The sequence below is a fragment of the Muscardinus avellanarius genome (assembly GCF_963383645.1).
Source record: "Muscardinus avellanarius genome assembly, chromosome: 19".
In the NCBI taxonomy this organism is placed as follows: Eukaryota; Metazoa; Chordata; class Mammalia; order Rodentia; family Gliridae; genus Muscardinus; species Muscardinus avellanarius.
In genome coordinates this window covers 46,911,404-47,194,673 of record NC_137805.1, presented here as the reverse complement: position 1 = coordinate 47,194,673, position 283,270 = coordinate 46,911,404, and the positions used below count along the sequence as shown (strand labels likewise).

At 50.3% G+C, this 283,270-nt stretch overlaps 8 protein-coding genes and 1 pseudogene across 13 annotated transcripts; 8 read left to right on the top strand and 1 right to left on the bottom strand.

The window, feature by feature from the left end:
• Positions 1 to 18,857: 18,857 nt before the first annotated feature.
• DNMT3B (DNA methyltransferase 3 beta) lies at positions 18,858 to 46,515 on the top strand (the record flags this gene model as incomplete). Of its 5 annotated transcripts, none has more annotated exons than XM_080716824.1 (22): positions 18,858 to 18,887; positions 19,051 to 19,183; positions 20,264 to 20,325; positions 21,758 to 21,889; positions 23,806 to 23,931; positions 24,465 to 24,674; positions 27,217 to 27,375; positions 28,813 to 28,920; positions 29,621 to 29,765; positions 31,764 to 31,889; positions 32,043 to 32,087; positions 33,100 to 33,179; positions 33,391 to 33,503; positions 33,975 to 34,158; positions 35,068 to 35,152; positions 36,684 to 36,829; positions 38,584 to 38,674; positions 39,011 to 39,159; positions 40,334 to 40,419; positions 43,580 to 43,649; positions 44,348 to 44,466; positions 46,374 to 46,515. In XM_080716824.1, 22 exons carry the CDS (start codon positions 18,858 to 18,860, stop codon positions 46,513 to 46,515), a joined length of 2,541 nt encoding a protein of 846 aa, XP_080572950.1. The 5 variants fall into 5 exon arrangements, with proteins under 5 accessions (XP_080572950.1, XP_080572952.1, XP_080572953.1 ...); XM_080716823.1 differs by lacking the exon at positions 18,858 to 18,887 and adding an exon at positions 30,165 to 30,224 and having other exon boundaries at positions 19,057 to 19,183; XM_080716826.1 differs by lacking the exons at positions 43,580 to 43,649; positions 44,348 to 44,466.
• Positions 46,516 to 63,103: 16,588 nt separating this feature from the next.
• MAPRE1 (microtubule associated protein RP/EB family member 1) lies at positions 63,104 to 89,307 on the top strand (the record flags this gene model as incomplete). The annotated part of the gene is made up of 6 exons (XM_080716104.1): positions 63,104 to 63,224; positions 73,262 to 73,407; positions 75,843 to 76,050; positions 81,342 to 81,463; positions 86,181 to 86,333; positions 89,251 to 89,307. 6 exons carry the CDS (start codon positions 63,104 to 63,106, stop codon positions 89,305 to 89,307), a joined length of 807 nt encoding a protein of 268 aa, XP_080572230.1.
• Positions 89,308 to 109,850: 20,543 nt separating this feature from the next.
• LOC308277527 (small ribosomal subunit protein uS15-like) lies at positions 109,851 to 110,276 on the top strand (annotated as a pseudogene). The gene has a single exon. The product of its transcript is annotated as a small ribosomal subunit protein uS15-like (transcript).
• Positions 110,277 to 111,347: 1,071 nt separating this feature from the next.
• Positions 111,348 to 159,924, top strand: EFCAB8 (EF-hand calcium binding domain 8; the record flags this gene model as incomplete). The annotated part of the gene is made up of 25 exons (XM_080716532.1): positions 111,348 to 111,432; positions 111,590 to 111,708; positions 114,993 to 115,096; positions 119,322 to 119,457; positions 123,654 to 123,759; positions 127,069 to 127,153; positions 127,659 to 127,783; positions 130,353 to 130,426; positions 132,279 to 132,409; positions 136,444 to 136,511; positions 136,806 to 136,957; positions 138,064 to 138,201; positions 139,482 to 139,592; positions 140,452 to 140,679; positions 141,834 to 141,904; positions 144,384 to 144,588; positions 145,310 to 145,501; positions 147,656 to 147,778; positions 151,268 to 151,489; positions 151,993 to 152,151; positions 153,792 to 153,960; positions 157,106 to 157,238; positions 158,283 to 158,481; positions 158,554 to 158,652; positions 159,451 to 159,924. 25 exons carry the CDS (start codon positions 111,348 to 111,350, stop codon positions 159,922 to 159,924), a joined length of 3,708 nt encoding a protein of 1,235 aa, XP_080572658.1.
• A 9,889-nt stretch (positions 159,925 to 169,813) lies between these two features.
• On the bottom strand, positions 169,814 to 191,699 carry SUN5 (Sad1 and UNC84 domain containing 5; the record flags this gene model as incomplete). Its single annotated transcript, XM_080716531.1, has 13 exons — positions 169,814 to 169,945; positions 171,022 to 171,108; positions 171,602 to 171,769; positions 173,436 to 173,551; positions 174,373 to 174,451; positions 176,600 to 176,708; positions 177,270 to 177,304; positions 178,422 to 178,471; positions 186,022 to 186,083; positions 186,988 to 187,054; positions 188,796 to 188,870; positions 189,071 to 189,129; positions 191,689 to 191,699. 13 exons carry the CDS (start codon positions 191,697 to 191,699, stop codon positions 169,814 to 169,816), a joined length of 1,050 nt encoding a protein of 349 aa, XP_080572657.1.
• Positions 191,700 to 195,540: 3,841 nt separating this feature from the next.
• BPIFB2 (BPI fold containing family B member 2) lies at positions 195,541 to 212,160 on the top strand (the record flags this gene model as incomplete). Its single annotated transcript, XM_080716530.1, has 15 exons — positions 195,541 to 195,649; positions 197,348 to 197,441; positions 199,127 to 199,231; positions 199,538 to 199,684; positions 200,938 to 200,998; positions 201,454 to 201,514; positions 208,880 to 208,971; positions 209,187 to 209,372; positions 209,574 to 209,627; positions 210,013 to 210,183; positions 210,633 to 210,700; positions 210,808 to 210,880; positions 211,521 to 211,584; positions 211,778 to 211,854; positions 212,077 to 212,160. 15 exons carry the CDS (start codon positions 195,541 to 195,543, stop codon positions 212,158 to 212,160), a joined length of 1,446 nt encoding a protein of 481 aa, XP_080572656.1.
• An 8,107-nt stretch (positions 212,161 to 220,267) lies between these two features.
• Positions 220,268 to 232,173, top strand: BPIFB6 (BPI fold containing family B member 6; the record flags this gene model as incomplete). The annotated part of the gene is made up of 15 exons (XM_080716707.1): positions 220,268 to 220,367; positions 221,361 to 221,460; positions 222,896 to 223,000; positions 223,404 to 223,553; positions 223,690 to 223,753; positions 224,196 to 224,256; positions 224,947 to 225,038; positions 225,704 to 225,880; positions 227,226 to 227,279; positions 227,596 to 227,766; positions 228,381 to 228,448; positions 230,217 to 230,262; positions 230,981 to 231,044; positions 231,463 to 231,539; positions 232,141 to 232,173. The coding sequence occupies 15 exons, from the start codon at positions 220,268 to 220,270 to the stop codon at positions 232,171 to 232,173; spliced, it is 1,362 nt and encodes a 453-aa protein (XP_080572833.1).
• A 6,833-nt stretch (positions 232,174 to 239,006) lies between these two features.
• BPIFB3 (BPI fold containing family B member 3) lies at positions 239,007 to 251,185 on the top strand (the record flags this gene model as incomplete). The annotated part of the gene is made up of 15 exons (XM_080716606.1): positions 239,007 to 239,118; positions 239,532 to 239,688; positions 240,066 to 240,170; positions 240,504 to 240,644; positions 241,873 to 241,936; positions 243,798 to 243,858; positions 244,547 to 244,638; positions 244,739 to 244,918; positions 246,422 to 246,475; positions 247,119 to 247,289; positions 247,889 to 247,956; positions 249,020 to 249,062; positions 249,758 to 249,821; positions 250,335 to 250,411; positions 251,156 to 251,185. The coding sequence occupies 15 exons, from the start codon at positions 239,007 to 239,009 to the stop codon at positions 251,183 to 251,185; spliced, it is 1,419 nt and encodes a 472-aa protein (XP_080572732.1).
• Positions 251,186 to 259,215: 8,030 nt separating this feature from the next.
• Positions 259,216 to 281,737, top strand: BPIFB4 (BPI fold containing family B member 4; the record flags this gene model as incomplete). The annotated part of the gene is made up of 16 exons (XM_080716288.1): positions 259,216 to 259,321; positions 260,346 to 260,408; positions 260,973 to 261,489; positions 262,152 to 262,256; positions 262,882 to 263,025; positions 266,386 to 266,449; positions 266,798 to 266,858; positions 267,121 to 267,212; positions 267,535 to 267,738; positions 269,306 to 269,359; positions 271,684 to 271,854; positions 272,582 to 272,649; positions 274,372 to 274,414; positions 276,075 to 276,138; positions 279,046 to 279,122; positions 281,714 to 281,737. The coding sequence occupies 16 exons, from the start codon at positions 259,216 to 259,218 to the stop codon at positions 281,735 to 281,737; spliced, it is 1,857 nt and encodes a 618-aa protein (XP_080572414.1).
• Between the last annotated feature and the right edge of the window lie 1,533 nt (positions 281,738 to 283,270).

Sequence of the window (283,270 nt, the reverse complement as noted above, 5' to 3'; positions counted from 1 at the left end):
GCACACTTGTAATCCCAGCATTCGGGAGGCTGAGACTAGAGGATCGCAGTTCACGAACAGGCTCAGCTAGTTAGTGAGGCCCTCTGCAACTCAGTGAGACCCGGTTTCAAAATAAAGAATAAAAAAAAAATTAGGGCCGGGGGTGTAGCTCAGAGGTAGAATGCCCCAGGGTTCTATCCCCAGACCCGCAAAATAAAATAAAATAATATAAAAAATATAGGGCTGGGCATGGTGGCACACGTTTGTAATCCCAGTATTGGGGAGGTGGAGACTGGAGATGGCTGTTCTGCAGACAGCCTCAGTTACTTAGTAAGGCCCTCCTCAACTCAGTGAGACCCTGTTTCAAAAATTAAAAAGGTAAAAAATAGGGATGCAGATGTATCTCGAAGGTACAATGCCCTTGGGTTCCATCCCCAGTACCGCAAAAATAAAAAGAGAAGTTCTTGATAATACACACTACCCGGTCAGATTCTGTGTACTTGTTTAGTCAGGTTTGTTTAAAGAAAAAAAAATTTTTTTGAAGCCAGGGCTGGTGGCACAGGTTTGTAATCCCAGTATATGGGAGGCTAAGACAGGAAGGACTGCAGTTTGTGGACAGCCTCAGCTACTACTTAATGAGGCCCTTTGCAACTCAGTGAGACACTGTTTCAAAATAAAGAATAAAAAATAGGACTAGAGGTAGAATTCCTGTGGGTTCCATCCCTAGTACTTAAAAAAAAGAATTTCAAACTGGGCTTGGTGGTGAATACCTGTAATCCTAGTATTGGGCAGCTGAGGCTAGCCTCAGCAATTTACAGAGATCTTATTTGAAAAGAAAATATAAAAAGGGCTGGAGAAGCTCACAGGTAGAATACCCCTGGGTTCAAAGTTCAGTAGCAAAAAAGCCAAAAAACAACCCTCAAAACAAACAAACAAAAAGTTTCAGTGGGCCAGGCGGGGTGTCGCATGCTTGTAGTCCCAGTTTTTTGGAGGCTGAGTATCACAGTTTGCAGGAGTATCGCAGTTCGTGGCCAGCCTCAGTTATTAGTGAGGCCTTTGCAACTCAGTGAGACCCTGTTTCAAAAAAAAGAATTAAAAAATAGGGCTGGTGGTGTAGCTTGGAGGTAGAATGCCCCAGGGTTGCATCCCTAGTACAGCAAAAGAAAAAAAAAAAATTCAATGGCCCATTTGGGAGTTTTAGAAAAGGAAAAGAAAGGAAGGTCTGAGCTTTCTAGAAGAAAAGGGAAGTTGAAGATTCCACTTGCAAATGAACGTGGCCTCTAAAGACACTGCAATTAGTACTGAGCACTTCTACAATGGGCTGGGGAGTCCCCACTGTATTTTGGAAGAAGGCATTACTATTATTATTCCAATTAAGGGGGGAGGACTGAGCCCTAGCTTCTTGGCTCCGTGTGCACGGGGAAAGGGGTGGGGGTCACACAGAGTGTTTGTAGGAGGTCTAGCTGGCCATAGAGTCCCAGCTAGTCAGCTGTGGCCCTCAGCAAACCTCCTCCCCTTGCTTAGTCTGTTTTCTCAACTGTAAAATGGGGCTCAGTGGACACTGCTTATATAGACCTAGAGGTGAATTAGGCTTGCCCTTGTTGCTATGAGTAAAAGGAACAGACAGGGGTTCCCTACCTAGAGAAGAAATTGCTCTGCTGGGTACCTGCCAAGAGCTGAGGCAGTCAAGAATGTATACATATACATACATACATACATATTATTATTGTTGTTATTATTTTGGTGGTACTGGGGGTGGAACCCAGGGGCTTTTCTACCTCCGGGCTATACTCCCAGACCTATTTTATACTTTATTTGGAAACAGGGTCTTACTAAGTTGCGGAGGGCCTGACTCAGTAGCTGAGGCTGTCCGCGAACCACGACCCCCCTATTTCAGCCTCCAGAATGCTGGGATTACAAGCGTGAGCCACCACGCTTGGCTGACTGTCGTCTTGCTGAATCAGTGACTACAACACATTTTTGTCCACAATACCAAGTGCTCCTGCTGTTCCTCCACCTGGAGCCAAGCAGGGTTCTGAGCCCATTTCTTCCTAGAGTCTTTGTCTCTACCTGAGGTCTTAGGTAAAACGAGATCCAGCAAGTTTAGAAACTTTTGCAGCCCTTAAAGGATTTGCCATTTACTCACTAACTGGTAAGAGATGCAAGGAAGCGGGATGCCCTGATGCTCACCTGTTGACGTAGCTACTCAGGAGGCTTATGCCTGAAGATTGGAAGTTCAAATCTAGCCCAGGCAACTGAGCAAGACTGTCTTAAAATAAAATATATGAAGGGCAGTGGTAGAGTTGAATTAGCATTTGTGAGCCCTTTGGTTTGATTCCCTGAACAGTTAAAAAAAAAAAAGAAAAAGGCGGGTAAAAGAAGTTTAATTCAGTGAGCTCCAACCTCAAAGGCAGGAAACCTGTGTTCATTTATGCATTGATCCAGCAAACTTGTATTGAGCTCCCTTAGGTACTAGGCTCCCCCTGTTGGTACAGCTTGGATCAAGATAGAGTTTCTGCTTTCTTGGAGTGAACCTTCCAATGTATGGGTAGGGGACACATAACCAAGAAATATGTAAAAACAATTTCAAATATGTCCAAGTGCTACCTGAGCTGAATGAAATAGCAAAGGGGGTGATGGATAGGCAGGCTGTAGAGGGGGGCAGGCAGGAAAGGGCTCTCTTCACGTGACATTTTGGGAGAGAACCGAGTTTTGAAAAGCTGTTCATGCTGAGATCTGGGCAAAGATTCTGTCCAGGGGCCAAAGGCTCCAATGCAGGGAAATGATTTGTGTATTTGAGGAACCAAGAAAAGGTGAGAAGGTGAAGTCAGGGAAAGGAAGGAGATGCTTGAAAAAACAGCCATGGTCAGCTCATATAGGTCCTTGTGGGCTGTCATGGCAATCACATTCATCTCTTCATTAATCAATCAATCTGTGTGTGTGTGTGTGTGTGTGTGTGTGTGTGTGTGTGTGTGTGATTGAACCCAGGGACATTCTACCCCCTGCCCTATTTATTTTTCATGTCTCACTACGTGGCTGAGAGCCGCACTCAGTAGCCGAGGCTGGCCGTGAACCTGTGATCGCCTGTCTCCGCCTCCCAGGCGCTGGGATGACAAGCCTGCCAGCAGCCCCGCTAATCAGTCATATGCTTAACACATGTGTATCGATCCTGTCTGCAGTCTAATATGGAGAGGCAGACGATGAGCAGATGGACCATGAAATAAATACCACAAGCAATAAATACTAGAAGGGCCATTTCGAAGGGTTCAACGCCGCTCAGGGCCGGCGGCGGCGCCCTGCGGCCCGGGCCCCTCAAGATGGCTGACAAAGGCCTGGCTGGACGGAGGCCGGACCGGCCGGCGCGCGGGCCCGGGGCTCCGGTGGCCGGGCGGGCGGGGCGCAGCCTGGGCCGGCGGGCGGGCGGGCGGGGGCGCCGGGCCATTTCAAATTTCCCTCGTCGGCGGCGCCGGCCGGGCTGTGAGTGGCTGCGGCGGGGGCGGCCCCGGGGCGGGGCGAGGGCCGCGGGTACAAGGGCCGCGGGCGGCTCTCCGGCCGCAGCCGCCTCCGCGCCGCCGCCGCGTGGACCCCCGCCCGCCCGGCCGCGGCCCGCCGAGGAGGCCGAGCGCGCGCGCCGACCGGTCCAGGTGAGCCGCGGGCGGAGGCGCCGGGCGGGGACCCCGACCCGGCCCGGCCCGGCCCGCCTTCCCGGCCGGCCGGGCGGAGCCGCGCCGCGCTCGGGGCGCTCGGGGCCGGCGTCCGGGAGCCCCGCGGGGCCGCCGGGCCGCGGACCTGGCAGGGCGGCTCCCGGGCCTCGGCGGGGCCGCGGAGGGCTCGGCTTGGGCCCGCTGCCCGCGCACACCTGGCCCGGAGGCGCCGCGCCGCCCCGGCTCACTTCCCATTCACAGCTTTCTTTCCCGGACTAGGCTGACGCCGCTTTCCAAGCCCGCCACCACCCCTAAGAGGATCCGCTGCCTCTGGGACCGGCCGGGGCTGCGCGAGCCCGACTTCGCCCGAGGAGAAAGTGGGAGCCGCGGCGCCGCGCAGACTCGCAGGTAAGTGCCGAGCGCGCCCGACGCGCGGGTTCCCTGCCCGAGGCTCACCTGTGGCCGCAGCCCCGGTCCTCGCCCCGCCTGTGCCTCCGCCTCCGAGAGCTGGCAGAGCCCCTGAGCCCTCTCCCTCCGGGCTGAGATGCAGGAATCACAGGGAATTAAGGGGAGAGTGAACTTTGAACCGCCGCCTCAGATGTGGATGCTGATGGTGACTGAGGGAGACAGATGCTGGCGTCCACTCTGAGCGGGACCAGAAAGTAGACTCAAATCTTCCACCCTCCCCAGCTCTGCAATGGCTGTTGTTTGCTGACCCCTTGGAAGCCCCAGGTGTAGATTTGTTTTTGCCAGAGTGGAGATGATATCTTTTTTATTTCTTTCTTTTTTTGCAATGCTGGGGATGAAACCCAGGGCCTTGTGCATGTCAGGCCATGACTCCACCCCTGAGCTACACCCCCAGCCCAGATTGAGCTATTTTATAGGATTATATAGTTCTCAGTTGATGAACATTTCCCATTGTTAGCATAATTAGCACGAAGGCAAAGTGGGCTGCCCTTTGTAGGTGAGGATGTAAATCCTGTTTCAATGAGTCCTTTTACCTTCTCTGCATTAGTTATTACATATGTGAAATAGGAACTCTAATTTCAGACTGTGTCAGGATGAACTCTGGCAGGGTGGTGCATAATTTAACTTTGTGTGTGGGGTACTGGGGCTTGAACCTAGAGGCGCTCTACCACTGAGTTACATTCGCAGCTTCCCACCTCCCCCTTTGCATTCTGCCTCCAACCTACAAACCCGGCCTTGTTTTTCATTCATTTTTTTGTAGTACTGGGGAACCCAGGGCATTTTACCTCCAAGTCATGCCCAGCCCAATTATTTATTTATTTATTTATTTATTTATTTATTTATTTATTTTTGTGGTACTGGGGATGGAACCCAGGGGCTTTCTACTTCCAGGCTACACTCCCAGACCTCTTTTATATTTTATTTGGAAACAGGGTCTCAGTTGCTGAGAGCCTCACTAAGTAGCGGATACATTTTATTTTGGGATGGAACCCAGGGTATTCTACCCAAAAGTTACACCCTCGGCCCTATTTTTTATTCATTTTTGTTTTTGATAGTACTGGGGGCGGAACCATTCATTCTTTTTTTGTTGTTGTTTTTGGTAGTACTGGGGGTGGAACCCAGAGGCTTTCTACCTCCGGGCTATACTCCCAGCCCTATTTTTTAATATTTTATTTGGAAATAGACTCACTAAGTTGCTGAAAGCCTCACGAAGTAGCTGAGGCTGGCTTCGAACCTGCGCGATCCTCCTGTCTCAGCCTCCCAAGCACGGGGATTAATAGCTAGCGTGTGCCACCACACCCAGCTTCATTCTTCATTTTGAAACAGGGTCTCACTGAGTCGCAAAGGTCTTACAGCCTCCCAAAAGCCGGGATTACAAGCCTGTGACATCACCTCGGCTTCTTTTTTTTTTTTTGTGGTAGTGGGGATGGAACCCGGAAGCGTTCTGCCTCCAACCCTCTTTTTTTTATCCTTTGCTTAGCAGTACCGGGGATGGAACCAAGGGACATTCTGTCTGCGAGCTACACCCCCAACCCTATTTTTTTTAAACTTTTTAATTTTTGTGGTACTAGGGATGGAACTGAGGGGCATTTTAGCTCCGCTACACCCCCAGCCCTATTATTATTTTTTCTTGTTGGTCTGGGGATTGGGCCCAGGGGCATTCCCGACCTCCAAGCTACACCCCCTGCCCTATTTTGTATTCTTTATTTTTATAAATTTTCAAAAATATTTTGTGGTACTGGGGGTGGAACCCAGGGGCTTTTCTACCTCCAGGCTATACTCCCAGACCTATTTTATATTTGGAAACAGGGTCTCACTAAGTTGCTGAGAGCCTTACTCAGTAGCTGAGGCTGGCTTCCAACCTATGTGATCCTCCTGTCTCAGCCTCCCAAGCACTGGGAATACAAGTGTGGCCACCATGCCCAGCTGTATTCTTTATTTTGAAACAGGGTCTCATTAAGTAGCTAAGGTTGTAGAACCCTGATCCTCTTGGTCTCAGCTTCCCAAATTTTGGGATTACAAGAATGCCACCATGCCTGGCTTTTTTTCTTCTTCTAGAAACAGCTGCAAAGGACCTCACTAATTAGCTGAAGCTGGCTGTGAACCTTGATCCTCCTGCCTTAGCTTCCCAAATGCTGGGATTACAAGCATGTGCCACCATGCACAGCACCCAGCTCATTATTTACAAACAGGGTATCAAGCCGGGCATGGTGGCGCAGGCTTGTAATCCTAGTACTTGGGAGGCTGAGATTGGAAGATTCAGGTTCCCGGCAGATCTCAGCTACTTAAGTGTGGCCCTATGTAATTTAGAAACTTTTATTTTTCATTAAAAAAATTTTTTTTGGTGGGTCTGGGGATGGAACCCAGGGACATTCGACCTCCGAGCTACACCCCTGCCCTATTTTTTATTCTTTATTTTGAAGTAGTCTCACTAAGTTGCTGAGGGGGCCTCACTGTTTCAGGTTTCAGCCTCCCTAATGCTCAGATTACAAGTGTAGGCCACTACACCCAGCTAGACCCTGTTTTAAAACATGGAGGTAGCCGGGGGTGGTGGCGCACACTTGTAATCCCTGAGCTTGGGAGGCAGAGACAGGAGGATCGCGCAGGTTTGAAGCCAGCCGCGCGTGCTGGCTTAGGAGACCCTGTTTCCAAATAAAAATGTAAAAATAGGTCTGGGAGTGTAGCCCGGAGGTAGAAGGGCTTCCAGGAACCCCAGTACCACCAAAAAAAAAAAAAAATGGAGGTAGAATGCCCCTCCTTTCCTCCATGTGTGGACATCATTTCTTTCTTTTTTTTTTTTTTGCGGGTCTGGGGATGGAACCCAGGGGCATTTGACCTCTGAGCTACACCCCCTGCCCTATTTTTTATTCTTTATTTTGAAACCGGGTCTCACTGAGTTGCAGAGGGCCTCACTAAGTAGCTGAGGCTGTCCGCGAACCGTGATCCTCCAGGTCTCAGCCTCCCGAATGCTGGGATTACAAGCGTGCACCACCACGCCCGGCTCTTGTGGACATCATTTCTAATTTCACCTGAGATAGTCCTTGCTCAGTCTGGGAGAAGCTCATTCTACCTACCCTTTATTGTGGTACCAAGAATTGAATTTTACCCCAGTTCTATTTTGTTTTTAACCTTTTATTACTGACAACTGCATCAGGGACACTCTACTTCTGAGCTACATCTTTTTTGTGGTACTGGGGATTGAACCCAGGAACATCCTACCTTTGAGGAACATCCTCATCCCTAGTTTATTTTTACTTTGAACCAGCATCTCGCTAGGTAGATGAAAATCTCACTATTTGTTGAGGTTGGCATGGAACCTGTGATCCACCTGTCTCAGCCTCCCAAGTACTGTGATTATAACTATGTGCCACCAGGCTCCTTTTTTTGTGTGTGTACTGGGATTACCAGTACATGCCACTAGCGTGGCTTTTTATTTCTATTTGGAAACAGGCCTCACCAAGTTACTGAGGCTGCCCTTCAACCTGTTATCCACCTGTCCTAGTCTCTCAAGTACTGGGATACCATTCCCGGCTTTTTTTTTATTTTGAAATTTAATATATGAAGCTGGGCATGGCTTGTAATCCCAGTATTAGGGAGGCTGAGACAGGAGGATCTGGGTTTGTGGACGTCCTCAGCTATTTAGTGAGGCCCTTTGTAACTCAGTGAGACCCTGTTTCAAAATAAAGAATAAAAGCCGGGCGTGGTGGCGCATGTTTGTAATCCCAGCATTTGGGAGGCTGAGACCGGAGGATCGCGGTTCGCAGACAGCCTCAGCTACTTAGTGAGGCCCTCTGCAACTCAGTGGGACCCTGTTTCAAAATAAAGAATAAAAAATTGGGCAAGGGGTGTAGCTCGGAGGTCAAATGCCTCTGGGTTCCATCCCCAGACCTGCAAAAAAAAGATAATAAAAAATAGGGCTAGGGAAGCCAGGCGCTGCGCAGGCTTGTAATCACAGCACTTGGGAGTCTGAGACAGGAGGATTGCGGTTCAAGGTCAGCCTCAGGTACTTAGACCCTTTGCAACACAGTGAGACCCTATTTCAAAATAAAGAATAAAAATAGGACTGGGGGTATAGTTTGAGGTAGAATGTCCCTGGGTTCCATCCCTAGGACCCTAAGAATGAATTTTTAAAAAGTATTTGAGCTGGGTGTGGTGGCACACACTTGTAATCCCAGTGCTTGGGAGGCAGAGACAGGGATCAGGCAGGTTTGAGGCCAGCCTCTCTGGCTTAAGAGACCTTGTTTCCAAAAAAATATTTATACATGCTTGGCAGTTCAGCAAATTTTAGATACTTACTCATAAAATTCATTGGAGATAGATAGGTGCCCAAGCCATTTCTTTTCTGTGTGTGTGTGTTTGTGCGTGTTTGTGATGCTTAGGATTGAACCAAGGGCCATTCTACTTTCCAAGGTATTCTACCCTTACCCTAATTAAAGAAATTTTTTTTGTGTGTGTGTTGGTCTGGGGATGGAACCCAGAGGCATTTGACCTCCGAGCTACACCCCATTCTTTATTTTGAAACAGGGTCTCACTGAGTTGAGGAGCGCCTCACTAAGTAACTGAGGCTGTCCACAAACGTGGATCGTTCGGTCTCAGCCTCCCAAAATGTTGGGATTACAAGCATGGGCCACCACGCCCGGCCTTATTTTTTATTTATTTTAATTTTTTTTTTATTTTGCAGGCGTGGAGATGGTACCCAGGGGCATTCGACCTCTGAGCTACACCCCCTGCCCTGTTTTTTATTCTTTATTTTGAAACCGGGTCTCACTGAGTTGCAGAGGGCCTCACTAAGTAGCTGAGGCTGTCCACGAACCGCGATCCTCCGGTCTCAGCCTCCCAAATACTGGGATTACAATCGTGTGCCACCACGCCCAGCTTGTTTTTAAATTTTTATTTGGTAACAAAGTTTGACTTATTGCTGAGAGCCTTGTTATGCTGCTGAGGGTAGGCACCAACCTGCAGTTCTGTCTACGGTGCCCTTGTACTTGGAGTTACAGGCATGAGCCACCATGCTTGGTTTCTAAATATTCCAAGAGCCAGGAGTGGTGGCGCACGCTCCTAATCCCCGCGCTTGGGAGGCTGAGACAGGAGGATCGCACGTGTTCGAAGCCAGCCTCAGCTACTTAGTGAGGCTCTCAGCAACTTAGTGAGACCCCCGTTTCCAAATAAATTATAAAATAGGTCTGGGAGTATAGCTCGGAGGTAGAAAGCCTCTGGGTTCCACCTCCAGTACCACCAAAAATAAAAAATAAAAAATAAATTAAATATTGTTCAAAGACCATTGTGTAGGTTCAGAAGCCACATATTGAAGATTCTCTATAAAATAGTCCCTGAGATCAATCCAGAGCCCAGAAAAAAGCCTTTGGTTTTTTTGTTTGTTGTTGCTGAATATTAAACCTAATCTTCCCTGAGACAGTAAGATTGCAGGTTCAGAGCCAGTCTCAGCAACTTAGTGAGGCTCTTAGCAACCTAGTGAGACCCTGTTTTCAGATAAAAGAGATAAAAAATCAGGCTAGGACAGCCAGACATGGTGGCACATGCTTGTATAATCCCAACATTTGGGAGGCGGAGACCAGAGGATTGTGGTTCGTGGACAGCCTTAGTAGCTTAACCAGTGGGACCCTGTTTTGAAATAAAGATAAAATAGGGCTGGAGGCAGAGGTAGAATGCTATTGGGTTCCATCCCCAGTACTGCAAAAAAGCTCAGGCTAGGGATGTAGCTTGGTGGTAGAATGCCTCTGGTTCCATCCCAAGTAGCAAAGTCCTGCATTCTAAGCAAGAGCTCTAACACTGAGCTATGTACCCATCTCCTCCTGCTGTGGTTTTTTTTTTTTTGTATGTGGTAGTGGATTTGAACCCAGGAGAGTTTTTTTACATCTAAGCCACCTCCCTACCCCTATTTTATTTTTTAGTTTGAAATAGGATCATGCTAGGTTGCTGAGTACATCATCTAGGCTGTCCTAGGATTTGTGCTGTCCTTGTGTGATCCTCCTGTCTCAGCCTCCCAAGTGTTGAGATTAAAATGTGCGCCATCACACCTGGCTACCTCTGTGTTAAAAATAAAACAATAGGAGCCAGGCGAGGTGGTGCTCCTGGAGCTGGAGGCTGAGACCCAGGTGAGACTGGAGGATTAAGGTTTGCAGACAGCCTTAGCTACTTAGTGAGGCCCTCTGCAGCTTAGTCAGACCCTGTCTCAAAATAAAGTATATAAAATAGAGCAGGGGGTGTAGCTCATAGGTCAAATGTCCCTGAGTTCCATCCCCAGAACCACAAAAATAAATAAATAAATAAATAAAAATAAAACAATAGAGGTTTCAATGGTGACACATACCTACAGTCTGAACTACTCTGAAGCCTGAGGCAGGGATGGGAAGTTCTCAATGCTTGAAATTCAGCTTGCTGAATTTGGATAACCCTGTCTCATAGGAAAAAAAAATACAAGTGGGATTACAAGTGGCACACTTTATCCCAGCATTTGGGAGACTGACAACCTCAGCTACTTAGGCCCTCTACAATTCAGTGAAACCTTTTTACAACGAAAGGATAAATAGCACTGGGAGTGTAGCTTGGAGGTAGAATGGTCCTGGGTTCCATCCCCAGTACTGCAAAAAAACAAAAACAAAAACCAAAACAGTAGTCTTTAGGACTTGAGCAGGAAATTACAAGTATATTTCTCAAAAAGTTAGAAGCTGGGCAATGTGGTGCCTGCTTGTAATCATAATTAGGAGGCTGAGACAGGGAGAATCACAGGTTTAAGGCCAGCTTCAGCAGTTTAGTGAGGTGCTCAGCAATTAAACAACACTCTGTTTCAAAAACGAATTGGTACTGGGGATTGAACCTAGGGGTTCATTCTACCTTTGAGTTATACCCTCAGCCCTATTTTTGTTATTTATTTATTTATTTATTTATTTATTTATTTATCTATTTATATTTTGGTGCTGGGGATGAAATCCAGGGCCTTCTACCTTCGGGCTATACTCCAGACCTATTTTATATTTTATTTGGGAACAGGGTCTTACTAAGTTGCTGAGAGCCTCACTAAGTAGCTGAGGCTGGCTTTGAACCTGTGCGATCCTCCTCTCAGCCTCCCACATGCTGGGATTACAAGCATGTGTCACCACTCCCAACTGTGATCCTTCCATTTCAGACCCTGTTTAAAAATAAAGAATAAAAAATAGGACAGGGTGAATGCCCCTGGGTTCTATCCCCAGACCTGCAAAAAAAAGGGGGTTGGGTGTAGCTTGAAAGAACACCCCTGAGTTCAATCCCTCTACAAAAAACAAACAAAAACAACCCAGTATCATTGTTCCATCTTCTCTGGCAAGCCCTAGTCTTGTTCACAGCTCAGCCTGGGTGGAGATTGTTTGCAGAAAAGGCTGGCCCAGGGTTCCTGGGAGAGGATAACAGCTCCTAACCCTAGGTAAGCAGCAACATTTTATTTATTTATTTATTTATTTATTTATTTATTTATTTATTTATTTATTTATTTTTGTGGTACTGGGGATGGAACCCAGGGGCATTCTACCTTCAAGCCACACACCCCCAGCGCTATTTTTATTCTTTATTTAGAAACAGGGTCTCACTGAGTAGCAAAGGGCCTCACTAAGTAGTTGAGGTGATCAACCTGGCTCAGCCTCACAAAGCCTGGGCTCTAAGCAGCATTTTCTTTTCTGCAAGTGTGCCTACTTGGGCCAGAGCTGGGATTGCCACCCAGCCTTTCACTGCCCTCCCTTTTCTGGAGAAAGGACCACCACTTGGGTGGTGTTGCCAGCAGCCAGCACTTTCTCCTAGTCTCATGACTGGATTGTGTGGGCATTTCCTTGTGGGAGCTGGTGCATTTGAGCCTAGAGAAGATGTTGAAGGCACCAAGAAGGGAATCAGCTTGCTAGGCTAGATGCCTATATGTATGCCTATATGCATATATATGTATATATGTATACATATGGTACCAGGGATTGCACCAAGGGGCATTTTTTGTGTGTGTGTGGTAGTGGAGATGGAACCTAGGGGCCTTCTACCTCTGGGCTACACTCCTAGACCTATTATTTTTTTGCCGGTCTGGGGATGGAACCCAGAGAGGCATTTGACCTCCGAGCTACACCACCTGCCCAATTTTTCTTTATTTTGAAACAGGGTCTCACTGAGTTGCAGAGGGCCTTACTAATTAGCTGAGGCTGTCTGCGAACCGTGATCTTCCTGTCTCAGCTTCCCAAATGCTGGGATTACAAGTGTGTGGTACCACACCAGGCTTATTTTATATTTTATTTGGAAAAAGTCTCACTATGTTGCTGAGAACCTCACTAAATAGGTGAGGCTGGTTTCGAACCTGTGTAATCCTTCTGTCCCAGCCTCCCAAGTACTGGGATTACAAGCTCGTGCTACCATGTCTGGCTAAACCCAGGGGCGTTTTACCTACAAGTTACACTTCCAGCCCCTACTTTTTTTTCCTTTGATACAGTGTCTTGCTAGTTTGATGGAGTCTTATTGAGGCTGTCCTGAAACCTGTGATCCTCCTGTCTCAGCCTCCCAAGTACTGAGATTTTGGGAAGGTTCCAATCCCCCCAGTTCCCAATATATATTTAATTTTATTTTGAAACAGGGTCTCAGAAAGTTTCTGAGAGTTTCACTCCTTGTCCTTGAACCTGCTATCCGCCTGTCTCAGCCCCCCAAGTCCTGGGATTACAAGCAAGTGCCACCACTTCTGCCTTCACTAGCTCTTGCGTACCTTCACTTTCACGTGCTTATCATGGTTCCTAAAGTTCAGCAGAAATCTTAGCTGATGGGCAGAGAATGATTCTGGAGGTTGAAGGAGAAGCACCAAATAGACCTCCCATCTGTGGAAAAAGGGTAGCCCTGACAATTGAGCGGTACCCTAGCCCGTTGGATGCTGCTGGCCTCCTTCTTGAGGTGGAGCAAGCGAGGGTGGCAGGATGAATAGTCTCCAAGGCCTGTGTTTTGTGTTTTGAGGTTCTCTTAATCAGCTGGGGTCACTTCATCTCACAGATGAAAAAAGCCACGGAGGACTTGTCCAGGTCAGATCCTTCCTGGAATTTGGTAGGAACCTGAGCTAAGACCCAGGGAGCAGCCCTAGTCTCTACCTACCCTGCTTGCTGTGCTGTCCTAGGGTCTCTTGGCACCCCGCTCCCCCACACCTTGAGGGTCGCCCTCTGCATTTTACTTTCTTACGTAAGTTGAACTTCTGTACTACATGGAGATACTTTTTTTTTTTTTTTTTGTGGATCTGGGGATGGAACCCAGAGGCATTCAACCTCCAAGCTACACCCCCTGCCCTATTTTTTATTCTTTATTTTGAGAACAGGCCTCACTAAGTTGCAGAGGGCCTCACTAAGTAGCTGAGGCTCTGCGCGAACCGTGATCCTCTTGTCTCATCCACCAAAGTGCTGGGCTTACAAGCATGCTCCACCATGCTGCCTTCTTGAGATACTTTTTAAGAATTGTCCTTTATCAGGTGTCTTTGTTCTGCCTGTGCACCTGGGCACAGCATCTGTTCCTCTGATCATCAGTGGTCTCATTTGTCAGATAAGTGGCTTGGTGCATTGGAAGTGCGTACAAAACAATCCACACCTGTTCCTGGAGTCTGGGTAGTGCAAACAGCTAAGAAAGACCAGTTCAAGAGAATTCTGAAGTGTATGTAGGTTTCCCTGCCACAGGCTGAGCACTTAAGGATCTTTTTTTCTTGTAGTACTGGAGATTGAATTCGGGGTATTCTACCACTGAATTACACCCTCAGCTCTTTTACTTTTTTTATTTTTGGTGGTACTGGGGGTGGAACCCAAAGGCTTTCTACCTCTGGGCTATACTCCCAGACCCATTTTATATCTTATTTGTAAACAGGGTCTCACTAAGTTGCTGAGAGCCTCACTAAGTAGCTGGGGCTGGTTTCGAACCTGTGCGATCCTCCTGTCTCAGCCTCCCAAGTGCGGGGATTACAAGCATGCGCCACCATGCCCGGCAGCCCTTTTTATTTTGAAACGGGGTTTTGAAGCTGGGCGTGGTGGCATCAAGGAGGATTGAGGTTCCTGGACAGCCTCAGCTACTTAGTAAGGCCCTTTGCAATGCAGTGAAACCCTGTTTTAAAATAAAGAATAAATAACCGGGCGAGGTGGCACACACTTGTAATCCCCACGTTTGGTAGGCTGAGACAGGAGGATCACACAGGTTCGAAGCCAGCCTCAGCTACTTAGTGAGGCTCTCAGTAGCTTAGTGAGACCCTGTTTCCAAATATAAAATAGGTCTGTGAGTATAGCCTGGAAGTAGAAAGACCTTGGGTTTCATCCCCAATACCACAAAAAAAAAATAGGGTTGGAGGTTTAGCTCAGAGGTAGAATACCTCTGATTTTCATCCCTAGTACCACCCAAAAAAATGAGGTTTTGCTAAGTTACACAAACTGGCCTGGAATGTGATTTTCCTGTCAAAGCCTCCCAATTACTGAGAATATAGGCACAAGCCAAGGAGCCCAGCTAAGGGATTTTTTTAAGCGTGCGGGGGTGGGGGTGGTGGGGTGGTGGTGGTGGTGGTGGAAATACTTTCAACCTCTCCCATTTACTTTGCCCTGGGGGGGTCTGGAGGTGAGATAGAGATGCCTCCCTTCCACCCACTCACCCCATCATACCCACTGACCCCCCTGTCCTGCCCTGCATTGTAAGGTTTAATTAATGCAATTAACATTTATTAGATGCTATGAAATATCTCTGCGGTGTCAGCCTAGAGAAAATGAATGGCATCAGCTTCAGCTTCCTGGCTGGGTCTGCAGGGGAGTCCTGAGCCTCCTCTGAGTCTAATTGGGGGTGCCACGTACCTCTCCGTCTGCCATGTTGCATTTGAACATGCCTGACCTGCTCCTAGTGTTGTTGCCCACCCCTGAGTCACATGCTGGACCCCAGTCTGTGGGAAAGGGTCAGAGTTCACCTCCCTTCACCAGGTTAGGCTGCACCTCCTGTGAGAATAAATGCCAGGCTGGTGTTCCATGATCCATCAGCTCCGGCACGATGGGCGCATTGTTCATCACTGTTGTCTTCAGGACTAGCGGTTAGGCATGTGTCCTGGGATGCCCGGGTATGAGGTCTGGCACTGCCACTTTGCTGGGTGACTAAATTAACTCACCCAAGCCTCTTGGGAGCAGGTGGATAATGGGGTCTGCCTTGGGGTGGGGTTAAAATACATTCCTGCCTATTGTGGGAACCTCTGGGAACTCTTAGCCACTATGGGTGTGATACTTGTAAAGTGGCTGAGCACAGTCCCAAAGCCAGCATTTAGCCGCTCTGGAAAAGAACCTTAGGGAGATAGCGTCCCCTCTCCCCAGGAAGTAGCATCTTGCAGTGGCTTGTGATGGGGACCACATTGGGAGATTTCTGACCCTGAATTGCTAGAAGCCAAACTGAGGTCCAGCCCAAGCAAAGAGATTTTTTTTCTTTGAGGTACTGGGGATGGAACCCAGGGGCATTCTGGATCCCAGCTACACCCCCCAGACCTATATTTTGTTCTTTACTTTGAAACAGGGTCTCACTGAGTTGCAAAAGGCCTAAAGTAGTTTAGGCTGTCCACGAATTTCGATCCTCCTGTCTCAGCCTCCCAGTGCTGGCATTACAAGCGTGCTCCAGGCTAAAGAAAGCCTGGCTAAAGAGAGATTTGTATCTAGCATACCACAATAACCACTGATGCTTCTGTGTCTCTGTGAGCACTTGGTTAAATTTGTATATGGTACTTTTCAAGACATGTGATGCTTTTCTTTAGGGTTACAGAGTGAACCCAGAGCTTTGCATATGCTAAACTCTATCCCAGCCTGTGTCATGTTGATCTCAGTGTTTCATTTTCCCATCTACAAAATAGGGGTAATAAATAGTACCAACATTTACTGTAAAAGAATAAAGTATAGCCAGGGGTGGTAGTGTGAGATTATAATCCAAGAATTTGGATTCAAAGGCAGGCAGCCTTAGTAATTTAGCAAGGTCTATAGCAATTTAAAGAGATGCTCTTTCAAAGTAAAAAGAGATCTGGGTTATGGCTGGGAGGCAGAATGCCCCTGGGCTTAATACTATGAATAGTCACTACAGGTAAAGGACTAGAATCACCCCTTGGCATATCCTAAACTCTCAAATTATGTTAATAGGTAAGATTATTTATGGACCTGTCTCCATCAGGGTTAAGACTGGTGAATTTTTGGAGAAGAGGCCTTAGGAGAACCTTCTCTGGTTGCTTTGAAGGGAGATGGGGCAGCTTCCAGGTTGGGTGGGTTTTTGCCTCTGCCTGTGAGTCCAGTGTGACCAGTGGAGACGAAGAGTAGGACGTGTTTTCAGGGAGAATAGGAGAGGTGTACTTGCCCCATGCCCATGCAGAGTCTAAGGATGATACTGAGCACCCATAGCACAAATGGCAAATCACTCAGGGTTCTCCATGACTCCCCATACCGTGGTCCACAGCGCCCCCTTGTGGTCGTATCCAGTACAGCCCGCAAAAAGCCAGGCACCCGGAGGTGTGCTCTTTCTAGAAGGTACCCCAGGAGGCCAGTGCAGTCAGTAATCAGGCAGAGTCTGGTGAGTCTCCAACATAGGGCTGAGAGGTAGGGTTAGTGTTAGTTCCTGGCGCAGATAGGCTGGTCTTGATTTTACAGGCTGAGCCTCTGCCTCTCAAGTAGCCAGGATCACTGGTGTACACCATTATAGCTTTTGTTTGTTTTTGTTTTTGGTGCTACTGGGGTTTCTGGAAGCTCTTATACCTCCAGGCTACACTCCCAGACCTACTTTTATACTTTTTTATTTGGAAACAGGGTCTCCTAAACCAGCGCGGCAAACCTGTGCGATCTACCCGTCTCCGCCTTCCAAGCCCGGGGGATTAGAAGCGTGCGCCACCACGCCCGGCGTATGCACCATTATAACTTGATCAGGTTTTTATTTTACTCTTTATTTTTTTGGGACAAGGGATTGGGGATTGAACTCAAGGGTATTATACCTCTGACCTACACCCCCAGCCTTTTATTTATTTATTTATTTATTTATTTATTTATTTATTTATTTATTTTGCGGTACTGAGGATTTAACCTAAGGGCATTCTACCTGAGTTACATTTCCAGTCCTGTTTTTTATTCATTATTTTGAAACATGGTCTTACTGAGTAGCCGAGGCTGGCCACAAACCTGCAATCCTCCTGTCTCAGCCTCCCAAGTACTGGGATTACCAGCTTGTGCCACATGCCCGGCTTCCCTAGCCCTTTTTTATGTTTTGTTTTTGAAAATGGTCCTCCTAGGTTGCTTAAAGTCTCACTATGTTGCCAAGGCTGTCCTACCCTCGATCCTTCTGTCTTATCTTCTCACTGGCATGGTATGTGGGAGCATACCAGGCTTAAACCTTTGAGACAGTCTTACTATGTTACCAAGACTGGCCTCAAACGTGCAGTCTTCCTGTGTTAGCCTTCCCAGTTGCTGGGAATACACGTGTATGTGAGCCGCCATGTCCGTCTACTCCAAGGGTATATTTTTGCTAACTGAAGGTGAATCAAGGCAAAGGCTTGTGATTTTATTCATTTGTTTTGCAGTACTGGTGATTGAGCCCAGGGGCGTGCGTGTGTGTGTGTGTGTGTGTGTGTGTGTGTGTGTTTGTGTGTGTGTCTGTCTGTCTGGAGATTTAGCTGAGGGGGATTCTATCTCCCTCCAAGGTACAACCCCGACCTAGGGCGTGTGTGTGTGTGTGTATGTGTGTGTGTGTTGTGTGTGACTGGAGATTTAGCTGAGGGAGATTCTACCTCCCTCCAAGGTACAACCCCAGCCTAGGGCGCGCGTGTGTGTGTGTATGTGTGTGTGTGTGTGTGTGTGTGTTGTGTGTGTGTATTGTGTGTGTTGTGTGTTACTGGAGATTGAGTAGAGAGGGAGTCTACCTCCAAGGTACACTCCCAGCCTAGGTTTTACTTTTACTTGGAAACAGGTCTCACTAGGTTGAGTCTTTCTTACTAGTTGTTGAGACTGTCCTCCAACCTGTGCTCCTTATGTTTAACCTCCCAAGTATTGGGATATGTCACCATGCCCAGCCTTTGGATGTAATCATTGCCACTGAGGCCCACCTCATCCATTTTTCTTTTTCTAGAAAATGGCCCCACACTCACCCTAGAAAGGTACAGGTTCTTGCATCCCACAAATGTCTAACTAGAGCCCACAGCGTTTCAGTCAGCTTGGCCAGGGCCTCACAGAGCCCACCACTGTCAGCGAGGAGCTGGCCCTAGGTCTTAGTGCAGAGGGCGATCCAGTTACCAGGCAGACAGTGCTGGGGAGAACATGGGGAGGGACCAAGCTCTTCTGCTTGAGCCTCTTCCATCCTTCTCTTCTTGGGACTTGGGATGCAGAACCCCAGCTGGTGAGGGAGGAGGGGAGTGAGTGACAGTCCAGCAGACCAATGGGCCCCTGTGAATGGGGAGAGGCGGGACTTGTACTGCCATGGAGAGAAGAAAGGCAGTCTGTGGGGGAGGAGAGGGCTGTGAGAAGACCTGGAGATTGAGGGGAAGGGAGAGAGCAAACAAAGGGGTCAGGAGGGAAAATAATGCACTGCCTTCCTGAGGCCCTGCAGAGGCTGGGCCAGGAGAGGGGCCAGGGGCAAAGGGGACTGAGGCTGGCGGAAGGCTGCATCGTGCAAGCAGGTCCTAAATGGCATTGTTTGGAGGGGCCAATTGATTGCTAGAGCAGCCTGAGTCTCAGACCCAGTCCTGGCGCCCTCCCTGTCCTGGTGCTGGTAGCTGAGCCGTAAGGGCCGCCTGGCCACATGGAACCAAGTCCTGAGCCTCCGAGTTTGGTGAGGGGCAGGCTATGGGGCAGCCTGGGAGGGGCCCTGGGGCAGTGTGTCATCTGAGACTGGGTCATGGACCTCCTGGCCTGAAGACATCTGGCCATGGCAGGATGTTTGGGGTGGCGCCTTGCACCCCTGCCACCCTTCCGCTCATTCTAGCCTCCCACAGGAAACAATGAAGGGAGACGCCAGGCACCTGCATGAAGAGGAGGGCAGCAGCGGGCGGGAGGACTCTCTCATCGCCAACGGAGACGCCCCCTCACCCCCAGTCCTGGAGGCTGTCTGCACCCCGGAGAGCAGAGGTGGGTGGGCTCAGCCGGGGAGTGCTGCTGGTCTGTGGAGGCTGCAGCTGCAGTGGCTGCGGGCCCTGCTGGCTCAGGGAGTTGGTGGGAGAGGATCTGTCACACCCCTGGAAGAGCCTGCTGCCTTGCTGTGGGTGCCCAAGCCCTCCCTCATCCCACAGTAGCCCCTTGCCCCCCTCACCTTGCCGGGACCTCAAGAGTGGGCCCTGTCCTTGGCCAGCCCCATGGTTAGGTTCTGGCTCAGGCTGGGATGTTTGCCTGTGACCCCTTCATCTGTGGCTTGCTTCCTGCTGGGCCCTCTTCAGCTGTCCCCAGACCATATCACTTGGTGATCTTCCCCTGCTTGGGAACCCCCCTGCATTTTTTCCATCATTGAGACCCATCTATGCTGCCCAGTAGAATTTTCTACCCAGGGGAAAGTGGCCTCTAGCTGCTCATCACATAAAATCATTTGAAATGTGGCTGACAGGGCAGATACTCAGTTGACATTTATTGCTCTTTTTAGCAATATTTTGGCATGTTCAGGACACAGATTTGTTTTTTATTTTTTATTTTTGTGGTACTGGGGTTCCTGGAAATCCTTCTACCTCTGGCTACACTCCCAGACCTATTTTATATTTTTATTTGGAAACAGGGTCTCTTAAGCCAGCGAGGCTGGCTTCGAACCTGTGCGATCCTCCTGTCTCCGCCTCCCAAGCGCGGGGATTACAAGCGGGGATTACAAGCGCGTGCCACCACGCCCGGCAAGGACACATAGTTTTGAATACCTGCGGGGCAAGCACTAGGGACTTTACCAATAAGCTGCATCCCAAACCCCAAATTGACTAGTTTGTGCTCATAGAATTGGACTGCACCTTTCTTGGTCCTTTCAGCCGTGTTTGGAATCCTATTATGTCTATAACCCTTTTGCCCTGTTGCCTTGTGAACACAGGGTGGATACTACAGAGACAGGCTGCCTAGGAGTGACCCCCAGGGATGGCTGGTCTGAGGAGACCCCAGGCCACATCCCCAGGAAGAACCCTGTAGGTGAGGCTGCTCTCCGGCAGTACTTGCCCCTTCATTCCGTGCTTTCCTCCATAGGTCGAAGATCCAGCTCCCGACTGTCCAAGAGGGAGGTTTCTAGTCTGCTAAGTTATACTCAGGTACTGCCTCTTACTTTTTCAGGGTTCAGAGGCATTTCTTTTAGCTTTCATCAAATAGACATCCGGAGACTTAGAAAAATTGCTATCTGGCTGAGCATGGTGAGTCACACTTATAATCCCAGCTCCTGGGAGACTGAGATAGGAGGATCGCACAGGTTCGAAGCCAGCCTCAACTACTTAATGAGACTCTCACCAACCTAGTGAGACCCTGTTTCAAAATAAAATATAAAAATAGGTCTGGGAGTATATCCCGGAGGTAGAAAAGCCCCTGGGTTCCACTCCCAGTACCATACACAAAAAAATGACTATCTGGAAAAGTGATATAGTTTTAAGTCATTTTATTTTTTTCGGGGCATTCTGACTCTTAGCTATACTTCTGGTCTTTTTCTTTCTGGTTTTTTTTGTTTGTTTGTTTGCAGGTCTGGGGATGGAACCCAGGAGCATTTGACCTCTGAGCTACACCCCCTGCCCTATTCTTTATTCTTTTTATTTTTTTTTTGGTGGTACTGGGGGTGGAACCCAGAGGCTTTCTACCTCTGGGCTATACTCCCAGACCTTTTTCATGTTTTTTTAATTTGGAAACAGGGTCTCACTAAGTTGCTGAAATCCTCACTAAGTAGTTGAGGTTGGCTTCAAACCTGTGTGATCCTCCTGTCGCAGCCTCCCAAGCGCAGGGATTACAAGCGTGTGCCACCATGCTCGGCTTTATTCTTTATTTTGAAACAGGGTCTCACTAAGTTGAAGAGGGCCTCACTCACTAAGTAGCTGAGGTCCTCCCTAAGTAGATGAGGCTGTCCACGAACTTTCGGTCCCAGTCTCCCTAATGCTAGGATTACAAGCGTGTGCCCCCGTGCTCAGCTCTTCATTTTTTATGCTGGAACCGAGTCTAGCTAAATTGCTGAGGCTGCCTCAACTTGTGATCTTCCTATCTCAGCCTTCCAAGAATTAGGATTAAAGGGATGTGTCGCGTCATCGACTTAAATCACTTATTAAATTAGGAAGTTTTGCTTTTTTTTGTGTGATACTGGGCATTTTCCTGAAGGGCGGTCTTAACTCAGAGCAACGCAACACTACCAATATATTTTTTTAAATGGGTTCTACTAAGTTGCTGAGCGTCTCTGTTGCTTAGACTGTCTTCAAATTATAATTCTCTTGGAACAAAACAAGATAGTTGACTATTTTTTTTTTTTTGCAGTACTGGGGGTGGAACCTAGAGGCACTCTACTTCTACACCCCCAGCACTTTTTTTTTTATGTATTTGGGAACAGGGTCTTACTGAGTTGCAAAGGGCCTTACTAAGTAGTAACAGGCTGGCCCTGAACTTGGCGATCCTCTTGTCTCAGCCTCCCAAGTACTGGGATTACAAGCATGTGCCACCACGCCCGGCTTTGTGTGACTTCTTAATGACGTGACAATTTCATCTTATGCAAAGGATCTGACAGGGGATGGAGATGGAGATGCTGATGGCACTGTCGATGGTGAAGGGGAGGACGGGGATGGCTCGGACACTCCAGTCATGCCAAAACTCTTCCGGGAAACCAGGACTCAGTCTGAAAGCCCAGGAGTAAGTCCCACATGCCTAGCTCTTCTAGGAGTCAGGCCCTTCTACTTCTGGTGGGCCTGAGATCTGTCTGGGTGCTTTAAAAAACAAGATGAGAACATGTTTTGAAATTTGGAAAATGAGCAGCAAGGCTCACCGACTGTGGGATCTTCTCGGGTGTTTTTTCCTTCCACTTGACAGGGCTGTAGAATTGGCAGAGCAGGGAGCTCAGTTGCCAGTTACCTGTGATGGAACCTGTTATTTTGGGTGGATTCTGTGGCTCAAGGAGTTTGAGGTCTAAAAAACAGGGGAAACAATGATTGTGTTTGACTACCCAGTCTGTAAGAGACAGACTGATACTTGGACAGACCTTTAAAAACCATTCCACGTCCAATCCCTTAGGTATGTTATCTATTACCCCCATTTATTTTTATTTTTTATTTTTATTTTTAATTTTATTATTTTTTTTTGTGGGTCAGGGGATGGAACCCAGGGGCATTCTACCTCCGAGCTACACCCCCAGCCCTGTTTTTTATTCTTTATTTTGAAACGGGGTCTCACTAAGTAGCTCAGGCTGTCTGAACCGCGATCCTCCGGCCCCAGCCTCCCAAATGCTGGGATTACAAGCGTGTGCCACCATGCCTGGCTATTTTTATTTTAGTTTTAGTACTGGATATTTAACCCAGTGTGCCATTCTACATCGACTCATACACTCAGCCCTTTTCATTTTTTTTTTTTTTTTGGTGGTACTGGGGGTAGAACCCAGAGGCTTTCTACCTCTGGACTATACTCTCAGACCTATTATATTTTATTGGAAACAGGGTCTCACTAAATTGCTGAGAGCCTCACTAAGTTAGCTGAAGCTGACTTCAAACCTGCACGATCCTCCTGTCTCAGCCTCCCAGGCGCGGGGATTACTGCGCCACCATGCCTGGCGCCCTTTTCATTTTGAAATAGGGTTTCTATCTGGGCCTCAGTGGCACATGCTTGTAATCCCAGTACCTGGGGAGCTGAGACAGGATTGCAGGTTCCAGAACAGCCTCAGCAAGTAGTGAGACTCATCAACCTAGTGACACCTGTGCTTCAAACTAAATATAAAATAGGGCTGAATAGCTCAGAGGTAGAATGTCCCTGGGGTTAATTCCCAGTAACACACACACACACACACACACACACACACACACACACACACACAAGAAATAGTGTCTCCCTAAGTTGCTGAGGCTGGCCTTGACCTTTCTGTCTCAGCCACCCAAGTACTGGGATTGTACTTAGCTATATCCCTATTTGTGTGTGTGAGACTGCGAAGCTCTACCCCTGGCCCTATGTTTTTTTTGTGTGTGATACTGGAGATAAAAAACCCTTCTACCTTTGGACCACACCCCCAGACCTATTTTATATTTTATGTGGAAATGGTCTCACTAAGTTGCTGAGAGCCTCACTAAGCTGCTGAGGCTGGCTTGGAACCTGTGACCTCCTGTCTTGGTCTCCCAAGTTCTGGGATTATAAATATGCACCACCATTCCTGGCTCCCCCCCAGCTCTAATTTTCATTTTGGAAGAGGGTTTTTGCTAGGTTGCTTAAAGTCTCACTATTAGAGGCTGTCGACCTGCCATCCTTCTGTCTCAGCCTCCCAAGTACTGGAATTATAGGAGTCTGCCAGCTTATTATCGCATTTTAAACATGAGATTTCCCCAAGACACATCAACTCTTGCCCACAGAATCTGAACACAGGACTGTAGCACCCAAATTCCTGCCATTTCAAGAAAATATACAGCTGAAGGATTCCTTTTCTGTCTTGGAAAAATTAAAAACAAAACAAAACAAAAAAACACGGCCTGAGGCCACCATGTCTCTTTGCTGTTCTCTGCTCACCTCTGCCCCAAATCCCCAGCACTCCCATCATCTGAGGCCTGGTGCGTATCCTCTCTTGCTTCCAGGTCCGAACGCGAAATAGCAACCGTGCCTCAAGTCGGGAGAGGTACAGGCCTTCCCCGCGCTCTACTCGAGGCCGGCAGGGCCGCGCGCACGTGGACGAGCCCCCCGTGGAGTACCTGTCTACTAGGGTTGGTTCCCAAGCCCCTGCCTCCGCCTGGGTCTGCACTGGTGGACAGCTGTGTTCTTCTTCACACTTGGCCTTATTTCAGAATCTTGCTTTTCCTTTCTCTTGGGTTTGGGTTATGCTTCTCTGAAAGCAGATGGCCTCTCTCCTGGCCTGGTCCTGATTGGAATTATGTTGGGAGTGTAAAATTCCTCATGATCTGGGTTCTTGGCCACATCAGAATTGAGCTAGCATCCACTCTTTCAAGTCAAGAATTTCCTTAGTATCTTCAGCTGTCTTGGCAGCCCCAGCGTGTTGAGCACACTCTGTTCTGACTCCAGATTCAGGTGCACAGTAGGCACCACACGGGGCCCCTTACCTCTCAATTGTGCCTCTGTCCCCGTCGTGTCTCTGGTCTTTCTCTGGATGTTACCATGATTTTCTCTTACTTCCTGGAAACTTTTCCCAGGTGGACTTGACCTTGTTTCTTCTCTTTTTTGCCAGGGAGGATGCTGGGGAAACATTGTTGTGGGCTAACCTGTGTCCTTGTGCCCACAGTCCCTGAGGCGGCGGGCAGCAGCACCCACGGGCTCACCATGGCCGTCCCCTGCCAGCCCTTACCTCACCATCGACCTCACAGATGACGATGTGACACCCCAGAGCAGCAGTACCCCCTACGTTGGCCCGGGCCAGGACAGCCAGCAGGAGAACTTGGACACCCCGCAGGGGGACGCAGAGAGCAGAGACACAGACAGCGCCGAGTATCAGGTACTGCTGAGGGCTGGCGAGACCCTGAATGAAGACGGAAAACGCTGGTGCTACACCTTGCTAATGACATGTTTTTATCATAATGCTGGGTTTTTTGTTTGTTAGTTTTTTTTGGTGGTACTGGGGATGGAACCCAGGGTTATTCTACCTGAGCTACACCCTCAGCCCCAATTTTTTTAATTCTTTATTTTGAGACACGTTTTCACTGAGTTGCAAAAGGCCTCAGTAAGTAGCTGAGGCTGTCTGCGAATCGTAATCCTCCTATCTCAGCCTCCCAAGTGCTGGGATTACAAGTGTGCACCGCCATCCATGCCTGGCTTGCTTACATATTTTTAGTATTTACTTTTGAGAGGTTACTGGAAAATGCAGAGATAATTTTTTTTGTGTGTGTGGTACTAGGGATGGAACCCAGGGGCTTTTCTACCTCTGGGTTATACTTCCAGACCTATTTTTTATACTTTATTTGGGAACAGGGTTTCACTAAGTTGCTGAGAGCCTCATTAAGTAGCCGAGGCTGGCTTTGAACCTGTGTGATCCTCCTGTCTTAGCCTCCCAAGTGCGGGGATTACAAGTTTGCGCCACCATGCCTGGTGAACCCAGAGATAATTCTGTGTCTTGAGCACAACCCAAATTCTTTTTTTGTGTGTGTGTGGTAGTGGGGGTGAATCCAGGGGCATTCTACCTCAGAGCCACACCCCAGTCCTATTTTTATTCTCATTCATTCTCTCTCTCTCTCTCTCTTATTTATTGGTGGTACTGGGGGTGGAACCTAGAGGCTTTCTACCTCCGGGCTATACTCCCAGACCTATTTTCTATTTTATTTGGAAACAGGGTCTCACTAAGTTGCTGAGAGCCTCACTAAGTAGCTGAGGCTGGCTTCGAACCCGTGTGAACCTCCTGTCTCAGCCTCCCAAGTGCGGGGATTACAAACGTGCGCCACCATGCCCGGCTTTTATATATATATATATATATATTTTTTTTTTTTTTCTTTTTTCTTTTTTTGGTGGTACTGGGGTGGAACCCAGAGGCTTTCTACCTCCGGGCTATACTCCCAGACCTATTTTATACTTTATTTGGAAACAGGGTCTCACTCAGTAGCTGAGAGCCTCACTCAGTAGCTGAGGCTGGCTTCGAACCCGTGTGATCCTCCTGTCTCAGCCTCCCAAGCACGGGGATTACAAGTGTGCGCCACCATGCCTGGCTCTCTCTATATATATTTAAAAAAAATTTTTTTTTCTTTAATTTGAAAGTAGCTGAGGCTGTTTGCGAACCACGATCCTCAGGTCTCAGCCTCCCGAATGCTGGGATTACAAGTGTGCGCCACCACGCCCGGCTTATTCTTTATATTGAAACAGGGTTTCACTAAGTTCTAAAGGGCCTCACTAAGTAGTAGCTGAGGCTCATTGGGAAACCATATATCCTCCTGTTTCAACCTTCCAAGTACTGGGTTCAGAAGCATCTTCCCAAGTTTCTGAGGCAGGCCTAAAATGTCTGAACCTCCCGTGTCAGCCTTCTAAGTTTGGGGATTATAGTTGTGTGCCCCCATGCCCAATTGGGTCTTATAGTTCCTCATCTCTGGGCATCGGTCAACCCAGGACCTCCCGCATGCTAAACCTGCATTTGTGCCACTGCCACTGAGCTTCAGCCCCAGCCAGCTCCTCACTTGCAAGCTTTGTTTTGGACTCAAGAGTCTGTGAATTGGGCATGGTGTGATTTTATTCGTTTTTTTTTCCTTGTGGCACCTGGGATTTTCTACCACCACCCCAAGGCCTATGTTTTAATTTGAAATAGGGTATTACTATGTTGCATAATGCCACACTAATTAGCTGAGGCTGGCCACAAATTCATGATCCTCCTGTTTCAGCTTTCCAAGTGCTGGGATTATAAGAATGCGTCACCACACCTGGCTCTCCCATGTTTTATTTTATTATGGTACTGAGAATGGAACCTAGGGACATCCTACCTCTGAGTTACACCACCCAGCCCTATTTTTTGTTCTTTATTTTGAGACAGTCTCACTGACTTGCAAAGGGCCTTTAGTAGTAGCTGAGGCTGACATTGAACTGTGATCCTCCTGAACCCTGGGATTATAAGCATGAGTCACACAACCAGCCAATTTTTTTTTTAACTTTTGAAACAGGGTCTCACTAAGGCTAAGGTTGTCCTTGAACTTGGAATCCTGTGTTTGTCTCCCAAGTAGTGGGATTACAGACATGCATTACCATGCCTGGCAAGTAGGGTAGTAGTGGGGATTGAACCCAGGGTCATTCTCTACATCTACACATCTATACATTCTATGCATATATACACACATATATACATATATACATATGTACATCTCTGAGCTATATTCCACAGTCCTATTTTTTTAAATTTTGAAACAAGGTCTCACTAAGTTGAGTCTTACTGCTTACTAAGGTTGTCCTTGAATCTGAGATCCGGTCTCAGCTTCCCAAGTACTGGGATTACAAGCATGCACCACCATGTCTGGCCTTATTTCTTCTCTTCTTGACGTGGTTCTTTCCTGTGGTGTTTCTTCCAGGATGGGAAGGAGTTTGGAATAGGGGATCTTGTATGGGGAAAGATCAAGGGCTTCTCCTGGTGGCCTGCACTCGTGGTGTCCTGGAAGGCTACCTCTAAGCGCCAGGCCACACCTGGAATGCGATGGGTCCAGTGGTTTGGTGATGGCAAGTTCTCAGAGGTGAGTCTTGGGCAACGGAGGGCCTCCAGGGCACTGCAGACCTGAAGTTTGGTTCCTATTCTTTGACATTGTTGGGAGGAAAAATTCTTAATAATTTTATGCATATACTTAGGTTCTTAGTAGCCCAGAGCTCAGTCTGTTTGCAGGGGACAGTGTGATGGAAAGGTCCCTGGGTTTTGTTTTGGACTTTTTTTTGTTCTGGATTTATTTCTCTGGGGAAGATTCTGAGCCCCCCACCCAGTCAGGCATGTAAATGAAGCCATTTCCCATAAGCACATTAAAGTTTTACAAGGACTAGGATACAAAGCTGTGGAGCAGCCCATAGGACACTCTGCTTGCAGGCTATCTCTCTGAACAGCAGAGGGAGCAGCAGGATGAGGGTCCTGGGCCTATGCTGGCTCTGACGCATCTAATGCTGGGTTGCGTGGGTACCCATCCCTGGGAAAGGAAGGATGGTACATTGTCAGCCTTGCTCCAGTGAGACATAAAATGTGCTTTGCAAGATAGTATCTGAGGCTGAATGGGACGAGATTGCAGTATGGGTTTGGCTTAGTCCTGAAGGGCCCAACCTCCTCATAGCCTGTGTTTGTGTGCTGCCCATGAAAATTGAGGTGATTGGCAATTTCGTCTCACTCTCCAATGCCTCCCAGAGGTCAGGCTCCGTGTACAAAGTCGAGGGGTTCTGAAAGTAAGCACTCGATCCTGGGGTGTCCCATGTGGCCTGCAGCGCCCACCTTCATTTTGGCCTGCTCACTGTTTATGCGTGGCTGGGCGCCCGGCATGTGGAGACCTGAGCTACAACGAAAATCGTGTCATAGCAAAATTCTTGCTCTGCCTAGCTCTCTAAAGTGAAATAATTTCATAATGCTAAAGAGTTGACTGTTGTCCTCATGTTCAGGAATGTTCAGGAAAGAGGTAAGAACACGAAAAACCTTGAAAAAAGCATCCATGGTGAACTTTTTTTTTTTTTTTTTTGGTGGTACTGGGGTCCCTGGAAGTCCTTCTACCTCCCAGACCTCCCAGACCTATTTTTACATATTTTATTTGGAAACAGGGTCTCCTAAGTCAGCGCTCGCGGCTGGCTTCAAACCTGCGCGATCCTCCTGTCTCTGCCCCCCAAGCGCGGGGATTACAAGCGTGCGCCACCACGCCCGGCTCATGGTGAACTTCTGAAACAAACCTTGGTGCTATAATGGGATGGAGGGCTGCATGCATCCATGTGTGCATTGATGTGTGTGTACACATGAGCACATGCACATGCAGTCACATACATATTGAAGAGTAAAGAGTCACCTGCCTCTTGGTTTTGGGATTTTAGTACTCTATGTACTATTTCTTTGCTTTTTTCTTTCCATTCCTTTGGATTAGAATCTTGTCCCCAGACCTTCTGGGAAATACAAGCACAGATGGATGTTGACAGTGTCTTTTCTCTTCTAGGTCTCTGCTGACAAACTTGTGGCTTTGGGACTGTTCAGCCAGCACTTTAACCAGGCCACCTTCAATAAACTGGTTTCTTACCGGAAAGCCATGTACCACGCCCTGGAGGTAACAAGGGTAGTGGTGAGGGAGGAAGCCTGAGGCCTGCTCAAGCCAGGCCTGAACCCCCTTTGCAGGATACCTGGGAGGGAGCAGGGCAGCCGGGGAGGTGCGGGAGAAAGGGTGCTGGCCTGATTGAAAAGAAACCTCTTTCTTGTGATTCAAGGTCCAGATTGGACAGGAGCTGTGGCCACCCATCCTCCTGTGTTCTCTGGGCCATGTTAATCCCTGTGAATCATCGAGCTCTCCCTCCTACCTTGACTTGGTTGAGGCAGCATTTATGAGCTTGGATCTGCTAGTTTCCATGATCTTAGACATGTTCAGCCTCACAGTCCAATAAAGGATGTTTAACTACAAGAACTCTGGTGCCTCTTAGACAAGGTTCAGAGGGTCTCTTATATAATATCAACTGAATCCTCTCTTTTGGGGGAGGGGACTGACCACTTATTTCCTACAGGGACAAATTCATACTTTGATATCTCTTAGAGACCTGGGGGAAAGATTATCATGAACCCCCAACACCACCTCCCACCTGTTTCTCTGCTCAGGCGGGCTTCCACCATAATATGCCATAGCCCAGGACAGCCTGGCCTATGAATGAGCCTTGTGTGAAGGGACATAGGCGCTGATGGGAGGAATCACTGGGTGGGGGAGGATCCCCCCTCTCCAGCCCCCACACAGCACAGATTCTGCATTTATGTCTTGACAGAAAGCCCGGGTGCGAGCTGGCAAGACCTTCCCCAGTAGCCCTGGAGACTCGCTGGAGGGCCGGCTGAAGCCCATGCTGGACTGGGCCCACGGGGGCTTCAAGCCCACTGGGATTGAGGGTCTCAAACCCAACAACAAGCAACCAGGTAGGAATGTCCCCTAGGTAGTGCCTACTGCCACTGCTGGTGGAGGAAGCCTGGAGGCAGTGCCCCCCACGCTGCTCCTGGTCCTGCCCAGCTGCCCTGCACCTGTGCATCCAGCATACGAAGGCTGCACTAGTCTGTCTTGGCCTCCAGGCACTTCTGTGATTGAGACTGAATAAGCAGGAATCAAGATTCAATCTTCATAAACACCCTTTTCATAAATAAAGGAATCCAAATGTACATAAAAACCAAAAAATGAAACTGTCCACTAGAGAGAGTGTTTTTTAAAAAATAAAGATAGGCTATGTCCTAACATTTCGTCTGTCCTGATACACAGGATGTCTTTTAATGATCCATACACTTAATATCATGTTTTCTCTTTTGTTTCCCCCCCTCAAAAAGTGGTTAATAAGTCGAAGGTTCGTCGTTCAGGCACTAGGAAATTAGAATCAAGGAAATACGGTATTCCCTTCCCATCATTTGACTGTTCTATTTTCTTTGCTTTTATTCTTGGTATGTGCAGCGGTCACCACTATAAAAGAATCGAATTTCTTAAAATCAACCTGAACCCCCTTCTCACCTCACTGCCCAGCCTCACTGCCCCCAACCCCTGTTAACATTGTGGGTGCACATCCTCCAGCCTTTTCTGAACACGGGATTTCTGCTTTCCCCTTTATTTCTCAACATTAATAGTAAAAACACTGAATTGTCATTTTGTCACTAAAAATATTACTTTGATAAAACTACATTTGTTGACTGAGATTATATTTACTTATTTGTTGTGGTACTAGTGGTTGAACCCAGGGTCCTTCTACCCCTAAGCTATACCCCCTACCTATTTTTATTCTTTATTTTGAAACAGGATTTCACTAAGTTCCAGAGGAACTGACTCAGTTGATGAGACTGGCACAAACCTGCGATCCTCCTGTCTCAGCCTTCCAAGTACTGAGATTACCAGTGTGTGCCATCACGCCTGGCTTGATGCTAAGTTTTCATTGGAAATGATCCCTGTTAACTCAATATAGGTTAACTAAATACAATTAGCAATTGTAAATGGACTACAAATTAACGAAATTGATAAAATTTATATTTTGGAAGTTGATTTTATTTATTTATTTTTGCAGTACTGGGGGTGGAACCCAGGGGGATTCTACCTCCAAGCTACACCCCTAGCCCTATTTTTTATTTCTTTATTTTGAAAATAGATCTTACAGCTGGGCGTGGTGGCGCATGCTTGTAATCCCCACGCTTGGGAGGGGGAGACAGGAGGATCACGCTGTTTCGAAGCCAGCCGCGCTGGCTTAAGAGACCCTGTTTCATATATAAAATAGGTCTGGGAGTGTAGTCCAGAGGTAGAAGGGTTTCCAGGAACCCCAGTACCACCAGCACAAAAAAAAAAAAAAAATAGGTCTCACTAAGTCGCAGATGTCCTCACTAGGTAGCTGAGGCTGTCCACGAACCATTATCCTCCTGTCTCAGCCTCCCAAATGTGGGGATTACAAGTGTGTGCCACCACGCCTGACTGTCTGTGTTATGGCACATCATTTCATGGCCCACCATTGCATTGAATTCCTTGTGAGATTTTTAAATTACCATTCAATGGAAATCTGGGACCTCAGCCACTAAGTTGCTCAGATAAGTGGATTGAGCCTGCTGCAATATTTTCAGCTGGGGCCAAGGAGATTTGTTTGTTCTCATCCTCAGGTTTTGAGGTGGCTCCTGTTTTAGGTCCCCATCATGGGCTGTTGGGAAGCTGGAAGCTGATGCAGGAGCATCACAGGTTCAAGGCTAGCCTCAGTAACTTAGTGAGACACTTTTAAAATATAAAATGGGGCTGGGGTTATTATATAGCTCATAGGTAGAATGCCCCTAGGTTAAATCTCCTGTACCCCCCCCCAAAAAAAAAAAATGCCAGACAGATCCTGTCAAATGCTACCTGGGTCTTGTCCTGGTGGTCTCCCTGTGGGCTCCAACAATGCTTGGTCTGCTTACCTTTCACAGAGAACAAGAGTCGAAGACGTACAGCAGATGACTCGGCCACTTCTGACTACTGTCCCCCACCCAAGCGTCTGAAGACCAATTGCTATAACAATGGCAAGGACCGTGGGGAGGAAGATCAGACCCGAGGTGACTTGGGAGTCAGAAGTCTGGGGACCAGGTGCCCGTTGTCTGCAGGAGCAGGTTGTGCTGGCCACTCTGCAATGGCATGTGGTGGCCAGTATGGTTTGCTGGTCAACAACTCCTGACCTCATCTAATGCCTTCTCCCTCTTGCTTCACAGAACAAATGGCTTCAGATGTTATCAACAACAAGAGCAATCTGGATGGTAATGTTCTCCAGCCCTGCTTGGGTGCAACCCTCTTCTTGCCTCTTTATCCTGCCTGGGTTAACTCCCAAGCCTCCATCTAGTGCAGGCTGACTTTTTCCCCAGTCTCAGATGATGGCACATTGTAGACCCAGTGTAACTGATTCTGCCTCTGATGGAAGCAAGCATGTAGGTTTGGAAGAGACAGAATAGAAGCTGAGATAGATCCTTCTATTTTAAAACCTGTTCATAAAATCTGACACAGATTAAGGAGGCCATGATTCCCAAACAGGAACTGTAACTAGCTGTTAGATAAAGATTAGAAAATTTGAACATTGTTATAATTTCTGATCTACTTATCCTGGTTGTGAACTCATTCAAAACTGCTGGGAACAGGCCTACTGGAATACAGAGGGTATATTGTAGGGTCCATAATTCCTTTGCTTCCCAGCCTAATGTTGTCCTTCATTTCACAATTTTTTTTTGTGGTACTGGGTATGGAACCTAGGCCATTCTACCTCCGAGCCACATCCTAGCCCTATTTTATTCCTTTTTATTTTTTTATTTTTTTGATGGTACCGGGGGTGGAACCCAGAGGCTTTCAACCTCCGAGCTATACTCCCAGACCTATTTTTATATTTTATTTGGAAACAGGGTCTCACTAAGTTGCTGAGAGCCTCACTAAGTAGCTGAGGCTGGCTTCGAACCTGTGTGATCCTCTGGTCTCAGCCTCCCGAATGCTGGGATTACTAGCGTGCGCCACCATGCCTGGCTAATGTCCTAGTCTTTATGGTGGTTCACCAGGCCTTCAAAGCACATTGGCCTGCTGGAGGAGCCCTCATCTTTTACCTCTTTCCTCTGGACCTGTTCTGCCTGTTAGGTAGAACTTGCTTGTTGGTGTCAGGTGGACTTTCTCAGTCAATGAAACAGATAGCACCTTTGAAACATGGTTGAAAGGGATAAAACATAAGAGATTGTAGCATGTTGCTGAGAGGCTTAAATGCCACAAGCTGTGACCCTGTCTTTTTTACAGATAGCTGTTTGTCCTGTGGAAGGAAAAACCCAGTGTCTTTCCACCCACTCTTCGAGGGTGGGCTCTGCCAGGCATGCCGGGTGAGTCCTCCTATCCCTGTCTTGTGCTTTCTGCCCCTATTTCATGACACCCCCTGTACTTTACCAAAAAATAGCACCTGGAGTCCTCCAGCACACCTCCCTTTCTTTCCTTCTTATCCTTGTAAAGGCCTCCAGAGGTTTACTGTGTCCTTGGTCCCCATCCTGGCAAGCCGTGGTCTCTGGATTCATAGCTGTTTCTCTCTGACTGCAGGATCGCTTCCAGGAACTGTTCTACATGTATGATGATGATGGTTACCAGTCCTACTGTTCAGTGTGCTGTGAGGGCCGCGAGCTGCTTCTCTGTAGCAACACAAGCTGCTGCCGGTGAGCACTGGGCCCTGTGGGCATGATCTGGGCCTCCAAGGCTACCAGATGATACCCAGTTAGTTATTTAGCCTAAAGGCAGCAGCTTGTGCTTGATGCAAACCCAGGCCCAGGGATTGAGACTAAGATGACCTGGGAGCAGGTCACAGAGTCAGTATTGTGGCTGTTCTTTACATGTCTTTCTAGTAGAACATATAGGTAGTACACATGATACACGGGTGTGTGAGGGAAAGGGTGTGGGTATGTTAGGGATGGTTCCCCTCCCTGGAGCTTTCCCAACTTGCCAGGAATCCATAGAGTCCATGCGATCTGACTAGGACAGGAGGAACCTTTGTGTGCAAAGGTCTCTGTGTATGGGGACAGAGGTATGCTGTTGAACAGCTTGGATCCTGAGGACTTTCCAAGGCTGGAGACTTTCAGGCAAGCGGGCTGATTGATTCCCGAGCATCCCTTCTTATGGACTGGCCACAGGTGCTTCTGCGTGGAGTGTCTGGAGGTGCTCGTGGGCACAGGCACTGCGGAGGAAGCCAAGCTGCAGGAGCCCTGGAGCTGCTACATGTGCCTCCCCCAGCGTTGCCATGGCGTCCTGCGGCGCAGGAAGGACTGGAACGTGCGCCTCCAGGCCTTCTTCACCACCGACACGGGGCTTGAATACGTAAGCACAGTCTCCAGGGCTACAGGGTTCTGGAATTCTCACAAAAGGAGGAAAGGGCCAACATTTAAATGGAACTGTCAAGAGTCTCTAATTTATGCCTATCGTGGGCAGTTCTTTCTGGCTTCCCCACATGTGCCTCCAATGACAGAAGCCAATGTAGAAATTAGCTGTCTCCAGGACAGGGAAACCAAGGGCTTTCTTTCAGATTTTTGTGGTACTGGGTATGGAAACTAGGGAGATTCTGAGCTACACCCGTAGCCCTATTATTTTTATTTGGCAACAGGATTTCATTAAATTGTGAAGGGCTTCACTATGTTGCTGATTCAGCATCACCTGTGATCCTCCTTTCTCAGCCTCCCAAGTACTGGGATTATAAACTTGAGCCACCATGCTCCTGATTCTCTCAAATTTTAGTAGGATCACCCGGTGTGGTGCCAAACACTTGTAATTCCAGCATTTGGGAGGCTGACACAGGAGGGGAGGGGAGGCTGAGACAGATTGTGGTTCAAGGACAGCCTCAGCTACTTAGTAAGCCCTTGCAATGCAGTGAGACCCTGTCTCAAAATAAAGAATAAGAAAAAATAGGCCTGGGTGTAGCTTTGGAGGTAGAATGCCCTTGGGTTCCATCACCAATATCACACACACACAAATTTAGTAGGATTAAATTTCCCTTCTTACCAGGACTCCTTAGGTTATTCCTGTCTAGGGTCATGTCTCTGTATACATCTGAAGGACCCTCAGCTGTGCCTCATGTCTAAGGAGGATAGAATGGCCGTTCTGAGCCAGTATGGGCTGACACAGGACATGCTCCCCCTCGGCCATCCCCATTGAGGTTCGGTGGAGTGCAGCTGCTGTCTTCTTGGCTTTTTACCTTGCGCCTTCACCTTGACTCTCCAATGTATCTGGCAGGAAGCCCCCAAGTTGTACCCTGCGATTCCTGCAGCCCGAAGGCGGCCCATTAGAGTTCTGTCCCTGTTTGATGGAATCGCCACAGGTAAGTTTGAGACATCAGCTAGAATGCCCTGCTGCCACAGTGTAGGGAGCCACTGGGAAGTGTAAGGCCTGTTCCTGGGGTCCTGCTGGTAACTTGGGTACCCCTTCTCTGTAGTTCTACCTTATCCACACTGTGTTGGTCTCTTGGGCATCTTGAAAGGATGCTTATGTGTTGCATTTTGTTTTTACATGTTTTTAAGTACATGTGTCTGAATATTTTTTTTTTGGTAGTACTGGGGATGGGACCCCCAGGACCTTACTGCTTCCAGACTATACTCCCAGACCTATTTTTTAAAAATATTTTATTAGAAGCAGGCCTCACTAAGTTTCTCAGAGCCTCACTAAATAGCTGAAGCTGGCTTTGAACCTGTGCGATCCTCCTGTCTCAGCCTCCCAAGTACTGGGATTACAAGAGTGTGTCACTACGCCTGGATGAATAATTTTTTACATCTAAAAAATGGATTGGCTTGGAGATAGGCAACAACTGATAGCACCCTTAGTCTTGGCTTCTTTTTGTTTCTTGAGGTTTTGCTTTTGGTATTGGGAATTGAGCCTAGGTGCATTCTATATCTGAGCTACTGTCCCAGCCCTATATATTTATTTATGTTTTTGCGGTACTGTGGATAGAACCCAGCTACTTAGTGAGGCCCTGGGAGGTAGGGGCATTCTACCTCCGAGCTACATCTCCTGCCCAATTTTTTTTTTTTTTTTTTTTGGTGGTAGTACTGGGGATGAAACTCAAGGGCCTTCTACCTCTGGGCTACACTCCCAGACCTATTTTTTTATATTTTATTTGGAAACAGGGTCTCTTAAGCCATCCTCAGCTGGCTTCAAACCTGCGTGATCCTCCTTTTTTAGCCTCCCAAGCACGGGGATTATAAGTGTGCACCACTAGGCCTGGCTCCTTGCCCAATTTTTTTTTTTTTTTTTTTTTTTTTTTGCAGTGCTGGGGATGGAACCCAGAGGCATTTGACCTGAGCTACACCCCCTGCCCAATTTTTTATTCTTTATTTTGAAACAGGGCCTCACTAAGTAGCTGAGCTGCCCACGAACTGCTATCCTCTAGTCTCAGCCTCCCAAATGCTGGGATTACAAGCATGCGCCACCACGCCTGGCTCCCTGCCCAATTTTTAATCTTCATTTTGAAACAGGGTTTCACTAAATTGCAGAAACCCTTAATAAGGACCTGAGGCTGTCCTTGGACCAGGATCCTCCTGTCTCAGCCTCCCATCTTATTTTTTATTTTAAAGAAAGCTTTCACTGAGTTGTGGAGGGCCTCACTAAGTAGCTGAGGCTGCCATCTTCCTTTCTCAGCCTCCCAAGTACTGGTATTACAAGTGTGTGCTGCCACACCTGGCTGTGTTTCTGAGATTTCTGCATGTTTGGTGTAAGCACAGCCAGTGTGGGCTTTGCCCAAGGTGCAAATGGGTGTATTGAGGACGAGCTTTGAACCTGTGACCTCTACCAGAGTAATAACAGCGATCTGATGTGGTCATCAACACTCATTTCTGTCCACTTGGGCCTACTAACAGGGTATGTCGTCCTCAAAGAATTGGGCATTAAAGTGGAAAAGTACATTGCCTCTGAAGTGTGTGAAGAGTCCATCGCTGTTGGAACTGTTAAACATCAGGGACGCATCAGATATGTGAACGATGTCAGGAACATCACAAAGAAAAATGTGAGGCTCGGTTCCCTGATGTGGCTCCTCTTTCCTTTTCCCTATCCCCCTCCACACTCTGAAATGGCCCTCCCCTCTTTTCCATTCCTGGGGCCCAGGCTGTTGGTAGATGAGACCCCTGATTCAAGGTGGGACTGGTGGGACCTGCAGCTTAGAAATAATTCAGCTAATTCTGGGTTATCTTCAGCATTAGAGCTGAGTCAGGTTGGGTGATTTGTATGCTTGTACACTTGTAATCCCAGTATATGGGAGTCTAAAATGGGGTGGTTAAGGTTTGAGGCCAACCTCAGCAAATTAGTGATTCCCTCATTTTTTTAATGTGATCCTGGGGTTTGAACTCTGAGGGCTTTGTATTCTGCTCTGTAGTTCTAGCCACAAATTTTTTTCTTTTGTTTCTTTTTTGCGGGTTTGGGGATAGAACTCAGGGGCATTTGACTTCCGAGCTACACCCCCTGCCCTATTTTTTATTCTTTATTTTGAAACAGGCTCTGACTAAGTTGCAGAGGCCTCACCAAGTAGCTGAGGCTGTCCATGAACCGCGATCCTTGGTCTCAGCCTCCCGAATGCTGGGATTACAAACATGTGCCACCACGCCCGGCTTCTAGCCCAGTTTTTATGTTTTGTTTTTCAAATAGGGTATCTCTAAATTGGTAAGAGTAATCACTAAGTTGCTGAGCCTGTCCCAGTCTATTTCAGCCTTTCAAGCATTAGGATTATAGGCATCTACCATACCTAGTCGAAAACCTCTTTTTTGGTGGTCCTTCCTCCAAGCTATACCCTAGCTCTCTTTTCTATTCTTTATTTTACTTTTTTTTTGGTGCTGGGGATTGAACCCAGGACACTCTAACTTTGAGGTATATTCCCAGCTTAATTTTATTTGTAAACAGGGTCTAGCTAGGTTTAAGAGTGGCTACTTGCTGACACTGTCCTTGAACCTGTGATCCTGTCTTAAACCATTCCTGGCTCTATTTTTTTTTTCTTTTTGCAGTACTGGGTATTGAACCCAGGGGCATTCTACCTCCAAACTACACCCCCAGCCCTATTTTTTATTCGTTATTTTGAAACAGGGTCGGTCTCACAGTGTTGCAAAGGACCTCACTAAGTAGCTGAGGCTGGCTTCAAACCTGCGTTATCTTTCTGTCTCACTCTCTCAAGTGCTGGGATTATAACTGTGAGCCACCACCATGCCCAGCTTATTCTCTCTTTTAAAATAGGGTCTTACAAAGGAACCTCACTCAGTAGTTGGTGCCTGTCAACCTGTGATCCTCCTGTCAGTCTCCCAAAGCACTGGGATTATAAGCATCAAACACCAGCGAGCTCGAGAACCTCTTTCAAATAAAAACAAAATAGGTTTGGGCTATACTTCAGACTGTACTTGGCCTTAGCCTCCTAGACTAACAAAAGAGTAGATCAAGTTGGACTAGGTGGCGCACGCTTGCTTGTCATCCCAGCATTTTCAAGGAGGATACTCAGGGTTCATGCACAGCCTTAGCTACTTAGTGAGGCCTTAGCAACTCAGTGAGAGACCCTGTTTCAAAAATAAGACTAACAAAATAGGGCTGGGGGTGTAGCTCAGAGGTAGAATGCCCCTGGGTTTCATCCCCAGTACTTCAATAACAACAACAAAAAAACAACCAAAAAGTAAATTAACCTAAGATTCTAGAATTGGACTTTTCTGGCCGGTTACCTGGGAATCTTGGCATCCTGACCTTCAGCCTCGTCCCTCCCTGACTCTGGCTGTCTTTGCCCCTCAGATTGAAGAATGGGGCCCGTTTGATTTGGTGATCGGTGGAAGCCCGTGCAATGACCTATCAAATGTGAATCCTGCCAGGAAAGGCCTATATGGTGAGCAGTCCCTTTTCTGGGGTCCCCAGAGACCGTATGACAGCTGAGTGCAGGTAAGGTGGAACAGCACTGTAAATGAGTTCTTTGTTCTCCACCGCCCTTACTCAGAGCCTCAGGGGCCTCAGCATTGTCCACAGCCTGTTTACATCTAGGGCCCACAGGGACAGAAGCTACACAGTGCCATGCTCTGCTGCCTGTGTTCCCTAGTCACTAGGGATGTTAGGTGTGAGCCCAGTTGTGGATCGCTGCGGCCACCGGGTTTCAGTGATTAGGGATAGGGAGGGAGGGTTGCATTGAAGGTTTTGAATGGATCCCTGCTTTGTTCTGTTGGCTCAGAGGGCACCGGCCGTCTCTTCTTTGAGTTCTACCATCTGTTAAATTACTCACGCCCCAAGGAGGGTGACGATCGACCATTCTTCTGGATGTTTGAGAATGTTGTAGCCATGAAGGTTGGAGACAAGAGGGACATCTCACGGTTCCTGGAGGTAACAGAGCCCTGGGGACTGATGGTCAAAGACAACCTAGACAGGAAGACCCTGCTGACGCCAAAGTCTTACAACATTGAATTCTTTCCAGTCCCTTGGAGGGTGTGGCTACATCTGGAGGTCAGGGGTGGTCCACATTTCCTTCTTTTTTTTATATATGGGCCTTGGAATTGAACCCAGAGGCATTGTACCTCTGAGCTAACCCCCCAGCCCTATTTTTATTGTTTCTTCATTTTTTGTGGTTCTGAGGATGGAACCTAGGGGCATTCAATCTCTGAGCTACCCCCTGCCCTATTTTTTATTTTCTGTTTTTGATTCAGGGTCTCGCTAAGTTGTGGAGGGCCTCACTAAGTAGCTGAGGCTGTCCTCAAACTGCGATCCTCCGGTCTCAGCCTCCCAAATGCTGGGATTACAAGCATGCACCAGCATGCCTGGCTTTTTTATTCTCTATTTTGAAACCGGGTCTACTCCATGGTATCTGAGGCTGGCCATGAACTTGTGATCCTTCTGTTTCAGTCTCAGTCTCCCAAGTACTGGGACCTACCACACCTGGCTACATGGGAACATATGTAATCTACCACACCTGGCTTCATGGGAAACATTTCTAACGTCACCCTAACTACTAGAAGTCGGCAATAGTGAAATAGATCTGTTTTTGTATAGTCCCAATGCAATTTGACTCAACTTTTACCCTAGAGAGTTCTTTTTATAATCCTTGTTCGTTCTTGGCCACTCTTGGGATTGGGGTGATTCCATTACCCCATCAAGCACTGTAGCAGATGCTTTTTGTATACTTCACTCAAACATATCATAAGTGTTACAGAGGTACTAGGCTGGCTGTGTCCATGTTATTAGATCCCAGCTGCTGGTGACCAGCCACAAGGTTTGCCTATAGCCAGGACCTTGACTGGCAGCATGTCCACTGTGAGGTCCTTGTATAGCACATTTTTTCATATGCCATGTCCCAGGCATCTGGTTTGATCTTTAAAGCCCCAGTAAGCATGGAAGCATTAGTTCTATCCTAAGCCAGCCTCTTGGTACAATTGGCCTTCTTATGGTTAGGGACACTGCCCCTTCCATAGCCAGAAGAAGACCTGTTACCTGCACAGGTCAAGCCCTCCTGAAGCACACCTGATCTCTGGGTTCCTAGCAGCTCCCCTTCTCTCTCCCGCAGTGTAATCCAGTGATGATCGATGCCATCAAAGTTTCTGCTGCTCACAGGGCCCGATACTTTTGGGGCAACCTACCTGGGATGAACAGGTAACAAGGGGCTTTGACTGGGACAGGTAAAGTAGATAAAATAGATATAAATCAGCTTTGGCATTCCACCATTTGAGGTATTAGGATGTCCAGAAATGCCTGGGAATCTCAAGCCAGGACTTCTTAAGGTTTACTTGTTCAACCTACAGATGGGCCAGGGTCTGTCCCATATGCTGGGACAAGTCCATGCTGTGGATTCCTCTTATAAGTGTAATTGTTGAAATGTCTACACCTTACCTCTTCTCCCCTGTTGTACCCTACCAGTACTCACTGGGAAATGGAGATATATTATTAAATGTGCCATTCCACCTGCCCTGGAGATGAAGTAACCTAGGCTAGGCCTATAGTGATCAACCAGGTGGCAGAGCTGAGATAGAGATTTTCTTAACTAAGGGCATTTCTACCTTTTAAAAAATTTTTGTCTTGAAATGTGCCCTCACTATGTTGCTGAGAATCTTGCCATATTGCCAAGGCTGACCTAGAACCTGTGATCCTCCTGTGTCTGTCTCAACCCTTCTTGGGATTAAAAGCATGTGCCACCACACCTGGAGAGCATACAGCTTTGATGAGGATTAATAATTATCTACCATGTGTTTCAAGAACAACATTCCAGAGTTGCAAATGTGTGTTCTTTAGAGGGAAGTATTGGAAGTAAGGTAATTTCTTGGCAAGGTCTTGCAGTAGCTCAAAGATAACACGTCCATGTTTGAAACTGCCAGGCACTATTTTAGTGCTGCCATTTCTGTGGTGGGCACAATGTCAATGGCTGTCCCAAACATCAAAGCTGTCTCAAAGGGGGAAGGGTAGAGAGGACAGTAAAGGTTCAGTGTGTTTGACTGGGCAGGTCGGCATTGGATTCATACTCTCTCATACCATGAGGGCTATAAATTAAAATTCGGATCATGCGTTATATCCCAGGCAGATGGAAGGGCTCAGGTATGGTGGCGGGGACATTTTCCCACTGCATTGGAGAAGTGTTCCTCTGACAGGATTGGTTGTAAAAGAAGGGGTAGAAAGAACTCCAGGTATGGGATAAAATTCTGTGGGGCTTGAATGTGGTACCATTTTTAACTGTACTGAGGTGTGAGAAATCACAAGTTTTAAGCAGCTGAGAAGAATTATGTCTTAGGTTCCTGCTAGTTTCTGGGTGAACAACAACAAGGGTTGGCAGTGAGATGGTTTCACTGCCAAAGGAAGAGGCGTGGCTGATTTTTGTGTTGTGCTATAGGAGGTACTATCATAGTAAAACAGGTGAAGCCAGGCCTGGTGGCACACACGGGTAATCCCAGGACTTGGGAAACAGAGGCAGGAGGGATCAGAGGTTCAGAGGCCAGCCTCAACAATTTAGTTAATTTCCATTCAATAAAACTGTTTCACGTGAAAAATATGTGTCTGGGTGTGTATCTCAGAGGTAGAAGCCCCTGGGTTCAATTCCAATGCTGACCTCTGGATCTACAGCATGGCGGTCCTATGGTAGCAAGGAAGAGTCACCTATTTTGAGGGCAGGACTTGTAATATTTGCTTGCACATTGGTTAGTGGAGTGTGAGCTGAGGTCCTGGCTGAAGCTATGATCTGTAGAATTACAGGATGGGTTTGTCAAGCAGAAGAAGTTCAGGCCCAAATCATCTAGTGTACAGGTTTTAGATCTGGAATGACACACTTCCTGACTGCTCAGCTACCTTAGGTTCATGCAGGAAGAATCCATGAATTGGGGTTGGGTGGCCTTGGATACCTAGTTGGGTACCTAGCAGGTGAGGTCAAGGGAATCTGCAGTCTAGGGCTGTGTTTGTGTGGTTCCTTGGCCTCTCCTGGGTAGTTTCCATTCTCATGTCTGAATTTTCTTTGGCCACCAAGTCCCCAGCACAGACTGCTGTGGTCATCACCTCCGCACGTGTCTTCTGCTCTTTGCTGCTGCAAACCTGCTCAACTCCTTTGTTTCTATCGCTTTCCCTATTCCTCTTCATTTGCAAAATGAAAGTTAAGTTTGGCCCACTTACAAGTCTGGAGCCTAATCAGTAAACCACTTATAATTACATCAAGTAGACCCACATAGGTCCAGTTGAAGTTTCTTATTTATTTTTGTAAACCAAGGGCATTCTACCTCACACTACATACCCAGCTTTATATTTTATTCTTTATTTTGAAATTGGGACGTACTAAGTTGCAGAGGGCCTCACTAAGTAGCTGAGGCTGGCTTTGAACCTGTGATCCTTCTGACTTCAGGATCCCAAGTATTAAAAATTATAAGCATGGGCCACCACACACCTGGCAAAGTTTCTCACCTTTTTAAAAAAAAAGTCCCACAGCTCACAGTGTAGCTTGATAAGTGTTTGCCTAGCATGTCAGAGGCTGAGTTCTATTCCTACCACTGCAAAAAAGATTTAAAAAATTAAAAAAATCCAAAGCTGGGTGTGGTGGCGCATGCTTGTAATCTCCACACTTGGTAAGCTGAAACAGGAGGATTGCGCAGGTTAAAAGCCAGCATCAGCTGCGTAGTGTGGCTCTCAGCTACTTGGCAAGATCCTGTTTCCAAATAAAATATTAAATAGGTCTGGGAGTGTAGCTCGGAAGGTAGAAGGCCTCTGGGTTCCATCCCCAATACCATAAACAAACAAATAAATATAAATAAATAAATATTTTTAAAATCCAAATTTCAAAAAATAAAATTTCAAAAATTGTCAGGCCTTTCTAAAGTCCCTCAGCCAGTCAGTAGTGGGGATGGGCTCAGGGGAGGGTCACCTAATCCTTCCAGCATTCCCTGCTTTCCTCCGTGAGCCCGACCAAGTTTTTGGAACTGGATAGAACACAGCATACTTTTACTTATACCCCCGGCCCTATCTGTCTATTTTGAAGTAGTGTCTCTAAGTTGCTGAGCCTGCCCGCCAAACTGCCACTCTCCAGTCATGACCTCCTGAGTGGTGGGCTTGCAGATGAGCGGCTCCTCTCACAGCTGGGAGCTAGACACTGGCCTTGTTCCCTCCAGGGGCTAGTATAGCCCTGGCCGGCACACAGCTCATGCCTGGGTTGTTTTTCATGTATTGTAAGCCCCTTTCCTGCCAGGGCACATTTTTGTTGCCGAGGCCTCCCTCCTACCTTGCAAGGTACCTACGAGTGGACCTCTGCAGATGGTAGAAAGTAATGGGTTTTGGCTGTTCCCAGGCCCGTGATAGCATCAAAGAATGATAAGCTCGAGCTACAGGACTGCTTGGAATTCAATAGGACAGCAAAGGTAAGATGTGTTCTTAAACAGCCTTTACTGCCACCTCTGGGAAACACACTTGGTGCCCCTAAGTGGGGAGATGACCTGGTGGTGGCTGGTACCTGCGCCCCTCTTGTGACTCCCTGGTGCTGGGCTTTTTTTCTCCATATAATCATTCTCTCCCGTTCTTCAACTTGAGAGAAGGAAACGTTCCTAGGAAGCAAATCCTCACTATGACAACCAACAATGAGGCTTTCCAAGTGTTATCCTGGATACGTAGAGACAGAATATCCCACTGCCCCTTCCAGGAATAAGAATAATTGACGATTTTGCAAAAAAAAAAAAAAAAAAAAAGTAAAATAAGATTACCTCTTGTCAAGTCGCAGATAAATATAATGCCCCGATTATAATTCCCAATTCTCATGGGCTGCATCAAGCAAAGGTCCACTTATCCAGACTTTGGCCACCTCCTGTGTTTGTCATTTTTCCTTCGACTCTTGCTTGATCAGTCATGTTGTATTCTTGGCCCCCGAGTAATCTCCTGCTCATTATCATCTTGGCCTTTGTGGGAGGCACAAAATGTTCTGGTTTTTCTCTTCTGCAAGCTTAGCCCTGCACCTGTCTCCCACACTTGACCTTCCTCTTCTGTATTTCCTTGGCTCTCGGGCCTTGATCCCACCTGGAACCTTTTTTCTGTGCTCACCCCATGATGTCATTTTATTCTCCAGTTAAAGAAGGTACAGACAATAACCACCAAGTCGAACTCAATCAAACAGGGGAAAAACCAACTTTTCCCTGTTGTCATGAATGGCAAAGAAGACCTCTTGTGGTGCACTGAGCTCGAGAGGTGAGCAAGGCCGCACTTGGAGAAGGAAAGGGCGTCGACAGGCTGAGAGGGAGCAAGAAGGCTGGCTGCACTGATGGGCCTCTGTTTTCCATGCTCACGGGCCCTAGGCTGGGAGAAGTTAGCTGCAGAGTTAGAGTTGGATAGTGCATGAGGAGGTTAGGGTCCCAGTACTGCTCTGGCATCTTCCTTTGCCGACAGCTTGGGATGTAGGACCCAGGAGGAGCCAGCTAAAGAAAACCATAATGCTCTTTCTCAGAACATTCTTCTGCCAGGTTGCTAGCCACAGCCTGCCTTCTCCCTTTTCCCTTTATTGAAAACTAATTTTGTCTCTTTAGGATTTCAGAGTTTGGAGGATTGTATAATTTCGTTTTATCCTTTAAACAAATTTTGTGCCAATAATGTAGTTTAATGCTATGAATTTTCCCCTTTTTTGGCTGGATTACAAAGACAATTTTTTATTTTGGTAATACTGGGGGTGGAACCCAGGGGCACTGTACCTCTGAGCTGCACCCCCAGCCCTATTTTTTTTTAGTCCTTTTTATGTTTGAAACAGGGTCTCACTGACTTGCAAAGGGCCTCACTAAGTAGCTGAGGCTGTCGATGAACCACTATCCTCCAGTCTCCGCCTCCCGAATGCTGGGATTACAAGTGTGTGCCACCACATCTGGCTTCCAAAAGCTTTTATACAGAATATTTTCATTCTAAATATTTCAGTTCTGGTTTTTTTTTTTTATATCAATAGTTCTTAGTATGAAAGAAAAGCTAATGGGCAATCTTGCCCCATCCAAGCTGTGGATTCTTAGGATTTTTTTTTTTTGGGTGATACTGGGGATTAACCCCAGGGTTATTCTACCTTTGAGCTACACCCGCAGCCCCCAGCCTTATTTTTTATTTTATTTTTTGCTGTCCACGAACCACGATCCTCTGGTCTCAGCCTCCCAACTGCTGAGATTACAAGCGTGCGCCACCACGCCCGGCTCTTATTTTTTATTTTAAAAAGGGGTCTCAGTAAGTTGCTGAGAGCCTCACTGAGGATCACGAACTGTGATCCTCCTCTCTTAGCCTCCCAAGTACTGGGATTATAAGTGTGCGTCCCCACGCCCAGCTCCTGGCTCGATTCTTCTGGATTTTGAGATACCAACACAAAGTGTTTGGCATAGCTGTGACATGGAGGGTGGTACAGATGGCAAGATGAGGGCCTGAGGTGTTGCCCCATTAATTTCTTGGCCCATTGATAATTATTTTTAGTACTGGGTTATAATACTGCAGTTCACCATATCTGTAACCTCTTTAACCAGGCCTGGTGTAACTCTGTAGGTTTCACCTGAGTCAGATGCTTGTTTCTTAAGGAAATTGCTTAACTTCTGTTAGTGTGTGTGTGTGTGTGTGTGTGTGTGTGTGTGTGTGTGTTTGTGTGTGTGTGTGTTCATCATGTTAGTTACTGGGGATCGAATTCTAAAGGCATTGTGCTTCTGAATTACACCCCATATCCTGTCTCACTCAGCCCTCCAGGTATTGGCATTATAAGCGTCTTGCCACCACACCTGCCCTCATTATTGTGTTTTGAAGAAAAGATACATGACTTGCTAGGTATTCATTCATACACGGGTTACTTCACACAAAATATGTGCCAGGAGCATTTTGTTAGTGTTGGAGCTGCACAAAACAGTCCCTTGTTGGATGAGCCCTGTCTTCATGTCAGTTATTTATGAACAAGTATTCTGAAGAGCCAGTGCACGCAGTTGAGAAGGGTTCTTATTTGAAGGCTCAGTGGGGTCCTCAGTGGAGGGATCGTACAAAGAAATTGGGTGCCAAGATTAGTAGCCGGGGACATGCCGACTTTCCTGAGAATGCTAAGCATGTTGGAGTGCTGACACTTCTGACTCTTTTACCCCGCTCCTTCCCAGGATCTTCGGCTTTCCTCCACACTACACAGACGTTTCCAACATGGGCCGAGGTGCCCGCCAGAAGCTGCTCGGGAGGTCCTGGAGTGTACCAGTCATCAGACACCTCTTTGCCCCCTTGAAGGACTACTTTGCATGTGAATAGCTCTGAACAGACCTGCTGGTGGCTCTGGGGTCTCTGGACAGAGCCAGGGCCCAGGTGGTACTCTGGTCCCTGAAGGCACCCCAGCTCTGCCCTTCCTCAGCTGATCTGTATGGGTCTCCCCACCTTCTGTTTTCTCCTGCTCAGTAGGAGCTTGAGTGAGGTGCTATCTCCCGTGCACAATTCAGACTGGCTGCTCAGCGGTCAAACATGGTGCTCATGTTTTCTTTCTTAAACCTTTAAAACTTGAAGTAGATAGTAAGATGGCTTCCCCTCCCTTTTTCCCTCCTGGGTTTACCGCTCAGAAAACAATGGCTAAGATACCAAAACCACAATACAGACTACTCTCCGCTACTCAGGTTAAATTGCCAAATCACCCCAGACAATTACTGGCTTTATTTTTTTTTAAATGTTTGCAGCTCCATGGTTTCAGGAGTATGTAGTTGTAGACATGTAGCTGAGGGACATTTTTTAAGCCCCAGGTTTTTTTTTTTTTCCTAGAGCCTAATGAAAGTTCACGATGTTTATAGCATTCTTTACCTGGCACGTTATCCTGTCCTCAGTCCATGACAGGTCTGATGTCCGGTCCCAGAGTATTTCCGAAACTGGTGATGATTTCAGCAGGGATGCCACGTCATCACAACATTCAGGACTGTTTGTCCCACAAGCCCTAGTGCAGGCTCCACCCTTAGCCGATTCCCAGTAACTGCAGTGGAACCTGCTGGGAATCCCAGGAGGGGGTGGGTCGAGCTGTATAAGCTGCCATGTATTGTAGAGAAGTCCAGCTTCTCAGTATCTCCCTCTACCCATTGTGAAGGGCCTCCAGGAGGGAGTTTGGGTTAAGATCCTCTCATCCCCCCTCCAAAAGATGTGCCCTCCCTCTACAGACACAGGTCCTCAGATGAGAAGGATGATAACCTCATTCCTCATCCTGTTCTGTAGACTGAGAAGCTAGGAGAGGCAGGACCTGAAACATCACATTTCTCCCTTATTTAAGATGCCATGGGGAAAGCAGCAATAAAAGTTCTATCTCCCCTCCAGAGATTTTAATATCCTGTTTTTATTCCATGATTTGTCATTTGTTGTTTTTAGGGGAACAGAGATCTGACAAGCTGCATTTCAGAAATGCTATAGTAATGGTTTTTAACACCTTTTACTCTTCTTACTGGTGCTATTTTGTAGAATGTGGAACAACCTTGACAAGTGTTTGTGGGGCTTTTTATACACTTTTTTTTTTAAAGATTTCAGGCTTCTATTTTTGTGTTTAACATTTTCATTAAAATTTTTTGGTAACTGGAGTCACGTAACAAGTATGGGGAAAAACTGTGCCTTGTTTCAATTTTTTTTCTTGATAATTTTTAGACTGAAAGATGATAAATGCCAAGAGTTGACCATTTCTGTTGAATTAAAATCAGTATTTCTCTATATAACAGTCTGGTGTTTTTTTTTTTTGTTGTTGTTCTGCTGCTCAGGCTGGTGACTTGGAAGGATAGGGAGTGGGAGGGCCTGCCTAAAGTGATGGAAGAGGTTGGTGGTTGGAAGTAGAAGGTCATTCATGAAAATGTCGAATGTCAACATTTCAGCACCTCTGAATCCCTTCAGGGCTTGGGATGATTGGAATTGCTCATTCAGGAAATACAGCATAGGATCTAGAGTTAACAGCTCTTGGTCTAGGGACCACATTGCCAAATAATTTATTTTTAATTATTATTATTTGGTGGTACTGGGGTTCCTGGAAACCCTTTTACCTCTGGGTTACACTCCCAGACCTATTTTATATATTTTTTTAAAAATTGGAAACAGGGTCTCTTAAGCCAGCAAGGCTGGCTTTGAACCAACGCGATCCTCCTGTCTCTGCCTCCCAGGATTACAAGCGTGCGCCACCATGCCCGGCTTGCCGAATAATTTAAAGGTTTGAACTTGGGACAACTTATTTCCAGACTTTCCTGATCAAGGTCATGACCATTCTGTTGCAGCTGTACCTCCTCCCAAGCTAGCAAGTTGCCGGCCAGCGCCCTCTGACAAATGTACTCCTCTGGGTGGAGTGTGGTTTTTCATTGGCTAATGCCCCAGGCCAACACCTTCTTTACTAGAGCACTAGCTATGAATCTGTGTACCTAACTCTTAGACTACCCCAAGTAGCTTTGCCTTAGTTTACCTGTAATTGCAGGTGTCCCAAAACAGATCTCATTATGACCTGCACTCTGGCTTGCTACCCTACCCCTGCCATTTAGGTCTTTAAGGGACAAGGAGCCCAGGAAAAGGATGATGCACGCGCCAGTTTTTCAATTGAGCCTCTGCCACATATGAGTCAGCCCTGTGGCCAAATAAGATCACAGCTCTCCTACCTTTCTCCAGTCCCCTGGACCTCTTGGGCCAGTTGCCTGCCTTACTAAGTATATCAGGCTTGGCCAAGAATCCAGATTCCCCTGTCTCATCCTCCTGTTTCAAAATAGAGTAATAAATAGGGCTGAGGTATAGCTCGGAGGTAGAATGCTCCTGTGTTCCATCCCCAGTATGGAAAAAAGTTACTAAGGGCTAGAATAGCCCAGCTTCCAGTTGCCAAGGGGAGACGACTGCAATTAGCAAGTTGCTGGCCTGCGTGCCTCCCGTGGATGTGTGTAGGTCCCAAGAGACTTGGCTGCCCAATTAAGCCATTTTGTATACAGTTTCGTACCAAATGCCAGGAGAGGATGAAGCAAAACAAACATCTCCGACCTCTCAAACCCAAGACAGATGGACCATCCCTCCAGGTGAGGGGTACTAGACAGTCTTGCCCAGCTTGTGGGCTAGGATGAGTGAGATCTTGGAAATACTGTGGGGCTCATTTCAAGTTGGCACTAGGGATTAGACCCAAGGCATTCTACCTCTGAGCTACAGCCACAGCCCTCTTTTTAATTTTCTTTAACGGTATGGCTAAATTCTGAGGCTGGTCTGGAAACTGATCCTTGTGTCTCAGCCTCTCAGGTACTGGGATTGTAGGAATGATGTGGGGTCATTCGTAATGGATTCTCTGATTCTTGGCCTGTGGGAAAATATGAAGAACTTACTGAGGAATTAGAGTTTTTATCTCATGTAGGCCTATTTTGAAACTGTCATGGGCTTCTGCCCAGGATTGGGGTATATTGCTAAGTCACTTGATAAGTACTACCTACTTAAAGGGTTACTGAAATTTAGAGCTAGATCTGGGTAAAAGGCATTGTAGTAATTAAAAAGAGCCATCAGTCAAAGATGAGTGCTGGTACTGATTTCAAGACCGACTTTTATGACCAATAAAGTCCAGAAAAGTTGGGACGGTGCTGCCCCTGGTGTTGTGTAGCAGCTGGGTGAACTGGTGCTGACTGGAGCTGCAGCAGCTGCAATCTTGCCCTTTATTTTATTTATTTAATTTGTGGTACTGGGGATGGAATCCAGGGGCATTCTACATTTGGGCTACATCCCCAGCCCTATATATTTTTTATTCTTTATTTTAAAACAGTCTCACTGAATTGCATTGGGCTTCACTAAGTAGCTGAGACTATCCACAAACCGCAATTCTGTCTCAGCCTCCCAAATGCTAAGACTATAAGCGTGCTCCACCATGCCCGGCTATCTTGCCCTTTATTATCCAGCCTTCCTTTCTTTTCTTTTTCTTTTTCTTTTTCTTTTTTTTTCCTTTCCTTTCCTTTCCTTTCCTTTCCTTTCCTTTCCTTTCCTTCATATTGTTGGCATCTAGGTTCCAGAAGTCTTGTGGGAGGATTTTGTTTGGGGGCTACAGAGCTGGCTTCTGAGCAGTTCCTTGCCTGTGTGTTGTTGGTGATAGTGGTGGAGTTTAGCACCAGATAAATGATCCTACTACTCTGCCTTGGTCTTTCTGGTGTGTGTGTGTGTGTGTGTGTGTGTGTGTGTGTGTGTGTGTGTGTTAGGGGTGGGAACCCAGAGGCCTTGTACCTCCAGGCTATACCCCCAGCCCTATTTTTTTTTTTTTTTGGTGGTACTGGGGTTCCTGGAAGCCCTTCTACTTCCGGGCTACACTCCCAGACTTCCTTTTTTTTATATTTTTATTTGGAAACAGGGTCTCTTAAGCCAGCACAGCTGGCTTCAAACCAGTGTGATCCTCCTGTCTGCCTCTCAAGCGCGGGGATTACAAGCGTGTGCCACCACACCTGGCTCCCCAGCCCTATTTTTATTTATTTATTCATTTGTTTGTTTTATTTTTTTACAGATCTGGGGATGGAACCCAGGGGCATTAGACTTCCGAGCTACACTCCCTGCCTTATTTTTTATTCTTTATTTTGAAACAGGGTCTCACTAAGTTATAGAGGGCCTCCCTAAGTAGCTGAGGCTGTCCACCAACCACGATCTTCCGGTCTTAGCCTCCCGAATGCTGGGATTACAAGTGTGTGCCACCATGCCAGGCTTATTTTTTTATTTTTATTTTTATGTTATTTATTTATTTATTTATTTATTTATTTATTTTTTGGTGGTACTGGGGTTCCTGGAAGCCCTTCTACCTCCGGGCTACACTCCCAGACCTGTTTTTACATTTTTTAATTTGGTAACGGGGTCTCCTAAACCAGCGCGCGTGGCTGGCTTCGAACCTGTGCGATCCTCCTGTCTCTGCCTCCTAAGTGCGGGGATTACAAGCGTGCGCCACCACGCCTAGCTATTTTTTTATTTTGAAACAGACTCACTAAGTTGCTCAGACTGGCCTGCGACCCTCCTTGTCTCAGCCTTCCAAGTACTGGTCTTACAGGTGTGCGCCACAACACTGGGCTGCCTCTGGTTTTCAAACCCAACTGCTTAAGGGCCTCTGTGTCAGGAGCCAGATCGGCTCTTCCCTAGAGCCAGATTGTCTGGGTACTACTTTTTTTTTTGTGGTACTGAGAATGGAACCCAGGGGCTTTCTACCTCCAGGCTACATTCCAGACCATATATATATATATATATATATATTTTTTTTTTTTGTGGGTCTGGGGAGGGGATGAAACCCAGGGGCATTTGACATCCGAGCCAAACCCTGTGCCCATTTTTTAATTATTTATTTATTTTGCTGGTCTGGGAGTGGAATCCAGGGGCATTCAATCTCTGAGCTACACCCCCTGCCCTATTTTTTATTCTTTATTTTGAAACAGGGTCTCACTGAGTTGCAGAGGGCCCCACTAAGTAGCTGAGGCTGTCCGCGAACTGTGATCCTCCAGTCTCAGCCTCCCGAATGCTAGGATTACAAGCATGTGTCACCACTCCCGGCTTATATATTTTTTAAATTTGGAAACGGTCTCCCTAAGCTGGTGAGGGCCTCACTAAGTAGCTGAGGCTGGCTTTGAACCTGTGTGATCCTCCTGTCTCAACCTCCCAAGTACTGTGATTACAACTATGTGCCAACATGCCTGACTTAGTAGAGCAGCTTTTTGTTCTATTCCCAGTGCCTTAAAAACATACCCCCCGCCCCCAATCTCTTGGTTAAGAGATTTATGTAGTGTGTAAATTTCCACTATTTTTTCCCCCAGCACTAGGGATTGAACCCAGCACTAGGGATTGAGTCTTGATAAGCAAGTCCTCTGTATCCTGCTACCTCCCCAGCAATCCTTTCTTCGTTCTTTTTCTTCATTTCTTGGATTGAACCTAGGGATGCTCTATCACTGAGCTACACCAGCCTTTTTACTTTTTATTTTGAAATAGCATCTGGTTGAGTTGCCCGGGCTGGCCTCACACGCGTGTTCGACACCAATTGCTCTTGTCTCTTGCTTGCCCTTTCCCGCCCAACTCTTTTGTCAGGGCACCTCTTCATCTTTCAGGATGAGTGTCACCTCTGGGAAGTCTTTCAACACTGAACTGCCACGTGCCTGGAAACTAGCAGTTTGCACTGGTTCTTGGAATATCAAAATGCCTCCAAATGGGTTGCTAAACAGTTCAGGTCTCAGTCTCCAGTCTCTGAACACTTCCCTTGTGCTTCAGCAACCAACTGGGTGAGACTTAGCCTAGGAGGCGCCTCTGCTACCCTGCTCCACACAAGCTCATCACTCTGCCCCTGCTTGCCACTCAGTCTGATTTGAAGTTAAGTGGGGAATTTTGTTATGTCTTCTTTGCCTTCCTTGCCAGACTGGAAATTTTAAGACATCAGGGCTGTGTCTTTTTTGCCTACCATAAAAGCCCTAGGGCTTCCTTGATCAGGGAAAAGAAATATTGGCTGAATAAAGGGATAAGTAATATATAGACATACCAGCGTGGAAGCTGTTTCAGCCTCTGTGATTATGAGCAAGTCAATTTGCCTCTATTGTAAAATGGCATAATTCATTCTTTCAACAAGGCTGTGTGTGTGTGTGTGTGTGTGTGTGTGTGTGTGTGTTAGTGTGTGTGTTACTGGGGATGAAACCCAGGGATGAAACCTACCTCCGAGCTATATACCCCCAAATTTATTATTTTTTTTATTTTAGAAACACACTCTTAGTTGCAGATGGCCTCACTATCTGAGCCTGGCTGCCAACCTGCAATCCTCCAGTCTCAGCCTCTCAAGCGCGGGGATTACAAGCCTGCGCCACCACACCCAGCTTTCAATAAGGCTTTAAAAAGAACGAAAGTACAACCTGGGCGTGGTGGCGCAGGTTTGTAATCCCAGCGCTTGGGAGGCTGAGACTGGAGGAGCGTGCAGGTTTGAAGCCAGGCTCAGCTACTTAGTGAGGCTCAGCAACTTCATGAGACCCTGTTTCCAATTAAAATATAAAATAGGTCTGGGAGTGTAGCGCGGAGGTAGAGAGCCCCTGGGGTTCCACCCCAGAACCGCAAAAAAAAAAAAAAAAAAAAAAGTAACGAAAGTACAGGCACTGGCACAAAGCCCAGAAGAGAAATAAGAAGGTATTTGCTTCTAGTAGGGCCACACAGACAATAAAAGCGTAAACAACTAATCAAGACAACTTCATGTAGTACTAAGAAAATCTGTAAATGGTATTACAATCATTAGGGAGAGGGTGGTCACAGAACGTGTCCCTGAGGTGGATTTTAGGTCTTTACTCGAAGCGCCTATCAAGTATTTTCTCTCAACAAACCATTTTTGAAGAAATTCATTGTGAAACCAATTTTTTTGCTACTAGTAAGGGAGATTTTGTAGCTGGACCCCGCCTTCTAGACAGGGTCCCACCCGGCCAGAGGCGGGCCCTCATTGGCTGCAGTGACCACGTGTCCAAGGCCCCGCCCCCGACGTGCCCGCCTCTGGGCCTCAGCCGTCAATCAAGCGCTGAGCCCCGCCCCTGCGCGCGGCCGAGTCCCTCTCTATAAAAGGAGCCGGCGGGCGTTGACAAGCCCTTACGTCGACGCGTCACGCGGCGCGTGTGACGTCACCGCGCGAGTGGGCGGGCGGGGTCGGGCGGTTTGAACGAGAACAAGACGGAATCGGAGCTGGAGCGGGCAGTGGACGCGGTTCCGCCGAGACACGGTGAGCCGGCCAGCGGGCCCGGGGCGGCGGCCGTGGGGCGGCCCGGCGGTCCTCGCCCGGCAGGCGCGTGCAGGCTGCGGCCGGCCTCTCCGCACGGCGGCGCGGTCGGCGGTGGGGGAAGGGCGGGGCCGTGACCCGCGCGCGCGGCCTGGGCCGGGGGCCGCGGCGCTCGCCGGGGGCGGGGCCAGGGGCCGGAAGTGGGGGCTCGGGAGCCGCGCCGAGGTGTGGAGCTGCGGCTGCAGGGTCGGAGGCCCCGGGGCGGCTGCACCGGAGGACGTGTGTGTGGGCGCGGTGACCTGCGGGAGCTTGGGGACCCTGAGTGCGAGGCGGTATTGGCTCCTGGGTAAGAGTTCGAATTGTGAATTCAGACCTGGGCCAGATTCTCTGCTCCAGGCCGGTGCTTTATTTAATCTCTTTGGGCTTTAGCTTCCTCATCTATAAAACGGAGTCGATGACTCGACGTACAGAAGGGCCTTAGCGGACTTGACAAAACCTTAAGTTAGGTCTTTTCGTTCCTTCCTGCAGCGGTTATTAGTCGAGTGGCCGCTAGGTGCTAGGTATGGTGCAAAGCGCTGGCTATACACCCAGGAGTAGGCAGGCAAAGACATGATCTCCGTGAGTCTACTTTGTGGGAGGGGAGAGCTGGGAAATAAAACGAATACATAGACAAAGTAATTTTGGTAATTGCTAGGAACAGTGTAACAGGGTGGTATCAGCAGTGCTTTTTCAGCCCCCGTTTTTCAGCTGCTGTTTGCAGGATCGAGGCAGGTTCTGCCCCATTTTGGGATCCTGAAGCCCTTTGAGGGAGCTTTGCCAGACCTGGCATCCAGTTCTCTGATGGGGTGTCTTCTAAGAGTAGTAATAAAGATAGCTTTTTAATTGGCACTTGCTTTGTGCCAGGTATTGTGTTAAATGCTTGATGTGGCATTGTGTCATTTAATATTCACACTCTTTAAGAGATATTATCATTTTATGTTTTTATTTTGTGGTGCTGTGGATTGAACCCAGTGCCACCGGGCAAGGGTTCTACCATTGAGCTATGACTCCACTCCACCTTCATTTTACAAATGAGTCTGAGACTCTAAGCAGTGAAGTGATTTGCTTATGCTACCCAGCAAGTGGCTGAACTTATATTTGTGACTTGAGAGTCACAAATATATGTGACTTGAGGCTCCTAACTGTGTGTGTGTGTGTGTGTGTGTGTTGCTGGGGATGGCACTCGGGGATTCTACCTCTGAGCTACACCCCCAGTCCGATTTTTTATTCTTTTATTTTGAAACAGGCTCTCATTAATTTGCTGAGTGTCTGGCTCAGTAGCCAAGGATGGCAGTGAACCTGGGTCCTCCTGTCTCAGCCTCCCAAGTACTGGGATTACAAGCGTGTCCCCCCTTTCGTGGTACTGAGGATGGAACCCAGGGGCTTTATTTATTTATTGCAGCAAGGGGATGGAACCCAGGGGCATTCTACCTCTGAGCTACACCCCGAGTCCTAGTTTTTAGTTTTTTTTTTTTTTTTTTTGCAGTACTGGCGATGGAACCCAGAGGCATCTTACCTCTGAGCTACACCCCCAGCCCTACGTTTAGTCTTTTTATTTTTGAAACAGGGAGGGTCTCACTGAGTTGTGAAGGGTCTCGGTAAGTAGCTGAGGCAGTCTGAGAACTGTGGATTTCGTCTCAGCCTCCCGAATTCTGGGATTACAACTGCGTGCCACCATGCCTGGCTTTCTTTTTCAATTTTTTCAATTTTTAAAATTTTTAACTTTTTTAGCTTTTTAATTTTTTTGTGGAACATATTGAAAATGGCATACATTAAGACTGTGCTTGGTTTTTTAGCTTTTTAATTTTTTTGTGGAACATATTGAAAATGGCATACATTTAGACTGTGCTTGGTGTACACCCCCCCCCCCCCCCAATGAGTGTCCAGGTCAACCTTTTTTATTTTTTGAAACAGGGTCTAACTTAGTTGCGAAGGGCCTAAGTAGCTGAGGCAGTCCATGAACCTCTGGTCTCTGCCTCCTGAATGCTGGGATTACAACCTGCACCACCATGCCTGGCTTCCAGCAAGGCTCTTAAAAATTTACTTATTTATTGATTTGGTGCTGGAGATTCAACCCAGGGGCAGTCTACTGAAATATTATTTTTAATATTATTTATTTACTTTTGGTACTGGAGATGGAACCCAGTAGCTGTCTATCTGCAGGCTATGTCTCCTCAGCCCTATTTTATTTATTATTTGGGAACAGGATCTTCCTAAGTTGCTGAAAGCCTCACTGAATTGCTGAGGCTGGCTTTGAACCTGCAATCCTCCTGTCTCAGCCTCCCAAGTACTGGGATTCCAGGCATACACCATTACATTTGCTTCTTTTTTTTTTTCAGTACTGGGGATGGAACCCAGGGGCATTCTACCTCTGAACTATACCCTCAGACCTATTTTTTATTCTTTATTTTGAAACAGGGTCTCCCTGAGTTGCAAAGGGCCTTACTAAGTAGCGGAACCCAGGGGCATTCTACCTCTGAACTATACCCTCAGACCTATTTTTTATTCTTTATTTTGAAACAGGGTCTCCCTGAGTTGCAAAGGGCCTTACTAAGTAGCTGAGGCTGGCTTTGAACTTGTGCAATCCTCCTGTCTCAGCCTCCCAAATGCTGGGATTACAAGCTGCACCACCATACCTGTCTTTACACCTGCTTCTTAACCTTTATATTATACTTTCTCCAGCACTAGAAAGCATGTTTCATACAGATTTGCGCTTTGTTGTGATGTGTTAAAGTGCCTAGAGCAGTTTCTGGCACATGGAACAACTTAGGACATGGCATCTTTTTCTTTTTCTTTTCTTTCTTTCTTTCTTTCTTTCTTTCTTTCTTTCTTTCTTTCTTTCTTTTTTTGTGATACTAGAGGTGGAACCCAGGGGCTTTTCTACCTCCAGGCTATACTCCCAGAACTATTTTATACTTTATTTGGAAACAGGGTCTCACTAAGTTGCTGAGAGCCTAAGTAGCTGAGGCTGGCTTTGAACCTGTGCGATCCTCCTGTTTCAGCCTCCCAAGCACGGGGATTACAAGGGTGCGGCACCACACCCGGCAGACATGGCGTGTTTTTCAGTTGAGCGTTTTCACTTAGATTTGCACTTAATTTTCACCACCACCACTTTGTTCAGAAGATAGTTTTACTTTTACAGGTGAGTCTTCATAATCATAAAAGTGAAGTTACATAGTTCTTTTTTGGTGCCTCCCTTCTCCCTCTATAGGGTTCAGGGCAGTGCCTTTAGAGTAATAGGGCGCTCACCAGTTAATTGGTTGAGTCAGTGGATGTTTATTGCCAATCCACAGGGTGCCTCATCCCATGTATTTGGTGGCTGCAAAGTGTATGGAGCACATGGGACCAGGTATTAATGTACTGCTAATGATTAGCGTTTAAATGATGATGAAAGGCCATTAAAGTTTTCTGAGCTAGGGTGTGGTCATGAGGCACTGTGGCCTTAACCAGCTGCTTACATTTTATGGTAGCATGACACACAGAATACCCAATGTATGAATGTTGCCAAGAAAAACTGCAGGCACTCAACCTAGGGACCATGCTTTTTGTTTGAATGTCTCTCCTTGGTATCTGATAATAGCATTCTGCATACATTTATTCATTCAGGGGAAACATTGTATATGACTTACAATTCAGAAAATTCTTCCTTTCTGCCCTGTGAAAACAGATTGAGACAGACTAATTTGAGGACTGGCAGTGGATCTTGAGAGATGGTGGTGGCAGGTCTCAGGTACTGATTTGGCACTGGAGATAGGACCTGTGCCCTGGGTCTTGTTTGTTGGATACTTCATTTTATTTTATTTATTTTATGGAACTGGGGATTGAACCCAGGGGAATTTTACCTCTGAGCTATACTTCCAGCCCTGTTTTTTATCTTGAGACAGGGTCTCAATAAGTTGTGGAGGGCCTTGCTGAGTATCTGAGGCTGGCTGTGAACCTGCACTCCTCCTGTCTCAGCCTCCCAAGTATTTGGATTATAAGTGTGTGCCACCTGTTAGATACCTCTTATGTTTGATATAATGCCAAGTATTATATGTATATTGTTTAAATTGCTCTGTGATTTGTGTTAATCTAGAAAATAGCTGAGGTACATAGGATTTCAATAACTTTGTCCAAAGTCATCCGCCTTGGATGGATGAGAGATGGCCTCACATTCAAACTCAGGTCCACCTGGTTTAAAATCCTTGGCTTGCCAGGTACGGTGGTGCACGCTTGTTATCTCAGTACTTGAGAGGCTGAGACAGAAAGATCATGGGTTCCCATTTAGCTTCAGCTACTTAGTGAGGCCCTCTGCAACTTAGTGAGACCATGTTTCAAAATAAAGAATAGGGCTGGAAGTATAGCTTGGAGGTAGAATGCCCCTGGGTTCCATCCCTAGTACTGCAAAAAAAGAAAAAGAAAAAAAAAAAAAAAGAATTCTTGGCTCTTTGCATTGAATGTATTATTTTCTGGCCCAGAAGTGTTTCAGAAATGAAAAGATAATGCCAGTCTCATGTGATAATTCCAGTCACCAGTTTGAAGTTGCTCTGAAAACATAGGGGTTAATTTCCCAGTGGAGGCAGAAACTCAATTGTCTTGGTCTGTTGCATACCATTGTTTTATCAAGTTGATTTGGGAATATAAGGGTGTTGATGGTTTGCTTTCTAATAAAAAATCTATATAGATACTCTCTGATTCTGTCCTGGACAACTTGAAAACAAGTAGTATGTATGTATGTATGTATGTATGTATGTATTTATTTATTTATTTATTTATGGTACTAGGCGGTGGAACCCGGGGGGCTTTTCTACCTCCGGGCTATACTCCCAGACTATTTTATACTTTATTTGGAAACAGGGTCTTACTAAGTTCCTGAGAGCTTCACTAAGTAGCTTAGGCTGGCTTCGAACCTATGCTATCCTCCTGTTTCAGCCTCCCAAAGTCCTGGGATTACAAGTATGTGCCACCATGCCCGGCCATTTACTTGTTTTTGCATTTACTTGAGAGATTGCCATATAGGCACCCTGTCAAGATTATAGATATATGTTGGGGCACTGCCCTGGTAGGTCATTTACCTCTATAGATCTCAGTCACCCCTGCTTATAAGAAAGGAGATTGGATGGGTAAGTATTTGTCACTTTTGACTCACATTCTGTAATCGGGCTTGAGGCTTGCTGCTTGCTGCAGCTTTGTGAAGGAATGGATGTGGGAAGTCCAGTGTACATTGGTCACTTAGGTGGAGGGAATCAAGTGCCACAAGAGATCTCATGCTTCCAGATTGCTGTGAATCCCATCCCTAACTGGTATGTTGATGTATCATGAAATGAGGGGAATTACAAGTATCAAGGTCACTGTGAAATGCACTGTTTCATAGTGAGTGTGTCCTCATGGTGACTGCCCATGGATTTTATCTAGATTTGTATTAACCTATTCTTGCAGTTTTGTCTCTGTCTGTTTTTTTTTTTTGTACTGGAGCTTAAACCCAAGGGTAAGCTAAGCTACACCTCCCAGCCTTTTTGTGACAAGGTATCGCTCAGTCACTGGCCTTGAAATGTTCAATCCTTCTGTCTCAGCTTCTCAAATACTTGAATTACTGGCATAGTGTGCTGGGTTATATATCTTCTCTGTTAGCAATTACATACTGCACTGGGTTATACATCTTCTCAATCGGCAATTAGAGTGATCTTTTTCAGATTTTAGTGAGGGTGAGGCGGTGCCCCACTGAAAACTGAACAGTGGATTCATTAACAGAATAAAATCAAAACTCCTAGCCGGGCGTGGTGGCGCACGCTTGTAATCTCCGCGCTTGGGAGGCTGAGACAGGAGGATCGCACGGGTTTGAAGCCAGCCTCAGCTACTGAGTGAGGCTCTCAGCAACTTAGTGAGACCCTCCCTGTTTCCAAATAAAATATAAAATGGGTCTGGGAGTATAGCCCAGAGGTAGAAAGCCTCTGGGTTCCACCCCCAGTACCACAAAAAAAAAAAAAAAAAAAATCAAAACTCCTTACTGTGATCTAGGTGTTGTGGTGCACTCTTGTAATCCCAGTATTTAGGAGGCTGAGGCAGGAGGATCGCAGGTTTGTGGCTAGCCTCAGCAACTTGGTGAGGGCCTCCAAAACTTAGTAAGACCCTGTTTCAAAATAAATAAGAGCCAGGCATGGTGGCACACACTTATAATCCCAGTGCTTGGGAGGCTGAGACAGGAGGATCGCACAGGTTCAAAGCCAGCCTCAGGTACTTAGGCTTTCAGCAACTTAGTGAGAGCCTGTTTCCAAATAAAATATAAAATAGGTCTGGGAGTATAGGCCGGAGGTAGAAAAGCCCCTGGGTTCCACCCCCAGTACCACCAAAAAAAAAAAAAAGCTGGGCGTGGTGGTGGTGCACACTTGTAATTCCAGCATTTGGGAGGCTGAGATAGGATTGAGGTTTGTGGCCAGCCTCAGCTACTTAGTGAGGCCCTTTGCAACTCAGTGAAACCCTGTTTCAAAATAAAGAATTAAAGCCGTGCGTGGTGGCACGCGCTTGTAATTCCAGCATTCAAGAGGCTGAGACCTGGAGGATCTCGGTTTGCGGACAGCCTCAGCTACTTAGTGAGGCCCTCTGCAACTCAGTGAGACCCGGTTTCAAAATAAAGAATAAAAAATAGGGCAGGGGGTGTAGCTTGGAGGTCAAATGCCCCTGGGTTCCATCCCCAGACCCGCAAAAAAAAAGAGAGAATTAAAAAATAGAGCTGGGGATGTAGCTTAGAGGTAGGTTGCCCATGCGTTCAATCCCCATTACCGCAAAAAAAAAAAAAAAAATGTGTGTGTTGTGTCAGACTTTCAACTACTAGAATATGAACTCCCTGCAGACAGGTACACTGCCTCATTTGCTTGTCTGTTTCCAGGTTCCTAGAACAGTACCCAACATGTGGTAGAGCTCAGGAAATATTTGTTGAATGAATGAAGGACGATTAAATTGGTGTTCAAAGAAGATGCCATGCATATTTGCAAGTGTGGTTTTTTTTTTTTAAATTATTTACACCGGGTGTGGTGGCGCACGCTTGGAACCCATCTACATCTGAGATCTAGCCCCAGCCCTGTTTTTTATTCTTTATTTTGAAAAGGTCTCACTGAGTTGCAAATGTCCAGGAACCATGATGCTTCTGTCTCAGCCTCCCAAATGCTTGGGAGGCGGAGAGGAGGATAGCGCAGATTCAAAGCCAGCCGCGCTGGCTTAAGAGACCTGGTTTCCAATTAAAAATATAAAAATGGGTCTGGGAGTGTAGCCCGGAGGTAGAAGGGTTTCCAGGAACCCCAGTACCCCCCTCCTCAAATTATTTACAAGCTGGGTATGGTGGCGCACACTTGTAATCCCAGCACTTGGGAGGCTGAGAAAGGAGGATCACACAAGTTCGAAGCCAGCCTCAGCTACTTAGGCTTTCAGCAAGTTAGTGACACCCTGTTTCCAAATAAAGTATAAAGTACGTCTGGGAGTATAGCCTGGACGTAGAAAAGTCCCTGGGTTCCACCCCCAGTACCACATACACACACACACCCACACCCACACACACACACACACACACAATACTTATTTTGTAGTGTTGAGGATAGAACCTGGAGCTTCATGCAAGCTAAGCACACATACTAACACTGAGCTACACTGCCATGAGTCCTAGAATTTGTTTCTTTTATTTGTTTTTGTGGTGCTGGGGATTGAACTCAGGAGCATTCTACCCCTGAGCTACACCCCCAGCCCTATTTTTTATTCTTTATTTTTTTATTTTTATTTTTTTGTGGTACTGGGGAATAGAACCCAGTATGTGGTACTGGGGGTTGGAACCCATCTACATCCGAGATCTAGCCCCAGCCCTGTTTTTTATTCTTTATTTTGAAACGGTCTCACTGAGTCGCAAATGTCCACGAACCATGATCCTCCTGTCTCAGCCTCCCAAATGCTGGGGTTACAAGCGTGTGCTACCATGCGTGGCTAAGATTTGTGTTTTAGAACATTTGTGCATCAGCCTCTTTCCAAAGAGCACTTATTCCATGCCTCATGCCTTGTGAGTGGGTTTTTGTGTGTGTGTGTGTGTGGGGGGTGAGTAGTGGGAATTGAACCCAGGCATGTTCTATTTCCCAGCTCTACCCTCAGCCCTTTTTATTTTTTGCTTTGCAAATATCTTACTGGATTGCCGAGAATCTTGCTAAGTTTCTGAGTCTAATCTTGAACCTACAAGGCTCCTAAATATTGGGATTAGAGGTGTGTAGCACCACCTGCAGCTACTTAATATCTTTTAAGGTTTTATATCAATCTTAATATAGGACCTAAACTTCAGGCTGGCTAGTGTTGGGCGAATTGCTTCAGGTCTTTTTTTTTCCCTATTACTGGGGATCAAACCCACGGGCATTTGATCCAAGCTACATCTCAGCTCTGCCCCTCCCCTCCCCCTTTGAAGTACTGGGGATGGAACCCAAGGGCATTCAACCTCTGAGCTAAACCCCCATTTAAAAAAATTCTTTATTATTATTTTTTGGTGGTACTGGGGTTCCTGGAAACCCTTCTACCTCTGGGCTACACTCCCAGACCTATTTTTTAATATTTTTTATTTGGAAACAGGCTCTCTTAAGCCAGGGAGGCTGGCTTCAAACCTGCATGACCCTCCTGTCTCCGCCTCCCAAGCGCAGGGATTACAAGTGTGCGCCACTATGGCCACCATGCCCCGCTATTCTTTATTTTGAAACAGAGTCTCACTGAGTTGCAAAGGGCCTCACTAAGTAGCTGAGGCTGGCTATGAGGAACTGTGATCCTCCTGTCTCAGCCTCCCAAATGCCTGGATTACAAGTGTGTGCCACTATGTCTGGCTACATCTCAGCCCTTTTTATTTTTTATTTTGAAATGATCTAAGTTGATAAGGCTGGCCTTGAAACTATAGTCTTCCTATCTTAGCCTTCCAAGTACCAGAATTACAGGCAGGTAGCACTATGCCTGCCACAGGTCATATTATACATGGAAGTCCAGGTTTATGGTGGGACTCTAGTATCTGGTTTGGCAATTGGGGAAAGAAGGAGAGGCTTAAAAATTGATTATTTTCATTATTTTGCCCTGGTGGGTAACTCCAGGAAATACTTGGCCTTCCTTTGCGTGCTCACTAAAATTTCAGCCCTTCTCTTTTTTCCCTCGTAGAAAATGGCAGTGAACGTATACTCGACATCAGTCACCAGCGATAACCTAAGTCGACATGACATGCTGGCCTGGATCAATGAATCTCTTCAGTTGAATCTGACAAAGATTGAACAGTTGTGCTCAGGTAAGAGAAGTCTCCTACATCACTTTTTGTCCTTTTTACTTTGATACTAGAGTTTGAACTCAGAGGCATTCTACTTTTGAGTTAAACCCTTAGCACTTTATTTATTTTTTTTTTTGTGGTACTGGGGATGGAACCCTAGCACTTTATTTTTTTTGTGTGGTACTGGGGATGGAACCCAGAGGCCTTCGACCTCTAGGCTATACTCCCGCAGCTATTTCGTGTTTCATTTGGAAGCAGGGTCTTGCTAAGTTGCTGAGAGCCTCACTAAGTAGCGGAGGCTGGCTTTGAACCTGTGTGATCCTCCATCTCAGCTTCCCAAGTATTGAGATTACAAGCGTGTACCACCACACTCAGCCCTTTAGCACTTTTTATCATTTCTTTTTTTGTTGTTGTTGTGGTGGTGCCAGGGATTGTACCCAGGGGCATTCTCCCTCTGAGCTACACCACCAGCCCTATTTTATTTTTTATTTAGAAACAAGGTCAGATGGGTGTGGGGAGGCTGAGACGGGAGGATCATGGTTTGCAGACAGCCTTGGCTACTTAGTGCGGTCCTTTGCAACTCATTGAGACCCTGTTTCAAAATAAAGAATAAAAAATAGGGCTGGAGGTATAGCCCAGAAGTAGAATGCCCCTGGGTTCCATCCCCAGTACTGGGGGAAAAAAAAAAGAAACCGGCTCTTGTGTCTGGATGTGGTGGCACATGCTTGTAATCCTAGTACTTGGGAAGGCTGAGACGGAAAGATTGTGGTCGCGGACAGCCTCAGCTGCTTAGTGAGGCCCTCTACAACTCAGTGAGACCCTGTTTCAAAATAAAGAAGAAAAAATAGGACGGGGGATGTAGCTTGAAGGTAGAATGCCCCTGGGTTCTATCCCTAGTACCTTTAAAAAAAAGAAAAAAAATTGTCTTGCTACATTGCTGACCACCTCACAGTATTGCTCACACTGCCTTTGAACCTGCAATCTTCCTGTGTCAGCCTCCCAAGTAGTGGGATTACAGGTGTGTTCCACCACGCCAGGCTTTTAGCATTTATTTATTTATCTATCTACTTATTTGTTTTTTGAGGTACTGGGGATTGAATCCAGGGGTATTCTACCTCTGAGCTACACTCCAAGCCCTATTTTTATTCTTCATTTTGAAACAAGGTCTCCAGGGCACAATGATGTATACCTAAAATCCCAGTATTTGGGAGGCTGAGACAGAAGGATTACAGGTTTAAGACCAGCTTTAGCAACGGAGATCCTCATCAACTTAGGCACTGTTTTATTTCAAAATAAAAAGTATGAAGTGCCTGGGTGTAGATTGGAGGTAGAATGTCCCTCGGATTAATCCCAAGCCCTGCCCTCAAACAAATAAAACCAAAACCAGTATTTAGTAACTTAGGCAGACTTAGTTTCAACATAAAGAGAAGCATGTCAGCAGTCCCTGTACTTGGTAGACAATAGGACTGACAGCCTCAGCAACCTTAGTGAGACCTTGTTTCAAAAAACAAAGCGGGGCTGGGCGTGGTGGCGCACGCTTGTAATCCCAGCATTTGGGAGGTGAAGACTGGAGGATCACGGTTTGTGAACAGCCTCAGCTACTTAGGCCCCCCGCAACTTAGACCCTGTTTTAAGATAAAGAATAAAAAATAGGGCTGGGGGTGTAGCTCAGGGGTCGAATGCCCCTGGTTTCCATCCCCAGACCCACAAAAAGATGGGGGGTGGCAGGTATGGTGCCTCATGCTTATAATCCCAGCATTTGAGAGGCTGAGAGAGGAGGATTGCGCAGAATTGAAACCAACCTCAGCTATTTAGGCCCTTTACAACTGAGTGAGATCGTTTCAAAATAAAGAATAAAAAATAGGGCTGGGGTGTTGCTCAGAGGTAGAATGTCCCTGGGTTCCATCCCCAGTACTGCAAGCAACAACAACAAAAAAAAAAACAAAGGAGGCCAGGCATAGTGGCACACACTTGTAATCCCAGTACTCGGGAGACTGAGATGGGCTTCACAGGTTCAAAGCCAGCCTCAGCAACTTAGTCTCTCTGTAACTTAGACCCTGTTTCCAAATAAAAAATAAAATAGAATTGGGGGTGTAACTCAGGTAGAATGCCCCTGGATTTCATCCCAGCACCACACACACACAAAAACAGAACAAAGGGGGAAGCCCAGGCATGGTGGCACATGCTTGTAATCCCAGTACCTGGGAGGTGGAGGCAGTAGGATTGCAGGTTTGAGGACAGCCTCACCAAGTAGTGATATTCTCATCAACCTAGGGAGACTCTGTTTCAAAATAAGAATAGAAGCCTGGCATGGTGGTGCACCTTTGTAATCCCAGCATTCAGGAGGCTGAGACCTGAGGATCGTGGTTCGCAGACAGCCTCAGCTACTTAGTGAGGCTCTCTGCAACTCAGTGAGACCCAGTTTCAAAATAAAGAATAAAAAATAGGGCAGGGGCTGTAGCTTGAATGCCCCAGGGTTCCATCTCCAGACCTGCCCCCCCCCCCCAAAAAAAAAATTAGAAAATAGGGCTGGGAGTGTACCTCAGAGGTAGAATGACCCTGGGTTCAATCTTCCATATATTCCCCCCAAAATAAAAAAATAGAGGGATGAATAAAGGGCTGGGAGTATATAGTTCATAGGTAGAATAACAAAAAGAAAAACCACCTAGCCAGGCATGGTAGTACACCTCTCTAATCTCAGTATTCAGGATGATGAAATTGGAGCATTGCAGATTGGAGGCCTTCCTCAGCAATTGAGTGATTTTTCTCAGCAGCTTATCAAGGCCCTCAGAAACTGATCAAGACCTTGTTTCAAAATTAAATAGGGGCCCTGGGTTCAACCCCCAGGACCACGCAAAAAAAACGCACCCAAATGATTGCTTTCTATAAATAATGGAATTACAGGCATTTCTTTCTTTCTTTTCTTTTCTTTCTTTCTTTTTTATTTATTCATTTTTTTTGTATGGCATTGGGGATTGAACCCAGGGCATTCTACCTTTGAGCTGCAACCTCAGCCTCTTTTTTTTTTTTTTTCATGAATCTAGGGACTCATGCATGTTAGGCAAACTCCCTACTACTGAGCTGCCTCCCCATCCTTTTATTTATTTGTTTTGTGGTACTGCAGATGGAACCCAGGGGCATTCTATCTCTGAGCTGCACCCCCAGCCCTATTTTTTATTCTTTACTTTGAAACAGGGTCTCATTGAGTTGCAAAGGGCCTCACTGAGTAGCTGAGGCTGTCCTTGAACCACGATCCTCCTGTCTCATCAGCCTCCCAAATGCTGGGATTACAGGCGTGCGCCACCACGACTGGTAAAGTTCCCCATCCCTTTTTATTTCATTTTTGCCAAGTTGACCAAGCTGGCCTGAAATTTGAGATCCGTTTGCCCTGTCCTCCCCAAGTAGCTGGGATTATAGTTGTAGGCCTCTATTCCCAGTTTATATACTTTTCTATGGATTTGTTAGTTATTTGATCTCATCTCGATTTTTGGACATTTATATATCTAATATTTCCATTATTTGTAATGGCCAGGTTCAATATCTTTTAGCATAAACTTTATCTGCTTATTTCATCAGTGATTTTAAATACATAATTATGGGGTCAAGGCTTATGAACTTTAGGCTCTTGGTAATTATATCTCATAAAGGTATTATCAGTCTGGACTTCCTAAAAGAACTTTGTCTCACCTTTGAGAGTTCTGCTTATTGTCCCTGTGTTCCAAAATGGTAAAGAACATATTACCCAAACTGAAACTACCACAGATGGGAGATTTAAGCCAGGACTATGCTAGATTTTTCTAGGGATATGTGTCCTGCTACTACTTAAATTCTTACCTTGGAGCTGGGGATTTAGGTCACTGGTCTAGCACTTGCCTAGCATTCATAGGGCCCCTGCATTTGATTCCTGGCAACACACACACAGATAACACACACAACACACTTGTTGTGATAGAGGGTCAGAACAACAAGTCAGGATGGTAACACTCCTGTAATCCCAGTACTTGGGGGGTGAGACAGGAGGATTATAGATTGGAGGCCAGCCTCAGCAACCCAGCAAGGCCCTCAGCACCCTAGACCCTATTTTTTTTTTTAAAAGGATTTAGTCATGGTTGCACACACTTGTAACCTGGGAGGCTGAGACAGGAAGATCACAGGTTTGAGGACAGCCTCAGCACATAGTGAGACTCTTATCAACTAGTGAGACTCTTAATTTTCAGTAAGAAATATAATAGGAGCCAGCCATGGTGGTACCCACGTGTAATCCCAGCATTTGGGAGGCTGAGACGAAGGATCACAGTTTGCAGATAGCCTCAGCTACTTAGTGAGGCCCTTTGCAACACAGTGAGACCCTGTTTCAAAATAAAAAATAGGGCTGGGGTATAGCTTAAGGTAGAATGCCTCTGGGTTCTATCCCCTACTGCAAAAAAAGAAAAAGAAAAAGAAAAAAAGAAAAGAAAAAGAAATAGGGCCGGGAGTGGGTATAGTTGAAGGTAGCATAACCTCTGAGTTCAACTTCTAGTATCTCCCCCCCCCCCACAAAATAATAATTAAAAAAGGGGGTAGGGGTATAGCAAGGAGAATGCCCTGGGTTCAATCCCCACAAACAACAAAATAAGCAAATCAGTCATTTACTCAAACACTTGTATGCTAGGGTCATTTAAATGCTTTTTACACATAACTATTTTTGTGTGTAGTACTGGGAACCTTCAAGCTATACCACCAGACCTATTTTTTTTAAAAGCTTAATTATTATTATTATTTTTTTGTGGTGGTGATACTGGGAATTGAACCCAAGTGCATTCTGCCTCTAAGCTAAACCCCTAGTCTTTTAAAAAAATGTTTTGCTTTTAGCTGGACTTGGTGGCATACACTTTTAATCCCAGCATTTGGTAGGCTGAGACAAGATCAAGGTTCAAGGACAGCCTCAGCTACTTAGTGAGGCCCTGTGCAACTCAGTGAGATCCTGTTTCAAGATAAAGAATAAAAAATAGGGCTGGGGTGTAGCTTGGAGGTGCTGTTAAAAAAAAAGTTTTCTTTGAAATAGAGCCTCGCGAGGTTGCTGCGCATCTCACTGATTGCTGAGGCTCTTCTGGGTTGGGATACTCAGGTCTCAAGCCTCCCAAGTACTGGGATTATAGGCATGAGCCACCATGCCTACCCATATATAACTGTTTGGTTTTCACTGTACTTCTATGAAGTAGGAATTGTTATTAACTCCATTTTTAGTTGATAATGATGGTTTAGAGGGAACAAGTCGAAGTCTATGTTTATGCAATCAAAAATAGAAATGGATTTGAACCTTTACTCAAAAATTCATTTATTTTCTGTCTCAGTCGGTCTTTCTCTCTTTCTTGGATTGAACTCAGGGGCATTCAACTTCTGAGCTATACCCCTAAGCCCTTTTATTTTTTATTTTTGAAGAGTCTTGGTAAGTTATTGAGGTTGGCCTTGAACCTGTGATCTTCCTGTCTCAGCCTACCAAATACAAGGATAAATTGTGCACCATCACACATAGCTTTATTTTTTTTCTTTTTTGGTAGTACTCAGGTTTGAACCTAGGGGTGCTACACCACTGAGCTATATCCCTGTTTCCTCTTTTTTTTTTTTTTTTGGTGGTATTGGGGTTCCTAGAAACCCTCTGGGCTACAATCCCAGACCTGTTTTATACTTTTTATTTGGAAACAGGGTCTCTTAAGCCAGCGCAGATGGTTTCGAACCTGCTGTCTCTGCCTCCCAAGTGCAGGGATTACAAGCATGTGCCACCATGCCTGACTCCTATTCCCTTTTATTAATTTTTTTTTTTTTTTTTTTTTTTTTTTTTTGAGATGGGTCTTACTGAGTTGCCTAGGTTTTCTTGAAACTGGTGACCCTCTGCCTCAGCCTCTCAAGTAGCTGGGATTGCAGGTGTGTGCCACCATACCCCAGCATCAGCAGATCATATTTTTCAAAGCCTACACCCTACTCAGTTTTGGGACTTTTTTTTTTTTTTTTTTTGGTGGTACTGGGGGTGGAACCCAGAGGCTTTCTACCTCTGGGTTATACTCCCAGACCCCTTTTTATTTTTATTTTTTTTTATTTGGAAACAGGGTCTCACTAAGTTGCTGAAAGCCTCACTAAGTAGCTGAGGCTGGCTTCGAACCTGTGCGATCCTCCTGTCTCAGCCTCCCAAGTGCAGGGATTACAAGCGTGCACCACCACGCCCGGCTGGGACTCTTATTTTTTAGTTATCGTTCTCAGCAACTTAAACCCTGTTTCCAAATAAAATATAAAATAGGTATGGGAGTGTAGCCTGGAAGGTAGCCTGGGGTTTCACCCCCAGTACCACCAAAAAGAAAAAAAAAAAAAAAAAAAAAGAAAAAAACAGGTAGGTTCTATAATATACAAGCTGTGCTCATCTATGAAATGGGGTGTACCCCTCCAGAGATCTGTACTCACCTACATATGTGTACATATATACATGTATACATATATATATATATATGTACACACACACACACACACACACACACATTTGTGGGTCTGGAACCCAGAGGCATTTGACCTCCAAGCTACACCTCCTGTCCAATTTTTTATTCTTTATTTTGAAACAGGGTCTCACTAAGTAGCTGAGGCTGTCCGCGAATGCCTGCCCCCCCCCACATATATACATTGCACATGTACATATTCTTCTTGTGTGTTCCAGATTTTTTTTTTCATATTAAATTGTGGATATTTGCCAGTCATGGTGATGCATGTTTGTAATCCCAGCATTTGGGAGGCTGAGACAGGAGGATTGCGGTTCTCAGACCGCCTCAGCCACTTGGTGGGCCCTTTGCAACTCAGGGATATAGCTTGGAGGTAGAATACCCCTGGGTTCTATCTTCAAAACCGCAAAAAAAAAAAAAAAAAAAAATTGTGAATATTTGCCGGGCGTGGTGGTGCATGATTTCAATCCCAACACTTGGAGGCTGAGACAGGTGGATCATAGTGTGTGGACAGCCTCAGCTACTTAGCGAGGCCCTTTGCAACTCAGTGAGACACTGTTTTATTTTTTGGGGGTGGTACTGGGGGTGGAACGCAGGAGCCTTCTACCTCTGGGCTATGCTCCCAGACCTATTTTATATTTTTATTTGTAAACAGGGTCTCAGTACTTTGCTGAGAGCCTCACTAAGTAGCTGAGGCTGGCTTTGAACCTATGAGATTCTCCTGTCTCAGCCTCCCAAGCACGGGGATTACAAGTGTGCGCCACCACACCCAACTCTGAGACACTGTTTTTTAAAGAAAGAAAGAAAAAAAAAGGGTTGGAGGTGAAGCTTGTAGGTAGAATCCCTCTGGGTTCTGACTCCTAGTACGGCAAAAAAAAAAAAAAAAAAAATTGTGGATATTTGCTGTGCGTGGTGGCACACCCCTGTAATCCTAGTTCTTGGGAAGCTGCAACAGAAGGCTCATAGGTTTGAAGACAGCCTTAGAAGTGTGGGATTTACCAATTTTAATACCTTATTTAATTAATTAATTTATTTTTTGGTGGTACTAGAGGTGGAACCCAGAGGCTTTCTACCTTCGGGCTATACTCCCAGACCTTTTTATATTTTATTTGGAAACAGGGTCTCGCTAAGTTGTCGAAAGCCTCAGTAAGTAGCCGAGGCTGGGTTCGAACCTGTGTGATCCTCCTGTCTCAGCCTCCCAGGCGCCGGGGATTACAAGGGACCACGTCCGGCTTAATACCCTATTTTATTTTTATTTTTATTTTTTGGTGGTACTGGGGTTCCTGGAAGCCCTTCTACCTCTGGGCTACACTCCCAGACCTATTTTATATTTTTGAAACAGGGTCTCTTATGCCAGCACGGCTGGCTTCGAACCTGCGCAATCCTCCTGTCTCCGTCTCCCAAGCGCGGGGATTACAAGCGTGCGCCACCATGCCCGGCTAATACCCTATTTTAAAATAAAAATAAAATAGGGATAGTGGTGTAGCTTGGTGGTAGAATGCCCCTGGGTTAAATCCCAAGCATGACACACACACACACACACACCACACCATACCACACCTTATGCTCATTCTCTTTTTTTTTTTTTTTTTTTTTTTTTTTTAGTGGTTGGAGGGTGCTGGCTGGGAATTCAACTCATGGGAATAGTCCCTCTGAGCTACACACCCAGCCCTTTAATTTTTTTTTTTTGTTGTTGTTTAGAAACAGGTTCTTACTAGGTTTCTTTGAGTCTTATTGTATTGTTGAGTCTGTCCTCGAGCCTGTGATCCTTCTGTCTCAGCCTTCCAAGTTCTGGAATTAACAGGTGAGTGTCACTATGCTCAGCCTTTTCTCTCTTATTTTATTTATTTTTTGGTTCTGAGGATTGAACTTCAGAGACATTCATTAAAAAAAATTTTTTTTTTAAAATTTTGCAGTACCGGGGATATAACCCAGGGGCCTTGCACCTCTGAGCTAAACCCCCTGCCCTTTTTTTTAGTCTTTTTATTTTTTGTAACAGGGTCTCACTGAGTTGCCAAGGGCTTCGCTAAGTAGCTGAGGCTGGCCACTGGTCTCCGCCTCCCAAATGCTGGGATTACAGTTGTTGCCATCTGCCTGGCTTTTTTTTTTTTTTTTTTTTTTGGTAGTAGTAGTACTGAGGGTTGAACTCAAGGGCATTCTACCTCTAGAGAGCTACACCTCCAACATAATTTTATTTTTGTATTTTGAAAGAGGGTCTTACTAAGTTGCAGAGGGCCTCCCAAGGTTGGCTGTGAACCTGAGGTCCTTCTGTCTCAGCTTTCCAAGTACTGGGATTACAGAGTGTGCCACTATGCCCAATTGAACCCAGGAACATTCTACCTCTGAGCTACATCTCTAGCCCTGTTTTTTATTTTTATTTTTATTTTTAAACAGGTCTCACTAAGTTGTGGGAAGCCTTTGCTCTGGCTCACTGCGAACCTGCTATACAGCTCCCTGCCTCAGCCTCCCAAGTACTAGAATTATAAGTGTGAGCTACCAAGCCTAGCCTCGCTATTTTACTTTTTATTTTCATAAAGAGTCTTGCTAAGTTGCCGATAGCTTCACTTAAGTTGCTGAGGCTGGCTGTAAACCTGTGATCCTCCTGTCTGTCTCCCAAGTACCGTCACCATGCCTGGCTTCCTGTATAACTTTTTTTTTTTTTTTCGGGTCTGGGGATGGAACCCAGGGGCATTCGACCTCTGAGTCACATCCCCTGCCCAATTTTATATTCTTTATTTTGAAACAGGATCTCACTGAGTTGCAAAGGGCCTCACTAAGTAGCTGAGGCTGTCTGTGAACCGGGATCCTCTGGTTTCAGCCTCCCTAATGCTGGGATTACAAGCGTGCGCCACCACGCCCGCCTGTATACCTTTTTAAATTGTATTTGTGTAGCTGCCTGCGGTGGTGCATGCCTGTAATCACAGTACTTGGGAGGCTGAGACAGTAGGATCACAGGGTAGAAGGACAGCTTCAGCAAGTAGTGAGACTCTCATCAGTGTAGTGATTCCGTTACCATATAAAAATAAATGGGACGTTAAGTGTGACTGGGGAAAGTTCACTATGCTTCTTTACTTTTTAAAAAATTTATTTATGTATATATTTGTTTGTTTTGTGGTACTGGGGATTGAACCCTGGGGCATTCTGTGTCCGAAGCTCTACACCATCAGTCCTTTTTAAACATTTTTTGTTTTGAAATAATCTTTCTAAATTGCTGAGGCTGATTGTGAATGCGTCTTCTCTTAGCCTCTCAAGTACTGGAATTGTAGGTGTGCACTACCACGCCTGGCTACTATGCCTCTTTAGTAGTAGCATTCAAGGGTGGGCGTGGTGGCGCATGCTTGTAATCCCAGTACTTGGGATACTGCGACAGGATCGCGCAGGTTCGAAGCCAGCTTCAACTACTTGGTGAGGTTCTCAGCAACTTAGTGAGACCCTATTTTCAAATAAAATATAAACTAGGTCTGGGAGTGTAGCCCAGAGGTAGAAAACCCTTGGGTTCCATTCCTGGTACCACCAAAAAAAAGGGGGGGGGGATAGTATCATTCAGTGCTCTCTAGTGTTTATAGTACCTTTGTGTGTTTTTAATGTGTTCAGGGGCTGCCTATTGTCAGTTTATGGACATGCTGTTCCCTGGTTCCATTGCCTTGAAGAAAGTGAAATTCCAAGCTAAACTAGAACACGAATATATCCAGAACTTCAAAATACTACAAGCAGGTTTTAAGAGAATGGGAGTTGACAAAGTAAGTAAATTTATTTCTTAGGTTAAGTACTGATTTTTAAAAAGTTGGTAGCCTGTGAATTGGATTAAGGATTAAATGGCTCCGAAGAACTGGTAGTATAGGCATGCCTAGCAAAAGAAAATTTTAATTGGCACATAATATTTATACATAATATTTATATGTAACTATATACATATATTTTTGTTTTTCAGAAGGGGATTTCTTTATATTGTCTCAGGTAGATTTTGAACTCTTCGGGTCAAGGGACTTTCCTGCCCCAGTCTTTCAAGTAGCTGGTATTATAGGTGTATACCGTCATGCCTGGCTAATATATTATTGTATTATTACTTTTATTATTAGTATTTTATTGGAGGTTGAATTTAGGGTCATTCTGCCTCTGAGCTTCATCCCTCAGCACTTTTTTTTTTTTTTTTTTTGCGGGTGTGAGAATGGAACCCAGGGTCATTCGATCTCCGAGCTATACCCCCTGCCATATTTTTTATTCTTTATTTCGAGACAGGGTCTCATTAAGTTGCAGAGGGCCTCACTAGGTAGCTGAGGCTGTCTGTGAACCGCGATCCTCCAGTCTCAGCCTCCCAAATGCTGGAATTACAAGCATAGGCCACCACGCTCAGCTACCTCAGCACTTTTTAACTTTTTAAAAAATTTTTTGTCATATTGGGATGGAACCCAAGGGCATTCTACCTCTGAGATAGACTCCCAGCCTGATGTTATTTTTTTATTTTGTAACAGGGTCTCACTGAGTTGTAGTGGGCCTAAGTTGCTGAGGCTGGTGGCGAACCTGTGATCCTCTTGTTTCAGCCTCCCAAGTACTAGGATTACAAGTGTGGGCCACCACGCTTGGCAGCTCTTTTTTATTTTTATTATTATTAATTATTATTATTATTATTATTATTATTATTACTACTACTACTACTACTACTATGATGGTACTGGGGTGGAACCCAGAGGCTTTCTACCTCCAGGCTATACTCCCAGCCCTAGTTTATATTTTATTTGGAAACAGGGTCTCACTAAGTTGCTGAGAGCCTCACTAAGTAGCTGAGGCTGGCTTCGAACCTGTGTGATCCTCCTGTCTCAGCCTCCCAAGCGCGGGGATTACAAGCGTGCGCCACCACGCCCGGCTATTTTTAAACAGTTTTGCTAAGTTGCTGCCCTCAAATCTGCCATTCTCCTATCTCAGTCTGTAGTACTATACTGTTTTTTTTTTTTTTTTTTTTTTTTTTTTGTGGTACTGGGGTTCCTGGAAACCCTTCTACCTCCGGGCTACACTCTCAGACCTATTTTTATATTTCTATTTGGAAACAGGGTCTCTTAAGCCAGTGTGGCTGGCTTTGAACCTGCGTGATCCTCCTGTCTCTGCCTCCCAAGCGTGGGGATTATAAGCATGCACCACCACACCCGGAATCTATACTATTTTTAATAGTAAATTTCATTGAAGTTCCAATATTTGGAGATCATAGTTCAACTCTACACCTTACTGATTTGAAGTAATACCTGGCAACATTGTATTGTTGTTTAATAAAAGTAACTTTGAGGGTTATTATTTTAATAGAAATGGAATTACTTGGAAGACATGTCATATTATAGAAATCTATGAATGATTCAACATCTTGACTATTTTCAAATCAGAATTAATTCTGGGTTCATGCGTTCAGTCCCATGAACCTAGAAGCATTCTATCTCTGAGCTACATCCCTAGCCCCTATTTTATTTTTTCATTTTTAAAGAGTATTGCTGAATTGCTGAGTCTGGCCTCAAACCTGTGATCCTCCGGTCTTAACCTCCCAAATGCTGGTTTTACAGATATGGGCCACTATGCCCAGCCCAAATTTTCTTTAGCAATTAATTGTAGATACCTGTAGTTTGTTTATGCTGTGGATTTCCTACTTTTTTTTTGTGGGTCTGAGGATTGAACCCAGGGTCATTCGACCTCCGAGCTACACTGTTTTTATATTCTTTATTTTGAAACAGGGTCTCACTAAGTTGCAGAGGGCCTCAAGTAGCTGAGGCTGTCCGCAAACCCCGGTCTCTGGTCTCAGCCTCCTGAATGCTGGGAATACAAGCGTGCGCCACCATGCCCGGCTTGATTTCATACTTCTTGATAGGCACAGGTTACATGGATATACTCTTTATGGTGGAATGACACTCTTACCAAGTTAGGAAGAGTTTGGATGCATATCTGTGACTTAATGATACTCCTTTTTCAGTCTGGATTCTTTTTTGTAAATATGAGGGACTGGAAGGGGATTGGTACTGTGTTGAAGGCAAACTGAATGCAACTTGCGCTCTGAACTTCTAAGGCCTTAATACTACATTTTCTACAATATTTTTTATTTTGGCAAAGGTTTACACTGATTTGAGGCATAAACGGGTGTGATGTTTGCTAAAAAGCCTCTTTCTTTGGCCTAAATTGTCTTGGTTTTTCTCTGCAGATAATTCCTGTGGATAAATTAGTAAAAGGAAAATTTCAGGACAATTTTGAATTTGTTCAGTGGTTCAAGAAGTTTTTTGATGCAAACTATGATGGAAAAGAATATGACCCTGTAGCTGCCAGACAAGGGCAAGAAACTGCAGTGGCTCCCTCCCTTGTTGCTCCAGCTCTGAATAAACCGAAGAAACCTCTCAGCTCTAGCAGTGCAGGTAAAAAAGAAAAGAAAAACGGCCCCGAAACATCATTTCCCCAATAATAGTATTCCAAGTAGCCGCTCACTTAACATTTAGCCACAATTTTATTCCCCACTCCTGGGGTTGAGCTCAGGCCCCTGTGCATGCTAGAAAAGGACTCAGTTGCTGAGCTGCATCCCCAGCCTTGAATCAAGTTTTTGGGTAACCATATCTTTCTTAAATTTTTGTGATACTGGGGATGGAACCCCAGGGCACTCTACCTATGAGCTATATCCCCAGCCCTCAAACAGGGTCTCACTAAGTTGCAGAAGGCCTTACAAAGTTGCTGAGCTGGCTGTGAACCTGGGAGCCTCATGTCTCAGCTTCCCAAGTACTGGGATTACAAGTGTGCGCCACCAAATCTGCCTTGGTAACCATATCCTAAGGATCTTCAAAAGCATAATCCCAGCTGGGCGTAGTGGTGCACGCTTGTAATTCCAGCGCTTGGGAGGCTGAGACAGGAGGATTGCACAAGTTTGAAGCCAGCCCCAGCTACTTAGTGAGGCTCTCAGCAACTTAGTGAGACCCTGTTTCCAAATAAGATATAAAATAGGTCTGGGAGTATAGCTTGGAGGTAGAAAATCCCCTGGGTTCTACCCCCAGTAACACACACACACACACACACACACACACACACACACACACACAACACACACACACACACACACACAGCATAATCTATGGTATGCGGCAAGAGCTTGGATTCTGTCATGAGGCAAATTTGTGTTTATATTCTGCAGCTCTGTTTGAGCCTCTTCACCTCTGCCCCACAACATTCTCTGTGAAGCAGGAAGTTTAGTCCTTACTGAAAGGGTTGTTTTTGAGGCGTGGATGAGTTACTGTATGCTATTTTGCCAAAGCTTTCTAGGGTGTGTGTGTGTGTGTGTGTGTGTGTGTGTGTGTGTGTGTGTGTGTGTTAGTTAATAGTGATCGAACCCAGGAGCATTCTACCTCTGAGCTGTACTCCAGTCTTTTTATCTCTCTGTGTTGCTGAGGCTGCCCTCATACCTGCAATCCTCCTGTCTCAGCGTCCCAAGTACCGGGATTAAAGATGTGTGGCACCAGGCCTCTCTAGTTTTATAAGGCAGATATCCCTTGCCAGTTTTGGTGATGCATGCTTGTAATCCCAGTACTTGGGGAGGCTGAGATAGATTCGAGACCAGCCTTGCAACTTAGCGAGAACCCTGTTTCAAAATAAAAAATAAAATTAGGCTGAGAGTGTAACTCAGGTAGAATATCCCTGGATTCAATTCTCAGTATAAGAAGCAAACAAAGCCTAAATCCCTCAGGATAGCGTACGTAAGAGTTTAGTTATGTGGAAAACAAGGACATTTCACAGAACCCTAAGAAGGTAAATTGCAATGGAATTCCTGGATTCTAGGCTTGAAGGAGCTTTCTAGGTCTCTTAGGGACTGCTTTCTGCTGTCTGCAGACTAGCTTCCTGCCTCATTCCTGGCTCCCCATTGCTTTACTGGAGAGCAGGCTTGTCTTGCTCTGGTGTTGGGAGTTGAGGAAGCTCGCTTTAGAGAAGGTATTGCTGATAGGTTCCTAAGATGTGTTTACAGTAATATATTCATCAAATGTGTTTATGTTGGGGCAGGGAAGATCTCTACAGATGCTAATTCTTCCCTTTCTAGAAGAAGGCTAGAACATTAGTTATGGTCACATAGCTTTTTTTTTTCTGTGTGTGTGGTACTGGGGATTGAACCCAGAGGCATTCTACCTTTGAGCTATACTCCTAGCCCAATTTTATTTCTTTTTTGGAAATAGGGTTTTGCTAGGTTGATGAGAGTCGCACACACTTGTTGAGGCTATACTTGAACCTGTGATCCTCCTGTCTCAGTACTGGGATAATAGGCATGTGCTACCACACTTGGTTCTATGGTATTTTGAGAGAGGCTGATCTCTCTGATAGACAGAGTAGGTTGAGTACTTTTTTTTTTTTTTTTTTTAGTATTGGGAATCAAACCCATGACTATTCTACTTCTGAGCTATATCCCTAACCCTTTTTATTTTTGAAACAGGGTCTCACTAAGTTGCTGAGGGTGTTGCTAAGTTGTTGATGCTAGCCTCAAACTAGTATTCTCCTGTCTCAGTCTCCCTAGTACTGGGATTACCGGCGTGCACGCATGCCTGGTCTTAGTGTCATTATTTTCAAGATTCATCAGTGCTGTAGTATTTATCAGGTCTTCCCTTTTTGTGTGTGTGTGTAATACTAGGAGTGGAATCCAGGGGCATTTTATATCTGAGCTACATACCCCAGCCCTATTTTTTTTTTTTTCTTTCTTTTTTTTTACGGTTCTAGGGATGGAACCCAAGGGCATACTACTACCTCTGAGTGACACCCCCAGCCCTAATTTTTTATTCTTTATTTTTGAAACAGGGTCTTACTGAGTTGCAGAGGGCCTTACCAAGTAGCTGAGGCTGTCCTCAACCACAATCCTCCGGTCTCAGCCTCCTGAATGCTGGGATTACAAGCATTGGCCACCACACCAGCTCTTCTTTATTGTAATATTATTGCAAAATAATAATTGCACTAATGTCTCTACCTCATTTATTTATTGATGGTCATTTGAGTTGTTTCTACTTTTTGCTATTAGTAATACTTACTGTGAAGATTCAAGTATTGTTTTAGTGTGTGGACATATGTTTTCGTTTCTCTTGGGTGTATACCTAAGAATATATATCTTGCAGCAGAATTCCTGGGCCATATGTTAACTCTGTTCGGTTTTTTGCATAGTTGCCTGTTTCCCAAAATCACTGAGCCATTTACAGCACCGTCAGCATTATGTGAGTCTTCCAGCTTGCTCAGGCACTGAATGCTTTTGTTTTTTAGCTGTTTAAAATGGGCAGCTGCACAGAGAACCCTCAGCATTTCATATTTCAGGTGCTGCTAACATTGTGTGGAGCTTTGCAGTAAACATTTAGTCTTGAGGATAAACATAAGCTAGATAGAGCCACCCAGACGCCAGTTTTTGTTAGTGTGGGCAGAAGGCTTATTGTTATAAATTTGGGGTATCAGGAAGATTACAATTTTTTAAGTGATACAAGGGATGGAACCTAGGGACTTTCTATCTTTAGGATACCTTCCAGACCTATTTTTTAAATATTTTATTTGGAAACAGGGTCTTATTACATTGCTGAGAGCCTCACTACGTAGCTGAGGCTGGCTTCAAACCTGCTCGAGCCTCCTGTCTCAGCCTCCCAAGTACTGGGATTACAAGATTGTTCCACCACGCCAGGCTAAGATTAGAAATGTTTAAGCCTGATACAATATACAAGTGTTACAGAATAATAGCAAAATGAATAGTAAAATAATGAGCGATGCATTTATTTTTTATTTTTGGCAGAACTAGGGATTGAACCCAGGGGCATTCTACCTCCAAGCTGTACGCCAGCCCTATTTTTTATTCTTTTTTTGAAGCAAAGTCTCTCTAAGTTGCAGGGGGCCTCAGTAAGTAGCTTAGGTTATTCACAGACCTGTGATCCTCCTTTCTCACCCTCTCAAGTCCTGGGATTAATAGGCATGTGCCACCACGCCTAGCTAATGATGCATTTATCTTGACATAACCCATTCTGATTATTTTGATTTTTAGTTAGGCTGGTTACCTTACTACTTTGCTTTTGGCTAAAATGCCAAGAGAAGTCTAAGTCCTAGTCTATAAATTTTCTCTTGATCTTTCTAAAAGGTAAGTAGAGGTTTTGAAGTCACAGTGGTAAGAGCTCTGCTAGCCTTATGGACTTCTTTCCTCTAATCCAAGGAGTTTAAGGTTATGTGTGAGGAGGGGTCTAGTTTTCCAGGTGGGAAACAGGGTATATAGCAATTGCCGAGATTGTGATCTGCTGGCATGAAATTTGCCTTTGGTCTATGAATCTGCCATTTGTGGATTTGGTTGGAGCTGGGTAGATCATCTGTCTTTCAGATGATAGTCTTGTTCACAGCAGAGAAAAGACCTCACTGAACTTACCCCTAGCATGAAAGTGTGGCTAAAATTGGTACTTTGCTGCCAGAATAAAAGCCACTTGAGGCACACATAGGGGTGTTGTCTTGCATGCTGGATTTCTAGCAGTAGTTCCTTTTGTAGAAAACAGTTGGTGTCTTGTGGGTTTTGTTTGTTTTTAAAATTCTTTTCTTTGCTGGGCATGATGGCGCATGCTTGTAATCCCAGCACTTGGGAGGCTGAGACAGGAGGATCACACAGGTTCAAAGCCAGCCTCAGCTACTTAGGCTGTCAACAACTTGGTGAGACCTGTTTCCAAATAAAGTATAAAATAGGTCTGGGAGTATAGCCTGGAGGTAGAAAGCCCCTGGGTTTTACCCCCGGTACCACTGCGGGAAAAAAATTCTTTCTCTTAAAGTTGAGTGTGATGGCACATGTTTGTAATCCCAGTATTTGGGAGGCTGAGACAGGAGGATTGCAGATTCACAGTTAACCTCAGCTACTTAAACCCTGTGCAATTTAGTGAGACCCTATTTCAAAATAAAGAATAAAGGAGCTGGGCATGGTAGTGCATGCTTGTAATCCCAGTACTTGGGAGGCTGAGACAGGAGCATGGCACAGATTCTCAGCAACTTAGTGAGATCCTGTTTCCAAATAAAATATAAAATAATCTTGGGGGTATAGCTCAGAAGTAGAAAGCCTCTGGGTTTCATCCACAGTAACACACACACACACACACACACACACACACACACACAAATCAGTCTGGAGTGTAGCTTGAAGGTAGAATACCACTGGGTTCAACCCCCAGTACCTCAAAAAGTAAAGATAATAATAATAAAATTATTTCTCTTAAAAATGTCTAATCTAGCCAGACAGTGGCGTATGCTTGTAATGCCAGCATTTGGGAGGCTGAGACAGGAGGATTGCAGTTTGCAGATAGCCTCAGCTACTTAGTGAGGCTCTTTGTAACTTGGTGAGACCCTGTTTCAAAATAAGGGAATAAAAAATAAGTCCCCTGGGGGTGTAGCTTGGAGTTAGAAAGCCCTTGGGTTCCATCCCTAATACCTCAAAAAAAAAAAAAAAAGGCTAGCCTGGTGTGGTGGCACATGTTTGTAATCCCAGTAGGTGGGAGGCTGAGACAGGAGGATTGCAGGTTCACAGCCAGCCTTAGCTACTTGGTGAAGCCCTCCATAGCTTAGTGAAAGTCTGTTTCAAAATAAATAAAAAAATATGGCTGGGGGTATATCTTGGAGCTAGAATACCCCTGGGTTCCATCCCCACGACTGCAAAAAATGAATGAATGAACGTCTAATCCTCGTTCAGCTCCACAGAGACCCATTTCAACACAGAGAACTACTGCGACTCCTAAGGCTGGCCCAGGAGTGGCCCGGAAGAATCCTGGTGTGGGCAATGGGGATGATGACGCAGCTGAACTGATGCAGCAGGTAGGCGTTTCCTGTGTCCAAGACATGAGCCACTCTGGGTCTTCCTTTGCTGCTGTCCTTCTTGTAAGGGAAGATGAGCCTTGTCTCCCTCCTCCTGATAGGAGTGGGGAGGGGATTGGGAGGAGAAGGAGGTAGGCATTTCTGTACTTAGTGTGGCAGAAAGCTCTGTCTGTCTGGAAACTAGTCCTTAAAACAGAATGTTTGGATGTTTCTGGAACACTTTCAGGGTTGTCTGGGAATCGGAGTGAAAGATAAAGAAGAGTTACTTTGTGAAGATTGAAATTGGTTTGAAAGGGCTATTGTCCTTCTGGTCTGTTCTTAACATTTCAGTGACTTGAAATATCTTCAGGATTTAGTATTCTAAAGGTACTTGTCAGAAGTCTCTGCAGATCAGAATGAGTTTTAGATGTGTGTGGGAGTGCATGCTGGGGAGTGAACCCAGGGACATCACATCTGAGCCACATCACCACCCCTGTTTTATTTTTTAATTTGGAAACCTGGTTTCACTAAGTTGCTGAAAATCTCTGTGACTGGTCTCAAATCTGGATCCTCCTGTCTCAGCCTCCTAAGTAGTGGGATTGTAGGTGTGCACCACCACACCCAGCTGAATTTTAGACTTCTAAATATTTCCTCATGAATCCTTTTGTTTGTTTGCTTTTGAATAATTGTTTTGACTGAGCCACTCTCTGGCACTGTTGCTAGAGTAAAAGGGAGATTTGTAACTCTCTTTAGAGGCATGGATGTACACAGGAAATAGTTTCAGAGAAAAAGAGACTGTAGAGTGGGCAGTGGGGAGGTTGGTCACCAGCAAGCTGATCTTGTCTCTTCCAGGAGCATCTTTGGTAGGTTTTCTGGGACTTCTGCTCTCAGCTCAGACAGTGTCTAGTGTAATGAAGCACAAGTTTTGGGTTACATGGATCTGGGGGAAAGTGAGTCTGGCTCTGGCATCATGTCTTCCTGGAACAAGTTAATTAACTTCCTTGAACTTCTGCCTTATGTGTGAGCTGGGCTAATACTTTACTTATGGTGGTTGAACAGATTTTGTGAGCCCATGTCAAATCAGGCACTGGAATGGTGTTTGGTACCAGCTCCACTGGGTAAAAGACAGTGTGATTCTTATGGTTCTGTGGTCTGTATGTAAAGTTCTGAAGTATAAAAATGGAGAGAACCCGGATACGGAGGCAAGTGCCTGTAATCATTATACTACTTGGGACACTGAGACGAGAGGAACTTTTTGATTTGAGCCAGTCTCAGCAACTTAAAAAGATCTTAATGGTGTATTCATTTCGAGTCACCACTCCATGCCAGTCTGGTATGGAGCTGTATTTCTATTTTCTGTATTTCTATCTTTCTAATAAACTTCTTTAAATCTTCAAAAAAAAAAAAAATCTTAAGCAGGGTGTACTCATTCGAGTCATCCCTCCATGCCAGTCTGGTATGGAGCTGTACCTGTCCTCTGTATTTCTCTTTTAATAAACTTCTTTAAACCTTAAAAAAAAAAAAAAGATCTTAAGCAACTTAACAAGACCCTGTTTCAAAATAAAACATATTTTTGGGAGATCTGTAAGGATTCTACATTCTTAGGTCATCCTAGAGAAAATTAACTTTTAATGAGATGTACTTGCTCTTTTAAATTTGCTGTGTATTTAATACTTTCAGCATATCTCAGTCCCATTGGCCGCATGTCAAGTAGCCACATGTGTCTGATGGTTACCATAGTGGCCAGTGTAGTTCCAAAACATTCTCCTTGGGCTTCTTAGGTTGTAGCCATTGCTTTACTGTAAGGAAAGGTTCTAGCAGCCAGGAGTGGTGGCGCACGCTTGTAATCCCAGCATTCGGGAGGCTGAGACCTGGAGGATCACGGTTCGCTGACAGCCTCAGCTACTTAGTGAGGCCCTCTGCAACTCAGTGAGACCCGGTTTCAAAATAAAGAATAAAAAATAGGGCAGGGGGTGTAGCTCAGAGGTCAAATGAAGAATAAAAAATAGGGCAGGGGGTGTAGCTCGGAGGTCAAATGCCCCTGGGTTCCATCCCCAGACCCGCAAAAAAAAAAAAAAAAAAAGGGCTGTAACTTAGGTGTAGAATTCCCTTGCGTTCAGTCTCTAGTACCACTGTGGGGGGTGTCTAAAAGTAACGCTGATTATTAGCCATGGATTTGATTTTTGATGTTTCTGGGGATCAAGCACACATCAGGCTTGTTAGACAAGTGTTCTATCACTGAGCTATACACTCTAGCCCACCGTGTGTGTGTGTGTGTGTGTAGTGGGGCAGTACTGAGGGATTGAATCCTAGGGTGTTCTACCACTGAGCTGCATCCCTAGCCCCCCACCCCTTTCTGTGGTACTGGGTATTGAACCCAGGGATATTTCTTTTTTTGTTTTTTGTTTTTTTTTTTGCAGTACTGGGGATTGAACCAAGGGACATTCTTCCTCCAAGCTACACCCTAGCCCTATTTTTTTATTCTTTTATTTTGAAACAGGGTCTCACTAAATTGCAGAGGGCCTCACTAACTAGCTGAGGCTGGGTGCCAACCTGCGATCCTCCTGTCTCAGCCTCCCAAGAACAAAGGTTACAAGCGTATGCCATGATGCCTGGCCAACCCAGGGGCATTCTGTGTCCCTACTGCACTCCCAGCCCTTTTTTCTTTTTCTTTTTTTGCAGTACTGGGGATGGAACCCAGGAGCATTCTACCTCTGAGTGACACCCCCAGCCCAATTTTTTTTTTTTTTTTAATTTTGAAACAGGATCTCACTGAATTGCAAAGGTCCTCACTAAGTAGTTGAGGCTGTCTGCGAACCATGATCCTCTTGTCTCAGCCTCCCATTGTAAGCATGCGCTACCATGCCCGGCTTCTTTTTTTTTATTTTGAAACAGGGTCTTACGAAGTTGCTAAGGATCTCACTGAAGTGCTGGGGCAGGCCTCAAACCTGTGATTCTCCTAGCTCAGCCTTTCAAGTACTGGGATGACAGGTGTGTGCCCCCATGCCCAGCTTGAGACAGCTTCTTTTATTTCTGGGGTTAGTAAACTCTTGCCCAAGAGTACTCTTGCCTAAGGTACTCTTTTGTACCTTTCTCATATGTCACTTTGGGGCTATTAGTTTCAGGGAAGGCAGTAAACTACAGCAAAAGCAGGGGTGGGTACATAGGGGAAATTGGTTGATTTAACTTTGGTCACCTGGCTAAAGTAGTATTTTATTGAAACATAAAGTTATTTTTCAAAGCAGTTTCTGTGATCAGCCAGGTGTGGTGGTACATGCCTGTAATCCCAGCATTCAGGAGGCTGAGACCGGAGGATAACATTTGTGGACAGCCTCAGCTCCTTAGTAAGGCCCTCTGCAACTTAGACCCTGTTTCAAAATAAAGAATAAAGCCGGGTGTGGTGGTGCACGCATGTAATACCAGCATTCAGGAGACTGAGAATGGAGGATCATGTTTGTGGACAGCCTCAGCTACTTAGGCCCTCCGCAACTTAGACCCTGTTTCAAAATAAAGAACAAAACATGGGACATGAGATGTAGCTCAGAGGTGGATGCCCTTGAGTTCCACCCCCAGATCCGATTGAAAAAAAAAAAAAGATAAATAAAAATAGTGCTGGGGAGGTAGAATGCCCTTGGGTTCTATCCCCAGTACTGCAAAAAAAAAAAAAAAAAAAAAAAAAAAAAAAAGGTGGTCCCACTTGCCTGCTCCCCATCTCTGAATGCTTCTCTCTTCCCCCTCCATTCCTCTTCCCCTTCTCTCTTCTGTCCTTTGCTCTGCTATTTTGGTTCTGGCTATGGAACCCAGGGCCTTGCACATGCTAGGCCGGGACTCTAGCACTGAGATATACCCCAGCCCTCTGAATACTCTTGACTGCAGGTTATGAAAGGGAGCTTTCTCTTTTCCCAGGATGGGATTACTCCCCTCAGTTGTGTCTGGCTGCTTCATCTGCTTTTGGATTGCACCTTTAGAAGGTTGCACGGCTGGTCTTGGGTCTCTTGTGGTGCTCTCAGAATTCACTGCTGCCCACATTGCCTTTATTGCTGTACCTTCCATTCCCCGGCTTGACTTTCTCTGCTGTTCTGTGGCCCTAATCTGTAGGTCCAGGGTTTTTGTGCTACATGGTATACTGTGCAGTTGGTATTGGGAATTAAATTGAATTCAGTTGTTATAAATTTGAATACACTGGAATAAAGATGCACCATGGTTAGAGTACACATAGGATCATGAGAATTATTACAGCTTTTGTTGTTCTTGGCCTGAATACTGAGATTTTTTTTTCTCAGTAGCCTCTCTATGGGAATCAGAGCCCTTTAGTGCGGCTCGTGGGGAATCCGACCTTTTCCATTGACCTCCACATGTAGCCAGACTTGGGCTTGACTGACCAGTGGCTGGCAAGGATTCAGTTTATGATTGTTAGTTACCTCTCTGGGCTGGCTTTTGGATTCTTCTGTATTTGTCTCAGGCTTCCTTAGTTTTTTCCTTGATCCTTTCTCAGTCATTGAGAGGTTCCTGTATGTTTCAAAGTGTAGTCTTATAGTCTGCCCTTTTCTGGGAGCAATTATAGTCAGGGTTGTCTTGAACAAGTACATATAGTTTATCTGGGGCTGAAGAAAATTGACAGTAACTGTCTTTTTTTCCTTCTGTGATTGAGTTTGATCAAAGACCATATTACTTTTGGGTTAGAAATTTGACATTTTATTGGTGCCAGGTCTCTCACTCTTTTTAATACCTTGTGCAGGTCAACGTATTGAAACTCACTGTTGAAGACTTGGAGAAAGAGAGAGATTTCTACTTCGGAAAGCTAAGGAACATTGAGTTGATTTGCCAGGAGAATGAGGGGGAAAACGACCCTGTGTTGCAGAGGATTGTAGACATTCTCTACGCTACAGATGTATGTATTTATGCAAACTTTTTTTTTCATTTCACCACTTAAGAGAAAATAAGTTTGGTTGATTTCAGCAAACTGTGCTAATGCCTGTTGTGTTTCAATGTAGCATTCATTAGAAGACGTCATTTTTTATTATACTCAGCTTCAGCCTCTGCCTGAGCTCATGAGGCTTTGAGAAGAGCAATAGGACAGGAAGGTGTTTGGCTTCTAGAGCTTGTGGCCACTGAAGAACCACAAAACACTCTTAGCTAGAAGTCCCCTTAATCCCTATCCCGCCACCTGCAGCGTGGACCCTTGGCTTGAGGCATTGCCTCCAGTTATCAGCACCCCAGGCCTGTCCTTGGTCCTTTTCAGTGCCTGCTGCCCTCAGCTATCAGAGTATGCTTTTGGTCCTCCCTTCCATGAGTTTGCCTGGTTCCCATTCCCTCAAAGTACTTCATGATCAGGTTTCTTTGGATTCATGTTTATGACACAGCCAAATCTTCTGTGACTAGTGATGACATGTTAGCTAATTGGGGAAGGCTGATTTTCCCTTGGTTTAGGACATGACATCTGGCTGTGCTCGTTGTTTAGTAGTCGTGTTTATAATTCTATAAGCCCAGCAAGGTCTTGGAGGATCACACTCTGAACTATTTGTAGTATATGTAGCACTATACAAAAGCAAGGTAATAATATATCCTGTGAATTTTGAGAGATTAAGATATGGGACTAAAGCTGGGAGTGGTGGTGCATGCTTGTAATCCCAGTACTCGAGAGATTGAGACAAGAGGAGCACAGATTTGAAGCCAGCCTCAGCAGCTTGGTGAGGCTCTTAGCAACTTAGTAAGACGCTATTTCCAAGTAAAATATAAAATAGATCTGGGGGTGTAGCTCGGAGGTAGAAGGCCCTGGGTTCCATCCCCAGTACCATGCACACGCACACGCACACGCACAGTGACTAAAAAGCTAATAATTTGTTCGGTAAATCTTTAGGATTTTCTTAGTGCTGGATAATGAAAATAAAGATTATGAAGAGATAGGAGACTTTGGGGTAGTCTGCTATTTTAGTGAAGGCTCAAATGTAAATTCAGCTATAGAGATTAAAAAATACAAGATGGAAGCTTGTAATCCTAGCATTTGGGAGGCGGAGACTAGAGGATTGCTGTTTGTGGACAGCCTTAGCTACTTAGTAAGGCTCCTTCCAACTAAGTGAGACCCTGTTTCAAAAATAAAGAATGAAAAATTAGGGGTAAGGTTGTCACTCAGAGGTAGAATACCCCTGGGTTCCACCCCCAGTACCGCAAAAAAAGAAAAAAAAGATGGTAAGCCGGCTGTGGTGGGGCATGCTTTGTAATCTCAGCATTTGGGAGGCTGAGACAGGAGGATCGTGGTTACTTATCACTAAGTAGCCTCAGCTACTTAGTGAGGCCCTTTGCAACTCAGCGAGACCCTGTTTCAAAATAAAGAATAAAAAATAGAGCTGGAAGTGTATCTTGGAGGTAGAATGCCCCTGGGTTTCATCTCCAGTGCAAAAAAAAAAAAAAAAAAAAAAAAAACCCAAGATGGTGGCTCACGGAGAAGTACTTTTATTTTTTGGTGGTATTAGGGATTGAATCTATGGTCTCATGCATGATAGGTAAACTCTACTACTGAGCCATATCTTTAGCCTTTTTTTTGTGTGTGTTGTAATGGGGATTGAGCCCAGGAGCATTCTACCCTTGAGCTATACCCCAAGCCCTATTTATTCATTTATTATTTATTTATTTGGTATTTATTTATTTGAGGGATTGAAACCAGAAGCATTCTACCTCTAAGCTACATCCCAAGCCTGGTTTTATTTCTCACTTGGAACAGAGTCTCACTAGGTTGCTGAGAGCCTCACTAAGTTGTTGAGGCTGACTTTGAATCTGCGATCTTCTTGTCTCAGCGTCTCTAGTATTGGGATTACAAGTGTGCCCCACCATGCCCAGGCATCTTTAGTCCTTTTTAAAGTTTTATTTTGAGACAGTTTTGCTAAGTTTCTCAGCTGGCTCCCAACTTATGATCCTTCTGCCTTGGCCTCTCGAGTAGCTAGGATTAGGTGTGTATATGGTGCCTGGCTGAGAAGTGTAATTTTTGTGGTAGGGTTCTGTAGACATTTGCTGGAGCCAGCCGGCAAAAGTACAGGTTCCAAAGAGAGGCCTGAGGATGAAGAATTAAACTCTTAGAATTTAATTACAAGAATTTTTTATTCTAACGTGGGGGGACCGCCAGCCTACTGTCTCTACTGGCCGACCCCTGCTCCTGGGTCAATATCTCTACTGGTCGACCTACTGGCCAACGCCTACTTCTGGGTCAATATCATCTTTCCTGGCCTTTCCACTCCTGGGGTATTTATAGAGTTACAGGTCAATCAACATCCCCATGCTATCACCACCAGAATACAATAAAGACCAATTCAAAGCACATACATTAGAGGTAGGTTAATCAGTACCCTTGTGCCATCACCACCTGATCTTCTCCACCTGATCTTCTCTCAGACCTTTTACTTTGAACTTTCCATAACCCCAAACCTTGTTGACTCTGGGCGAAGGACAGTCAGCTGAGTCAGAAATATTCTTTTAGGGGAAAACCTTAATGGCTTCCCACAGACATTTGTGCTGAAAGCACTTGCAGAGTGCCCCAAGGTGAACATGAAGTGAGAACCACGGGTCTTCTCTTTCCTTGCACACTTAGTTTTCCCATGCCACTAATTTGATTGTGCTCAATTTTGACTTTATGTTAGATAATGATTCTGTTGTCCAAGAAATAAAAAAATAGTAGTTACCTGTGTGATTAAGTGCCAAGTGTGTGGTAGAGACAAGAAGAATAGCTTACTTCAAGAGGCTTAATATGAGGAAATGTACAGTAGAAACTGGTCATTGTTAAATAATAGCTTTACCCTCTCATTTTCCCATTTCAGGAAGGTTTTGTGATACCTGATGAGGGGGGCCCACAGGAGGAACAAGAAGAGTATTAACAGCCTGGACCAGCAGAGCAGCATCCGAATTCTTCACTCCAAATCATGTGCTTAACTGTAAAATACTCCCTTCCATTATTCTTAGAGGATTCACTGGTTTCTTTTCATAAGCAAAAAGTACCTCTTCTTAAAAGTGCACTTTGCAGAAGTTTCGTTTTTCAATAACTTTGAATTAGGAGCTTTTACCATATAGCAGAGCAGTATTAACATCTATTTGGTTCACCTGGGGAACAAAGAGGCTGACAATGGGCCTTACCATGTGGGTGCTGGTTACACTGACAGCTGGAGGAGGTGTTTTTATGTAATACACTGAGGTGACAACCTCAGTAGAGAAATGTAAAGACTGAATTGAATTTTAAGCTGATGTGAAATCTTGGCAGAGAACGTTTTAATAAATAAATGCCTTAAGAGTATTTAAAATATGCTTCCATATTTTAAAATATAAAGTGTAATGTGACAGGAGATCTTATGTCTCTGACATTGTGTCTGGGAAGGAAGGGCCAGACTTCAGAACATTTGGAACCTGCTGTCACGGGCCTTGTGGGGCTGCTTGAATCCTCCTGGCTCTAAAAGGGAAGTGTAAGAAGTTGCTCTGTAAAGCCATTTGGGGTCATTGATCAACTGCCTCCCTACCAAAAGCAAGCAGCATGGTTGCCTCGATGAATAGAGGGGATGTTTCAGCCCTGAGATGTTTGAGATAACGTTTCATTGAGCATTTCTCTGAAAATTTTCCCATTTATTCCTGAAATTTCTATGTATTGTGTTTTGGGAAGAAATGAGGTATGTCCAGCTTTTTAATCTAACAACTACTTTTGGGGATTTGCCCATGTCTCTGGGATTTGAATGGGGATTGTGTCCCATTTTACTATTTGCGTTTACATTTAGTGTATTTCTCTTCTCCGCTCCCTTTGCCCACTGGGAACCCCTCTTTGGCTCCTTAGGTTTGCTGCTTAGCATTGAAGTACAGCAGGTGGATGATCATGCTGCACGTTTTTGCTGGACCTCTAGCAAAGGGAGTGACCAGTGAAGGTCATTGTAACCTTGGCATCTGCAAGGCTGGGGTGTTTTCGGTATCTGCTGTCCACAGCTCTCCATTGTTAACAGAATACTTTGCCAGTGCACTAATCTCTTTGGAGATAAAATTCACTAGTGTGTTACTAAATGTTCAATTTCTTTTGCAGAAAATACAGTACCATGTCTGAATTAATTATTAATATTTAAAATATTTCATTCCTTAACTCTTCCCTCATTTGCGTTGACCACGGCCTATTCAGTTCCTTTGTTTGGCAGAATTCTGCAAAATGTATGTTACCCACTACTGAGATTGTTCAGCCCTGATGTGTTTGTATTGATTTGTTTATGGTGGTAGCTTGTCCTGAAATGTGTGTAGAAAACAGGTATTTTATGATAAAATTGCTGTTTAGTGCATGCTTTGTGTGGAATTCAGAGGAAAACACAGATTCATTGATTAACAATGCCAAAAAATGCAAGTAACTAGCCATTGTTCAAATGACAGTGGTGCTATTTCTCTTTTGTGGCCTTTTAGACTTTTGTTGCCCTAAAATTCCATTTTATTGGGAACCCATTTTCCACCTGGTCTTTCTTGACAGGGTTTTTTTCTACTTTTAAAGTTTCTAAATAAAATTCTGTATTTCAAGAGTGTCATGTCTTTTTTTTTTTCTTTTTCCTATATTGCAGATAGAATCTAGGGGTATTCTACCTCTGAGCTATACCTCCATTTCTATTTTTTATTTTTTATTTTTTATTTTGAAACATAGTCTCAGTAAGCCGCAGAGGGCCTCACTAAGTTGCTGAGGTTGGCCTTGAACCCGTCCAGTGTTATGACTTCTGGAATTTGTCTTACCCTGGGTGTAATCTTTTAGGTTCTAGTGTAAAGTAGGGTATTTATGTGTGGTTTTTTTTTTTTTGGGGGGGGTAAGTCTGAGGATGGAACCCAGGGGCATTCAACCTCTGAGCTACACCCCATGCCCTAGTTTTTATTCTTTAATTTGGAACAGGGTCTCACTAAGTTTGCGGAGGGCCTCACTAAGTAGCTGAGGCTGTCTGTGAACCGCAATCCTCTGGTCTCAGCCTCCCAAATGCTGGGATTACAAGTGAGTGCCACCACACCCGGCTTCTTATTATTATTTTTTAATTAGTACTGTTCTTTTCAAATTCCTCACTATTTTTTCCAAATGTGCTTATTTCTTCTTCCTTTTCTTTTTTTTTTTTTTTTTTTGCAGGTCTGGGGATGGAACCCAGGGACAGTCAACCTTTGAGCTACACTCCTTGCCCTGTTTTTTATTCTTTATTTTGAAACAGAGTCTCACTAAGTTGCAGAGGTCCTCACTAAGTAGCTGAGGCTGTCCGCGAACAGCGATCCTCTGATCTTAGCCTCCCTAATGCTGGGATTACAAGCGTGCGCCACCGTGCCTGGCTAAAATGTGCTTATTTCTAAGCTTGCTTTCATTTCTGTTCATTTTACATTACCTTTCTCAGTATCCTGCTGTCTTACATTTTCATTCCTTTGAGAGGCTTTTCTCTCAGAAGCCCAAAGCTTCGTCTTCTGCTATGGAGCCTTTGTTAGGCCATTTCTTCAGAGAAGTGCAGAGGCATAGCACTTGGTGGGTGAACATGGAGACATATTTTCTCCCTCCCTGAAAGTGAGTTTTAAAGGCATTAAGCACAATCTCAATCTATAAAATAATTAGAAGTTACCATTTTTTCCTCTTTTATAATCCAATACCTTTAGAGTAAAATGGTGACTTGCCATTCTCAGCACTAAAGTTAGGTGCATGTTGGTGCATGCCTATAATCCCAGTACTTGAGAGACTGAGATGAAAGGAATCACATTTGAGGACAGCCTCAGCTAACATCATCACCATCCTTGTTTTGCAGGTTAAGAACAAGGGAGATCAATTAGTTTAAAACTCAAAAAGCCATGACATCTCAAATCTAACGTTCCCTCTCAATTAAGAAAGGTCCAAGTAGAGGCCTAAGGATTAAATCAGCCACAGGTCACCTGAGGTACACAGCAGAATGTCTATTCCCAGCCTTCCAACTCAGAATTTTGTTTTGTTTTTGCCCTAGGGGGATTGGAACACGGGGGCATTCTACCTCCGAGCTACACCCCCAGCCCTTGTTTTTATTCTTTGAAACAGGGTCTCACTGAGTTGCAAAGCGCCTCACCAAGTAGCTGAGGCTGCCTGCGAACAGCAATCCTCCTGTCTCCGCATCCCAAAAGCTGGGATTATGGGTGTGTGCCACCACACCTGGCTTTTTTTTTTTTTTTTGGTGGTGGTACTGGGGTTCTTGGAAACCCTTTTACCTCCAGGCTATACTCCCAGACCTATTTTAGACTTTTTATTTTATTTGGAAATGGGATTACAAGCTGAGCCACCACACCAGGCTTATTTTTTATTTTGAAACAGTGTCTCACTGAGTTGCAAAGGGCCTCATTAAGTAGCTGAGGCTGTCCACTATAGTCTCATCCTCCCAAATGCATGTGCCACCACACTCGGCTACCATTTTCTTTTATTTATTTTATTTTCTGTGGGTCTAGGGATGGAACCCAGGGGAATTCTACCTCCGAGCCACACCCCCTGCCCTATTTTTATTCTATTTTTATTCTATTTTTATTCTATTTTTGAAACAGGGTCTCACTTAAGTTGTGGAGGGCCTCACTAAATAGCTGAGGCTGTCCGTGAACCACAATCCTTTGGTTTCAGCCTCCCAAATGCTGGGATTACAAGCGTGCGCCACCACGCCCGGCTTACCATTTTCTTTTAAATGAAGATTCAGCAACTCAAATTTATTGATTAAAAAAATAATTACTTCAGTTGCTCTTTGGGATGTACCATGGTTATGAAAAGGAGTTTTTCTTTTCTCTAGCCAAGGTGATTCTTTACTGAAGTTTTTCTTTAAGGATTGCTGTATGAGGTGCTCCTTTTGTGATGTTTACCATAGCTGGTATTTTGCTTAATCTGCAAATAAAGCCTGATCAGCCTGGTTGGACTAGCCGTGGTCTAGATCTGTTGTCAGCCACAAGAGCGGAAGTAATTGCACTGAGCCAAGTTGGCCCCCAGCCTGTGGTCAGTGTCCTAGAGTCCAGTCACCCTCTGGCCTGTGGTCAGTGTCCTAGAATCCAGTCACCCTCTGGCCTGTGGTCAGTGTCCTAGAATCCAGTCACCCTCTCGCCCAGCACTGTTGCTCTTTGCAGTATGTTATGCTTTTAAATTCACATGTTCACTTTTTAAGATTTCAAAATCAGATGAATTCATATTCAGTTCTATATCATCATAACATTTGCTGCTTCTTTTCTTACAGTTTTTATAAGTCAGGGCATAACTTGTGTGGAGTTCTCTAAAAGTCCAAGGAAGGATTTTATACTTCTATACCTTGTGAAGGCTGATCTCTTTTCTCTTGGGCTTAATCTGAACTGAAAAGTCCTGTACTTTAGTCCTTGGAGTACAGAAGCTCTCTGGTTGGGGTTGTGGTGGGCAGCTTCATTACTCTGGTTATCTAGGCGAGCAGGTCTAGTATTAGGATCAGATTTTTAGTTTCTTTAATGTAGAACTATAGATCTTTATTTTCATAAAATTTAAACTTTTACTGGGCATGGCGGCACACCTGTAATCCCAGTGCTTAGGAGCCTGAGACAGGAGGATTGCAGTTTCAAGAGCCTCAGCAGTATAGAGACTTTCAGCAATCCAGTGAGACCAGGTGTGGCGCAGGCTTGTCATCCCAGCATTCGGGAGGCTGAAACCGGAGGAACTCGGTTCGCGGTCAGCCTCAGCTACTTATGCCCTGTGCAACTTAGTGCGACCCTGTTTCAAAATAAAAGAATAAAATATGGGGCTGGGGGTATAGCTCAGAAGTAGAATGCTCCCCCTGGGTTCCATCCCCAGTCCCGCAAAAGCTGACCAAACCATAAAAAGAGCTTGAGGTAGCTCAGAGGTAGAACACCCCTGGATTCAATCCCTAGTATCACAGAAAGAAAAGAAAAACAACCCTCATATCGTTTGTACTGAAGGCTCAGGTTCTGAATGTAAAATGGAAATAAGCCTTTATAGGCATTTTTCTGAGTATGGAAAGAGTTCTTTTTCCTGTAACTAGTTGAAAGCAAACTAGGTTATCTGCTGAAGCCTAAATATTTGTAAATGGCACCAAGATATAGCTTTAGAATTGTAAAATGGCTTATCAGCAGTTTGGAATTCTGTAAGATACCTTGATTTAGGGGGTACTGGGGATTAAACCCAGGGGCATTCTACCTCTTCAGCTACATCCCCAGTCCTTTTTTAAAAAGTTTTTTTTTTTTTTTTTTTTTTTTTCCGGGCTTGGAAACTGTCTCATTAGTTTGCTGAGGCTAGCCTAGAACCTGTGATCCTCTGTGTCAGCCTCCTAACTGGGTAAGTCTCGAAGCTGGCTTTATGACTCTTTCTAGTTTTTAAAATTTTGGTCTTAAGAATGATTCACAAATTGCAGTGTAGCGTTATTAAAGGTTTTTGGTTTTTTTGTTTTGCTTTTTGGTACTGTGAACCCATGGGCAATCTACCTCTGAGCTGCACCCTCCGCCCTTTTTATTGTGCATTTTGAAACAGTCTCAGATTGCTCAGTCTTACTACGTTGTTAAGGCTGTCCTCAAACCTGCGATGCACCTGTCTCAGCTCCCAAGTATTGAGGTTATAGGTGTGTGCTCCCACGCCTGGTCCTTATTAAAGTTAAGTCCAAGGTTACACATGTAAGTAGGTAGACTATATATGAAAAGAGTCTGACTGAGCCCCTTCTTTTTACCTTTACTAGAAATAAATGGAGAAAATATTGTAATAGGAAGGCCATGGACCAGGAGTTGAAACCAGGTCGTCTTCTAGACCCTGCATTCAAGGTCTGCAGAAGATATTTTTCATTGGCTCACTGGAATGAGCCTTTCTGATTCAGAAAAAGTGATTTAGATCTAAAAGCCATAGGACACTAGAACATTTAGATCCCCATGCTGGGATTGAAGCCAAGGGTGCTTTCCCACTGAAGAACAGTTTTTTCTTTTACTGTGCTGGGGGTTGAAATAAGAGTGTTTTACCACTGAGCTACATCCTCAGGTCTTTTAAATTTTTTTATTTTGAGACAGGGTCTCTCTAAGCTGCTGAAGTTGGCTTTGAATTTGCAATCTTCCTACCTCAGCTTCTCAAATTGCTTGGATTATAGGCGTCTGTCCCCTTTCCCAATGAAGAACAGTTTTTGTTGTTTTTCGGTACTGGGGATTAAACCCAGTGCATTTACACCCCCAGCCCTATTTTCTTTTATTTTAAAACAAGGTCTTGCTAAGTTGCCAAGGGCCTTGCTAAATTGCTGAGGCTGTCCTTGAACCTGTGATCCTCCTCTTACTGAGATTATGGGTGTGCGCCACCATACCTGGCTGAAAGACAGTTTTGTTTTTGTTTTGCGGTATTGGGGATGGAACCCAGGGACATTCTACCTTTAAGCTACACCCCCAGACCTATTTTTACATTTTTATTTGGAAACAGGGTCTCCTAAGCCAGCGCGCACGGCTGGTTTCGAATCTGCGCGATCCTCCTGTCTCTGCCTCCCAAGTGTGGGGATTACAAGTGTGCGCCACCATGCCCGGCCCCAGCCCTGTTTTTTATTCTTTATTTTGAAACATGGTGTCACTGAATTGCAGTGGGACTCACTAAGTAGAGCTGAGGCTGGAAAGACAGTTTTGATTAAAAGAAAAGCCCAACATTTTTTGGCATCAGCTGCGTATGCTGTGTATTGTGGATCTCTGAAAAAAATGTTAGTAGTAACATTGTAAATTGTACAACTATTGTATTTTGATGAAAGTACTTTGGTTTTAATTCTAAAAGAGGAACGTTTGTGAGGAGAAATAACAAATGATTTGGCTTTCCCCGCAGGTTGCAAGCTGCAGGGAGAGCCCACTAGTAATCTCTGTCCCTGAGTCATTTGTGGAAGGACCTACATGTGTGTTTGACCCAGGGTCTCAGCCTGGTCTCTTTCCTCTCATGCTTGCTTCTCAATTGTTTCCTCATGTTCATATTTATGTTTCTCATAATAGGGCCATTTTTTTAAATAAACATTTTCAAGTTCTAGTAATTTTAAGATCCAGCATAACCTAGTCATCTGGATTTTAGCATCCTAAAGTTTTCTAACCTGATTCTAACCTGATTCTATTTATTCTAACCTTTTTCTATTTTATATGCTTTTCTACAAAATAATATGAGATCATTAGACATGTAAAATTATATATGACTGTTCTTCTTACTTTGAAAATTTTAAGTCTTGCTTGGAAACATGGAATAAACTTTTTTTTTCAGGCAGGTAGAGGCTTACCTAGTTTGCCCTTGTGTGTTCCTCTCAAGGCTATTTGAAAGCCTTGTAGGAAGTAGTAATTTTAAGATTCAATGTAGAATGAAATAACATTATTTTGGCCAATTTCATTTTTAATTCTCTAACTTAATATCCCTTACGCTTTAAGAAGTACTATTATTTCTTTTAAATAAAGTAGCTGCTAAACCACATTGAGAGTTGCCTTTTTCTTGAATCTGTGGCACCCAAATCTGGAGCGAGTGGCCACATGCGGGCATGTTACCCTCTCTCCTTTCTCTCCCTCCTCCCCCCTCTCTCCCTTTCTCTTTCTTCCCCTCACTTCTCCTCTCTCCCTCCTATCCTCCTTATCCACCTCCTCCTTCTCCCCCCTCCCTCCTTTGACATTATGGTATGATAGTATAACTTGTTTATTCTCCTTTGAAAAGAAGCTTCTCTTTGGCTATCAGATTGCATCATAATTTTTTTTTGTGTGTGTGGGTCTGGGGATGGAACCCAGGGGCATTTGACCCCCGAGCTACACCCCCTGCCCTATTTTTTATTCTTTATTTTGAAACCGGGTCTCACTGAGTTGCATAGGTCCTCACTAAGTAGCTGAGGCTGCCCACAAACCACGATCCTCCAGGTCTCAGCCTCCCAAATGCTGGGATTACAAGCGTGCGCCACCATGCCCGGCTCATCATAATTTTTTTGTGTGTCTGTGTGGTACTGGGGATTGAACCCAGGCATTCTGCCTCCGAGCTAAACCCTCAGCTTGATATTCTTTCTTATTTAGAAATAGTATCTCACTAAGGAGGGCGAGCTAAAGAAGGATGTAAGTCTGTTTCCCTCTCCTCCCACTACTCCCCTCCCCTCCTTCCCACCTTCCTTTCATCTGTCCTGAGGATTGAACCCAGGGGCATTCTACCTCTAAGCTACACTCCTGCCCTTTTTATTTTTTGTTTGGAAACAGGCTCTTGGGAATTTACCGAGAGCCTTACTAAATTGCCAAGGTTGTCTTTGAACCTGCGATCCTCCTGTCTCAGTCTCCCAAGCACTGGGATTGTAGGTGTGCGCCATCGTGCTGGGCTTATTTGTTACATGGTACTGTGAATCAAACCCAGGGCCTTGTACATGCTAGACAAGTGTTCTACCACGTAGCTACACCCTCAGCCCAGGACCCAAGTACGACATCCTGAATCCTGAATTTCAGCAAGTGGTGAAGCCTGAAGGGACAGCATTGCAGTTGCTTCTAAGTGGGGATAGGAGGCGGTGCAGCTCCCGGCAGTCAGATGTGTCTGTAATTGTGGCCTTTGCCATCTGAGTGGCTCCTTTCTGTCAATACCCCTCTTAGTAGGGCTATGGATTAGTTTTTCTTTAGGATTAATAAATGATGCCTGAATTAATCTCAAGTAGGTTTTTAACTTTTCTTGAATCATCTTTTACATAATTTTATCTAGGAGATTTAGATATATGTCATTGGAAAAATGCAGAAACTGATATAAGAACTGATAAGACTTTATTGGGAAAATCAATCCACTCTGCCAAAAATCAATGGGAAATAGTTAAATTTAGGATCATTTGTCCTTTTTTTTTCTTCAAATCTGTTAACACCTAATAAAAGCCCAATTTAAAGGACTTCTGCGTGTGTGTGTGTGTGTGTGTGTGTGTGTGTGTGAGAGAGAGAGAGACAGAGACAGAGACAGAGACACAGACACTGGGGATGGAACCCAGGGGCATTCTACCTCTGAGCTACACTCCCAGCCCTACATATTTTTATTCTTTATTTTGAAACAGGCTCTCACTGAGGCTGTCCTTAGTGAGGCCCTCTGCAACTCAGTGAGACCCGGTTTCAAAATAAAGAATAAAGAATAAAAATAAAGAATAAAAAATAGGGCAGTGGGTATAGCTCGGAGGTCAGATGCCCCTGGGTTCTATCCCCATACCCACAAAAAAAAAAAAAAAAATTATTTTGGTATGTTGGTGTTCTCTTTTGTGGCCCAGGAGAATGCTTTGTTTGGGGGTCACTTGACATCTCATGAAATGTGATTTGGCTGGTTTAAATGTGTACTAGTATTGGGAAGAGGTTTTAAAATGTATTAATGTATCAGTATTGGGAAAGATTTCCAATTTTGAAAATATATTGTTTGTACTAAAGAAAGCCAGGACTGGCAGGAAGAAGGGACTTGTAATTTACATTTCTAAAGAGAAGGAAAGAAAGCTGAGCCAGGGAAGAGGTCTCTTTACATTTCTAAGGAGAGACAGATGGTCTAAGGGATGGGAGGAAATCCCAGATCCTGGAGAAACAATTTAACACATCTTGGGAGGGGAACAAAAGGTGTAGAGGTTTGTGTTCGGAGATGGAGACAGCAGAAAACCGGGCTAGAGATAGGACAGCATATCTACAGACCAAAGGACCTGCCGCAGACTTGATGAGGATAAAAACACTCAGTAGACTGGAGTTCTTTGGCATATTCATTCGAGTTGCTCCCTTGTGTCACTCTCGGGCACAGGGCTATAACTATCTTCTGTATTTCTATCTTTTTAATAAACTTTAAATCTTCAGCAACTGTCTAAGCTATGCATATTTATTCTTAGTTTAGGACAAGAACCCGCGGTTTTTTTCTGTTTTTCTGTTTGTGTGGGGGAATTATTTCTCCCCTCACACACCGAACATATTTCACCGCAACATTTATCCCTTTCTGGAATCTCCCGAAAGACTTACCTTTCACTAACTTGTTTGCTGTCTGTGCCATGGACCAAGATCATGCTGTGGCTGCATCAAGTCCAGACCTGCTCTGAAGTCTGGGTTTCTAAGTCCCCCTTCTCACACATAATGCTCTTGTTTTGTCTGTCTTGTCTGTCTGTCTGTCTGCCCCTCCCCCCTCTGTCTTGGTGCTGGAGATTGATCCTAGGGAAATTCTCCTCCAAGCTATACCTTCAGCCCTATGTTTTTATTCTTTATTTTGAAACTGTCTCATTAAGTTGCAGAGGGCCTCTCTAAGTAGCCGAGGCTGCTATGAACCTGTGATCCTTCTGTCCCAAGTACTGGGATTATAAGCGTGGGCCACACGCCTGGCTTCTTTGCTTTTTTAAAATAATTGGAATTCATACAGAGGAGTGTTAAGGAGCCATTGTGCCTTTTGCCGTCCCAGCTGTGGAGCCATTGGCCTTCTGCTTTGAGTGAGTCCTGCTTTATCATGGGGTTCCTGGGCACTCTCCATGGTTACGGTTGAGAAGTGCCTGTACTTAGCAGATACATTGTTTTGTATTTGTACTGGTCTTGGCTGTTCTGTCTTCTTTCACTGTCTGCTGTAAGTTCAACTTCATTAATAAAAAGTTTCTCATGATGGTTGAAAAATGGCTGTGTGGTATGGTTTGTAGGATGGATTCTTTTTGGTTTTTGTTTTTGGTGGTACTGGGGGTGGAACCCAGGGGCTTTCTACTTCCGGGCTATACTCCCAGACCTATTTTTTATATTTTATTTGGAAACAGGGTCTCACTAAGTTGCTGAGAGCCTCACTAAGTAGCTGAGGCTGGCTTTGAATGTAGGATGGATTCTGAGTCTTCATTTATGTTCTTCATATGGAATTTTCTCATTTCTTTTGTTCTAAATGTGACCAACTCTGCAGTCAGGTGAAAGTCCTCAGAGTTCCACTCACTGCAACTTCACAAAGGAGCTGATTCGTACTTGAACACAGCTGCCAAGATGTCTCAGTTGAAATGGGAATTGAAAACTGACAGTTCTCTGTCAGCCAGCATGTTTAGCTGGGGAGATCAAGTGGGGTCAGGGTAAGTGAGTTTTGGGGTTAAAGTTGCCCTCTAAAAATTGGACACCCTGACTTTAAGATTGATATCAAAGGCACATGTGTGTGTGTGTGTGTGTGGGAGGCAATACTAGAGTTTGAACCCAGGGGCACTTTACCACTGAGTTATACTTTATTTCCAGATGTGGTTTCGCCAAGGTGCTCAGGCTGGCCTTGAACTTGCCTTCCTCCTGCTTCAGCCCCCGGAGTTGCTGGGTGTACAGATACGGGCCATCACACCTGGTAGGAGAGCGTCACTTACCCATTTCTGGGACAGCTGCAGATGTCCTTAGCCTTCAGTTACCTGCTTCTACAAGTGCACTAATTATTCTCCACCTGTCTCTACGATGTTTCTCTAGTGGCCCTTCCCGATTCTCATCCCTGTTTCCATATTTGACCCTCTGCTGCTCCCCTCTTACGGGAGGACAGCCAGGACAGTTTTTGGAAGTAGATTGAGGCCAGGTGGTGTTACTTCTGATCTTACTTGTTGGCTAAGTCTTAAATTGAATTCTATATCTCTGTTTTCTTTTCCTCTTCTCCAGGTTGGGAATAGTGCTTCTTTCTGCTTTCCTCTTGTTCTTTTTGTTTTGTGGTGCTGGGGAGTGAACCCAGGTCTCGCCTCCTAGGCGCATTCTCTACCGCTGAGCTGCATCCCCAGACCCTTGTCCTTATTTTGGGTGGTCTCTGTTGTTTGTGACTGATACTGTTTTCCACTTAGTGCTCTGCCTAAGACCATGCCTCAGAGAGCTGCTTTCTCTCTGGTGGATGAAGGAATATTTCTTTTTAAAAAACTTTTAGTTTTGGCTGGGCATGGTGCAGCATGCCTGTAATCTCAGTACTTGAGAGGCTGAGACAGGAGGATCTCAGGTTCAAAGACAGCTACTTCTTGTTAGTCCCCAAATTTCTAGGCATCTGTGTTTTTTTTTTATCTAATTGGACAGTCTAATATATGCATTAAACCACTTTTCCTCTTTGCTTTCTCTGGAAATAGTTGTCATTTCCTTCAGTCACCCTGGTTTTTGGTTTTGAAACTTTCATTCCCTCCACTTTTCTTTCTCCTTTGGTCTTCACATCTGAGCTGTCTCCAGGTACCACCAGGTTGGGACACTGGGCTGGTTTTCAGTCTTCTTCCTCCTCACCTCGCCCTCCATCTTGTGCTGAGAATTTCATAATTACCCTTTATCCTGTTCAGTCTCTCTGGCCATATACTTGAGATTTTGCTTTCTGCTTCTAATTTTTTTTCATTCTTCTCTCCCACTGTTCCCTCTTTCCCTCTGCCTCCCAGAACCCCTTTGATCAAGCCAAGTGGCTCATTTGGTCAGCCCTCTGTGTACATCTGGCATGTCTCTTTCCTGATCTTTTCCCACCATCCTAGAGTGCTCCCTTTACTTTTGACTTGCTTATGAGCTAGATGGGCGCCCCAAGAATCCCAAACAATCACTGACTCAGTAGAAACATGCCGTTCATGTTCTCTGAGCCAAGCCCCAAGAAACAGACCTTTCCCACATGCTCCTGCCCACCTCACGCTGCTGTGAAGAGAGTTCTGTCATCTCTCCCCAAGAAGTCCTGTCTCCATGGGATGGTGGGCTGGGAAGGTGTAAGCAGTGAAGCGTCAGGGGCCAGTTCTGTCCCGCCTCTGGTGCATGTCTTTGACCTGTGGACAGGTGCCTGACTCAGGACCTCATTTTCCTTGTCTATGAATTGTTCTTAGAACACTGCATGGCTTCCTAGGCCTCTTCTAATTGTGGTGTGTGTGTGTGAGTGACTGGGGATGGAACCCAGGGACATTCTACCTCTGAGCTATACCTCCAGCCCTATTTTATTCTTTTACTTAAAACAAGGTCTCACTAAGTTGCTGAGGCTAGCCTGAAACCTAATTCTTTAGGAAATGTGATCTTATTTTATTTTATTTTGTGGTACTGGGGATGGAAGCCAGGGGCATTCTACCTTGAGCTATACGTCCGTCCCTATTTTTTATTCCTTTTTTTTGGTGTGTGTGTGTGTAGTACTAGGGGTGGAACCCAGGGGCTTTTCTACCTCCAGGCTATACTCCTAGACCTATTATTATATTTTATTTGGAAACAGGGTCTCACTAAGTTGCTGAGAGCCTCACTGAGTAGCTGAGGCTGGCTTTGAACCTGTGAGATCCTCCTGTCTCAGCCTCCCAAGCGAGGGGATTACAAGCGTGTGTCACCACGCCCGGCTTTTTATTCCTTATTTTGAAAGAATGTCTCACTAAGTTGGAGAGGCCTCACTAAGTAGCACAGGCTTATCTGTGAACCAAAATCCTGTCTCAGCCTGCCAAGCACTGGGATTGCAAGCATGAGCCATCATGCTTGGTTTCCCTTTATTTTTAAATTATAATTATTATTTTGTGGTGCTGGGGATTAAACCCAGAGGCATTCTATCTTCTAAGTATACCCCCAGCCCTATTTTTATTTTTGTTTTAAAACAGGATCTTGCAAGGTTTCTGAGACATTTAAGTTGTTGAGGCTGGTCTTGAACCATGAGCCTCCTATTTCAGCCTCTCCAGGCAGGCATTAGACACTTGGTATTTTATTGTGGTGGTGGTGGTGGTGGTGTGTGGAAGTAACTGGGATTGAACTCAGGAGTACACTACCACTAAGTTATACCCCTAGCCTTTTTTATTTTTATTTTTTATCTTGAAACAGGGTGGTGCAACTTTCTATCGGGAAGGAAAGCTCAGTTGTCAACTCAAGGGAAGCTTAGGTCTCTATGGAAAGGGATGTTCGTCACATGCTTGCTCAAAGTGTCTCTGGACAGGGAGTAACCACCCTCCCCTTGGCCCAGTCTTCTTTCCCTCTTTTTTGTGGCCATGCTTGGTCAGCCTCCTACGTAGTCCTTACACAGATCAGAGTTAAAGCAACTGATTTCCCTATTTTAGGTCAAGACTAATGTCTTCTGAGGACTTAGAAGAGATCCCCCCACCTCAAAAGGTGAGTACTCCATCAGAATGAATAGAGAGGAGGGGCATTCCAGAGCCGCTCAGAGCATCAGCCATCGGTGTACACGTATCCTGGCCTCCGCACTGAGGTGCTAGGAATGGAGCCCAGGGCCTTCTACCTCCAGGATACACCCCAGCCCAATTTTATTTTATTCAGAATTTTTGTTTGTGGAACTGGAGATTGAGCCTAAGGACATTCTACCTTTGAGCTGCACCCCCTAGCCCTATTTTTTATTCTTTATTTTGGAACAGGGTGTCACTAAGTTGTAGAGGGCCTCACTAAGTAGCTGAGGCTGACTTTGAACCTGTGATCCTCCAGTCTCAGGCTCCCAAGTACAAGTGTGAACCATTACACTCAGCTCCAATTTTATTTTCTTTTTAAATTTGAAAATAGGGTCTCACTAAGTTGCTGAGAGCCTCACTAAGTTATTGAGGCTGGCTTCAAAACTGCAATAATCCTGTCTCAGCCTCCCAAGTATTGGGATTACAGGTGTTTATAACCATGCCTGGCTTTGCACTAGGTGTTTTGAACTGAGATATTTTCAGAGCCCAGCATAGTGGTGCACACTACTAATCCCAGTACTTTGGGAGGCTGAGACAGGAGAACCACGGGTTTGAGGATAGCCTCAACAAGTAGTGAGACTCTCATTAACCTAGGGAGACTCTGTTTCAGAATAAAAATAAAATAGGGATGGAAGTGTGCCTAGGACATAAAATGCCTCTGGGTTCAATCTCTAGTCTCTCTCTCTCTCTCTCTCTCTCTCTCTCTCTCTCTCTCTCACACACACACACACACACACACACACACACACACACACACACAAAATAGGGCTGGGGCATGGTGTAGCTCTGAGTTAAAATGCCTCTGGGTTCAATCCCTAGTACTCCTCCCATGCACACTGTTTTCAGGGTCAAGTACGCAACTTAAGTGTGCAATGTAAACAGGCTGTTTTTTTTTTTCTTTTTAAAATACTATAGCTGGGCCAGCACTGGAGCCTGCTGTGAGGCAAGGCCGGTGTCGGGGCCTCCGAGGCCGGGATCGGAGTCTGCTGAGGGGTTAGGCCGGCGCCGGGACCAGCGGCCAGCATCGTAGCCTTCTGTGAGGCAAGGCCGTTATTGAGGCTTCCAAGGCCGGGATCGCAGCCTGCCAAGGGGTTAGGCCGGTGACAGGGCCAGCGGCCGGCATTAGAGCCTTCCGTGAGGCAAGGCCACTATTGAGGCCTCCAAGGCCAGGATTGGAGCCTGCCGCGAGGCAAGGCCGGTGCCGGGGTATCGGAGGCCGGGATCAGAACCTGCCGAAGGGGTTAGGCCAGTGCAGGGGCCAGTGGTCGGCATCGGAGCCTTCCGTGAAGTAAGGCCGCTACTGAGGCCTCCGAGGCCTGGATCGGAGCCTGCCGAGGGGTTAGGCCAATGCCGGGGCCATCGGCTAGCATCGGAGCCTGCCGTGAGGAAGGCCGGTGCTGGTGCCTCTGAGGCCGGGATCGGAGCCTGCTCAGGGGTTAGGCCAGTGTCGGGGCCAGTGAGACCAGAATCGGGGCCTTCCATGAGGCAAGGCCGCTGCTTGAGCCAGAGAGGTCTGGATCAGTCCACCAGGTAGCCAGGCCACAACTGGGGCCGTCAAGAGTGGGATTGGTATTTGCAACGCGGCATGCACAGAGAAATATCGCAGAAAATAAAAACCAAATGCTTCCCCTAATCAGCAATAACTAGGAGGAAAGGGGCAACAGGAAGTGGTCAAGCTATAGAAAGGGTCCTATAGTGAAACAATTAAGGTGACCAATCAGAGGGTATGGAATAGGGGAGGATGGAGCCTCTTTAAAAAGCAGGAGGTACATAACATATGTATCAAAGTTAATCACCAAACAAGCATGGGATCGAGGGAGGGGGAGGGAATGGGATGGGGACTGGATGAGGGCTAATTGGATGATGTGTGCTTGTATATCCTCTCAAGTCTTGTATTCCAATGTGATGTATGATTACAATGCACCAATAAAAATAAAAATTAAAAAAAATACTATAGCCGGGCGTGGTGGCGCACGCTTGTAATCCCTGCGCTTGGGAGGCTGAGACAGGAGGATCGCACAGGTTCGAAGCCAGCCTCAGCTACTTAGTGAAGCTCTCAGCAACTTAGACCCTGTTTCCAAATAAAATATAAAATAGGCCTGGGAGTATAGCCCAGAGGTAGGAAGCCCCTGGATTCCACTCCCAGTACCACCAAAACTAACTAACTAACTAACTAAATATACTATATGAGGCTGGGCATGGTGGCGCACGCATTTGGGAGGCTGAGACCAGAGGACCGCGGTTCGTGGACAGCCTCGGCTACTTAGTGAGGCCCTCTGCAACTCAGTGAGACCTGGTTTCAAAAAATAAAGAATAAAAAATAGGGCAGGAGGTGTAGTTCGGAGGTTGAATGCCCCTGAGTTCTATTCCCAGACCCGCAAAAAAACAAACAAACAAACAAAACTATATGAAGATAAAAAAACTAACACCAGGCGTGGTGGCACAGGCTTGTAATCCCTGTGCTTGGGAGGCTGAGACAGGAGGATCGCACAGGTTCGAAGCCAGCCTCAGCTACTTAGTGAGGCTTTCAGCAACTTAGTGAGACCCTGTTTCCAAATAAAATATAAAATAGGTCTGGGAGTATAGCCCGGAGGCAGAAAGCCTCTGGGTTCCACCCCCAGAACCACACACACACACACACACACACACACACACACAGAAAATAAACAAACTATATGATAATTTTCATAATTTATTCTTTATCCAAATGCAACACACATGAGGCTATGCTTAATTAATTAATTTTTGTGGTACTGGGAGTGGGGCCCACAGACTTTCTACCTCCGGGCCATATTCCCAGGCCTATTTTGTGTCTTACTTGGAAACAGGGTCTCACTAAGTTGCTGAGAGCCTCACTAAGCACTGAGGCTGGCTTTGAACCTGCGCGATCCTCCTGTCTCAGCCTCCCAAGCACTGGGATTACAAGCCTATGCCACCACGCCTGGCTGAGGCTATGCTTAATTTAATCCAGCAAAGTTGTCCTAATGGTGAGATGGGCTATACTAATTGTTATCAAGCCAGATATATATTGAATATCTGGTAAAGTCATGGGCCTAGGTAATATAAACATAATAAAAAATAAGGTTAAGATAACATGCCCTTGCCTTCAAAAACTCACTATGAGATGAGTGAAAACAAGAGCTATCAGCTGGGTGTGGTGGTGCACACCTGCAGTTTCAATACTTGAGAGGCTTAAATAGGATTGCAGGTTCAAGGACAACGTCAACAATTTAACAAGACTCAGCAACCTAACAAGACCTACTGTGGGTGTAGCTCAAAGGCAGAATGCCCCTGGGTTCAATCTCTAGTAGCAACAAAAAAACACAACAACAACAACAACAACAAAAGGGCTAGCATTATGCCACATTTCTGGCGCTATCTGTGTGTTTAGGTGCCATTTAGGTCTCAACCACAACCCTGTAAATAAGAACTATGGGTCGCTTAGAAGTGATGTGATATGCCCTAGATAACATGGTTTCACTGGGGGTCCCGGCAGAACTCTAACCCAGAGCTCTGAGGTCTGCAGCCATGTACCTTCCCCACATCTGTGCACATGTGTAGATAGATACATGGCATGAGGGGCAGAAATGGACAAAGAGCCTGGGAATGTGGAGGTGGCGAAGGTGCTCCCATCTGGAATTTGGGGGGGAAAAGTTGAGGGGGTCAAGGAAGAGCCAAACCTTGAAGAATGGGCAGGAGTTCATTCTGGGGCAGATGGGCTGCATTGTGCACAGGGATGATGGCGTGAATAGAAATGGCACACTGGAGCTGCTCGTGGTGGCCCACGCTTGTAATCCCAGCTCTTGGGAGACTGAGAAAGGAGGATCACTGTTCACGGCCAGCCTCAGCTACTTAGGCTCTCCACAACTTCAAAAAGAAGCACACACACTTGCAATCCCAGTACTTGGGAGGCTGAGGCAGGAAGGAGGATCATAGGATCAAAGCCAGCAAGACTCTCAAGACTCTCAACAACTTAGCAAGACTCTGTTTCCAGATAAGAAATAAAATAGGTTGGGGTTAGTCTAGCGTAGAAGGAGGTAGAAGGCGTCTAGGTTCAATCTTCAGTTCCAAAGAGAGAGAGAGAGTTTGGAGTGGGGCAGGGATTGGGAGACAAGGATGTGTAGTAAATGGGTCCTAGTAAGAACCCACAGGAGGGACAGTAAGAAAGCAGGAATGCAGGGCGTGCTGGCGCATGCTTGTAATCCCAGCATTTGGGAGGCTGAGACCAGAGGATCCAGGTTCTCAGACAGCCTCAGTTACTTAGGCCCTTCGTGATTCAGTGAGACCCTGTTTCTTTCTTTTTTTTTTTTTTTCTTTTGGTGGTACTGGGGTTCCTGGAAGCCCTTCTATCTCCGGGCTACACTCCCAGACCTATTTTTACATTTTTATTTGGAAACAGGGTCTCCTAAGCCAGCGCGCGCGGCTGGCTTCGAACCTGTGCGATCCTCCTGTCTCCGCCTCCCAAGTGCGGGGATTACAAACGTGCGCCACCACGCCCGGGGACCCTGTTTCTAAATAAAGAATAAAAAATTGGGCAGAGGGTGTAGCTCAGAGGTCAAATGCCCCTGGGTTCCATCCCCAGACCCGAAAAAAAAAAAAAAAAAAAAAAAAAAAAGCATTGGAAGAAGAGGGAAGAGCTAAAGGTGGTGCTGAGGCTCTAGCTGGGGCCAGGTAAATGGCGAGAGGCTTGTCTGTTGTGCTCCTTTTGGTGGTCCTGGGGATTGAGCCCAGAGGCATTTGACCTCTGAGCTACATTCTCAGGCCTATTTTATTTTTATTTTGAAACAGGGTCTAAGTTGATGAGAGTCTCACTGCTTACTAAAGCTGTCCTCAAACTTGCTTTCCTCCTGTCTCAGCCTCCCAAGTACTGGGATTATAGGCATGCAGCACCATGCCCCACTTTTTGTTTTGTTTTGTTTTGAAACAAGATCTCACTGGGTTACTGAAAGTCTAGCTGAGTAACTGAGGCTGTCCTTGAATCTGCAATCCTCCTGTCTCAGCCTCCCAAGTACAGGCACCATCACGCCTGGCTACAATGTGGATTTGAAAAATATAAGCCGGGCGTGGTGGCGCACGCTTGTAATCCCAGCATTCGGGAGGCTGAGACCTGGAGGATCGCGGTTCGCGGACAGCCTCAGCTACTTAGTGAGGCCCTCTGCAACTCAGTGAGACCCGGTTTTAAAATAAAGAATAAAAAATAGGGCAGGGGGTGTAGCTCAGAGGTCGAATGCCCCTGGGTTCCATCTCCAGACCCGCAAAAAAAAAAAAAAAAAAAAAAAATTATTTATGGTGTTGGGGGACCAATCTCAGGGCCTCACATATGCTAGGTGAGTGCCCTATCACTGAGCTGTATCTCTAACCCTGTGGTATAGATTTTTCTTGATCTATTTACTTATTTATTATTTATTAATTAATTTATTTTTTGGTGGTACTGGGGTTCCTGGAAACCTTCTACCTCTGGGCTACACTCCCAGACCTATTTTTTTAAAAATATTTTTATTTGTAAACAGGGTCTTTTAAGCCACTGAGGCTGGCTTTGAACCTGTGCAATCCTCCTGTCAATGCCTCCCAAGCGTGGGGATTACAAGCGTACGCCACCACTCTTGGTGCCTTTCTTGATCTTTTTAGACTTAATAAATATTGACTTACTTGTTTCCATCAGGTGGTAATGTCACAACACTACTGAGCCTGTTCTTTACCAAAGATAAATCTTTAAGTAAGATGTACTAAAAAGTGTTTGGCTCAAGAAATTAACCCTCTCAGTTCCTGGTTCTTGCAGTCATATCTGTTCCAGTCTTCTACCTCAAGCGGATTCCAGGACAAGGTGGATCCCAGCTCCCAGAAGCAATCCACCACTCGTAGCCAAATTCCTGATACTCAGCCCAGTGCTCAGCCCAGTACTCAGCTGTTCACTGAGCTACACCTGGCAGATGTGGAGAAGATGTTTGAGGAGAGCATCGACTCAAATGGAGGTAAAGCCTCACTGTAGGCTCAGTCACTGCAACTTCTGCACAGGACCCACATGAAGGGTGTGTAGAGGGCCTAGACCTGAAAAGCATTTTTGTGTCTAGTTTAATCATTGTGTGTAAGTGGTGTAAGCATATTGGAGCTACCTGAGATCTAGCAAATTAAAAAAATACCCCTAGTACAAGTGTGTACCACCACACCTGGCTCTCAACCCCTTCTTTTTAGTTAATATGTCTTAGAGATATTTTCATATTAGTGTAAAAACAGCTTCCTCATTTTAACAAACTGGCCATGGTATTACTTGGGGGAAAGGAGATATTCCTCTTATTGATATAAGATAAGGAAAAATAGGATCATTTTTCTCTTCATCTTTTCATCTTCAAAGAGCCAGCTGAGGCTCTTTTTGCTGCCAGACCGCTGCCATCATGGGTCGCATGCAGGCTCCCGGGAAGGGCCCGTCCCAGTCGGCTCTGCCCCATGGCCGCAGCGTCCCCACCTGGCTCAAGTTGACGCAGATTTATAAACTGGCCAAGAAGGGCTAGCTCCCCCAGATGGGTGTGACCCTGCGGACTCACATGGTGCAGCACAGTGTTTTTTGTGATCAACAAAATCTTGAGACTCCTGAAGTCCAGAGAACTTGCACCTGATCTTCCTGGGGACCTCTACCATTTAATTAAGAGAGCAGTTGCTGTTCGAAAGCATCTTGAGAGGAACAGAAAGGATAAAGATGCTCAACTTCGTCTGATTCTGATTGCAGAACTTAACGATTGGCTCGTTATTAAAATACCAAACCGGTCCTTCCCCCAAATTGGAAATATGAGTCATCCACAGCCTCTGCCCTGGTGGCATAGATTTGTTTATGTACTCAAGCAATAAACTCATTGTTTAACTAAAAAACAAAAAAACAAAAAATCCAAAGAGCCAGCTGAGGTGGCTCATACCTATATCCCAGAAGGGTTGGGAGGTTGGGACAGGAAGATCACCGGTTTGATCAGTTTAGGGCAGTTTAGGGAGATCATGTCTCAAAAACATAAATAAATAAAGGGAGCTGGGATGTAGTTCAGTGTAGAATGCTCTTGAGTTCGATCCCTAGTACTTGAAAAAAAAAGAAAAGTCTTGGGGACGTGGACTCAGAGCATGGGGTTGCTACCATCTCAGGCTCCTGAACTGTCAGTCCTTGGCCCTGTTCTCTTTCTTGTTGGGCAAGTTGCTTTCTCTGAGCCTCCAGGCTTTTGTAGGTCTTTGAGGAAAACCCAAAGTTCTGAAGAGGAATGTCTCTCAGTCTCTCTGGAGGTTTTTTTGTTTGTTCGTTTTTGGGTTTTTTTTTTTGTATGTTTTTGTGGTACTGGGGATGGGACCAAGAGGCTTTCTACCTCCGATCTACACCCCCAGCCCTATTTTTTATGCTTTATTTTGAAACAGGGTCTCACTGAGTTGCAAAGGGCCTCACTAAGTAGCTGAGGCTGTCCGCGAACCGTGATCCTTCTGCCTCAGCCTTCCGAATGCTGGGATTCCAAGAATGCTGGTATTACAAACGTGCGCCACCACGCCCGGCTCTCTGGAGCTTTTGAAGGTGGAGAGAGGAGTCTGACTCCCTCCTCTCTCTGGAGGAAGCCCCCAGTGCTCATAGACTGTCATAGGACGTTCATCCTATTTTTGGAAAAACCACCAAGTGCCACTCAAAACGTGTAAGCCTCTTGGCCATAGCTTCAGATAAGCAAGATGCAATCCTTCTTTAAGCAAGGCATGTTTTTAACAGGATTTCAATTGTTTCTTAACCTAGTACAAATACTAGTAATTACTGCTATAGCACTATGCTGGATTACTTTATGAAAAGTGCAGAGTAGGAAGCCAGGTGTGGTGCCACACGCTTGTAATCCCAGTACTGGAGGTATGAAGGGAAGCTGGACAGGGCCAAGCAGATGACACTGGAGGTGCTGGAGGAAGGCAGCTTCTTACATCTCTTGCTGGGGCTGCCCCCCTGCATCTCCCTGCAGTGGTCCAGCGGCCGGTCATGGACAGGCATCAGAAAGTGCCTACATTGAAGCACCCAATCGATGTGGTCCTCTCCTTGTGGCCCCTCAGCGCCCATGCACATTGTGGCCCAGGGAAGGCTGAGTGACTTGTAACTAAGTACATGATGTTCTCTCTTCTCTCTTTGAAGCCCTGGACTTGAAAACTTTCATTAAGGCCATGAAGAAGCTACTGAGCAATGTGTCGGATGATAAGCTCGAGGCACTATTTTTAAAGATGGACTCAGACTGTAATGGCTTCGTCACCTGGGTGAGGAGGGTGTCCTTGCTGTCTTAGCTTCCTGTGGGGAGGCTGCAGGGTACAACCTTGACTGGCTGGTGGAGCACATGGAGGCTCGAGGATGGGGAGGAAGTCACAGCATCAGAAAACCTCCTGTGGGTTTTAGAATCAGCTGGGGGTCCTTGTCATGTGGAGGAATCCTTGGTGTCCCAGAGGGGTCCGTCCTGAGACTTCCATGTGTTGAGCTCATTGCAACTCACTCCCCTCCCGTGGTATAGAAATGTGGCCAGTGTTGATGGTGCCCTGCCAAGGGCTCTCCTGCACGTCAGCCTCTGGTCCAGCTTCAGGGATCCAAGTTGGTGCCACCACTCTCATTGCCCTCTGTGGCCACTTAGGAACAGGCAGACCTATGGCTGTTAAGCCAAAAATGTCCCGGTTTTATAGCACAACAATAGTAATAATTTTGTTTTTTTCTGATTCTATGTTCTACAGTGCTGGGTGTGGTGGAGCACGCCTATAATTCCAGTACTTGGGAGGCTGAGATAGGAGGATCGCGGGTTCCAGGCCAGTCTCAGCAACTTAATGAGATGGTGTTTCAAAATAAAAAATAAAATAAGGCTGGGGTATTTGCTCAGAGTTAGAATGTCCCTAGGCTCAATCCCCAGTACCACAATAAAATAAATAAATAAACAAACTAGCAAATAAATAAATGTATATTCTACAGTGAACACATAGCATTTAAGCATACAAAAATAGCCTGACATACTAAGGTAGTAAAGATGACAATAATTACAATAAGCACTCTATGTGTATGTGTGTGTGTGTGTATACGTATATATACATATGTACATATATATACCTATATATATATGTATTTACATATACACAAAAACATGTATGTGTATACGTATGTACATATATACATATATACGTATATATACATATATACATATATACATATATACATATATACGTATACACACACATTTTTTTTTTTTTTGCAGTACTGGGGATGGAACTCAGGGGTATTATACCTCTGAGCTACAGCTCCAGCCCTATTTTTTTATTCTTTCTTTTTTTGTGTGTGGGTCTGGAGATGGAACCCAGAGGCATTTGACCTCTGAGCTATACCCCCTGCCCTATTTTTTATTATTTATTTTGAAACAGGGTCTCACTGAGTTGTGAAAGGCCTCACTAAGTAGCTGAGGCTGTCCACGAACCGTGATCTTCCTGTCTCAGCCTTCTAAATGCTGGGATTACAAGCGTGCGCCACCACGCCTGGCTCTATGTATATTTTACTTAAGCCTCACAAGAACCCTATGAGTTAGGTGTTATTATTTACTCCCATTGACAGGTTGAGAACCTGAGGCATACAGAAGTGGGACTTGCCCAAGGTTGCAGAGCTAGCTAGTAGTTGAGCGTAGCATTCAAACCCAGAAAGTCTCCCAGGCCCATGTGTGAACTGACTCTGCATGCTTCTCACTTGGTTCAGGTATTCAAAATTTTTTAACTTTTATTTCTCAATATTCTATATAAAAAATGTCTTCCACATTCTCCACCATCCACAACATTTTTTTAATGTATGTGTGGAGCCGGGCGTGGTGGCGCACGCTTGTAATCCCAGCATTCGGGAGGCTGAGACCTGGAGGATCATGGTTCGCGGACAGCCTCAGCTACTTAGTGAGGCCCTCTGCAACTCAGTGAGACCCGGTTTCAAAATAAAGAATAAAAAATAGGGCAGGGGGCGTAACTCGGAGGTTAAATGCCCCTGGGTTCCATCCCCAGACCCGCAAAAAAAAAAAAAAAAAAAAAAAAAAAAAAAAAATGTATGTGTGGTGCTGGGAATTGATACCAGGAGCATTCTATCTTTGAGTTATTCTCCCAGCCCTATTTTATTTTTTATTTAGAAACAGAGTCTCACTAAAGTTGCTGAGGGCCTCACTTAGTTGCTGAGAAAGCCTTTAACCTGTCTGTAATCCTCCTGTTTCAGCCTCTCAAGTACTGGGATTACAGGTGCGTGCCATCACACCTGGCACCATTATTCTTTTCAGTAGCTCTTTTTGTGATTTTTAGTTTTTTTGCTAATGTGGGGCCTTGTTTCGTTGCCCAGGTTGGTTTTGAACTTGTGGGTTCACGTCATCTTCCTGCCACAATCTCCTGTCTAGCTGTGATGATATGCACCACCATACCTGGCTTCTCTTTCTTGGTACAGCTTCATCTGGTGGCTCATTTTGGTCCTGACAATATTTTCATGAGGCGGGTCAGTGGAGGATAGAGTTGCCCTTGTAGGTCCAGTTGTGGGTTCTCCCCTTTGTTAACTTAGTACTTGGGCAGTTCATACATTCTTACATGGGCCTCAGTCTTACCATCCACACAGTGGAGGTGAGTAAGGAGCTTTACCTGAGATGCCGTGTGTGGAAGTAAGACCAGCTGTACTTGGGATTAATGATGAAGTTGAGGAGGGGAAACGCTGCTTTGCTGTCTTCACAAATGCTGTGACTAGGCCTTTCTCATTGGTTTAGTCCGTTTTTTGTCACTGTGACCAAAATACCTGACAAGCACAGATTAGAGGAGGAAAAGTTATTGGATCACGATTTCAGAGCTTTCCGTCCATGTTCAGCTGGCTTGCAGGACAGAACAGCTTGATGGTGGGGCTTTAGGTAGTGGTAAAGAAAGAAAAGCTACGCTCATCTCATGACGGCCGGGAAGCAGAGTGAGGGAGGTTGGAGGGAGGTAGGAAGCAGCCAGGGACTGACAGACAGTCCCTGGCCAGGAATCCATTTGTTCCAGCCATTTCCCTATCTCTGAACCTGGCTAACTTGGCTGCATTGGCTAACATATGAGCTTCTCTGGGAGACTTGTTATGTATGTATGTATGAATGATTTATTTTTGTGGTACTGGGGATTGAACCCAGGGGCATTCTACCTCCAAGCTACACCCCAACCCTATTTTTTATTCTTTATTTTGAAACAGGGTCTCACTAACTTGTGGAGGGCCTCACTCAGTAGCTGAGGTTGGCCATGAACCTGTGATCCTCCTGTCTCAGCCTCCCAAGTACTGGGATTACAAGTGTGCACCACCATGCCCAGCTGTGGGAGACATTTTAAATCCAAACCATAACCCCCATATTCAATACTCAAGCATAGGTTTGTTGCTTGGCCACTTCCCCTGGTCATCCTCAAGAAGCAGCTCAGAGCTCCTGGGAAGAGTTTGGGAGAGAAGGGAAAGACACTGGAAACCAGATGGGCTCCTCAAAGCGCGTGTTAAAGTGGCCGTTAGCACCTCCCTTCCTTCCCTTGTCTTCCTGAGGCAGCCCAAGTATGTGGACTACATGATGCGCGAGTTCCAGGGGATGGAGAAGATTAGGAGGAGCCAGTACCGCCTGGAGTTCGAGCTTCCCATGAAGATCATCCCCCTGTAAGGAGCCTCTTCCCTGGACCTGGGCGTGTGGCTGGACGAGTGCTGGTGCAGCGCTGCAGCGGGTCCCGCTGAGTCCAGAGAGTCTCCTTGCTGGTGCCAGTTGGGGTCTGGCTCAGGCTGGGTGTCGGATGTCCTTTAGTTATTTCCACCCTCACAACCCTTCCGTGTGGATGAAGGTAGGTGGTTAGTCTCCATTTGCAGAGGAGGAAACGGAGGCTCAGAGAGGCCAAACGGCTTGCCTCAGGCCAACAGCGGAGGGGCGGGGCCACCAAGTGCTGTCTGTCTGTCAACGCTGTTCCTGAGGGCCAGTGCTGAGTAGGCCTGGCAGCTTCATCCCAGGGCACGGATGGCTGCATATGCGCAGTGGAGCTTTCCTCTGAAACCAGAGGGAGGAGATTGCTCCCCAGACCACGGCCACTGCAAGGCCTCAGCAGCCTGGCCCGGGGCCGGAGGCTGAGTCTGTCGTCACCTGTGTCTGACCTGTTGCTCACGCTTGCTGTGGCACCTTCGTCCACTGTGCTCACAGGACCTTAGGCTTGTGGGGGAGGAAAGTATCTTTTCAACTACTACCCATCTGAGGTTTATTGGCTGGAGCTCCTCTAACAGTAAACAGTTCTACAAAATATTTAATATGAGGTTTGCATTACAACAGCAGCCTTCCTAAAGAAAGGAAGACACTGAGAAGTATTTATTTATTTACTTATTTACTGTGGTACTGGGAGGTGGAACCCAGGGGCTTTCTACCTCTGAGCTTCACCTCCAGCCCTGTTTTATAATTTATTTTGGAAACAGGGTCTCACTAAGTTGCTGAGAGCCTCACTAAGTAGCTGAAGCTGGCTTCGAACCTGTGCAATCCTCTTGTCTCAGCCTCCCAAGCGCTGGGATTACAAGCGTGCGCCACCACACCTGGCTTCCTAAGAAGCACTTAAAACTTAATGAGTTTTTTTTTTTTTTTTTGGTGTGTGTGGTACTAGGGATTGAATCAGGGGTGTTCTACTTCCAAATTGTACCTCAGCCCTATTTTACTTTTTATTTTGAAATAGTCTTGCTATGTGGCTGAGGCTACTCTTGAACCTGAGATCCTCCTGTTTCAGCCTCCCAAGCACTGTGATTACAGGTGTGTGCCGCCACGCCTGACTATCCTGATTGTTTTTATGTGTAATTTGATGAAGAGTGGGGAAATAAGATGAAACAAAGGGGGTATGAGCTAAGTATAACTAACTGGGGGGTAGATTGGCAAGCCTGTTTGGATTCTTCTTTGTCTTTAGGACTTTATTTTTTGTAACACTGGGAATCGAACCCAGAGCGACTCTACCTCCGAGCTACAACCCCAAACCAATTTTATTTCTTATTTGGAAACAGGATCTCATTAGGTTGCTGAGAGCCATACTGAATTTCTAAGGCTGTCCTTAAACCTACGGTCCTCCAGTTTCAGCCTGCCAAGTACTAGGATTGCAGGTGTGCACCACCACACCCAGTTAGTCCTTGGGACTTTAGAGAAAAATATACTCCTTCTCTTCTGGTATGCAAAGGCCACTTCTCTCTCTCTCTCTCTCTCTCTCTCTCTCTCTCTCTCTCTCTCTCTCTCTCTCTGTCTCTCGTGGTGGTACTGGGGTTCCTGGAAGCCCTTCTACCTCTGGGCTACACTCCCAGACCTACTTTTTATATTTTTATTTAGAAACAGGGTCTCTTAAGCCAACGAGTCTGGCTTCGAACCTGTGTGATCCTCCTGTCTCGCCTCCCAAGCGCGGGGATCACAAGCGTGCGCCACCACGCCCGGCGGCCCAAAGGCCACTTCTCATATGACATCTTTTGAGCTCTTCAGGGGAAAGTAAAAAGAGAAAATCCCTCTTAAACACACTGCTCTTCAAGTTACTTCCGCTTCAGATATCTAAAATGCCAAGATGCCATATTTTAGAGTATCATGTCTCAAACCTGGAACCTTATCACCCTTTTCCTCTTTCTGTGCCATGGCCCTGTCTGACCCTATTCCGTGGGCTCCACCCTCCAAACTCACCAAGAACGAGAAACACTCTGTTGGGTCTGACTTACTGGCCCAGAGCAGACCTCCTGCATCCAGGGCTCTTGAGATGGCCTGCCTGTGAGCCCCCTGGTTCTTTCCTGGAGCTCACCATGGGTTAGAGCATCAGCTGCCTGGGGCACGTGGCTGGGGCCAGGGAGCCAGCCCCTGTGGTACAAGGTTTGGTGACCTACATTTGTGGCCCGGTTAGAAGGGGCTGTGGGTGAGTTTGTCCTCAGAGGATCCTATGCAGCCTGGAGTTAGTTTTTTATTTTCATTTTTTTTGAGGGTCTGGGGATGAAACCCAGGGGTATTTGACCTCCGAGCTATGCCCCCAGCCCTATTTTTTCTTCTTTATTTTGAAAAAGGGTCTCACTAAGTTACAGAGGGCCTCACTAAGTAGCTAAGGCTGTCCACGAACCATGATCCTCAAGTCTCAGCCTCCTGAATGCTGGGATTGCAAGCGTGCGCCACCACGCCCGGCTTGCAGCCTGGGGTTTGGTAGAAAAGGCAGCTTGTAAACAAAATTTGGTTGTGATTTAATTGAGGAGAAGCCAATAATTATGAACAATAAAATGTTTTATAACCATAATTTTGGAATTAACATTTTATTTAAAGTAGCCACACCTTTAATGGACATCCTATTTCTTTGAGACATTTAGATCTCAAGGGCATTTAAAGATCCTGAGATAAAAATGTCAAGAAGCTTAGCACTTATTTTTTCCTATTTATTCACTCAACCTACAAACCTGGAAAGCGTTTCCAGTTTGGTGGAGAATGTGGTCTTATACAATTTAGTCATGTTCATGAAAGGATAACTTGGAAAGCTGACTCACTTTTATGAGCTTGGGCCGAGTGCAGGCAGGCCTGGAGTGCAGGTGCTGCCGACGCGCAGATGGGAGACCGAGACCTCACTAGGATGGCCCTTCCCTCGCCGTCCTAACTTCAGTGCTCGCCTGTTGTATCTGTTCCTCATGGCCATTTGCACTGGTGGAAGTGGCAGAAATGGAAGTGAAGACTAGAGGGGCAACTGAGCTCATTCGTCACGATCTTTATGGCAGTGGGCTAGGACGGGAGGGGCGCATCTACTCTGCAAAGCTTGTAGCAGCAGTCACGTTTCATGATGCTGCGGGTTATTCTTAAGCCACGGGTCGGATCATGCCAAGGCTTGGAAAGGGCTCTGAGGCGGGTGAAGATGTCTGGGTTCTATTTCTAGCTCTGCGAGGACATAACTCCAGGAAGGTGGGTATCCCTGAGTTCTGTAGGGTGAGATAATGTTACCTGTCCTGCTAGGGAGTGAAGACTGGGCAGATAAAGTGTGAGAGTGTGCATGATGGCATGTCAAGAAGCCAAACGGCAGTGAACCATAGCCAGCTGGCTTAGCCAATTTCGAGGCCTCAGGGATGGAACCCGAGGGCATTCTACCTCGGAGCTATACCCCCAGCCCTAATTTTTATTCTTTGTATTCTTTATTTTGAAACCGAGTCTCACTGAGTTGCAGAGGGCCTCACTAAGTAGCTGAGGCTTCCGCAAACCACAATCCTCCTGTTTCAGCCTCCCAAATGCTGGGATTACAAGTGTGCGCCACCACGCCTGGCAGATGGTAGCATTTCTGAAGCATGCTGGGAAGGCTGTAAGGAGGCATTCTGCCAGGCCCAGTGTGTCCCAGGGGCTGTCTGCTGTGCTCAGTGCATGTCCTGGATGAAAAGCTGGGTTCACAGGGCCCTGATTCCTTACTGTCTCCTCGTCCACTCGCCTCATCCCCTCCAGCCTAGACCACTAGAGCAATCGCTAGAAAGTGTTAATTTTCAGGTTTGTCACAAGCCTCACTCTGCTGCCCTCTAAAGGCTGTTGCTCCTATAGAAGAAGCTTTGCAAAAGGCCTCTCTTCTCTGTCTCCTTGGCCCAGTCTCAGGATGAGCTTTCGGAGCCCCATCTCATTCCAGAATCATAGTTGGCCTCACACCTGTTAGGCAAGTGCTCTGCTACTGAGCCACACCCCCAGCCCCCCGGGGCTCTTTTCTTGTTGATCCAGTAGAAGTGTACTTGGAGGGGAGAGGCAGAGTCTCCTGGTACGCATGTGTGCGCTTGTGAGTGAGGCTGCCCCTGCTTGCCTTGGCCCTTGCTCCTCTGTGGCTCTTCGTTCTGATGCAGACACGCCCTCCTTTCTGAACCGTTTCTGCTTGCTTCTCACAATCCACAGGAATCACGGGTGTGAGATAATGAAAGTAGAGTTCTTACTCCAGCGATTCAAGAAGATCGGGTATTTTGTGACGGTGACCAAAGATGGAATCCTGCAGTTCTGGTCTGAATCCTTCTCGCTGATTAACTCCTTTATGGTGAGTGGGGCTGATGCATGAGAAGCACATGTGGATCGTAAGTGAAGAAGGTGACCTGAACCAGAGTGAGCTTACTCTTGGGGTTGGTGGTCTTAAGTACCCCGGACTTGCAGTCGCAGAACTGGGGCCGACATTCTGGCTTCACTGAGGGAGCCTCATGCCTCTCTCATGCTAGGGGGCCACTGGGTGTCCAGTGGACACCTCCAACGCTTGTCCAGAACCTGTCACTGTACCTTCCTCAGCCCATGAGGCTTATTTCTCAAGTCCCCATCTCAGCAAATGCCATCGCCATCTAGCAAGGCTCCTGTTCCGGAAAGCAGCCTGCTTTCCCTCCGCCATCACATGCATACTGTCTCCAAGTCCTGCTTGGAGACAACCAAGTCCAAACCCTATGAGCTCTGCAGCCAGACTGCCAGAGTTATACTCTCAGTTGCACCGCCTACCAGCTCTGGGACCCTGGCAAGGTACTGTGTAGCTCTCCAACCTCGGATTCTTCATCTATCAAAAGGGGCTTGCAGAGCCGGGCGTGGTGGTGCACACTTGTAATCCCTGCATTTGGGAGGCTGAGACAGGAAGATTATGGTTTGGAGACAGCCTCAGTTACTTAGGCCTTCTGCAACTTAGTGAGGCCCTTAATCGGGCTGGGGGTATAGCTCAAAGGTAGAATGTCCTTGGGTTCCATCCCAAGCACCACAAAAGGGGGGGGGGGCTTGCGGTAGTGTCCCTCATGGGGCTGTTGGAGGACTTAGTGACCGTATGTGAGTAGTGCTTGATCAGAGCAAGGCACTCAATAAGTACTCAATAAATAGTAGCCACAGCGTTGTGGTCTTTCTGCTGTCAGGACAGTCAGGGAAATCTGCTGTGTACGTGATGTTGCTAGGCTAGTCCAGGATCCTCAAGAGATGGATGAGAGCATGTTCTCCAGGGCTCTGCAGCAGGGCTGATGGAGATGGCTGCTGGCGGCTCGAGGGACCCATGCCTGCGACTGCCCAGTGACTCTCAGTTGCAGCAGTGGTCAGCCCTTGTGGGAGAGAGGCCTGGGTGGAACCAAGGTCCATGGAGGCTCTGTGACCTTAGTGGGTACGTTCCTGAGGCTTGGCTTCTGGCACACGCCATCCTCGTTTTTCTTTATATTTGTACTGGGGGAGAGTGCATTGTTGCCTGAGCTCCTGGTGGTGGCCACCTTGGTGCCCCTCAGGTGCCCAGGCCTGGGAGGGCTGAAGAAGACAGGAAGGCTCCTTGGAAAGGCTCAGCAGGCATGCAGCGTCTTCTTGGAGGATTTCTCTGGCGGGTGGACTTTAGCAAGGGTGAGTACCGTCAGCTTCCCAGTCCCATCAGTGAACATCCACCACATGCCCACTGCTATGCGGATAGGAGGTTCTGGAGCTCAGGCTTTAGTTTCTAACTGACCTTGGGCAAGTGCAAGGAAACTCCCTCGGGCTCCTGGTTTCTCATCTGCACCGTGTGGATAATTGAAGTTGCTGAGCTATGGGTGTGTGTGGGTTAGACCCCAGCCCTAGACATGGGAGAGGGTCTCGGGTTTCTAGTCCATTATTTTTACTGCCTGAGCCATTGGGCAGCTTGATCTGGGGAGCCTGAGAGCACAGGTCTCTGGTTCTGGGTCTGCGTTCTGATGAAACAGTCTACTCCTTGCCTACTGGAAAGAATGTTCTACTAGTCTTGAGTATCCATCCAGAGGAGCCACTTCCCAACACAGGCCCCTCTTTCAGATCATACTTCTTTCTGCAGCTGAGAGCTGCTGATATTATCATGTAGTAAAATACAGACTCCTTATGTGGCTTTACCTAACTCACCTCTTATCCTCCTTCAACCTCCAGCCTGTTGGGCTGGCCTCCGATCTGGCAGGTGTGTGTGTGTGTGTGTGTGTGTGTGTGTGTGTGTGTGTGTGTGTGTTGTGTGTGTGTTTGCCAGAGATTGATGCCAAGGCCATTCTACCTCTGAGCTATACCCTCATCCCTATTTTATTTTTCACTTGGAACCAGAGTCTTGCTAAGTTGCTGAAAGCCTTGCTAAATTTCCGAGGCTGGATTTGAATCTGAGACCCTCCCGCCTCAGCCTCCCAAGTGCTGAGATTACAGGCATGTGCCATCATGCCCCCTCCTTTAAAAAACATATATATGTAGGTGTGGTGATGTACACTTGTAATCCCAGTACTTGGGAGACTGAGACAGGAGGATCGCAGGTTTGTGGTCAGTCTCAGCTACTTAGTGAGGCCCTCCACAACTTAGTGAGACCCTGTTTCAAAATAAAGAATAAAAAATGGGGCTGGGGGTGTAGCTCAGAGGTAGAATCCCCAACTCCACACACACACACACACACACACACACACACACACACATATATATATTATGCTATATATAAAAATATACATACACACATATATAAACTGGGGATTAAATCTCTGAGTTGTACTCTCAGCCTTTTTAATTTTTTATTTTGAATTGGATAGTGTTTGGTTGTTTAGGGTCTTGCCAATTTGCTGAGACTGATCTTAAACCTGTGATCTCCTGCCTCAGCCTGGCAAGTGCTAGGATTATGGGTATGCACCACCACTCCTGGCTAGCAGCTCTCTTTTGCTGACATGACTTTGCTCATGTCATGGATTCCCCACTTGCAGTGCCCAGATTCCATCTGTGTAGATGGTATGTGAAACTGTTCCCAGAGTGCACCGGGCACGGGCACCTTACTAGAAGCCTTAGCTTCCAGTATTCAGTTAATTCCTCACAACCTTGTGGAACAAATACCATTAATAAGCACTTTGACTAGGTGGCACCTGCAGATGCTGGAAACTGTCAGGCATATGGAGAGGAGACAGTGGAAAGCCAGCCTCCTTTCCTCTGGCCCCAATTCCTCTCTCTGGAGATATCTGTTGTGAACAGTTGGGTTACTATTCCATGGATAGCCTATATATATTCCCCTTCCTACTTTCTTTTAAAATAAAAGATGGGGAGCCGGGCGTGGTGGCGCACGCTTGTAATCCCAGCATTTGAGAGGCTGCGACAGGAGGATCGTGGTTTGCGGACAGCCTCAGCTACTTAGTGAGGCCATCTGCAACTCAGTGAGACCCTGTTTCAAAATAAAGAATAAAAAATTGGGCTGGGGGTATAGCTTGGAGGTAGAATGCCCCTGGGTTCTATCCCCAGTCCTGAAAAAATAAATAAATGAATAAAATAAAAGATGGGAGCCAGGCGTGGTGGCACATTTCTGTAATCCCAGTACTTGGGAGGCTGAGACAGGAGGATCGCAGGTTTGAGGACTGCCTCAGTAAGTAGTGAGACTCTCATCAATCTAGCTAGACTCTGTTTCTGAATAAGAAATAAAATTGAGCTGGGGGCATAGCTTGAGGGTAGAATGCCTTTGGGTTCAATCCCTAATACCACACACACACACACACACACACACACACACACACACACACACACACAGAGTATCACAATATACTGCTGCTTTCTACCTTGCTTTTTTTGTTGTTGTTTTACTGGGGATTTAACCCAGGGGCACACTGCTAGTTCTTTTATTTTTTTTGTTTTGAAACAGGGTCTTGTTAGGTTGCTGAGAGTTGTATTGCTACATTGCCGAGGCTGTCCTTGAACCTGTGATCCTCCTGGCTCAGCTTCTCGAGTACTGGGATTCCGGTGTGCACCGCCACGCCTGGCTACCTTGCTTTTCACTTAATAACAAACACAGCAGCTCTCTTCGTTAGTAAGTGTATAGCCCCCTTGTCCTTAGTGTCCAGGTGGTGTCCCATGCCATCCACTTGTGTCCCTTGTCATCACAGCAGTGCTGCAGGGCCTGCCCTTGCACACAGATACATCCATGGGTGTGACTCCTGGATCCAAAGATGTCGATCAATCTTGTGAAACTACTCTAAAAAGGGGTTGTGAAAATGGATGTTCTATAAATCCATTTTATAGATGAGGAAACTGAGACTCAGAAGTTACGGAGTTCTTCAAGGCCCATCATGAGTAGTTGGTTGTATACCGGGCTCTGTACCAGCTCTGCTCCTGCTCCAGGGCCTTGTGCGGCAGGAGCGGTTCGCACACCCTGTGCTGCTGGGTGCTCTGCTCGGTGACTCCCACGGCTCAAGCCTCCTCTCCTCTCCTCTCCTCTCCTCTCCTCTCCTCTCCTCTCCTCTCCTCTCCTCTCCTCTCCTCTCCTCTCCTCTCCTCTGCCAGCTTCACCAGAGCCGGCATCCCCATGACCAGCAGATGTGGGTCACCAGCGTGGTGTGCATGTACAACATGAACCTCCTTGCAGTTTCATCTACTGAATTGAAGATAGGTGAGTCCGCGGGGGCCGCCGGGCCGGCGCGCAGCCACTGGGAGCCATGCGCTTGTACTTTGGAGAGGTCTGTTGGCTGAGCCGCCATGAGCATGGATGAGAGCGCCTGGGAGTGTTGGGGGAGAGGCCTTAGCCATCAGAGATGTGGAGTGAGGGGCTGCTGAGCTCTAGGTGCACCTGGGGATGGAGGGGACTGGCTGCTTGCTTGTGTTGTTGGCTACCCAGCCTCATTTGGTAGAGAATGCCGAATGAATGCGTGAATGTTGGAGACCACAGCCATTGGTCTACAGCCTGACTCAGCCTCCTCTCCTTTGCCATTCCAGGGGAGACCTGCTTCATCTCTCAGCTGAATAGCTCTGGAGCCTCTTTTTGCTTGCCATACTTCCTCTTAAGGTCCATGTAGCATCCAGGATGAGCTTTAATAAAGCCCTCTGCAGGGCAGAGAGCTTTTTTTTTTTTTTTTTAGGGGGGGGTATCTGGGGATGGAACCCAGGGCATTCGCTATACCCCCTGCCCTATTTTTTATTCTTTATTTATTTTGAAACAGGGTCTCACTAAGTTGCAGAGAGCCTCACTAAGAGGCTGAGGCTGTTCTCTAACCACAATCCTCAGGTCTCAGTCTCCCGAATGCTGGGATTACAAGCATGTGCCAACATACCCGGCCGCAGAGAGCTTTGAACTCGCCCTCAGTGCTCTTGGCATGGTGGGGGATCCTGCTGTGGTGCAAGGCTTTGGCCCCTGCTGACTCCACCCTCTTCTCCTCAGGCTTGTGTGGAGGCCTGGGCCTTCTCTGAATGGGCACTATGGCTTCTCTCCATGGGCTGTCTCCCACCTGCACCGTTCACAGCTTCTGATTGTCCTTTGGGTTTTATTTCAGATGTTGCTTTTTTATTATTTTTTTGTAGTACTTTTTTGTGGCACCTTTTTTTTTTTCAGTACTGGGGATGGAACCCAGGGGCATTCTACCTTTGAGCTATACCCCAGCCCTTTTTGTGGTACTTTAGATTGAACTCAGGGGCATTCTAACTCTGTGCTACACCCCAGCCCCATTTTTTAAAAAAAATTGGAGACAAACAGGGTCTTGCTAAGTTACTGAGGGTCTTGGTAAGTTGCTGAGGCTGGCCACAAACCTACGATTCTCCTGTCTCAGCCTCCCAGGTACTGAGGTTACAGGCCTGTGATACTATACCCAGCTATAATCATACATTTCCCTTCCTTCTTTCCTTCCTTCCTCCTTTCCTTTCTTTCTTTTTGTGGTACTGGGGATTGAATCCAGTACCCAAACCCTCCAAAATGCTCTCGTCTTTGCTGATGATCAACGGTTTTCTCTGTCCCATACAACTTATCCTTATAATGAGGTTAACATCGATTAAACACCTACTGTATGTCAGGTGCTATGCTAGGAGCTTTACACCTAAATATTAAGCCATACATGTCACCCTGGAGGTGTGTATTATTGGCCCTTTTTTTTGTGGGTCTGGGGATAGAACCCAGGGGCATTCTACCTCTGAGCTACACCCCCAATGCTATTTTATTTTTTACTTCGAAGTTAGGTCTTGCTAGATTGCTGAGATTGTCCTCAAGCCTGCAGTTCTCCAGTCTCAGCCTCCCAAGTACTGGGATTACAGGCCTACGCCATCACACCCAGCTGTAATCATATGCTTCTTAGTGTGATTCTTTCTTTTTTTTTTTTTTTTTGGTGGTACTGGGGGTGGAACCCAGAGGCTTTCTACCTTTGGGCTATACTCCCAGACCTATTTTATACTTTATTTGGAAACAAGGTCTCACTAAGTTGCTGAGAGCCTCACTAAGTAGCTGAGGCTGGCTTTGAACCTGCGTAATCCTCCTGTCTCAGCCTCCCAAGGGCGGGGATTACAAGCGTGCGCCACCACGCCGGCGTGTGATTCTTTCTTTGGTCTCCTCTTCTAGGCTGGAAGCTCCCTGCTTCAGACCCTGCAGCTGTGTCCTTTTCTGTCTCAGTGCTTGGCACCTCCTAGACACTCAGCGGCTGTTGAGTGGGAGCGTGGATGTGAGTGACTGAGGTCCAGTGGAGAAGCCGTGTAAGGCGGCCAGGGAAAGGAGATTAATGTGGTCAGCTGCAGCCTCTGGTGCAAAGCTCAGTGGGAGGACAAACAGCAGCTGTTTTGGGATATGCAAAGTCTGTTCTGCCTTTATGTAGGTGTGTATGGCTTTGGGCAAATACTTTAATACTGAGTGCCTCAGTTTACCCAGAGATTAAAATAGGACCAATAAGCTGGGTGTGGTGACTCACGCTTGCAATTCCAGCATTTGGGAGGCTGAGACTGGAGGATCACAGTTCATGGACAGCCTCAGCTACTTACTGAGGGAGGGTCTGGCTCAGGACAGCAAGGGGAGGGGTGAGGCTTTGGGAAGCCATGTCTATAATCTATTCCTCATACTGTGCCTGTGTAGAATCTGCTTACCTGGTCTCTCTCCTGTCGGGGTTTTTGTCAGCAGGGCTGATGGCTCTGTGCCTGGGCTAATTTCTGCCTGTTCCCAGCACCTAGAGGGGTGGCTAGAGAGAACACGGATAGGCTAGCTGAAGCCAGAGGGGACAGAGGCATCGAGCGACCAGCAGTGCTCCACCATCTGCTTGTCACAGCCACGGTCACTCAGCAAGTACCCACAAGAGCCCTCAGTGCTGTGCTAAGTACTCAGGATACCACAGGGTGCCAGATAGACATGTTTCCTGCCCCCATAGAGTCCACACTCCAGAAAGAGATACAAACTTTATTGCCCAAACAAAACAAAAAATTAATTAGAGGTTGAGGTAAGTACCATGAAGGAAATAATAAGGAACCAGCCAGAGAATGAAACCAGGGTCCTCGTCTAGGTGAGGAAGGTCTTGCTGAGGAAGGGACATTTGAGCTGGTCTTGAGGAGTCCAGGAGTGTTCCAGGTGGAGGGGACAGCGAGCGGGGAGGGCCTAAGTGGGCTGTGCTTGGTGTGTGTGCAGAGCTGAAGGGCCAGGGCGAGGGCGGCAGACCCAGGGGAAGGAGAGGTGCGTGCTGGCCAGGTGGGAATGAGATGGGGCTGTGGAGGTCCGCAGCTCCCACCACACAAGCCTGCAGGCTGAAGCTGGACACTGGGGGCCTATTCAAGGCACAGTGGGAAGCTGTTGGGGCTTGCAGTGGGGTCCTGGCTTGTGGGTTACTCTAATCAGCTGCCTCTGGTTTTCTCAGGGAAAGAGCTGTGAAGGCTGGAGATCCTATGGGGAGTGCAGTGAGGCTGCCCGCCATCACCAAACACCCCAGGCCCATGTGTGCCTTCTCTTCTGTCTCTTTCCCAGATTTCTTTGATATTAGCAACCATAAATGTGTGCGGGCCTTCACCTTTAGTGATCTGGACAGCTGTGTCCTGGTCATGGACTACTGGTGAGTCTCATGGGAGATGGGTGCAGGGTTTTGATAGCTACTGTATTGCTGTGGGGAGGGGCTTCTAGGACCCCAGAAGGCATCCCTAGGGATGGGTCTGGAAAGATCTTCTCTGCCCTGGCTTTGAGGCCCATAGCCTCTGCCTGTCAAGCTGCCTCTCTCCAGGGGTCGCTTCTATGGTCACTCTGGCTATGGAGTTGTCATTGCTTTTCTCCCTCCTCCACCCAGACAGACATCAAGCCCTGGCCAAGGCTGGTCCCCTGTGACTGAGGACCACTGTGGCTCTGGGAAGGTCATGGATTATAGGGAAGGGTGGCTTGGCAGAGAGCAGTCGGAGGACTAAGAATGAATTTTGGCTTACCATTAGTCTGGATCTGGGCCGCCAGCCCCGTGTTTGACAGCTTGACAAGGCTGGAAAGTCTGATCCTAAGGTGGAGGAACAGCAAGAGGGTGGATGGTGGGATGGCCAGAGGTTCCCCATCCCCTTACCTCCATGTCTCCCCAGGTCTGACTATCACAGAGGTGTGTTCTGCTATGGTGACACCAAGGGCAACATCATCATCTTCGTCTCTGAGAATGTGACCAGTGGGATGTTCAACCCCCGCATCCTCCCCAGAGCCTCCAAATGGGGTAACTAAGATGCTCAGGAATGGGGCAGGGCCCTGGGGAGAGGGCAGAAGCAGTGTGGAGCTGACTCTGGCCCAGGGCAATCTCTTCCTCTGGGAAGGTGGTCCAGGCGCCCACAGGCTGAGTGGCTTGTGGGAGAGGGGGTGATAGGAAGACATCAAGACCATGAGGGTTGAAAAGAAAGGCAGTCTTTGCCCTCGAGAATGAAGCATGTTGGATGTGACCTGGGGAAGATGTCGCCCTCCTGCCCTCTGAGACCCAGGATAGTGCAACTTCCTTGAATGCCTGGGAGGCTGCTTCACCCTCTTTGGCTTCAAGCTAACCTTGGGTGGGCAGGGTGGAGAGGCCCTGGAGGCAGCTCTGTGGGGCCTGGAGGCCTGTCTGACTTGGTAGGAACATGAGTCAAGGCAGCCAAGCTTGTTGAGCCAGCTGTGCGCTGAGTACTTTGTGGCCCACCTCCTGTAATCTCACCCACTACCAAGAGGGAGTGGCTGTTTTAACACTCCCTTAATAGGGGAGGGTTGGCAGCCAAAGCCACTTGCACAAGCCCTGCAGCTGTTGGTTGGTGGTTGAGATCTGGAGCTAACCCATCTATCCAGAGTCTACACTTTTTTTTTTTTTTTTTGGTACAGGGGATGGAACCCAGGGACATTTTACCTCCGAGCTATAACTCCAGAGCCCTATGTTTTATTCTTTATTTTGAAACAGGGTCTCACTGAGTTGCAAAGGGCCTTGCTTTTAAGTATCTGAGGCTGCCTGTGAACTGTGATCCTCCTGTCTCAGCCTCCCGAATGCTGGGATTACAAGCGTGCGCTACCACGTCCGGCTGGACTCTACACTTTTGACCTCCTTTTGGACCATGTGCCATGTTGACTAAGTAGCCATTTGGTGCTGCTTTGACAAGGGCACTAGGTTCCCAGCAGCCACAGGACCTGGATCATGGTCAGAATAGAGCCTGGCATGCACAGTTTTGGGCCTCTGGACCCAACACACCTATCAGGAGCCTAGGCCATCAGGAATCCTGCCCATAGAGACACTGACTCCTGCCCCATCTAGGACCCCACAGCTGCCCCTTGGGCTTCTAGCCAGATCTCCAAAGTTTCCAGGCCTGGGTATCCCCATCCCCCTGCTGACTTGCTGGGCCAGACCCCCACCCTTCCTGCAGGGCAGAAGTGGCTTCTGTCTGGACATAGCAGGAGCTACTGCCTTGTTTTGTCCCTGTCTCACCAGCCTCTGGTGCCCACCTTGCCCTGGCCACTGTGCTGCCCTCTGAATTAGCACAGAGGTCATGGTGGGCTCGGAGTTGGGTGGTAGGTGAGCAACTGAGGGAGGCAGAGGAAGCTGGGGTGTCAGTCAGGAAGTCAAGCGCCTGCTATTTGAAGTCTGGGAATAGAGAAGAAGACCAGATGGGCCCAGTGGGTGGACACGGGTGTGACCTGAAGCCGGTGGAGAGAGTACCCTCTGAGCCTCAGCCCTAATTCAAATGGGGACAACCATTTGCTTAATAGACGGCTCTGCTAAGGTGCTTGGAAAAGAGCACGGCGTGGGGCCGTGTCTGCCTGCATGCTCTGGGGCCTCACAGCTCCCTGGATTATGCCGGGGTGATGGTGCACACTGCAGTACTTGGGAGGCTGAGACAGGAGGATCTCAGGTTCAAGGCCAGCCTCAGAAACTTAGTGAGATCCCCAGAAACTTAGCAAGACCCTATTTCAAAATAAAAACAGGCTGAGGGTTAGTTTGGAGGTAGAATGCCCCTGGGTTCAGTGCCCATCTCCCTCCTGTGCCCATGCAGAGCAGCCCCACTTTAGCGGCCTTGAACAGCAGCCCGTCGAGCTTGGGACTTCTTGACAAGTTCTATCTGCCCTTGTGAGATGGGGCTGGTGACTTTGTAGCAGTGAAATGCTTGGCATAATCCCCCAGGCCCTGCTGCCCATTTCCTCCAATTTCCCTGGGAGTTGCTGTCAGACCTGAGGCCAGGCTTGTCTGGCATTTACGACCTGCTCCTGGGGGTGGGCCCCTGTCTGTCCCTGGCCTCACTGCTCCACCTGCCTGTGTCCAGCTTGCTTTCCCCGAGGTTCACTGGGGGTTTTTAGTGGCCAAGAGACTCAAGGGCAGGGCTGTGCTGTGTGTGCCCCTGGCACGTCAGAGGTGCTTCTGATGCATCCATGCCAGCTCTACTTCTTGGAATCTGTGCTTTCTGGAGCACATGCATATTGAGGCATGATGGTGTACCCCCAAACAATTACTTTTCAAGTGAATGGAGCCTAGGATCTCAATTCATTCTCCACTGAGCAAAGTTGGGGCTCCACAGTAGAGAAGAACCTGGTTTAGGTTGCAGGACCTGGGGAGAGTGTGGGCCCTAAACTGTTCTGTTGAGCTGGCAGGGCATGCTGGGTGACAGGTGTAGGCACCTACTGCCCTCGTCACAGTGAGGCTGGGATGAGCATTAGGCTGGAAAGGCCTTTTGGGAAGCGTAGGGGTTGCACACCAACTTAAGACGTCATCTGAGGTTTTCTTGGCTGGTGAAGGGGGAAAGCTGGTGATGTAGAACTCAGTTTCCTCCCTCCATCAGATCACTGGACCAGTGTTTCTACACAGAAACTCTTAAATGAGAAGTCCGCTTTGTATAGAAGTTACCGACTGAGGGTAAGTCCCATCTTTTCTTGGCCTATTATCACGGCAACTAACCATATACACAAACTACTCAAAAGAAAAAGCAAAAAATTGATTTATCCCCCTGGGTTCAGTCTTAGCCCTTGGAGCATGGCTCCTAAAAAGAGCCAGACAGCTGCTGGACCCCGCTGGCTCCACCTGCAGGATGAATGTGTGTGCAGGCGTGGCCTCATCCTGCTGCCTCCGCTGCCATGCTCTGGTCCTACAAACATGACCTTTCTCTTTCTTCTGTATTGCTGCGGGGCTTCTACCTGGTTTTCTCATTTCCTTTCTCTGTACGGCGCTTTCACCTTTCAGCAGTGAGAGGAATCACGTATTGGAAATGCAATCCTCTCACCCAATAGCTACTCTCACATCTGAAACAAAGTCTAAGTTTTTACCACAGCCGTGAAGATAGAGGCCCTGGCTGATGTGGGCTTGCGTTCCACCTTCTTCTCATTTACTCTGGGGCAGAGGCACAGGCTCCCTGGCTTTCCCCTGAACAACCCAAGCTCTTTTGCACTGCGGGCCCTTGCACGTGCTGTTCCCTCAGGCTGGGGTGCTGTTCCTGTGGGTTCCTCCTCTTCCTCCAGGTCCCAAGCTAACAGCCCAGAACAATCTGCTGCCCAATTCCACCTTAGCCTTCACCTTGCAGCCTTGACCTCTCCCTTGAGGGGAGGGGCTTTGTGTGTTGTGTTCTCTGGTCTGTCTCCAGTGCCTAAAACAGTACCTGGGGCTTAGTGGGCTCCCAGGACATCTACTGAACAGATGATTGAGCGGGACACTCAGGGCCAGTCCCAGTGGCATGGCCCAAGGCTCCTTGGTGCTCCCTTCAGAGCAGGCCCATGACCTCCTCTGGAGGAGGCGCCTGCTACCTCACCACGGAAAGGTAAGATTCCGTGGGAATCTTAGTTTCCCTCCAAGTTGCTCAGCATCCCAGGTCTCATTCAGTACCTTGGGTCCAATGCCATCATTGTGGTAGACATTCAGCAAGATAGTGACATAAAGCCAGGCGTGGTTGCATATGCTTGTAATCCCAGCATTCGGGAGGCTAAGACTGGAGGATCGTGGTTCGTGGACAGCCTCAGCTACTTAGTGAGCCCTTTGCAATTCAGTGAGACCCTGTTTCAAAATAAAGAATAAAAAATAGGGCAGAGGGTATAGAAGTTGAATGCCACTGGGTCCTACCCCCAGACCTGCCACCCCCCAAAAAAGATAGCGACCTAAAACCTGGCTCGGTGCCTCGCACATAGAAGGCACTGAGCAAGTGTTTGATGGCCTGGTGTCTCCAGCCCACTCCCTCCGCTCTTCGCTCTCCTCTGTTCTTTCCTAGAGAAAGGCCACAGAACCAGAGCTGGGCGATGTGTCTAGCCTGGCCCCTCTTCTACTCAGCATGTGCCATCTTTTTGCTGCTGAGGTTGCAGCAGAGTGCGTGGCCTCACGCTCCCCACACTCACGAGCAGCCATGTTGTGATAACTCAGGGTGGTAGCGGGTCCAGAAGCACTGGCTCCTGGTGGTGGGGGCTCCCCATGGAAGATGGAGTGGGGCCCAGGCTGGGAGAATATTAGCACATGCCCAACCTCTCCTGTTAGACAAGAGTCCGGGTGGCATTGGGCTGTGTGCTTTAATCATCTTCTGGGCAAGGGATGGCTACACTGCCCTGGTTACAGACCCAGGCTAGGACTGCGGGCTACATTGGTTTGTCCATGCTGTGGTCCCTAGGGGAGGCCCTTAGATCCCGTAATCTAAGGCCCCTCTGGCCCCTCATCCTAGCCATGTTCCAGGGGCTGGATCTGAAGTGTGAGTCCTTGGGGGGACTACCACTAAGGCCGCTGTCTTCCCCAGGCTCTGCATTCAAACTGGTGTCAGCAGGTCAAGTTCATCCCCCAGCTGAACCTGGTGGTCTCCTGTGCAGCCACTGAGAAGTCCTCTCTGGTGCTGACAATATTGCCAACCAGAGACCCTGAGAAGCCCAAGTACGGATCTCCTCTCTCCAGGCTCAGGCAGTGTGGCTGGGAGGGCGGTGGGCTCTGAGCGGCCGTGGACCATCTGGCTTCACTTCAGCCCTGCGTGATGCCCCTCCTGAGAGAGGACCCACCTCCCCAGGGGGCAGGGCGGTGTCATGAGGCTCCGGCCAGGCCCAGGGTGCAGTGTGTGTCTTACACAGGGTGATGGGGAATGAGTTAGAGTGTGGGCTCTGGAGTCTGGTTTTAATCATCAATTCCAGCATTGCCTCTAGTGGCAAGAGTGTAACAGTCCTTTTATATCCACCAATTTATACCCACAACTCAGCACAAAAGCCAGCTCACAGGAAGTAGGCAGAAAAAACCACTTCCGAATGCAGGAGTGAATATGTCATAGTGGCACAACCTGTAATGCTAGTACTTGGGAGGCTGAGACAGGAGGATTGCATGTTCAAGGCCAGTCTCAGCAAGTAGTGAAATTCTCATTGACCTAGAGAGATACTGTTTCAAAATAGAAATAAAAAATAGGGCTGGGAATGTATCTCTGAGGTTGAATGCCCTGGGTTCCATCCCCAGTACACGGCCTGTGTTCTTTATCTGGTAGCATTTATTCTTTGGAGATGGTTCTCATCTGTTTTATTCATTCTGTATTTCTCTACTCTAGCGTGAGTTTTTTCCCCTCCCTTCCTTCCTTCCTTTCTTTCTTTCTTTCTTTCTTTCTTTCTTTCTTTCTTTCTTTCTTTCTTTCTTTCTTTCTTTCTTTTTCTCGCGGTACTGGGGAACCCCATTCTACCCCCGAGTTATACCCCGAGCCCTAATTTTTTTTTAGTCTTTTTATGTTTTGAAACAGGGTCTCACTGAGTTGCGGAGGGCTTCACTAAGTAGCTGTGGCTGTCCATGAACCATGATCCTCTGGTCTCAGCCTCCCGAATGCTGGGATTACAAGCATGCGCCACCACGCCCGGCCTTCCCCTTTCTTTTTTATTTTACTTACTTATTTACTTTTTGCAGTGCTGTCAAGCTCTTATGCATGCTAAGCAAGTGCTTTTCCACTGAGCTACACCCCTAGCCTCACCTTTTATTTTCTTTTTAAAAATTGGTTATTCATTGCACACATATATGTTAAATGTATGTGCATGTAAAAATTAAAACATTGTAATATAAATAAGCTTGGAGCATACAGGGCCCCTTTCTGGTCTCACGGCTTCGTGGTGTACCACAGGGTCTCTCTAGAGGCCAAGCGCCTTCCTTTCCCTCCTGCTCCAGGACTTCACCTCGGGTCTCAGGACCTGTGACACTTGCTCCTGAGCAGGCGGAAAGATGAGGTGGCCCCAGGCGGGTCTTCTTGGGAGGCAGCTGACTGGAGGCCCATGTAGAGGAGTAGCTGGTGTGAGTCGGGCTGAGGGCCATGGGCCTCATCTCTGTTCCTTTCTTGAGGTGCTTTCCAGGGGAAACTCACCCCTGGGCTCTTAGGGTGATTGAGATGACTCCTCACTCTTTGACGGGAGCCTGAGGCTTCGGGTGGGGCTGGAACTGTCAAACATCTGAGCTGGGGCTGCTCAGACCTCAGAATCAGGCCTTTTAGCCCCAAAGTCCTGGGACGGGCCTTGAGTGGAAGGAGCGTCTGCGAAGGTCTGCTGCCCGAGGGTTTGGTCTTGGCCTTCGTGCTCTGGATGGCCACGTGGCGGGACTGTGTTTGGCGCTGGCGTGCGGAGGCCACTGCTCTGCCTCGGTGGTTCTACTAGTTTGTTTGTTGTACATGTTTCAACCGGCTTCTGGCTTTATCAGCTCCTGATGGCGGGGATGTCAGGGGCCACCTCACTGTGGAATGAGCGGCTCACTGCGGCTGGCCCTGCCTCTTGTCTGTAACATGCCTTCTATCTTCCTGCTGTAGCTACCCTGGCCCCTTGAGGTTCAGGCACACTCCTGCCTCAGGACCTTTGCACTGCTCTTTTCTGCTTGGTATGCTCTTATATTCTGACCAACATTTCTGTTATGAAATACTCCAAATACATACAAAATAGAAAAAAATAGTAATACTCTATCATCACCCAATACCTATACTAAGTTAGGACTTTCCCAAGTGTCTCAGAGAATATCAGATAGGAGCAAAGTTCTAGAATGGGTTTGAGCAGAGGACTGGTGCGATCTGACTGGCGTGTTGTGAGTACTGGGGCAGAAACGGTGGTGGGAACCCCAGTGAGCGGCCATTGTGACAGCTGAAGCCATGTGTGATGGTGGCCTGGGGCTGGCCATGAAGTGGAGATGGAGGACTGGAGATATATAATGTGGTGTATGTTGGAGAACATATTTACACACACACACACACACACACACGCACACACCCTCTTCCATCTCATCTGGATGTAGTACAGTTCCTTGGGCGGCAGGTGGCATCTTCATCCTTGAAGATGGCCATCCTGGAGTGTAAGGGCCGCGGGCAGCTTCTGGCACTGAGCTAGACTCCCCTCTGGAGTGGGACTCGGTCTCCAAGGCTCCCCGCAGCGGGGCCCCTGCGTTCCTCAGGGCTGGAGCAGGAGTGAAGCTGGCAGGGAGCCGGGGTGCTGGCCAGCCAGCCGCAGAGCGGATCCCAGCCGGGGCCCTGCATGGAGATTTCCGTGGTCTGGCCTTGGCCTCCCTCCCGTCCTCTCCCCGTCCTCTCTCCGGCGCCCCTGCCCCAGCCACACAGCCTTGCACACATTTCTTCTGTCTGAAGCTTCATGACCCCCACCCCACCCCATGGCCGGCCCCTTCTCCGGCCTCAGCTTTCCTGCGCCCTCCTCAGAGAGGCTATGCAGTGTGTCTCCTTCGGTGCCCTCTGCCCAAGGCACCCGCTTGTTCCCCTGGCAGGACTCGCCACGGTGGTAATGGTCCCTCTCCCTGTCTGTCCACGCCCTTGCTGCTGTTCTCTCCAGAAGGAAAGCTCCATGGGGCAGGGATGCCAGAGCGATGCCTCTGGAGCTGGCGGGAGCCCCAATTTGTGCTGAATCAATGAAGGAATGCACCAGAATAGTTCCTCCCGGTCCTTTAGTGGCCATCCTTTCAGGCATTTCTCTGCACATGAATGTATAGAGGGAGACAGACCCGGTTTGACAGTAGATGAAATACATGTTCTTTAATCTATTCATCTGGAAGCTTTGATTTTTAGAGAAATCCTTGTGCCTATGGAGCAGAGATGTAGGTAGGAGTGGAGGTTATGAAGTCGTCTGGACTGACAGGCGCCGCGTGGTGAGAAGTGCGCAGGTCGGCCGGGCGGGGTGACACCCGGGCAGGCCAGGTCAGTGGAGGACATGCTGTATTAGAAATCTAGGGCACCTTATGCAGGGGCCTTCGGCTTGGGCTCTGGAGGGAGCATTCGGTAGAAGAAGCTGGCCCGGCAGGATGGTGTGGGCAGGGGCACAGGGCAGCCCCCGAGGGCCTGATCTGCAGCCCTGTCTGGGTCGCACCTGGCCCTGCCGGGTCTCTTCCTTTCTGGTGGCTTGTTGCTGAGCCACAGCCACCCTGGGGCTGGGTCCTGACCCCCACAATTTGCTAACTGTGTGACTTTGGGCAAGCTTCTTATCTTCTCTGCTTAGGGTCCTCATCCCTGTGGCTCAGGGCTGACGTGTGGGGTCCAGGTGAGCCATGAACTTGGCACCCAGCACAGGGACCAGCACCTAGAGAGAGCACAGCACCCATGGACCCTGGGAGCGCCCTGCATCTTGACTTGGGTTGTGGCTTGAGAATGCCTATCCCAGGATAATTGATTTGAACATCAGGTCCTGTTTGCCTTGCAACGAGGCCCAGTGCTTTCTGAGTGTGAGGACTTGCTCCGCTCGGGGGCCATCCTGCCTGACGCGGGCGGCTCCTCCGCGGGTGTTGGTTTTGCAGTTGCTGCTCCACTGCAGTCTGCAGGCTGCCCGCTGAGTCCTGGGGCTGCTCCTCTCCTTGGATGAAGGGTAGTGAGTTTTCCCCAGGCCCCCTCCGGTTCTCCTCCTCCCCCAGGTCTCTGAGGCTCCCCGAGCGGCTGCTGTCAGCCCTGCAGCCCTTACCCTTTGATATTGTAGGTCATCAGTGCTGAGTTTAAGAAAAGGAATTCTTTGCTTTGATTACTGCCCAGACAGGAACTTCCTGGGTAAGTGATCTTCGTGTCCCCAGAAGCTGCTGGACGGGCAGAGCTGGGGTGAGGCTTCTGGGGACCCTGGCCTATCAGAGCCAAGGAGAAGGCCTTGCAGCTTTAGGGGGGAGGCTGGGGGCAGTGTGATGACATAGGCTCCAAATGGATTGGAGGTGGGGAGGGTGGACAGGGCAGTGACTCACCATGGCGACCCCGCCCCCCCGGCAAGCCTGGCAGGGATCTGAGGCCTGGCCCTGGAAGAAAATCCCCAATGCAGGCCCCAGGTAGCTGATACCCATTTCTTTACCCCAGTGACCGGTGGTTATGACCCCCGCATCCGCCTGTGGAACCCTTTAGTCTCAAAAAAGCCTATTTGGCTGATGAAGGGACATCAGACCTCAGTGACCCATATCCTCGTGAACAGCAAGAACAGCAACATCCTCATCAGCATCTCCAGTGACAAGGTGCCGCCGGGCAGCACCACATCCTCTCCAGAAGCCCCAGTTCTGCTCCTCGGCCCAGAGCCTGGGGGTGGTGATCTGGCTCAGCCCCAGGGCGTCCATGTTGGGAGGAGTCTGAGGCCTAGAGAGAGGCATGGGCACATCCCCGTCCATTTCACGCCTGGCCGAGAGCCTCGCAGGAGGTGTCCCCAGCAGAATCACCATGAAGGGCTCTGAGCCCGGCTCTGCCCAGTCTGCCAGGGCAAGTTCCTGCGGGACCCAGACTGATTCCTTACTCTGTGGCCCTGGGCACGTCCCTTCCCTTTTCTGGCCTCATTCTTCTCATCCATAGTCTGTGTTGTTGAAGGGTTTATAGAACAGGTGGTGAGAGCAGGCTGCACCTGGCGCAGCGTGTGGGTGATATGAGTGATCCCCATCCCTGCCCTTCCGCACCCCATCCAGACCTGCACCTAGTGGGTGCCTCCTCCTCAGCTGCCCTGGCCGGGGGATCTTAGTGCCTGGACCCCCAGCTGGGGCCCCAGCACTTTGCTCCTGTGCAGCTGCAGGAGGGGTCCCACTAGGTACAGGTCTGGGTACTTCTCCCTCTGCTGGCTTCTCCGAGCATCCTGGCCAGCGTGGGGGTGCAGGTCAACAGCCCCAGGACCCTCCTGTAGGGAACAAGTGTGTGATTTCTGGGACTCAGTGGATGGAGAATTCAGGGTCCCTCCCCAACACACACCTTGCTGTCTGGAATTCTCCCAAATGCCTGCAAGCTGGTGTCACCACCTCTGAGGCTGCAGAGATGGGGGCGGGGCAGGCTTTGCTGAAGTCCTCGTGGTCAGCAGCGGCAGAGCCAGGGTATAGACCGGCTCTGGACTTCAAGCTTACCGGGGATCCCTCTGAGTAATGTGGGCCCTGGGAGGAATTCCATGGGGCCTCTGGGGAGGCCTGGGTGGAGCTCTGCTCTGCTCTCGCCCACCATGTGCTGGGGTTACCAGGGTGTAAGCAGAGCCTCTCTGTGCAGGGTGCTGGTTGTAGCAGTTACTTAAACAAGTGGGTATTGGTTGGAGGTGCTTGTATGGTATGCCCCCGGGGACCCACCCTTGTCCTCTCGCCTGTTTCCCACCCAGAACGTCCGAGTCTGGGACATGCAGGACTACGTGTGCCTTCAGTCCTTGAGTGGGAAGCTGTTTGCCCTGGGAAACTGCCCCATCACCAGCGCCTACTTCCACAACAACGACAACACCCTTGTCTGCAGCACCTTTTCTGTGAGTACTGTCTCAGGAGGAAGGGGCCACAGCAGCTGAGGCCTGCTGTCCCTAACACCCAAGGGTCTGTCTCATCCTGTCCGTCCCAAGGTTTTCAAACCTGCTGGGCTCTGGCCTGGCCTGTGAGGCTCCAGCTCTTAGGCCTCCCAGAGAGGCAGGTCTGGGCCTTTGCTCCATCCCCAACAGTGCACCCCCTGGTGTCTCCTGGGAACACATCTGCCCTGGCGGTTCTGGGGGGCCTTCCCATGCTGCTTTGGCCCTGTCATGGTCCTGTGATGTCCTTTCTGCTAGTCTTCAGCTGCGGGAAGGCAGGAGCCATGCCTGAGCAGCTCTCTGAAGGAGAGGCCCCAGAGAAAATGACCAGGAAGACTGCCTTTGAGTTCCAACCTCACTGGTACTCATGAGAGGCTGGTCCTGTCCCTGGAGGACAGGAGAGACTGGAACGAGTATGGGGTGGACTGGCCAGAGTGGTGGTGGGCCATGGTCAGGTGGGGGCCTAGATGTAGTAAGGACAGTCAGCATCCAGCAGCAGGAGGTTCTGTCTAGAAAGAAGAGGGTGTCAGTCGAGCTCCCCCGAGGCCTCGTATCCTTTGTTGGCCCTGCCACTCTAGCAGGTGACAACCACACGTCCTCCTGTGCTCTGCCTGGCTCTCCCCCAGGCTGCATATCTGTTGGGAAGGCCATGTGGATTCTTTCATCTCTGCTGAGTGCTGGACTGGCTGCCATCTTTTGCCAAATTAAACAGATCTTCAAAGTTCATTTCAGGTCATCAAACATAGTCAACCCTCTGCTGTTTGTCAGAAGCTGAGAATATATCAATAAGACACTGTCTTGTCTCTCAAGGAACCTACAGGGTAGAAGAAAACCAGATAATTTCAGTAGGAAGAGCTATGTGTTAGGAAAGTGCTGGCTGCCGGTGTGTCGTGAGCTCAGAGATCCTCAGCCTAACCTGGGGTCCAGTTAGCTGGGGAAACAGCTAACTTCCCACTCAGGAGGGAACCCTGGTTGAGGCTTGAACAACTCAGAAGTTGCAAGCGAGAGCAGCCTTGCACTTGGGCCTCGGGGTCCTGGGAACACTAGGGCTTGGGCGGCCCCGTCCTCAGAGCAGGGCCGTGAAGTCAGGTGAGAGTCTGAGCAGGCCCCAGGAACCTCGCTGGCGGTCAGGATGTCTTGATGGCATGATTATCGGAGGTTTCTCCCTGCGGCCGCTCGTGGGAGGGTCTTCTCATGGAGGGAAGAGCATCAACGGCTCAGCTGCCTGCCTTGCTCCTCACCTGCAGATTGGGATCCTGAGTGGCTATATGGAGGCCCAGCAACTTGTGAAATCAGGGAAGAACACAACTCATAGCACGCCCCTTTGCAGTGTCCTCTACAGCAAGTCCTTTAAGCAGGTGAGTAGCCAGGTTCACAGGAGGGTCCAGTGATGGGCAGGACCCAGGCCGCCCCGTGTGCCTGGGTCTGCATCCAGAGACCAAGTAGCTGCCTGCAGATTGGTGGGCAGGAGAGGAGGTCCGAGCTTTGCCAGCTCTTGTGCTGTCAAACCCCTTGGCCGCCATGGCAGCCTCTACGGGGAATGCTATGGGACGCTGGTGATGGTGCCCTTCCAGGCTCCCAGCATGGTGCTGTAAAGAGCCCTGCTTTCTCCAGAAGCCACAGTTTGTCTGTCTGTTATGGGAAGGAAGGGAGGCCCAGGCAGTAGATGGCATCCTGGGCTCAAGGAGGTCTCTGGGTGGGCAGGGCAGCTGGGCCCAAGCAATTGTTTCTGAGGGAGTAGGAGGAGCTGCCAGGGCCTCTGCCCACTCCCACTTCCGCCTGGCATAGACTCTGGACAGGGAGGGCCGCAGGGGCCGCAGAGGCCACCTGTGGCAACGCCAGGCCTGCACTGACGTCTCTTGGCTTTCCTTGCACCCTGGCTCCTGGAACCGTCTCTCTCACTCCCTTAGGGCCTTTTGTTTGTTTTTAAAGCATCTCCAGACCTTTCTAGGTGTTCTCAGCAGGAGGGCAGGCTGTGCCGTGGCACTGGGGCATTTTTCTGAATTCAACATTTTTCTGAGTTAGAGATCATTTTCTCTGGCTAGATTCTGATAAGTACCATTTTCAAGTTCAGGGCACTTTACCACACTGATCTCTAAAGGAGCAGCCACAGTTCTCATGACCCGTTTTCAGGTGTGGCTCGTGGGCCTAGAGTCCCCTTCTCCGGTGTGTGAGGGGAGGGCCGGGCCGCCTCCGCCACTCACGTGCACCCCACAGGTGGTGAGCGGCTGCCTGCAGGGTTCAGTGTGTGTATGGGAGATCCTGACGGGCAGGAAGATGATGGAGTTCTCGGTGTCGGGTGGCATGCTGGTGGAGCTGACCACCATGGCGCTGGATGAGTCGGAGCGGTGCCTGCTCACGGGCCTGCGTGACGGCACAATGAAGATGTGGAACTATGGCAATGGCGAGTGCCTCCTGACCTTCCCCAACCCCGACAGGATGGAGGTCAGTTGGGCTCCTCAGCTGGAGTGGGGTGGGAGCTGGAGGCTCCAGCCACAGCTCGTGTGGGCCTGGGATGTGCCATTGTTCATGTCTGACAAAGGCTGTCCCAGCCTCCCGAGTCCTGGGATCACAGGGGTGTGGCCCATGCCTGGCTAGCATCCATTACTCCTGCTCTTTAAGTTTGTTAGCAGGTCCTAAGTTGCTGAGAGCCTCACTAAGTAGCTGAGGCTGGCTTCGAACCTGTGAGATCCTTCTGTCTTAGCCTTCCAAGTGCTGGGATTACAAGCGTGCGCCATCATGCCCAGTGTGACATCACCTTTAAGCAATTCAGAAAGAACACTTGGTCAGGGGCTAGAGTACTGGTCCAGACCTTATCACTTAGTATGTATGTATGTATGTATGTGTATATGTATGTATGTATGTATGTATTTGCGGTACTGGGGATGGAACCCAGGGGCATTCTATCTCTGAGTTACACCACCAGCCCTATTTTTCATTCTTTATTTTGAAACAGGGTCTCACTGAATTGCCAAGGACCTCACTAAGTAGCTGAGGCTATCTGCAAACCTCGATCCTCTGGTCTCAGCCTCCCGAGTGCTGGGATCACAAGCGTGTGCCACCACTCCTGGCTCACTTAGTATTTATTTAGCCATAGCCAGGCTACTTGCCTGTTTCCCAGCTATTCCTCCCACGAAGTGGATGAGGACAACCACCCTGTCTGCCTTCTCTAGGTCTGTCACATGTGCTGGTCTAAGTCAATTAAGTTAGATATGGGTGTGAGAGCACCCTGAACAATCTATGCTGGCGTGAACTCTGGAGAGTTCCCGTCATCATCAAGGGTTCTGACTTCTTGCTTGGTAGATTTAGGAAGACATCCGGGGCCACAGCCACACACTCGGAGGAGCACTAAAGTTCTGTTTTAGCTGGGCATGGTGGTGCACGCGTATAATCCCAGTACTTGAGAAACCGAGACAGGAGGATCACAGTTGGAGGACAGCCTCAGCGAGTAGGGAGACTCTTGTCAACCATTTGAGACCCTGTTTAAAAATAAAAATAAAATAGGGCTAGGGGTTTAGCTCAGAGACAGAATGCCCTGAGTTCAACCCTTTGCATCAAAAATGAATAAATAAAGTTCTGTTTTCTTTCGTCTTCATCAGATCAGTGGAATTGTTCATATGAACAAAGCGTACTACATGGCGGGGTGGAATAAGAGGATCACCAATTTCATGTGAGTAGGAAGCTGCACATGGCGGGCGAGGGCAGCTGGGCATCCTCTTTGTTCTGGTTCCTCCACTCCAAGCAGGATGCAAGCGGTGGGTAAAGCCGTTGCGGCCTCCGCCCATCTGCCCGTTCACTGCTCAAGGCTAACTCCGTTCCTCCTGGAGCGTCTCGCCGAGTGGGGGACAGTTCAGTCGGTTTGTTTGGGCGCCTTATAAACAGCACATTTATTCCTTACCGTTGTGGGTTCTGGGAAGTTCAATCCCCAGCACCAAAAAGGAAACAAAACCTTCCAATCCCAAATGTCTAATTTCATCTCTTACCTGCCATACGACACTAGAATGCAGGCGCAGTGCAGCCAGGTTCTTTACATATAACAAAATGCTTTACCTCCAGCTTCTGATAGCAGGTTCGACATTTCCATCTGGGACCTCATAGATTTTTTTTTTTTTTTTACCATTTTACTAACAATATCTGTTCAAGATTACTTAGCTATTTTTTTCTTTTCTTTTCTTTTTTTTTTATAGTGCTGGTGATTGAACTCAGGGCCTTACACATGTTAGGAAATAGTTCTTCCAATGATCTTCTAATAGAAATTTAAAAAGATTGAGGGCTGAGGAGCAGCTCAATGGTAAGAGTGTTTGCAAGCCTGCACGAGGACCTGGATTTGATTCCTCGGCACTGAAAAAAAGAAAATTGAGGCTTTCTTTACAGCACTCCTCTTTTCTGTGCCCTTGTGAAGTGGCCCTTAGTGGATCAGGCATGATGATGTAGGCTTTTTCTAGCAAGCAGTTCAAAACTCTGTCAGCCTCTGCCCATCCCCCAGTAGGAAAACCATTTGTGCATTTTTAGGAATTTATGACAGCAGCACCTCACTTCTGGTACCAATGTTTGTCCTAGTTTCTCAGGCTGCTATCACACAGTACTACAGAGCTGGAGGCACACACACAGCAGAAATGTTTCTTACAGTTCTGCCGCCTGGAAAGTCCTAGATCAAAGCACCGGTGGAGCTCGAGACTCTTTCAAACTCTGAGGAGGGCTGCCCCTCATTCACAGATGGCCGTCTTCTCACTGAACTCACATGGGGGAGGGGGGATGGATTTTTCTGGGGACTCTTTTATAAAAGGGCACCCAACCTCTTTATGAGACAACCCCCCCCCCCCCCCCCCCGTGATCTAATCACTGCCAAAGGCCCCACTTCCAAATTTCCTCACAATGAGGATTAGGTGTTAACATATGAATTTGGAGGGAATACCTTCAGGCTATATAGAATAATCAAATAATTTCACTTATTAAATGTTTTGAATAAGCTAGCTGTGGTGGACTACACCTGTAATACCAGTACTTGGGAGGCTGAGGAAGGAGGGTCACAGGTTTGAGGCCAGCCTCAGCTACTTAGTGAGACCCTGTTTCAAAACAAAAATGGGGCTGGGGGTGTAGCTTTGAGGTAGAATGCCCCTAGGTTACATCTCTAGTATCAAAACAAATAATATTTTAAGTCCTGTTAAAAGAAAAAAAGCAATGCCAGGCGTGGTGGTGCACGCTTGTAATCCCCGTGCTTGGGAGGCGGAGACAGGAGGATCGCACAGGTTCGAAGCCAGCCACGCTTGCTGGCTTAGGAGACCCTGTTTCTAAATAAAAATATAAAAATAGGTCTGGGAGTGTAGCCCAGAGGTAGAAGGGCTTCCAGGAACCCCAGTACCACCAAAAAAACAAAACAAAACAAAAAAAAAACCAGAGGTTCCTGTGGATTTGGTGAAAACCTGACTTAGTCTTGTTTGGGAGTGCTCAGAACAGCTCGGCAGGGGTAGTACCGAGGGTCAGCGGGAGGGCACTGGGGATAGGACACACACTCCAAGGAGTGTAAGTTTCCTTCCTTTTCAGAGGGCTTTTGTAGGGCCATTATTGTTCCTATTTTAAAAATAATTATTACCAGCCAGACATGGTGGCGCACGCTTGTAATCCCAGCATTTGGGAGGCTGAGACTGGAGGATTGTGGTTCACGAACAGCCTCAGCTACTTAATGAGGCCCTCTGCAACTCAATGAGATCCTGTTTCAAAATAAAGAATAAAAGAGCTGGGCGTGGTGGCGAAAGCTTATAATCCCAGTACTTGGGAGGCTGAGACAGGAGGACTGGGCAGGTTTGAAGCCAGCCTCAGCTACTTAGTGAGGCTTTCAGCAAGTTAGTGAAAACCTATTTCCAAATAAAATATAAAATAGGTATGGGAGTATAGCCTGGAGGTAGAAGGCCCCTGGGTTTCATCCCCAGTACCATAAAAAAAAAAAGAATAAAAAATAGGGTTGGGGATGGAGCTCAGAGGTAGACTGCCCCTGGAGGTGAATTAAGAGTCACTGTTTGTAAGCCCTGGGGATAGGGCCTTTATAGTAGGCACTTAGGAAATGAGGCCAGCAGGGCAGGGCTTCAAAGCGCCCACGTGTGCTCACCTGGGGCTGAGCTCTCAGCCTCCTGCCTCTGCCCTGTGCACAGGTTCCACAAGACCAAGCCGGTGCTCTTGTGCTACCACTGGCAGACCTACCACACGGAGGATATCCTGAGCATGGCCAAGTACCAGAACCAGTTCCTTGGGACCTCCTCCTACAATGGGGACATCCTCTTTTGGAATGTCAACATGTTGAGGCCCATCTTGAGTTTCAATGCTTCTCAGAGCCCCTTACCCTTGCAGCCTAAGAAGGTAAGGTGACAGCGGGGCACTGCCCCTCTCAACTTTGGGGAGTAGAGGGGAGGCGGGGAACCCGGAGGGTAGATGACAGTTGCTATGATTATCTTCAATCGACTGCTGAGAAAATAGAAGCACAGAAAGCTTACACACTTTGCTTAAGACTACACAGAGAAGGAAGAGCATCCTGGTGGCGTTGGCCCTGCCTTGTTAGTACATTGCTTACTCCTTGATGGTGGCCAGGGCCTGACCCCCTGCTGCTGCACATGACTGCTCTGGGCTCACCAGGCTCATGGTAGGGACCGAGAAAGCCTGAGCGGTCTCTGAATTGCCATGTCTTAGCAGATTCAAGCTGGGAGGGACCTTAGGACTCACCTCACCCAGTGGTTTTCCAGGTGTGTTGGGGAGAGATGCTTGGAAGCTCCTGTAGGGTTGGGCAGGGCTATTTTATCTTTTGGACTTCACTAAGTTTATAAACAACTACAAAAATATTTGAAGGCCACTGTTTATTTTACAGTTAGGGAAATGAGTTCCTCATGAGGGTAGTGTCATGCCTGTGGGTAGGCCCAGGGATGGGGTTGTAAGCTTTGGTCAGCTGCCTTTTGGGGTGCAAGGTTTCTGAGAAGCAAGCCTTGGGGCCACTGGAGGGCACTGTGGTGTTTGACATTGGGCTGGGAGGCCCTGAATTTCCTCCACGGACACTAATGCCTCAGAGGCTGCTCTCTCCCTGGCATAGGTGGAAAAGGATGACTGCCTGCCCAGCACACCCTGCAAGGAGCCGGAGAAGTGGGCGAACAAGGCCTCTGTGAAGCACCCGGGCCCTGGCTCCAGGTTCGGGGCCAGGGCCTCCCTGAGGCGGAACCTGTCATCAGCTCCGCCCGTGATGCGGGGCTCGTACTCCTCCTACTCGAGAGGCAGTGAGCTGGAGGTGGGAGAGAGCTCACCCACTTATGTTTTTGGCTTGTGTGTTTGTTTTCTTATTTGGTTGCACTTTTCCTGGGGAACCTGTGGTCCATGAGTTCTCTTGCTGTGAGCGGGGGAGGTTTAGCCAGTAAGCCTGACTGTGCCCCTCCTCTAGAGCAGGGCTGGACCCAGCTCCAGAGTCTGAAAACTGAGGACCTGCAGGAAACACAGCCTTGGGAACCAAAAGCTGGGGGTTAGAGCGTGGGCTGTGTTTTCAGTTCTTGAGCTTGGGCTGCCTGGCCCAGGCCAGCCTGCACGCATAGCACCCTCCCCAGAAACCAGGCTGCAAAGGGGTGAGGCCACGCTGCAGGCAAAGCACTTTCCTCCTCTTCTGAGCCCTGTCTTGGCCCAGAGATTGACCCTTCCAAGAGTGACTGACTGCTAGGTGCAGTGGTCTGTGCTTATAATGTCGCTACTGGGGAGGCTGAGACAGGAGGATCATAGGTTCAAGGCCAGTGCATGGTATCTCAGCGAGACCCTGTTTTAAAATAAAAACCAAAATAAAAATGAAATAGGTCTGGGGTATAGCTCAGAGGTCGAGTGCTCCGAGGTTCATTAGCTCAGACCACAGGCGCACACAGAAAGGATGGCTGATCTGTTTTGGGCGTTGGAAGAAGCAGCAGGAGGATCTACCTTTTCCCATCTCCAGGGGGAGCTGGCTTTGGGCTTCCAGCAGTGACTGGAGGATCCTGATGACGGGCACTTCATGAGTGCTGCTGAAGGAGCCAGTTCGACCATTCCTACATTCACGGTCCGATTCCTGCTCCTGAGAGACGAAGCTTGAATGAGAACTGTTACGGTTAAATGGTGGGGGTTCTTTTTCTTATTCAACTAAAGTTTGTTGAATAGAAAAATTAGAGCCAGGCGTGGTGACGCACGCTTGTAATCTCCACGCTTGGGAGGTGGAGACAGGAGGATCGCATAGGTTCGCAGCCAGCCACGCTAGCTTAAGAGACCCTGTTTCCAAATAAAAAAAAGCCTAAAATAGGTCTGGGAGTGTAGCCCCAAGGTAAAAGGGCTTCCAATAACCCCAGTGCCACCACCAAAAAAATAAATAAATAAAATAAAAATAAATAAATAAAACTAGTAGGCAGCTCGGTGCAACTTTAACAAATCTTTATTACAGAATCAGTAGGAAATAGAGAAGAGAAAGAAAAACGAGCGTGCTGGCACACATGCTGGAGAGTCTGAAAATGGAAGTCTCCACCTCCTGGGACCCCAGCCCTTAAGTAGACTTAGTATTGGTGTCTTCTGATCAGCATTACCAGGGCAATGGGCTAGTAACTTATTCCTTGGGCAGGTGGTGCCTCCTTGTCTCCGGACAGTGCACTCCCTAAGCGCAGGGTCAATAATCTGCCTGGCCCTCGGCTCTATTGTATTGGGCAGTATCGGTTGCTCATCAACTAGGGTGCTTTGAAGCCACACACAAAGTTTCCTATTTCCTGGGTGTTAGGAGACTCTCGTGGCAGGGAATCTCCATTTCCTATGCCCAGGCCAGGCCACAGAGGAGAGGAGGTACACAAAGGCACTGACTGCCTCTGTATAGTAAAACTAAGGCTTCAATTGACTCTGAGGCTTTTACTATAGGTCAATCATTAGAACGAAGGGCAAAGAGAGAGGGGAACTCTGCATTGTAGCAGCTGCCGCCCCTCCCTGCCTGAGTGCCTGCGCAGCACCCAGGCCCCGATTATTTTACATTTTGGAAATTAATACCAAAGCAATTTTCCAACACCGGCACAAAAGCCATCACCTTTCTCAAAGGCCTGGTCATTGCCAGGCATAGGGCAGAGTGGACCAGCTTCGACATGATCTGCAGGGACATAATTCATACTACATTATGGAAGATATTCGTTCCTATGAAGGACCAGGATTCTGCCACTGCAGTCAGAGCCCAGCAGTGTGTATTAGGCCTTCTAGCCTTGCTTTAACTAGTGCCAACTTCTAGGACAAAGGGAGAGTCTTCCCCAAAAGCAAACTCAAGTCTGTCCTAAAGAGCAAGGTCCCTGCCACTAGAGTCTGCTAACACCAGGACCCACCAGACACCCCACTGGACTCTTCCTAGATAGGATATCTACTGAGGGGGTTCATGGTGACCCGGGAGACCTGTTTTTCTTTCCAGAAACCTCTTGGTGTTAACAAACCCAAGCCTGGCAGAGCGTCCATTCACAATGAGTCTGAAAGGAAGAAAGGGGAACTCCAGAAAAAGCAGCTGTTGCAGCGGCCCAGTGCCTCGGTGGAGAAGGTGGGTGCTCGGAGGCAGGGCTGTGGGCCTCCCAGCCTAACTCGCCCCAGCGGGTGGGTGGGAGTCGAACCAGGGCTATTGTGTTTGGGAAGAGTATGCCAGGCCAGAGGGTCTGGGTTGTGTAGGGTGGTAACAACCCCCCCCCCCCAGTTGGAGGGTTGAGCTGGGTAGAAGTGTCATGTTCGAATGCCTGCCCCTACCTGGAGGATGTTTTACCAAGCAGGCTTGGCTCATCTGTGCTCTCAGCTCTTTTTTGGTTTTTGAGGCACTGGGGATAGTACTCAGTACCAGGGGCATTCGACCTCTGAGCTACACCCTCGGCCCTATTTTTTATTCTTTATTCTGAAACATGGTCTTACTGAATTGCAAAGGGTCTCACTGAGTAGCTGAGGCGAGCCAAGAACTGTGATCCTTCTTTCTCAGCTTCCCGAATGCTGGGATTTCAAGCATGCACCACCACGCCCGGCTTTTCATCTCTTCTTCCTGTACCTTTCCTCTATCTGACCCTAGATGCCCTCTCTCTGATGCTCCCATCCTTGAAAATACACATTACAGAGACTTGAGAACAAGGGCAGCCAGAGGCGCTGGCCCTGCGGTAATGGGTGAAAGGGCGGGAGTGGCCCGTTACCTCCTTCAGGTTCTGCATGTTATTTCTTCTCTTTTAAAAATACCTTTGAGTTGGGTGTCGTGGCACATGCACATGATCCCAGCATTTGGGAGGCTGAGACAGGAGGATCACAGGTTCGTGGCCAGGTTTGTGGCTAGCCTCAGCAACTTGGTGAGGCCCTCCACAATGCAGAGACACCCTGTTCTTTTTTTTTTTTTCTTCTTCTGTGGTACTGGGAATTGAAGCCAGGGGCATTCTATCTCTGAGTTACACCCCCAGCCCTATTTTATTTTTATTTTGAAACAGGATCTTGCTAGGTTGATGACAGTCTCACTACTTGCTGAGGCTATCCTCAAACCTAGGTTCCATCCCCATTACAACAAAAATAAATACAATTTTAAAAACTTGCCGGGCGTGGTGGCGCATGCTTGTAATCCCCATGCTTAGGAGGCTGAGACAGGAGGATCGCACAGGTTTGAGGCCAGCCTCAGCTACTTAGTGAGGCTCTCAGCAACTTAGTGAGACCCTGTTTCCAAATAAAATATAAAATAGGTCTGGAAGTATAGCCTGGAGGTAGAAAGCCTCTGGGTTCCACCCCTAGTACCACCAAAAAATAAAAAATAAAATAAATAAATAAATAAATAAAACTTTAAAAAGTAATAATGCAAGTTGATAATAAAAAAAGAGGTATGTGAAAAGAAAATATAAAAACCTCCTATGCCTCACTCTATTCCACCCCATCCCACTCCTCAGGGCAATAGTCACTGCTAACAGATTGTTTATAGTCACACCCCAGCTCTGCTTTTTAAAATCTTAAGTATAGATATCATGGATGTTGGCCGGGCGTGGTGGCGCACGCTTGTAATCCCCGCGCTTGGGAGGCGGAGACAGGAGGATCGCGCAGGTTCGAAGCCAGCCACGCGCGCTGGCTTAGGAGACCCTGTTTTCAAATATAAAATGTAAAAAAAAAGAGGTCTGGGAGTGTAGCCCGGAGGTAGAAGGGCTTCCAGGAACCCCAGTACCACCAAAAAAAAAAAAAAAAAAAAAAAAGATATCATGGATGTTTTCATGTCAGTAATTTATATTCATCTTATTTTCTTGTCCTATTCTTGTTTTGTGTGATGGGGATTGAACCCAGGGCATTCTACCTTCTAGCTACTAGCCCCTCTTTTTTATTTTTATTTTTATTTATTTTATTGTATTTATTTATTTATTTTTGGGTGGTATTGGGGGTGGAACCCAGAGGCTTTCTACTTCTGGGCTATACTCCCAGACCCATTTTTATATTTTATTTAGAAACAGGGTCTCGCTAAGGTGCTGAGAGCCTCACTAAGTAGCTGAGGCTGGCTTCGAACCTGCACGATCCTCCTGTCTCCGCCTCCCAAGCGCGGGGATTACAAGGGTGCACCACCACGCCCGGCTTCATCAATGTTTTTAAAGGATATTAGCCTGTAATTTTCTTGTAGGGTGTTTGTCTGGTATTGGTATCAGGGTAATAGCCTCAGGATATGTTAGGAAATGTTTTTTCCTCTTCAGTTTTTTTGGAGAAAGTTTGAGAAGGTTTGGTGTTAGTTCTTTAAATGTTTAATAGAATTTGTCATTGAAGCTGTTGGGCCATAGCTCATGAGTTTTTGTTTTGCTTTTTTAAATCTTGGCACTTGGGCCAGTAGGAAGTGGGTTAAGCCTGTTTTTTGGGGTCTCCATGACAATAAGAATAACCAAGTTTTTATTGTTATTTTCTGATGTGTTTGCAGACACAGAAGCCATTACACTGTAAAGTTATGACTTAGCAGAAGTGACATGGCCTTCGGTTTTCATCCTGGCCTGATCTGTTCTGCCCCCTAGATGCACTTTCCGTCTCCTGCAGAATGCCACGGTCACTGCAGCATGACTTCTGTGGTTCCCCGTGGCCACAGGAGCAACATGTGTGGCGAAGGAGAGCAGGGAGGAAAGGGCAAAGGGCACGATCAGAGCAAGGCTTAACGTCTGAGCCTGTTACCCTCTAGTATATGCTTGCTGCAAAATTTTTATATCTGGTTTTTATTTTGTTATTAATACCTGGTCTGGTGGTACATGCCTGTAATCCCAGTACTTAGAAAGTACTTTTGAACTGAGGTTTAAAGCCAGTTCCTGGTAATTAAGACCCGGTTTTAAAATAAAAATTAAAATAGGGCTGGGGTGTAGCTCAGAGTAGGATGCCCCTGGGTTCAATCTCTAGTAATACACACACACACACACGCACACACACACACACGCACACACGCACGCACGCGTACACATGCACATACACTTTGTTTTCTTAGTAGTTGTTTCAAATATATGGGTATCTGCCGGGCGTGGTGACGCACGCTTGTAATCCTCGCTTGGGAGGTGGAGACAGGAGGATCTCTGGCTTAAGAGACCCTGTTTCCAAATGAAAAGTATAAAATGGAAAGTATAAAGTAGGTCTGGGAGTGTAGCCCGGAGGTAAAACCCAGTACCACCCCCCAAAAAAAAATATATATATGGGTATCTTACCATAGGCATATATGAATGGGAATGAATTCCTTTTCCCATTCATTTTGAGTTGAGTCTTGAAAGTTTTTGTTTGAGCCTTAGGACAAGTTAAATGTGTGTATCATTTTTCAACAAACATTTATTGATCATGTACTACCTGTCAGGCACTATTATAGTTACAAACAAACAAAAAGACTCAAATCCCCGCCTTCAAGCAGCTCACGGTGCAGCTCATACCCGCATCCCTGGCTGGGCGAGAAGGGCTGTCTAGGAAGCTGGGGGCTAGGAGGGTACCGTGACTTCCCTTTCCCTCTCAGCAATGTGTTACGCTGGCCAGTGCAAACGCCTGCTCACAGCACCGCTAAGCCAGCCTGCCTCCCTCCCAGATCATCTTCCTGCAGACCAGACCTCGCCTGCCACACACCGCGGCCATGCTGAGCAGCTGCATTGATGGCTACATCTATGCCTGGTCCATCCACGGGAGCGGAGGCCTGCTGGGCAAGTTCCCTGTGGACCTCGAAGGCACTTGCGATGTTGTTGCGGGTGCCATGGCCACTGACGAAAATGACTGGATCCTCATCACAGGAGACTGTAGAGGACAAATCACGGTGAGGAAAAATGGCATTAGGATTAAGGGGCTGCTGTCAGCCAAGCCTCTGGCCACCTCTTTGCTCCATGTGGCCCTCGCCTGGTTCTTACTCCCTCTGGGTACTAGGTTCATTTGTAAAACACTGAGGCAGGTAGCGGGGGTTACTTAGGAGTCCGCTCCTGCTCTGGCATGGCCCCTGCAGGAAGCATCCCCAGGGACTGCTCACCATCACTGTTCCCTCAGCTCCCTCCTCTCAGTCCCGTGTCTGTCTCTGGAGTGGATTTCATGCTTTGTGGTGAAACATGAGGCTGGCGTGCTTCTCCTTGAGCCAGTCACCACACCCCGCTGTCCAAGGGGTCTGGCTAAGAAGAGCCTAAGAACCCTTGTGACCCTGAGTGCCTATTTGTCTGAGGTATAAGAACTACTCCTAAAGTAAATAGGAATAATCTGGGAAGAATCCACAGAGCAAGTTAGGGTTGCAGAAAAGGGGTGCTAGGCTACTAACCCACACTTTGTGCCTAGATCTGGGACATCAAGAATTACTGTGCATTCATTGGCCAGGGGCCACCCCAAGCCAGCGGGGTCAGGATTCTCACTGAAGAAGAGAACAAGTTCCGGTTCTTAATTCCTAAACAGCTCCAGCTCAGCGTTCCACAGTACATTCCCCCGAAGGAGAAGGAGGTAGGAGTGAGGCCCTCCACAACCTAGCAAGACCTTGTTTAGAGTTAAATAGGGCTGGAGGTGTAGTGGAGGTAGAATTCTCTTAGGTTCAACCCCCAGTGTCTGTCTGTCTGTCTGTCTGTCTCTCTCTCTCTCTCTCACACACACACACACACACACACACACACACACACACACACGCACACAGTTATTAGCCAGTAAGACACGAATGTACATGCACAAAATATAGCTGTGTACATACGCATGTGCATATGTACACGCTCATGCCCACATTCTCTTTCCATGTGCTTTGATCTTTGCAGTGAGGGCTTTGGAATCATGGATTAGAAAATAATTAAAATATATATGTATTTTCTTGAGAAGGCAGTACATTTACATGGCTCAGATGCCACTTGATATTTGCCTGATGATGAATGAAATTGAGCAACTTTTCACTAGTTATTAGGAAGAAGCAGATTGAAGCCATATTGTGATACCTACAGTGTACACACCCACCAGAATGACTGAAACTGAAAAGACAGGCAGTCCCGAGCATTGGCAAGGATGCAGCTCAACTGGAACTTCTGCTGCCTGGAGTAACGTCAAGTGGCATAGTCACTTTGGAGAATTATTTGACAATTATTTGAGAATTAGGATTGATAAATCTGTGCGTATGACTATCCTATGATCTAGCAATTTCGCTCCTAGGTTTAAACTCCAAACAAATTCATGCCGTAAAATATATGAATGAAAGCTGGGTGTGGTGGCGCATGCTTGTAATCCCAGCATTCGGGAGGCTGAGACTGGAGGATTGTGGTTCACAGACAACCTCAGCTACTTAGTGAGGCCCTCCGCAACTCAGTGAGACCCTGTCTCAAAAATAAAGAATAAAAAGCCGGGCATGGTGGTGCACGCTTGTAATCCCCGTGCTTGGGAGGCAGAGACAGGAGGATCGCGCAGGTTCAAAGCCAGCTACACACGCTGGCTTAGGAGACCCTGTTTCCAAATAAAAATAGGTCTGGGAGTGTAGCCCGGAGGTAGAAGGGCTTCCAGGAACCCCAGTACCACCACCACCAAAAAAAAAAAAAAAAAAAGAATAAAAAATAGGGCAGGGGGGTGTAGCTCAGAGGTTGAATGCCCCTGGGTTCCCTCCCCAGAATCGCAAAAAAAAAAAAAAAAAAAAAGATATGAATGAGAACATTGATAGAATTACTTGTAATAGTTCCATGTTGGGAATAGCCAACTGATATCTATGTTGGCTATACTCTGGTATACACACACACACACACACTCTGGTATACACACACACACACACACACACACACACACACACACACACACACACACACTACAGAGTAATACCTGACACTGGAAGTGAGTGAGCTATGTCTACCTGCTATAAAACCAATAACTTTTCAGACAAGCAAAAAAAGTCAGACAAAAAGAGTGTATGCAGTATGTTTTTATAGTTCACTTTAGTGTCTAAAAACAGACAAAACTTATTAGACATGATTATTTTTTGGGAAAGTAGAATGGCTGGAAGAAATCCTGAGGGCCTCACAGGGCTGTTTTGGCTCTGCTGGCTCCAGGACTGCGTCCACTGACAAGCCTGTGTGACGGTCCTGGTATAAACAGTCCTCTTGTACTATCTATCCCCATAGGTTGTGGCTGGTCACCCCATTACCCTGGTTCCCCCCAAGTACCTGATTACCTGGCAGGGCCATTTGGGAAGTGTGGCAGACATCATATATGTGGACAACTTCCAGCTGATCATTAGTGCTGGCCAGGACCGGGATGTCAAGGCTTGGAAGCTCTCCGGCGATGCAATTGGTATGGCTCCTGCTGAAGCATGTTCATAGCCCATGGCCCTTCTCGTCCCTGTCCCTGATTGGACATAAGCTGATGTGAACCTTTTGCCCAGTGGGCAGGGGAGTTTCAAGCCATAGCAACTGCCTTTGCTGAATAGAGTCACAGAGTGTGAGTCTGTCCAGTTGCCCAGTCAACAGTCTGTCCATTCATCCATCACCTTCCATCCATTCTTTTACCAGTCCAATCAACATTATTTGCTTTTATATATTTTTAAAAATCATATGCCTTGCTGGGCATGGTGGTGCACGCTTATAATCCCTGTGCTTGGGAGGCGGAGACAGGAGGATCGTGCTGGTTTGAAATCAGCCTCTTTGGCTTAAGAGACCCTGTTTCCAAAAAAATATATAACATAGGTCTGGGAGTGTAGCCTGGAGGTAGAAGGGTTTCCAGGAACCCCAGTACCACCAAAAAAAAAAAAAAAAAATGATGTTGCTATTGCCAGGCGTGGTGGCGCACGCTTGTAATCCCCGTGCTTGGGAGGTGGAGACAGGAGGATTCACAGGTTCAAAGTCAGCCTAACTGGCTTAAGAGACCCTGTTTCCAAATAAAATATAAAATAGGTCTGGGAGTGTAGGCCAGAGGTAGAAGGGTTTCATTCCCAGTACCACAAAAAAAAAAAAAAAAAATGCTGCTATGAACATCCTTATATGTTTTTTTTTGTAAACCAATATATGGGGCATATATATAGAAATTCTGCTGTGTATATATAATTGGAATTCCCATATCATAGGATACATAAATATTCCTTCTCAGTTAATATTGCCAAGTGGTCTTTCAACGTCATTACCGGTTTGCATTCTTTTTCTTTTTTCTTTTTTTTTTTTGTGGGTCTGGGGATAGAACCCAGGGGCATTCAACCTCCCAGCTACACCCCCTGCCCTATTTTTAATTCTTTATTTTGAAAGCGGGTCTCATTGAGTTGCAGAGGGCCTCACTAAGTAGCTGAGGCTGTCCGCAAGTGGCGATCCTCTGGTCTCAGCCTCCTGAATGCTGGGATTACAAGTGTGCGCCACCACGCCCGGCCAGTTTGCATTCTTTCACTAGCATATATAGGAGCTTTTATTGTCCCACAATTTTGCCAACACTTGGTATTGTCAGTGCTTTAAGTTGAAGCCATTTTGATGAGTATGGAATGGCATCTTATCATGGTCTAATTTACATTTTCCTGATGACTACTGAGGTTGAGTATTTAGCATTCACTTAGGTATATTTCTTTAAGTGCTTGCTCAGTTAGTCGGCCCATTATTCTATTGAATTGTCTTCTTTTTAATTTGTAGGAGCTACTTATATTTTCTAGACATAAGTCCTTTCACAATTATATATTTTATAGGTGTCTCCTTCCTTATTCTCAGTCATGTATTTTGACAATCATTTCTTAAAATAATTTATTTTATCAGTCATCATTTTTGGCTTGTGATTTTAGATCTTTTTTTATTGTAGTAAAACTAAAAAATAAAAACCACCAATTAAACTCTCTTAACAACTTTTTTTTTCTTGGTGCTGAGGGTTGAACCGAGGGACATTCTACCTCTGAGCTACAGCCTCAGCCCTATTTTACTTTTTATGTTGAAACAGTGTCTGGCTAAATTGTGAAGAGCCTCACTAAGTATCTGAGGCTGGCTGTGAACCTGCAATCCTCCTGTCTCAGCCTCCCAAGTATTGGGATTACAAGTGTGTGCCACCATGCCCAGCTGCTGCTGCTGCTGCTTCTCCTTCTTCTTCTTCTTCTTCTTCTTCTTCTTCTTCTTCTTCTTCTTCTTCTTCTTCTTCTTCTTCTTCTTCTTCTTCTTCTTCTTCTTCTTCTTCTTCTTCTTCTTCTTCTTCTTCTTCTTCTTCTTCTTCTTCTTCTTCTTCTTCTTCTTCTTCTTCTTTTTTGTGGGTCTGGGGATGGAACCCAGAGGCATTCGACCTCTGAGCTATACCCCCAGCCCAATTTTTTATTCTTTATTTTGAAACAGGGTCTCACTGAGTTACAAGGGCCTCACTAAGTAGCTGAGACTGTCAGCGAACCGCGATCCTCCAGTCTCAGCCTCCCAAATGTGGGATTACAAGCGTGCGCCACCATGCCCGGCTTGTGCCCAGTTTCTTAACAAAAATTTAAATGTACAGTGTCTTTCACTAGCCACACTTTGTTATATTGCAGATGTATAGAGGTTTTTGTGGTACTGAGCGTGGATCTGGCCTACAGCCCCAGATCTATTTTTTTTTTTAATCTGGAAATAGGGTCTTGTTAAGTTCCTGACAGCCTCACTAAGTAGCCGAGGCTAGCTTTGAGCCTGCAGTCTTCCTGTCAGCCTCCCAAGAACTGGGATCACAAGCGTGCCACATGCCTGGCTTATAGGGACCCTTTACCCTGATGATCATTCTAGGCACGCACCAGCGCGCTTGGACCAATTAGTTCTTAATTGCAGACATTGTATTTTTAGTTAAAATACCCACTTGATCCTTTCCCTTTTCCCTCTCCTTTCTTCCCTCTCTCCCTCCCTTTCTTCCTTCCTTCTGCTGGGGGTGGGGTGTATGCACACTGAGGCCAGTGCTCTACTACGGAGTTCCTTTTCTCCTCCTCCTCCTCCTCCTGCTCCTTTGGTTTGGCCAGCCTGTCATTTGTTTGTTTGTTTATTTATTTATTTAAATTAAATCCAGGGTTGTTCTACCTCTAAGCTTCCCCTCAGCCATAATTTATTTTTTATTTTGAAACAGGATCTTGCTAAGTAGCTGAGGCTGGCCTTGAACCTGTGATCCTCATGTCTCAGCTTCCCAAGAACTGGGATAACAAGAGTGTGCCACAGGCCCAGCTACTGTTGCTATCTTATACACGAGCTGCTGGAAGTTGAGTGCTGTGGTCTTTGCCACGGTTCTCTTGTCTTGTCAGCTTGCACCTGTGGCAGGATGCTTCGGGCCTGAGCCCCAAGTTTGTGCGAGGGCCAGTGCCTGGTTCATTTAGATATCTGCTGAGAGCCCAGCATAGTGCCTGGCACATGGTGGGCACTCAGTAGTGGGAGAATGCACGGAGTGGGATAAGAGATCACTGGCTGCCTCTTGAGGGTGGAGGGTTCAGAGGAGGGGTGTCAGTCCTTGTCCTGAGCAGGGTCTGGTCAAATCGCAGGAACATTTGGCCTAAGTATTTGGAAAAAACTACAGGATGCCAAGATGGACGGTGGTCTTGAGCAAAAAGGAAGCTTCGAGGACAAGGCTGACCTCACAGGTGTTCTCCTCAAGGGCTCCCGCCAGGAGCTACAGTGAGTCGGCACAGCCTGCTTGGTCTCCTCCGGCCGGAGCAGGGATGTTGCGGGCCTCCCCAGGTCCCAGGAGCCTCTTCCTGGGTTGCATAGTGCTGGGCATGGTTTGGGAGGGCCTGCAAGACCCCATTCTGGCCCAGCTCAACTGAAAGACTGAGCAGTATAAGAGAGAAACGCAAACCTCAAGCATTTAGCTGGGGCCCGCCCCTGAGTCAAACTCAGATTTGCTAGCACTGTAGAGGTCCCTGAGGAGCTCAAGGCTCTGGACCTGGGCAAGTATCTGCATTATTTTCCTGATTCATGGGCAAGAGCTCACTACTGGCTACTTGTTCCTTCCCCTACCAACTCCTCCCCACTGACTCCATCCACTCTGCCTTATTCCTGACCAAGTCTCACATTATCTTGATAACACACACACACACACACACACACACACACACACACACACTCACTCACTCACTCACACACATACTCTCTCTCTCTCTCTCCAGACCTCATTGCTAGGGTTCTAGAGAGCCAAGGCAGTCCCAGGGAACTTACAGTCTTCTTGGGGACATCGACATGCCAACCCATATGTGTATTAGGAATAGGGCTGGCTCAGAGGACAAGTCCTGATTGGGTGAATCTAAGGAAGGCTTCACAGGAAGAGAGATTTTGGAGCTGGGTAGTGGTATATAAGTAGGAGTTTCTCAGGCACCCAGAGAATCTTCATGGCTCCTGTGCTTGCCTCAAGACACCTTGACAGTCCTGAGAGGGGATATAAAACAAGACAGAGGCAGGATTCCCCTGGGGTTGAAGGGAATGTTTAAATATTTCACAGCGGAGGTCCAGGTGAGGTCAGAATGAGGCCGCAGGCCTCTGTGGAAGGAGCACCAGGCGGAGGGAAGGGAAGAGTAGCAGGTCTCACAGCCGCCGCATGGGCTTTACTAATGGTAGTGAACACTTGCTAGGTCTTGCAAGGTGATGAGCCCTGGGCGAGGGACATTCAGAGGATCAGGCCCAGGATCCTGGGAGGGGGACCTAGTGACGGAAACCTCCCCACAGAAAGGACCTGGCCGAGGCCCTGATGTACCAGCGGCGGGAGCAGGTGGCACTGATGGCGCTCCTGCACGGGAAGGCCGACAAGGAGGCCGAGGCTTGGGCCAAGCTGCACAAGATGGCCCAGACTTCCCCGTGGGCTGGAGAACATCCCCTGGAAGACATTGAGGATTGCTGGAACATGTGGGAGTCCAAGGGCAAGCAGGTACGGCTGGAGGAGCTGGAGGGGGGGCGGAGGCCCCGGGTCTGGCCTTCACTCTCGCTGTGACTCCTGCAGGTGAGCCAAGTCGTGGGGGCAGCATTTAAGCCCAGGGGGCGGTCCCGGAACCCCAAGCTCCTGTGTACAGACGTGCAGTATGGCTGGATGAAGCACCAGGTGAGGCAGGGTGGGGCCGGCGGGGCCGGGGGCCGCCCGTCTCCCTCAGCGGCAGCCGTAGTGCCTGTGACCTCTGGGAGGTGCTGGGGACACTGGGCCGCACAGTTCCAGCAGGTGGCTGGTCTGGCTGGCGTTTTGCCAAAGCCCTCGTTGAGGCCAATGTCCCTTTAGGACAGACATCACCGGGTGTAGGGGAGGAGGTCACCCTCGGGCCTGACACCTGCCTGCAGCCTTGGTCTGCGGTCCTTCAGTTGCTTGTTAGTACATTTATGGCCAGATATGGTGTCACGGTGCCGGGTGCACAGGACAGGATGGAGTACGTAGCAGGGATGGGCAACAGAAGGATTGCGGGGCTCAGAAAGGCCAGATTTGATTGGCTCCCACCTCTTGCGTGGGTGGGGCCCAGCCTCACACCTGCCATAGGGCATTGTGGGACTGCCTCCCTCTCTGCAGTGGGGATTAGGAGTAAAATGTTTTCTGTCCTGGGCTGGGATGGTAGATGAGAAGGATCTCCTCGGCCCTGTTCCTGGCTGGGGCCCTCAAAGTACAGTGTGGCAGGTGGGGCAGACCTTTGTGACTGGGCCCCACTTATGAACTCAGCTGGTAGCCTTTTCTAAGAAAATAGATGGTCCTGGTCCTGGCACTGGCCTTGCAGGGTTGCTGCGAACATCAAGTGTGCAGAGGGGCCAGGAGTGGGCCTGTGCGGAGGGGTACATTTTGCATGGGAAGACCTCAGTCCCTTCCCACGAGCCTGCACTCAGTCCTGGGTGCCCTGGCTGCCCTGCTCTGTCCCCCCAGATCTCCCCACAGGTCTACCAGAGCCTATACTTCAACGAACTGACTCCCATCCAGCAGCCTGACTTCCTGGTACACAAGGCTCTAGACCAGCATGGCCGACACATCCGCTGGGTGGCTTCTGATCTCCCAAAAGCCTGGGAGCCTGCCAAGGAGCACATGCTTATGGACGGCGCCATCAGCATGCCTTTCGCTGCCTCCCCCCTTTCCTCACTGTCCCCAGCCATCTCGGCCTCGAGATTGCTGGACTCCAACTTGTCTGTCTCCCTGCGGCCCCCGTCCTCTGGCATCTTGTTGAGGCCGTGGTCGGCCTCCACTGTGCAGTCTGTCTCCTCTGTCCCACCCAGGCAGGCGGTGTCTATCCTGCACAGGTCAGAGACCCCCATGTCCACGGCTTCCTCTCTTGAGCGGCGCCCAAGGCCTCCAGAGGCCAGTCTCACGTTCTCCATGAGGTGGGGCTCCCACGTCAAGTCCTGAGTACCCCACCCTTCTCCCCAGACCTCCAGCAGGGCACCCGGGCTCAGGGGAGTACTCCATGTCCCTGGCTCAGCCTGCCAGGCCCAGGGGATGTGGATGTTTCCCTGGTGGGCCCCATTCGGCCTCTCTGGGGAAAGTCCAGTTATCTTCTTTCTGGCTCTGTACAAAGTCCTGGAGAAGAAAATAAATTTTCTCATTTATGGGAGTCCTGTGGATGACGAGGCTGGCCCACATGCCCCTCAGTCCCTTAGGTCTCTGCTGCACCTCTGAGATCGGTCACATTCCTGGCAAGGTGACTGGCTGATGCCTGGGATATGGGGCTTGTAGGCCCATGGTGCTGTGCAGGTGGGTCACACTGGGCAGTTGAACGACTCCAAATCCTGGTTCAGCCTCACAGGAGAACGAGGCCCAGCTGCTGCCTGGTGGTGCCAGTGTCTGTTCTCCTCCCCCCTGCTGTCTGTCTGACCTTGTCCCCATCAGGCACTCCTCCCCAGCCTCTTGTGTTCATAAACTGTTCTGACCCTGTGCAGGGGAGACATGGGTTCTGGCATGGAGGGATAATACCCACCTAGCCCTGATGCCCCGTGGCTTTGAAGCCTCCCTTGGTCCCAGAAGCACCTGCCCAGGCCTCTACGGGGCCACAAGCCATCTCAGCATCTCAGCCCCATCCTGGGGCATGTGGGACTTCTGGACTCAAGACACTGCAGAGGTTGCAAAGGCCGAGGCTCCACCACCAGGCCCCGCTGCCCCAAACACTCACGACCTTTCAGCTTTGGTGCAGAGCCTGTGGCTGCTGGAGAAGCCGAGGCCCACCCTCGCCATGATGTGGCACCATGGCCCCAGGTCCCCTGAGTCGCCCGTCCTCAGGCAGGCAGTGGAGTGTCTGGAGCATCACAATCTTGGCCACTTCGGAGGGCTCTTCAGGGAGCAGGGTGGTGGGGAGCCTGGGCGGAGTGCGTTGGCTTGTGGCCTGTGGCTCCCCACGGCTGGTCAGTTGCCTTAGCCCCACCAGCCCTGGGACCCTGACATGGTGCCCAGCGGACCACATGGGCATTGACACCAGAACACAAGTGGAGACATCAAATGTGGTCCTTCTCAGGAGCCGGGGCCTCTGTGGGAAGGGACTGTTGGTGAAACGGGGGTTTGCGAGAAAAACCCCGGCGAGTTCTTGTCTACGGAGAGCGAAGAATGACACCCGCAGACCTCAGGAAGGGGAGTAAAAGGTTTATTGGAAGCAGCAGGGAATGGGGCAAGGGTGGCTGAACACCCCAAAGGGGCTGGAACTCTGGGTCCAGCAGCTGCCTTCAGGACAATACTTGAGAGTAGCCCAAGCCGAATTGCCTTCAGGTGCAGGCCGCTTTCTTCCAGAGTCCACGGGATCTGCCAGAAGGGAATAGAGAAGGGAATAGAGAAAAAGTGGCCGAACACCCCATAGGGGCGGTCGGAACTCCGGGGTCCAGTAGCTGCCTTCAGGGTCACTACCTGAGTGTCGCCCGAGCCAAGTGCCCATCAGTTGCAAACTACTTTCTCCCAGAGTCCACGCGATCTGCCAGAAAAGAGGTACAGGTCACCCCTAGGGGCCTGGTCAGCCATGATGTCCAGCAGAGGCCTTCAGGTCACTACTCGAGAGTCGCCCGAGCCACGTGCCACGTGCCACGTGCCCTCAGATGCACTCTGCCTTCTCTCAGGGCCAACACGACCTGCGAGAGAGAGAACAGCTCCCCAAAAGGGGAGGGGGTCCCAAGCGGGAAAGTCCCCCACTTTTGCCATCTGACTGGCTGATGCCTGACCGCTTGCAAGTCCCTTTGTGGTTGTGGTGACTCCAAGGAGAATTTGCATAGGACATTTGCAAGTCCTTTGAATGCCAGACTTGCTGGGTGGGTTTGTTGATTAGGAAACTCAGGATGGCTTTGTGAAGCTCTGATCTTCTTATCTCTGAGCCTTTGGAGTTTCAGGCATTTGTCGCCCCTCAGGAAACTCAGGAAATTAGCTTTTTTCTACCAAGGCCTTTTCCCTATCTGCCTATTTCCTATCTCCTCATTGGCAGTCACAGCCAGAAGGTGCAGAGCCAAGGAATGACTGACCCAGCAGGGAGGAGCCACTTCTCATTGGCAGCAACAGTGCAGTCTCGCAGCTGGGTTGTGGCAGCTGTTGAGACGTCAGATCCTGCAGTGGCCTTGGCTTGGGAAAGGAGGCGAGTCAGCCTTGCCCAGTGTGGATGCAGGGCCGAACCCGAACCTGGAGCCTCGGGTGTTGGCTGGAGTCCCTGGCTGGTGACAAGAAGGGTAGCAGTCCTGGGTCTGCTCTTAGTTTCTCTGAAGGCAGCTGTCAGGGAACCTCCATGTCCCTTGGGGTATGGTCCAAAGAAGTTTCAACAGAAGGTTCCAGTTTAAGATGAGCATGGTGGCACACATCTATAATTCCAGATATTCAGGTGGCTGCGGCAGGGAAATCATGAGTTTGAGGCTAGCTTGGGAGACATAACAAGACCCCCAACTCAATAGACCCCCACCCAAATGTGTCTGGCCTTCTACCTCATTATATAATTTAATATAACAATGCTATTACAAGCAAATTTCTTTCCCCTCTCCCAAGCCCTTGAGTGAGATTGTCATCTTGGTCCCTCCTGTCATTTCTCAGCTTCCTAACCTGACAGACACTCATAGGGCACTCTGGGGACAGTGAGGTGCTCTGGGACCTGTGGGAGGGATGAGTTCTGGGCTTTGTATCCTCTGCCTTCGGGTGGAATGAGGGGCTGATTATTCTGTCTCAATGTGCAGAGATGGTTTTACACTGGAGCCTGGGGGTCCTCAGGTCCCCCCCACCCCGTCCTGCTTCCTTCTCTCCGCTGAAGAGGGCAGGCTGCCGTCCACCCAGCCTTTCTCCATGGGCTCAGGGAGGGGACGTGTTGACGAGGCAGTGAGATGCTGACACTGAGCCCTTCAGAGGTGGGGTGGTGGCGGTTCCAGGAGGCTGATGGGGCAGGAAAGAGTTGTCAAATGAGCAGGGCTTCCTGGGGTGAGGTGACAAGGGTGGGTGGGGTGGCGAGCCTGTCCTGCACCAATGCCTGGCCCTTGAAGGCTGTCTGGTGCGGGCATCCCCTGCCCCATGCCGTGGGTGTCAGCTGGCGGGTACCAGGGTGCAGAGTGTCCACTTATTCCCCTGGGTTTGGCACCTGGAGACTGAGCCTGTGGCACCTCAGTTTCCCCGGATGAGGAAGGGCAGCACCTGCTTCTTTACAGGCCTTTCCCACCTCGTACCAGCTCAACGTGTCTGATGCAGTGGGGGCTGTGGGCCCCTTGTGCAGGTGAGGATGCCCAGAGGGGGATGTGGCCAGAGCCACGTTCCATCCCTGCCCCTCTCACCCATTCATGAATAAGCCGCCATGTTCCCAAGCAGCGCTGCTGCTGGCATGCTTGTGACCGTGGCTCTGGCCTCTAGGGCCCTAAGGACTGAGAAAGGCCCCTACTCATCCACAGGAGCTCCCCGTACACCAGTACCGTGCCGCAAATGACTGCCCCATCTGTTCCTGGATTCTGAGTCTGAACCATGCTGCCCATGGCTGGAGACTGTTCATGGAGTTGGCCCTGTTTGATGACAGGGTAACCTCCAGCTCTCACTGCGGCCACGCCTGCCTGCCCCCGCCCTTCCAGGGGATTGGACCCTGACTCCCGGCCTGGGGCCCCTGACTCCGCCCACTCTGTCAGCAGGAAGTAGTTCGATAGAGTCGTCGCCCTTATGACCAAAAAGGCCGGGATGTTAGGTCCTCGGCCCCCATATGGGACAGGGGCGGGGCTGACCCGCCTCCTTACCCTGCAAGTTCCCACGGAAAGCCACTCCCCTTTGATAAAAAGGGGAACGCGGCGATCTCGAGAGAGAGAGATCCACCGGACACGCGAGATCGGCCATGCAGGTGGCATAAGTCTTTATTAGACCGGCCCATCAGTCCCAGGCAGCTCCCTCCCCCACCCCCGTGTCGCGGGTGCGGGTTGGGGGTGGGAGAGGGCGTGGAAGAGAGCCTTCCACGGATGTAGAAAATCTCTCCGTCCCACAGGCTTCTTCTGTGTGTGGCTTCTCTGTCTCTCGAGATCGCCGCGTTCCCCTTTTTATCAAAGGGGAGTGGCTTTCCGTGGGAACTTGCAGGGTAAGGAGGCGGGTCAGCCCCGCCCCTGTCCCATATGGGGGCCGAGGACCTAACAGGCCCCTCTGTGTGATGGACTCTACCCATCCACTCTACTTATAGGGACTCTCTGGGTGATGGACTCTCTGCTAGGTTCTGGGGACACGGCAAGGGATAAGACCCAACATGGTGCCTGCCCTTCAGGACTTCATATATAGCAGACGAAAGAATGACAAAAATCATCCAGCTCTAATATAGCACAAGGTGTTATGCAGCTAAGGCGGTGGAGTGGGAAACAACGGGTGTGCAGTGGGGAGAGATGGAGACCAGCAAGGAAGGACTTTCTGGGGAGGATATCTGAGCAGAGAGCTGCAGGCCCAGGAGGAGCCAATCAGTTAAATTGTGGGGCAGAGAGAGGCCCAGGTGGGGGCAGACGGAGCAGGGAGGGGCCTGATGTGGCAGTGGCCCAGAGCTCTAGGAGCAGCAAGGGTACTGGTGCCAATAGCCAGGCCGTGTGGTGTGGAGGGACTGAGCCCAGCCAGGGAAGCGGCTGGGTGTGCCCTGAGGGAGGAGGCAGCCTCTGCAGGGTTTGGAGCAGGAGAGCACAAGGTCTGGTAGAGGAGGGGCTGAGGAGGAGGTGGAGACCGGGAGCCTGGAGCAGGGCAGTGGAGGAGGTGCAGGGGGTGGGACTGGGGGCACCTCCAGGAGGTGGAAGGGACAGGACATTTGGAATGTGCTGAGCAGGAGTGGACTTGAGGCAGGCAGTCTTTTGCCTGAGGCCTTGCTCGTAGCAAGGGAAGTGGAAGGTCATTGTGATGGGCGCTCAGATGGGAGGTGACTTGTCCAAGGCTGTCTACCATAGAAGCCAGAGTGGAATGGCAGGTGGAATCTGTGCACCATCCTCCCGGATGCCCACCTATACTGCTAGGTTACCATGGCTACTGGCTAGACCTCTCTGAGTCTCATCTGGAGAGTGAGGCAGCTCCTCCACCCCACAATGATTTAGAAAATTAAAGTAAGAAATGTCATCTTCATATAGGTGTCATTCCTAGGTAGCCTAGGTTGGAAACCCTCCATGCCCAGAAAGAAGTGACCACCTCCAACACCAGGTAGAAAACCCACAGGATAGTCGGCGCAGTGTGCACACCTGTAATCCCAGTACTTGGGAGGCTGAAACAGGAGGATCTCAGGTTCAAGGACAGCCTCAGCAGACAGTGAGACTCTTGTCAACCTAGCAAGACCCTCTTTTAAAGTAAAAAATAAAACAGGGCTAGGGATGTAGCTTGGAGGTAGAATGCCTCTGGGTTTAATCCTCAGTTCCACAAGAAAAAAACCCCAAACAAAAAAGCAAACCAAAAAACAAAATACCCACAGAATCCTGGGCCTTCTCGGCAGGCACACTCCTGGGGTTGGGGTTGGGGAGGTAGAGTCTCAGTCTCTCTACAGTTGGACTGTTCTGAAGTCCTTTCCTGGTTGGCACCCACTTCTGTCTCCTCCTCTGGCCCAGCTCCGCCAAGGAGAACAACTTGAATTGTGCAGCGCCAGGCTGGCCGCTGAGTCCACCTGGCTTCCATGGGGCTCCAGCACCCCTGCTTCAGCCTCCCTAGGGGCCCACAGCGACAGGCCTGTCCCTCCCAGCAACTCTGGACTCACTCCAGGACATTCCAGCCTGTTAGGTGGGTGAGCCCCCGCCAAGGGCGCTTTTTCCCGCCAGTTCAATTTTTCACCTCCTCAAATCGCTCAGGGGCCCCCTCCTGAGGCGCAGGGCATATCTGTGCCAGCTGAAGAGGCTGTTCAGCACCCCGTCCTGTCCCGAGGGCCTCAGGTTGCACCCTCCCTGGCCCACGCTCTGGATGCTGGCAGGTGGGGTGGGGGGCCCTGCGGACCTCCAATTGCCTCCGGCCCTTCTCCAGATCCAGCCCAAGGGGCTCAAAGGACTGCGAGAGGCAGAAACACACCCGTCCTGGAGATAGACCCCTGCCTTGCCCCCACCCTGGTCGGACCCCCTCAAGTCAGCCCAGGCAGCTGCCCAGGCTGGGGCTGAGAAGCCAGCAAGGCGGGAGGCCTGCTGGCTGCTGCGAGCAGCCCCGAGTCATGCCAGGACCTTCTCATAAGCCCCAGCCCACAAGGAAGAGGGGTGGATGGGGTGTTTGGGTTAGACTCCCAGGCTGTGGCCAAGGCAGGTGGTACCCAACAGCCTCAGTGCCCCTCGTCAGGGCTGGCACCGGAGCCCTGGGCATCCATCGCCGTGGGTCTGGCGCTGGCTCTGAATTGCTGGGCTCTGAGCGGGGCTTGGGCTGGAGGAGCAGATGTGGTGCTTGCTCCCCCTGGGCAGAGCAGCTCCTGCCCAGGCTGCCCGCGTGGCCTTCATGCATGTCACAGGGTCTCAGTGCCCCTCGGGCAGGGAGGGGGTGAGGCTTGCATTTGCTGGCACAGATGGGGAACAGAGGCTCAGAGGGCCACTCCTGCGAGGTGACGGTGTGAGGGAGCCCAGAGCAAGGGCGGGGCACGTCTGTCACTGGGCCATCGCCGCAGTCTGTCCAGGGGTCGCTGAGTCTGGGAGAAGCAGAGGCCCTGCTCACCAGCCCAGCTGAGGTTCCAGAGATTAGCGGATTAGCTAAATCCTGGGACTCAAGCAAGGCTTACCAGAGGCGCCACTCTGGGGCCCTGGGGGTGTCTTGGCACTCTGCACCTCCGGTTCTGCCTCCGGTTCTGTGGCCGGGAGAGCAGACCCCACCCTGGCTCACAGCTTACTCCTCCGCTCTAGGACGGTGAGGCTGAGCGCGGCACGTGGCCAGCGCCTGCACTGTGGACCGGGCTGTGTGGAGGGCAGGACTCCAGGACACTTCGCTCTCCCCCTGGATACTGCCCTGGAAACCAAGTCCCCAGGGCCAGAGAAAGGCCGGCGTCCTGCTGTTCAGCAGTAAGATGGCCCTTCTCAGGGTCGCCTTCGGGGTTATTCACATGCACTGGGAACCCGGCCACTCCACCCAGGACCCTTGGCCCGCAGGGCGGGAGGGTGCAGGGGAGAGGAGGGAGGCTGTTGGGAGTAGAAGGGGCCTGGTAGTCTGGCAGGGGCTGAGCCGCACCCATGGTGCCACTCCCGAGGACACGATTCCCATCAGTGGAACTTGGGGCTCTGCTGCCAGCTGTGTGTGCAGCTGCCTCGGCCATGCTGGGGAGGGGCATCAGGGACACCGACCTCACTGTGGGGGACGTGGACAGAGAGCAAGCACTTGGGGCCCAGTGGGTCTGGATTGGGTCATGGCTGCACCCTCGGCTCACTGTGTAACCTTGGGAAATTGTGCACCTCTCTGTGCCTCGATCTGTGGGGAAGCTCTGTCCCTGTAGTGAGGAGAGGAGAGGAGAGGAGGCGCTGGTTTGTAGGATGCACCATGGATTAGGTAACATTTGTAGGCAAGCAAGTGTCCACCTAGAACACCCTGGAGAATGGGCGTGAACCTTCTGGTAGGCAGGGACTTTGGAGGGGCGAGTGTCACTTGAGTGTCCAGCGGTAGGAATTCTCTTCGCAGGAAATGTCACAGAGGGTAAAGATTCCACTTATAGCAGCCCTCAAACGGCTAAAATATCCAGGATTCAATCTGGCAAGAAAAGTGTGGCATTCACAGTCAGCAAACAATGAGACTACTGAGGAAAATCGAGACCCGGAAGGTGTGAAGAGAAGAGTCTAATTTCAGGAAAAGGAGTGCTGATGTGGCCCGGAGCCGCCGCATCTGAAAAATGCGACCTGATAAGTGGATTCTAAAGTCTGCCTGGAAAAGAAAGTGTATGAGAACTTCCGAAGGACTGTTGGAAACAGGGCGCTTGCTGGAGCACACGGCAAGGCTTGTGCAGATGAAAGCGTGGTGTTGACGCAGGATGAGAGAGAGCTCGGCGAGGCGGGAGAAACCCGAAACTGCGTCACAGTGTTTCCGAGCAGCAGGGAGGACGTGCGCTGTTACATAATTCTACCTTATGATGGCCTTGGGTAGTAGAGCAAAAATTAAGTTGGATCCCTACCTCACACTATGCACTAAAATAAATTCCAGATGCATCCAGGGAGCTTTGATAGATGTGTTTATACACTAAAAAGTAGAGCTAGTTGTGGAAGGAGGCTGGGAATGTCTTTCCTGACAATACTTACAACTTAGAAGTTGTAAAGAAAAAGATTGATTTGATAATAGATTTTTGTTTTGTTTTGTTTTGTGGTATTGGTGATTGAACCCAGGGTGTTTTACCACCGAGCTACATCCCTGGCCCTTTTAAAAATGTTTACAAGAGTCTCGCCTTGTTGACAGGCTGGCCTTGCTGTCCTGCCTCAGCCTCCTGAGTAGCTGGGACAACAGGTGTGTGCCACTGGGCCCAGATGATAATAGGATGTTTTCCAAGATATATGTTGAATGAAAGACACCTTAAACAAAGTTAAAGACAAACAACTGGAAGAAAACACAGAATATCTGGTGGAGTGGGCTGGGAGGGATGTGGGGGAGGAAGTGTGTGTGCATAGGTTCTCTTTTACTGAATCTTAGTACCCCTGGCTTTTTCATAACAAGAATGGTTTACATTACAACTATCAAACCGATGCCAGACTGGACATGCGTGGCTTCCAGGGCCCCGATGGCTGGGAGGGGGCGGCAGTGGCAGGAGCCCCTCGAAGCCCCTTGCTCTGTGAGGCCCGCTGAAGAGGCCCATGGACGGCGCTGGAGGGAGCAGGTCTGGGGGCTGGCATGGAGGTGCAGCAGGTGCAGCAGGAGCCAGGATGGGTGGACACTGCAGTGGGGCAGGGCCTGTCCAGGGCGTCCTCCTTGGAGACAAATGTTTCCGATATCTCCACCCTTTTAATGCACAGCTGGGCCCTTGCCAGTCCCCGCTGCCCCCCCCCGCCTGCCCGCAGCCCCTTCCCCACAGGCCCCCAGCCCCTGTTTCCATTCCTGTGTGGCTAGGCTGACCCGCTCAGGGGCTGCCTCACGCCCTGCTAGAGGATCGGTCCTCCCACGGTCGGCCTGGTCCAGACAGCACCCTGGGGGGATCTGGAGCCAAGGCTACTGTGTGTCCTGCTGTGTGCTGGGAGTGTCATGGCCAGAATCAAGGCAGACACTTGGCAGGAGACCCTGCTCCTAGCACTTCTGTGCTCTCTAATAAATGCTAGGAAAGGTGGAGCTCAGTTATGGCAAAGATCACACAGGCAAATATGAGTGGCTGGGGTCCGGGATAGAGGAGCAAACCTCTAGGTGTGAACTGAGGTCCAGAGAAGGCGTGTGTCTTGCTCAGCATCACACAGCAGATGCATATGATGTGCATAGGTGGGCAGGAGTGGGCCTCTCCCATAACAGTCATCAGCCTGACCCTATGGGCATAGGTGGGCAGGAGTGGGCCTCTCCCGTAACAGTCACCAGCCTGAACCTATGGTGCAGCTGGGGAGACTGAGGCACCGAGAGAGTGGGGTCCTGCCGAAGGTCACACAGGGGTCAGGGGCAGAGCTAGATTTGGAAGCAGAAAGGTGTCTCCTACGTGGGGTCAGTCTGCCCGGGCTGGCACCCTGGTGCTGCCGCTTGGTCTCCTCTTGGCTTGGGTGCTGTACTGTCCTGTCTGTGAAAGGGGCCTCCTGGGCCGTCGTGAAGGAGCCAGGGCGCCCAGAGCGGGGCCAAGCGTTGCTCACAGCGGCCTCAGAGGTCAGATGCCTGGCCACCTTCCCTCTTCCGGGCCCAGAGTCATTCAGACTTGGCCTGGGGCTAAAGAATAAACTTTACTCTCTCTCAGGGCAGGGCTCTAGGTAGGCGGCTCTCCGGACAGGGACACGGTGCCGTGTACACGGACTCGGTATAGGCAGGTGAAGCGGGGGCTCCCCCAGTTGCTGGAGATCTTCACCTTGACCGCACCAAAAGCCCGGGGTGGCTGGTTCTGGAGGAGAGGATCAGACACGGCCACTTCACCGAGGGGCCCCACCCTGCCTGGCAGAGAGGCATTTGAGTGTGGAAGGTGACCCTCATGTCACAGGTGGGGAAACTAGGACCAGAGAGGGGAGTGGAATGTCTCAAGGCCACACAGCAAGTTGACACTCAGAAACCCAGATGGAAGCCGGGCGTGGTAGCGCACGCTTGTAATCCCTGTGCTTGGGAGGCTGAGACAGGAGGATCGCACAAGTTTGAAGCCAGCTTCAGCTAATTAGTGAGGCTCTCAGCAACTTAGTGAGACCCTGTTTCCAAACAAAATATAAAAAATAGGTCTGGGAGTACTGGGTTCCACCCCCAGTACCACCAAAAAAAAAAAAAAAAAAAAAAAAGAAACCCAGATGGCAGGGAAATGTCCAAGCCTTGGGGCCCTGCAAAGTATGTGCTGCAGGACCTGGGCCAGCCACAGTGCCTCTGTGCGCCTCAGTTCCCCCTGTGTAGGTGGGAGTGGTAATAGCTGCTCCTGGGATTGCTGTGGGTTGAAGGGAGATCTTGGGTGGGGCTCTGTGGGTCCCTTTTGCTTTTGCCCCTTGGGCAGGAGTAGAACTGGTGTTTATCCCACTTCCCACCCAGTGCAGAACACGGGGAAGGGTTCACTGATATAATTCCCAGGGAATTATAGGAGGGGAAACTGAGACCCAGAAAGAAAAGAGCCCAAGAACTCACAGACGTTGTGGCTGGGCTGAGAGGTGGCCTGGACGTGCACCCTGTCAAGCCCTGTGGCCATTCCCGCAGCTGCCCGTTCTGCTTCTGTCCCCAGGTCCTGCCCAGGCCTCAGTCTCCCACCTGGGGTTGAGTCTGGTGCGGGAGACTGTAACTTTGGAGCCAGCACCCCCAGCCCCATGGTTCCACACCCAGTTCTGGGCTGCCTGGGGCCCTGCTCCTGGACAGCGGCCCCCCCCCCCTCCGAGGCTCCCCTCTGTGTCAGCTGGGCTAGGGACAGCTCTGCAACTCCTATGGCTGCTGGGGTGGGAGGGGCCCAGGGCACACTGAGCTGTCTCTGCTTAGGCGGCTCTTCTTAGGTACCTGGAGCGCAAACATCTGGATGGTGTTTTCTGGCTGGAACTGAAATGCCCCCAGGAACACCTCCTCTCTGGGGGAGCTTTCCATACCCTGTGGAACCAGAGCCAAGGGGAAGGTGTCAGGTACAGGGAGGGCCTTCGGAGGGTGTCTCCCATTTCCAGCCAACACTTGCACACCTCCTGGATGGGGAGCTCCTCACCATTGGGGCAGCATTCCTTGCAGTACAGTAGGGTACATGGGGAAGAGCACTGGACTGGGAGTCAGAGGCTGAGGGTCTGCTTCTAACTCTGCCATTGACGTGTAGGGTTGGGGTGTTTCCCTCCCTTTCTCTGGACCTCATTCTACTGAAAGATCTCTGGACTTTCTTAGCTCAGTGATCTCTGATGACTCTCTGGCTCTGAAAAGCCTGGCTTGAAATAGAGCAGCCGTGCTTGCAGGCTGAGCTCTCACCCCCATCCTGGCCACCCCCAGCCCTAACCAAGCCTCATCCAGACCCCTCAGCCTCCTGTGGACACTTTCTCCCAAGGCCTGGGATCCGAGGCGTCCCCCTAGTCCCGCTCGCGCCCTGCAGGGCCCTGCTCACATAGACCACGAAGTCCTTGGGGGCTGTGTCCAGGCTGCCCGACAGTGAGATGGTCTTGGGGATGTGCTGCAGCGTGAGGTTGGACAGGTAGACCTTCTGGGCCAGTCGGATGGTCACCTGGCCGCGGTCACCCACGAAGGCCCAGCAGTTGCCAGGTGTCACGTTGGGCTAGAAGAGGCAGGTGCAGCAGGGCGTGCTGAGGGGAGGGCCTCTCCCGCCCGGCTCCCTCCCCCTCCTGGGCCTGGCCCTTTCTGTCTAAGAAGCGTGAGCACCTCTCCTCCATCCTCTGCCTTGGGACCCCTCACTCATTCATCCACAATCCACCCCTCTTGTCGTTTTTGTGTGTGTGATATTGGGGATTGAGCCCAGGGGTGTTCTACCCCAGAGCTACACTCCCGGCCCTATTTTAATTAATCAATTAATTATTTTTTTGTGGTACTAGAAATTGAACCCAGGGGCACTTTACTTCTGAGTTACACCCCCGCCCTATTTTTCATTCCTTATTTGAAACAGGGTCTCACTGAGTTGCGAAGGGCCTAAATAGCTGAACTGGCTGCGAACCTGCGATCCTCCTGTCTCATCCTCCTAAGTACTGGGATTACAAGCGTGCGCCACCACACCTGGCCTCCTATTTTGTTTTTTATTTGGCAACAGGGCCTCACTAAGTTGCTGAGGCTTCATTAAGTTGCTGAGGCTGTCCTGAGACCTATGGTCCTCCTGTCTCAGCCTCCCAAGTGCTGGGACTACAGGTGAGCCCTGCCAGGCCCAGCCCTCCCACGGCGTCGAGATCACCCCACAGTTTAGGCACCTTTACTATACTCATCTTACAGATAAGAATGCTGGGGGAACAGAGCAGGGCAATCCCTGGCCTGGGACCATGGGGGGCCGGGAGCAACCAGGCTATTTGACCCTGTGCCACCTGCTGTTACCCACTATAGTCTCCTGCCCCATAGGAGGGGAAACAGGCTCAGAGGGTGGGGGAGGTTCGGCTGCAAGCTGGGTCTGAGCCAAGATGGAGGTGCAGGAGAAGTCAGGGAAGGCCTCCTGGAGGAGTGGGGGCCAGGCCGGAGTTAGCTGGGGCGGGGCGCGTGGAGCAGGCCTGGGGACCCCCGAGGGGAGGGTCTCTGTCTGGCCAGTCCTCAGGCCTGCCGCTGCCTGGCAGAGTCTGCCGCCCATCCTGCCCCCAGCCGGGGCTCGCCTGTGCCCTCAGCGCTTGCTGTCTGTGAACCTGCTCACCCTCGGCACCTTCACCGGGAGCCTCCCTGGCCCTGCAAGGCCACGGTCTGGGCCTGCCCTTGAGCACTGGTGTGTCGGGGCCCAGGGGCGGCTCACAGACACCTAAGGCCTTGGCACTGCCCAGGGCTGGCCACCGGGATAGGCTGCGCAGCAACTGTTTGCCGAATGAAAGGCGCTTGCTTTGCGATGCAGACAACCCTTCCCCTTCTGGGCCTCAGTTTCCTCATCTGAGAGGTGCGGAGCTCAGGTTTGGGTCAGCTCTGCTGTGTGGTGTAGTCAAGTGGCCTGGCTCTTGGAGCCTGCTGTCCTGTTTTGCAAGGTGGGCCTACCAGGGGCCCATCCCTAGAGTGCTCATGGGGTCTCCAGGGCTGAGTGGGGACCGCTTCCAGGACCGATGTAAACTGCCCCCGTCAGCCCAGTAGCCGGCTCTCTGTTCCTGCTCCGGTCCCTCCTGTTTCTCAGCCTTGGCACCACCCACCTGCCCTGCCCTGTCCCCACCCCGACTCCTCTCCCACCGCTAGCCCCCTGCATACCCCGTGCTCACTCTACCCCACCTGCAGCCACCAGCTCCTGTGCCCAGTCCTGCCATGACCCCTACCTCGAGGACCACGTCCGGGGGCTGCGCGTAGTTCCACAGCCGGATCCAGTTCCAGTAGGAGCGAGCCTTGTCGTGGTTGTAAGTGGCGGACGTTTGCTCGAAGTCGATGCTGGCTCCTGTGGGAGTATGTGGGCGCTCAGCCTTGGCATGGGGGACCTGCACCCCTCATGTGCCCGGCCCTCCAGGAACGCAGTGCTCTGCCCTGTGCAGGGGGAGTCACAGCAACCAGAACAGCATGGTGCACATACGGCCCTGCGGGGTGGGGTGGGAAGGAGTGAACGTGGTGCCCCTGCGTCCTTTGGCACAGCCAGCGCCTGCCTGGGGCCACCATGGCTGTGCCGCTCATGAAATCCAGAGGGGCCATTGTGGCTCTGAGAACCCAGGTTGCCCAGGGGCGATGCCCTCTGACCCCATTTCATTGGGCCTGGGTGCCCGTGTCAGCTGGCGCCAGGTGTCAGGCTGTCAAGGGCACCCTGCTGCTCTGCGGCCCGTCCCCCTGCCACCCAGGAGCCCCTCACTTGCTCTCAGGGGCTCTTCCCAGAGGGTCATCCACATTGGTCCCCTTGGTCTGAGATGCCCCTTCCACCCCGGGTCCCTCTTTCCCAGCCACCTGTGTCTTGCTCCTGAAGCCCTGACTCCTGACTGCCCTTGGGCCATCTTGGGTTGTTTCTGGTCAGGGTCCCCAGCCCCCGGGGCAGCACATAGCTCCAAGTGGCAGCCCCAGGCTTGGCGAATGGTGGTGGGTGAGGGGCAGTGTTAAGGCAAGGACACCCGTCACAGAGCCCCACCCGGCCCTGCTGCTCCACCCTCAGTTGAACAAAGGAAACTGTGGCTGGGAGCCGAGGTTAACTTCCCCGCTTAAAGGGTGCGCCACCCCAGACTCACACCCACCCTCCGAAGGTTCCTGGGGACGCTGATGGGTGCAGAGCGGACCCACCTAGAGACTTCAGGGCAAAGTCCGGCTTTTCAATGTAATCGCCTTGTATCATCTTCATTATTTTCTGGGCCATTTTTTGCTGAGAGCAGAGAACACAAGCTGTGCCTGGTTTGTCCTTCCAGATCATGAGCCCCAGGGGTGACCTCAGCGGGCAACAGGTGGCCGCAGGGCACCCTCTTCTCCCTGCCAGCTCGCCCTGTTCGCCGCATCCTCTTCCTGGACCTCCTGCACCTGTCCACCCTGTAAGTCCTTCTGCCTTGTGGCAGCGCTCTCCGCCTCATGTAAAGCTCAGCCCTTGCTCTGGGCCCACCTGCCTGCTGGGCAGGACTGCCAGGTCAGCCGCTGTGCTGTGAGGCCCTGGGACACAGAGCCACCCACCCCTATCACCAGCCTCCATGAGGTCAGGAGGGCTTTGGAGTTAGGTGGACCCTTTCAGAGTTTGTGCCGTGGGCAATATGGTGTCTCTGAGCCTCCTTTGGCCTGTAGGATAGCGCAGTCATCATGCCCCCTTCCCACAGGTGTGAGGCCCATGCTGAGGGTTAGAGAAATCTAAAGAGAGGGAAGAACCATTTTGAAATTTGTTTAAAAAGATATTTTTAAATCCCCGTGGGCACTGGATGATTCTGGTCATGGGCTAAGGGTGTGGGCTCAGGCCAGACCACGCAACCAAACGGGAACCTGGGGAGACTCAAACATGCCTGTTTTCCCCACAAGATGGAATTCAGTTACCTGAATTCCAAGACTATAGGAAGCTAAGAGTGACTCTAAAGTTTCCAAAAGGCAGGATGAAACTCCTCATAAAGCCTAGGAAATGAAGCCCCTCTGAGGGAGAGAGCCCCAGAAGAAATAAGGAAGAGACAGTGGTCTGGAAAGTGTTTCTCTTGAGCATGCGCCAGAATCCCCTGGCTGGCTCCCATCCTCAGCGCGTCTGATTCAGTAGGTCTGGGTGGGGCTCACTGGTCTGAATGCTCAACACTTTCCCAGGCGGTGCTGATGCTGCGGGTGCCCTCCAAGGCCTGGTGAGTAGATACAGTGTATGTACAGTTGCACCTGGGGCAACTAGTTCTGGGCTAATTAGTAGCTGAGAATCCAAGTTTGCCCCTGGGAAAGAAGGTGGCCTTGGGGCCAGAGATTTTACATTCACGCAGGGCTAGAAGTCAAGACTGGAGATTTGAGAGTCCTCAAACATATGGTCAGTCTTTCCTATTAAGACAGTTGCCAAATGTTTGAAACTTTATGGGCAGGAATCCAAGTAGTTAAGCTGAAAAACTTCAGAATAATCTTATAAAGTTTGCCACCTAGGTCTTTCTGAACCAGCTCAATGCATGTATAAAAGAGAACAGTTTACTTCACCTTCCTTACAAAGAAAAGGTGAACTCTCAATTACTCAAAGCATAATTACTGAAAGCAAGTGGAGTTCTTTTGTTAAAATATCCAGAAAACACTAAAAATTACTAGATGTTAAAAGGCAAGACCCTATGGCTGACACCCAAGAGAAAAACCAGAAGGTGGAGGGGCCCAAAGACAAGCCAGATGCTGGAGTTCATAGACAAGGACTTTTGAAACAACCATGACTAATGTCTTAAATAAAATAAAGGAGAAGATAGACAACATAGATGAAATGATAAAGAATTTCATAATAGAATTAAAATCTATGAACAATAATTAAATGTATATGCTAGAATGAAATAATTATCTAAAATGACAAGTAGGCTTCCCAGATGGAATACAAAATTATTAGTGAACCTGAAGAAATTAAAAAAAAATCAAAACATAGACACAGAGAAAAAGAATGAAAAAAAAAACCAGGAAATAGCACAGTAATCACATGAAACACACTCTGAAGGTCTAGCATAGGAAAAGCAAAGCATTTAAATAGCTTATTGAGAAATATCAGCCCACATATTCAATAAGCACAATAAGCAAGCAGGTTATATATGGAATATTGGACCTATAAGAATATCCTTTGAGCTCTCAGAAAAAAACCAGATTAGACCCAAATAATCAATAATGAGGGTGGCATTACAATTCTCAATAGTGACAGTATAAACTAGAATGCAGAGGTAGACCTCCTTCAAAATTCTCAGGAGAAACTTTTTTTTCCCCTAGAAGTTGACACCTAGCCAAACGATCAATCAAATGAAAGAATAGAATAAAGATGTATAAACAATCAGGTTCTATAAAATTAGAAGTTAGGTGTTTGGGGGCAGCGTGGCCCGCACCTCACCTCATCTGACATGGCTTCCATCTCCTGGAGTTTGGCAATGAGCTGGTTCATGCTACCTCGGAGGTCCTGGATCTCCCCAGTGTGATGTCGCACCTTCTCCTGATACATCCTTATCAGGAAGGAGTGAAGACAAGGATCAGCTGCTTCCTAATGCTGCTGCTGTTGTCCCTTTGCTAGCCTCACGTTCTTCCATTCTCTTGGGCCCACCCCTGGCCCCACTCAGGGGGTTCTTATCTCTAAAACAGTCATGCTCTTCTGCTTGGAACATCCTACGACCTGCTCATTCCTTCCAAGCATTTCTGAAAATTGTGCCTGCAATTAAGGATGCGGCTACCAGTTGGTGACTTGTTGGCTAGACTCTCTTCTCAAGTTGCCATTTATTGGTCACTGACTAGGGGCCAAGCGCTAGTCAAGACTTCACATTTCTTTTCAGAACCCACAATTTAACTTGAGCAAGACTGGATACTATGCCTCATCTCACAATGGAGGAGTCAAAGGATCAGAGAGAGAAAGTGTCTTTTGCATGATGTCAGGCAGATGGCATTTATGGGAGTGGGTGCTTAAGCACAGGTGGTTCTGACTGCAGAGCTCATATCCCAGCCAGGGCACCCCAGATCCTTGCTAGAGCTGTGGTTTTTAGGTGATGGACCTGATTGGCATATCCTCTTACCTCAAGCTCTGCAGTGGGCTGTTTATGCTGTCATCCTGGTGGAATGTTGAGGAAAACAGGAATCGCCTTTAGCTCTGTCCATTCTCCCACAATCGTAAATCATCACCTTCCCATCCACTCTTCCATTTATCCCCCGCCTACCATCTATCCAAATTCCGAACCCTCCCCATTCATCACCTCAATTCCATCTCTCCTGTCCATCCTCTCTACCTCAGACATCCACCCCCTTGTCTGTCCATCCATGCACTCGTTCACCACCCGCTCACCTAGCCCACCTGCCCTCCATGGTCCATTATCTCATCCACTCATTTTCCCATTTATATATCCTTCTATTCTTCCATCTCTGTCCCTCTTCCCAGCCTCCACACGTCTAACATCCATTCACCCAGCTACTCATGTATCCCTCTGGCCATTCTGCTTCTAGTCACGCTCCCATCTGCCCATCTGGTCACCCAACACTGATGTGGCATCCCTGTGCCCGGCTCTGAGCTGGACATTGCCTGGACAAGTCAGCCCTTTCTTCTTCCTTCAAGACGCTGCCAGTGGAGTTGGGAGACAGACATGATTACAAAAAAATGTGGGAGGAAAGAGGAGAATGTGACCATCTCTGCCTGGGTGTTTCTGAGGTGCCGTTGCCGCTAGACCCTGAAGGGTGTGAAGGAGTTCTTGAAGCAGAGAGGAGGAGAGGGAGAGATGGGCCCCTTGGATCCCCATTCCTTATAAGCCTGCGGAGACTTTCTTAAACAGGGAGCTCCGACTGTTTAGTTACTCTCCTTTCCTTTCCAGAGATGATAAAGCAAATGCATCTTCTCTCATTTAAGTAGAAAAGAACAAATTGCCTCAAGTAGAGAGAGAAATGTGTTTCCTGCTTTCACTATCTTACTTTAGTTGGGGGCCTGACAGAGAGCTGAGCCATCTCTGAGGGCAAGTGACAGGAGGGCCATCCGGGTGGACGACTTTGTACTTGGTCTTTGGAAATTACATTTGGCAGGAGACGAGGGTCCCAGGGGGTGGACCACAAAGGCTTTGGGTATGAGGAGTCAGGAGCTGTCAAGGGTCCAGGTTGTGTGAGCACAGGAGCAGCAATGGAGGGAATACTGACTGGTGAGGGGAGATGAGCCAGCCATGGGGCCTGCAGGGGGGCGTACTCACCTGCCAGACTTCCATTTTTGATGGTAAGTGCATAGAAAACATCCAGAATCCTGTAGGGACATGGGAACAAGAATGAACCCCTCAGCATGGAAGGTTAGGAGCCTAGGCTCTGGAGTTCAGGCATCTGGATTGAGATCCTAGCTTTGCCGTTACTAGCATCATGAAACTTTGGGAGAAGTTACTTGATCTCTTTTACTCAGTTTCATTTTCTTTAAAATAGGGACAGAAGTAATATCTAATTCATGATCAAATGACATTTGTAATGTATAACACATAACCTATATGAGCTGTGTCTTCCACTCTTCTAGCCTTGAGGGGAATAATTGGCAGAGAGAAAAAGGCAGGGTAGTCTTTTCTGCAGCTGATGATCTCCACACTGGCTGAAATCCCACCATTTAAGCCATTATTTAAAAGCTCTTTTAAGATCTTCCCTCACAGCACCAGGCTCCAGAGAGGAGAGGGACTCAGAACAGAGCTGAAAACCAGAGAGGAGACACGCTGGTTTCACGGCCAAGGGAGCAGCAGCAGTGTCATACTGCCAGTGGCAGCGGCGAATTCACCTGAAAGCTCCAGATCAACACACTCAACAACCCACTGGGCTCCAGAGAGGAGGGGTGGACAGGGAGCTGAGGTGAGCAGCTGCGGAACAACCGGGTGTAATTCAGCAGATTTTTTGGCACAAGGAGTGTCTAAAGCTCCCAGGGGCCGGGCTCCGCATGCCCTCCAGAGACTCAGAGCGGAGCTCAAAACTAGAGAAGAAATACGCCAGCCTCATGGTCAGGGGCGTGGCAGCAGTGCCATATTACCAGTGGTGGCAGCAGAGAGTTTACTGAGTCTGCAACAGCTACAAATTAGCGCACTCAACAACCATGAGTCAAATTGCAGCCCCTAAAGTACTGCACCCCCAGGAACTTGTGCAGCTTTGATAATCTCCCTGGGTGTGATATTTTGCAGTCCATCCCAGTGAAGGAGTAGCGGTGGCAGAGATACCACACCCTAGTCATAGCCCCCTGTGGGAAAACACTCAGCCTGGCATCCCCATGGTCTTGCACAGCCTCGATTAACTCCCTGGGTCTGAGACTTTGAGATACAACCCAGTAAAGGAGTAGTGGTGACCAAGATACCACAGACTCGAGATCCAGAGTACTCTAAGTGAAGTTGTAGTGACCCAGGGAAGAAACCAGGGAAGGCACAAACTTCTGAAATCATGGGAAAGAGGAATAACAATGGAGCAATGAACACCCACAACCCCACAACATCAGAACCTGATAACACAGAAATTCAGAGATCTCTAGAAGATCAAATCAGGAAAATAACTTAGAAATAATACAGGACCTTCAAAAATAATTCAGAGAGTCTAAAAGAAATAAAGGATGCGATCATTGAGGTAAAGGTCTCAATTCAAAGTACAAACAATCGATTAGACCACATGGAGAATAGAATCTCACTCCTAGAAGATGACCACTCCAAAAATGAGTGCATAGTTTATAATTTAGAAAAAAAAATCAGACAGCAGGAATTTGACATTGAAGAAATATGGGCCCATTTTAAGAGAGCTAACCTAAGAATAATTGGAATAGAAGAAGGAAAAGAAGGTAAAACTAAAGGGATCAATAATCTCTTCAAGGAAGTAATAGCAGAAAATTTTACAAACATAGAGCAAGAGGTCGATACACAGGTCTAGGAAACTTATAGAACTCCCCTTAGACAGGATCAGAGAAGAGGTTCTCCACACCACATAATTGTCAAAATGACTAATGTGGAAGCCAAGGAGAGAATCTTTTTTTTTTTTTTTTTTTTTTTTTTTTTTTTTTTGGTGGTACTGGGGTTCCTGGAAACCCTTCTACCTTCGTGCTACACTCCCAGACCTATTTTATACTTTTTATTTGGAAACAGGGTCTCTTAAACCAGCGTGGCTGGCTTTGAACCTGCACGATCCTCCTGTCTCAGCCTCCCAAGTGCAGGGATTACAAGCGTGTGCCACCACGCTCAGCTCAAGCAGAGAATCTTAAAGGCAACAAAAGCAAAAAGCCAAGTGACATTCAGAGGCAAACCAATTAGAATCACTCTAGACTTCCCAAACCAAGTCATGAGAGCCAGAAGGGCTTGGAGTAACATATTCCAAACTCTGAAAGAAAACAACTTCCAGCCAAAAATTTCCTACCCAGCAAAACTATCTATCAAATTAGATGGGGATAAGAAGCTTCCATGACAAACAGAAACTGAAGGAATTTATGTCTTCAAAACCAGCGCTAGAGAAAATACTCAAAGAGATTAACTACAAAGAAGAAATAGGTAATACACGTCAGAACCAAAGAAACAAGATTTCCCATCCAGCAGACAACTAAACAAAGAAGAATAAACAGTATCACAAACAGAAATAAAATCTTAACATGCTAGGAATTAAAAATTATCTCTCAATAATCACACTGAATGTACATGGTCTCAACTCCCCAATAAAAAGACATAAAGTGGATTAAAAACCAGAATCCATCCATCTGCTGCTTACAAGAAACACACCTTACAAGTAAAGATAGGAACAAACTCAAGGTAAAGGGCTAGAGCAAGGTAATCCATGATAATGGAACTCGAAGACAAGCAGGAGTAGCAACTATGATATCAGACAAGTTAGACTTCAAACCCAAACTTATTAGAAGAGACAAAGAAGGTCACATTTTACTGATAAGAGAAATAATCCAGCAAGAGAAAATAACAACAATCAACATCTATGCCCCAAACATAGGTGCAGCTACTTTCATAAATCAAACTCTTTGTGACATGAAGTCACACATAAATCCCAATACAATAATACTGGGAGACTTCAACACACCTCTCACAACATTAGACTGATCTTCTAGACAAAAGGTTAGTAAAGATGCCTCAGAACTAAAGAACACCATTAATCAAATGGACCTATTGGACACATATAGAATATTTCACCCAACAACAGCAGAGTTTACATTTTTCTCAGCTGTTCACAGAACCTTCTCCAAAATAGATCACATCCTGGGACACAAAATGAGCACTAGCAAATTTAAAAAATGTTACATACTTCCCTGTGTCATTTCAGACCATAATGGAATGAAACTAGAAATCAACTATATTTAGAAATCAACTAAAAATCTTCTTAGACCCAGAGAAACAACATAAACATGTGGAGACTGAACACCACACTTCTGAATGAAGAATGGGTCATAGAAGATGTAAGAGGTGAAATCAAGAAATTTCTAGAAACAAATGAAAATAAAGATACAACATATCAAAACCTCTGGGACACTTTGAAGGCAGTATTAAGAGGAAAATTTGTAGCACTGAGTGCTCACATAAGAAAAACAGAAAATCTTCAAATAAATAACCCAATGACATACCTCAAAGCCCTTGAAAAGCAGGAACAATTGAACCCCAAAGCCAGCAAAAGACAGGAAATTATTAAAATTAGAGCAGAAATTAACAAAATAGAGAATTAAAAAAAACCAGAAAATCAACAAAACCAAAAGCTGGTTTCTTGAAAAAACTAACAAGATAGATAAACCACTAGCCAACCTAACAGAGAGAGAGAGAAAGAGAGAGAGAGAGAGAGAGAGAGAGAGAGAGAGAGAGAGAGAGAGAGAGAGAGAGAGAGAGAGGAAATCAACCCAAATTGTGAAGAGATGAAAAAGGAGATATTACTACTGACAGTGTAGAAATCCAGAGGATTATCAGAAACTACTTTAAAAAACTATACTCCAACAAAATGGAAAAGCTAGAGGAAACTGACAACTTCCTAGATAAATACAACCTTCCTAAACTGAGTCAAGAAGATATAGAGATATAGAACACTTAAACCAACCAATAACAATCGAAGAGATTGAAACAGCAATAAAGAGCTTACCATCAAAGAAAAGCCCAGGACCAGATGGTTTCCCAAGTGAATTCTATAAAACCTTTATAGAAGAGCTAACCCCAATACTACTCAAACTATTTCGGGAAATAGAAAAAACTGGGACTCTCCCAAATACATTCTATGAAGCCAACATCACACTAATACCCAAACCAAATAAAGACAGTTCAAGGAAGGAAAACTACAGGCCTATATCTCTGATGAACTTGGATGCAAAACTATTAAACAAAATACTAGCAACACGCATTCAAAACCACATCAAGAAAATCATACACCATGACCAGGTAGGGTTCATCCCAGGGATGCAAGGCTGATTCAACATCTGAAAATCAATCCATGTAAATACTAGCAACATGCTAGTATTAAACAAAATACTAGCAACACGCATTCAAAACCACATCAAGAAAATCATACACTATGACCAGGTAGGGTTCATCCCAGGGATGCAAGGCTGGTTCAACATATGAAAATCAATCCATGTAGTTCATCATAAAAACAGAATCAAAGACAAAAATCAAATGATCATTTCAATAGATGCTGAAAAAGCATTTGATAAAATTCAACATCCATTTATGATAAAAACACTGCAGAGAACTGGAATAGAAGAAACATATCTCAACATCATAAAGACAATCTACAATAAGCCCACTGCCAACATCATATTAAATGGGGGGAAACTTCAAGAATTCCCCCTAAAAACAGGAACAAGACAAGGATGTCCATTATCACCACTCCTCTTCAATATAGTACTAGAGACTCTAGCCAGAGCAATAAGGCAAGAAAAGGAAATCAAAGGAGTACAAATAGGAAAAGAAGAACTCAAACTTTCACTATTTGCAGATGACATGATACTATACTTAAAAAACCCAACAAACTCAACCAAAAGGCATATAGAACTGATCAACAAATTCAGCAAAGTATCTGGATACAAAATCAATCCTAAAAAATCAGAAGCTTTCCTGTACACTAACCATAAATCCACTGAAAAAGAAATTCAGAAAACACTTCCACTCAGGATCTCTCACAAAAAAATAAAATACTTAGGAATAAACTTAACCAAGGAGGTAAAATATCTCTACAAAGAAAATTATAAAACATTGAAAAAAGAAATTGAAGAAGATCTTAGAAGATGGAAAAGATCTTCCATGTTAATGGATTGGCAGAATAAATATTAAAATGGCCATCCTTCCAAAAGTGATCTACAGATTTAACGCAATGCCCATTAAACTATCAAGATCAATCCTCACAGACATAGAAAAATCAGTCCTTAAATTTATTTGGAATAACAAAAATCCCAGAATAGCCAAAGTAGTTCTCAGCAATAAAAAACCATGCAGGAGGAATCACAATACCTGAGTTGAAATTATACTACAAAGCCATTGTAATAAAAACAGCATGGTACTGGCAAAAGAACAGATACATAGACCAATGGAACAGAATAGAAGACCCAGAAACAAGTCCATACACTTTCAGCCAATTGATTTTTGATGAAAGGGCCAAAAACATACACTGGAAAAAAGATAGCCTGTTCAACAAATGGTGTTGGCAAAACTGGTTAACCATATGCAGAAAATTGGAAATTAATCCCACTCTCTCACCCTGTACAAGAGTCAATTCAAGATGGATCAAAGACTTGGAAATCAAACCAGAGACCTTGAAGCTCCTTGAAGAGGGCAGAGGTCCAACACTGCAACACATAGGCACAGATAAACACTTTCTCAACAAGACCCCAAAGGCACAACAAATTAAATGGCGAATCAATACATAAGATTGCATGAAACTGAAGAGCTTCTGTTCAGCAAAGGAAACTGTCAAGAACCTCAATCGAGAGCCAACAGAATGGGAGAAGATTTTTGCCACCTAACACCTCCGATAGAGGACTAATATCTAGAATATACAGAGAACTCAAGAAACTCAACACTAAGAAAACAGAGCATCCAATAACAAAATGGGCAAATGAACTAAATAGACACTTCACAAAAGAAGAAATTCAAATGGCCAATAAATGCATGAAAAAATGCTCAACATCACTGGCAATCAGAGAGATGCAAATCAAACCTACCTTGAGATTTCGCCTAACTCCAACTAGAATGGCAATCATTCAAAACACAAACAACAACAGATGCTGGCGAGGATGTGGAGAAGTGGGAACTCTAACACATTGTTGGTGGGATTGCAAATTAGTGCAACCACTTTGGAAAACAGTATGGAGAATCCTCAGAAGAATGGGAACAAATCTACCATTTGATCCAGCAATACCACTTCTGGGTATCTACCCAAAAGAAAGGAAACCAAACTACCAAACTAATGCATGTGTATCTATGTTCATAGCTGCACAATTCACCATAGCCAAACTATGGAACCAGCCAAGATGATAGCCATCAACAGATGAATGGATTACAAACCTGTGGGATATGTACACAATGGAATTTTACTCAGCCATTAAAGAAACTCAATTACATCATTTTCAGGGAAATGGATGGAACTGGAGGACATTATGCTAAGTGAGATTAGTCAATCACAAAAAAAGAAATCAGATGCTTTCCCTAATATGTGAAAGCTAAGGAGAAATGGGTCATAGGAGGAACTCTAGATGAAAAAGGAAATCCTGTAGAGGAGCAAACAAGACAACCTAAATGAGGGGATGGGAGGGGGAAGAAGGAAATTCTCTAAAACACACAATGTACTTAAACATATCGAAGTCAACCACTAAGCCAAGCAAGGGAGGGAGGGACAGGGAGGGAACGGGGTGGGAATTGGGTAGGGGTTAAATCAGTGATGTGTACATGTCTGTACACACAAGTTTTTTTTACCCCAATATGATGTATGAATATAATGCACCAATAAAAAATTAAAAAAATAAAAGCTCTTTTAAATCTATTTGTTGTTCTTGGTAAAATTTCTTGGTAATATTGGGGATTGAACCTAGGGGCATTCTACTTCAATGCCATACCCCCAGCCCTATTTTTATTCTTTATTTTGAAAAGGGTCTCACTGAGTTGCGGATGGCCTAAGTAGCTGAGGCTGGCTGTGAACCTGCGATCCTCCTGTCTCAGCCTCTCAAGTACTGGGATTACAAGCATGTGCCACCCCGTCCAGCACTGTTAAAATACTTAACAGACTAGGAATAGAAAAGAACTTTCTTAACCTGAAAAATCCTATGGGAAGCCCACAGAAAACATCATACTTGATGGTTAAAGGTAAATGCTTTCCCACTGAGGTCAGGAACAAGATAAGAAAGTCTGCTCCTGCCATTTCTATTTAATATTTTATTGAAAGTTCTAGCTAGGTCAGTTAAAATAAAGTCAGGTCAGATCATTTAAAAAAAAGAAAGAAAAAGAAAAAAGGAAGAAACAAGAGATATCCAGATTATCACACAGGGTCTCCCTAAATTGCAAAGGGCCTCACTAAGTAGCTGAGGCTGGCCGAGAACCTGCGATCCTCCTGTCTCAGCCTCCCAAGTACTGGGATTACAGGCGTGCACCATCATACCCAGTGAGCTTTACAGTTCTCAAAGCATTTTTTGGCTTTCAACATACTTTTCTTGGTAATTTAATCCTCACAGCAACACCCATTTGACAGAAAGGGAAACTGAGTCACACAGAGGGGCAGTGTTGTGCCCAGGGTCACAGAGTTCATGTCAAAGCCCTTCTGGCTTTCTCCCTTCCCAGGCTGGGCCAGAGCCCAGGATCCGCCACCCGAAGGGCCCTGGGAACACACCAAAAGCACAGAGGACCAGAACGCCCGTCTTCTCCATGAGCTTCTGGAAAAGCAGCTTGCACCTGGAAGCCAGAGGAGCTGGTGAGGGCTTGTCCCTTCCTCTCCGCTCACTGTTCCCCCGTGCTGTGGGTACCCCCTTCCGCAGAATGCATCCCTCCATATTAGTTGGTTCAGCTCCAGTGACTCCTCCTAGGACCAGCAGAGTCAACAGCCCAGTGCGCGGGCATGGAACGCTCTTGGCTGGCTGCCTGGCTGGCGGGGAGCTCAGGAGGGCTGGGGCCGAGACTGGGCGCAGAGCAGGCATTAGGGGTGTGTGTGTGTGTGTGTGTGTGTGTGTGTGTGTGTGTGTGTTGACCCCAGGGACATTCCACCTCTGAGCCTATCCCCAGTCTTATTTTATTTTGAAACAGGGTCCTTCCTTGTTGCTGAGTCCTTCCTTGCTAAATTGCTGAGGCTGACCTTGAACTGGCAGTCCTGCTGTTTCAGCCTCCAAAGTACTGAGATTACCAGCCTGCCTGTGCCACCACGCCTGGGCTAGGCATTAAACTTTAAATGAATCAGTGAGGTGGAGAGGAACATTCTGCAGGAATGCAGGGGAGTTTTGTGGAAGGCGCAGGCGAAGGGAGAGCAGGAAAGGAAGAGCTGCTGCACAGAGGCGTGGGGCTGGAGAGGGACGGGGAATCCAGAGTGAGAACTGGAGTCCTGCTGGCCCTGCGAGTCTACGGAGAAAGCGCAACGAGGGTGGGTGGCTTAGAAAAGAAGAACGAGGCCAGATTCCAGGGTGTTGCAGGCTAAGGAGCTGGAGCCCTGGGGAGCCATAGTGGGTTGTGGGAAGGAGGGTCTGATAAAAGCCAGGTTTGGGATAGGTTATCTGGCCTGCCTACTGTGGGGGGGGGGTCCAAAGCAATGAAGGGGCTGCTATGGTCATAACTGCCTGTTCCAAGTCCCCAACCCGTCCCCACTCACCTACAGGTGTTGAAGAGAACCTGCTGGGCCTGAGTTCTCAGGAAGCAGGCCAGGCAGGAGAACCAGGCTGGGAAGGAGACAGAGCAGTGAGGAGTTTACCTTCCGCTGTGCTCATTGTGAGGACCGTGCTGGAGCTGGAGCCCCACTGGACTGGCCGGACAAGCCCAGGGCAGACTCAGGCTTGGCTTACGGGTGAGCGTCAGCCTGGATTCGAGTGCAGGTCCCATGGGTGGGCTGTTTGCAAGTGGCAGTTACAGATCCTGGCTCAGGAGCACAAAGCTGGCACAGAACGTGCACATGCCCCCCACCTGACACTGGGCATGTGGGGCGGGTCCTGGTTGGGGTAACCTCTGGATGCCCAAGATGGAGCAAGGAAGAAAGTAGGGAGGGGTTCAGGTTAGGTGAGAAGGATACATAGGTGAATGGGAGAATGGCTGCTGGACTTGGAAGATGAATGAATAGGAAAAAGGACAAAAGGATGGGTGGATGGGTGGATGGATGAATGGATGGGTGGATGGATGGGTGGATGGGTAGATGGATGGATAGATGGGTAAACGGGTGGATGGATGGATGGGTGGGTGGATGGATGGGTGGATAGGTGGATGGGTGGATGGATGGATGGATGGATGGATGGATGGATGGATAGATAGGTGGATGGGTGGATGGGTGGGTGGATGGATGGGTGGATGGGTGGGTGGATGGGTGGATGAATTGGTGGATAGATAGGTGGATGGGTAGATGGATGGATAGATGGGTGGGTGGGTGGATGGATGGATGGGTGGGTGAATGGGTGGATGAATGGATGGGTGGATGAATGGATGGATGAATTGGTGGATGGATAGGTGGATGGGTAGATGGATGGATAGATGGGTGGGTGGGTGATGGATGGATGGGTGAATGGGTGGATGAATGGATGGATGGGTGGATGGGTAGATAGATGGACGGGTAGATGGACGGGTAGATGGGTGGGTGGATGGGTGGATGGATTGGTGGGTGGATAGGTGGATGGGTAGATGGATGGATAGATGGGTGGGTTGGTGGGTGGATGGATGGATGGATGGATGGATGAATGGGTAGAAGAATAAATGGGTGGATGAATGGATGGATGAATGGATGGGTGGATGAATGGATGGATGGGTGGGTAGATGGATGGGTGGATGGGTAGAGAGATGGATGAGTGGATGGGTAGAGAGATGAATGGGTGGATGGGTGGGTGGATGGGTAGAGAGATGGATGAGTGGATGGGTAGAGAGATGAATGGGTGGATGGGTGGGTGGATGGGTGGATGGATGGATGGGTGGATGGGTGGATGAATGGATGGGTGGATGGGTGGGTGGATGGGTAGATGGGTGGATGGGTGGATGGGTGGATGGGTGGGTGGATGGGTGGATGGATGGATGGGTGGGTGGGTGGATGGGTGGGTGGGTGGATGGGTGGGTGGATGGGTGGATGGGTGGGTGGATGGGTAGATGGGTGGATGGTTGGATGTAGAGATAGGTGTGTTGGTAACTTGGTGAATGTTCATATGAAGTAAAGGTGAGGGTGAATTGGCGAGTTTCTCAATGGGTAAATGGTGAGTGGAGCAGTGGCTATGCTGGTGATACAGCAAGGAGGGCCAGCAAGCAAGGCTGCTTTCCACCTCCTCTGTCAATCACAGAGCTTGGTCTCCCCACCCATCACGTCCTTGGTGGGGAGACGTCAGAGCCCAACCTGTCACTCCCTCAACCCACCCAGGTTAGCCTGCCCCAGGCTGGACTCTCCCCAGGTCTACGGTTGCTGGCCAAGATGGCTCCTCGGTACATACGTACACATGTATCCCAGCACGAACTGAGTCAGACTGATGGCCGGGGCATTGATGCGGACCGGGAGCAGGAGGGCATCATCTGCAGGGAGGGTAGAACTACCGGGTCACCCCCGCTTCCAAGACAGGGCCTTGGCGAGGCCTGGGAGCACCCAGGGCTTGGCGCCTGCTCCCTGGGCCCTCTGTCTCCACCTCTTGCTGGGTGACTGGGGGTTGCCTGTGAGACATCTCTGAGCCTCAGCCCCTGAGCTGCCTGTGGAGCCTGGGCCTCCCCCTGCTCACTCAAGTTCGGCGAGGGCTCCTCCACCGTCCGGCAGGTGCTCCGGGCTCGTTGGCTGGCCCTGGGGATGACAAGTACACACCGCATTTTATACCTGACAAGATTCATGCTGTTTTCGTGTTCCAGACCAAAACACGGAGCATCAGTCTGCCGAGCCACAGCTGTGAGTCAGGTCAGGTCGGCTGACCCCAAATCTAAGGTGTGAGGAAGGTCGCCCCACAAGTGCCCTCCCTGCTGGCAGAGGCCTGATTTTGTTCTCTACTTTCTCATGTGACGTGAGACAATCGGATTGACCGGGCCTGTGGTACCCCCACCCCAGGTCAGGGGCAAGGGTGGCCCAGAGGCAGGGTGGGGGGCTCAATGCATGTGGCACTCTGGGAAAGGTTTTCTTGTTGCTGAGATGCCCCACAGGAAGCAGCCTCCACTCTCCTTCCACCCTGGACAGCCATGTTTCTGTGCGGCCTGTGGTATGGCGTTGGCCATCACGCCAAAAGGGAGACCAGAAAAAGAGCAAAATGGCAGCAGAACTTGGTCTTGGGGGCACCACAGAGTCGTGTGCTCTGGAATCACCCACAGCCCAGGACCTCTTGGTAGGTGAGGTAGCAACATTCTCTTTCTAAAGGTAACTGTTTCCACTAGGCGTGGTGGCACACGCTTGTAATGCCAGTACTTGGGAGGTTGAATACGGGAAGATCGCAGGTTGGTGGCTATCCTCAGCTACTTAAGTGAGGTCCACACCTTAGTGAGACCCGGTTTCCAAATAAAGAATACAAAATAAGGCTGGGGGTATAGCCTGGAGGTAGAATGCCCCTGGGTTCAGCCCCTAGTACTGTGAAAAATAAAATAAAATAATAAATGTAACTGTTTCCAAACTTTTTATACTCCCTTTATCTTTGTGTTTATTTATTAAGAAATTATACATATGCCTGTTACAATTTATAGATGTTGAATCCCCAAAGGCCCATGTATTAAACATTTGGTCCTCAGACTGGTGCTTTCAGGAGGTGGTGTGGCCTTTTGGAGGTGGGACGGAGTGGGAGGTCCTTAGGTCATTTGGCTCTGCCCTTGAAAGGGGCGGTGGGACCCTGGTCTTTTTATCTTTGCTTTTTAGTTATGAGGTAAGTGATTTTCCCCTTGCATACTGTCCCCCATGATGTGCTACCACACAAAGCAACGGTGCCACTGGAAACTCCGAAATCATTTTCTCTTTATAACATTAATTATCTCTGGCATTTTGTTATAGTGACAGAAAGTTGACTAACATGATGCTCAATTGTGTGACATATGACTTATCCTACTCAAATATACCCATTTATTTGCACATTCCTGAGAAATATATACCACAGTAGGGTGACTAGTTTACAACCTCTTATTGTATGTGTCAAAATAACCAGAAGAGAGGAGTTTGAAGGTTCCTGACACAAAGAAATGCTCATTACCCTTATTACTACTACTATTATTATTATTATTATTATTATTATTATTATTATTTTGCAGTACTGGGGATGGAACCCAGGAGCATTCTACCTCTGAGCTACACTTCCAGCCATATATACATATATACATATATATGTATATATATATTTTGGTGGTACTGGGGTTCCTGGAAACCCTTCTACCTCCAGGATACACTCCCAGACCTATTTTTTATATTATTTTTTATTTGGAAACAGGGTCTCTTAAGCCAGCAAGGCTGGCTTTGAACCTGCACAATCCTCCTGTCTCTGCCTCCCAAGCAAGGGGATTACAAGCGTGCCCACCACGCCCGGCCCAGCCCTATTTTTTATTCTTTATTTGGAAACAGGGTCTCATTGAGTTGCAAAGGGCCCCACTACATAGTCGCTAAGGCTGTCCGCAAATCGCAGTCCTCCTGTTTCAGCCTCCCAAATGCTGGGATTACAAGCGTGCACCACCATGTCTGGCTCCTTCATTACCCTGATTTTATCATTAGGTGTAGTATATTTTTTTTTATCAAATTATCACATTGTACCTTATAAATATGTAGAATTAGTATGTACCAGTTAAAAAAAAGAAGGATGATCCGGGTGTGGTGGTACGTGTTTGTAATTCCAGCATTCGGGAGGCTGAGGCAGGAGGATCACAGTTCACAGACAGCCTCAGCTACTTAGTGAGGCCCTTTGCAACTCAGTGAAACCCTGTTTCAAAATAAAGAATAAAAAATAGGACTGAGGGTGTAACTTGGAGGTAGAATGCCCTGGATTACATCCCCAGTACCGAAAAAAAAAAAAAAAAAAAAAAGAGGAATGAGAAAAAAAAATACACATTCCAGTTCAGTAATTTCTTTTGTAGCCTCCCTGGCTTGTTCTGTGTGTCCTCTTGGGATCCACGTCGCGATGTGGAGCCACAGCAGTCGTCGTTGAGTTGACATTTCTGTCACCTGCAGCTGGAGGTCTGATAGAGGGCAAAGATGCACATTTCTTTGTGTCTCCTTTACAAGACTGAACTCCACGGGCACAGGGAGCGTGTGGAGCAGGTGTGACTGTTCCCAGTCCTCTGCCCAGGGCCCAGCACGAAGTATGTGCTTAATAAACTTGTGCAGACAGGGAGGCCACTTGGGACAGCCTGGCCTGGACACTGGTCACGGAAAGCCACTGCCCACCTCTCGGGCATGGCTGCTGATCATGCCACTCACCTCCCCAGAGAGGGCAGAGGGCCACCTTTGTAAACTGTAAGGGCTGTAAAGGAAGGGGCTGCTGTCCTCACCTCCTGGGCCTGGCACAGGGGGCCATATCTTCAGGTAGGGCACAAGGGTCCCCAGTAGTTCTCGAGGACCGTGGCATCGGTCTCCTTCTCTAGGGCTGAAGGGCAGTGGTGGGTCTCTGGGAATCACGAGGAGGAACTGGCTGCCGCCGCCGCCTCTGAGTATCCCCTGGAAGGTGCCACCCGGAGCCTGCCAGCCTCGGGTGCAACTGTCGTCACTGTGACCTCACAGAGCAGGTGCAAGAGGAGGGGCCTCAGAACCTCCCCTCAGAGGAAGCCATCCTGACCGGCTTTCCATTTAAAGATGGGAAAATGGAAGTCACAAGACAGGAAGGGGCTGTGTTGGGCCTCGGGCGCTGGCCAGGGGTGACAGCTGGGGCTCCAGTAACCACACCAAGTTTTCCAAGGTCCCTGGACTCCTTTCTGCCCTAAGCTCCTTGGATTTACTGCCTTCCTAGGTTGCACAGAAGTATAGTTTGCAATTCTGAGTTTCTCACTGGTAGACATTTTACATCACACAAAATAAAGTTACATGTTCTACTTTTTACTGGAGAAAAATAAAAGCATAACCGAGTAGAAATGTCTGGCTAGGTTTTTCTGTCCTAACCCTGCCTGGAGTGAGCCTGAACTTAGATACAAGTCTAAGCTTAACTTCTTCTTTAATGCATAGAAACTCAGGCATAGGTAGACAGGTATCTCAAACTTAGTGAAGCTAAAACGAATTCACTTTTGCCCCTGCTGGTCATTGCTAAAAATTGCAGCTTGGATAGAAGAATGATCCTCCCAAGAGGCCTGACTCCTAAAACCTGAACGTGTGGATTTGTTAAGTGAGGGAAGTTGAGGTAGCACATGGCATTAAGACTTCTAATCAGATGCTCTTGAGAAGAATATTTTAGATTATCGGGCGGGGGTTGTGCAATCATATGGATCCTTATGATTGGAAGAGGGAGGAGCTCAGCCCAGCACTGCTGGTTGTGGAGATGGAGGAGGGGCCCGGAGCCAAGAAATGAGGGTGGCCCTTAGAAGTTGGAAAAGTCTAGGAAACAGGTTCTCTCCTGCGGTCTCCTGCAAGGAGTGTGGTCCCGTCTCCTTAATTTTAGCTCAGTGAGACCCACTTTATATTTCTGAACTCCATAGCTGTAAGATGATAAATCTGTGTATAAAGTCACTCAGTGTGGGACAATTTGCTATGGCAAGAATAGGAGGCTACCGCGATGGCCCTGAGAAGAGGCGGTGAGCGGAAGCCAACATTCTGCCTTTGGCTGCCACAAGGGCCTTTCGGTGGTGCCTTCACTCAATGGATTTTTGTGCTTGTCACACTCCAGGCACTGGGCGCAGGCTGCGCGGAGCAGGGACTCTGCAAATGGGGCTTGGCGCTGCAGGAGGGACAGTGATGGGCCCTGGGGGCTAGTGAGGATCCCTCCTTTGCTGTTACCTAGATGCCACCCAGATGTTGCACTCTGTGCTGGACGTATGGAGAAAAAGGAAGTGTTCACGTTGGGGCAAACACAGCAAGCAGCTTTGTCAATATTTGCGCCTCTATCTGCTGAGTCTGCTGTTTGCTTGGCTGTAACAAGGAGTCAAGAGGGCCTGGCCTTGCATCCGTGGACAAATGGGGGCCAGGAGTGGGTGTGAGGGAGCTCACAGCTGGCTCTGGAACTGGGCCTGGGGAGTGCTGGCTGGAAGCGGACTAGCCGGGGGGAGCTTAATGGCACTTGAGCTCCTGTCAGCTCCGTGGGCACTTGTGGGGACCCAGGGCAGTGTGGCCCTGGACTCTGGGCCTGGTGTTTGGGCTGGTGTGGAGTCAGTGGGAGCCACAGAGGGCTCTGGAGTGGGGGAGGCCCTCTAGGCCTTGTGAAGTCTCAGGCGAGTCATACAGAGGCATGGAAGGGCTTCCCTGCAGCTAGACATCACTCCTGTACACTTATGCACACACAGACACACACACACACAGACACACACACACACACACACACACACAATACCAGGAAAAGCCCCCCATGCAGCCCTAACACACACAAAGACCCATTTACATACTCAGTAGACCAAGTCTACTCACATGCATGTACACGAAACCCTCACTCATGTACGTTTGTATACGCGGATATATAACATCATAAACCAAGATGCATCAACATGTCACGTCATGTACACACCCACATACAAACATTTTCCTCTGATACCAGTAATTAAAACCTAATGTATATAGGTGCATGTAACTGTGCACACACAACCACATACGTAGAAACACACACATAATCCTCTCTCATACACACATGCTTATCTACACACATCATGCACGCAGTCCTTTGGGGCCCGAGGAGCCAAGGTGGACTGGAGTTGGTAATATGTAAGAGGGGCTGGCTGCGCCCACTGGGCCCGGACGTGCACGTGGAGAGGGCTTGGTGTTAGGCACTGGATCCCCACACTTTCTTGTTTGTTCCCTTTTGCACTAAGGCTCTGTGTATGACCCAGGCCAGGGCTCAGTCAGCCAAAAGGGCCAGGACCGAGTGCAGGACGAGGCTCGGGGCCCATCGGCGGTAAGGCCTGGGGCACAGGTGGGCCCAGCCCCCCCGAAGGTCATGTTTCTGGGAGAGCTTGGTAGTGCCAAGGTGGAGGGGTCATTGCTGACATCCCCCTGTCTCTGGGCACCCTCTCCTCCCTGGCCTTGGTTGTGCCTGGTTGGGGTGATGAGAGCCCACCTGGGATCACCCTCTTCCCTTGAGGCCAAAGCTGCCTGCCTCCGGGGTCTTGCAGTAGCCAGCAGCCCAGCCTGGCTACGTGGCAGCCCCATTGCCCATGACTGGAATGAAACAGTTTGCCAAAGATGGTGTTTGCAGGGAAAACACTCCCAACCACACACAGACCTGCCACTCCCAGCTCCCTTCCCAGGGCCCTGCACTCGGGGAGCCCCATAAAACCACTTCCATACCTGGCGCAGGGGAGGACTTGTCTGCGGCCAGTCCAGCTGCTCAAAAGCCACCTGAGGGAGGAAGGGGCCGTTGCCGCTTCTCCACCTACTTCCAGGGTACGAGCTCAGGCCGCCTCCTGCAGAGGGCTCCATCTCTCCTGGCCTCGCACAGGGTGTGGGTGAGGGCTGCCTTTGGGCCTCAGCAAGCCTCTGAGCAGAGGCCTCTCACCCCTGCTGCTGAGAACGAGGATCCCTCTCTGGCTGGGATGCAGACCCTCCTGCCCAGTGGGACTGACCGGGAGGGGCTGGGGAGCGTGGGAGAGGCCTCCTGATTTCAGGCCAGGCCTCACCTGGCCAGGAGCAGCTGAGGGCAGGGGCCACCTGGGTCCCCCTGGCTGGGTCTGGACAGCTGGAGCCAGGGTGGGCTATCGCACCGGGCTGGACTTCTGGAACCAGGTGACACAGGTCCAGCCTTGGGGCAGCAGCCTGTGCCCTCTTCTTGGGACAAGAAGTTGCCTCCATCTCCCTACCTGTGAGTCTCCCCCATCTCCTCTGATGTGGCTCAGGTTTTGCACTGGCTCCGTCTTTAAGCAATCAGTGTCTTCTCTGGGCCTTGGGGCTGTCTCCAGCCCAGGTTCCCTCATGGCTCCTGAAGAAGCAGACAGGGGAAGATCATTCCCAAGGCAGAAAGGCAGAAATGCAGAAATGAATGTCTGGGGGAACATGGCGGGGACCTCCATGTGGGGCTTGTGCCCTCCAGGCTGGGGTGGGGTTCTGGGCAACTCCCTGATGCTTGTCTCCACCCCAGCCCATAGGTCCTGGGCAGTGGCCATGGCAGCCATGGCTAGGACATGTGAGTGGGGCCTGCTGCTGGTGCTGCTGCTACCCCTGGTCGGCGCCTCCTCCCTGGGCACCGTGGTCCGATTCAACAAGGCCACGCTGAGCTATGGTAAGAGATGTGCCAACCCCCTTGGTCTGTGTGTGCAGTCCTAAGTGCGCCTGAGAATCTGTGAGCCCCAGAGCCCGCAGGACCCGGATTCTTACCTGCCGCTGCATCCCTGCTCCCAGACAGCGCAGCTTGACACGGTGGATGTCATCAGACGAGCTCACGAGCAGGAATGCCTGTCCTGTGGCCAAGATGCAAGTGTGCACAGGCCCTGTGCTTGCACATCTTTGTGGTGTGGGTGTAGCTGGGGCTCACAAGTGTATGTCTACTTACAAGTTTGGAATTTCTTGGAGATGTGTCCATGTGTGTGCTTGAGCGTGCCTGTGACACGTGCCTGGCTGTGTGTGTACCTGGGCATACACGTGTGTATGTGCAGTGTCTGCATGCACACAGGTGCTGGGGAGAGGTGCGCTCACGGGCTGCAGAAGTGTCCTGAATTTAGATCCCCGCGGGATGTGAAAGGGCCAGCCCCACTCTGGACCCCTCTTTGGCCAGGTCTCTGTCCTGTTGATTTGCTGATAGATGGAGTCCTGCCCTCTCCCCTGGGGAAACCTTGGCCCCAGGAGGAACAAGTTGCTGAGGTCCAGGACTCCAGCAGTGAAATCTTTATGCACCTCCAGCTGCCTCCCAGGGAGCTTTGGGGCCTCACTGAGGATGGGAAAGGGTGAGAAATCTGCAGTCCTTTCCCCCAGACCAGATCAAATTCAGATCACAGTGTGAAGGACTCCAGCGAGATGCAAAGGGGACTTTCAATGGCCCAGGTCACAAAGCAATGAGTCATTGTCTCCGGGAAGCAGCAGCAGGGTCCCCTCCCACCCCCTGGGGTGGACACAGACCTTGTATCCGGGCAGATGAGTAGGCATTGAAAGCGGTCATTGATCCGTGCTGGAGCGTGACTCCCAGGCTCATGAGGAGGCCTGCAGGCAGGGACCCAGGCTGTCCTTCTGCCCTCTGCACAGCCTCTTTTGTCTGCGGGAGTCCTTTCTGGCTCATTAGTTTGTGTGTGTTCTCCAGGAAATCTGGCAGGAGGTCCACCTGGCACACCCTGCTTCCAAGTCTTGGCCAGGCTGCATCTTCTTTGTCCTCCCCACCATATCCCACAAGCCCCAGAGCTCATGCCCTGTGTCAGGGGAGCACTGTGGATGGAGTTCAAGGCCTGGTGGAGTCTCAGCTTAGCTGCAGAGGGTTAACCCAGAAATAGGAATCTGAAAAATGGAGGCCTTTTCTGACTGAAAGGTCTGGGGAAACTGAGGCCCGGAGAGACTCGGGGACCTCCCAGCATCCCTCAGTGAGCCTGAGCACACAGGCAGCGAGGAGCAGGCTGGGATTTGCACTCAGAGTCTGAGGGAGTCTCGTGTGCTCAGCCACCCAGGGGTGTTTCCATAGTGTCTGGCATGGTGGGTGACTCCTTCTACTTGGGGACAGGTGAGATCTGGTGGGAGTCTCCTAAGGCGACAGAGGATGTTATTTTTGAGGAATGGGATAAGCACAGACAGAAGTAAGAGAGGAAGAGTATGGCCTGCAGAGGGCCTGGGGCGAGCCACACACCCAAGGCAACCGCCCCCATGTGCAGGTGCAAGACTGTCTCTCCCAGCATCTAGGTCCCTCCACCCAAGGTGTAGGGCAGGTGGTAGGTGATATGTCCTTGCTGTTTGGTGGCTCCTGGCGGCAGCCTGACTTTGCCCTGCCCTGGTCCTACAGTGTCTGACATTGGGAAACCACACCTCCAGCGGGCCCTACAGGTCACTGTCCCAAATTTTCTGGACCGGAGTGGTAAGGTGCCTCAGTCCACCAGGTGAGTGTTCCCACCCTCCAGAGAAGTGCTCCTGCTATAGGTGGAATGTTTCTGCCTGCCAGGGGAGTTCTTGGGTCCCTAAGGATGGGGGCGTCCTATCTGAGCCTTGCAAGAGAGCTTCCCCTGTCTGAAGCCCACCACATCATCCTCCACTGGGCACAGTGCGCCAGACCATCAGCTGAGCACACTTGTGTAGGTGAGTGCTCCACCCCCAGCTGAGTGTCACAGGAAGATTTAGGAGATGGTACCAAAATGGAGTCTCAGGGGCCTGGTGCCTCTGAATTAGTGGATTTCTGCTTTCAGGGGCCAAGATGATGGTGGCTCCTGGGTCCACAGAGCGGCAGGACTCTCAGCCGCTTCCTCCAGAAGCAAGATAGACATTGAACTTAGATACAAGTCTAAGCTTAATTCTTTCTTTAATGCATAGGAACTCAGAGGCATAGGCAGACAGGTATCTCAAAATCAGATACCGCTCGTGGCCAGGCTAATCGTCTCAATTCAGGTGGGAAGAAAGACTCGCTACTACCAGAGATCTGGGTATAGAAGAGAAGAGAATGAGTCTATCTAGCCATCCATCACCTGCCAATTACCTATCTCTCTTCTGTAATTTTGAATGATGGTACTAATTGAAAAACTTAAGAGCCAGGCCTGGTGGCTCATGCTTGTAATCCCAGTACTTGGGAAGCTGAGACAGGCGGATCACAGGCTCGCAGTCAGCCTCACTTAGTGAGGCCCTCTAACCTAGTAAGCCCCTGTTTCAAAAATAAAGAATAAAATAGTGTTGGGGGTGTAGCTTGGAGGTAGAATGCCCCCTGGGTTCAATCTCCAGTACTTACAAAAAAAAAAAAAAAGAAAAAAAAAAAAAAGAAAAGAAAAATCCCCCCAAACCAAAACCCTGGAACACCAGTTGGGTAAATCAATAGCCGGCCTTGGGGCCACAGCTGGAGGCCCCTGCAGTAGGGCTGGAGTGCTACCTGTAGCAACTAATAATGGTGGAGAGCAGAGAACCACACAGACACTGACCCACAAGGGCCCTGCCACAGCCTGTGGTCGGCAGCACCAGCATCTTGGGGGAAGGCCCTCGTCGGCAGAGGCGGGCACTGTCAAAATAGCAGCTCCAGGTTGGCCTGTGTGCTGGGAGGGCCATGGAGCCCGTCTCGAGGCTGGCAGAGAAGGCGAGGCTTGGCGGGCCTTTGCGCTTCACTTTATTTTCAAGCATCTGAATTTTCCTGCCTCAGATACTATGCAGGGAAAGATGACATCATTTAGGGGAAAAGAAAATCATAGGGTCGTTGGACATAGCTTAACCATCAGAACAGGCAGCTTTGGAGGGAGTGAGTTTCCCATTGCTGGAGGTGTTGCTTAGAATATTTTAAAGGGAATTCTGCCTTTGGTGAATCCCAAAGTCTCTCTTTCTCCCTATCCTAGCTTCCCAGGCTGCTGCCAGGAACTCAGAAACCCGTGCAGTCACCTCGCTCAAACCCTGCAGAGGCCGGCTCCCTCTTCTAGTCTTCCCTACCAGCCAGTTGTTCAGTGTTGGGGTGCATGGCTTCGTGATGGAGAGCTCTTACCTCTCCTCACTGGGCTTCCAGTCACCAGAAAGCCTTTCTTCATAACCTGGACAGCGGGTCTGGCTCGGTGCCCAGCCATGGTGGGCCCCTCTCACCTTGATTCCTACCCTGCAGGATTCAGATCCTGGATGTCCATATCTCCCGCCTCCAGCTGAAATTCATCGCTGATTTTGGGGTACACTTGAGGGCGGCAGTCAATTTTACTGTCAAGGTCTTGCGGTGAGTGAATCTCCTCGCTGGGGGCAGGAGGAGTTTCAGGGATGCTCCCAGGGGCACAGTGTGGGGGAGCTGGCGAACCCTCCCAGGCCTCTCTCTCCCGCCTTGGAGGAGAGTGAGATAGTAAGGGAATCCAAGACCCCCATACCCCAACACCTGTGCTCCTGAGGGGGTCACTGCGCTTCTCCGCTTTTGAATGGGATGAATATGGATTGGCGCTCTGCAGGGCTCTGTGAGCGTTGCGGTAATGGATTCATTGCTGCGATCATGGCGGGTGGTGCCTCGGGGCTCAGTCTGGCCTCCCTGCAGTGTCCCCGAGCCCCTGGAGCTGATGCTGCCTGTGGTGCTGCTGGCTGGCGCCCGTGTGGCCCAGAGCTCCATCGGGACCCTGGTGATCAGCATCTCCACCTGCTCCTCGCTCTTGGGCCAGGCCAGCATGCTGGACACCAGCCACAGGTGGGTCTCGGGGGAGGCTGGGCCTCAGGGAGCACCAGGCAGGGCTCTTCCTGCTCAGGTCTTCATCTGGTGGTCACGACAGGCCTAAGGGAACTCTGTCACCATGCCTGTTTTTTGACTGAGGACACTGGGGCTCAGAGAGGGGAGGGACATGCTTGAGGTTGCACAGCCATGTCCGGCCTTCGCCCTGTGTCACCCGCCAATGCACACAGCCATAGCATATTCCCAGGGAGGACCCTGGTGACCCGACTGGCTGTCAGGACCCAGAGGCCTTTGCTCCCGGCAGAGGGAGCCCAGGGAGGGGTGCAACTGGCTGAGCTCTGGCAGAGGCAGGTGGCCTCTCCTGTCTGCATGTAAGCCCAGCAGCACCTTCCACCTACAGAGCTCCTACTGTGTGCAGGACACTCTTCTAGGTCCTCTGTGGGGGTCATCTCCACGACCCTCACGGTAGTCCTACCAGTAGGTATAAATGTTCCTGATTTTATAGGAGAAAAATGGAGCAGGTCTTGGGTTTGCATCCAGCTGTGTGGACACAGCTAATTAATGTCACGAATCCCCCACATATGTCTACAATTTCCTCATGTGGGCAGGGGCTCTCTCTGAGGTGGTTGATCATTTTTGAATCTTAAAATGCAATGTTTGAGCAAAGCCGGAACTTTCTCCACTGAGGGGGGCATGGAGGTAAACCCGTTTGTGGCTGTGCACTGGGATCGTCACGTGTAACCCGGGCCCTCCTCATTTATAGCCGGGGGTGTGGAAGCCCAGAGCTGATACTGTAAAGTCCTGGGTGCCACCCTCCTGGGAGTCCAGGCTGCGGCTTGAGAGTGAACCCAGGGATGACGGGTTCCTATGGGCCAGCGTTAAGAAGCACTGACTTAGACCCATCATCTAGTAAAGGACTTGACTAAGCAGGTCACTGAGAACTGGAGCCGGAGCGGGAGGCGGACCTGGGAAGCCCCACGCCTCACCCTCACTGGCTCTGACTGGCCGAGGGCACGACCCAGCTGGTTCCTGCAGTGGCCTCCGCCTCCCTTAGCCTGCCTTCAGGGCTCACATTCTTGGTCACTCGAGGCAGATGACCCTCTTTTCTGAGACTCGGTTTCCTCCTCTGTGGCTGTGGGGGCACCGTGTTTGAAACATGGCAGGGTCTTGGGCAGGAATCACTGCCTGAGGACAGAGGCCTCTGTCCTCGCCTTGGGCTGTGCTGCAACAGGCCCTGGGAGCTGAGGAACCCTTCTGTGCCTCTCCCTCAGCAGCTCCCCTGCACTGCTGGTCCCAGTGCTCAAGCACCTGGAAACCGTCCTGAACAACAAGGTAAGGGATGTCTGACCGAGGACACGGCGGGGCGCTGCTTGCCCACAAGGCCTGCTGAGCCAATGGTGCGGCTTCAGGCACGGGGTGGGCAGGTAGCTTGGGACTTACTGCGCATGTGCGCAGTGCGGGATGTAGCCCAGGCCTGACCCTTGCAGGGCACACACTCCACCACTGCGCTCCACCACACCCCAGCCCAGGATTTTTAAAAAGGCCCTTCATGGGGGACCTCCAGTTTCCCCATGAGGACCAGGAAGGGGCTGATGTGATGGTCTGGGGTCTGTGGCCCAGCCCCCCTCAGCAGCCTTTGGACCTATTTCTGTGGTGCCCAGAGGAGGTGCCAGAAGCTTCCCACCAGCGGAGGAGGGATGAGATTTCCAGCCTGCTGCGAGGGCCGTGGGCGGCTCCCGCCTGCAGCCCCAAGGGCTCTAACTCAGCCCCTCTCTGTCCTGCCGCAGCTGTGCTTGAGTGTCTCCGGTCTGTTGCAGGATCTCAATGTTCACCTGGGCACCTTCATCGGTAAGACCTGGGAGCCCAGGGCAGCACGGGGTGCCTGGGAACCCTCCCAAGACTCCCTTTTTGGACTAGGGCCAACCTCAGGGAAGTTAGTTGTAAGATGCCTGAGTGATGGGCTTTCTCAAATGCACTATGATTCACGAAATCTGGGAACCTCCAAATTCTAGAACCAAGTCTGTGATTCTAGAATCCACGTATTTTAGATCAGATTATATGGAAAAAAACAAAAGACCAAAATTTTAAGTGATGCATCTTAATAGTGGAGAGTTTTAGCATCACTGAATCTTAGGATTCAGAATCATTCCCATTTTCAGAATTGTGAGACAGCAGGAAGGGCTCTGTGGTAGGTAAGCCTTGGAAGTCCCTGGGGAGGGAGGCAGGGCATGACTGCCTCTGCAGGGGAGGCAGGTGCTGGGTCTGGCACTGGTGCCCGGGCTGGAGCAGGAGGAGTTTCCTGGGTACAGGTCGCACCCTCTTTGATTGGATATTTATTTTGAGGTCACGTTAGGAAGGATCTATAAACACCTTCTCTGCCTGGAGATTTTGTGATGTTAGTACCAATTTCTGGTTCTTGATAGTGATAGAAAATGTTCTTTTGCAATTAAATTAAGAAAGAAGAAGTTGATTTCAGCAGAAATGTAAACTCAACACAGGAGAGCACGCTACGGTGCTGCATTGGGAGGTCTGCCCTTGAGCCTGGCGGGCGGGGTCGGGCTGTGTGACCTGGGCTATGTCACGCAGCTTTTTTGGGCCTCAGTTTCCTACTCTGTCAATGGAGATAGTAGCAAAACCCCTTTGCAGGATGGCTCTGAGGATGAATCACACAATTCATGTGACGTTCTACACACAGCAAGCTGGGCTTATGTAATTAACAAAAGATGGCCGATGGGGTTTTTGTGGCAGCTCCAGGAGGACCGATAAGTGACCCCAGGAAGCCCCCACCTGTCCTGTCTGTGTCCTTTGATGCCAGGCCCAGGGATGGAGGCAGTGGCCAGGAAGGCTGACCAGGAGACCCAGGGGCCGGCGAGACCACGTGGCCACCAGGAGCTGCCTTAACAGCCCTTCCTGTAGGACACGCTTCGGAGGTCCATTAGCGAGGCCGGGCAGTCTTGGGCTCCTGCCACAAGTGTCTGTGCGCACGCGTGTGCGCATGTGAGTCCGGCGGCCATCTCACTTGTGATTGCCTCCTCTTCTGCCAGAGATCACAGGGGCCATGTGCGCCCCTGGGCTTTGTCCACACCTCAGGCCTCTGCCTTGGTCTTTGTGAGACCCTCTTCCTCCACTTTCAGGGCTGGGGGTGTTCTCCCCAAGGCTCAGGCCCTCACATTCCATTTCTTTCTGGAGACCTCCTCCTGGAAGTCCCTCCGGAGCCTCTGACTCAGTGGGTGCTCAGTAGAAGGCAACCTCTTCTGGGGCAAGATGTCCCTGGTCCTGCCTCCCTGCCGGGGGCCACTCACCATCCGGGTATGGCCCGAGGTGAGGGCCTCTTCTCCTCTCCTCTCCTCTCCTCTCCTCTCCTCTCCTCTCCTCTCCTCTCCTCTCCTCCCCTCCCCTCCCCTCCCCTCCCCTCCCTTCCCCTGCCCTCCCTTCCCCTCCTCTCCTCTCCACCTGCCAGGCTTGGCCCACCTCTGCTCCGCCCCATTCTCAGGGGACTGTTGGGGTGTGCACCATCCACAGCCACTTGTGCTGGGGTGGTGGGATAGGTTGCCGAGAGACCAAAGAATACACCTGGAGATGGCATGGGAAATACAGGTTTATTGAAAACAACTTGTGGGGAAGGCCCGGGGCGGGCTGGATGAGCGGCCCCCACAGTGCCTCCACCCCAGGGTGCTACTCCAGGAAGTCCGGGGAGTAGCACAGGGAGCGCCTCGCGGTCCCTCGTGAGGCCTGGGTCTTGGCGGCCAAGCTCGTGCTCTGCACTCTGCTTTGCTGCGAGGGTCCAGAAGCAGCGAAGTCAGAGCTGCTCTGTCCCACCCCATGAGCAGCGTCCCAAGGAATTCAGCACCGGTTCAAAGCACACTTTCCACAGATAACAGCAGTTGCCCTATCTTCCAATGTGTAAGAGAGGGAGGGTCAGTGTTCTTCAAATAATGCCTATTTGGAACCCAGCCCAGGCCTGCTTGCATTCATTGCCCCCTTGCCTTGAGAATAGAAAGGGGCATCTCAGGAACATGATGTGTGTGTGTGTGTGTGTGTGTGTGTGTGTGTGTGTGTGTGAGATACTAGGTATCGAACACAGGGGCACTCTACCTCTGAGTTACACCTCCAGCCCTTTATATTTTTTATTTTGAAACAAGGTCTTGATAAGTGGGTGAGGGCCTTCCTACCTTGCTGAGGCTGACCTGAAATCTGTGTTTCTTTGGTCTCAGCCTCCAGGTACTGGGATTACTGGCGTGTTCCGCCACCCCTGGCTGGGGGATGGTATTTTACTGTCCTCTTTGCTTAAGGATGACAAAGGGTAGGCCCCTGTTTAGGCTGATGCCCCAGAACCATCCTGAGAGGAGGATTTTAGTGGAAGCATTGCTCCTAGGGAGCACGGCTGGGGAGGGGAGCAGGAGTGAGATCGGAAAAAAGGTGTTGGTGAGAGACAGCGCAGAATGTGCGTCAGCATCATCCCGCCCATGGGCAAGGCGCGGGTGCTCGCCCAGACGCCCCAGCCGTGGATCACCATTAGTGCTCCTCCCTGTCCAACACCTGCCTCCGCTACTGAACGTGGAGTCCCAGGTGCTTGCAACCACTACAGCTAACTAGGCTCCATCAGGACTCCCTCTTACCACATGATTCCAGAAGCTACGAGAGTCGCTCAGCGCCATCCTTTTGGCAATATGCATCCGTGTGTAAAGGACCACAGAGCCCCCCACCCACCATGCTTGGCCATCAAAGAACACATCGCCTGGTGCCTGGGGTCGGATCCCCCACCAGCCTGCGCTGGATTCACAGGCCTGAGCCCAAGCCCGCACCCTCGTTTTCCTCTCGAGTCCCTCCTGTCCCAGCGTGCCCCTCCTGTCCCAGGCTCCGCGGGGATTCCAGCGCCCTTCAGAGGCGGTCGCTGTGCCTGTCACTCAGGGCTCTGCACCAGCTCCCACCCGGACGGGAACTGTGTGCTGTGGATGTGGGCAGGAGGGGTGCGGGCCGCTAAGCAGGGGTGTTGGGCAGGTTCCGGTGTTATTCCTACCAGGCTCCTCTTTTTTATTTTTTGGTGCTGGGGATTGAAGTCAGGGCTATTCTACCTCCAAGCTATACCCCAGCTCTTTTTATTTTTTGTTTTGAAACAGAGTCTCCCTAGCTTGCTGAGGCTGGCCGTCAACCTGAGATCCTATCGCAGCCTGTCACGCCCTGGGATTACATGCATGTGCTACCAGGCCTGGCTCCCTTGTGGGTTCTTTTGCACAGATTTTCACATGGCGGTATCTTGGGCTGTCCTGTGCACACTCTTAACAGTCCTGCAAGGTGGCATCGCTATTCCCAATGTACAGACAGGCGATCAGAGGCTCAAGTCTCACATCCTCAGCTCGGTGCTCAGCGCCTCCCATGAACCCACTAACCCTGCTTTTCTCACACATGCACCTACCTCCTCCAGGGCTCCCCGCTCCAACCCTGTGTTGCCTTAACAGGAGGCACCGAGAGGCCTGCCTGGGAATTGAAGGACGCTAAAGCCCTCTTGTCCCTTGCTGTGTGACTTTAGGGAAGTCACTTGGTCTCTCTGAGCTGCACCATTTCATCTAAAAATTAGGGATCAAAATTCCTACTTCTCTGGTGTGCTTGTGCTACAAGACAGCATAGGCTACATGCCTGGGGTATGACAGGCTTAACAAGTATGGGTCCCTCCCTACCTCCTTACGTCATCATCAAGATGCTCGGTAACCGAGCTCTTTCCGAGCACTAACTCCTGTCCTTGTTTGGAGGAATTAAAAAAACAAAAAAACAAAACAAAAAAAAACAACTAGTAAAAGAAGCCAGGCGTGGTGGTGCACACTTGTCAGCCCAGCATTTGGGAGGCTGAGACAGGAGGATCACGGTTTGAGGACAGCCTCAGCTACTTAGTGAGGACCTTTGCAACTCAGTGAGACTCTGTTTCAAAATAAAGAATAAAAAAATAACAAATAGGGCTGGGGGTGTAGACCCTGAGTTCCATCCCCAGTACTACAAAACAACAACAACAACAACAACAACAACAACAACACCCCCCCAAAACCCCAAACTAGTAAAAGCCAGCCGTGATGGCACATGTCTTTAATCCTAATACTTGGGAGACTGAGACAGGATGGCCACAGGTTCAAGGCTTGCCTCAGCAACTTAGTGAGACCCCATTTCAAAGTAAAAAATAAAATAGGGCAGGGGATGTAGCTCAGAGGTAGACTACCCCTGGGTTCCATCCCCAGTGCCCCTCCCCCACAAAAGAAAAATCGAGTAAAGGAAATCTAAGTGGCTAGCCCCAGGGGACCAGTCACCGTAGACATGCCCACCTAGAGTGTGTATTTTTTTTTTTTTTTTTTTTTTGGTGGTACTGGGGTTCCTGGAAGCCCTTCTTCCTCCGGGCTACACTCCCAGACCTATTTTATATTTTGGAAACAGGGTCTCTTACGCCAGCACGGCTGGCTTTGAACCTGTGCGATCCTCCTGTCTCCGCCTCCCAAGCGCGGGGATTACAAGCGTGCGCCACCACGCCCGGCTAGAGTGTGTATTGACAGAAGTGTTTATTTAACTGATTTTGTCAAAAATTGGTTTGCAAATTGGTTATTTGCACATACTTGCGGTGTTCATAGTGATGTCCTAGTTTATTGACTACAAGGTGGGATAATGGAATCAAGGGAATGGACATCTCATCACCAATACTTAGAGGCCATTAAAGAGCAGAGTTGAAAGGGGCTGCGGTCCCCGGGCTGCGGCCGGGCGCACTTGTCACTAATAATAATGGAAGGAAGCCTTCACTGTGGCCCCGTCGGTCCCTGACTGGCAGAGCTGAGGCCCCTGCAGAGGTCCTGTGCTCTTAATAGGCACCAATGGCGCCTCGTTAGAAAAAGGACACCGAGCTGGGCATGGTGGCGCACGCTTGTGATCCCAGCATTCGGGAGGCTGAGACCGGAGGATCGCGGTTTGAGGACAGCCTTGCTACTTAGTGAGGCCCTCTGCAACTCAGTGAGACCCTGTTTCAAAGTAAAGAATAAAAAACAAATTGGGCAAGGGGTATAGTTTGGAGGTCAAATGCCTCTGGGTTCCATCCCTAATGGCTTCACTCTAGTTTTATAGAGAGCAAGAGGGAGAGAGAAAGAGGAATTTACTTCTTTATAAGAAAATATTAAAAAAGAAACAAATATGAGATTCTGGGCTATATTTTTCCATATTTTTAATATTTCAAAAATACCATGAGTATGTATTAGTTCTAAATTTTTAAAAAATTCTTACTTATTTTTAAAATATGAAACAATTTACCCTTTGCATGTGTGTATGTTGCTGGAGATTGAACTCAGGGGCATTCTACCTCTGAGCTATAACCTCAGCCCTATTTTATTTTTTTAACTGGAAATGGTCTCACTAAATTACTGAGAGCCTCACTAAGTTGCTGAGGCTGGTCTCGACCTGTGATCCTCCTGTCTCAGCCTCCTAAGTACTGGGATTACAGGCATGCATCAGTATGCCTGGCTTGATTCACCCTTCGTGGTGTATAATTCTGAGTATTGACAAACGCAGAGTCCTAGAACCACCCCATGCTCAGGATAGAGAACATTCCACTGGCTCCCAAAGCCCTTTATACTGCCCTCCTTCCACTCTAATCTTCTACCCACTGGTAAAATTGTAATCATACTATATTGCTTTTATTTTTATTTTATTTTTTAATTTTGGTGTTGGGGATGGAACCCAGGGGAATTCTACCTTAGAGCTACACCTCCAGATCTATTTTTTTAGTCTTTTTAGTTTTTGAAACAGGGTCTCACTGAGTTGCAAAGGGCCTCACTAAGTAGCTGAGGCTGTCCTTGAACCACGATCCTCCGGTCTCTGCCTCCTGAATGCTGGGATTATTAGCATGTACCATCACGCCCGGCACTATATTGCTTTTCAATCATAAAAATCTCCAAAATATTAGAGAAAATAAAATTATATCTAGAAGAGGCAATAGAAAAACAGAAATACGAATGGCTATATATACTTATGTACTTATTAATAGGTATTTATGTATTTTATATACCACATATTTAGAGTAAACATTAAATATATTTATATATTTTACGTATCAACAAAATGGAACTACAAACTATACAAACTATATAAAATATACACATACTAGACTCTTAATAGATGTAACTAGACATACAATATATACTTCTATACACACATATGCACACACACACACACACACACACAGCCTTGGGGTAGAGTGCTTGTCTGGAAGTATAGCTCCCACAGTGGTTCACAGTTGCAACCTTCCCAGGCAGAGACTCAGAGTATTCTGAACCTCGAGTAAGCCTGCCTCACAGGCTTTGGGCTTTTAGTTATGCCTTCCTGAAGGCTGCCCTGAGGATTTGTAGGGAAGCTGGATTCTTGGCAATGACTAGCCCCAGGGTGTGTGCCTTTGGAGTTCCTATAGGGGTCAGTATGATTAGATGGAGAAACCATTCCTTTGGGCTCAAATTGACCAGGAATACGGCAAGGCCAAATCTCGTGTGTGTGTGTGTGTGTGTGTGTGTGTGTGTGTGTGTGTGTGTGTGTGTATGTGTGTGTGTGTGTGTGTGTGTGTGTACAGAACTGTGGTGATGATCAAATGAGGTCATGTAAGTCAAACGTCTGGACCTGATAAACATGAGCTCTACTCTTGGTCTGTGTTCCGTCTTGCCTTTGTCAGGAGGTATTTGTGACCAGATTTCACGTTCTCACTAGTTTCCTACTGGTTGGGAAGTTGAAACCATATCTGTTAGAATTGTGTCTAGAGTTAGAGTCAACAGGCCATGAATGTCAGAGCGGTGGGCATGTGCATTTTGCCACTTACATCTGCTAGAAGCCTTGCCTGCCTCTTTAGTTTCTTGGGCTGGCTCTGGCTGCTCATGTAGCCAGTTTAATTTAGATTCTGGGACAGATGTGATGTTGGTGATTGAAGTGTTAAATATATCATTTTCTGTCTGTGTGTGTGTGTTTCTGTGATTGATCTCAAGGGCATTCTACCTCCAAACTATACCCCTGGCCCTATTTTATTCTTATTTTGAAACAGGGCCTCACTAGGTTGATGGGAGTCCCACTACTTGCTGAAGCTGTCCTTGAACCTGCGATTCTCCTGTCTCAGCCTCCTGAATCCTGGGGTTACAAGTTACAGTGTGAGCCACCATGCCTGGCTCCAGCTATGCCAGTTTTTTCTTTCTCCCACCTCTTACTAAGGTCTCAAGCCTGTGGGTCCTGAGTCCCAGATTCGCTATTCCGTGATCAACGCGCCCACCATCACCAGTGACTACATCTCCTTGGATGTCAATGTAAGTGCCTTCTTGTCACCGCAGTGCTGGGGGCCGGCTGCTCCTGGGTTCTTCATGTCTAGAGAGATTCCTAAAGAAGCAGGGAAGCAAGGAGGGGAGGAGCTGGCACGCCGGCCGAGACTCGCGATGTCTTGGGTGGGGATGGTGCCGGGAGCCATCTCCGTTCCCGGCCGCCTCCCTCCTGAGGCTGCTGCTTCTCTCCTGCCCCACCATAGGCAGTTCTCTTCCTGCTGGGCAACCCCATCGTCCTGCCCCAGGAGGACACCCCCTTTGTGTTGCCGTGGCCGGCGGGCAACAGGGATGCCATGATGAACTTGGGTATCTCTCAGTACATGTTCAACTCCACCTTCCTGCTGCTGCAGAAGGCCGGCTCCCTCAACCTGGACGTCACCGGGCAGCTGGTGAGGGCTGTCCTGCTGCAGGGCATGAGCGTGGGGCAGCCAGGCGGGGGGCACTACAGGTGCCAAAATGTGAGCGGGAGGGGCGGCTGGCGCGTGGGGCCACGGGGTGGCGGGGTTCAGCGGGGCCATGGGGGATTGCGTAGGGGCTTAGCGTAGGGAAGAGTTGCCCTGAGACCTGTTGCAGCCGGGGGCTAATTTCAGGATTCAGAAGACAATCTGCTGAACACCTCCGCCCTGGCCCAGCTCATCCCCGAGGTGGGTGAGGGTCTGCTCCTTTCAGGTGTTGCAATATGAGTGGCCCGGGGGGGGGGGTCTGGCCTGCGGGGTCTCTGCTAGCGCAGATCTGTCCCAAGTGGCTTCAGCTCTGCCTTCAAATCTGCTTCTCATTTTAGGGACAGGGTTTCCTCTGCATGGGCACCGCCCTCCATTCTCCTGCCACCGCTGCCCAGCGGTGCCCTCTGCTCAGGGTGTCCTTCTCCTTCCTGACCCTAATCTGCCTTCAGGACCCACCCAGCTCAGGGATCCCCTCGGGCCTCTGTGCCCAGGCGCACCCAGAGCTGTGGTAACTGTGAGCAGCTGCGGGGCGACTGGGTGGGCGCGGGCGCTCATGCAGCGGGCCTCCTCCCCCATCTGCCCCCAGGTGGCTCGCCAGTTCACTGAGCCCATGCCTGTGGTGCTCAGGGTGAGGCTGGGAACCACGCCCGTGGCCATGATCCATGCCAACAACATCACACTGCGGCTGCAGCCCTTCATAGAGGTCCTGGCAGTGTCCTCCAACTCGGCCTTCCAGTCCCTCTTCTTCCTGGATGTGGTGAGGCGGCAGGAGGGGCGACTCTGCACAGCACTTCACTCCCTCCCGCTCCCTCCTGGCTGGCTTTGTTTTGCCCACGCTAATGTCCTTGTTGTCCCTTAAACTTGTCAGCACAGTCCTGTCTCAGGACCTTTGCACATGCAGAGCCCGCTGCCTAGAGCTTATTCCCTGGTTCTTGGTAGGGCTGGCTCCTTCTCATCTTTTAGTTCTTGGATTAAATGTCACAGCCTTCCTCAGGGCAGCCTCCCTGGCCCACCCTGAGTGCAAAGGTCCCCACACCACCATCCTGCCTGCATGGCACCCTGGCTGGCTGATTTCATCATTGCTTGCCTCCCTGCTGGCCTAGGTGGGGTGCCCAGGGGCCCGGCTGGGCTTGCTCATGCTGTCCCCAGTGCGAGGGGGTCCTACATGTCTCTGCGCCCTCTGACCCTGCTCTTCTGTGCGCCCAGGTGGTGAACCTGAGCCTGCAGCTCTCTGTGTCTAGGGCGAAGCTTCAGGGGAAAACGTCTGTGCTGGGGTGAGCAAGGCCTCCGAGGGCCTCAGCGTGCCCTTCGGGGGGCGGGCGATCCCTGGAGCAGTGCCCGGAGGCGCAGGCCCCTCTGGAGCCTCCTCCTTCTCTTTCAGGGATGTCCAACTGTCTGTGTCCACCTCCAACGTGGGCACCATCAACGTGAGTGTGGGCCCAGAGGCCCCTATGGTACTGGGTGGGGCGGGCCTCGAGCCTGGGCAAGGGTGTACGTGTCTGTGTGCATGTGTGTGCGTGTACATGCGAGTATGTGTGTGCGTGTACATGCGAGTGTGTGTGTGTAGGACGTGCTCCTGTATGTGTGTGGCACTATAATCAAGCTTCTCTGTGGTACTCGGGGCAGTGGCCAGGCAGCTGGCCCATCCTTCCTGCCATCTGCCTGTCACGACCTCCCTGTCGCTGTCAGCCGGGGCCTCAGCCCAGGAGTCCTTGGTCAGGAGGACAGGAGACGCGGGCATGCCACAGGTCAGGCCTGGCCTCGGCGCGCCCACCTGTTAGTCGGCCCTCTGCTGAGCTGTCAGTGCCGGGGTCTGGAGTCAGGCTCTGCACAGTGTGTGGGTGTCGGCTCATCAGGCCTGTCCCCCGTTCTGCTGGGGCCAGCGTTGCTCTGCCACCCGATCCTTGAGGGGTGGCTGGGCTCCACGCGAGCCCCAGAGGCGATGACCTGCCGTCCTCCCCCTGGGCCTTGGCCACCCATCCGCTCACCTGTCTGTCTGTCTGTCTGTCTCTCTGTGTCCCTAACTGCCCGTCCTCTCGGCCCCTCGGTGGGGCGGGCCTTCAATCTCCCATCTCCCTGGCTCCGTGGCTGCAGATGAACAAAGTACACACACTCCTGGACCGGGTGTTCGAGAAGCCCCTGCTGGACCACCTCAATGGTGAGCCCCGCCCTCCGGCCCTTCCAAGCTCGGTCCCAGGCCCCATCCTGGCACACAGCTGCACAGCAACTTTGTTATCTTTGCTAAGTTCCTTTCCCTCGCTAAACCTCAGTTTCCCCTTCTGTAAAATGGGGGTAACAATAACGGCACTGGACGAGGACGTCAGTGCAGCCTGGCTCCTTCCCACCTGCAGCTCTCCTGGGCATGGGCATTGCCCTCCCCAGCCTGATGAACTTCGTCTTCGTCAATGCTGAGGTCTCCGTCTATGAGGTAAGCACCTCCTCTGGGACGGATGAGGCAGGGCTCACCTCCCCCTGCTAGTGAGTCAGCCAGGCTTAGGGGTGCCTTCTGCCAAGACTGAGCCTTAGCCGCGAGGAGTTGGATTCAGGATGTAAAGAGACCTGGTGACCTGAGTCTCAGCCTCTTTTGGTCTTCGGCAAATATCATGCCAGGGCTTTCAGGCCTTCAACTGTCTCGTGACTCTGTGTCCAGAGTCACACCAGCATGACCCCTGGTGTCTGGGATTGGATGACAGAGAGGCTCCTTCCAGCTGCAAAGGCAGCCTCTGTGGGCTAGATGGACAAATTTCAGGACCTTCTTGAACCTTCTAGAATTATTGTCCCTGGATTGAAATGATAGGTCCAGGGCAAAACTCAGTCACAGCCCAGCCCAATGTCTTCTTTCTGTTATTCCTGGGAAATAAAAGGCAGCTCCCTCAACAAGGCATGCACAGCGTGGAGGGCTGGCCCAGGCTGTCCCCAGGCTCAACGTGTGCTGTCAGCCCTGGGGGACTCGCCCACACCCTTCAGTGAGGAGGCCCTGAATCCGTAGGCACGATGGCCCAGGCACCGGGGCCATTCACTTCCATAAAAAGGAGCCAGGTGGACAGGTGGGAATTTCCCCACGACTCCCCCGACATCGGTGCTCATGCAGCCAGCCTCCTCGGTCCCAAGCCAAAGGTCCCTAGATCAGCACTGCCCAGTAGAACTTTCCACAGTGATAGAAATTTGCTTGGTCCAAAGCAGTAGCCACAGACTTGTATTGGTACAGACTGCTTGAAATGTGCCTGGGGCAATGGAGGAACAGAATCTTCGTTTTCCCAATTTAATGAGTTTCATTAGCCACATGTGTCTGGTGGCCACCATATTGGTCCATATAGCTCCAGACTCTGAGCTTCCTATCGGCAGGGGCTGGGCTTGGCTAGGCCCCCATCACCTGACACAGGGCGTGGTGTGCAGTGGAGTCTAATGAATACTTGTTGAATGAATGAATGAGTGAATGAATGACTAGCAGCCTTCCAGAGCGTTTCTGCAGTGCAGGCTAAGAGTAGGGGTGGTATGGGGGCGCCTCGCTCTGCTTGGACACAGCCTTGAGGAGAGAGCCGATGGTTCTGGACTCCTGGGCACTCAATAATCATAGCTCTGGCCACGCACGGAGCACGCGTCAGGTCCCAGCCTCGGGCTGCGCGCGCCCCAAGAGTCTCACTGTGGCCATGCAAGTGGGTGCTGCTACTCCCAAGCAACAGGGCAGGAAACCAAGGATCGGCTTCTCCGAGGGGAGCAGCTGAAAGCAGAGGGAGAGCTGAGAGCCAATGGGTCCTGCTGTCCTTAGGCCTCTGAGCCCATCCTGGTTTCCTCTGCCCCACAGGGCTATATCGTGGTATCCAGCGGGCTCTTCTACCAGCACTGAGGCGGGGCCCGGGCAGGCCTGGCCGCTCTGGGGCCTTCTCTCCTCCAGCCCCCGGGGAAGCGGAGGCCAAGCCACACGGACCGTCTGGCTGCGTTGTCCGATCTTCACTGAGTGCCTGGACTCCCTCCCCTCTGCTCCGCTCCCCTCCCCTCCGCTCCCCTTCCCCTGCCTCTCCTCCCCTCCCCTCCCCTCCGCTCCCCTCCCCCAGCCTCCCCTCCCCTCCCCTCCCCTGGCCTCTCCTCCCCTCCCCTCCCCTCCCCTCCCCTGGCCTCTCCTCCCCTGGCCTCCCCTCCCCTCCCCTCCCCTGGCCTCTCCTCCCCTCCCCTCCCCTCCCCTCCCCTCCCCTGCCCTCCCCTCCCCCGGCCTCTCCCCCCTGCCCTCCTGGCTCCCCCATGCTGTGTAGATCTGTCTCTTCTCACATTAAACTTATCTTGAGCTGCAACTTCCAGCCAGACCCTACAAACTGTTTTTGTACCCAAGGCCTCGTCCCTACGTGCAGCCCCTGGGTCCTGTCTGTCCCTGGAGCCACCAGAACTGCCCAGGACAGGAAGACAGGCATGGGCACATCGCCACTGCCCTTGCCATAGGCTCTGTCACCTTCCCAGGCAAGGATGGCGGAAAGCTGTGAGCACCGTGTTCTCTGCCTGGGCCCCATCTGGTTCCCAGGAGCTCAGGAGGCCCCAGCAAGGGGGCAGGCAGGGCCCACTTTACAGAGCGGAGACTGCAGCTCCCCCCAGGAAGAGAAAAGCACGCAGAGCCCCAGAGAGCCGGAAGGCGGCAGGGCCCCGGGACTGTGTCCTCCCCAGAATCCAGACATTGGTGTCCAGGTTCCTCTTGTCACCAGCACCCCACATGGACTTGGCCCCACGGTCAGGAACCTCGGGTGACGAGGAGCCCACAGCCTTTGCAGGCAGTGGCTCGTCTCGTTTTTCTCTGACCGCAATCATGTGTCCTGTTGTAAGGGGGACGGGCCTGCTGCCTGGGCCCTGCCCTCGGCCTTCTGCACACGTCTAACTCCTACAGCTTCCAAAAGCTCCGCAAACCCTGCGGGTCACTCGGGACGGGATGGCCTAGGGCAGAGCAGGGCTGCAGCGTGGGGGAGCCTAAGCCGTGCGCTTCTTCTTCCCAGTAAGCTAATCTCTTAGGCCAAAGTAGGTGTCCTCCTGCCTGGGTGTGCAGTGTTCATGTTCTGTTTGTGCCTTTTAGGGAATAGGAAGTCCCGAATCCCACATCAGTAAGCCTGACTCTAGTTACTCCCCCTCTAAGGGTTACAGGTTCAGCCCTACATCCTAAGCGTGACAGGTGATGATGGGGGGAGGTGGGGTTGCAGGGGATGGAAAGGGGTGGGCTGTAAAATCCAGCTTCATGATCTGGCTGCTTAATTAGTCCTTGAATTCTACTTTTATTGGGGTTTAACATAAGCTCAGTTTTAAGTTAGGTGTTTTGCAATATGAAAGAAGAAAATCTAAGACATGTCCTTAGCCCATAAATTAAGTTAATGACACAAAGAAAGAGCTCAACATGTAGGATCCAACCATCCTTCAGGCACGTGTTCAGCCCCTCCCTCTATCATCCATCCATCCATCCATCCCCACCTAACCATCCACCCGCAGATACACACACACCTTAGTCTCACTGTCCATCCATCCATCCATCCATCCATCCATCCATCCATCCATCCATCCATATCCACCTTAATCCATCTATCCCTCCATCCTGACATCTATATGCCCACTCACTTTATTCAATCATTTTCTACCTGGCCAGGCTTTCTTTGTATCCACGATATGCTAGTTCTATAATTAATATATGCTGTTTTAAGAGGAGGGGATAAAAGCACCCAAGTCATACTGACAGCCAGGAGCCCATGGCCTCCCTGAGGAGAGCTGGCCAGTTCCTGTGGGACCCGGGCACTGCTCAGCAGGCGCCTGCCTGGCACTCCTGCCGAGATGGGCATCCGAGTGTAGCAGGGTGTGCCCTCCGGGGTGGAAACCAGACTGGAGGGTCACCAGGGAGGGTTTCCTATGAGCACTTAGTAACCAGGGTAAGGGAAGAAGTGAAGACATAAGGAGGCCTCCCTGTATGGTGCTCTGGGGCCAAGGGAGCCCCAGGGCAGGGAGCACCTGGAGGCCTCGGGCCTCCCTGGAGAAGGTGGTGCTCAGCTGGGACAGCAGGGCTGTCCTGGAGCGCCCTGCAGGCAGTAGTGAGGTTGTTGGAGCCTGCTGCAGCCAAGGTGGTTGTCGTGGGGGGCACTAGGTGGAGCACCGGGCCGGGAAGGGGAGGCTGTGGCCACGAGGGCTGCTGTGCAGACCACACAGGACACTGGAGGACAGTCCAGGCGTGCCACGGAGTGGCTTTCGGAGTGGACAGGCTGGACGCGTGGGAACACGGGAGGCCTCCATGGCTTCCTTCTGGAGAGGGCTGTCCTCAGGCTGAGCGGACAGGTTGCAGAGATGAAGGCTGGGCCCGTGGAGGTCCTCACCCCAGGACTGCCGATCCCACCAGCTGTGCAAACCTCAGGGCGCTCCTTCTGGCTCTTGCTCCGCCAGCACCTTCTCCTGAGAAGCGCAGCGTCCCCTCCCCTCAGAGCAGGAGCCCAGCAGCCCTCAGGAGCCCGGCTGGAGGCGCATCCCGAGGAGAGAGGTCATGGATGGCCAAGTGACTCTGAAGCCGAGAGAAAGGCCCACATCCTTGACAAATGCCCACTGTCCCCCTGCACGGCCACCCTGAGCTGTCCCTGCCTGTTGAGGCCTTTGCCCCTGCCCTTACCCCGCACCTGCTCAGACAGGACTGCCCCACCACAGCAGCGGGACCCTGCCGGCCTCTGCCTTCTGTCCCCAGTGCCCACTCCCAAGGTCAGGTGAAGCCCCTCAGGTGCACACCTGGCTTGTGGTGCCCCAGGCTTCCTTCCCACCTCAGATTCTCCTTTCTGACCCCTCCCAGAGCCCAGCACACAGGTAGCCTATAATAAGTATGTGGTAGTTGATCAGGCTGTGTGGTAAGCCTGATCCCAGGCCGAGGGGGCTGCTAGGCTCACAGTCCCCTTGCGGGGTCCCCCGAGGGACCAAGGGGAAGGGAAATGGAGCTGAGGAGTGTTTGGGAGGCCCCTGGGGAAGGAGCTTCGGCTGCCCTGGAAGGGTGCTGAGTGTGGAGCAGCCCAGGGAGGCGCTCTATGGGACACAGTGGGGTGCACAGGGGAAGGGGTGGGAGAAGAAGCGGAAGCCCAGTTGCTTTGGCCGGGGGTCTTGGCTGTGCTCTGGGTCCCTTGGAGCCACAGTCTACCCCAGCTGTGATACTCACCGGCTGTGTGACCTGGAGCAAATGGCTTGGCCTTTCTGAACCTCGGTTTGTCTAAAAAATGGGGAAGATTGCCCAAGTTCTCTCTCATTGGGCGGTTCTGAGGGCTGTGGGCTAGCGCACAGAAAGAACTCACCTGAGCCTTTCCAAGCCCAGGTGAGGTACCCAGCGGATGGCTCCATTGCCCTTGCTATCCGCAGCATGGACACCACTTGTCATACAGAGGATGAAATAATGCCCCAGGGAGGTGGAAGGAGTTGCCAGGGAGCTGGTGAGGGCAGTGGCTGGGGTTGGGGCTCAGATCCCTGAACCCACTCGTGATGGCTTCTCTGTCTCTCCCACGGACCCCTACCGCATCCCCGAGGGGAGGGCTGGGCAGCCAGGTCAGAAAGGCTGGGTGGAAGCAAGCCGGGCGTGGTGGTGCACGCTTGTAATCCCAGCATTCGGGAGGCTGAGACCGGAGGATCGTGGTTCGCGGACAGCCTCAGCTACTTAGTGAGGCCCTCTGCAACTCAGTGAAACCTGGTTTCAAAATAAAGAATAAAAAATAGGGCAGGGGACGTAGCTCGGAGGTCAAATGCCCCTGGGTCCCATCCCCAGACCCGCAAAAAAAAAAAAAAAAAAAAGAAAAAAAGAAAAAAAGAAAGGCTGGGTGGAGTTGCAGGCTCAGGAGGCTGTGCACCTGCCTGCCCCTCTGTCTGGGGCGGGTCTGCAGGGATAAAGTGATGCTATCTGCCCGCGGCTCCTCCGCCTGGGCGGATCAGGCTAAGACTAGCTGGGCCACCTGGCCTGCCCGCCTTGTCTAAACCCTGCTTTGATGGCGCTCCCTCGGCAGCCCAGCATACACACGGGCGTGGAGGCTCCCTGGATCTTCACCTGAGGGCTCCCTGGAGTGCATGGGAAGTTCTAGGCCCAGCACCCCCTGGACCATCCAGCGAGCACAGAGGCTCCCGGTGCCCAGGCTGAGGCCCCCAGAGCTCCTGGATTCCCCGCAGCCTGGTCAGCCCTGTGGCCCTGGAGCCACCTGCCTTCTGGGCCCTTGAGAGTAGCCGCACACCTGGCACTCACCAGGCCCGCGCCTCCTTCAGGAAGCCCTCCTGAGGCCACTTGGAGGGACCTCAGGGCACGTCTGAGCTCCCTACAGGCCAGCCAAATGTCCTAACCTGTGCACCTGCTAGCCGCCGTGGTCACCTTCTGCCTCGCTGCACTGGCTCTGCTCACCCTTGGCATCAGTAATGTCCCGGCCACAACCACCCGGCTCCCAGGCTGCCCCAGGCCTGCCACCTCTGCCCCATTCCCCTGGTTTAGTGGCTTTTGCTGGCCTAGCCTCGCTTAGGGATGATGTGGTCCTGTGACTGCCAGGAGCCCTCTTAGGATGAGAACCCCAACTGCCTGGTCCACTGTGGTCACACCAGCGCAAGCACGGGCTCGGCATACAGTAGGTACTCAGTAAGTGTTTGTTGAGGGAATGAATGTGTGCCAGCCCCGGACAGGGGCTGGGTCTGGGGGTGAATGCTGGTGTCCCCAGCCCCTGGTGCTGCCAGCTCCCAGGCCGCCCTCTCTGTGCTATTGATGTTGGAACACTGACGGGTCATGTGGCGCTGGGGCTCCTAGATAATATCTCGCCCTCATTAAACCCTTCATTATTCAAGCAGCTAATCGGGCTCCTGAATATAAGGGCTTTCTCGTCTCAGGGTTGGGAGGCAGGGGTCAGTCATCTGCAGGACGCCCTGAGCTTGGCAAGGTAAGGACAGTCCCGACCTGGCGCTCTCCCCAGAGTGTCTCATCCAGTACTGGCATTTTACAGATGAGGAAACTGACGCTCAAAGAGGGAAAGGGACTTGCCTGAGGTCACACAGCGAGTGGTGGCAGGGCCAGGGCTTGGATCTGAGTCCTGACCCCTCCCAGGGTGCCCTGCCTCACCGGAAGCCTTGAGAGACGGATCCCGTGGGCCTCCTTGGGCTCGTGGCGGAGTGGGGATGAAGCCTCCTGGGCTCTGCTTTGCAGGAGCTCAGCGCTGAGCTGGGCAAAGGACTGGGGGTATCTAGGAGTATGTGCCGGGGGGGGGCAGGAAAGTCACCGCCACCAAGTGGGTCAGGCACATGATCAGGTTTGAACTGTGATCTTGGAGGCCAGGCAGCTGGGGGTTGAAGGGAGGCTTCCTGGTGGAGGAGGCAAAGGCTGAAATGAAGCCTTAAAGGATGAGGTAGTGATGGATGGGTGCAGGGCTGGCACTCTGAAAGAGGCCACACTTTAGGCAGAAACACAGAGAGAAACAGGTAGTGCATGAACCCCTGCACTACCCCTTGCCCTCAGCCCTTAGCGTTCCCTGAGAGCAGCAGCCCTGGTCCGCGCGGCCGGAATGTGGCACCAGGTCTGGAGCTCGGGCGGTTGGTTTAAGCCCAGACAGATGTTTAAAAATTGACTAGGGTAAGAGAGCAACGGACCGTGCTTCTGCTCAGTGCTGGCTGTGGCTCTGGGGCTTCTCCAGCCTTTAGGTCTCCGCCCCAAGTCCTCCCCCTTAGAGAGTCCTTCCTGCCCACTCGGTCCCACCCCACTCCTTCTCCTCTGCCCTCCTCTGCCCTCCCCTGGACCTTAAGATTCAGGAAGGGGCAGAAGCCAGGTGAGGTGGCACAGGCCTGTGATCTCAGCGGCTTGGGAGTCCGAGGCAGGAGGATTGCAAGTTCAAGACCAGTCTGAGCCGTTTAGCAAGACCATCTCAAAATAAAAAATAAAGAGGGATGGGGTGTAGCTCAGTGGTTGAATACTCCTAGGTTCAGTCTCCAGTGTCGCTCACCCACACGCACTCACACACATACTCAGAGGAAGCAGACCATCCACTGGACACCTGTCTAGCTGACATTCAGTAGGCACACCATGGGTGTGAGCTGAACGCATGCTTTCAGGAGTAGGCTTGGACTGGGCAGGTGGCCCGCGATGGGAGCCCGTCCTGGCTTGTGTCCAGGGAGCCCCTGGCACTGGAGCCCAGCAATACCCTGCTTGGGGCCGACCCGCTGGGCTGCTGCGCCCCACCTCGCCCGATTCCTTTCAGTCAAAGCTCAAACCTAACATTGAATGTGGCCCTGGCTGGGGAATTCCAGGTGTTGGTAAGTAGGAGGGAGGGATTTCTGGGGATCAGGGCTGAGGAAGGCCTTTCTGGGAAACCCTGAGGGTCTGGGGCGGGAGGTCTATTCAGTTTGCTGTTCACTGGCTGTGAGCTCTCATATGTGCCTTGGTTTCTTGATTGGTGAGGCCGTGTCTCAGGGCTCTGGGTTAGGTTTGGGGACTCCACATGGAAGCAATGCTGAGCTAGAGGAGGTGGGGTGCACCCTGCAGTGGGGTGAGGTTGGCTCTCTCTCTGCAGCTCCAGCATTGCCTGGCACTGAGCTACTCTTGGCCTGTAGACATGTGGTGGACCCCCAGCTACGCTACACGGCGGGCTGGTCAGAGCGCACGTGGCTCCGGGGAAGGAGGCTTAGAGAGGGGTGCGCGCGGCCTGGGCTGGCCCAGGGCCTTGTCCCGGGGTGCTCCTCAGTCCCCTGAGGAAGGCAGTCATGATATTTGCTGAACTGGCTGCAGTCCCAAAGCTCCAGGGCTGCTCAGTCTTCAGGGGTTCCATCTGCTCTGGGGCGTGGGAGGTGTCCAGGAAACTGGGCTGGGGGTGGCATCTAATTCAGGCCCTTGGCACAGGTGGAGCATGCTACATATCCTGTGTCTGGTACTCTGCGTCCTGCTGACAGGCACCCGAGCGGATCCTGGGGCGCAGCTACGGCTGGGCATGGACATCATGAACCATGGTGAGCTTGCTGGTGCGGGCGTGGGGCTCAGGTGGGCGGTGCCAGCTCATGCTTGCAGGGCCTTGAGCACCCTATGAGCCTCAAATCCAACATATAAGCAATGCATTGATGTTATTCTCCCATTCTACAGAAGGGGCAATTGAGGCCCAGAGAGTATGGAATGATTTGTCCAAGCTCTTCTAAGTTAGACAGAGCTGGAAATCCCGATCCCTTGAGTGTCCCCATTGGCCCCGATGGCAGGGCTTGGTAGCCTCATACAGGATGGGGTGACAGGCACGGGTCCAACCCAGGCATGCCAAGGTTGCTGTGTGGCCCCTGGCATGCCACGAGCCCTCTCTCTGTGGCTGTCTGCCCATCTGTGAGTGTAAAGAAATGTACAGTAGGTGACCAGCCCTTCCCTGGAGGGATCAAATGAAACATGAAGTTAAAATACCTCGAGCGGGATCTTAGTAAGATCTATTCTCCACCTCCACCTTCGGCTCCCTGACCGCTAGGACGTGGGAAGGAGTCCAGTCTGGAAGGCTGAGGGTTGGCCAGTGCCTGTGCCCATCCCGGGAGCTAGCCTGAGGTCACATGCAGATGTCTCCTACACAGTGTCACCCGGGGTGGGGCCTCGGACACGGGAAAGCCGCACCATTCCGTCTCGAACCTGCATTTAACGAGCTCCCAGATGAGCCCCCAGCTGCCCAGTCCAGGGCGGCCTGGTTCACAGGAAAAGCAGACATGCTTGCCTGGCACTCAAGGCCTCCACGCTGTGGCCCTGCAGACCGGCCTTGGGGATGCGGCTCTTTCCACCCTCCACCCTGCCCCTCCGCACTTGCCCGCCTCTTCCCATCGGGCCAGGAAAGGGCAGGGGGGCACAATGCGTGGTCCTCGGCGCTTCCCAGCCCAGGGGAGGGCACGGTGTCTGGAATTGGCTTGGATGCCCGGAGAGTGGCGCAGGGCAGGGAGCGGTGGGCACCCAGCTGAGCGTGCCTTGTCCCTCCCCTCCAGAGGTCCAGAGCGCCATGGACGAGAGTCACATCCTGGAGAAGATGGCAGCCGAGGCGGGCAAGAATCAGCCGGGGGCGAAGCCCATTAAGGGCCTCACCAAGTAAGTAGGTGAGCCTGGGTGGTCGTGGTGGCCGCCATGGGAATGAGGCACCAGGACCTCACGGGCCAGAGTCGGCTCCTCCCGCTGTCCCGCCATGTGACCTTGGGCAAGTCACAGCTCCTGCCTGGGCCGGGGTCTCCTCAGTCATCGCTGGGGACGGCGCCTGCCCTGTTAGGAGCAGGGTCTTTTTGAAGAGGAAGCAAGGTGGGAAAGTCCAACTCTTCCTGTGTGAAACAGGAGTTGACTGAATGCATGTGAAATTAAATGAAAAGAGTGTCTTGATTTCAAGGCACTCCACTGTGTTGTCTCTGATACAATGCTTTACTTGCTCTGTCCCCTTTCTACCAGTAATAAAAAAGCTTTGTTTAAATTAAAAAAAAATTAAGTGGAAAAAACCACATTAATGGTAGAGCGGGAGAAAAAATCCACAATTGTCTAATGAAAGGAGGCAGTTGGTTCTTTTTTAAGCGCCATAGAGGCTGTCTGGGCTGATGCACTGGGGAGGTGCTGTGTGGACATACTGGAAAGTATGATCAATTAGTAATGTCTGCCAAGGGCTCAGGATGTGAGCCACGTTTTGTTATCCTGGATCTCAAGCACTAGCGGTCTCAAGTAGGGGTGATTGTGCCTCGGGGGACATTGCCTGGAGACATTTTTGGTTGTCCCACCTGGCAGGGGGTGTTTCAATGGTATTTAGTGGGTTGAGGGCAGAGTGCTTACTAAACATCCTACAGTATGCAGGACAGCCTGCCATAGCAAAGAATGATCCTGCCCCCAATATTTTTTGCAGTACTGGGGACTAAACTTAGGGGTGCTCTACCTCTGAGCTACACCCTAACCCTATTTTTATTCTTTATTTTGAAATAGGGTCTTGCTAAGTTGTGGGGGGCCTCACTATGTAGCTGAAGGGGGCTGAGAACCTGCAATCCTCCTGTCTCCGCCTCCCAAATACCGGGATTAACAAGCATGCGCCACCACGCCCGGCTCCTATTTTTTATTCTTATTTGAAACAGGGTCTCACTAAGTTCAGAGGGCTTCACTAAATAGCCGAGGCTGGCTAGGAACCTGTGATCCTCCTGTCTCAGCCTCTCAAGTACTGGGATTACAAGTGTGTATCAGCACACTCAACTCTGCTTCAAAAATTATTGGTGCTGTTGTTGAGAAACCCTGATCTAAGCAAACTTCCCCACTTTGCTGGTCACAGAAGGGAAGGGAGCAGCCCAAGGTCACACAAAGTCAGCCATGTATCTCGTTTCTGTATACAGACTGGCTCATGTCCTGCCCTTGTTTACATTTTATGATGGCCCCACGAGACAGGCTTATCCCTGTGGCATGGGACAGAGGTTGCCCAAAGCTTCCCAGCAAGGGGTGAAGCAGGCTGAGGGCTGCGCCTTGCCTGCTCAGTCCAGTTGCTGTGGGTCCTGTTCACCCCTAGCATGAAGGTCAAGGATGTGCAGCTGCCCGTCATCACGCTGGACTTTGTGCCGGGAGTGGGTGTCTTCCAGTGCGTGTCCACAGGCATGACCATCACCGGGAAGAGGTGGGTGTGTGGGGGAGGGGATGGCCTCCCGCCTCCCCTTTCCCTGCTCCCTTACCCTGCGCCTCCTGTGGGCCCCTGGGTGCTGTGATCTGAGACGATACAGACTTGGTTCTCACTTTGATTGGAAGCTGACATAGCGCAGGCTGAAGGATGGGTCTAGAGAGTGGGAGGCATTGGGGAGAAAGACTCTTAAAGGCTTCCGGGAGGTGATGGAGAGTTTTGGAGGATGCGTAGGAGTTCACGAAAGCCATAGATGAGGGAAAGGCTGGTTGTGTGGCGCTGGACAGCTTCCATCACCTTTCCTGTGCTGTGGGCTGGTCTCCTGTCGCCCTCCCCTCTCCGGGCTGCTGAGATTGTGGTCCAGTGGTGGCGATGCCGTGACCCCTGCCCGCCCGTCCTGCAGCTTCATGGGAGGGAACATGGAGATCATCGTGGTCCTGAACATCACGGCCACCAACCGGCTCCTGCAGGACGAGGAGACAGGGCTCCCCATGTTCAGGAGTGAGGGCTGCGAGGTCATCTTGGTCAGCGTGAAGACCAACCTGCCGAGCAAGTGAGGGGCTCTGGGCTGGGGGAAGGCCCCGCACTGCTGCCCCGGCACGCCGCTCCTGAGCCTCCCATCTTTCTTAAGCTTGCTTGCCTTCTTGCTGTTGGCACACCACTGATTCATCCTCTGGCCTCACGTCTAGCATGCTGCCCAAGATGGTGAACAAGTTCCTGGACAGCACGCTGCACAAAGTCCTCCCTGGCCTGGTGAGTGGTCTGGAGCAAGCCTCTAACCCCCACCGTGGGACTGCTTTGGCCAGGATGGCGCGTGGGCACTGATCTTGATTGGCCGAGAGTGGCTGAGAAGGTTCCGAGGCTGTGGCTGCTCAGTGGGAGGAAGCTGTGGTCACCTAGTGATGTCTGCCTTGAGCATGGGTGCAGGAAAGGGCAGCCTGTGTGCTCCAGCTTGCCACCTGCTTAGAGGACCGGCCCCTGGCTAACGCGTCCTCATGATCTTTGCGGGCTCTGGTCACCAGATCCGGATTCTAGTCTGGATTCTACTGCCTACTTTCTGTGTGACTTGGGGCCTTAGTTTCCCCACCAGCCCCGTCTCATCAGGACTCTTGGGGTTCCATGGAAAGGCCTGAGCTGCGAGGAGGGAGGCCCTCCATGCAGGATCCCTCTCGCCCAGCACTTTCTCTGCTTCCAGATGTGCCCTGCCATTGATGCGGTCCTGGTGTATGTGAACAAGAAGTGGGCCAACCTGAACGGTGAGAGCCCGGGCCACACCTGGCCCTGTGTGGTGGGGACGTCAGAAACACTGGACATCCATGCCCTACTCCCCAGGCTGGTGGCCACTTCCTGCTCAGCCTTGGGATGAAAGGAAGTTCAGGTCCTGATGTCCATCCCTATCATTATCCAGACATGAAGCCTGAGACCCTAAGGGACTCTAGGGTCCTCCCTTCTCATTTCTCCACCCAATGCCCCATCTAGTGTCCCAACACCCAAGCACAACGGCCTTTCTGTGCTCATCTGAAAACTTGTGACCTGGGAGTGCTAATACCCGACTCCTTTGCTGTGGGGATCCGTGGCCTCCCTCATCTTGGGGTCCTCAGGGCTCTGCGGTGTGGGAGAAAGGAAGCCCCAGTGGCTGGGACGGCCCGGCAGTGTGGCCTGGGAAAAAACCCTTCCTTCCCTGAGCCTATTCTGCTTTTCTGTAAAACAACCCATGGGGCTGACCCGCCTGCCGGGGGTGGGGGGATGAGCAGTGACGGCCTCGGGGAGCACTCACGCTCCATGCAGCAGTGCTAGACTGTCCAGGCCAGGCCCTGGCGCCTCCTCTACAGCTGAAGTTCAGAGGCCCAGAGGTACTAGGAGGTTCACCTTGGGTCGCACAGAGGGACAGGCTCAGTGGGAAGCCACTGCTGCTGGCGTCTCTGAGTGGACCCCTCTCTGCACAGAACCCCTGTCCGTGGGCCAGATGGGCACTGTCAAATACGCCCTGGCGGCCACACCAGCCACCACGGCCAGCCACATCCAGGTGGACTTCAGTGTGAGTGCCGGGGCTGCTCCCACCGTGGCGAGGGGGGGCTGGCACTGGGCTGGGAGGGCCGACACCGGGTCCTCCCTCTCTGCTCTCGGCATGAGCCTGAGCCCCCAGTGATGCCCGGGTCTACTGCTCCCTAGGCTGGGCTTCTCCCAGCGAGGGGCCTGCCCAGGTGCACCCTCCATTGCCCAGACGCAAACACTGAGAGCTGGGGAGGCCGGTGTGGAGAGGGAGGTGTGGCAGGTGTCTGGATGGTTGACAGGGTCTCTAGAGCCCCAAGTGGCAAGGTGCGAAGCATCATCTCCCAGCACCAAGGAGCAAGCTCTGCAGTCATCTGCCTCCAGCGGTCCTGTGGGCCCCGGGCCTCCCCCTCTTCTCCAGAGGATGAAGCAGAAATCATGTTCTGCATAGAGGAGGCTGCCAACCTGTCAGTCAGACCCACTGATGACACCAGACGCTCCTGAGAGAACTTGCCAGCTGTTCAGTGACTGACTCCCACACCCCTCGGGCCTCAGCTCGCCCCCTTGTGCACCAGGCCGCTGTGGGCAGTGCTGGATCTCACATTTAGTGACTTGCTGGCTTAGACCTCGGCTCGATCCCCATTAGTTTAGGGCACTAAGACTCACCCGGCCACAATCCCTCGTGGCTCAGTGTCCCCCCCCATCCCGTAGCCTGTGGTACAGCAGCAACAGGGCGAAGCCATCAAGCTGGCTGAGGACGGGGAGGCCCCTGAGTTCCCCGAGGGCTACGCCAAGGGCTCGTCACAGCTGCTGCTCGCAGCCTCCTTCCTCTCCGCAGAGCTGGCCCTGCTGCAGAAGTCCTTCGATGTGAATGTCCAGGATGAGAGGGTGAGCTGCCCGGCCCTGCCTCCACCTCTGCGTGACAGTCTGCCTAGTCCGTCCCTTTGGAGAATTATTCTGGGTTTGTGGGACACGCCAGGAGGGGGATTTTCAGGACTGCCTTGAGTGTCTTGCATCAGTTCACGCCGTCACCCACCACCCCTCGGCCTCCTTGTCCACTGTCCACTCATCTGCACACCCACTGCCCATGTGGCTGGCTCTTCATCAGGCAGCGCCTCTCTTCTCAGCTGGGTGCTTTGCTTATCCAGTTGCCGTTCCTGTCCACTTAGCTAGCTCCCGTGTCTGTGCCCATGTCCTGGTTCCAGCTTCCAACTAGCAGCCTCCATCCCTCCATCATCTACGTGACACCTTGAACAGGGCTGCGCGTCGTTAAGGAACGGACTCGATGTGCATCTCTAGCCACACAGCTCTTCACGCTCCACCTTCCTACCCGCCCACTCATTTAGCCACCGTCTGCCCAGTATACACCTCTGTACCTTCCACCAGCCTGTCAGTGCATCCTACCGTCCATCCACTTGCTATCCCTCCATGGTGTCCATCTTCCTCTCACCCACTGGCCAATTTATCTATTCCTCACTCATCATCCCTTTTTTACCATCTTCTCATCCATGTTCCCTCCTGTTCATCACTCTGTTCATTCACCCACCCCATGCACCTTCCATTCTGCCATCCATCCATCCATCCATCCATCCATCCATCCATCATCCATCCACCCACCCACCCATCCATCCATCCATCCCAACATCCATCTATCCAGCCATCCATCCATCCATCCACCTATCCACCCATCCACCCACCCATCCATCCATCCCAACATCCATCCATCCATCCATCCATCCATCCATCCATCCATCCATCCATCCCTCCACCCATCCACCCACCCATCCATCCATCCCAACATCCATCCATCCCTCCATCCATCCAACTGCTACCATCCCCCCACCCCCCTACCCATCCGTCCATCCGTCCATCCACCCATCCACCCATCCATCCATCCTGCCACCCATTCACCCACTCATCTTTGTCACTTTCCCCATCCATCTCTGTGCACACACCTGTGAATCCATCCACCTGCCCCCCTCTTATCTAGCACATCTGCCCGTTCTTCCATCTATCTTCCTGCTCTTCTGTTTCTCAACATTTTCTCAGCCTTCAGCCTCACGCTGGGAATGCTGGGCACGGGTGTATGCAAGCGTGGTTGGGCCCCCAGCTCTGGAGTATGGCGCAGAGGGCTAGGCAGTGTGCCCGGGGAGCCTGGCCTTACTGAGCAGGCTGAGGTGGTTGTTAGGATGGTGGGGGCTTCAGGAATCTGACCCTGGCTTTTATTTTGTAGATTGGCGATCTGCCCCCCCAAACCACCGCGGCGCTAGCTGGCTTCATCCCTAAAGTGAGTGCCTGCCTGCCTCCAGGCAAAGGGAGGGACTTGGGGGCAGCTTGGGTGCCACACACCCTTTGTCAGCGTGAGCGCCCTGGAGGCTTCGTAGTGCTCTTCGTAGCCAGCGCAGGAAGAGCTGGGCTTTGATGCGCTGTAGCTCTTTAGTCCAACAGAGGAACAGCCACGCCGCGCGCCGCGTGTCTCTTACTTTCCGACAGACAGGCCCTACGTCCTGTGCCGCGGTAGAGGCCACCTGTTTCACCGGGGCCTCTCGGTTCCAGCTGAAGCCACCGGGCAGGGACGGCCCTGAAGCATCTGCTTTCTGTAGGTGGCTAAGGCTTACCCCAAGCCGAAGCCCTTGGCGACCCGCATCAGGGTGATCAAGCCCCCCAAGGTCACCATGAAGCCTGGCAAGAGCCTGCTACATTTCCACAGCACTCTGGAAACGTTTGCCCTGCGGCGGCGCGGCAAGCCCGTGTCCCTCTTCCTCCTGGAAGCTGTGAGTGGAACCTGCCCCCACGGATTCCCAGCCTCCTGGATGCTCACGCTGGGAGGGTGGGGTTTTAGTCGATAGCCAGAAATGGATCCGAGGCTCTTAGTCAACCTCAGGTGTGCAGTCATGGCCTCCCAGGCCCTGCCCCTGAATCCTTGAGTGGAAAGGTCAGTAAACTGAGGCTTTCCCCTCCTCATTCTTCCCTCCTCCCTCCCTCCTTCCCTCCCTCCCTCACTCCAACATCCCCGGAGCAGTGAAGGGCTCACCCAGGGGACTATGGAGAAGTCCCAGAGGACTTCCCAGAGGAGGTGACGGCAGAGCGAGGCTGTGCAGGAGCTGGCCAGGGAACCGCTGATGCTGGGCAGCAGGGGATGGAGGACACTCGAGGCAGAGGTTGCAGTGCGGGCAAAGGCCTGCATCGGAGCAGAGACCCACCACGGTGCTAGACGTTTTGGGGGTGCTGTTCTGGCCCAATTAGGAGGGACAAGGAGGCTGGGGGCAGGGGCTCCTGGATTGGGTTCCTGAGGGCACGAGGGGCAGAGAGACAGACCCCTGCTTTGTCTTGGCAACGGTGGTGCTCACGGGCCCACAGCCTGTCCTCTGCTTCCTCCCCTCGCCAGCACTTCAGTCTGAACGTCCAGTACTCAGTGCAGGAGAACCGCCTGCGGATGGCCACCTCTCTGGACAGGTAGGAGCCTGCCACCCGGCACGGGCATGGCCGCCGCCATCTGGCTTCCTGCTCAGGCTCTCCCTGCTCCAACCAGTGGGGCCCACACTACCAGGCTGCTCTGGTCACTGCCCCTACTCTGGAACCCTCCATGGCTCCCCACTGCGTGGTCTTTTCCTCCCTCCCTCCCTCCCTTTCTTCCTTTGAACCGAGGGCAGTTAGACATCTGAGCTACAACTCTAGCCTTTTGAAATCTTTTGTTGTTTTGAAACAGGGCCTCGCTAGGTTGCCGAGAGTCTCGCTACTTTGCTGAGGCTGGCCTCGAGCATGCGATCCTCCTGTCTCAGGCTCTCAAGTACTAGGATTACAGGCGTGCACCACCACACCCGGCTTGCACAGTCTTCTTAAATCTTAGTTTGGCACACAAAGACTTTCTCAAATTCTCCTCCTCCTCTTACTCTTCCACTACACTCTTTCAGGTGAGTCTGGTCATAGGCCACTCCCCCTTTTCCTTCGATTCCTACCTAGGCTTGGCCCACATTACCCAGAAGCCACCTGGAGCTAGGCCCGCCAGGTGTCTTTCTTACGCTGAGGAGCGTGAGCATCGCCTGGGCCTCCCTCTCACTTACTTTCTGCGTTACATTTATTACCCACTTCATTCTTTTTTGGGGTCTGGTGCTGGGAATTGAACCCACAGCCTTTTTGTTTGCGAGCTGCACCCCTAGTCCTACGTCATTTTTTGTTTGAAACAAGGTCTTGCTAGGTTGCCGAGAGTCTCACCAAGTTGCTGAGGCGGCCTAGGACCTACACTCCTGCCTCAGCTCCCTGCAGGTGAGCGCCACCAGCCCCGCTCCACTTCACTCCTGCTCTGGAGGAGGGCGTCTATCTAGCTTTATATTCAGGAGACTCATTGATTCTTATATTTGCATGAATAATTAATGACACTTCCTTTCTGGATTCTTTTAGTTGTAAGAGACAGAATGCCAACCTTTACTGCCTTAAGCCCAAAAGGGAATCTTTTGACTCACATCATCGCAAACTCTAGAAATAGGTGTGCTTTCAATCACGATTGGATCCAGGCACACAAAATCTTCAGGAATCTGTCTCCTGTTTCCCGGGCTTTCGCTATCTACTCTGTTGGCAAAATTCTCAGGCAGCCTCTCCCCTCAGGGCAGCAGAGGGACCCGGTGGCGAGAGAAGCCTCTTGTCCAATAGTTTTAACAAAACTACCAAGACTTTGGGCTTTGGGCTCGTGTGGTCACACGGCCCAGCCCAAGTCATGGCGACGGAGGTGAGATGCCCTGATTGCCTGGGCCTGGGCTGTGTGTCTGGGGATCTGGGCTGGGCCCACCTGAAGGACTGGGAATGAGAACGGAAATAAAGGTCTGTCACCATGCTGACCACAGACAGGCAGAGCCCCGGGGGCTTTCATGTGGCCCATTTTGGTGCCCAGGGGAAGCTGTGCAGGGAGGGGCAGAGAGGCTTCTCCCAGTGTCCAGCAAGGACCTGGGGTTGACCAGCAGGCTATAAACCTGGACTCCATTGGCCTTGAGCCTAAGCAAAGGCCAACCTGGGGCCCAGAGGGAAGAGCAGGAACAGTGGGCAGAGGCGCAGGACAGCTAATGGCTCAGAGATGCGGGTTCAGAATGGGCAGCAACACGTGGTCAGTGTCCCGCCCACAGAGACTCTAGAGCCTCTGAGGGCGTAGGGGACCCGGCATCAGTAAGGAGCAGGGGCGTTTGGAGCCCCTTCTCCAGGCCAGCCCTCTGACCTTCTCTCTCTCCCACAGATTACTGAGCCTGTCTCGGGGCGCCTCATCTATCGGCAAGTTCAAAGTAAGTGCCCGGGTGCCAGTGCCTGGTTTGAGGGCAGGCTTGGCCGACTCTCCTTGGGGCCCTGCAGTGTGGGCAGAGAACTGAGACCATCTCAAGGCTCGGGACTCCTGCTTACTGTGTGACCTTGGGGCACTTTCTAACTTCTCTGAGTCCCTGCTTCCTTTCCTAGATAGTCTGACATCTATAGGGAGTGGCAGCCCAGGCTGGCCTTGGTTGGCTGAGCTATTGTTTTTACCAATCTCTGTAGCCTCAGGGCCCCACAGAGCACCTGACTCGGCAGGTGCTAAGAACAAAGCAGCACCTACCCGTGCCCGTGCTTTACCCGTGCTAGTTTAACCCTCCAGGGAACTGCGAGGGGCGCTACTGCACCTCACTTCCCCACGCATAGGGTGGAGCTGGGCCCAGGGCAGAGGTGGGCACAGGGAGGAGGAGCTGCTGCTTTCTGTTGGTGCAGGAGTGGGTTCACAGAGCCACCCCCTGTCTTCTGAGTTTCCCATTCTGCACCACGCCCCATGGCTTGGAACAGGCTAAGCAGAGGGGACACTAGCTAGGGCAAGGCCCAGTCCCTGCCAGCTGGACACACTGATCCCTCTAATATTCATTGCTGTGGCCCCAGGTGCAGGGAATGAGGACAGACAGATGTGTTGAGTTGGCTGGGGCTGGATTGGACTGGACTGCATAATGGTACATGGATATATTTTCTCTTTCCCTCCCCCAGGAGAAGAACTTGACTGGATTTATCACTGATTTCCTCCAGGAAGCCTACATCCCAGTGGTCAATGGTGAGGGCCTCAAACGGGCTTGGATTTTACAGGTTCCCAGAAGTACCATAAGGAAGAAGGGTTATCTGGATCCCATCGCTGGCTCCAGATGGGGGAGGCGAAGAGAGTGGACAGCCATTATTGAATCGACAGCCATTGTTGAGTCGTTGAGGCCAAAGTAGTCTTAATATCACTGTCCTGGGGACAAAGTGCACCCCACAGTTTGGACTCTGACCCTTGATCCTGCATCATGAGAGAGCTTTTGAGCTGGAGTTTAAATACCCTCTGGGGCAGGTGGAGCTTAAGGCTTGTTTGCCTGCACAACTGGAAGACATCATGAATCAACCACCGCACGATTTCCCACTACTTTGCGCTAGGCAGCCAGTGCTTAATCAATCGCAGAGCGGTTGAGCTGAATGACCCTTACTGTATTTCTCAGATGTACTCCAAGTTGGATTCCCACTCCCGGACATTCTGGCCATCAACTACAACCTGGCGGAGCTGGACATAGTGGAGGTGAGGGCAGTGGCTTGGGGGGTCAGCACTTACAGCCAGTGGGTGATGAGTGGAGCCTACTTCTCAAGCTGGAGGGAGCGGGGCTGGGGCAGGCAAGTGGCCATCAGTATAGTCCTGACGATCTCATGAGCAAGACCGTGGGCCTCCTTGACCAGGGGTTCTCCAGAGGGTGCTTGAACTCTGCTGCCCTCTTCCTCGCTTCCTCTACCATCTTGGGCAAATTACTTGACTTTTCTCCATGTCTCTGTTTTCCCGTGCTTAAAATGGGGATGAGAATATGGGCATCGACCTAATAGAGCTGTGGAGATTATTCACTTAAAGATGTGCAGTAAGTACTCAATACATCTAGGATTCCTGTGCCAGGCTTTGAGCTTGGAGTATAAGGAACATTTCTCTCATTCAGTCTCTCAACTCTGAGGTTGACAGTTGAGAAAACCGAGATTCAGGAGCAAGGGTCCTCCCTGCGGCCATGGCGAGTCGGCCTCGGCCCTGGCTTCAACATGGCGCCACTTCCCGGAGCAGCTCCACAGAGCCTGTGTCCCACGGCCCTGCCGTTGCCCCTCCCAGCCCCTCTCCACCTTGACCCTTTTCTCTTTCCCAGAATGCTCTGGTGCTGGACTTGAAACTGGACTGACCCCAGCAGGGCTCCCTGCCAGCTGCCCACAGGCTCTAATCGACTCCACCGCAGAGGAGCCCTGAATGGAGCCAGGCGGCCGCCGACCTTCCTTTTTCAGGGACAGGAGCGGGAGCCCCCAGCAGGCCTTGGCAATAAACAGGAGAATGGCGCTTACGACACCCTCACCTTTGGTCTCTTTTGTAGCAAACAGGGTGTGACTTTCCTCCCCCTTTGGTGGGTGTTGGGGTCTGGAGCTCCTGCCGGCTGCCACGCTCAGGGCCCTGCTTGTGCTGTCTGGTCTCAAGCCAGCATCTCCCGCTGCACAGAGGAGGACGTGGAAGCACGCGGTCGAGCCCCTCGCTCCAGGTCACATGGGTCAGCAAGTGACAAAGCTCCTCACACCTCAGCTGCACGCCCCCAAGCCCTGGTAACTCGAAGGCGGCTCAATTCACAGGGAGCCCGTGCCCAGGAGCTCCCCACGTCACCTCCCTCAGCCCTCTCAGCGGCCGAGGGAGGCAAGGACTGTCTGCACTTAGCTGATGAAGAGCTGAGGGTCAGAGCTGCAAACCACTTGGCTCCGGGCCGCCCGGCAAGCAGGGGCTGGAGCCGGGCTGCCCGGCTACCATGGCTGCTCTGCCCCTCATGCTGGGTGTCCCGGGCAAGTCACTCACTGACGTGAGCCTCAGTATCCTCACCTGTGAAATGGGAAGATGTTGGGTGCAATCTCAGCAGGGGTGCTGTGAGAATCAAATGAATGGGATCATTAAAAAGGCTTAGGGCTGGGCGTGGGGGGCACACACTTGTAATCCCAGTACTCGGGAGGCTGAGGCAGGAGGATCGGGGCTTTGAGGCTAGCCTCAGCAACTTAACAAGACTCTCAGCACATGTAACTTAGCAGGGCTGTTTCAAAATTAATTAAGGAATTAATTAAAACAGCTGGGAATGTAGCTCAGAGGTAGGATGCCCTGGGTTCAGTCCCCAAAACCACAAAAAGAAGATGAGAGTTCCTGGCACACACTGAGTGGGGTCAGCCGCGGGTGGTTTCTGAGGCGAGAGAGCAGTGGGCACGCGTCCCCACGTGGCTGCGCCGAGGGGAGGTGGGTGTGAGCAGCAGCCAGGGTGCAGCGGCCGAGGGCCAGGCGGGGCTCTGTACACGAGGGGCCGGCAGTGACCAGCAGCGGAGGCTTGTGCATGGAAGTCTTAGGGGTCAGTCAGTGTCTGTGTGTGTGCGTGTATGTGTGTTCCCATGTTCACGCTCACGCAAGCTGTGCTGGGGGTGTTTGCATGTCTCATTCATGTGAAGATCTGTCTGATGTTTGCCATGTCTATCTATCTATTTTTTTTTTTTTTTTGGTGTTACTGGGGGTGGAACCCTTGTTATTTGGAAACAGGGTCTCACTAAGTAGCTGAGGCTGGTTTCGAACCTGTGTGATCCTCCTGTCTCAGCTTCCCAAGCGCGGGGATTACAAGCGCGCGCCACCACGCCCGACTATGCCATATCTACCTCTTAGGATTTAGGATTCACACAGACTCTTATTCTTTTTCCCCCCCTGCTGGGAATTGAACCCAGGCCTCACAGGTGCTAGGCAAGCACTCCACCACTAAGCCGGATCCCAGACCTATTACTCTCAAATCGCCTCTTTAACACAGATGTATCTTGATATATAATTAAGTTAGGAATGTATATTCTAAGCCCAGCATGGCGGTGAATGCCTGTAATCGCAGTCCTAGGGAAGCAGGGGCAGGAGGATCCCAGGTTCAAGGACAGTCTCAGAAACTTAATGAGACCTCAGCAACCTAACAAGACCCTGTTTCAAAATAAAATACGAAGAAGGCTGAAGGTGTAGCTCAAAGGTAGAATGCTCCTGCGTTCAAAGTTCAATCCTCAATACAAAGGATGGGAGGAAGGAAGGAAGGAAGGAAGGAAGGAAGGAAGGAAGGAAGGGACTCTAAGTAGACCTTGAAAATTAGCACTACTAGCTAAAAAAAAATTCATAACATTGAAAAAAATGCACCTCTGGGACCTCCTACAGTCAAGTGGTGTCCAGCCTTGGGAGCTGACTGGGAGCTGCGTCCCTGGGCCCACACGTCAGTGGGGCATCTGTCAAAATCCCTGTGCATTTGTCAGGGGTCTCTGGGCTTCTGGGCATCCGTGTGAATGGTGGCCCACATTGGGGTACACGCTCACGTCCATGGTGTGTGAGTGGTGGCCCACATTGGGGTACACGCTCATGTCCATGGTATGCTAGAAGGTTGTTCCCTGGCTTGACCCACGCACGATGGGGAGAGGCCGGATGCAGGGGTGTCCCCAAGTCCCTCGACATCAGCCTAATCCTGTCACCTGTCAGCTTTCTACTCTGGGACAATGGCGGCCTTGAGATGGGTCTGGCAGGTACTGAGACCTGGGTAATCCATGGGCGGTTGACGCCTGACCTGGGCGTGCCAGCAACACCCTCTGCCCCCAACTCTGCACTGTGTGCCTGACAGCACACCCAAAGCCACCAAACTCCCACTGCAGGCCCAGAGCACGGACGGGGAAACCAGGGCACAGTGTTGCTGGCCCAAGGCCCGGGTTCTCACCAGGCCCTGGACACTGCGTGGCCTCGGGGAAGCCGCAGTCCCTCTCTCATTGTGTGCTTCCCCATCTGCACAGGGAAAGGGGCTCCGGCCTCTTTCCAATCCCGACTGTTCGAGTGGCCAGTGGGTCTGGCTTCTCCCTGGGCGGGATGGCAGAGGAGCGTGTCCTGTGACCCCACTCCCCACGGGAGCGGTGACGGGAGTCCTGTCGCCTGGGCCCTGCTCATTGGGCAGGCCTCTCCTGCTGCTAAACGGGGAAGAGGAGGCGCAGACGGGTGGAGCCACCTCCTCAGGGTGCACGCGGGGCTGCACCCTGCTCCTGTACACTCAGCAGTGGGATGCCTCGTCACCCTTTGAAGAAACGGAGGCACGAGGTCACGGAGAGAGGAGAGCAGTGCCAGGTCCTCCATTCTGCATCCACAGCCATCAGCCCCCAAGCACCTTCCAGCCGCCCACCCTAGGAAGAAGCCGATGGGGCACTCCACACCTGTGTCCTCCCCACCCCCTCTTCCCGCACGCTTAGCTCAGGTGTCTCTGGAACAGCCTCCCAGGGATGTCGCCATCATCCCAACCTTGTGCACCTTGATGTTTCTAGTTCCGTTCCCAGGACGCATGAATGTCCTTCCAGTCGGGGGAGGCTGGACACCTTCAATACCAGCCCACTTTTCAGATGGGGAAACTAGCTGGACAAGGCGAGTCATTTGATAGTGACAGGTCTGGGATATGCGCCCAGGAGTTCTGGCTCCAGAGCTGGCCTCAGGACTAATGCCCAGGGCGATTTCTCCTCCCTCCTAATCCCTTCCTTGGCTCCCAGCACGCTCAGAGCTGCCCTGTCGCTTTGGGCCTCCCACCCGGGACTCAGTGTGCCAGGTTCAAAGATGGGGCCCAGAAACATGTATTTTAACACATCTCCCTGGTGGAGGCCCCATCCCGACTGAGCTTTGGAGCAGAAGGGCCTCGGGGTTCCTGGGGAGCTGCTAGGGGTCAGAGTCCCTTAGGGGTGGGATGTGGAAGGAAGAGAGAAGATGAGGGGGGGGTGTCCACCCTTCCAAGAGGCTGTGCAGGCCAGTGGCTGGACAGTGAGAGTAGCCAGATGTCCAGCTGGACCCCGGTGTGGCCTCGGCAAGCCACTTCCCTTGCCGGGGCGCAGTAACAGTACTGATCTCACCAGGTGGCCGTGGTCACTAGATGTGTTCACAGGTCAGATGCATGTATACAGTAATAAATGAACAAATACTCAATAAATCCTAGATCGTAGTGTTCTCTCCTCCTCTGTCGAGTACATGTCTTGAAAGCACAGTAATACCCAGAGCTGCAGGGCCATGGAGCGGCCTGGTGGGCTCACAGGCTGCAGGGCACATATGGTGGTTCTGTCTGGCCCTGGGGAGAGGAGACGCATGGCCACAGCCAGTAGAGCCACACGCGTGCGCCTGTGTGACCCAGGGAGCTCGCTGTTTCTTTGCCCAACAGGAATGAAGAGAAAAACAGTCCCCAAAGGACTGTGGGGACCTCACAGAGCCAACACCTGGAGGGCAGCTGCGCCGCGCTGCGTCGGGAAGGTGCTGTCACCTTGCACGGCCCCGCGAGGACTAGAGGGCCACAGTCACAGAGGAGCACCGTGCCACGACGCTCAGATGACCTCGCGTGCCTGGGGACTTGCCCACTGTGTCAGGACAGAAACTCCCCTCAGGGTCAGTGACTTGGAGGGGCCACCAGGGCTTCCAGAATGCTTGATTCAAAACTTCATTGATCCGTCGCAGTGACCTGCCTGTAATCCCAGCACTTGGGAGGCTGAGACAGGAGGATCACAGGTCAGAGGCCACAGCAACTTAGAGAGACCAACTCTGTTTCAAATTAAAAATAAAAAGGGCTGGGGTGTAGTGGGAGGTAGAATGTCCTGGGTTCAATCTCCAGTACAAAATAAAATTAAACTTCATTGAGCTGTGCATTTGGGGGTCAGCGCACTTTTCTGTTTGTGCCTTATATTGCAATAAAATGTTTATCCTTTGAGAGTGTGGTGTGGAGAGGAAGCTGGTGCAGGGCCCACATCCTCAGGGTGAAGGCTCGAAGGTTAGGGTTTCAGAGGTCAGTGAGGCAAAGAGAAAAACTTCAGTCCCCCACCTCCCCAGACAGGGCTCAGGGCCTTGCAGGAGACAGACCCACAGACCCACAGACACACAGTCACAGTGCCCTGGCGTGTCACTGGCTCTGAGAGGAGAAATCCCAGGGGATGGCGGACACCTCCTCAGCTGGTCAGGAGGCTTCCTGGGGGAGGGCTGCCTGTCCAGACACCTGCAGGACGGCCCTCCACAGCCCCAGCAGGCCTCCTCTCCTCTGGAGCCGCGCCTCAGGGCCCGGGAGCCCCTGACTCCCTCCCTGCTCTCCTTCAGGCCTGGGCAGCCCTGCTACAACCCAGGCCGCCCCGGCTCGCCATACCGAGCCCCCACCCTGCCATGCTTTATTTTTGTGTGTGGCTTCTAACTGCCATGTTGTCACCACGCTGACTAGTCATCTCGACCCACCTGAAAGGGCACCAAGCCGCCTGCTCCGTGGTCTCGGGGACACTAGGCCTTGGGTGTCGGTGCCCTCCCCCGAGTCTGCCCAGAATCCTCTCTCCAGGCCATGAGCCCGGGCCAGAGACAAAGGGTCAGGAGGCCCAGCGGCCTCAAGCGCTCCCTCTCCTGGGCCTTCGTGGGGGCAGAGGCGATTCTGTGCCAGTGCGCGGCTTTGGGGAACCTGGAGGGAGCCCAGTGGGGCTGTGGGTGGCTAGACCCCGCTGTCCCCGCTTGCGGGAGGTGGTGGCCTCTGCAGCCCCCACGCCTTCTCTGCATCCATGGGCACTGACCCCAGCCCTGTCCTTTCCCCTGAGAAGGAAGGCTTAGCCTGGGCCCGTGGGGAAAACCGCGATTTGTTTCTGACATGACATATTGACGGGTTCCTGGCGTCTGTGTCCCCTTTGTGTCCCCAGAGCCGCTGTGAGCATATAAGGGCCGTCCCCAGGCTCGAATGGGTGGAGGAACCGACAGGAGGCCGGAACCCCACCCACCCCTTGTGGAGCAGCGGGAACAAGCGGGTGAGGCAGCCAGAGATGCCCTGGCTCCCCCGGGAGCTCTAGCCATCAACCCTGCTGTCACCCAGGAGGGGCCTAAGGGCACCTGGAGAAAAAACCCAGAGAGGGCAAAGGCTGGTGGTGCACGCCATGGCAGGGAGTGGGGTGCCGGGGACAGAACCATCCTAGGGACAGGGCTTGAGGTGTGTCCGTTTTCCTCCAAGCCATGGAACCCAGCTGGCTTCCCATCATGGGGGTATTTACTTCTGTGGTAGACCCCAGCAATCACAGGCCTACCTGGGGGGGCATGAGTCTTAGGGAATCAAGATAGAGGTGGGCAAGCTGCTGGGTCACACGATGCCTGCACCGCACCTTTGTGCCAAGGAAGAGCAAGTGCCTTCCTCCCAAAAGAAAGAGCGTGTGCAAAGGCCCTGGGGTGGGAGGGAGCCTTGGCATGCTTGAGACTGAGGAGGTCAAAGAGGCAGGCAGGAATTGTGGCTCGTGGCAAGGAACCTAGGTTTTATCCCCAAGGGAGTGGGAAGCCACCGAAGGGTCTCAGCAGGGGCAGCGTGAGGCGATGCGCGGGCATATGGTTGAGTGGGCAGACGCGGATCTCCATGAAGAAAAGCCCATTCTAGGGAGCTAGTAACCAGTCATGCTCCCGCATGCCTGCCTGTCTCCTTCTGGATTCTTTGGGGATAGAGGTCTGGAGGAAGAGAGAGGCGGGAGAAAAGAAGTCGGGAGAACGCGCGGTGTCTGTCAGTGGGGTGCCCTGGTCAGCATGCCCTCTGACATGGACCCACCGGCCAGGGGACAGCGGCGCAGGACCAGAGGGCCCACCCACCCTGCTGCCCTGGAGGGCCCGACCGGGCTCACAGGGGCCACGCAGAGTCTTTCAAGTCAGACTCAGGCTGGAAATCTGGCCACTGATTAGCTCTGTGGCCTTGGCCAAGTACTCGGCAAGCTCTTGGCCTCAATTTTTCCAATCTGTGAAATGGAATCCAATGAGTGGGAGAAAGAGAACGAGACAGAGACACTGAGACAAAGACGGACAGACACCTGGAAAGTGCCTCTGAGATTAGCACGGTGGACTCCACTCCGTAGCAGTGGTGCCTTCCTGGGCGACCTTGGCGGCGCCAGGCGGGTGGGAGGCGCCAGCGGTGGGGGCCGCGCGGGGCGGTGGTGGAGTCCCCGCTTCTGCCCACAGGTGCACAGCCGACGGACGATGCCGGGCGTGTGGTCCCTGCTTCTGCTCTGGGGCCTGGCCACTCCGTGCCAGGGGCTGCTGGAGACCGTGGGCACGCTTGCTCGGATTGATCAGGATGAACTTGGCAAAGGTGAGTGGGAGGTGGGCGTCTTGGAGGGTTCAGGGAGGACGAGAACGGGCTGCAAGTCCCGGGTGCCAAGATGATGCGTTCTCAAGGCGGGCACGGCAGAGCGTGTTCGGGAGGCTGGGGTGTATGTGCGAGGACTGGGGGTGTAGCGGGCACTGTGGGGCTGCCTGGGCATATCTGTAAAATGAGGGGATTGTCATGGGATTCGCTGATTCACTCTAGGAACACTCACTGGGTGCCTCGGTGCGTCAGGCAGAAGGGGTGGTCACGGGCTCTGTGTTGGGAACGGGAGGCGGCTGCAGCCCCTGCCCCTTGAGCGGAACCCCCAGTTCTAGTAGAGGAAGTAGAAATGCAAGTGCAGGTCCTGTGATTGGAGGAGGGGTTTCTAGCATCTTCCTACTCCCCCGCCCCGGCAGCCATCCAGAACTCGCTGGTTGGGGGGCCCATCCTGCAGAACGTGCTGGGGACAGTGACGTCCGTGAATCAGGGCCTTCTCGGCTCAGGAGGGCTGCTCGGAGGAGGCGGCCTGCTGGGCTACGGGGGGGTTTTTGGAGTGGTGGAGGAGCTCTCTGGGTAAGTGCCCCCAGTGCCCTCCTGCCCCGCCCCGCAGGAAGGTGCCGCTCCTCTGCAGGAACTGAGGGGAAGGGACCCTTGCTTGCTGTGGGCAGTGCTGGAGGGAAGTGAGAGCAGCCATTCTCCCAGTGCTGAGGCTGCAGGGAAGGGTGGGGCAGGAACTGGCGTTCACCAGCCTCCAGGTGTGCCAGACCTGCACCACATCATCTCACCTGCCTCCCCATCCCTCAGGGTGCCCCGCTGCATAGGTGAGGGCGCGGAGGCTCAGAGGAAAGGGGCTGGCCCGAGGGCGCACAGTCAGGCGGCCGGGACTGCCCAGGACAGGCTGTCCGGGCCCCGGGGTCTGGGAGCCAGCAGGGCTTTCATCCCCCACCCAGGCTGAAGATCGAGGCACTGACACTGCCGCAGGTGACGCTGAAGCTGCTGCCGGGGCTCGGGGTGCAGCTGAGCCTGCACACCAAGGTGGGCCTGCGCGGTTCGGGGTGAGTGTGCCCTGGAGACCTCGCCTCCTGCACCCCGTTCCCTGAGCCTGCCCTGCCAACAGGTTCCTCCCTCCTGTTCCCCCTGGATCCCACTCTGGCAGGGTCCCCGGGGCACCCTGGGCCCTCCCCAGGACCCTCCACCCACTGGTCTCCACGGCCTTCCCTCTCCAGACCCATGACCGGGGTCGCTGGAGGGGTAGAGAGGAGGGCACAGGGATGTGAGGGAGGGAGAGGACTCAGCCACCCTTCTCAGGAGCATCAGCTCTGGCGGGCGTGGCCTCGTGGGTGGGAGGGGCCTGGGGTCATGGTCACACCCAGCGTCTGGTCTTGCAGCCCCCTGGGGGGCCTCCTGCAGCTGGCTGCAGAGGTGAATGTGTCGTCACGGGTGGCGCTCGGCGTGAGCTCGCGGGGGACACCCGTGCTCATCCTGAAGCGTTGCAGCACCCTCCTGAGCCACATCAGCCTGCTGTCGGGGTGAGTGGGGGGGGGGGCACGGCTCTGGGCAGCGCTGTGGTGGGCGGCCAGCTGGGCTAGGCCTGTGCTCCACTGCGGCGGGCTCTGGCCCAGCCACAGCCCGCACCACTCCAGCCCTGGCACTGGGGACCCCTTTGCTTTTATCCTTGTTCAGCACATCCGGGACCCACTCTGCCCCTGGCCTTCTGTGTGACCCAGAGTAACCTCCCTGCCTGGGCCTCGGTGTCCCATCTGTATGGGGGCTGGATTTGGCCATCCAGAAACAGCCTGGCATCTTTCTCTTCCATGGGGCCATCCAGGCCCTGACGACCCTCCCCACACTGTGTCTGGATGGCACTCCCATGGACACAAGCAGATGGGAGAAGGGGCTCAGGGGTGGGAGCACCGCTCTCTGCACAGGGCCAGGGCTTCCTCCAGCACTCTGGTGCCCACCTCCGGGTGCTGGCCCCTCCTGGGCCTCCCCATCTTTGTTGTGTGGCTCTGAGCAGCCCTGGGTCTGCAGGAGGAGGGTGGACCTGGGTGCTCCTGCTCCAGAAGGGCCTCAGTGAGGGGACTCCAGGAGGGGCTTAGGCTCCTTAAACCCCAGCCTGCCACCTCCTCCCACTCAGAGGTTTTCTGTGGCTGTGTGGGGGTGTGACCCTGAACCCCTACCATCTCCAAACAGCCTGAGTGCATCTATAGGCACTTGTCATCCCCTGGCCAACCCCCATACATTTATTAAAAAAAAAATGTTTATTAAGCCAAGAGATGGTAGCGCAGCCTGTAATCCCAGCTATTCAGGAGGCCGAAGCAGAAGGATAGCAAGTCTGAGGCCAGGCTGGGCAGCTTAGCAAGACTGTGTCTCAAAATAAAAAATACTAACACATAAAGGGGGCAGGGGCTGGGGTGTGATAGAGCACCCCTAGGTTCAGTGCCCAGCACTGGCCCCCATGCTGAGCCAGGCGCGGTCCTGTGTGGATGATGGGGCAGGGACTTCTGAACACAGGTGCATAGTGACCACGCACCCCGCCATCAATCCAGGCATGTAGAGAGCAGACACTGCACGGGGGAAACTGGGCCCCTGTGTCCCCAGGGAAAGCAGAGCCAGGGCTTAAACCCATTCCCAAAGCCCAGCCCACCCCACCGGGAGGGGAGACAGGGTGCCAGCCTCCAGTGCCCACGCTGCCCTGTCATCTGTGTGGCGCTGTCCCCTGCGGTGACCACGGCCGCCATGTCTCTCTCTGTCCAGGCTGCTGCCCGCGCCACTCTTTGGGGTCGTGGAACAGACTCTGTGCAAGGTGCTGCCTGGGCTGGTGAGTATGGCCGGCTCCGCCCTAGCTGTGCCTGCCCCAGTTTTGGGCAGAGCTGGCGCCAGACAGGATCAGGCGGTGCTTTCCTTCCGGCCCTCCACTCACCCAGTAGATCCAGTAATCCCTGTAGGCTTGCTACTGCGCCTCGCAGGGGCTGCGGGGCGGGCACAGCCCCCAGACCTGCAGCTGCGCTTACTGCTCCAGGGCCCTCGGACCTCAGCTCCCTCCCAGGCTGTCTTTGCCGCGTGTATTGTTATTGACTGTGTTTTTCTTTATGTTGCCTTTACAAGAAACTTGGGTCACTTGTTTCAACTGGACCCTGTGCTTGGCAATCATACGTACAAAAACACACGGTGTGAAGCACATTCTGATGCAGCGGCTCACAGCGTGTGCCCCCCAGCACACCCCAGGCCATCCGGGCTTTGGTCAAGGGAAACAAACCCACTTGGGTCTGAGCCAAGCCCCATTTCACAGAGGGAGAGGGTAGCGATGAGCCGGGCACTCGGGCTCCCAGGTCCTTGTGTAGCCAGGACCAGAAGGCAGGAGGAGGAGCGGAGGAGGAGGAGGAGGCGGCCTGGCTCAAGTGCATTTGACAAGGGGGTGGCTGCATGTACACCTCAGCCCCAGCTGGGTCTCTGGGCAACGGGACAGGAGCTGGGTTATGTGACACTAAGAGGCTTTAAGATAAGAGTTCATTAGCAACTTTTAGAGATGAGAGATTTCTCTTAATCTGTTCTCTGGTTTCTCTGCAAGCATCCCCCTGGCTGCCTGGGCTCTCCCTCCTGTGGGTCTCATCTGTCGGTGCTGAGGCAGAAGGCTGCACCCGGCCACTCCCCAGGCTCTGGTCTTCTCTCATTTCTCTGACCTGCCTGACAAAAGCCGAGGCCCTAAGTTTGGGGCCCCACGTCTGCAGCAGCTCCTTCTTGTCTTTTTGCAAACATCTGTGGCCTTGGGCAGGTGACCCTTCTTCTTTGGCCCCACTGTGGACTGAGGGGATGGACTGGGACCCCACTTCCATGGGCTATGGGTTCTAGGTGCTGTCCGTCCTGACTCGGAGCCCTGGGAACAGAATGACCCGCTCCTTGCTCTCGCAGCCTAGGGGTTAGTAAGGAGGACGCACAGTGGGCCACCCGGGGCCGAGTGGAGAAGACCTCGGTGGGCTCTCCATTCCGGGCCCCCTGGTGCCCGTCTGGGGTGGCAGGAGCAGCCACAGCTGCCTTGACCTCTTCGGGGAGAGCCTGGTCCCTACACCCAAATGGCCTCTGAAATGTCTCTCTCCTGTTACCCAGCAACCTCTGGGATTTCTGATGGGGCTTTGTGTAGCAAAGGGAATGGCTGGAGGGGGCGCTCTCAGCCCCCACTGTGTGTGTCCCCCACCTGTCTCTGCATTCTCTGCCTTACCCTGGTCCTCAGCACCCCGGACCAAGTCATTTAGAGAAACTGAAGCTGTCCCTACACCAGGGTTTCGTGCTTATTTTCTCCTTCCTTCCTTCCTTCCTTCCTTCCTTCCTTCCTTCCTTCCTTCCTTCCTTCCTCTTTCTTTCTTTCTTTCTTTCTTTCTTTCTTTCTTTCTTTCTTTCTTTCTTTCTTTCTTTCTTTCTTTCTCTTTCTTCTCTTTTTGTTTGTGGTACGGGGATTGGAACCCAGGGGCATTCTACCTTCGAGCTACACCCCCAGCCCTATTTTTTTATTCTTTATTTTGAAACAGGGTCTCACTGAGTTTGGAAGGGTCTCAGTAAGTAGCTGAGGCTGGCCTCGACCTCAATCCTCCTGTCACAGCCTCCCAAATGCTGGGATTCCAAGCATGTGCCACCACGGCCTACTACTTGTATTTTTCTCTAACGTCTGCTTCCTCTTGAAACAGCTGTGCCCGGTGGTGGACAGTGTGCTGGCTGTGGTGAACGAGCTCCTGGGGACTGCGCTGAGTAAGCTGGGGCCCCTTCCCTGCCCCCCGGTCCCCAGGGGGTGGGGTGCAAGGGAAGCAGGGTTCTGGGACCTTTGATTCTTCAGATCGGCAAGGCTGCCGCCTTGAGGAGGAGCAGCAGCGGAGCCTGGCCCAGGCTGGATCGGCAGGACAGGGGCTCAGGGCCGTCCGGCAGAGGTCTCCACTGCTGGGTGCTGCAGACCAACATCTGTTGAGCACTTAGGGTGGAAAATATTCATCGCTGGTCAGACAAGAGACAGAGGCCCAGGGAACTTCTGAAGGCATCCGAGGCCCCAGGGCTGCAGTGGGCCCTGCTCTCTCTGTACCTTCTGGTGACACTGGCGCCTTTTGTGTTCTCAAAGGGGCTTTGGAGAACATAACAGGGTTTAGCCAGAAGGAAACTGCAGTGTTCCTTATACAGCGTTGTAAGAGACAAGGTGGCTGCATGTTTGTGGCACCTGCTCTGGAAAACAGGGATCCTGGGGCTGCCACTTCTGGGTGTGGTCTTGGGTTGGTGACTTCCTCTGTCTGGCCTCAGTTTCTTCCTCTGTGAATGGAATGGCAGGATGATCCAAGTGAATGCTTAGCAGAGTTGCCGGCATACAGCAGGCAATAAATGGAGCTGGGGGCTGTCGTTATTGGGACGGGTGCACGGGCTCTTCCCACCCCTCCATCCTTTTTCCCTGCAGGCCTGGTGCCCCTTGGAGCTCTAGGATCCGTGGAATTCACCCTGGCCACACTGCCTCTTATCTCCAACCAGTATATAGAGCTGGACGTCAACGTGAGTGCTGCAGAGGCATTAAAGGCCGGGCAGGGGGTCTGGCCTGAGTTGGGTGGGTGGGCAGCCAGTGACCCTCTGGCCCTGTCCCCTGGCCCTGCAGCCCATCGTGAAGAGCGTGGCTGGGGACATCATCGATTTCCCCAAGCCCCGCATGCCAGTCAAGGTGCCCCCCAAGGAGGACCACACGTCCCAGGTGACAGTGCCGCTGTACCTCTTCAGCACTGTGTTTGGGCTCCTGCAGACCAATGGCGTGCTCAACATGAACATCACCCCCGAGCTGGTGAGCGTGCTCCCAGGGCCTCGGGTGGGAGCCCCGCCCGGCTTGTCTTGGCAATGCCGGGCTGACCCTTCACGGCATCACTGACCCGCCTTGCTGAGCCCTGAGGTCTGGCCACGGCTGCACTGGGGAGGGCAGTGCTGATCCGATGGCCCTGTGCTATTGAAGCTGAAGGGACCTCCAGTGCTCCTCAGCACCCAGGAAGTCAGAACGGGGACAAGGCATGGGGCCAGCCTCTGTCCTGGCACCAGACAAACTTTTTTTTTTATACTGGAGATTGAACCCAGGGGCATTCTACCTCTGAGCTACACCCCGCCCTATTTTTTATTCTTGATTTTGAAATAGGGTCTCATTAAGTTGTAAAGGGCCTCATGAAATAGCTGAGGCGGTCCGTGAACCGCGATCCTCCTCTCTCAGCCTCCCAAATGCTGGGATTACAAGCATGCGCCACCACACCGGGCTTGCTCCTTTCTAGAGTAAAGTATGAGAGGCTAACCTTTCCACCTCGAAAGCAGATGTTAATTGGAGGGAAGAGAGCGAGGGCACTTGCACTCTGCTCTGCTCTTCCGGGCGCCCTGCTTCCATTCAGGCCCCTCTTGCACCCGGCAGTGGTCCATCAAGAGGCCTGGCCCCAGAAGCCCCACCTAGACGCTTTCTCTTGGTCTGCGCTCTGAGCCACCTGCTACTCAGGCCCAAGGGAACAGGGCTGGTCTCTCACTTCCTGTAGGTGAGGCCAGAGTGTACAGAGGTGGCCTGTCACCTAGCGAGGCAGGGTCTTCTAGCTGGGGGTGGAGGGTATCAGACCCAGATCTGGGAGGGGGGGTATACGGAAGGGGAGAGGGTGCCTGGAGGCGGGCTCAGTGCTGTCTGCCCTCACCATGGTGGGTGAGTGTCTGGGCTCCTCCTGTCCTGTTTGGCCCACGGTGCTCTGAGAAGTGGGGTGCCAAACATCAGGGCCCTGGGAGGCAGGGCCACCACTGATTAGCAGTGGCCACTCAGCTGCCCCAAGGGAAGGGAAACTGGTAAATTTATGTGAACTTCCTGATTTGTAAATGTATGGGAAACACTTTCATCTCTTTGAAAATACTGTTTGGGTAAAAGGCAAACACTTCCCTAGGTCAGATCCCCAGGCCTTCAGACTGTGAGCCCCCGGCAGAGTGGGAAAAAGCTTCTGAAACCAGCCTGCCCAGGTTCATGTCCTGGTATCACCACTTGCTAACTGCCTGACCCTGGGCCAGAACCGCCGTCCCCATCTGTGAAAAGGGGCGATCGTAGCACCTGCCTTGCCGGTCGTTGTACACGGCAAATGGGCGAAGGCCTGCCATGCTCCTAACTTATGTCTGGCACGGAGAAGTGCTCAGAAGTTGCAGACCCCCAGAACGAGGCCGAGGGTTTGCGCTGATGTCGGGTGGGGTGGGATGGAGGAGGGTGCTGTGTGTGCGTCGGGAGCTCTGTCCTGCTCCGTCCTCATCCACCAACCCCTCTCCCATCTGGCCTTGGGTCCAGGTTCCCAGCAACGTCCCACTGACAACTACAGACCTGGCAGCGTTGGTGCCCGAGGTGAGTGGGCCTCCTGCGGGTTTGATCACGACACTTTTGTCCCCTTGGGCGCCTGCAAGGCCCAAGGCCCTGAGCTGGCTCAAGAAGGCTGCACCCAAGGATGCCGAAGGGAGAGTCGGTGACAAGCAGACCCAGGCTCCTGTGGCTAGGGGCTGCCGTTCTCCTGGGGATGGCAGACACTGGGCTAAAGGACTACCAGCCACGGCGTGTGGGGGGATGGAGCGACAAGGGTGGGGTGGGCACAGGCCTCACTAGGAGGGAGGGAACCATGTGTTTACCTGGGGAGGACATTTCCAGGCAGAGGGAACAGTGGGCATGTGCAAAGGCCCTGTGGTGGGAGTAAGGCTGGCAGATTGGCATGACAGGCCTGTGACTCTGGTGAGGGGAGGAGGTGGTGGCCAGAAGTGGGAGGGAGAGGGAGAAGGAAGGAGGCCTAGTGCCTGTAGGGGACAGGGAATCTGATTTGGTGGCTCCTTGAGGAGGTTAGTGCCTCCCCTCTGAAGGCCAGCCTCCTGGAGGCTACTGGGTCAGGCCGTCAGGAGGATGCCTGGCGCTCAGCAGATCTGTAGGGAGTGTTTGTTGACTGGTTGATTCAAATCCCAGGGCATCTGAACCCCCCTGCTTTGCTCCTGCCTCTCCCTAGGCCCTGGCGAAGTTGCCCCCAGGCCACCACCTCCTGCTCTTGCTGTGGGTGAAGGAAGCGCCCACTGTCACGCTCCAGAACAAGAAGGCCACCATCTCCATCCCAGCCAACATCCACATCCTGATCTCCATCCCTCAAGGGAGCCCGGAAGCTCTCTTGGAGCTGAATGGGGTGAGGGGCAGGTGGGGACCTGGCTCAGGAGCCCTGGGGTGGGATCTTGGGTGGGAGGTCAGGTCCCCATCATCATTACCTGGGCGGTGCTCCCAGCGGCTGCCTGGGCCCTGCACGCACGCTCTCTCCTCTTGCCGGCCCCTCTGCTCCGCTCTCCCTGGGCGGCCCTAACGCTTCTTCTACCCACCCTGCTCCCTTCTACCTCCCATGAGCTGTAGCTCTGACCTGGCTCCCGAGGCTGAGCACTTCCCTGGCATTCGATGCCGCCCGCCTTGCCCTCTGCCCTTCCCACCCTCATTGCTCAGGCTGCCGGGCCCCACCCAAGCCTGGCTTCCTACGGGTGCACCACCTGGAGCTCATTTTCTGAGGCTCCGTCCAGGTGCCCCTCATTGGCGATGCCTCCCCTCACTCCTGCAGGTTGGATGGAGGGTCTCTCCAAGCTCCCGCAGCCCCGGAGCCCAGCACAGCTCCTGGCACGCAGTAGGGCCTCAGTAGAGTTAGTGGAGGGAACGGACGGCATAGGTGACCTGTCGGCCGAGGTGACCTTCCTTCGGGCGCTGCAGGATTCGGGGTAACCTCAGCTCGCCTTCCCCACCCAGGTGCTGACTCTCAATGCCCAGCTGGCTCCCGCGGCCACCAAGCTGCACGTCTCCCTGTCCCTGGAACGGTAATGTGGGATCCTGGGGACCAGAGCGTGCGCCTAAACCAGGAACCACCTGAGCATCGCTGGGCCGGTGGCCCCCCAGCGTCTGCCTGCCTTCAGGGGCAGTGCCAGCCACTCTACAGACAGGCAGCTGGACACCGAGGCAGGCTCCTGCCCTCTGCCCAGGGACTGACCGCTGGGGGCGGGGCTGCCAGGACGCAGGGTCCAGCCCCTGTGGAGCAGCCCCAGGCTGAGCGGGGACGGCGTCCTGAAGTATCATTCACGTGTCCCTGAGGCGGGCTTGCTATTTCTCCAGTCTCCTGCCCCGTGGGAATGAGGCATCAGGATAACCATAATCAGCAAGACGACGTTGGCGGCCATTTTTCCTTACACGTGCATGGCTCTTTACAGTTGCGCACTGCTGCCAGGCGCACACGTGGCTGTCCCTGGTGGTCTGCTGCCTGGACCCCCGCTCTCCGAGGCCTGTGCTCTCGGTGTGGTGGCCTGGGGCTGACCGTCTCCCTCAGCCCGCAGTCGCAGAGGCTTTCCCAGGGGCGCCTCTCCTGCCCATCCTGAGCTGCAGGCTCTCACTGCTCACCCGGCTCCAGCCCTCCCCGGGGCCTGCAGCGATCACCACCCCCGGCGTGGTCCCGGCTGCCAGGGTGACCGCGGCAGGGCACGGCCTGGGCTCAGCCCTGCTTCCTGGTGGCAGGTCATGCCTCAGCCTTTGGGGAGGTAAAGATGTGGGTGCACTTGGGCCTGTTGTGGTCCTCGGTGTGTCTCTGCCTTGAGTGGGCAGCAGCTGATGCAGGGCCTCCGGTGTCCAGTGCTCACAGCCTAGGGGAGGGCCGCTCACTTGCCCAGCTAGGGTCAGACCGAGGCTCCCAGGCTGTGGAGCCGGAGGTGGTGGTGGTGTGGTAGGACCCCTCCCAGTCATTGTACAGGTAGGAGAGCTGGGTCTCTGGGTCAAGGCTGGGCAGAGGCGGAGCTGGGCCTGGGTCCCTGTTTCCTGATCCCGAGCCAAGGCTGGGGCAGGCTGGGTGGCGTGGCCGGAGTCTGGGCCCAGCATCTCTCTTCTCTCCGCCAGGCTCAGTGTTAAGCTGGCTTCCTCCTTCTCCAAGACCTTTGACGTAAGTTCCTGGGAGAGTGAGCAGCTTGGCGGGGTTGAGTCTTCAGGCAGAGTGGAAAAGAGATGGGGACAGGCCATGGTCAAGGTGGCGGGGGCCTAGAGCACAACAAGCCAGAGCAGGCATGAATATGCACGTGTCTGTGTGTGCGCACACGTGTGTGCGACAGTGACCCCTGGAAGAGAGTAAATCTCCTGACACTCCAAGGTCTCAGATCCTCACAATGCTGCAGACATCCCAAACCTCACCAAAGTCCAAAGTTCTGAACTTCACCCAGAGTTACAAGCCCCCCATACAGAAAGTTCTAACATTTCAGGGCTCCACAGAGCTCCAAGGCTCCTCAGAGTTCTGAGGTTCTGGAATTTCACGATAGACTCAGGTTCTAGAACATTCTAAGGGCCCCAGAACTGACAAGAATCTAAGATCAGACCTCTCGGAGTTGTACTGTTGCCAGGCACACTGCGTACCTCCTTGCCCGCACTACCCCAAGCCCCAGAGATGCTTCTGGGAGGACTCTGCTTCTAAGATCCTGGGTCAGGGACGAGGCCAGCCCAAGTCAGAGTCTCTCATGGGGTCTCCTTAGTGGTTATTAGTCACTAATGATTAGCCCACCGCGGGGGCCCTTGTGTCCTCGGGGCCGGGGGAGCCCAGCCAGGCCTTCCTCCCTGGGGAGCCACACCCCACACGCTTCGTTTCAGGCATCCCGTCTAGAAGACTGGCTCAGCGACGTGCTCCGGGCTGCGTACGTGCCGAAGCTCAATGGTACGGTGCCAGTCACGTGGGGTACCTGAATTGGGGATTGTCTAATCTGTCTCCTCCATTGCTCTGTTGGAAACTGAAGCCAGAGGGGGACCGATCCCTATTCGTAAGCTGCAGGGACTGAGGCAAAAGGGCTCCGCCCACATACCGCTGATTAGTGGCACTGCCCAGCTCTGGGCCCTAGGAACTGAGCTGGCCTAGGTCCTGTAGGTAACGCCTTCAATCCAGGGGGAAACAGTTATACAAACCAATGATTCAAATGTAGATGTTCCAGAGTGTGCAAGGGACTGATGGATCGGTCCTCTAGAAGGCTTTGGGGAAGGGAGCCCCTGACACAATACAGAAAAGGGACTTTTTATTTGGGTGTAGGAGGTTGACTAAGAGTTTGCCAATAGCAAGCTGAATCTACAAAAGGAAAAATAGCTGGCGGAAGCAGAGTGGTGAAATGGGGTAGTGGGGTCCCTTGGGCCTGAGACTTCTCCCTCGTCTTTATTTTCAACCGTTTTCTCTTCACAGTGGACCTGGAGGTTGGAATTCCCCTGCCTAAGATTCTTAACATCAATTTTGCCAATTCAGTTGTGGACATCATTGAGGTGAGTTTCCTGCGCAGATGTCTGGAGAGCTCTGCCTGACAGTCACAAGGAGAACACCCCACCGCATCCTCCAGACCATCTCTGCATCATGTTCTAAATTTCTTAGAGACAAATAACTTACCTCTGGAACAGCAAATATATGGCATAGGTGTACCACGCCTCACTTCCTTGCCCGTGGCAGATGTTGGGCGTCAGTCACAGAGTTCTTTGCTGTGGGATTCAGACACATTTACCCTGTGGAGCAGAACCTCAGATTTACTCGCAGAGTTGCAGACCCTGGTCCACAGGTAGTACATAGCTGTGCTGTTTCTCCCTTATCTGATGTCGGTGACAGACATGCCTAATAGATTTGTGACACTCTTTCTTGATGAATGTCAGCATGGCCCTAATGACCCTATTCAAACCAGTGCAGCTTGGTGTCTTGGAAGAGCTCCGGGAGGTGGGCGGGAACGGGGAGTCCGTGCCCATCTCTCCCATTGTGGACCAAGGCTGAGGGAGGTCAAACTTCTGGCCCAAGGTCACACTGTATATGATGGGCAGAAATGGCACTTGAATTTGAATCTTTTACGTCAACCACATGTTCCCCTGGATGAGCACTGGCTCGTGTATCGTGGTCATGTGTGCCTGCCATGTTCCAGCTCGCACTAAGCCCCGCATGGGCTGGGGCGTGCTGGCCCGGGCGTGGGCTGACGGGGAGGCGGGTGCAGGGGCTCTGGGCCTCACCGGGGACTTTGCACCTTGCAGAACGCTGTTGTGCTAACCGTGGCATCCTGAGGCCGCCGTGGCTGCCACCCCTCCCTGTTGACCTGCAGAGTCCTGCCTGCTCGGCTTCAGCTTCCCTCCCAGTCTCTAGCCCACGTTGGTGATGGTAGAAGTCCTCAGCCGCTGGGACTTCCTTGCCTTCTGGCCCCGCAGCTCTGCCCTGGTCTGGGGAGGGATGGTGGGGCCAGACACCGGACTGCTGCAGAGGGTGCCCTGGGGCCTCAGTGCGGGGCTGAGTTTCAATAAACTACTCCGTCTCAGTAGCTCCCGGCTGATCTGTTCCCCAGTCACAAAGGGCAGGGGACTCGGGCCTAATCATGGCGGCTGGCTGGCCTGGGCAGCTTCTGTGTCCCTGTCCTGCCTTCCTTCTTTCCTGCCACAGCCTCTCTGGGCCTGTCCTCCCCATTTCCCTCCATCCCTTCTTCTCTCTCTTTCTCTCTCTCTTTCTTAATCCCTCTATCTTTCTCCCTGTTTTTTTTCTCAGTCTCCATCTGAGACTGTCTCTGTCTCTGACTTGGGACACTTCTCAGAAGGGCATCTGAACTGGATTTTAAAGGGCGGATAGGAATTCTCCAGGGAGAAAAGTAGCCCAGGAAGCAGAGATGAATCTCCCTTCCCCCAAAAGGACCTGGGTGGACACAGACCCGGACATACCTAGGACTCTCTTGGTGCAGATGGGGAAACTGAGGCCACACAGTGGCAGAGTTGGGATGTAAGATGGGAGGGGTGCCTTGCCTCCTGGTCCTGGCTTCCACTCTGCTGCTCAGGTAGGCCACCTTGGGGAGGAGTGGCCCCACGTTGGCCCTTGGAGGGTCCTACGAATAGGGTGCAAAGAAGCCTGGGTAACTGGCTTCGAGGGTCTGCGGTGAAGGGACAGGCACAGGAGGGCAGCCACCAGGTTTGCCCACCAGGAGGACTGGCCCTGGCCCATCCTGCCCTCCCTCTCTGCCTCCCTCTGTCCCACACATCCACCCTTGCATCTTCTGGTGTCCCTGTGTGCCAGGTCGGGCTGTCTCTGCCTCCTTCCTCCCAGAGTCTCTTGAGTCCCATGCGCCGACAGCCCCATGCCAGGCACTGGGGGCTGTGTAGCCTGCCAGGGCGCTTGAGGTCCGAGCCTCAGTGTCTTTGCCAGTCACTTGCGGATGCTGTAGTAACAGGGTTCAGGGGTCAAACCACTCTGGGGGAGCCTGACCCATGCAAGGTGCTGTCCTGTGACTGCTGGGTTGTCCCGCCTCCCTCCTGGCCTCTGTTCCCTCCTCCACCCAACTTCTCTGCCTCCTTCCTCCTGTTCTTGACCTGCCTGCAGGGCCCTTGGTGCCAAGGTCCAGGTGAGGCAATCAAGGCCACCGATGACCCGGCCTCCTGCTGGGGCAGTGAGGGGGCAGAACTGTCTCTGCACCTCTGGTCAGTCTTAGTCCTTTTGTGTTACTGTAACAGAAGGCCCGAGACTGGTTAGTTATAACCAATAGCGATTTATTGGCTCATGGCTCTGGAGGCTGGGAAGTCCGAGAGCGGGGGCCGGTATCTGGAAAGGGCTTCTCCCGAGTCATTCATGGAAGAAGGCAGAAAGGCGAAGTGGTGAGCGAGGTCAAGAGAGGACAAACTTGGCCTTCCATGAGGAACCCACTCCAACATCAGTGGACATTTTGTAGACTGTGGGGGAGCGCCTGGCTTGTGGAAATGGAGGGCTTTACACAGCTGTGCCTTCCCTGTGTACTCCCTCCCCAAATGCCCAACAAACTTCTCTGTCCCTCGAGTGTGGGGCCCACGCTGCACTGCCCAGCCACAGCAGGTGCCAGGCTGCACCTCCACGCAGGTGGTCAGCACGCGGGCCCTGTTCTCCCACTTGACCTAAAGCTCTTCAAAGCCAGGGACAGAGTCTGCTGCGTCATGGTGAGCCCTGATGAGAGTGGCCAGCCTCTACTGAGCACCACTGCACACCAAGCGCCGTGCCAGATGCTGAGCACTCCACAGGACACTTTCACAGTGCCTGTAACCAATGCGGTGGCATCCTGCTGTACCAATAAGGAACCGAAGGCTCCAGGAAGCAAAATCGGGCAGCTTCTAGGTGGCAGAGCAGGGCTCCAGCCAGGTCCTGCTTCCACAGCAGAGGCCTCCAGCTGCAGCTCTATGAAACAATCCTCGCTGCGTTTATGGAGCTGGGTGCCGCCCTTCGTGCTCTGGATGCGTGATGGCAGCAGCCCCGTGGATTAGCCCTGCATTCTGGGACCATTTTACCTTCACTTCACAGTCGAAGAAACGGAGGCACAGGGAGCTTAAGTGCAGCGCCAAGCCCACACAGATAGCAGTGGCGAGGTTGGGATTTGAACCCAGCTTCCTGACCCCCAGCTCCAGAGCCCCACAAGCTGTGGAGGACGTCCCTCCATGGGCAGTCCCTTGTGGCCCTAGTGAGGGACAGTTTGGGCAGGGGACAAGGGCTGAGGACTTTACCCAAATCTGTTTCCTGATCTCGGCAGCTCATGTGACCCTACACACCCACACTGGGCCCCCTGCGTGGCTGAGTCACCTTCAAGGCTGAGGCACCTTTGGGAAACCTGGATGTCCTTCTGGCCATCCCCCAGGTCTCCAGACAAAGGGGCCTTTGGGACGCTAAGCCCGGTGATCTCTTGGCGCCAGGGCTCGCTAATCCTCTCAGGTTGGCCAGGGCGGGCCCAGGGCACAGGTCGGTCTCATGGCCACTGGGCCTGGCTGGCCTCAGGACTGAGGTGGCAGAGAGCCTTGGCACCACCCTCTGCTGTTGACTCGGGCGGGAAGGCGCAGTGGGCTTCCCTGCATTTGATTTCCATTTAGAAAAGTGTTTATTTGTTGAATGAGTGTTTCTATCACAACCACTGGATGCCAAGTGATGGCGAGCCAGGGATCTTACCGGGGCCCAGAGCCGTCCTGTGAGATGCCTTCCTAGTCTCCCCCTCTCACAGAGGTGGGGACCCGGCGCAGAGCTCGTCATTGGCTCAGGATGCTCAGAGCGGGTCCTCACCCCTCGCTGCAGCAGCGTGGAGCCAAAGGAGGCTGCCGTTCCCTGCGGCTTCAGCACAATTGGTGTTTTCTACATCCTCCTGAAGGCCCTGCTGGGAAAGACAGGACTACGGTGCAGGTGCCCAGGCAGGGGCTGGGGGGAGGAGCAGTTACCCAAGAGGCAAGGGCAGACAGGATATGGGATGCAGATGTGTGACTCCTGGGGTCCCTTGTCCCCAGGCCCCTTCCAGCATCCATAGACAGCGAGGTAGCCCCAGCCTGGATTCCTCACCCCCCTCAGCACTTCCCCAGACTTTTGCCTCTGGACCCACAGAGACCCAAGATGGAGAGCATACAAATACCACTGACTGAGCCCTCCTGTGTGTCAGGCCCTGTTCACAGAGCATCCCAGGCCAAGACAGTTCCAAACGCTGCAGAGGCAGAGAACTGGTGACACAGTCCAAAGCCAGCTGCCAGATCCAGAGCCTGTACCTTGGCGGTTCCATGAGTACATGCACTGCAGATGGCAAACAGAATCCCAAAGAGAGGCTGCTGGCCCGGGACAATGGAGCCGGAGGTGGCAAAACAGAGCTCTGGGGCTTCATGTCAATGGTACCAGCCTCCGGATCCCCTCTGCTGCTAGGAAGTGGGGAGGGGCATCCAGCTGAGAGCTGCACACCCACAGCTACTGGGCCAGCCAGAGAGCTGGACTTGGTGAAGACAGCATGCTTCCGACTCTAGAATGCAAGTGGGCAAGCTGCGCCCTAAGAACATGGCACCCATTAAACACGGAGAAGATGGTATTGGTTATACATTGAAAAGATGGAACCTAACACATGGAGGAGATGGCACCGAAAACATTGAGGAGATGGCATTGATTACACATGAGGAGATGGCACTGATTACACATGAGGAGATGGCACTGATTACACATAGCATTGATTACACATGATGAGAAGGCACTGATTACACTTGGAGGAGATGGCACTGATTACACATGAGGAGATGGCACTGGTTTCACATGTAGGAGATGGCATTGATTACACATGAGGAGATGGCATTGATTACACATGAGGAGATGGCACTGATTACACATGAGGAGATGGCACTGATTACACATGAGGAGATGGCACTGGTTTCACATGTAGGAGATGGCATTGATTACACATGAGGAGATGGCACTGGTTACACATGAGGAGATGGCACTGGTTACACATGAGATAGCACTGATTACACATGAGGAGATGGCACTGGTTTCACATGAGGAGATGGCACTGATTACACATGAGGAGATGGCATTGATTACACATGAGGAGATGGCACTGATTACACATAGCATTGATTACACATGATGAGAAGGCACTGATTACACTTGGAGGAGATGGCACTGATTACACATGAGGAGATGGCACTGGTTTCACATGAGGAGATGGCACTGATTACACATGATGAGAAGGCACTGATTACACTTGGAGTAGATGGCACTGATTACACATGAGATGGCACTGATTACACATAGCATTGATTACACATGAGGAGATGGCACTGATTACACTTGGAGGAGATGGCACTGATTACACATGAGGAGATGGCACTGGTTACACATGATGTAGATGGCACTGATTACACATTGAGGAATTGGCAGCTATTACACATGGTTGTAGGGCCTGTACCATGGTGGGGAGTGGGAACCAAGGAGACTAGGAGATGTCCTGGTCCAGTGTGGTAAAAATGATTCATTCATTCATTCATTCATTCATTTATTCATTCATTCACATGCTCCTAGCATTTGTTCCTGTGCTTGCCCAGGAAGGTTACACACCTAGTTTTCCTGGAGCAAGGACACTGGGTATTTGGTCCAGGGATGCATGTATGGTCTAGAGGAAGGGTAATGGCTGTTAGAAGCATTGTGCAGGGCCTCCTAGAAGGCAAGGATTACTTGTGCAAAGGCCAGAAGGTGGCGCTCCAGGGTGGGGGAGAGAAGGAATGATCTAGGGACTCAGGGCCCAGGGAGCCTGGGGTATACAGGGGAGTCTTGGAGGGTGAGGTTTGTGCTTTGAGGGGAGCGGCGATTGACTGGGGACAGGTGGGAGGAAACTTTCTGGGTGAGAGAAGTGTGGGCTATATGGCTACATAAAATTGCCAAAACTCTGCAGATGACCACTTAAGGTCTCTCTATGGCACCATACAGAAATTTTATACCAAAAGAAAAGACTCCTAACAGCACGCACACTGAAGCTTGTGGCCTGCAGATATCTGCACCTCACTTTGAGATGCATGAAAGAATAACAGATGGACTCTGGACAGATAGATTAATATGGGACAAGCAAACAGAAGAGAATTGAAGGGTAGATGTAAACAGTGGGTGTGGGCTGACTTGTGTATGGATGTCCTCTGTACAATTGTTAGCTTTGCTGGGTGAGATTTTATGATGAATTATTTGAGAAAAGCCTTTGGTAGGTCCAAAACACCCCACCTGAGCCCTGGCCCCAAGGCTGAGGACCTGGTCCATCTTCATCTCCCCTAGTCCTTCAATCAGCCCTGTGAGGCAGGTCTCATATCTACTTATCTATTTATCTATCTATTTATTTATTTATTTATTTATTTATTTATTTATTTTTACAGTACTGAGGATAAAACTCAGGGGCATTCTACCTCCAAGCTATACCTCCAGCCCTATTTTTTGTTCTTTATTTTGACACAGGGTCTCACTAGTTGCAAAGAGCCTCACTAAGTAGCTGAGGCTGTCTGTGAACCTGGATCCTCCCATATCAGCCTCCTGAATGCTGGGATTACCAGCGTGCACCACCACACCCGGCTCTTATATCTAACAGATGGAAATATTGTGAGGCTCAGAGAGGAAGAGGTTGACTGGAGGGCACCCAGCGAGTTGGGGGTTGAGCAGGGTTTGAACCTGCAGCATCTAATGTGGAATCCAGGTGTGAGAAGCTCTAGCCTGCGCCTCGGCCATCCGAATGGGAAGTGTCTACCTTGAAGCTAGAATCCAGAAGCATTCATCTGGAGGCCTAGCTGGGGTCTCCAGGAATGCGCCCAGACCAGGGCTGATAAACCCCAGCTCAGGCAATGTCTTCCGGGGCTGAGCTCACCTCTTGGAATTAGCCACAAACCACAAGCCCTTGTGGTTTGGGGCTCAATGTTCAATTTGCAGAGAAAATCTGAATTCCGGTTTCTCGTAATTCTGATCTCTTTATAATTACGCCGTGTTCTCCCCTCGAGTCCAGGTTCAGGCTTATATAGCAGCTGCTATATAAGGCTGACCTGTGGCCAGACTCAGCTCAAGCAGAGGGCCTGCGGACTGGACCTCTCAGGACTGAGCCACTGGGACCTCCTGGGGGTAAGGAGGAGGTCTGTCCCTAACCCATGGCTAGGCCAGCAGGGGCGGTGTGGTGAGGAAGAGGCCCAGTGAATCCTGTTGAGGTATCTTGCCTGCAACATGGGCTTAGTCAAGAGAACCTCAAAAGGATCAGCAAAAAGGCCCGAGTCATGTCAGTCCTCCACTGGCGCCCAGCTTCCCAGCTGTGTTTGAATAGATAGCATAGCAGGGTTGAGATGAGAAGGAGCCAGAAAAACAATTCTTGAACATGTGAGTCCTCCGTGTTCTGGCATTAAGAGCACCTCCAGAACTCTCCTGCGAGCAGGGAGGAGTGGAGCGCTTGGAGGCTTTTCGAAATTCAAGAGAAATAGACAAGAAAAAGAGAAGAGAATGTAAGTGGAGAGGGCTGAGACCAACCAGTTCATGTGGCCCAGATGAGAGGCTGTACCTAAGCTGAGGCTCAGTGGCCTGCGAAGGTGGAGTGGGGAAGCGGGAGGGCATGGGGGCCAGACAGTGTGCTTGGAGGTCGTCAGCTCGCCGGGAGGTGTGGGCTCAACCTCTCCAGTCTCATAATATTTCCTGCCAAATTCTTGAGGGTCTAAAATCACAGTCCCCAAACAGTACCAATATCTGTGGTGTGCTGAGTGTCTGTTATATACAAGATGCGATGCACTCATAATTAGGAAGTAAAGGTTCAAAAGGGTAAAGTCTTTTTTTTGTCTAAGGTTGGAACCAGATAGCTCTGAGCGTGTCCTTGATCTTAACCACATGGAATAGAAACGTAGAGGCGGGAAGGGTGGTGCTGCTGGCTGGCCCGAGGTATGGAGGGTGGATAGGTGAACATGCTGATGAGTGATTGGACTGAAGGAAAGATGGATGGACAGATGGATGGGTATATGACTGGCTTGACAACTGGGTGATGGATTGATGGAAAGATGGGTGGTGGACAGATGGATGGATGAATAGGAGGGGGAGGATGAGTTGAGCTGATTGAGCTGATGGATGAGTGGATAAACGGATGGGAGATGAATAGATGGATGGGGGGTGAATACATGAATAGGGGGTGGGTACACGAATGGGGGTGGATACACGGATGGGGTGGATACGTGGATGGGGTGGATACATGGATGGGGGTGGATACGTGGATGGGGGTGGATACGTGGATGGGGTGGATAGTGGATGGGGTGGATAGTGGATGGGGGTGGATACATAGATAGGGGTGGCTACGTGGATGGGGTGGATACGTGGATGGGGTGGACACATGGATGGGGGGGTGGATATGTGGATGGGGTGGATACATAAATGGGGGTGGATACACGGATGGGGTGGATATGTGGATGGGGGTGGATACATGGGTACATGCTGCAGAGACTTCCCCAGAGCCACTACTACTAGTTTGCTGTGTTGGTTGGAATTCCCATCACCCTTCTGCCTGCAGCTCAGTTTGTGAATTTCGTCTTGGGAGATAATCAGACATCTGTGCTCTGGAACAGTTTGTCTAATGGAGCTGCTGTGTGCCACCAGACTCATTTCAGTGTGAAAAGTTCAAGAAGTGGCACGAGGAATCTGCACCCTGCTCTGCCGTGTGACGGTGCCCACTGTCCCCTGTCGCTGGCGCTCAGGGTTTGGATAGGAGTCTTGGCTGAGGGCGCCCAGCTCTGCTGGTGTCCTGGGTGGTGACTCAGGCCACAGCCACACATACGTCGTCTCCCCAGCAGGGAGCAGCGCCAGCATGTGGACGGCGTGGTGTGTGGCCTCTCTGTTCCTGGCCGTTGTGTGTGGCGTCCGCCAAGAGACAAACACAGTCCTCAGGGTTACCAAAGACGTGCTGAGCAACGGTGAGTCCAGCCTGAAGGTGAGGGGCATGGCCGGTGGGGTGCCCGAGGGCCCTCCGCTGGCCAGCAGATTCCACATCTAGTGGCTGTGCAGCTTCTCCTCTTTGGGCCTTCATTTCCCCTTCTTTCAGTTGCCATTTCCTGGGCACATATTATGTGCCAGGCCCAGGCTGGGACTTCGTCCCCATCCTCTTGAGGCAATCCAGGGTAGTGACTAAGACCCTGGGCCCCAAAGCCAGCTTTCCTAGGCTTCAAATCCAGATCATATAACCTTAAATCCATAACTTGGGCGCACTGAGCCTCAGCCTTCCCACTGAAAAACAGGTGTAATTATCCCTGTCTCCAAGGACCCGCAATGAATTGGCCTTTTGAAGTCAGCACAGTTTCCGGTGCACAGAAGGCCCTCAAATGTGGAAGCCGAGCCAGGCATAGTCCCAGTACTTGGGAGGTTGAGATAGGATTGCAGGTTCGAGGCCAGCCTCGCCAATTTAGCAAGAGTGAGGCAACTCAGTGAGAGCCTGTTTCAAAATGGAAAGGGCTGCGGCGCAGCTCCGAGGTAGAATGCCCCTGGGCTCGACCCCAGCACCGCCACCGCAGCGGCACACATGGGAACGTTGTTACCTCCGTTCTTAGGTCTTTATGGTTTCACTTTCTCTAGCAAATTAGGACGCACCCCCCACCTCCACCACAGTCCCACCATGAGAATAAAAACAAGATTACCTCCCATCTGGTCTCTGAGTACCTCACAGATGCCAGTGTCTTTATCCATCAAACGGGCAACTGTTTTGGCCTGGACTATTCCCCAGGAATAGATCATGCATGAGGAAGAAATTTCTAAGCTCTAGAGTGTAGAGCCCTTGGAAGGAAGGGTGACAGAAACTCTACCAAAGGCTGAATGGGCCAGGGAGAAGCCGGGGCAGGCTGGCCGCGCCTGCAGGGGTCTTCCTGCCCCGCAGGGGCCTGCCTGGGAGCGGGGGCTGGAGGAGGGAGGGCAGGAGGGACTGACCCACACCTTTGCTCCCCGCAGCCATCTCGGGGACACTGCAGCAGAGCGATGCTCTCCACTCGGCCCTGAGAGAGGTGCCCGTGGGTAAAGCCGGTGGCGATGGTGGCGGGCCCTTCCTGGGGGGGCTGCTTGGTGGCAGCGGAGGCGGAGGTGGTGGAGGAGGTGGTCTTTTGGGGGGCCTGCTTGGTGGTGGGAGTGGAGGGGGTGGCGGTGACTTGTTGGGTGGAGGCTTACTGGGGGGCAGTGGCAGCAGTGGTGGGGGGCTGCTGGGGGGCACTGGTGGTGGGCTCCTGGGGGGCAGTAGCAGCAGTGGTGGTGGGCTGCTGGGGGGCACTGGTGGTGGGCTGCTGGGGGGCACTGGTGGTGGGCTGCTGGGGGGCAGTAGCAGCAGTCATGGGGGGCTGCTGGGGGGCACTGGTGGTGGGCTGCTGGGGGGCAGTAGCAGCAGTCATGGGGGGCTGCTGGGGGGCACTGGTGGTGGGCTGCTGGGGGGCAGTAGCAGCAGTCATGGGGGGCTGCTGGGGGGCAGTAGCAGCAGTCATGGGGGGCTGCTGGGGGGCACTGGTGGTGGGCTGCTGGGTGGAGGCAGTCTTCTGGGCGGTGGCCGACATCGCTATGATGACTACAGACGCGCTGAATTCCCCCGAGGTGTCGGTGGCGTTCCCTACAATGACTTCCATGTCCGGGAGCGTCCCCCCAAATATACCAACGGCAAACAGCTCGGTGGTAATTACAAATACGGTCTCATTGAGACCAACGACAACACCGCCCAGCTGGGAGGCAAATACCGCTACGGCGAGATCCTGGAATCAGACGGGAGCATCAGGGACCTCCGGAAGGAGGACTACCGCGCTGCCGAGAGCGCTTCCGGCGGCTACAGGGGCTACTCGCGGTACCGGTCGGCTGAGGGCGCGGCGCCCGGGCGCAGGTTTCGCCGGGAGCTGCGGCCTGGAGAAATCCCAGCTGGCGTAGCTACAGGAGCGCTGGGCCCGGGAGGGCTCCTGGGCACCGGGGGCATGCTGGCGGCCGATGGCATCCTTTCAGGCCAAGGCGGCCTTCTCGGTGGAGGTGGTCTCCTGGGTGACGGAGGACTCCTCGGAGGAGGCGGCGTGCTGGGAGTGCTCGGCGAGGGCGGCATCCTTAGCACCGTTCAAGGCATCACCGGGTGAGGAGGCCCCGTCCCCGTGCGGGCCCCAGGGGCTGCGAGCAGGCTGGAGCTGGGGAGCGTGGGTCTCTGGGGCCTGGCCCTGGACCCGAGGTCTGAGAGTCTCAAGTTACACAGCTCTACCTGTGACTATGGCCTGTGACGTGGAGCTATTTCTTTCATCTTTCTGAGCATCCATTTCCTCATCTGTAGAATGGTCATAGTAATATAAATGGGAAAAGCCCAAGGATTTCAAGTTAATATTCCATATATAGCATATTATATATGGTAATTTCATGTACATTATAATTCCAACCATGCCCAGGCTCCTCCTAATAGTCATTTAATTCAACCAATCTGTAGAGCTCTGGTAACACTGCGGACAGACCAGGAGTTAGTCCAGAGCAGGCACGTGCCTGTCTCCAGGGAGGGCAGCGGGAGGGAGTTCACAGGACCAGAATGAGCACAATGGGGGCACCTTGGCATGGAAGGTTTGCCGAAATGGCAAGAGCAGCCTCTGGGCAGCAGGATTATGGGTCACGGCTTTCCCTGACCCACCATCTGTGTTTTCCATGTTCTGTCCTTGAGGCCTGGTCTCTTTAGAGTCAGGAGGGGTCAACAGGGAGGATGCTCCCCAGGGCGGCGGTCACCATGGGCGACTTCACTGCTCTCTCCCCATGCAGGCTGCGCATCGTGGAGCTGACGCTCCCTCGCGTGTCTGTGCGGCTCCTGCCCGGTGTGGGTGTCTACCTGAGCTTGTACACGCGTGTGGCCATCAACGGGAAGAGGTGTGTGCCCTCGGCCCCAGGGGCCCTGACACTGTCCTCCTGGAAGAGCCGGGGCAAGCCACTTTCCCTTCCTGGCCTGGGCTCCGCGGCCACAGCAGGAAGACTAGAAAGCCCTGGGTTCCAACACAGAGCCTCCCTGTGGTCTTTGCTAGCTGTGAAGACAGCCATCATGGCGGCCCAGGTCTGGGAGGCTGGAGTAGGCGCAGCCTCTCTAAGGGCTAAGCCTTAGTGTTGCCATGGCCTGGAAGGAGACCGCCTCCTTTCCCAGGCTGTGGCCACAGACAGGAGACCTCTGGGGACAGTGTCCGCCAAGTGGAGGCCTCAGAGCTGGACTTAGCATTGGCCATCCCCATGGGGTGCAGTCATGCCTGCCACCAGGTGACTGCATGGTCACCTTAAAAACCAGGATTGATACGGACCCCTGTTCCAGTGTTGGCAGCTTTCATAGGCTTGGAGAATAGAGATTTGTCTAGGTGCCTTGAGGGACCAGGGACGCCTCCTGTCCTGGGACTCCCAGAGATAAGCAGGGGACGTTAACAGGACAGGAGCGGCCAGGGCCGAGGCCTGAGGCACAGGCTGGCGCCGGGCTGCGACTCATTGCCGCTGACACCGTGGTCTCCTCCAGTCTCATTGGCTTTCTGGACATCGCAGTGGAGGTGAACATCACTGCCAAGGTCCGGCTGACCATGGACCGCACAGGCTATCCGCGGCTGGTCATCGAGCGCTGTGACACCCTCCTGGGGGGCATCAAAGTCAAGCTGCTGCGAGGGTGAGTCCAGCGGCACCTGCCTTGTGGTGCCGCAGCAGTTTGCCTTGAGCAAACAAAATGGCCCTACACCCCTTCCCCCGGCCTGGGCAGCGAAGCGGCCGGCCTCAGCCCAGCCATCCTCTCTACTGTCCCTGGCCTGGCCTGGCTCTGGCTTGAAGGGAACTCAGCGCTGTGCCTTTGACCTTCAAAGTGGACTTCAAATGTGGGCTTCTGCAGCCAGGAGAGCAGTCAGGGCACAGCTCCGGTGTTGAGAAGACCGTGATCCACACGGATCAAGGAGTCGGTGGGGTCCACGTCTCAGCTCCCCTGTACCTTGCTGTTGACTTTGAGCAATTCTGTTGCCTACTCTGGACTCCTGCGTCTTCACTGCAGACAAGAAAAAGTCTTTCCCCTTGGGAACTGAGATAGCAAAGCAAAGCCGTAAGTTTAGGAATCCATGCCATATCGGGGGTTATGGTCCTCTGGAGTCCCAGCCTATGGAGACATTTCTCAACTGACAGTCCAAAGTGCTGTGGTCAGAAGGCGACATTTTTTTTTTCTTTTTCTATTTTACCTTTCCCACAAAGTGACCATGATCCCACCCTCGGTCCAGTGAGGTTTTAAGTGTCGGTGTACTGGCCAACACGCTGTCCCCGGGTGGCGGTCTTGGATGAGGGCGTACTGAGGATGTGTGGAGCAGAGTCACCCCACTCTCACTGAGAGACCCTCCTCCAGCCTCTGTGGCCAGGTCCGCCCCTTCTTCCTCCTGCTTACCAATTCCTCGGCCGGGGTCTCTGCTCTCGTCTTGTCTACACTCCAGGAGTAGAAAAACTCATCACGTAACTTGAACTCCACACTCTGACTCACGTGGGCTTCTCTGAGTCTTTGTTTCTGCTCTAGGATAGAATGAGGCAGAGGAAATCAGACCCTCAGGTCCAAAACATAGTAACTTTCCAGACTTTTTTTTTAAGTACTGGGGATAGAACCCAGGGGCATTCTACTTCTGAGCTACACCCCCAGCTCTATTTTTTATTCTTTATTTTGGAACAGGGTCTCACTAAGTTGCGGAGGGCCTCACTAAGTAGCTGAGGCTGGTCTCAAACAGCCTCCCAACTACTGGGATTACAAGCATGAGCCACCATATCCGGTTCAAAGAATGTATTTCTTAATGAAAATGTAAATTTTAAAGTCTAAGAGGAGCCGGTTATGGTGGCACATGCTTCTAATCCTATACTTGGGAGGCTGAGATAGGAGGGTCACAGGCTCGCGGCCAGCCTCAGCTACTTAGGCCTTCCATAATGTAGTGAGACCTGTTTCAAAATAAAGAATAAAAAATAGGGCTGGGGGTGGAGCTCAGAGGTAGAATGCCCCTGGGTTCATTCCATGGTACCACACACACAAAAAGAAAAATTGTGTGTGTGTGTGTGTGTGTGTGTGTGTGTGTGTGTGTGTGTTTACCGGTGATTGAACCCAGGGGCATTCCACCTCCAAGTTACATCCACATCCCTATTTTTATTTTGAAACAGGGTCTCACAGTTTGATGAGCGTCTCACTACTTGCTGAGGCTGTCCTCAAAACTGTGATCCTCCTGTCTTAGCCTCCCAAGTACTAGGATTACAAATGTGTGCCGCCACACCTGGCTTAAGAAACACATTTGACAATACATGGGTCAAAAATACTTTTGAGAGAAAAGGTCTCATCCTTTCCCACTGAGCCACCATGGTTCTTTGGTTCCGATTCTCCTTTCAACTTCTTTGTTTAAATGTGACTGTAGATTTCATTTCCTACCCCCCTCTCTAAGTGCCATTTTGCACTTTTCTTTTCTTTTTTTGTGGTGCTGGGGATTAAACCTAGGAGCATTCTACCTCTGAGCTGCACCCCAGCCCTATTTTTTACTTTTCTTTTTTTTAAAAAGAAAAAAAAAACAACAGGGTCTTGCTAAGTTGCTGACACTGGCAGCCTATGAGCCTGCAGTTCTCCTGTGGTGACCCCCTGAGCACTGGGATTAGAGGCGCACCCCACACCCCCAACACTTTGCTTCCCTCAGTTACTCTGCCAGGAGAGCGCGTGAGTCCACGCATCAGTGCGTCCTCGCTGTAGAGTCTTAGAGCTTCATATTATCCCATCGTCTGCCCGCCCAGCCCCCTCTGCGGGCATTTCAGTGCGTCTGATCTACTGCTCAGACGATGAGGAACTTCTTTTTTTTTGGTGGTACTGGGGTTCCTGGAAGCCCTTCTACCTCCGGGCTACACGCCCAGACCTATTTTTATATTTTTATTTGGAAACAGGGTCTCTTAAGCCAGCGCGGCTGGCTTCGAACCTGTGCGATCCTCCTGTCTCCGCCTCCCAAGCGTGGGGATTACAAGCGTGCGCCACCACGCCCGGCTGAGGATGAGTAATTTCTACAGACGTCTTTTCAGACATGACCCAATGTATCTGTCGGATAATTTCCCAGGGCCCTATTTTATTTTGTTTGGAAACAGGGTCTTGCTAGATTGCCGAGAGCCTCAGTAAGCTGCTGGGGCTGGCTGCAGACCTGCGATCCTCCAGTCTCAGCCTCCCAAGTGCTGGGGTTTCGGGCATGGCCACCACGCTGGCTCGTAGGGACGGCTTTAAGGGGTGGGTCCGTCAGACGCTTTTGCACTGGGGTGGGCATATTTCCCTCATCTCCTTGGCACTGCAGGGCCCCTGGAGACAAACACCAGCACGGCGCTGAGTCTGTCCACCTGCGTGTGCTGTATCTATCCACAGACCTTGTCTGTGCACTGGAGTCTGCTCCTCCTGGCTGGGAGGGCTGGTGAAGAGCTGAGTGGCGCTCTTAGAACTTGCTCTGGGCCATTTCTTTGCACTTCCATTTCCTCGTCTGTGAAATGGATCACGGCTTCTAATTCTTTTCCCACCAATAACTGGTCCATTAGTGTGGGCCATGAGAGCATATTTTATTGCCCACTATTTCTCCTTCTCTCCTTCCGCAGTTATTTGTTGAGCACCTAGTATGGTCTAGACACTGCAGTGTGTGCTTGGACAAAGCAGTGTGTTCATTTGCCCTCAGGAAGGTTGTGCGGAGCTGGGCAGATTGCCCTGTAGATGGCATGTGGGTAGAAGGGAAGGAGCTTTGCAGCTAAAACTCAGGAGCCCTCCAGCCCGGCCCAGGCTGCTGGGGAGCTTGAGTGGCTTTTGCCCTTGAATGAATGAATGAATGGATGGATGGCCAAGCTGTTTTCTGGCGGCCTGTCCAGTCAGGTCCAGGTGAATGTCTTCTGTATTTCCAGTACAGTGGTCCAGAGCCTACAGGTTCTCACTGCCCGAGCCTGGGCGCGGCCCCTGTGCCAACCCCTGCAGGGCTGGGTATCTGCTTTTCACCTCACCCTGTCTCTTTAGGCTTCTGCCCAACCTCGTGGACAACTTAGTAAACAGAGTCCTGGCCAACGTCCTCCCTGACTTGGTAAGAAAGCAACCAAAGGGGAGTGGGCTTCCCAGGGCCACTGTCCCCCTCAGGGACACATGGTGGTGCAGGGAATGGAGGGAGCCAGGTGCTGGGCACGTTCTTGGGGGTCTGGACAGGCCCCTGTGGAAGATGGAGGGACGGATGTGCAGTGGGTGTGGGACGGTGTGGGCCTCCCGTGGCTCCGGGTTCCACCCAGCTCGAGCTAGCTGCGCCCTCTCTGAAGCTGGCTCCCCTCTCTGAGTTGGGAGTTGTGGCGGCATCTCTCACGGGCTGTGGTGTGGGCGCGGGGCACTCCGTCTCTGCTCCCCACCATGTCACAGAATGCCATGACATCTTCCCCCACAGCTCTGCCCCATTGTGGACGTTGTGCTGGGTCTCGTCAACGACCAGCTGGGTCTCGTGGACTGTAAGTCCTTCCTGGTTTGTTCCATGTGGCCAAGTCTGCTAACAGCTGCTCAGGGCCCAGCCTGGAGGCACTGCCAACGGGGGGAGGAGAGCCTTTCCTCTTGCCCCAAACATCCCACTGGGGTTTGAACCCAAAACATCTCTGTCTTTGTGCCTGGAGCTGGAGCCTTGGCCCCACTCCCAGGGCCCGCCTTGGGCATGGTGGTGAGGTCTCTAGGTGGGTGGAGAGGAGATCGCCCCCTGACCTTCACCTCTGCCCGCAGCTCTGATTCCTCTGGGGATACTGGGGAGCGTCCAGTACACCTTCTCCAGCCTTCCCCTGGTGACCGGGGAGTTCCTAGAGCTGGACCTCAACGTGAGTGCTGGACTTTGGCCAGGGGAGGTGGCCTTGTCTCCAAGAGGCAGATGTAGGGCAGGCCGAGCTTCCTGGAGGAGGTGACTTGGACACAAGAGGAGAGCGGGGAGGGAGCAGCCTGTGGGGCTGGAGGGTGGCTGCAGGCCTGGCAAGCCCTGGTGGCTGCTGCAGAGGGCAGCTGAGGGGCAGAGGGGTGGAGGTGAGGTCAGAGATGCCCTGGGGCGGACACAGAGCACGGAAGGCCTTGGAGAGGACTCGGGTCTTGGCAAGTGGCCGTGAAGGGGTGCTCAGGTGTGGCAGGGATTCCTCTCTGCTCCTGCAGACTCTGGTTGGAGAGGCGGGAGGAGAGCTCATCGACTACCCGCTGGGGCGGCCAGCTGTGAATCCCAGGCCCATGATGCCGGAACTGCCCCCCATGGGCGACAACACCAACTCCCAGCTGGCCCTCTCTGCCAACTTCCTGGGCTCGGTGCTGACCCTGATGCAGAAGGAGAGGGCGCTGGACATCGACATCACTGACGGCATGGTGAGTCATGGCGGCCAGGTGAGCGGGCCCCGGCTCCCCAGATCCTCCTAGTCCCCACGGCCTCAGGAAAGTTGCCCCAAAGTGAGAGCTGTGGACCGTCTGCCCTGTGGCTCGTCTCAGCTCACAGATGTATGTTGGGAGGTGGACCCGGTGATGGGAGTGTGCTCCCCATTCAAGTCCTTTTTCATCTTTCAGTCTTTTTTTTTTTTTAAAGGACGGTATAATGCTTAAATTCTTTCCATTTTATAAATATTTATTCATAACTAATTAAAATATGTAAAAAAACACCTGAAGTGTGTACCACTTCAAACTCTCTTGAAAAAAATTAAGCCTTCAGAATAGCTGCAAAATAGTATATGTTCATATGTCCATCACCCACATTCACTGATTAATAGTTTATCACATTTGCATATATCCATCCATCTAGTCTCCCATCCTTCCATCCATCCATCCATCCATCCATCCATCCATCCATCCATTCATCCATCCACCAGCCCACCCATTCTTCTACCCGCCCACCCACACATCTATCTATCTATCTATCTATCTATCTATCTATCTATCTATCATCTATCTACCTTATCTATTTATCTATCTATCATCTATCTATCCTATCTGTTGAACAACTGGAGTTTGAGATATCATGAAATTTTGCTCCATGAACTCTACTGTATTTCTCCTAAGAACAAGGTGTTCTCCAAAACAAATACAAATTATGTCGATGTTGATCCCATTGAGAGGAAAGTCTTCATTTAGTACCAGTATATAGGCCTTGCAGTTTTAATTGCCCTTTCTTTAACCAAGAGAAAACAGACCACAGAGGGTCTGTGGCCAGAGCCCTCCACAGACGGCACACATCACAGCCTGGCTGCACATTTACTGCATTGGTCTTTGGTTTCTTTGCTTTCTGCCAAGTGGTACTGGCTTTCTTTCTTTCTTTCTTTCTTTCTTTCTTCTTTTATTATCTAGGTCAATTTATAGGAAAAAGTAAATCAGTTTAAAGGAAAATATGAGCTGAGTATGGTGGTACACACATGTAATCCGGTACATGGGAGGCCTGAGCCAGGAGGATTGCAGATTTGAGGCCAGCCTCAGCAACTTAGCAAGACTCTATTTCAAAATAAAAAGACTGGGAGTATAGCTTGGAGGTAGAATGCCCCACTACCAATAGATACATAAATAAAAACATGAAGTAATAAAAGAGCAGGTGCCTGAGGAACATGGCAGAAGCCTTGGGCTCAGCAGACACGGGTTATGCAAATGGCCCAGATGATTCTCCCCTGCTTGAATTCCATTTTTAGAGATGAAAGATTTGGGTCTTGCCTCCTCTTCCTTGGGTCAGGCCTGTGGTGCACTAAAGTGGCTGCCCTGTCCACTTAGCCATGAACGCGCCATGTGGCCGGAGCGGTGGCCACCGCTGGGTAGGCAGGCCCCCCAAGGGCTCACTAGGAAGGGGATCTGCCTCCTCTGGCTTCCCTGCGTGCGCGGGAGTCTAGTCTCTGTATTAGCAGCTCCTGTGTGTCCCCGTCGCCTCTGGACTCACACACCCCTTGTCCTTGTCCTGCAGTTTGAAGAGCTTCCTCCACTCACCACGTCCACGCTGGGAGCCCTGATTCCCAAGGTACGCAGGGCGCGTGTGTGTCTGCAGCCTCCCGGCCCCGGGTGGAGGAAGAGGCTCAGGAGCTGGGGTGGCTCTAACCTGCCCTGCTCCAGCGCAGTGCAGACGCAGGGCCAGGCCCCGTGGGGAGGGAGGTGAGAAGGTCCTGAGCCCTGGTGCAGGCCAATCTGTTTAGATCCAACCCCGGCCTAGCCCCTCCATTGCTTTGTGACTTTGGACAAGAGTCTTAACATCTCTGAGCCCATTTTTCTTCATTTGTCCAAAGATGCATGCTAACGCCTGCCCGCAGGTTCAGGTTCTCCGCGAGAGCAAGGGCGTGGTGCACAGGGCAGGCGCGCGTGGGGTGTGGGAGCTTAGGGGAAGAGCCAGATCTCTGGAGATGACAAACTGAGTTCAGTGCATCTCGGCCACGTTACCATAGGCAAATGGCCCTCAGCTGGAACCAGGCACAGAGCAGGTATTTGTTAAATGTTAAGGTTCTGGGTGAAATTTAAAGGAGGCCGGAGAGGAGCTGTCCAGAGAGATCAAACTCAGCGAAGCCACTGTCGCCCCCGTGTGGTTGGAAGCAGGATGGCAAAGCCCTGTTCTTCAGTGTCCTGAGCTGCTGCAGCTCTGGAGGCAGGTGGACCCTCATCACTGGGTCACTTCCTGTGCACACTGTGTTCACAGCTTTTGAAATCAATTCTTTAATTTGCTATAATTATCCTTATAATTATCCGGGACCAGAGGATAAGCACCCCAGTTTTCAGAGAGAGGTCTGTTTGTCTATAGACAGCTGGGCTAGAGCCAGGTCTCAGGCCTTGACATGGCTTCAGGTTGGCTGCAAGGGGTGCAATCTGGATACGGGGACATGTGGAGACCCAGCTGGGGCACGGTCACTGGGAGGGGCTTGATAAGCACTGGGGCAGGCACCCCAGGGCCTAGCTGCTGTGGGGGACAGTGTGACTTGGGAGGCACTGCTAATTCCTGGAGACTGTGTGTTCAAGTTGGGTAGGAGGTTGGGACACCAGGCCCAGGGAATCGTTCTGAATAATCTCCCTATCAAAAACCAATTTGTAAGCCAGGCGTGGTGGAACACGCTGGTAATCCCAGCATTTTGGAGGCTGAGACAGGAGGATTGAAAGTTTGTGGCCAGCCTCAGCAACTTAGTGAAGTCTTCAGCAGACCCTATTAAAAAAAAAATAGAGCTAGCCGGGCGTGGTGGCGCACGCTTGTAATCCTCGCGCTTGGGAGGCGGAGACAGGAGGATCGCGCAGGTTCGATGCCAGCCGCGCTGGTGTAAGAGACCCTGTTTCAAAAATATAAAATAGGTCTGGGAGTGTAGCCCAGAGGTAGAAGGGCTTCCAGGAACCCCAGTACCACTAAAAAAAAAAAAATAGAGCTAAGCTGGACATGGTGGCGCATACGTGTAATCCTAGCACTTGGGAGGCTGTGACAGGAGAATTGTGGTTTGCAGACAGCTTCTGCTACTTAGTAAGGCCCTTTGCAAATCAGTGAGCCCCTGTTTCAAAATAAATAATAAAAAGTAGGGCTGGGGGTATAGCTAGGAAGTAGAATGTCCTTGGGTTCTATCCCCAGTACCGAAAAAAAAAAAGGCCTGAGGGTGTATCTCAGAGGTAGAATGACCCTGGGTTCTATCCCCAGTACCACACAAAATATAGATGATAGATAGATGGTATCCCATAAAATTATTTTTTTGTAAACCAATTTTTTAATATATGACAAACTAGTCATTTGATAAAGTGTCTCTTTAGCAAATTAGCTTTGGAGTCTCAATCTGCAGTAAATAGGCTCAAGTCCCTCCCAAGGCAAGACCCAGCAATCCCAGGCAGGCAGTGCCTTGCTTTGGAACTCTCCCACCCCGGTTCCTGTTCTAGGAAGGGGGGCAAAGGACCGGGGCTCTGAGTCACATCACCCCGGGCCAGAGTCAGCTTTCCTGTTGGCCCTGGACAGCTTGCTTGACCTTTCCCTCTGGGCCTCAGTGTTCCTACCTGTGACCTGGAGGAAAATCATCACCACAAGTTGTGACAACAGAATGAAGTTAAGACTGCTCAGCCTCTGGTCCAGCACTCTCGGGAGACCCTACTCTTCTCAGTGCCAGCTTTGAGCATCTGTAGACGTCGGGCCCTGAGCCTCAGGCTCCGCAGCCCTGTCTGTTCTCACCTATGAGAGAGCTGGGAGGAGACAGCCCTCGCCCCGACTCCACAGAGGGCCGGTGGCTTTGCCTGGGTCTTCAGACACTCAGTGGAGACTTGTTTCTACATCTAGAGAGTGGCTGACAACCACCAGGGATCTCTGAATCCTTAGGGCCCTGCGCCTGTCCACAGGTGTTCCAGCAGTACCCTGAGTCCCGGCCACTCACCATCAGGATCCAGGTGCCACGGCCACCATCGGTGACGCTGCAGAAGGACAAGGCCCTGGTGCAGGTGTTCGCCACCGCTGAGGTCATGGTCTCCCAGCCCAACGATGTTGAGACCACCATCTGCCTCCTTGATGTGGTAAGTTTCTAGGGTGCAGGTGGCCTGCGGCTGGGCCTCCAGACGGAACCACATGGTCTCCTGAAGCTCCCAGTCCCCTTCAGATTCCCAGTCCCTGCCATAGTGACTACTTGCCCAGCTTTGGAGCCAGAGGATAGGGTTCCAGCTGTGTGAGCATGGGCAAGTCACTCCCTGTCTCTGGGCCTGGTTTTTCCTCTACTATATAGGGATGGTGGCAGGAAATTAACAAGATGCTCAGAGAGTACCTGATGTACTGTAAAGCTTCTGGGCCTTTCATGCCCTCTCCTAGGGGCAGACAGTTATGATTGGCAGTGATGATACCCAGTCCCATCTGCAATGGCTCAGCTAAAGCAAGTTTCAGAGGTGCGAACCACCCCCTTCCCTTCTCTGGGGCATCTTAGGAAACATGGCAACCAAAGATCCGTGACATTCGACTTCCTGGGAAATGTTCATTCAGCTCTTGCTGTAACTTCTTTGCAAACAACAGTTAATGTTGGCCATTTATTATTCACAACTCCTTCCCTCCAGAGGAGGCGAGACCTAATATGGCGAGTATTATCGTGAGTCTCATGCTTATTAACAGAGGCAGGGCGAAGGCCTCAGGGAGCGAGACGCTATGCTCAAGGTCAAGGAGGCAGTGGGCTACACCTGCACGCAGGGAGCCCTGGTGAGTGCGGCCAGCAGGATGGAGAGCTGTTTCATTCTCCCGTGTCCTCCTTCTCTCCAGGACACAGACCTTTTGACATCATTTTCTGTGGAAGGGGACAAACTCATGATCGATGCCAAGCTGGACAAGTAAGGGGCTTTGCTGCCATGGGCTCCTACTCCTCAGAAAGGCGTGTTTGGTGCTGCTATGGCCCGGCTGACTCACAAAGGGACTAGCAGTCTCCTGTGCAACTATCAGGGCGTGTCAGTCCAAAAGACTCTGAAGGCAAAAATGGTCAGTGTGTCTGTCAACAGCACTGGTGGGGGCCAGCCAGGGTGGTGAAGCCATAAACGGAACAGAAGGCGTACTGCCAACAACCATGGCGGTGATGATAACCATGGTGTGGGCGATGATGGTGATCTAGGCTCTGTTCCGATGTTCTGGGTCCTTTGTGTGGACCTGCCTATGGGTTTGCAATATCAAGGATATTATTGTTCCTTTTTTTGGTATTAAGGATTAAATCCAGAGGTATTCTACCTCCAAGATACACCCCCCAGACCAATTTTTTATTTCTCACTTGGAAACCCGGTCTCAGTAGGTTACCGAGAGCCTCCCTAAGTTGCAGAGTTTGGTTTTGAACCTGTGATCCTCTTCTCCCAGCCTCCCAAGTACTAGGATTACAAGCATGTGCCAAAGCCTAGCTGAATCTTGAATTTTAAAGATGAGAAAATTAGGGCTTAGAGACATGGATTTACTTACTTGGGACTATACAGCAAGTACAGAGAGAGGCTGGGAGCCAGGTCGATGTGAGCTGCTGCATTGAATGGTTGCAAGCACTGGCTTTGGAGTCCAGCAATGTGGGCTTAAGTCCTGATGTGACTAGGAACTAGCTGTTGAACCACTGACTGCCTTGATGCCTGCCGAGTGACTTCCCCTCTGAGGCTCAGTTTCCTCATCTGAAAACAAGGATAATAGTCCATACTCTGTAAGAGTCATAAACTTAATAACTATTATTTATTGGATATATTTTATGTACCAGGCAATTAAGCTAAATTATTATTAGATTAATATCAAGATTAATGAGATCATATATAAATTTTCAACATGTGCCGAAGTCATTGGATGTTTTTCTTGGTACAACATATACTTTATTAAGCCTAACAAGGGCGATACTCTTAAGATGGTACCAGTCAGATCCATCCAAGAATTTAGGAGGTGGCGACATTCAGCCTGATGCCCAGATGAGAAGAAGGTGCTGCCATGTGAGGACCATCAGGCTGAATGGTGTTTGCAAACTTTGCAGAGAGGAAAGAAGTTCAGTATTGTGGAGTGGAGAGGTATGAGAGAGGGCTGTGCATGAAAACCAGAAGGCTGCATGCACAGGCCTCCTTCTGAGAATAGCACAGTTGCTAAGAGCACAAGCTCATGGCATGAGTACAGGGTGTCCCTCCCTCTCTCTGTGGCCATGACAACTTACCTGGAGCCTCAGGTCACCTCTTCACAGGGTCACTGTGAGCGAGGTGGTGACAGTCATTGTCCGCAGGGCACTGGCTAAGCATCACACATGCTCTAAGAGCTTTACATGAACCCCGTTTAGTCGTAGGGGCAACTCACTAGGGCCCGGGGGGAAGCACCCAGCTAAAGTTACACAGACAGTGGGCAGCAAAGCCATGATATGATTGAGCCTTGCCTACCTGGTGGGTAAAGCCCTTAGCGTCATGCCTGGCACATGATTACTGCTCAGTATAAGGGGACCAGCATTGTTCCCACTAACTGCCCAGGACAAGGGGCTTTCAGAGGATATGGTGGAGGGCTTCGGAGAGTCAGTCAAAATGAGAGCGTCTTTAATGGGCTATTTTCTTTATCTGCAGGGCCAGCCTCAACCTCAGAACCTCAAATGTGGGCAACTTTGATGTAAGTACCACACTCAGGCCCCAGGACGTGCTCCCCTGGGAATGGAGCCCCCAAATCTCCTGGGAATGGAATCCTTGTGAAGCTGGCTGGGCTCGGCCAGGTTGTGAATTCTAAAAGGTTGACATTGGTGCCCCCAGGCCTCGTTTTACAGATGGAGAAACTGAGGCCCACATAGTGAATGAGGGGCAGATGCAAACCCACAGCTCCTGCTACCTGGCCAGCTGTGCTGTTGTAACGGTTCCCAGGGTCCCATATCCCTCTACTTCAGGGTGAGGCGGCTGTGGGGGCAGCCACGTCCCTTCCTCCTGGAGTTAGGAGGCCACTGAGTTTGGGGTTGAATCCCCAGTAACACACACACATGCACGCATGCACGCACGCACACCCTTGTCTCATTTAATCTTCACAACACTCTTATGACTTAGGTACTGTTAGTAGCCATGTTTTCCAAATAAGGAAGCTAAAGTCAGGACGGAAGTGAAGCCATCTGTCCAGGTGACAGTCAGTACGAGGCTGCAGAGGGCAGTGAGTCCCACGCTTGGCACACAGATCTCTGTGACAAGGATTTAATGTAAGGGGCTCACGTTTGATCTTCACAGAAGCACTATGAGCTAAGGACTAGGCATTCTCATTTTGAGATATGGAAGCCAAGGTTCAGAGAACTAAGGGGCACTATACAGTGGTCTCTCGTTATCCACAGGGACTGGTGCCAGGACCTCCTTAGGCACCAAAGTCCTTGGATGCTCAAGTCCTATATATACGATAGTGTAGTATTTGCATAGAACCTACTGACATCGTCCTGTATACTCTGAATTATCTCAAGATTCCTTGTGATACCCAATGCTATGCAGATGTTATATAAATACATTTGTGCCACATAAGGACATTTTGGTCCTTGACAAACCACATATACCATGATGGTCTGATTACATCTCCTGGTGACACTGCATCCATCTTAGCTCACCAAGCAGTCTATGATGTTCAAGAAACAAAATGCCCAGTGAGTGACATGGTTCTCAGTTGCTAAGTGATACAAGACTATGGTTATTATACTGTATTACTGAGGGTGTAATGACAAAAATAGTTTGTACATATTAAGTACAGATGAAATTTTATTTTCAAATATTTTTGACATGCAGTTGGTTAAATCCACAGATAACCGTGTGACTCCTGGATCCTTGAGGCAGGGTGCTGCCTGCCCTGCCCATGATCCCCACCACATCCTTGCAAACTGACCCATTTTACAGCCAGGGAAGCCGAGGGTCGGAGGCGAAGGAGTCTGCCTAGGCTGAGCTGGACAGGACCCTAGGGTGTTGGCTACAGGGCTCAAGGGCTTCCCCGATGACATCGTGTCCTCAGGACAGGCTCTGGTCTCTGCCATACTTGAGTTCCCCCACCAGGGAAGAGCAAGGCCTCCCTTGGTCCTTGCCTCCCTGGGGTTTTGGACCAGGGCTTGCCTCTTACCTGTGCAGTGAGCACGTAGACCAGGTGCCCATGGAGCTGGCAGCTAAGCGGTCTGTCCCATGGGCTCTGCTTGCCAGAACTCCTGAACCATTCCAAACCAGCTCTGGTTCTTCATTATGGACCACAGGGACAGGTCTCAGGGGCCCTTTGGAGAAGGGGAGCCCCCTGCCTGGGCTCAGTCCTCATCTTTTACCTGCAGGTGGGCCTCATGGAGGTGCTGGTCGAGAAGATATTTGACCTGGCATTTCTGCCCGCAATGAATGGTGAGATGGATGCCTGTATCTCCTCAGTGTCTGTGGCATAGGGGCGCAGTGACTACCGGTCTGTTGAGCCTGTACGATGTACAGCCATAGTATCTCAGAAGTGTTTCTGAGGACTTCCTTCGAAGCTCATTGAAGCAAATGTTCTTGGGGTTTTTAAAAAATTAATTAATTTTTAAGATTTATTCTAGTTAACAAATAATCATTGTGTATATTTATGGGGTACAATATAATGTTGTCCCCCAGGGGTCCACTGGCTTACTTATTTACTTCTTTCTTGCTTAGCCGACTGCTTTGTTTTTCTGATTTCTTATGAAAATTATATATATGCAAATTTTAGCAAGTTTAGAACAAGCCTGCCATGGTGGCGCACACCTGTAATCCCAATACTTGGGAGGCTGAGACAGGAGGATCATAGGTTTGAGACCAGTGTATGGTAAATTAGGGAAATCCTGTTCAAACTAAAAAGGTCTGGGTGTGTAGTTCAGATGTAGAATGCCCCTGGGTTCAATTCCCAGTATCCCAGAACCAAAATTTTAAACATATATATATATATATATATATATATATATATATATATACACATACATATATATATTATACTGGAGATGGAATCCAGGGGCAGTCTACTTCTGAGCTACATCCCCAGCCCTTTTTTTTTATTTTTTATTTTGAAACAGGGTCTCACTGAGTTGCAAAGGGTCTCACTAGCTGAAGCTGCCCTCGAACTGTGAACCTCCTGTCTCAGCCTCCCAAATGCTGGGATTACAAACATGTGCCACCAAGCCTGGCTTTGTCTTTTTTTTTTAATATGGCCAAGATTCATTCTTTCTTTCTTTCTTTCTTTCTTTCTTTCTTTCTCTCTTTCTTTCTTTCTTTCTTTCTTTCTTTCTTTCTTTCTTTCTTCTTTCTTTCTTATACTGGGGATTGAACTCAGAGAGGGATTCTGCCTCCAAACTATACATACAGCCCCTTAAAATTTTTTTTTTGTTGTTGTTGTTTTGAAATAAGGCTTCACCTAGGTTACTGAGAGTCTTGCTAAATTGCTGAAGGCCTTGAACCTACGATCCTCCTGTTTCAGCCTTCCAAAAACTGGGATTACAGGAGTGAGTGTACCACCGTGTCTGGCTTACTGACTTCTTTTTAAATGTGATGTTTTTAACCACACAGGGACTATATGAATATTCTTATTATAGAAAGTTTAGTTAGTGCAGCTAAAGCTAAAATTGTCCTCACCAGTGTCTCCAACCTCCTAACCCAGACAGAATCTGTTCCCTGGGCTGCTGTGTTGTCAGTGAGATTTTCATGTCCCACTTCATAAATAGAACAGACTGAGTGTCTGAAGAATGTGACTGGGACGCTGTTTGTCACCTGGAGGCTGGGAGCCTATTCTGACCGGGGACCTCAGCCCCAAACCCCCTCTCCCCACTCCTGCTTCACCAGAGGGAGGACGGAGAGGGCTGACATGTTTCAACAGACGCCACCTACAACAGCAGCTCCAGATGTCACCTCCAGGCTCTCATAAAAGAATTTGCCAGTCTTCAGCCAGGCATGGTAGCACATGCCTATAATCTCAGTACTTGGGAGGCTGAAACAGGAGGATCACAGGTTCAAGGCCAGCCTCAGCAACTTAGTGAGGCTGTCAGCAACTTAGCATGACCCTGTTCTAAAATAAAAATTAAAATGAAATAGGGCTGAGGGTGTAGCTCAGAGGTAGAAAGTCCTCCAGCAAAAGACACACACACACACACACACACACACACACACACACACACAGTAAATATATTTTAAAAATAAAAGGGAGAAAGAAAGAGCCAATAGAGAGACACCGATGTCAAACATACCCTTATTTGGAGACCCATCATCAGAGGAGGCCATGTGTTGACATCAGGGAAAGAGCTGGTCCCAAAGCAGGAGACACTCCCCTGCGAGGGCGACTGGGGTCAGGATCTGGGCTGGCTGACCTGGGGACGAGACCCTGAGGCCCGAGACCGGGCTGGTGTGCACGTGGAGGAAGCCTTTCATCTCACTGAAATGCAATTTGTCACTTTCAAAAGTGAGAAATTGACTAAATGCTTGACTCTCAAGTTGAGTTCGATAAAACATAGCCCACAAAATACTCTGAGAAAAGGGTTCTATGACACGCACGACTGGGAGATGCTGAGGGTAGATGCAGTGTCCCTGGCTCTCTGACAAGCCCTGCTGGGGTGAAGAAGTCTACTACCCTCACTTAATCTGCGCCCCCCAACCTTCCATTACTCCCTCCCTCCCCCCTTTGCTATATTTTCCCTTCTTTCTTTCTAGAACATTGTCAGGAATTCTACTCAGGCTCTGTCAATCTAAAAGCAGGCTCCAAAGCCTGCAGCGGTCATTTGTTGGGCGTCCATGTGTCTTTCCATTCCTTCCACATCTGTCCTGACTGCTGCTGCTCTGCGGCCTGCACGGAGCCCACCCCGATGGCAGACGCGCAGAGAATGGATATTTTGTGTTTTCTCTAGTGGAGGAGTTCGGGCTGGGGTGGGTGTGCTGGTTGCCTGAGGCTGAAGACTGCTTGCAGCCGGGCATGGTGGCGCACGCTTGTAATCCCCGCGCTTGGGAGGCAGAGACAGGAGAATCACGCAGGTTCGAAGCCAGCCGCGCAGGCTGGCTTAGGAGACCCTGTTTCCAAATAAAAATGTAAAAATAGGTCTGGGAGTGTAGCCCGGAGGTAGAAGGGCTTCCAGGAACCCCAGTACCACCACCCCAAAAAAAGAAGAATGCTTGCAGAGCAGGTGACATCAGAACCTAGTCCCAGGAGAGGCTCAGATGAACCAGGGTCTGTGCTTTGGCTAGAGGCACAAAGAAACGACCAGTCTGTTCGCATATCCAGTGAGGCAGCCGTGCTGACCATTTTTGAAATTTATTTTTCAGCTGTGCTAGGTTCTGGTGTCCCTCTTCCCAAAATTCTCAACATCGACTTCAGCAACGCAGACATTGATGTCCTGGAGGTAAGGGAAGATCCATTCTGGTTCCTCTCTCTGCCCTTTGTGTTTAACATTAGACATGGCAAAAGGTCAGGTGACAGCTGGGAAAAGAAGAGAAGGGGCGGGCCATAGGAAGAGAAGGGGCGGGGCACTCCCTCAAAGTGGAGTGAGGCCTGTGGCAACAAGGAACAGGGCTGTTGAAAAGCCATAGAGGAGTGACCTCTTTTCCAGCCCTGGGGAAGCTGAAGCTGGTGGATTGTAGGTTCGAAGCCAGCCTCAGCAACTTAGTGAACCCTGTTGCCAAACCAAAAATAGGGCTCAGAAGTAGAATACCCGTGGGTTCAAACTTTAGTAACACACTTAACACACACACACACACACACACACACACACACACACACCCTTATAGGAAGGAGGCTGAGATAGGAGGATTGGAGGTTCGAGGACAGCCAGCCTCAGCAACTTAGTAAGACTCTGTTTCAAAATGAGAAAATAAAAAAAGGTTGGGAATATAGTTAAGAGATAGAATGCCCCTGGCTTCCATCCCCAGTATCTCCTACTGAAAAAGAAAAAATCCTTAAAGGAAAGTTTTACACCCACAACCCAGTGAGTCTTCACTGCAGATGTCATTGCCCTGCCGTCCAGATGGGACAGCTGAGGCTCAGAGCAGGCATGTCCAAAGAGGAAGTGTGATGTCATTTGCTGAGCACCTACTGTGTGCCAGACACTTTGCGAGGTGCCAGAATATAGTAGTGAACAAGTATAGTCTTGGCCCTTGCAAAGCTCCCCAGCTCAGGGGGAACACAAGACTTTGAGCAAACATTCCTCAAGGAATTAGCTACTTGCAATGATGGCAGATGCCTTGAAATTAAAACAAAAGGGTTCTTGTTGTCACTACAAAAGCCACATGTACTCAGCATCTCAAATTTGGAAAATATAGAAAAAAGTTGAACCAGCACCTGTGAATCCTCCTAGATATATATGCAACCCAGAAATGATCCTTAGGACATTTTTTTTCTTCTGTTTTCATTCTGATCTTTCTCGAGTTTTCTTTTCAAACATGGCTTTGACAGGGCGTCAGCAGAGCACTGAATCTAAAGAGTGAGGGTTTGGGAGCCAACAGCCTGGGTTCAAATCCTGACTCTGCTAGTTTCAGCTGTGTGACCCTGGGCAAGCAACTTAACTTCTCTGAGCCTCAGCTTTCTCCTCTTAAGAAGAGGCGACTCAGCTGGGCGTGGTGGCACATGCTTGTAATCCCAGCATTCGGGAGGCTGAGACTGGAGGATCGCAGTTTGCGGACAGCCTCAGCTGCTTAGGGAGGCACTCTGCAATGCAGTGAGACCCTGTTTCAAAATAAAGAATAAAAAATAGGGCAGGGGGTGTAGCTCGGAGGTCAGATTCCTCTGGGTTCCATCCCCAGACCCCCCCCCACACACACACACAAAAAAAAATAAGTAAAAAATAAAAAGAGGCGACTCACATGGGCCTACTTTTAGGATAAAGTGAGACTCTGGCCCTGACAGGCCCTGTGTGTGACAAGCGCCCAGGGGTTGGTCAGCATCGCTAGTATAAACACTATCATAGAGAGCACTGCGGGGAGCATCTTAATACCTAAGAGTTTGTGGATTCAGGGTTTAGTTCTTGGAACGTGCACCCAGCAATGGAACGAGTGGGCCTCTACCCCGCCTCAGCTGGTGGCAGCAGTGCCCATCGCCCGGGGAGCAGCCCCACCATGCTAGAGGGTCAGGCCAGGGAGGTGACGGCGCCGGGCTGGGCAGCGTGGGCAGGGGCGCCGATGCAGGGCCTCAGTCCCCCATCTAATGATGAGAACAACAACGACCATTGGTGGAGTTTGCAGTGAGAAATCAAGGGACCACGTTTTATTACTGTTATCACTTATTACCACTCATTTAGACGAAGGGCCAGGACACAGGAACGGGCCTGGCACACGCTCGTTGCCACCAGCGTTAACACCTTCCTCGCGATTCCCCATTTGCTCTGGGTACCCTTTGTCACTAATAAATATCTCCTGGGGAGATAATCTGAAACCATATAGCTGTCCAGTGTGCGTTTCTCGCTGTGCCTTCTCCCAGCGACCTTGGCTTTCAATGGCTCCCGCCTGAAACAATTACTAGTGCTGTGTTTGACTTGCGGTGATTTTCTAGAATTCCTTTATGTTTATCAGTTGAGATTCTTCTGCAGGGAAGAGATGTGTCCTGCTCATTTATTTATTTATTTCTATCAGTACAGACTCAAGGATATCTACTTTGTTCTTTGAGATGTTACTTTTATTATTTATTTTGTTGTAGAATTTTCCTATGTTATTTACTGGCACATTATGATTATATGAATTTTTTAAATTATGGGAAGTGCGTTTTGGAAGACTGCAGAGTGGAACTCAAGCCAATTCTCTTAATTGAGGGTGCGAGGTGGGGGTGGAGAAGGAGATGTGGCAAAGTCCTACCCAAGTCCCTCACACAGGGCAAAATCCTGGCAGCCGGGTCACCCAGGCCCACACGCCTACCGCACCGTGGCTCAGCACTGCCTGCGGGCACGGGCCATCCCCGGGCAGGACAGCCCAGCTGCTCACGCACTTCTCTCTTCTGCCCTCACAGGACCTTCTGGTGCTGAGCGCATGAGAGACAGAGGCAGAGATGTTGTCAGAAGAAGCCAGAGCCAGCCCCAGAGAGCTTGGCCTGGACATAGTCGCTGGCCCTGAGTCCCTTCAGTCTCCACGACAGATCTCTCCAAGCTTCTCCACCTCCAGAGAAAGGATCCAGCCACTGGCAAACAATGCCGTGCACAGTCAGCGCCCCAGGCGCGAGGCCGCCTTTTGCACAGGGCCTTGGGACTTCATGCCGAGTGTCTTTTGCCTTCAATAAAAGATTCCCTTTCCCTGCACTGGGGCAAGACTCCATGAAGGACCCTCTCCTGGGTCTGGGTGTTTTTCTTCCCTCCTCAGCTGTACCTGGGCACCTTAGAGCTGGAGCTGCATCGGGCTGGAGGATGGTTCAGTCTGTGACTGGAAAATGTCCCGTGCAAGCCAGGCGCAGTGGTACACATCCTTAACCCCGGTACTTGAAGGCTGAGACAGGAGGATGGCCGTTTTAAGGCCAGCCTCGATAACTTAGCAAGACCCTGTTTCACTGAAAAAAAGGGTTGTAGCTCAAAGGTAGAATGCCCCTGGGCTTAACCACCAGCCAAAAACAAAACACAAAAAACAAAAACAAGGTCAGCCGCCTCTGAGGATCTATCAGCTGAGCAGGGGTGGGAGGGGCGTTGAGTCAGTTCTCGTGCATTAGTCCCACACCCTCCTTAGCCGATCCCTTTGCCTTGGTTTCCCCCACATTCCTCAGCACACAGGGAAGGTCAGGATTCAAGAGCAATAAGTTCAACCTCAGAAGACAAAGCCAGGTATGGTAGTGCACATCTATAATTCCAGTCCTTGGAGGCTGAGACAGGAGGATTGTGAGTTCAAGGCCAGCCTCAACAACTTAAGACTCTCAGCAACCTAGCAAGAATCTTTCAAAACAAACAAACAAAAAAGGGCTGGGAGTGCAGCTCTGAGGTAGAATGCCCTTGGGTTCAATCTCCACTATTAAATAAAATAAAAAATTTAAAAATTAAAAATAATCTGGAGACTTCACTCTGCAGAGGGATTGTCACAGTCTAACTCTTATGTGTCATGTGACCAGGGTCCCTCTCCTTCATGTCTCTCAGCTACCCTCTCCTGTCCTCTCCTGTCCTCTAGTTTCTCAGCTGTGACTTGTCCAGGGCCAGAAGTGTGGGTGAGTAGGTCCCAGGCCCCAGCGGAGAAGTAAAAAGGGCTAAAACAGAAAGAGGATCCTCTCCTGCCTCATCCTCCTGTGAGCTCAGACCCGCCGAGCTTGCTGGTGAACCCTGTACAAATATTTTGGGACTTGACCTCACTTAACCACACGAACACATCACAGGGACACACTAGGATGGCCTGATTTTGTAGATGGGGAAATCGAGGCCCTGACAAGTCTGAGAAGTGTAGTGGCTTGCCCAATGTCACACAGTTGGGGTTTAAATGAACCTGATATTGTAAAGACCCGTCACGTTGCTACCTCTGGCCATAAGCTGCAGGGGACCCCAGGTTGTACAGTTCTCAGAGGAAGGAGCCGAGTGTGGAGAATCCACACTAGCCC